Source organism: Drosophila rhopaloa, unplaced genomic scaffold, assembly GCF_018152115.1.
Source record: "Drosophila rhopaloa isolate 14029-0021.01 unplaced genomic scaffold, ASM1815211v1 contig_2, whole genome shotgun sequence".
In the NCBI taxonomy this organism is placed as follows: Eukaryota; Metazoa; Arthropoda; class Insecta; order Diptera; family Drosophilidae; genus Drosophila; species Drosophila rhopaloa.
Window position 1 is genome coordinate 8,892,063 of NW_025335083.1, and position 288,358 is coordinate 9,180,420.

At 38.2% G+C, this 288,358-nt stretch overlaps 13 protein-coding genes and 1 non-coding gene across 20 annotated transcripts; 4 read left to right on the forward strand and 10 right to left on the reverse strand.

Annotated features, from left to right (window-relative positions):
- Window positions 1-1,680: 1,680 nt before the first annotated feature.
- LOC108044884 lies at window positions 1,681-3,493 on the reverse strand. The gene is made up of 2 exons (XM_017124044.1): window positions 2,725-3,493; window positions 1,681-2,676 (listed from the first exon to the last, which is right to left on the reverse strand). The coding sequence occupies exons 1-2, from the start codon at window positions 3,366-3,368 to the stop codon at window positions 1,917-1,919; spliced, it is 1,404 nt and encodes a 467-aa protein (XP_016979533.1). The 5' UTR covers window positions 3,369-3,493; the 3' UTR covers window positions 1,681-1,916.
- A 1,519-nt stretch (window positions 3,494-5,012) lies between these two features.
- On the reverse strand, window positions 5,013-14,610 carry LOC108044899 (excitatory amino acid transporter 1). Its single transcript, XM_017124059.1, has 11 exons — window positions 14,375-14,610; window positions 9,124-9,459; window positions 8,861-8,956; window positions 8,627-8,794; window positions 8,523-8,565; window positions 7,679-7,721; window positions 7,432-7,615; window positions 7,244-7,374; window positions 6,497-6,926; window positions 6,337-6,433; window positions 5,013-6,229 (listed from the first exon to the last, which is right to left on the reverse strand). Exons 2-11 carry the CDS (start codon window positions 9,306-9,308, stop codon window positions 6,167-6,169), a joined length of 1,440 nt encoding a protein of 479 aa, XP_016979548.1. The 5' UTR covers window positions 9,309-9,459; window positions 14,375-14,610; the 3' UTR covers window positions 5,013-6,166.
- A 1,878-nt stretch (window positions 14,611-16,488) lies between these two features.
- On the reverse strand, window positions 16,489-17,675 carry LOC108044883 (cyclin-dependent kinases regulatory subunit). The gene is made up of 2 exons (XM_017124043.2): window positions 17,333-17,675; window positions 16,489-17,265 (listed from the first exon to the last, which is right to left on the reverse strand). Exons 1-2 carry the CDS (start codon window positions 17,386-17,388, stop codon window positions 17,097-17,099), a joined length of 225 nt encoding a protein of 74 aa, XP_016979532.1. The 5' UTR covers window positions 17,389-17,675; the 3' UTR covers window positions 16,489-17,096.
- Window positions 17,676-18,495: 820 nt separating this feature from the next.
- Window positions 18,496-33,972, reverse strand: LOC108044885. 2 transcript variants are annotated; one of them, XM_017124046.1, is made up of 7 exons: window positions 33,890-33,972; window positions 21,466-21,655; window positions 21,059-21,400; window positions 20,398-20,680; window positions 20,079-20,317; window positions 19,068-19,769; window positions 18,496-18,641 (listed from the first exon to the last, which is right to left on the reverse strand). In XM_017124046.1, the coding sequence occupies exons 2-7, from the start codon at window positions 21,621-21,623 to the stop codon at window positions 18,539-18,541; spliced, it is 1,827 nt and encodes a 608-aa protein (XP_016979535.1). In that variant the 5' UTR covers window positions 21,624-21,655; window positions 33,890-33,972; the 3' UTR covers window positions 18,496-18,538. The 2 variants fall into 2 exon arrangements, with proteins under 2 accessions (XP_016979535.1, XP_016979534.1); XM_017124045.1 differs by lacking the exon at window positions 33,890-33,972 and having other exon boundaries at window positions 21,466-21,667.
- A 31,724-nt stretch (window positions 33,973-65,696) lies between these two features.
- LOC108044895 lies at window positions 65,697-66,094 on the reverse strand. Its single transcript, XM_017124054.2, has one exon. It carries the CDS (start codon window positions 66,092-66,094, stop codon window positions 65,834-65,836), a length of 261 nt encoding a protein of 86 aa, XP_016979543.1. The 3' UTR covers window positions 65,697-65,833.
- A 216-nt stretch (window positions 66,095-66,310) lies between these two features.
- LOC108042747 (guanine nucleotide-binding protein subunit gamma-e) lies at window positions 66,311-112,768 on the reverse strand. 2 transcript variants are annotated; one of them, XM_044459418.1, is made up of 3 exons: window positions 112,664-112,768; window positions 93,041-93,182; window positions 66,311-66,416 (listed from the first exon to the last, which is right to left on the reverse strand). In XM_044459418.1, the coding sequence occupies exons 2-3, from the start codon at window positions 93,151-93,153 to the stop codon at window positions 66,311-66,313; spliced, it is 219 nt and encodes a 72-aa protein (XP_044315353.1). In that variant the 5' UTR covers window positions 93,154-93,182; window positions 112,664-112,768. The 2 variants fall into 2 exon arrangements, with proteins under 2 accessions (XP_044315353.1, XP_044315352.1); XM_044459417.1 differs by lacking the exon at window positions 112,664-112,768 and adding an exon at window positions 112,188-112,418.
- A 3,625-nt stretch (window positions 112,769-116,393) lies between these two features.
- LOC108042749 (borealin) lies at window positions 116,394-119,219 on the forward strand. The gene is made up of 3 exons (XM_017121184.2): window positions 116,394-116,895; window positions 118,368-118,782; window positions 118,847-119,219. The coding sequence occupies exons 1-3, from the start codon at window positions 116,544-116,546 to the stop codon at window positions 119,043-119,045; spliced, it is 966 nt and encodes a 321-aa protein (XP_016976673.1). The 5' UTR covers window positions 116,394-116,543; the 3' UTR covers window positions 119,046-119,219.
- Window positions 119,220-119,332: 113 nt separating this feature from the next.
- On the forward strand, window positions 119,333-120,921 carry LOC108042750 (borealin). Its single transcript, XM_017121185.2, has 2 exons — window positions 119,333-120,055; window positions 120,494-120,921. Exons 1-2 carry the CDS (start codon window positions 119,800-119,802, stop codon window positions 120,916-120,918), a joined length of 681 nt encoding a protein of 226 aa, XP_016976674.1. The 5' UTR covers window positions 119,333-119,799; the 3' UTR covers window positions 120,919-120,921.
- A 13-nt stretch (window positions 120,922-120,934) lies between these two features.
- LOC108042748 lies at window positions 120,935-203,967 on the reverse strand. The gene is given in 16 exon segments (XM_044459692.1): window positions 120,935-125,574; window positions 125,641-125,964; window positions 126,726-127,046; window positions 127,403-127,688; window positions 127,755-128,086; window positions 128,148-128,333; window positions 128,633-128,761; window positions 128,764-129,967; window positions 130,026-130,199; window positions 130,496-131,937; window positions 131,994-132,816; window positions 137,434-137,595; window positions 138,327-138,939; window positions 185,673-185,855; window positions 202,714-203,227; window positions 203,891-203,967. Coding segments are annotated over 14 exon segments (6,057 nt in total). The 5' UTR covers window positions 185,702-185,855; window positions 202,714-203,227; window positions 203,891-203,967; the 3' UTR covers window positions 120,935-125,542.
- On the forward strand, window positions 136,019-136,092 carry Trnat-agu. The gene has a single exon. It is a non-coding gene; the product is annotated as a tRNA-Thr (tRNA).
- Window positions 203,968-215,891: 11,924 nt separating the features above from the next.
- On the forward strand, window positions 215,892-218,324 carry LOC108040789 (coiled-coil domain-containing protein 43). Its single transcript, XM_017118399.1, has 3 exons — window positions 215,892-216,180; window positions 216,238-216,459; window positions 217,837-218,324. The coding sequence occupies exons 1-3, from the start codon at window positions 216,019-216,021 to the stop codon at window positions 218,077-218,079; spliced, it is 627 nt and encodes a 208-aa protein (XP_016973888.1). The 5' UTR covers window positions 215,892-216,018; the 3' UTR covers window positions 218,080-218,324.
- A 111-nt stretch (window positions 218,325-218,435) lies between these two features.
- On the reverse strand, window positions 218,436-219,625 carry LOC108040788. The gene is made up of 2 exons (XM_017118397.1): window positions 219,037-219,625; window positions 218,436-218,727 (listed from the first exon to the last, which is right to left on the reverse strand). Exons 1-2 carry the CDS (start codon window positions 219,544-219,546, stop codon window positions 218,515-218,517), a joined length of 723 nt encoding a protein of 240 aa, XP_016973886.1. The 5' UTR covers window positions 219,547-219,625; the 3' UTR covers window positions 218,436-218,514.
- Window positions 219,626-222,623: 2,998 nt separating this feature from the next.
- LOC108040763 lies at window positions 222,624-269,484 on the reverse strand. Of its 5 annotated transcripts, none has more exons than XM_017118350.1 (9): window positions 269,296-269,484; window positions 267,676-268,248; window positions 258,595-258,864; window positions 233,236-233,342; window positions 231,186-231,282; window positions 225,900-226,037; window positions 224,645-225,272; window positions 223,787-224,425; window positions 222,624-223,027 (listed from the first exon to the last, which is right to left on the reverse strand). In XM_017118350.1, exons 2-9 carry the CDS (start codon window positions 268,114-268,116, stop codon window positions 222,873-222,875), a joined length of 2,475 nt encoding a protein of 824 aa, XP_016973839.1. In that variant the 5' UTR covers window positions 268,117-268,248; window positions 269,296-269,484; the 3' UTR covers window positions 222,624-222,872. The 5 variants fall into 5 exon arrangements, with proteins under 5 accessions (XP_016973839.1, XP_016973841.1, XP_016973842.1 ...); XM_017118351.1 differs by having other exon boundaries at window positions 222,924-223,189; XM_017118352.1 differs by lacking the exon at window positions 258,595-258,864.
- Window positions 269,485-284,192: 14,708 nt separating this feature from the next.
- On the reverse strand, window positions 284,193-285,663 carry LOC108040760 (odorant receptor 30a). The gene is made up of 7 exons (XM_017118348.1): window positions 285,352-285,663; window positions 285,157-285,295; window positions 284,834-285,104; window positions 284,680-284,779; window positions 284,522-284,623; window positions 284,362-284,469; window positions 284,193-284,294 (listed from the first exon to the last, which is right to left on the reverse strand). The coding sequence occupies exons 1-7, from the start codon at window positions 285,661-285,663 to the stop codon at window positions 284,193-284,195; spliced, it is 1,134 nt and encodes a 377-aa protein (XP_016973837.1).
- Window positions 285,664-288,358: the final 2,695 nt, after the last annotated feature.

Below are 288,358 nucleotides of genomic sequence, written 5' to 3' on the forward strand. Positions count from 1 at the left end.
GACATAAATATGAAAAGAGGGAGAGTGAAAATACTTTTCAGGACTTTTTACGACTTCCATAGAAATTAAAATGCCATTTAATGCTGGCAGAATATAAATTAAATGGCCGCATTTCGTTTTGCGTTTTATGTTTATTTCCAACGGTGTCCCAGGCTCCAATTTTGGGGTTTCGACCAAAGCTGGGGCTCTGCAGTGGCCCGATTTGCCGGTAAATTGAATTGGCATAAAGACAAACTGAGAGTGCGGCCCAATCCACCGAGTGTCTCAATTTGTGTGCCCCAACCTGCCAATATAATCGAGTCCTGTCCCGTTTTTATAGCTGCTGACTTATACTCGATGCGAGTCTGCAAGTAGGACGGAGTCAAAAACCGTGCGATTTGTACTATAGTTCGGTTTGAAGAGCGGGTGGGGCTGTTTGGGGAGGTTACTTTGTTGCCAATTGTTTATGCCATTTAAATTTGTTATGCCCATTTTATGTCTCTTTGTGGTTTTATGGCCAAACTTTTATTTATGTCTTTCCCTCGCTTGAGTTTTCGGTCACGCCAATTGCATTGATTACATTTGGTTTGCTTAGTTGAGCGCCAAAGATGAGTGTCTCGGTTTGTGGTTTATGTCCCTTATTTATTTATGGCGAATTAATTTCGAAAATAAATCTTCCCAAAAAATAAAAAACATTTCAATGAGGTTATAATTAAGTGAAATATTCTTCTGTGTAGGCTTGACATTTACACTGAATCACGTTCCAGAAGAAGGACAAGAATTAGGGCAGAATTAGGGCAGAATTAGAGGGGGATGACCGTCAGCATTTACCTGTGTAAATTAGATATTGCAGTTGGCACTGAGATTGGGCTAGATAAAGGTGACCTGCTGTGTTGATTTGCGACATTTAAGAAGATTTATAGCCACTCTCCGCCAGCAAATGGCATCCCGGAGCTGGCTTAAACGGAAACTGCAACGGGAACGGGGTCTAGAAAGGAGATTTCAGCCTGGCAAATGGCCGAAAGTCATTAAGTTTGCGCCTCGCTGCAAAAGCAATGAGATTTCCTCACCTGCAACTGGGCTGAACAAATTGCTTTACATTTACATTAGAAAATCACTATACTTTCGGTACCCAAAAAGTACGAAACTTTTTTTTATATATTAAAATAATTTCTCAATTTAAAATAACTTTAACAAATTGGTTTTTAGAAGATTACATCGTTTTTTATTTTCTTCTTGCATTAAAAAGCATGCTATAAACTTTATTTTCGGAGTGCTTTGCCTAGCAAACACTCGTGTATTTAACACATTTGTTTTTTAATAGAAAGTGGAAGGACAGCATATTAAAGAGCTTAATTTTATTCATTCCTATTTGGGAGGTCTTCTTCAAGGAACAGCTTGGCTCTTAAATACGACTGAGGCTGTCATAAATATAATTACAGTTTCATTTCCGTTGTAACTTGAAAATGGGAATTGGGAACGACGACTTGGCTTAGATGAAAACACGTGGCGCACAAGGACACGTATTTTCTCGTTCTTTAGAAAGGGCCATCTGCTTACAAATGGAACTATAGATGTAGTTCTACGTCACAACATGTCCTAGTTATTGACTAGGGCAGTGAACTTAGAATATGGAAGAAATATTGAATCATTGAATGGATCGAAAGGAAATTAAATATCCCATACAACAAATACATAATATTTATCGAATAAACTCTACTTAGTCCGTTTATTGCACATTATTTATATTATGAACACACAGTGCGTATCTCAACGTAAGAAAACAAAGAAAGCTGATTACAAAAGTCTGTGATACACAACTTGAAATTCAACGCGCATCCTTTTCTCAACTGAGATAAGCATAATTTTCCTATGGACAATATGGACATATCAAATATAGTGACTAACTGGCCCCAGTTTAAGCCGCATTTGTGCAACTACCGCATCATTTTGAAGGCGACGTAAATGCCGAAGGCCATGCAGCAGCAGAAAAAGCTGCAGCGTAGCTTGTCCGCATCGAGTTTTCCATGACGATCGCAGCAGAGCAGGTGGAAGATGTGGCGGCAGAAACCAGCACAGGATCGGGATCTCGGTCCGCCCTCCACCGCCCCCTCCTCATCGCTGTCGTCGCGCAGTTCCACCCTGCCCATCAGCTCCAGCATCCCATCGTCCACCCGCGAATGAGCCTCGCTGAGGTAGTTGATGGTCTTCAGCTCGCGCTCCTGCATCAGATCCTGTTCGGTGGTGCGCTCCTCCTCGGGAATCCGCTCGTCCCCCGCCGACGCCCTCCGCAGCCACCACCAGCGGAAAAGGGGCTCCTTGTCCACAGATTTCTCTTTTCGCTCCATTGGCTCTGGGTTGGTGAACTCGTGGTAAACGCTGGCCAGGCTGATGAAACTCTTGTAGTCGCCCAGTTCGCTCTGAGGTTCCGCATCCGCCCCGTTGAACAGATTCTTCAGTTCCAGAAGGTCATGGGAAAAGGAACGGGGGTTGGTCTGTTTCTCATTCTCCTGCTGCTCCCCATCGTCCTCTGAATCATCGGAGAGTGTGTCGCGTTCCATATCCACGTCGTAAGGATGTTCAAGGTCCTTTGGGGACCCTTCCTTTTCACTTTCTGTTTCGGACTGCTCTTCGTACTCCCCTTGATAATCCTCTTGATATGCATTTCGATATTTCGCCTGATTTGCATCTTGGTACCTATCGTGATATTTATTATGACACTTGACTTGCAATCTTTGTTCGTACTTCTCTTGATGGTCGGCCATCTCGTTTTTATCCTGCTCTGGCTTGGCAGATTCCTGCTGGAATTCCTCACCTCCGCCCTGAAATCGCTTAATGGTGCTGCTTATCCTCGAGCTTAGATCCCTGGCAGCATCCAGGGAGAAGGGCATCTTGAAGCCGAGGATTTTGGTTCCAAAATCAGTTGCCGTTTGGTTGCGCAACTTGTTCTGCTGCCGCCAAGCGACGTACTGACGTGGCTCGAGAACCGGATCCGGTCGTTCCTTAGGATTTTGGAAGAATCTGGTGGGCGGCGGTGGGCCACGCATCTTGAAGGAACCGGGAGATGGCCAGTAATTCTGCGGGACTACAGTCGGTCGTGGGTGGACGGCGTTCATCATACCATAGTGCTGCTGGGGAGGAGGAACTGGCTGGAAACTGCTGGAGATCCGCAGGGTGCACTCCTCGGCGAACTGCTGGTGGGCCCGGTACTTGGCCCGTGCCTCGATCATCGCTACGTGGAGATGGCGCTCCGCGAAACGCCGATTGGCGGACGTTATCGGACCCAGGAAGATCTGGTGATTCTGGCACATGGTGGACAGCTGGGCGTCCGTGAGCCGCTGGACATCCTGATAGATGGGTCGCTCCTTAATGACAGCATTCTCAAGCATGGCTGACGATAGTCCACAGTGGCTTAGCTGCTGCCTTGGGGCATAGTTTGGACCATAAACTCACGGAGAATTTTGGGCGTATCTTGCAAAATTTAAATATTAAAGGCTTTCTCCCAAAATTTTGGTTTTTCAAATGTTTTCTGCTGTCAATAAAATGAAATTGTGAATTCTGTTTTATAAAGTGTAGAGTGCATAAAGTGGGAGGAGTGTAAAAACATAACATAAAGCATATTTCTTATGCAAAAGACAATAAATCTTTATGCGCTCCGCCAACGCAGGTAGCAAGTGCAGTTGAGAAAAGGAAATGTTAAAAAGTCATCAAAATATACTTGTGCTTTGTTTATATTTTATTTAATTTAGTTTTATTATATTTTTTTGTATGGAAAACCAGCCTGCATTTCCTGCTCAGCTGGGATTGTGTCCCCTTTCGATGGTCCCAATTTTATATTTCGGGTGCTTTGTTTTTTGTTATGGCCTTTTGTTTCTTTTTTTTTTAGGGGCAGTTACTTTTTGGAGAAGGGTTTCAGAATGGTAAAGAAACAAAAGTACTCGCAGATGGGACCATAAATAGATCAAAGGGGGGAAAACTTTAAAGAGAAAGTGAAGCTGACCGTTGTTCAACTTTAGTGTTTTCCAAAAAAAGGATACTTCCTATTTTAAATCTGAAACTTATTTTTACATTTCTAAACTAACAAAAACTATTACCTCTGAATAAAATCTTCGGAAGATAACACAATTTTTTGTGCAAAATCAGTCAAACCCAAAAACCAGATTGACCAAAAAGTCTCAATATGACGTTCGCTAGGGGTGAAGTGGCACCATTATGTAGAAAACCGAGTTATGTTCCAGGACACGGGAGTGCCGACGGTAACAGAAACGATTTGCAAATCCTCAAGTCGATACCGGGAACGTTTGCTCACACATGCAAACTGTCTGGCAAGACATCTTGCAACACCACTGGGTCGACGGCGTCTCCGCAGACGACACCCGGCAGACTTATGGATTCTCGGCCGTGACAGACACGGTCGCCTTCTGTAATAACACATCTTGATTAACTTTTGACCGGCTATGACCACACCTGATTTGCTCAAGAATGGAGCACCCATTACCCGCTTTTTTTTGGGATCTTTAGAAATAATTAGTCAATACACGAAAACAAGGTCCATCCTTGTGTGGCGTGTTCAATAAACTAAAAAAAAAAAAAAAAAAAAAAATATGACGTTTCTCTTATTTCAATAAATAGTTTGATTAAATCAAAAAAATCGACCAAACTAAATACATAAACAGATATAGATTATTTAAGTTATTATTATTTAAGTTTGTTTTAAAGTTTGTTTCTTTCTGGTAAGTCCCCACAAAACTCGGCAAATTAATACTTTTATTCTTGCCTTAATTTTATTTACGAAAAGCGCCACCTATGCTGAAGCCAGAGTAAGCTAGGAAAAGCTTTATTGAAAAGATTTTGATGCTTGACAGAGCTTGAACTTGTTTATTTAACCATCGTACAATGCCCTTTAAACCAGCGAAAACTGTTCAAATTTATATCAGCAAAAAATAATAAGATCTCTAATAGGTATCAAAATGTGTGTTCTCGAAATAGTTAAAATTTGGTTTAATATACCTTCAATAAGAACACCAAATAAGTTCGTTTAATATTCATAAAGTTTTATTAGTAAACATATATTTAGACTACGCACAACTACAAACATTTCGATGATTCGGAACCTAAATAATTCTCCTTTTTGGCTGAAAGCATGGCAAACATTTAAATATTTTATTTGTTTTACTGATTTTATTGTGTACTTATCGTTTTCTCGTGGATTTTTGCAATGGTGTGACCTAATTTATGTTTATTTTAATAATATGTAATAAATAATTTGTTACTTGTATAAATTGACTGTATGTCTGATTGTAGCACTCTATTATTGTCATTCAAGAATTCGGTTTCCACGCTTTAAATATATAAATATTTCCATAAAGTTTTATGTATGTATACTTAAGCTATTAAGTATTTACAAAGCTCAACTATGAACACGAACTTGTAACGGCATTTGAAATTCTGATTCGATTGAATTGTATTTTATTTTTTAGGGTGTTAATTAATCTTTTTTCTATTTTAAATTTGTCTTTTTATGTTGTTTTGTTTGGCTTTGCCATGTCAAAAAGTTGTAGAATAATGTATAACAAATACTAGATACGAATCTCAACAATTGGCGACCTAATCAAATGCAATTGCTTGGAGTTGGGATTGTTTGCTTGGAATTGAACTAATTTTAACTCTTCGATTCGATTTGCTGTTAATACTAATCATATGGGAGAATGTAATGCAAATTTGAACTCAATTTAATATAATTATATTTAAAAATTATTTACACCTTGAAAGTATCTCTAATTTAGACGATAAATGTTGTTTTGTTTTCATCTTAAATCTTATTTCTGTTCTCGCTTTCTTTGATCATTAATTTTGGGAAAAACAAACGAATGTGTCACTTAAATTCGTTGCTGGCTTAGTACTTGTACTCTGGCAGAACTCTAGCCTCTGCCGGAGGAGCTGCTTCAAATTGATCAATCTGGAAATTAGATGCGACTTGGTCACCCTAAATAATCCGCAAACAAACATGATGACTCCGCCCCAGCCTCGATCCGATCCTATCCTTCGACGCATCTTAAAACTCCTCGTCGTCGTCGTCGTAGTCATCGCTATCGCTATCGTTGCTGGGGAGGATGTGGAAACAGGCCCACAGCCGGGACATGTCCACTCATCGCTTGCGGTTATAGGCGCCAAGCGAAGACTGCCTTCATTCCTTCATCTCGTGGCCATTGGGTCCCAGCTCGAGGAGCTCATGGGGCTCGGCATTCAGCTGGGTGACAAAAAGAAAGGAAGTTATAGAACAATTTAAACAAAAAGTAAGGGAATCAACTCCCTATGGGATATAGAAAGAGTAAAGTCCAAGGGGCTCTTACTTACCCTATCCACGCTGGCCAGATCGTTCTTCGACAGATGATTAACCAAAATAGTGCCCAGGGCATCACACATCACATTGATGGTGGTGCGGAAGCGATCCCTGAAAACCCATCAATCGTGGAGTTATAAATAACATATTTTGTATTTATATATGCAGACTTACAGTAGCCAATCGACGGCAATGATGAGGGACACATCCTTCGGCTCCAAGCCCACAGTGTCCAGCACCATGACCATGGTGACGAGTCCGGCCTGCGGGATTCCTGCTGCTCCGATCGAGGCTGCCGTGGCCGTTATGCTGACGGCCACGATGGTGCCGAAGGAGTAGCTCATCTCACGGTACTGGGCAATGAACAGGGCAGCCACAGCCTCGTAGAGGGCCGTTCCGTCCATGTTTATGGTGGCGCCCACAGGGATGACGAAGCGGGTGACACGGGGATCGATGCCCATGTTGTCCAGGCACTTGATGGTCAGTGGCATGGTGGCCGAACTGGAACCTGTTCCGAAAGCCGTGGCCAAAACCTGGCTAAGTTTGGCAATGTAGCGGTACGGAAGACGTCGTGTGCCCAAGAAGAAGATCACAGCAATGGTGCCTAAAAAGAGAATAATAAGATATGATAAAAAGAGCATTTTGGGAGGTTATCTTCGGAATGCAGAAAATAGTATAAAACAATTTCAAACTGATGTATATAAAGAACATATTTGAACATATTGAAAAGCACTAAATACGAATCATCTTTGGTTACAACTTGTCACCCTGCTGCAAATGGAAAAATTCCTCAGCTACTTAAGTCTTTTGTTTAGGTATTACGATCACAGCTCCCAAATTGTATAGCTAATTAATATTCGTCAAAATCGTGAATCAAACCACTCGGCTAAATCGCTCTTACTTAATTTTCTGATTACTTACCGAAACCATGCAGGAAAAGTCCTATCATGACCGTTATGAAATACCATCCCAACGATTGAATTGTCGCCGCTATGGAGTCCATCTCAATGATCTTAGCGGCTATCAGGAAGGCCACGCCCAGAGGGGAAATCCTAATAAAATTGTTCTCAAGATATTGACCTTTTTTTTTAAAATAAACCTTCACTTACCAGATAACCCAAGAGGTGATGGTCATCATTGCCTCGCTCAGAGTGGTGAAGAAATCCTGCAGCAGCTGTCCCTTCTCACGCATCCTTCCAATGGTGGTTCCAAGGATCACACTGAACATCACAAGGCCCAAGACATTGGAGCCCTCGCGTTGAGCAGACTTGAACTCCCAGTTTTCCATGGGTTCTATGAAAGCAAATATAGGATTGAGTTTCGCAATAAGTTTTTGTTGGGGATACAACAACTTACGTGCTGGGCTAATGCTAGTGTTCTCATAGATCTCAGTGCGGTGCTAAAAGGAACAGGTGAAGAAAGATAATAATTAATTTTGGAGTACAAAATGCAACAAATGGGATTAATTTTATTATGAATTTATGACCATGCCAATCCTAGATAGTTTAATAAGTCTACAAAAATTCAAATTAAATTATTAAAATGACTTTTAGCCTGTGAAAGGAGATTTACATCATTTAATTGGATTATAAACTGTATAAATTTTTTGAAAATAACAATAGGTTTCAAAAACATTTAATAACTACCACAGCCATTTTGAATTCCATGTTTGATTCATGAAAAGGTTGCATCTGGATAAGGGAAAATTAGTTTGGTCTGTTATTTTCCCTCATTGAGTCGACAATAATCTAATTGGGCGCATGAATATTCATTTGGTTGCCTACCTACATCAACAGACACACGTATGTGCATATAATTATGGAGGTACAATGTCCACATATCTGCCATAGCGAAAGCCAAGTACTTTGATTCAATTTGCGTCTGGGGCCTCCTAAACCGTGTTGATACGACCGCTTCCCTCTCACTCTCTCCAGTCAGATTCGCAGTCTGTCTATCTCGCCGTACATGCGATAATTGAAATTTAAGCACTGGCACTCACTCACACCGCGAACACTTGTGTGAAATCCCCCTACTTGAATCTGGGTTGTAATTGAAATTGTGGTATCCCTATCATGTCAGTTTTGATTATGTGTCGCGCTTTGTTTCAATCAAAATCTCACTAAGCCGCAAAGAATTGAATAATTTCTACCGTGTACAACAGTGCGTATGACCGATGCGCGACTTACGATGGGAGACTTACCTGGAACATGGTGGACTGAATGATGTTGTCCGTGAACATATTGCTATTGGAAGAAATAAAATGAGTCATATTGGAGGTTGGGTTATCGGCGGATCATCACTCACCGCACCAGATCCATCAGCGTGTCTGGAGTGAGCACCTTAGAGGCCTTATCGATACTCTCCGTCTGGGTCTCCACGATCTTGGCTCCCTGGCCGGGACGCAGTGTGGTGACCAGACAGATTCCCAGAATGACGGCCGATATGGTGGTCACAAAGTAGTACGTAATGGCTCTAATGGGATCGAGTATAATAATGATATTTTATTTAGGCTCATTGACATCGATTTCACGAACTTACCGGGTAGCAATCTTGCTGGACATGCTTAAATCGAGGCCTCCAATAGCGCTGGTGATTGATGACACCAGAAGTGGGACAATCAAACATTTCAGCATTCTGAAAAATGTATTTATTATTTATTACCGATAGTGTGTATAATTCTATAGCATCTATAGACTGTAGAAACCATGACCAGAAGTTATATGTTGATAGTTTTCATTGATAAAATTATATGTTTCTTGAGATCATCCGAAAGTTTTCTTTAGATAGGTATTATTACTCACCGCAAGAAAATCTCGCCGGGAAAGGATATGTACATGATCTCCCTTTTGGACCACTCGCCCGTGCTATTCTTGATGATAAAGCCGATGAGTCCTCCCACGAACACACCGATAACGGTGGCCATGGTGAGGACGTTCTCCTGCATGAAAGACTTGAACTTGCCGCCATCCTGCTTGGGTCGCGTCATGGTGACGGTCTTTGGATTAGCTTAGGGTCTGGACAACCCTGGGTCCAACTGGAAACCCTCCTGACGCACTTTTGCGTGCGATTGCCAGTCGATGCGTCGCCCAAGCCGATCCTATGCCTCTAAAATATCAGGTTATGAAGTAAAAGATCTCCTGAAAATAAATAAATACTTTAATACATTTTTCATTTTTATACATTCATTTTTAAAGGAAATTAGATAGCTGAATTGTAAGCTCATTAGACAGTTTAAGTTCTTTTAATTGTTCTTTGGAGCTATGTATATTACATTTTTATCAATATTTGTTTTATTTCCTCTATAAATATATCATAAATGGAAACAAAAAATTCTGATCTTCACCAAATTAATTTAGTTATTAACAGAAGAGATGGAACCGTACCTGGACCCAGTAAAAGTTCTATGCTTATTATTTCAAGTATTCTATGCACTCGTAATATCCCAGTGAAAAACGAGTTCCTGCTGCTGAACAGATGATTCAAGGGGTCAGGCAGTAGCGTTTCCTCCTCACCGGGCGACCAGCGATCGAGTACTGAGCTTTCGCACAAAGCAGATATTTACAACCCCAAAACGAGTCAAGTCGGGCAGCTGGGCCTTTGTGATTTATGCTCACCCCGCAACCTTTCGAGGGGTGTTACTTTTGACACGAAGCCGGACGGATGTTGTTCAGAGATGGATTTATTTCGGAATATTTTACAGAACACTTTTCTAGAAAAAAGAGCGGAAGCGAGAGCTTGATGCCGGTAATCCTAACAAACGAAACTCAAACATTGCAGAGCAATTAAGAAGTTATCGCTTGCTATTAGCACTCATTTAGCACTGACACTTTTTCCCATTATGCACAAATTTGCTAAAAACAATAAACAACAAGAGATAAACAGCAACAAATTCCTAGAAGAATGCAGCTCAATTAATCGAAACCTTGTGGCTGCGAAACGTGTCAAACTAATAAATTTACATAAACGATCGAATAATGAAAACAAATTCGATGTCTTGAGTGGATGCAAGGGCAATATGCAAGCCGACGGTTATCGAAGATCTAGGCAGATCTGATAGTCTGACTTTAAAAACTGGCTCAAATTGACACCGTTTGCATCATGTTCATCACTATATCCTCTCAATTGGGACACGAGTCTGGGACTGTTATGGATTAATCAAGAAATCTTTGCACTTTGAAATTGTGTTGCCAATTGTATAACAATTGACGAGGAGACAATGAGATGAGATCCCAGCAAACACTTCGGGTAGTAAAGATAAAGTAATGAGGTGACAAACAAGTGGGAGAATGATCTATAAGTTAGATTTAATGGAATAAGGGTCTAGGGGTTAGGTCAAACAATAAGTACAATTTCATAAGATGGTTACGTAACATGTTTTTTAACAGCAATATTTCCGCATTTATATCTCTCATGTTGTGTTCAACTAAATTTGCTAAATATAAAAATTTTGATTTTTTTTTAACAATAAGGTTCTTTAATAGGTTTTTGTTGATTTAATTTTAGGCTATGATGTGAGTCAAAAATATTAAAGGGTTCCCTTACAAATAGATATAAATAAAAGTATTACTTCTTTTGTTAGCATTGATATATATAAAATAGGTGAACAAAATGTAAAAAACTGATTATAAAATGGTTATAATTGATTGACAATCCATACATCTGTTTTAAACTAAGTTTTATATGAAAATTCTAGAAGATGTATCACCGTCTGATTTAAGATAAGATTACCTTTGTGCCACACACATCTTAAGATATGTACTTAGCTCTGACCTCAAAAATACATTGGCACATTTATTTTAAAGACAGTTTACAACTATGAAGAGTATCTTTCGGTTCGGTTCGGCTACGCTTCAGGTCTTGCAGCATTTCACCCTCAGCAATGAGATCACCGATCACAATTGTCTGGGTGCTCCACACCCTTTGGGAGGCCGACGCGATGATAATGCCATTATGTGTCCGACGATCTCGGTTCGGTCCGTGGTCGGTATGTGCGGTTCGCCTAATTGATGTAACTACAGAACAGAAACTGAAACCGTTTCTGAGTGGATGATTAGCATGTGCCCAGGTCGTTTTGTTGGGTGATATCGGGAGAACAGGTGGCTGAGTTGGGTGGGTTTTCCATTGATATGGATACTACTTAGTGGGCTATTTAGAGAGTCCAGTGAGCCACGTAAAAGCATTCAAAACTAAGGGGTGTTTATCTCAATTGTTTAATTTGCGAAACGTTTAAGTTTGTCGCTTCTGTTTAAAGGTGGGATGTACTCTTCACAGATAAGAAATCAATTTAATAAATAAAACGGAACTAGAGTGCACTTGGAATGCAGCTGCACTCGTGATCAACTAAATTAATTTATTTACTAAGCCGCGTTCGAATTTAATTGAATTGTCTTGGTATACACTTATTTATGTATGCAGTTATTTGTTCATATTTTTCTATTTTGAACTTGGCCGTGAATGAATTTGTTTACAAACAGCCGTAGGCACAAATTGCATTCCCTGTAAATATGTGTAGTTTGTTAAAATTGTGTCGCAGATGCCATTGAATATCAATTGCAACATATGCAGGAAGTTTCATTGATCAGCGGACGGTAGAATAATTCAAGTTCATTGACAAAAGGATGGGTTACACACCAAACGGAAGTCAGCCCGTCGTTGGACAAATCATCACAATTAACTGGTAACCTAAAACCCAATTTAGCACTCACGCCAACGTGATCGAGGGTGAACTTGAACTTGTCTTGATTAGCGAGACCCAAAGCTCTAATTGATGGTTAACTAGACCTATATTTCCCAGAGGTTTGAATAAGAAATATTTTTCATTTAAAAAATATTTTCTAGGTATTTATCGGAGTCATCTCTTTGCCATATTTGATTGGCAGACAGTTTACATGATCACAAATGCTGAACAAGTTTATTATTGTTGATAGTCAAACACAAATATATATCCAGAGATGCATACTAATTAACGCGCTAGACTATGCCTTATATAACATAGGAATACTTTTACTACCCAGCTAATTAATGCAATGCAAACTGAACTCAGAGCCCATGTTCGAGGACCAGCAAATTCATTGTCAATGCAAATTGATTTGCATTTCGCGGGGGTTGGATCAGACAAAGGGGATGTACGAGGGGTAGAAGGTTGACCCACCCACTTGTCTTCGATGTGAGGAAATTTGTTAATAACGCGCCTGAGCAGAACCAGTTTAAGCTGATCTGAACCTAACTGAAAATTGTTAATGTGTTAGTGCTATTAAAGTTATTATCACCATTTATTAGATTGATGTTAAAACAACAATTACCTTTATGGATTTATTTGCATTTCCATTGAAAAATGTAATAACTAAACTTCATATTTAAAGCCATGGAAGTTTAAAAGTGCACGTAAAAAAACATTTTGATTTTAAAATACGATTTAAAAATAATTTTATTTATGGGATGATGATGGCGAGACATCAAAGATATACCAATAATTCAATGTTTAAAACTGAAACTGCCACTGAATTGCAGACAATCTGTCTGTTCACAGCTCCGACATTACAAAATTGTAATACATTTTTTTGTATTCTATTTTTCAACAACGTTAATATAGACACTGTTTAAAAAAAAAGGTATTTCTTTAAAATAAGGTGTTTATGAAATGAGGAAATAATTTTATATAAAGTAAAAAACTCTCAATAGCGAAATCAATATATTTATTTGAGGTCTAGCCTTTAATTTGTGTTAGATGATTAGGAATGGGTATGAAATCATGCATAAATATGCATGACGCTATAATCTCGAGTCATCCGACGGCCTTTGTCGCCTTAATCTATAGACTGTATGTCTGTCTATCTCAAAACGACAGCCCAGCTTTTCCATCAAGTTTCACCTTATCAGAAACTCGGATTTAAAGGGCGATGAGCACGTGGGTACAATTCCAGATATTCATAAATAAGATTTAAGATCAAACTGATTCATTCTCGATAAGAACGGCCATTTATTGGGGTTTTTTCGAACATTTTTCCACGCGCCCGTCATTTAAACATATTTTATTTAGGTGAGAAAATGTTGCCAATGCGCGAGGAAAGATTTTACAATTTGGCAAATATTTTTGTTTATTTACTTATCCCCTTAGGAATTATATGTTTACAAGTCACACTATTCCCTCATTTTCTCATTATAACAGCAAGAGAGAAGATAAAACTATTTCGGTGCATCGTGCTTTGTGCGCTATAAATAAAAATAATTAAAAAGAAAGCAAAACATGCATAAAGCGTAAACTGTCTGACAAGCCTCCGTCTATGCAAAAATGGGTGGGTGTTCTACCAAGGTTATTCAAACGGTTGTTCAGTATCTTATCAGCATTAGAAATCGGAAATTATTCACGCTTTTCCCTTGGCTCTCAAGAAGAGTAAATCGATGAGATTACAAGTAAATAAATGAGAGAATATGGGAAGCCGACTGCTTTGTATCCCTTTTGAAGAATATTGAAAACATAAGGTGTTTCATTTTGTAAGAAATCAATACTATAATTGCCCAACATCGTATTTTTCTGATGCTAATTTATAATTTAGGTAAATACATTAAGTTCGATTTCGTATTTCTGTCAACTCACTTCCAATGTATCAAATCGTGACACATAATATTAATTCACATCTTATTAATGGTTTGATAGAACAAAAATATTACAAAAAACAAATGTTATTTGAAAAAATTTGAAAAAAATTAATTATAGAATATCAAGATTCCTAGAAATCCTATTAAAAATGATTTTACAGGGCAGCATATCAGCTGCAAAATTTGGGCTGGTTGTTCCCTCTCTACAAGGGACACTCACTTGGAAACAAATAAATATTGAGAATAGTGCCACATATTTAAGCCTTTGCGTCCTTTGTAGAATACACAATATAATTTTTTAAACACAGGATGCAATATATTGCACAGGATGCAATAAGAATTACATTGTCTTTTAGAGTCAATTAAAATGTCTGTTGATATCTGTTTTCTTAACAACTGCGTATGCAAATTTTAATGGTTTTCATCTGCCGTAGCAATCGTCCGAGCACTTACAATCAAAAGCATTCACAAGTGCCGCAGGCTGAGTATAACTCCCGGCGTATTTAAGAACCCTTCAGGCACGAGCCCGAATCGACTGGGTGAGGATCGGAGGAGCGCGTTGTCCCGAGCACGCGGCGAAATGGCAACTGACTAGTGATCAGGCAGTGATCCCACACACCGATTCCGATTGCGGTTCCGATCTGGTCTGGTCGGCTCTGCTTGCAGCGGGCAGTAGAACCTGACTCGTCGGTTTGTAAAACAGTACTAGAAACTAAATCGAAATCAAATTCGAAATATAGCCAGCTACCGCGCAAATTGCTTGGCGGCAGCGACGTTGACGTTGGCATCTGTGTTGCGGGTGTGTGTGTGTTTGGGGGGTTGACTTTCATTCATCAAAAGCCGCTGCCGATGTCGCCGTCGCTGCCGACTGCGCTGCTCTCAGCTCATCGCATTTCACGTAACGCATACGCAGCGTTGGCCGCGTAATTTGTCGCGCCTTGTTTCGCTTTCCCTTGCTGCGAGGAGTGCAGTGAAAGGAACTAATTATGTTGGTTCAGCATCTTGCCATCTACTTTCGATTACTTCCTTCCCATTAGTGGCTCCATTGTACGCGAACCGCACTGATCATCCTTGCATTGTGGCTAATAGCAATCAGGGCATTCTCTGGCTGCTCAAGGCTGTCCTCTGTACTATATTATAAAAGAAAGCAAGATTCGGTTTAGATCTGGTTTATTATTATGTCACAACGAGTACGCCCTAAAAGTGGGTCAAGTTTGTGCAATACCCAATTCCAGAAATGATTACACCTCATATTGTTAAAGATCGCCACAAACCACCCCGAAAAAACCCGCGAACAATGGCCAGAACTATGGACTACTTGAACCTGATTGAGTGTGTCCGGAATACAAAGGCCAGGAATTTAAGGGAGCCGACAAGAAAGTGGAACAGAGTCCTAGGCTGACCGAAAATGTTGGTCGAGCGTTTCCGGTTTCATATTCGTACCATAATAAATATCAGCAGTAGAAATAAAGCAATAAAAATCAGCAGCATCATCACAGCTGCAGCTGCCTTTGATCTGCTTCAATTCGATTTGCCTTGGGGGCCAGTTCCAGTTCCATGCTGGTGGGAAATGAGCGTGGTATGCTCCAACTGCGGAAGAGCAGGCCGGAGGATGGGATGCTGCTAAGTGGCGGGCCACAGTTGACAGCGATTAGTAGTCCCGTAGTCCCTAAGCGCGGCACTCGGGGATGCGATCTCCCCAACACACCGGCTTTGCCCCTTCGGATGCATGGGTCACCGCTTTCTCATGTGGAGAGGTGAGGTGCTGCCCATGGGCACAACACACACATTCGGACCGGAACTGTCGATCTTCATTTTTGACACTGGAAATTTCAAAAATCACACACCAGTACAGAGTGTTGAGGTTGGAAATTGCACACACGGTGTGTTGCTATGTTGTGGTATATAAATAACTAAATAATTAGATACTCGTCGGTGTTGGTGGACCCAAGTTAATTCGGAAAGTGCCTCGTAATGAGGATGAGCCGTCCGAGGGGGCTCAAGAAACGATCGAGTTGGAACCAGCTCTAGCCATTTTGGATTGAAATATAATTTCATAGTTTCAAAATACAGTAAAACTTCCACGAGTAGAGCTGTTACTTGTAGTACAAATATTAATATATATGCAACACGTTCATGGAGCATCAGTAATCAATTTGGTTTGGAAAATCATATTCAATAAAAGTACATTCTTTATGTCGCCTAATAATATTTAGTTTAGCATGTTTCTTTGTACCTAAAACCATGGGTTTATAAAATATTGTCTTTACTTTTAGAATAATTTTTACAGTGGTTAACCACTTTTGGTAATCATTTTCAATAAATTGTTAAAATTAATTAGTTGATATTTACCTATACGTCAATATCAATTTTTATCTCGACGCCCAAATATCAAATTCCAATCAGATGGACAGGATTCATTGATTGTCTGAAAATCAAACGTATAAAAATTACTTAAAATTTTAATATAAATCCATATTTAACATACTTACTTTACTCTTTGACCTGGACGCATTCTTTGCTTTTTAGCTATAACCTTTCTCCAAAACTTATTAAGTAAAAAAGACTTTTTCGATTTGGGAAAACTTCAAGCAATCAACGCCTCAAGCTTCTCCATACATTAAACATATTTATTTTAAGTTCATTATATTATGTGTAAACATATGTATTATTGATTAAGAATTTCAAGATCACAAATCAGATTTCATTTAAGCTTATAAAAAGTGAGCAAAATCTTCTTTCGCTTCCGTTTCGAAATGGCAACATAAAATATGGTAAAATGCGCGTGAGAACGAGGAATGAATATGGAATACTCCCATTCCCCAGGACTAAGGTGTGTGAAAATGGCAAACTTAGCATTAGCTCTAGGTGCTACATTTATAGGTAGGAGGTAAGGACAGTTTATAGCGGGGAAAACATATTTAAAATGTGTATTACGAAGCACACAGCACAAAAAGTAGTTTCTAGGTGATTCGTGCATGAGTACCTATGATGATGATGATGTTGTTGTGGATGTTTGTGCAACAGTTGGTTATTCCGCAGCAACCACCACCACCGCCAATACAGAATATCGGCAGCAGCTGCCGGATATATAGGTATGTGCTACAGGCTACATTGGGAGTTTAGGGGTATGTGAATCGGCGAGGGCCCCTGCTGCAGTTGTTGTTGCTACCGGCTAATCCGTTTTGGGGCGCCGAAAGAGCAGGATGTGGGGCTCTGGTTTGTGGATCATGTAGTGGATCCATCCGCGCGACTGCTGCACACCAATGGACCGCCACTCGGCCTCCGTCATCAGATGCGTCTTGGGCACCATTTTCACCAGCTCCTTCGGCAAAACCACATGTCTGGGGAAAGGGAGGTTTTTACAGTTGCTTCACATCATCCACTTATCGGCTTGTGGGCACCACTCACCTGTACTCGAACTGCTCGTCGTAGTACTTGTCCGAGTAGTAGATGTCCTTGCTCATCCTGCCTGTGCCTGCTGGTATTTCGCGGAATTATCCACCAATGGAATGCGGAGTGCGCGCTGCGAAACTCGGCGTCTCTTTTTTTTTGAACCGGCGAAGGCGGCTTCTTGCGATCTCAAAATTCCAGGTGCTCTCGAATGCTGGTTAAGTGACTACCTCTGTAACTGCTTTTTTGGCCTGCGTTTCCTAGTTTTTATCACAATTTGGTTCGATTTGCATGCTCAAATTTACGTTTTCAATTATTTTAAATCGAAAAGTGACGCGGTTAGAGATGGAACAAAAATCGATGTTGGTGCGATAGTATCACAGAGTTGCCAGATCTCTGATATTTTAAAACCAGCAAGGCTGATAACATCACTGAACTATCGATAAGTGCAGTGGCTGTCCTCACTAAGTGTGGAGTGTGTATTGGCTAAGATAAGAGGGTGTCCCGGCTTATTAACCAACTGCGAGTTAGCCAACACTACCTGGAAGTTCGCTCTGTTAGAGATAGGTGTCGCTTTTTAGGTCGCTATTCACTGAATTATTATTAACCAAATTATTTATAATAGAAATTTCAATTTTTAATAATTTGTCTTAAATACAAATAATAAAATACACTTGTGACTAATAAATAACTTATAATATATTTTATTTCTTAATAAATCCAGAGTGTGATAAAAGTCGCGTTCAAACACATTTCTGTGAAGTTGGATGGTGTATCAGCCTATTAAAAACCACTGTTTGTGTATATTTAAGTTTTTATTTTTATTGGCCAGAGCAAATTTATTACTCAATTCTAAATACTACAAAATTTAGCAATAGTAGTACCCCAAATTAACCAACCTAGAAAATAAGGCTACTCAAGCGACAATTATAAGAATCTTAATTGGCGAGTATTTAACCACTTGCAAATATTCCCACACAAACTAAAAGCAAACGCTAAACATAAATACTCGCGTTTAACCGTCTGACCATTACAGACCGCCCCCTGCCACGCCCCCTGTCTGCGTGGAAAACCCTAAAAGCCTTCATGCAGACACATAAATCCGGCCAAACGTTCGTAACGGAAAGCAAAGGCGTTGGTCCTCAACTCGTGCGAAGTCTTACATAAATTAAGGCGTAACATTGGTGGTGCAATTGCAAAGCTTTTAGTTAACGGTGGGAACAGTTAATGGTTGCGCTCGTAGTACTGCGACGGGATGAACACCCAGTTCTTGGCCAAGTCGTTGATGGCCTCCTGCATCAGTCGGGACAATATATCTATGATGTGGCTGGAATAGAAGAAAAATGTATTACAATTTATAATGAGTTATAAAAATAAACGGAATTAGTATTGATCTTTTATTTTATAAAGTTTTAAAGGATATTGAATCTTAAGCCTCTTAATATTTTTTACTGACTTTAATTTTGTTTTATTAGTTATTTTTGTTACCTAATAATTTATTAAAAATGAGATGTAAAAATACGGAATATTTTTCAACTTTAGGTTGGATTAAATACCTCATTTTAAGATCAAACAAAAATTATTTTTAGTTCGTTAAAAAGTTACGTTAAAAAAAAACTGGAAATGCCAAAATGATCTTCCTGCTTAAGTTATAGTTTGAGTTCTTTATTTAAAATGTTAAAAAGTTTTATGTTTTAAAAAGGCCAACCATCTCTTCAATGTAGAGAACTAACTGAAAAGGTAAACCACTTACTTTCGATCTATATCCGTAGTTATCTCCGGGGGCGTCGGTTCATCCAGGCAAACCACTTGCTCGTAGGTCTTGACCACCTTCTGCCGCCTGCGTTCGGAATTGATGCGCATGAACCTGGACTTGCTGAGATACTTCCAGAAGAGCTTCTCGAAAATGGTGATCCTCTGGTCAATGGCCATGCTGAGCTCGATGACCTCGTTGGGATTGAGCTTGTTTTTGGCGACCAGACGGTTGATCAGCTCCTTGCGTTCGGCCTCCTTGCGCTGCTCCTCGGTCAGCGAAGGGGTTGGCGTAGGAGCATCTCCCGATCCCACTCCACTGGGAGGAGTTCCAGGACCAAACTGAGCACAGGGATCTGGACCTGCCGTGGGATCAATCTTATCGCCGGGCTCCAACTCCTCGGCGGTGTCCAACGCTGGCTTCACGTTCGTCCGGATGTTCAGGTGCAGATAGACGTGCTCCAAGTAGCTGTCCTCCTTCCACTTGGGATCATCGATGGACTCGACCTCCTCCAGTTCCTGCTTGGCGATCAGGGTGGCGCGGTCCAGGATGCGGTGCACCTCCAGCACGATGGGAATGCGCCGGAAGTGCACCAGGCGATCGAACACCGACACCCTGATCTCGCACAGCTTCGAGTGGTGCGCCTTGAGGCGGAAAATGGGTGGGTTGAAGACCACCGAGAAGAACTCGTTGATTATGTAGCTGAAAATACATTCATGGATAAAATACAGTCTTGTCTTATTTTACATCATTTAAAGTTTTGGCAGCCGTAGGAATGCTAGTCTAGAATGTAGAATTGGTTCTTTAGACAGAAACCATTTTAAATGGACTAAATACTTAAAAAGATCTTTCATTTCCAGTTACATTATAAAATTAAATTGTGCCCTGTGTGATATACAAATTTAGTTTCTGAGAATAATATGTTTCTAGCTTATAAAACAATTTTCAACTGGTTATGTATAACTACTCCTACCCGCAATAAATTCTAAAGAAAACTTGTTTGCAACTCACCTCTGCCAGCGGAACTCCATGCACTTCTGTCCGTAGTTGTGGACATTGACGAGCTGCGTCCGCTCTTCCCTTAGACAGACCTCGAAGCTCAGCCTGTTGGGATAGATGACGTGCAGGAAGTCGGCGCATTCGCGTTCCTTCAAAGGCATGTCCGTCTGCTCCTTTTCATCTATGAGCACCCCTCGCGCCTTGATCTTGTAGCGAGCTTTGGCATTTTCGTAGGACATAACAATCTCAGCCTGCAAGAGATATTGCAAATCATTATACACTCAAAAAACTCGTTTAATATTCTGTTTTAATTTCAGTTCCAAGTAGTTACCTCATTTTCGTAGTCCAGGGGTCGGTAGTCCACCAGGAGGGGCCACACACTCTGGCGCGGCACGGTCAGATTCATATTGAGCAGTTTAAGACCGCGATCCCTCGAAGCGAAGGAGAACGATAGGTGGGACATCGTGATGTTCTGCACCCATAACGGCTGGGTCACATGGTAATAGTTTTTTATGTTTACCGGCAGCAGCTCCTTGGTGAGCAGACACTTTTCGGGATCGAAGGCGGAGATCTCCAAATGGAAATGCCAAAGGAACTTACGTTTGTCTTCAGTGCTAAAAAATTGTAAAATTGTAATTAAATTGATTAAATTGGCACTTAAACACTCATAAAAATGCTTTTTTAACTACAGATATACAGTTCAAATAAAATCGAAAAATGCTGAACTTATGGTTGCCGTTTTTACAAGCATTTAGAACACAGATAATCAAAACATGTTTGTTACTCGAGGGCTTTAAGTGTCCAATATTTTTTGTGTAATGTTTTTGAAAAGTTATTTTCCGTATGAAAATGCGTTAAAGCAAACAATTTGTTTCCAAGTGTTTTACGAACTAAAATTTAAAGTACATCTTTCTCCATACAAAATAAAGTATAAGATGCAAGTGCCACAAAGCCAAGTTGAAAGTGATCTGCTACTTTCTGTGATGACTTACAGGACTTCGTAGGTGAGAAGGTGTTCGCCGTAGAGGAAGAAGAAGGCCGTGACGGTGAGGGCCACCACCTCGTCTGGTTTGATGGCCAGGATCTCCTGGTTGATGTGGATCAGTCTGCGGTGTGGACAGTGGAATAGTTGGCGAAACTGGTTGAATCCGACTTGGGTCTTCAGCGGCTGGCATTGGCAGTTCTGGATCCGCTTCAGAGTTAGAGTAGCTTTCCTCGGCGAGAGGTTGCGCAGCCAGTAGACGATCTTCAGTGGTTGGCTGTGGATCTGGCGGATGGGGATCGAGATCGTGTGCTCATGCTCTGCTTTGTTCGAGCGCAGCTTCCTGTTCAGGCTGGATGGGGCAAAAGGAAAGGTCAGAATATGTGCAACCTCGCATCGACGCAATTCACATCCCACCCCGGTATGTCGAAGCTCTCCCAATAGTAGATCTTCAGGATGGGCGGTCGGATGACGGTCAGGTTCTCCACCATCAGCTTCTGGTAAATGGGCGGCGGAGTGATCCCGCCACATGGTTTCTTCTGCACCTCAATGGGGGCCAACGGCTCCTCCTCCATTTTGAACTCCAAAATATATATATTGTTGCAGACTAAAAAATGAATCACACTAAATATTACTTTTGACTAACGGATGCTTAGATCTGTCACAAAAAGTAGTTCTACTAGAAATATTCTACTGTGCGCTGTATAAGTTTGTTTCTAGAAATTCTATAAATATTAAAATATACCTTAAACAGCGCTTAAACTTGAGTGGCTGAAAAACTATTGTGGAGTATTTTACACTTTTTACTTATAAAAAGAATTATTCACCTACATCTCAGTGCACACACTTCTGAAAAGGCCTCCTGCTGTTTGGCCAAGAAATAAAAAACAGCACCATGAAATGCAAAGTGAAAAAGTACACCTGTGCGTATGTGTGTTCTTCGATAATCCTGTGTGCAATTCGTTTTTGTTTGTGAATTGACAAAGTGCCACAGGCCAAGTGGGCAGGCAAAAAAGAGCAAGAAAAAGACATTAGTGCCACAGAGGAAAACAAACCGCCTGCCGAGAACCGAGGCTCAACACACGCACACACTTCTTCCGTCGGTTTTCTCGGATGTGTCGGAATGGCGGTGTCTTCAGGTGAGTGTGCATGTGCAAGTGCAGTTGAGCTTCATCGAGAAAACATCGTTTACAGTTAGTGCGCTGACAGTGGCAAAGGTGAAAGACCAACAGCAATTATAGTACAGTGGAGCTTCCAACATTTCGTCCTAACAAAAAGTAAAGGTGAGGAATATCAGCAGTAAAAAATATACAAAATGTACCCCCAAAGTACCACCGTATTGAACATATGTATACAATTTTTCCCAACATAATGGGCTCTGAGAAACTTTCTAAATGGTTTTTTAAACTTTAATGCTTAGATATCATGCTTGGATATCATATCACCTTAACAAATTAGACTTTATTTTTTAGCTTAATAAAATAGCCTTTAGTAAGTACTTTTCATAAATATTAATTGACTTTGAACATTGATCACAAAATTATAAACTTTACATAAGCCTGCGTAATAAATATGGTGGCTCTTTGTATAGTTTCTAATATCTCGATTATCAAACGAACGAATTAATTGTATTTGTTAAAGATTGAGCTCAAAAAACAATAAGAAATGGGAAAAAGGAATAAGAAACCAAACACAAGAGAGCCACAAATGCTTCTTCAGATTTTTTGTTTTAACATAACCTTGATGTTAAAGGTTATAATATTTTAAATGATATATTTTTGTATATTGGCCAATCTCCGACTCTCTTCTTTTCCAAATTTAAACTGTATGTACCAAATAATAAATAAATTTGCATTGCACTAGATTAATGGTAATCACTATTAACCTGTCGGCACTTAGTTTGTTGTCCTTCGGGACACGTCTCAATTGCAGTTGATAGTCATTCGCATTCAATGTCCACTGTCCTGACAGCAGCTACAACCTGTGTGCATCAATCACAACCTTTGACAGCGTCGCTGCCACGCTTATCAGTCATGTCCGTCCAACCCCCCCCCCGCCCACAACCCTTGTCGTCCTTGTCACCCCCCCTCTCTGTCGCCACTCCGCCACCCATCATCAGCAATCTGGCATAACAATAGTGGAAAATGGTCTATGACCAGAATACAGGAGTCCAAGAATACAAGGCAGCTGCAATTGCCGGCGACTGTTCCATCTTGTTGCTCTTCGACGAGTCCTTTTCCCGAGAGAAACGGAGTGTTCCACTCCTGCCACCATTGCATTCCACTCAAACCGTTACACTTTCACACGTTCCAGCTCGATTCCTTGCTGGGGACCAACTTAATGTTTTAAGCAAATATTTTGTATCCTTTTTTTCTGGGCTTATGTTGTGCGAACTGTTGACCAGCGACAACTTGTTGGCCAATTGTTGTGGTTAGACTTTGCGATGCCTGAGGTTCGGTGGGGAGGGGGGGAATTCCAGAGGGTGCGGGTAGTGAGCCCTTGATGGCTCAGTCAACTCCTTCAGAGTGTCGCTGGCTGTGCATAATTATGGCGTAATTCGCAACTTGAAGCACGGGCCCAACTAATTACTGCAACAAGCCAGCTCCCCCTTCGACTCGTTCTTTTTTTGGCCAAGAGCACATGGCAATTAAAAACTTTTTATGCAAGACATTTTTTGCATTCCCCTCGGCAGGTGAAACTTTGTCTCCAGTCCCTGCGATTCCCTCAGTTATTGTAGTTCCCCCCAGCGAACCTCCTTCCCCATCTGTCGCCTTCATAATTGAAAATCACTTAGAGCGTGAAGTGCGGAAAAACATTTTCGCAGCCAGAGGTAAGCAAAGGGTTAAGCGGGGTTAGGAGGGGAGCTGCTACAGAATAAGCGCGATAAACTGCTTAAGTCCGATTAAGTGACATTTAAAAGAACTTACTTAGCATATCTCTTAAAGATACTTAATTATTGAGAGGCGAAAGGAACTTAAAATCGCTGGTTGGCGTTTTCCTACTAATTATATTGCTTATAAATACTTTAAGCCATTATATATTTAGTAACTCTTTAAATTGAAAATATTTTAATGCTCTTAATTAAATATTAAAAGTGAAATTCCAATTAAATTTAATTTATGACCTTGTATATTAGTTACCTTAGCATTAACCTTGTGCCAAATTCAAAGAACTTTTGAACTTAATATTAAAAAAGAGGATACATTTCACATTCGTATTTAATATAACAACACTAAATTTACTCCTTTGTAGCATTATAAATTACTAAATAAAATATTGCTTCACATTCAGCTACTTAAATTTATTTGTTTTGCATTATATTTAATTGCTCATGAAACTTTCTGTGCATTCGTATGTGTTGGACTGAATCCAAGTGGTTTTCCGAGCAACAAAAGGTTAGATAGCCGGTCTGGGGAGGCGCCACTCAAATGGGGGCGTGGCAGTCACTGACACTCAACATCCGCTCCTGCCATTTCCATGCGAATGCCGGGAAAAGTGGGGGGAGAAATTGAGGAGATGAAAGCGCCAGAAGAGCAAGAATTGCCAACCCACAAAACAAAGCGATACAATGGGGGCGTGGAGGGGTATTTTGGAGGCGTGGGGAGGGGCTCCAGTTGCTGTGGCTGCTGCAAACAATTATTGTTATTCCAATTGAAATGCAGCGTTCAGCCAGCCCCTGCAATCTTCCAGCCATCCCCAATCTCCAGGCCCCATTCTCAATGGTGCCCCATTCCAACCGCAGTCCTGTGGCCTTTGTAGAATTGCTATCAAAATTATACACCTTGCAGCTATGAACGAATGGCGAGGGGGGTTAAGGGGGGTAAAGGGGTCTGTCGGGTTCATTGTAATGCAAATTACGTATACGCCATGGTGCAACTGCAAACTGGACGAACCTCCCGGCACCCCTCGCTCTCTCTTGATTATTCTTGTTTATGTCCATGTGTGAGTGCATATTTTCGACCCTCTTTCTTTGTCAGAGCTGAAAAAGTAATAATAATGAAAATATGAGATGTTCAAGCATCGTTAGGAAAATGCAATTAAGGCATTAACCAGTGTGGAAAATAATTGCATATCCATGTGCGCTTCTTTTCGGGGCTTTGTTTTGGTCTTTAACTAAACCTTTTTGCCAGCAAAGTCGTTTCCCTGCAGCTACGCTTATTGGCTTAGCACCCGAAATTGGCCCACTTAATCATCAAAATAAGTTTAGCCCGAAAACTTTGCCCAGTGTCCAGGGAAGCAGAGGAAATGCAACATTTAGAAACAGGAAATGCACCCGAGCAACTTTTCCCAGAGGGCCAAGAGTGGTCGGTGCGGAACTGGTGGGCCAGTGTCAATTCAAGGGCCAGGAAGTTGTCGCATTTAAATGGGAAAACTTCAACACACAAAATGGATACACAAATACCAGAAAATGTTCCCAAAGGCAGCGAAGCCGAATTGTACATGTTAACGACTGATAACAGCAAATGGACACAGCTTAGTGTGGGCAATGTGGGTACTTGGGGAGCAGTACGCTTTTCCAGCCTTGGACCGCAAACCGGAAACGGAAACCGCATCCGCCACGCCATCGCTGTCATCATCACCGCCATCATTGTCGTCATCGACTTTGGAGAGCCTCTTCCTCTGACAGCAGCTCGGAGTCCCTTTCCTATATGCTATATGCAGATCCCGGACACACGGCTGTACCTGTGCCTTTGACAGCTGGGCCTGCTGCTTTTCCGCTTTTCCGACTCTTTTCACATGCCCCGCAAGCAGCTTGCTCGGCTTTTTCCCAGTCGATTTCCCACAAAGCCTGCGAGCGGGATATTCATTTCATGTCCGTGTTTACAGTGTGCGGCAAAGCCTTTTGGATTGCAAAATCGTTTACAAATAACTAGTGGATACTGCACAAAATCATATCTTTAAACCTTAATGCAAAGTCTAATATGCATTAAATTAGGTTTTAAGCTGCTTTTCTTTAGATAAAGATATTTTGGTAGTTTTTCAAGACATTTTCATCTTTATTTTAATAATTTAAATTTCACCTGTTACTGCTCTTAATAACCATATATAATTTTATAGCTTTATAATTTGATTATGACAAGTACGTTGTTAACCCCTTTTTTATTAAAGAGACTTTATAGACCAATAAATAACTTTAAACTCGCTTTATGAAAAAACAACTTTCTGCTTGCAGAATAATTAAATGCATACCTTTCCGTAATTTATCCGAAATGTTGCTGTAACTGATGCATTGCATCTGGTAAGAGCATATTTTTCCCGACTTTACGTGTTGGAACAACATTTCCAGAAGAAACTTTTTACTTTGGGCATTTTGCATTTCAGGAATATAATTTCTTTAATACCTTTTGACAGTTACTCTTTAAAACGTGACGAGAAGAATTTACATATTTAAAACTATTTTATATTAAGAAAAATTTTTTTCTATCTGATAACTAGATGACATGGCAGTAGCAAGAGGCAATCAAATGAAGAAACGTAGTTTACAAATACGAGAGAGTATTTAATGCTTACTATCCCTGTTTTATTTATCTTCGGTTAGTTGGTTGCGTGGTTGGTACTCAACTGCAATGGCAACTGGCGAAAACCGACAAAAAAATATTCGCTCTGAATATTTAATTGTGCGCGTTCCGTGCATTTATCTCGCTAGCCACACACACTCGCACACACACTCGTGCACACACTCCCACATAGGTGTGTGTGTGTGTGGGGGGCGTGGCTTTTGAGCTGGTTTGTTGCGGTTGCATATTTGTGGCTCTTTGGGGTCTTTTCGATTTTCGAAATGCGCTTTTAGTTCGTGGGTTTGTTGTTTGCATTTCTTTGGGTTCCTGAGTTCCTAGAAATTGTTGTTTTTTCTTCTTTTTTCTGTGCCGTCTCCTGCCGTTGTTTGTCGTTTTACACCAAAACCTGGCAACTGTATAAATAAAAATTCCTCAGTTATTTCCATTTTTTTGGCTGAACTGTCGCTTGTGTCTCCCTTTTTTTGTTTGTATGAGTTTGTGGGTGGTGGCTCGTTACTAGCATACTTTTGGCGCTTTTTGGCTTAACTTATTTTTAGGTGCTTTGGGTTGGGCTTACCATATTGATATGTAAATTCTGCATGTTCAGATGTTGTCATTGTGGTTTCCGCATTCGCCGTTGAGTCTATCAATGTTCCATGAAGATAAAACGATTTTTCGATTTGATTCTAATAAAAATTTTACTTCGACTAAAAGCAATTTCCATTTATGCATAAAGCTAAGTAAATTGAACTATTTTTTGAAATGCATTATAAAAAAGCTTAGGTAAATTCCCTTTTTAAAAAGCATTCACAAAATAAATATAAATATATGCATTACATTTTTCAGCTTCGTAACAAATGTTCATTGTTATTGGGAAACGAAATTTGTCCAGTTTTGCTTTGACTTGTGTATCTTTTAATCCCCTGTTCAGAATCAATTTAATCCAACTAACTCATTTCCATATTCGGTCCAATTTCGCATGTTAATGAGTAAAAGCGCAACAACGTTATCAGGACATGACATGCCACAACCCACACAAATCCCCCACTTATCCTGCCACCCACAAAAACCGATGGCATATTTGAAATATTTCGCAAAATGGGAAACAAATCAACATAATTTGGTTGGTTTCCCGTGGTCAGGAGCTAATTTGTTTCCTTGTTACGGCAGTAATTTCCAACCGTCGTTTTGCATATTTGGGTGGGATGGGCGTAGAGCGGAAATATTAATTAAAATTGTACCGAAATTTCTGAAATAATTGTCGGGGATTAAATTTAAACCGAACGTTTCCCTAGTTGGTAAGGTGAGAATTGTCCTTAAGGCAATCGTTTCGGTATTAATTAAGCGAAGCTAATGCATTTTACACGCCTCTGGGTGAAGGGACGTGACTAAACTAGTTTCCTGTTTCGTAGCTGCATTAAAACGTGTATACATAAATCAATTAAATGGATTATGAGCTTAACGTTTATGTGCTGCACACAGCACAACATTGCCCTCCCTTTTGCCGCATTCCTGTCTTAACTTGGCCCATGATTTTTATGGCCAAAAGGAATTACTTGACTTTAGCTTAAGGTTTACCACAAACACGTGTGTGTGTGTGACCGCAGAGCCGAAGGCATTCCTTGCCCCTAAAGTGATTAATTACGACCATTTTGACCTTTTGGCCAAGCAATAATGCACTTTTCTATACCAACGTCATCATCGTCACTCTGAAAATTTCCATTCGGTTGACTTGTGCACTTCTCAGATTAATCTTCATTTTCGTGATACAAATGCAAATTGAGTTTACATGCCAGGAAGTGCAGAAGATTTGGGTGAATAGATTTTGTTGCACTTTCTCGAGGCCGACACCGTAAAATGTAAATTGGCCATACATTTCAATGAAAGGCATTCCTTAAGAACATTGAAGATATAATAAGAAAATTTTTTTTTTTTTTAATAAAGAATATTATTTGATTTTTAATCCAACAATGACTTTGTTTTGTTCTCTAATTGTAATGCATTTCTTGACAATGCTAAATTTAAAATATGTTTCGACATTTATTTTTAAGCATAAACACTTAACTTAAATGTTTACACAGAAATCATTAAATGTACATGTTTATTTGTTAAACGTGTTTACCTTAGCTGTTCTTAGTAAAGGTTGTCAAAATATTGAGTGGATTTTCCATATTGTAATTTAAAATGACCTATGTAATCTTTTCACCAAAAGTATTTCCAATGTTTTACTATCTTCCTAAATACTTTAATCTGCTGAAGTTTACTTCAGTTCTGTTTATTTCCACACTTCTTTTTCAGAGATTTACATGCAATTATATGTGTCGTTTTCCCAAGCCTTAATTAGTCTTGACAAATGTTTCCATTTGGTTGCCTCCTATTTCAAAACAATTTACGTGTCTGCCCAAAAAATTGGACTAATGAGCAAACTCCTACCTCCTCGACTTGCGCAACTCAATTTACAGTCGTTGTCATGCATACGAAAAATATTATTAAGTGTAGGGTTCTTGGGAGGCACCAGCCACCGAACCACTGAACCACTCAACCACAAGTGTCCCATCAGCTGGAAATGGGCGCTGGGAGAAGGAAACCTAACAATTTATCTGCGAGTAAATGTAGCGCAACAACTGTCAAGGCAACCTCACAGCCTGGAAGTTTTGTAATTGGGGCGGGAGCAAGGTGCGGACCAGGACATTGTTGTCCTGGCGGTGTAACCAAATGTCAACAGGCATTAAATTAAAATACCGTAAAAATATAAACCAGAAGATGGCGCAATCAGCCGCCCGAATGACTCCCCAGATTCGGTGTTTGGCTGCCAGCAACAGCTGTCTGCTGATGGGTTGAACCCCGCCCACATGCGAATCCATATCCATACGCCCCGTGCACCCAAATGCGCCCTTCTGCCACACCGCCACTCTGCCACACGCATTAGCCATTTGCCTTGGCCTTGTCTGCGTGAGTTGGTGGCTCGTTTATGCTCGTTAGACATGCGAGATGAGTGGATAACTTTTCCTCGAGAGCCGCTCGACAGCGGGGCGGGGTCTTGAAAAATTGGAATAATATTTATAATTATTATGTAGGAGGAAATTACATTTTGGGACCGGCGTTTTGAATATTCCCTCCCCTTGCTGATGGCTCCAAATTGTAGTTGCCTTGAGCCAAGTGGCAAACGAGATTAGGAGGTAATAATATGATATTATATTTTCAAAAACGAGAAGAAAATGCAATGCATTACATTTTCTACAGGTTTCTGATAACATAATAACATATTATTATTACCTCTATCTGATGTAGTATTTTTCATACCCTTTACAAAATCAAAATGTTTTGGTAATAATATATTTACAAAAAACTCATGTAGAAAAAGTTATAGTTATAATTAACTATTAAAATGAGCCTTAAATGTTAATAAGCAATTGGTAAGTGTTTAAAGTTTGCATGTCCTTGTAATAAGCATTATCGCATGCGAGCTAGCGACATTCAAGCGGTGGTTGTCTTCGCTAATGTTAACTTACAGAACCGTTGTGCTCTGTTAAATTCAACCCCTCAAAAACAATTATTGAACCTCAACAATTTTATAATAAATTTATCCAACTTTAAACATTTTAGATCTATTGAATGAATTTGAATTTGTTTTCCCCAATATTTGTTTATTATTTATTGCTGTAGAGTTACAGAAATTACCGGGTAACAGAGGAAATGTAAGAGAGTAACATACCTTTATGCAGAGCACTCTCTCCTATAAAAATGTTAAGTCCGTGGCACGTTTTTGGGCTGCTTTTCAGCCCGACTTTGCGGCGACTTTAAATGTTCTCTGCCTTGTGCTCCCCGCTTTCCCTGATTTTCCTTGGCAGCTTCTTTGTTGTCTAGCCCTCCATTCACTCGTTTTTGTTGGCTTAGAAGCTACTTAAAGTAATAAGCGAGTTCGTCCCCTTTTTTTTTTAGAGCCAGCCATAAAGTGTGCAATTCCGAATGAAACAGTAGAAGTAAGACAAATGCGGTAAAGGCAGTGCGAAAAATAAAAAAAGCTGGAAATTACAGGCATAAAAACGAGCTCACGGATGGGAAGATAACGAGTATCGCAGTAACCTGGGGGAAAGCTATCCGCCCGGAGCGACCTAACAAACTGTCAAATCTGCTTAGGCAGAATTTGAGTTCGACCCAATCAAAATGCAAACCGCTCGAGAGCACCGGTAGGTGCTTCATGCCCCGTAACGCCCCATGATTGTCAGTCAATTTGCGAATTACGTCTTTAGCTGCCCAAGGGCAACTGTTGACCAGCTCCGTCCTGTTTCTGTCCATTTCCTGCCTATTTTCCTCTCACCACAAACCGAGTAGGACGAGCTTTCTCCTGTTTGCGGAAAAGGTCAATGTGCCTGGGAGGAGACTCAGGACCCTGGGGGCAGGCTTAAGTCTGAGTCTAAAAATAAATGTACATCATTGAAATGGCCTCACCTTAGTTTGATCTCAAAATAAAAAGGGGATTTAACAAAGAAATGGGTGAAGACGTCCTCTGCATTGTTCAATTAAGTTAATGGTCACTTTTATTATTGTATTCTTTTTGTTATTAGACTAGCTCTTAAATATTTGTCATTATTAAAACTCATAAGTATTATTGTTTCCGGCCCTTACAAATGTGAATATTAATTTGTAAAGACGAAATTTAAGTATTGCTTTTGGTGTTCAGAGACTATTATAATTATGTTCAGCAGGAGTTAAGAAGAATTTAGAGCTTTATGAACTTTTACTTTATTGTGGTACTTTGTCCCACAAATATTCAATGTTTTAAGATCTCATGGTAAAATAGAGTCGAAGAGTATTATAGATAACCGATAAGCGTAACTCCCTATGCTGCAATGGCAGTAAATTTAATTAATAAAAATGCCAGGTTACCCTACAATGTTTGCGAATGGTACATTTATTTTGGTTTTCGAGGAACCAACTGCCACTTCCATTTGCTAATTACATTTGGGTTTTGGCCTGGCTGCCGCAGCTCGGGGCGAAAATGTGCAACAGAAATGCAAAGTAGCTTTAATGCTGGTGCATGTTGCCCTGTTCAACTTGACTGGCCACGCCCCCGCCCAAAACCGAGCAAACATTTGAGGCGCCAAAAAGTACGCAACACTACAGAACATGAGCCCTATGTTGACTGCCGTGGGTTGAGTTGACACACTTCTCCGGCACTATCTCGCCTTTCTCCTTTCTCCCTTCCCCCACTTGCCCCCTACCTCCCCATCCCCCCATCCCACAGAATCATGGGGCATGTGAAGTACTTGAGAGTGGCTGGCTCCTTGGGCAAACATTTTGCACTACACTGCCAGGGGAGCGATGCTACTGTTAATCTGGGGGTGTTCCCAGAGATGATTTCTTTGATAGAAACATTTGTAAGAATAATGGCTTTTGAGATTTTAATTATACCACAAAAAGTTCATATTGTTGTATATTTTTGAATATTTGTTGCCCAGTGCTTTTTATTTTTATCTGAGTGCTGCGTTCAATGTAAAGTACATTTTAAGTGCGCAGTGTTGGTCCAATCGACGTGAATTCCTTACTTTTTTACTTGCGCAAAATCCGAAAACAATAGTTGGAAGTCAGATTTTGAAAATACTCGGGAGCTTATTTTTGCTGAAAGTTTTTTAAATAAAGGATAAAAACGAACAAAACCATACATTTTATTTAATTTGAATTTATTCAATAATTTTGTTTATTAAAGTAAATACCAAACACTTAAAGCGAAGGCGCTTTAAAGCTAGGAGAATCGGCAGCTGGAACCGTCTCCTCTGAGGCTGCGAGGCTTGAATTCCCCTAACGGCCACTTGGAGACCCCACACTTTGAGGAAAAGAGGAAAAACACGAATGCCCGCACAGCACACACACGTGCACTGGCTGTTGAGACAATCGGGCAACAAGCGGCAAACTGGCAGCGCTCGAGCTCGTTTTTTATGGGCACTTAATTGGCGCCAACGAGACCAAGTCCCGCCCACTGGCTCGAATCAATGGCTATTGATTGATACCCGTTCCGCATTTCCTCCCAATTCCGTGGCCCCACGGTCCCGCCCCGTTGATTGAAGTGAGATTTGTCAGCAGGGTCAGTTTTAGTTGCTGACTCGCCGCATACGCTTTGGGTCAGGGTCTTCGTGCTGGCCAAGTTAATAAATATGAATGCGCCCCCGCCATTAGGTGCAGAATTTGGGCCAGGACTTTTCCGCAGACTTCATGGACAGTGCATCACTGTCAGTGCCAGATGCCGATGGCGTACTGCGGCCAAAAACATTATATCAGCCACCTAGCAGCGGAATTTTGCGCTTAAAATTTTTCAACACATTTTTCAACGAGTGGGTAGGTATTTTTGACGGGGGACTGATTGGCCAACAAATTGTGCTTCACAGACCTGATTGATGGAAGAATGAAAGAGAAATTGCCTGCATACGCTGGACTCGACTCAACAATGGTCATTCGATGGGCGATTTACAATGGATTCCAACAGGATTCTTTACAAAATCCGTGAAACTCTGCAACATACACTGTGAATAGATTGACACTATACAAATCAAAGAAGCTTAAGGCCAAACTAATAAATTACTCCTACAGCAGTGTATATAGTTAGATAACTAAAATATACAGAACTCTTCTGCACTTTCACGAATAAACATTCGGCTTATATGAATTATAATGCGTTTGGTAAGAAATTTCTATTATTTATATCATCGCCGAAACCAAAGTTAAAGATGCTGCTTATAACCACACCCAGTTCAGTTCAAGTTGTTCAGATATACATGGTTTTATTTAATTTTACCCTATTAATTAATTTTCTTTGGATAGCGATAAGTAATTATTACAAAAGAAGTATATTTATACAGATGATAAAGTAGAGCGAGGTAATATTCATAATGATATATATAATAAAAGATAATATAATAATAATAATATATATTGAATTTAATCGATATTAATTTTATCATAAAGAAATAGTTTTTCATTTGCTTTAGGTATTGTTAAAGAAATAGTTTTGTATTAGTTCTAGGAATTCAGTATGTTATTTAGTCTCAGGTTTTCTTTGAGAGACATTCTTAAAAAAAAATTTTAATTCAAATTTAAAACAATATAGACTTTAAGAGTCAACAATCGGCGACTGTAATTTAAGTTAGCTTCATTCAGAAATTTGCTTTCACATCCGATTTTATCTACATTTCGTGTTAATCAATTTATAAAGAATTTATTTAATTTTATACTTTTAAAGATCGGAGTGGCTATGTTTGTATGACTTTTGTTCACTTCACGAATCGGCGAGAAATTTGTATAAAAATATAAAGGCATAATGAAAGGGTTTATTAGGTGTGACTCACGGCATTTCCTCCGACGTTGAAGATCGATCTCCGGACGGGATGAGTTGGCTGTAATCTAAATAAAGGCGATATTTCTCGCTATGGGGGATTTTTAAACCAAAATTATACTTTTCACTCATTTCTCTGGGATACGCGAACGGTTCGAATAAATTTCCCTAACCAGTACCGATTTCAACGCATTTTCTCGATTAATTTAAAAAGAAAGTAACATATTTTCGCTTAAACATACAAAAACTTAGCGCTTCTTAAATTAATACCGCTTCTTGGCTTTTCTTTTTACTTTAGACTCGATTAACTTCTTATTTAAATTTACTTTATATAATTGACTCTCAACATGACGTAGCCTCCTGGCAGTCCGAAAACTTATTACGATTTAAATGTCTTGGATTTCATGGCATTTCTTTTCATATTAATTTTCTTTGTTTTTTTGGGTTTTATGACACGCGTTGGTTTTCTTCAAACAAAAGCTCTTTGATCTTTTAAATCATGCTTGGTTGAGATTAAATTAGCCCTATACTTGTACGTAGACAGATGAAACTGATTGATCACGAGGCTAGGTTTTACAGGCATTGAGGTTAAGCCCTACCGGTCGATATGCAAAGCTAGGTTAGGACCGTTTACACACGCGGCGCTTTGACAAAGAAATGGGTTTAAACTCCGGGATTTTCTAGATTTATTTGTCCCTCGGCAGCCTCACAGATGGATGCGCGCATTCCTCGAAACTTAGCTATTGTACGGATGCGCGGCGCGTTGGACATCGGGCCAGGTTATGTCGTTGAATTAAACTGCCCTGTGGTCTTCAGGTCGCTCTGCAAGGTCTACACTTCGAATATCACATATTTGCCTCGTAGATAAGGTTATTGCTGGTTACTGATCACTCCAAATCATCTCCCGCGGCACAACCTAGCGATTTCAATTCAATTAATTACAGATGTGGCAACCAAAAGGGTAATGCAAACCATTCCTAGCGATTGTGCCACGTAACTTGATATTTTTTTGGCTTTTGTGTGGCGGTAAATCCTCCAGTTAATTGGCCGAATCAATATGTTGCGCCTTCGGCGGCAACTTGCGGCAATACTGACTGCGGTTTCCACCAGAAATTTCTAATACCTGTAGTAAATTTAGGTTGTAGGTCAAACACGCAACAAATTTAAGCCAAATGCAAGTGCACTTACTGCGAACTTCACTTGCCGATATTTGTGGCTAGCACTGCACTGTGGTTCCGCTTGTATGGAAGCGCGGCCAAAAATGCTTTTAATGGCATAAGAGTGCTGAAAGTTTTACCAAGCTTCGTAAATAGTGTTTGTAGTTGAAAAAATCCGCCAACCAATGAACCCCAAATAATAAAATTTAACAAATAATTAAACAATAACAATTTATGAGCCATTTAAAAACTAAAAAAATTTACAATGGCTGTAACTTCAAAATTATACAAAAATTTTAGGATGTCTCATCAAGCAAGCTATTAACTGAAGGAAATAATTTTAAATTGTCCTTTTTTCAATATTTCTCTGCCCAGTAATATATGGGTCGGACCGTAAAAGCAAATAATTCAATATGTCTGTATTTATATGTATATTAAAAATATGTAGGCGTGCCAACACACACTGACTTATGTTGCCTATGAAATTAAAAGTTAAAAACAAAAATTTTTAAATATTACGAAGTTTTTATACACAATGTAAACCACAAGTAAAGGCGACGACAAACACACAAAACAAACACAGGGGCTCTGCTGGACAAGTTTGACCTTGAAGAAATAAAAATATGCGTTAGATTATTGATTGTTTCACACACATCTGCAAGTTTCTGCAGCTGACTTAAACACTTTTATTAAGTAAAAACTCTGATTAATACAATGAATATAATATCTATGGGGGAATCGGGGGGGAACACAACTAAAACTTTAGGTAAACATAAAAAAGACGTTCACAAAACACACAAAAAATATTAAATCGATTTTTTTAGTTTCACTAAAAAATTTGTTGGATTTATTTAATTCTTAATATATACATTTAAAGTAAATACCTTCAACTTCAAAATGCATTTTGAATGATGAAAATCGGATCACTCTATCAAACGTTTGACCACTTTGAAGCGCAATTTTGTTTTGTTAAAATTCTTGATAAGTACAGATGCGCTGCAAGAATGTACACATGATCACGCTTTACATTCTATTTTTATAAAGTCCCGTTAGATTTCCAGACAAAACCGGTTTGCCATCAAGAAGTTTGAACATTTTAGAGAAAATTTGCTTTCAATTTTTTTCAATTCGTTGTTATCACTTTTTTTGATTTTTGGCCTCTGGCGGAACCACAGTGCACTGGTTGCTGGATCGCACTTAGAATATTGGATGCCACTCACAATATGATATTTCGGCTTATAGCCTTTCAACACAGGGAAATTTGTAAGCTGCTGGCACGTCTGTCTCACTTGCAGGTTGAAATAAGAAGATCGTAACCGGAATCAGATATATACCAGCGAGGCTTTTGGGGGAAATATATATCATATGACGACCGATAGGTGTCTAGAACTTTCCATAACCATCCTGGGTCAGCTGTTCGAAATATCGATTAATCGGGTCAGGTGGCAACACTCGGTCAAGGTTTGTTTTAAGTAAGTAGGCATCCAGGCTGAATTTTTGGTTCGCCAGTCGCTACAGGCGCCGTTACAATTGCTCGTACCTCAATGATTAGATCAACATAATGCAAGTATATATATGTTAAGATTTATTATATTTAAATTGAATTGTTGTATTATAAAAAGGCTATAAATCAAAACTCAGACTAATTGTTTCCTGTGCAGTTTGTCATTGTGTGGAGTTGTCAACAACGCCGCGAGGGAAGTTTGCTGTTCAGTGGCTTCTAGTTGATCCATTTTGCTTCCGCTGGCTTTGTGTAGAAGTTATGGCCAGTTTGCTTGTGTTGTGTTTAACTAGCGATTTAGTGGCAGCTATTAAACAGACGAAGTCTTTGCTCAATCGTCAAGTTGTGTGCCGGAGGTCTTAAATAAGAAACTTTTGACAAGAGGAAGCCGATTACAAGTGCCACTGATCACTTAAATAATGAATTATTAATCAAGAAAACTGGGGTAACTCCAACCGGAAGTAGTGCCATCGCTGTCGCTCTCTCTGCGATTGCATAACTGCCCCAAAAAGTAGGCCAAGCAATTCTGTACGCAGTCACCAAAATTTCGCTCTAGTAATCAACAGAAATCTTGGCTCGTTTGCATATTTAATTCGCGGAGTGAAAAAGTATAATCAGTCTGGTGAACATTTGCCTGCCATTAAACGCAGCCAGCGCCGGGAAAACTATGCGGGGAAAATTAAATTGTTACCGAGAGGACAGAAAGGGCCAGATGAGCGACAAGGACAGCGGCATTCGGAATTTCCCAGCCGACTTTTCCATTCACAGAGCCCGCCAGAATGGTAGAAGCCGAATAGAAACGGAAAGAAAGCCACGGCAAGGCCAGGCCTCCAGCCATCTCTTTCTGGCACCTCTTCCCTCTCAGTCCCACTCTCACATTGTAGTCGCAAGGCGCCAAAGCAAGATAAATGGCGCAGAAGTAAACACATTTGGTGTGAAGAGTTGCGGAAAACGGGGAAATGGGGAAAAGCGGAGCCGCCAGGGAAGGCCAAGAAAAATCACGAGCAGCGTCGAAACAAGCGAAACAATGGTTGCATTGACACTGAAGGAAATCCCCTAGAAAAAGAAAACCTGGAAGAGAACGTCTGCAAGGTTTGAACACTGTTTAATACCCTGTGTTTACTCCGATATACAATTTGCAATTTTACTATCATTTAAAAGAATTTTTATAAAGTTTTTATTATTTTTTGTTAACATTTAATTGGATTTAATTTAACAATAACCAAAACTTTTAGACTTTATGGAAAAGAAATGTTTACATAAAAATAAAGATCAAATAAAAGAATAATTATAACATTGTTTTTAATGTAAAATAACGCTTATTGTGTTTATACTGTGAGTCAAGTTCACATGTTCTACCAATCTGACTAATTCCAATTTAAACGTAATGGTACTATTTATAGCTCATGCTCCTTTTAGACCAAATCCCTCTTAATCCCATTCTACTTTTATTTTGTATACCATTTGTATGTGCATATTAATTTAAACAAAGTGTATGTTTGTTAAAACTTTTTCAGTATTATATAGAGTTGCAATAGCTTTAAAAGAGCTCAAAATTCGTTTATACTGCCAAAATATCCAGTATACCTTATGGTAGCCATAAAAAATGGCAGCAGCGGATGAACAAAACATGGCGAGAGCGGAAGGAAGCGCGGACAAACGAGCAGCACCGACGACAATACCCTGCCAGATGCTCCAGATGATGATGATGATGGTGATTACGACGCTGACGGCGCTCCAAATGAGCCAGACTATACATATTTATATATACATGTATAGGGGCGGGATGGAGGAGCGGCGTAGGGCGGGCCACGCCCATTTGACAAGTGTTGTGCGGCAGATTAATTTATTTTATAGCAAGTTTGTGCCATTTTTTGTGTGCCAGCACCGCTCATCGCCCGAAACTCGCATCTTGCAGCGCCCTCAAAATTGCTCGCATCATAAATAACGAACACTGAGCGCATAAATTGTTAGTTCAGCTCCGTTTTCCTGGCCTCCTTTCGTCCTGGGCCTCTTTTGCGTCCTGGACAGGATTTGAATGGCGTGTGCAAAACATTAAATATGTGGAATGCTCTTTGAATTTCAATTTCCATTCCGCTCTCTGATTTTGTGGGCGAAGAGCTGAGCTGCAGAACTTCCAACGTGCGTTTCAATGATTTATGTCTGACATTTCTACGGAAGCGCTGTCCCAGATTAGGTCAGCTGACCCGGATTTTTTCCAGCTGTGGGACAATGCAAGAACTTCCCAACAATCTGAGATATTTGGTTCAGTTAAAATGATGGCGAATTAGCAAAAAAGGAGAAGTCTAAGCAGCTTAAATGGCACTCTGGGTTAGGGAGCATTTGGTACTGGGGAATTAGTAATTAGTGCTTGGCCATAAATTAAGTCAGATCTATTGAGTTTTTCCTTAAACGATATTAAAGGATTAAAATGAAAATCTTTATACTTTAGAATTCTAGTATTATTTTGAAATCCCATCCAAGCAAAGTTATTATCAATACTGGAAAAAAAGCTAGTTTTGAGGTAATAATTTCGCTTTGAAGGGATTTACATTTGTTCAGCTCTTTCATCCATCGAATTCCTCTTTTGGTCTTATCTTTCCCTTCTGGATGGGCTGAACCTTTGCTATAAATTAATTTAAATCTATTGGATTTTTCCTTAGCAGCTATTAAATGTTTAAAATGTAACTTTCCTCACATTGGAATTGGATTAATTCATTGAATTTTAATCTTTTCAAGGCAAAATTATTAACACTAGGACTCAAAACTAGTTCAAATGAATGCCATAAAAAAGCTGAGAGTTTAACTAGTTTTGAGTGCTGGAGTTAATAATTTCGCTTTGAAGGGATTTCAATTTTTCAGCTCTTTTATCCATCCGATTCCCCTTTCGGCCTTATCTTTCCCTTCTGGCTGGGCGGAACCTTTCAAGCGAACTGCTCGTGCTGAACTGTTTCAACTGCTGCCACTTTATTACTGCGGAAGCCATTCAGGGCACACCCACGCACATAAGATGCTTATCCTTGGCTCTATCGCATGCCCCTACAAAAACACACAGTCGATGTGGGGATTTCCCCTCGCTTTTTTCGGGTCCCCTTGCCACCCGCCTCTTGGCAATCAGCTTTTACCCCTTTCGAGGTGAAGAGACTGGCAAGAAAATCCAAAATGAAATCCCGCTTTTAATTATATTTATACCCAAGTGGCCAATACCAAGTAAACACACACACACCCTGTCATACAAACACAATCAAGCCGGCACACACACTCACTCGGAATTGAAATCAGAGCCGGACTCACACACACGAACGTACTTTACTCCGCCGCAGGGATTCTTCCCCTCCACCTCCCCCTTCCATCCCCATCCCCCTAAGCCGAATCAAAAGACAAACATAAAAGCAAAACAATAACGAAAATTGCAAATTTTCACAAGCAAAAACTTTCTAGTGTGCGTGATGAGGAGTCGTAAGATTGGGAAAATCTAAAATGAGTACCCAACCAAAAAGATAGTCAAACTCAAAGAATAAGTCCAAATTAAAATAAAAACGAATCACTAAGAATCGTGACATTTTTAATTAAATAGGTTAGTTTCTTCTATTTGTAATTGCTTTTAAAAACTTTCAATAGTTTTCAAAAATCAATACAAAGTATGTTGAAGTAGAAAACTCCATCAAAATCGATTGGGTTCTTGAACTACTACGATGTACTGGCATACTTCTTAACCCATTTTAATCCAATTTCGAACCGGACAATCCTTTTCGGGGCTCTTGGGTCATTGTCAAAAGTTAATCAAATCAATGTTTGCTGTCCTGCCAGGCGCTTAGCTTAGTTACGTGTCTATTTGTTATTTGTCCATCACTAAGCTACTTTATGTCTGTCAATACGGGGGGGCGGGCAGGATGCTGGCTGAAGGACCTCGAATCCCCCATCCCCTCCCCCAAAATCCAAAGACCAGGTGCCAGAATCATTTTGGCCCCTTTAAGCTCGGCCTGGGATATGCCCTCGAGTACTTTGTTCTTACACTTGACTGACTGCCATGTCCTTCCATTTCGTCCTGTGTGTGTTTGTGCCTACGGCGGCTTTCTGTCTCACTTGGCCATGTGTCTGTTGGCCCCCTTCGATCCCCTCTTGGCCACCGTGTATGCTCCATCTAGTTCACATAACACCGTTTCCAATTTGAACACCAAATCGAACTGGGACAAAAGGCTGGCAACTGAAATCAAGAGCAGGAGCAGCAACTGTGGCAACGTTGGCGAGCAACTTTGTGCAGGTTTTGTTTCAAATTTAGCAATCAATTCCATGTCTCGCAACAAAATCCATTGATATTAGAGAATAGAGAAATTATGGGAATAAGTTGGGAGGTAAGAAGGGAACAAACAATGTCTATAACGCAATGAAAAAAGAAATGTTGATGACTTTAATAAGAGTGAATAAGAAGCACATGCATACAGAAACTTATAGGTGTAATTCAATTTTGTCTAACTAAATGATGTATCGTTTTAATAATAGTCTACTTGTATTTTCCTTTGGGAAAGTTTTAAAACATAGTATTTCAATAAGATTTGTTTTTTGTGCTTACTGGCTACTTATATTTCATCGTTAGCTTTGAAAAGTCCTTACTTCTTCTATATTGTTCTCCATTTGAAACCACATTTAAAGAGCATTAAATATTTTTGGTTTGACCCAAGCAAACAATGTTGATGTCCGAATTTCGTTTCAGTACAATTTAATTGGATTTGCCCAAGGGTTCGCTTTCTCTCTCCCTGTGCTTTCTCCCAAAAACTCTCTCTTGCGGTTCTCCACTGGCTCACCTGTCCTCCGCCTCCCTCGCCCCTCTTCCCATAGTCAACCTACTTCAACAACATACACACACTGATGTTGGTGCACTTTGTTTGCCGTTTTCAAATCGTACGTGGCTTACAATAAATTTACAGTTACGATTCCTTGTTTTTGCCTCTGCTCTTTGTTTCTGTGTGCGTTATTTCTTTCAGCAGAGACACTCATAAATACAGAGAAAAAATATCAGAAATAATAGGTATAAGAGTATTAAGTCCCGTGTTATTTCTAATATTGTAACAATATGGGAAATATAAGTAAGTTTTAGGTAAAGAAATAATCCAGATTAACATAAATGAACAAATGTCTTAAATGATTAAACATGAAAACTTTACTCTATTATACTATCCACGGACTATTAGGAATATTTTGAAAAATCAAATGCTTACATAAATAACGTTTTATTTAAAAGATATAGTAGGCCTTTTTAAATTAGATTTAAAAGTGCCAAAACATACACAAAATTTAAAATAAATATTGATTTAATTTCAGATAACATTAATAAGATTGAAACTATTCCGATATTCTGACAATTTATAAACAAATTAAGATTGTAACATGAAAATAATACTCACACATTTTTTCCAGTGTACAAACAGTCTGAGGGGCGGGTAAAATAGTCGGAGAGGGGTCGGGTGCTTCCAAATTGGCTGCTTGGTAAGCAGTAAAACAGTTTGCGATGACAAATGCAAAAACAACACACGCACACACACTGAGGGTGCATACACGCACACTCAGACAGATAACAGATTTCACGGGAAATTCTTTAAATCTTCTTGCTCGGCAGGGAAATTTTTCCATGGTTAAAGGTCTAAGCCAAAGATGGCAGGATTTCTCGATGATTCCCTTGATTTTTTTATGTTTTTGCCTTTTTGCGTGTGTGGGATTTGCAAAATCCAGGAAAAGTTTCTAGCGTAGTTGGTTGATTTTAAATTGGCCAGACAGTATACAAAAGTTTTGAGATTTATTTACAAGAGCTGTAATAAATATTACCAACTAAAAGATACAAAAGTTTCTATGTTGGGACTTGAAAAATAATTTGTACGTGAAATGTTCATATATCTCTTAAAGTTTACGTTTGACTAAGAAAAATTGTTTCCCTTAAAAGTGCCGGCGTACATTCTTTGATCCAATCCATGTGAAACATGACACTAAATAAAGCGACCAAAATTGTTTTTTGATATATGGTAGAAGCCAAACACAGACCCCTGGACTCACAAATTGTTCATAATATTGATTCGATTGTTTTTTACAGGACTTCAAAGTTTTAAACACGTCTCAAAAAAAAACATTATGTGAAGACAGCAATCAATAATAAATTTGTTTGTCCTGGTTCGAAAAAATACAAAATTTAAGCGATAACATGCTTTCCGTGTCGAAAGAATTTAATACAGTTTTTCATACTCTTAAAATGTTGATGAATTAAAAAAAAATGTCAGCAAATGGTGTTATTAATCAAAAAGCCTCTTTTAGACTTTGTTTTTAGAGACTATAAAGAAATGTTTTCCAAATGTGAGGCAGTGACCGTATGATTTGTGTTTTCGTACCGATGCATAACTTTTCGATGCCGTAAAAAAGAGAATGAAACTGCAGCCTTCGGCAGAGCCAGGGAAAAACTTGGAAAACAGCACGCACTTGCAATTTGGGGCATTTTATTAGCCACTCAGTCGCTGGGAGGCTGCACATTGTCGAGCAATGCCAAAGCCACAAAATGTGAGGCTAGTGCTTTCCCAGCTGCTGCATGCAGTCATGACAAAAGCGCAGCCCAAAAAAAAAGAGGAATAGAGCAATGCGGAGGAAAAAGTGAAAAACTTTCGGGACAGAAGCGGAGCGAGCGGCAACAGCCTGCTGCCACATTCACAAACACACTCGCACTTGCACAACTGGCAATGAAGCTAATTTTTCACGCAGTTTTGAGTACACATGCCACAAAAGATGCCTTCGAGCGCAGCTCCTCCCCTCGGCCCCCCTGCCTTCTTGGCTCCATCCCCGAAAATACTGAGCACCGAGGGGGGGTTACGACCCAGGCGCAGCACCTCACAATCCCCAGCACCTAGAGTCGCGTCGAGGTCAAGCGCATGCAATTTGCCAGCACTCCTCCGAAAAACAGCGCCTCCACGCAGCTTTGTTTTAAGCGCACCCTTTGACGGAACTGTACTTTGCTCCCATTGTATTTTCTGGTCTGCACACGGATCAACACACTTACTTTGGCAGCTTATATAATCAGAGTAATATATATTTAGAAAATAAATGGTAGGTGTTGTTTTAAACTTTGCCTTTATGTAAGCTTTGGTGGGGAATTCGTTTATACTCAGAAAGCCTGGCAGAGAGAGAGAGAGTTATAAATTGTGTGTCAGATTTCAAATATGGCTATGTCATCAAGATATTCTTTTATTGGTCAAGTAAATTTCCCAAGTTCAAAAGTTAAAGGTTATACATACTTAAACTTATCTTGTAATAGATATTTTTTAAATTCTTAGTTACTTCATTATAAAGGTAGTGTCATCTGAAGAGTCTTATGTCCTTCCTTGAGCTTTCAAAGTTCTTGAAATCATTTTTTTTCGTTCTAATACAAATTGTGCAAAGTTGGAAAAGTATAAAAAGTTCCTGCATATATATGTCCAAATACAATACATCCTTAGAAAAAGGTTTAATGTTTTGAAATGACTGTACTTCTTATAAAAGTAAATATGATAGGTAGATATTGGTGTCCCTTTTCCAAAAGATAACGATTCCTTGCGCTCGATTTGGCGTGACTGTACCTCGTTTGAATTTAGCCAGCAGAACAATTAGCCCTCGCTCTTCATCCGCCGTGCACTCAAACCTGGGGCTTAGTTTCGCCTATTTTTCAACGTGCTCAACGGGCCAAATTGAATTGCTGCCACGCACAGCGGTATAAGCCACAATTTTCGCCCATAGCTCGACACCTGAACCTGGCTAATTAAGTGAGGCGACAGCGGTGTCGATGGCTAGTTCATTGGACTGGGCTGGGTCGGCTAATTAAAAGGCGGTCGCGACTACGTGGATGCAATGCCAAAAACGGAACCACAAACAGAAATTAGAAGCCTTTGCTCCACAATCCCTTTGGCATGCAAAACACGTGCGTCCTGCAAAACAATTAAATGGAACGCCAAGGCCCCCACATCCGGATCCTTGATGTTGACGTAGTTGTCCCTGTAGCTGTTGTTGTTCGTGTCCTGGTCAATCCTCAATGTCGTCGCCAATTGGCAGTTTCATTTGGGGCGGAGGGGCGGTGGGTCTGGCAAGGGGCGGAGCCTTTCAAACACGCCCCCACTGCGTAACCTTGATTGCCGGTGGTTGGGGAATCGGCAGCGGTAGTGGGACAATTAATGACTTCACTTTCGCCGTACAAATTGACAACCGTTTGTGAGACCTTAAGTGCACCGCCCAAAGTGGCTCATGATTTTAAACTTTTACTCAACTTCGCTTCCATGAAAGTTAACTATCGTATTCAGCGAATGGGTGAAGTATTTTATGACTACCAATTCCTCTTTTTGATTTAATGAATATTTATAAAAACGTTTTTAATATGGCACAGACCATAAAAGTTTGCCACCTATTAAAAATCAATCGGAATTCATTTTATTCTTCAATTGAGGTCATTGGTTTTAGTTTAGTTTAATATTTATAAAGTAATCGGTGAACCAAACTGGCAAATAATCAATTTAAAAGGAATTTATTTTATGCTTTTGGCAAAAAATACTTGAATTTTTTGCCAAAGTAATGCAACACTCTCACTAATTAAAGGCTTAACTTACTGCCACTTTTTCGAGCTTAACATATATGAACCGCATTAAAAAGTTATGGAAAGGCTTGTGTCATTCAACTGTGAAATGAGTTACCGTGCCTCAAAGGGGGCAAGTTGAATCTGCCAATAAAGTGCCAGCATCAAATCGGAATACACCGTTCCGTTGGCTCTATTAGATATCCAACTTCAGCCGGCTTTTTTGCCATGTAAGGAGATCCCCCATTCCAGTTTCATAGCCTTCCATTTCACTTAACATAACACACGGGCTCGCTCATGAAAATGCATCTGCGATATGGATAGGTTCTTCTTTCGCTTCGGCTGCTTTACAGGGCTTTGTCATCATAGTCACCATGAGGCTGAGCCTTAGTGAGAAGGCTGCATTTTAATAGAGGGTACCAAGGGGTATTATGGTGCAAATTGCATTACGTAAATTGCAAATTAAGAAAACAAGTTGAAAACAAGTTCAGGTAACTAAATACTCTAATTGAACAGTTTTTAAGGCATCAGCTAAGAAATTAATGCACCGTAATTCCGATATAATAAAAGAGCACAATCTTGACCAAAATATTAAAATATTAAAATATTAAATAATTAAATACTATACAATACTGGCTTTTAAAATAATCAAAAATAGAACATATATTAAAGTACAAATTAATATGACCAATTTAAATAACTTATGTTTAATGGCAAGAAGATTTTTACTTTACTTTTTTAATAAATAAAAGAAATCACAATAAAATTACATAAAATAAAATTTAATTCAAACATAATATGTTATGAAATTAAATTAGAAGACAAATTTGAAATGGATATTCTTTGAGTTCTGTGGTTCTTATCTTTATATTTACTGAACCATAAGGAAAAGCGGTACATCAAAAATTGGTTTCAATTTGGAGTATTTATACTTGGGAAGGTTGGTTTGACCTCGGCCAGCACATTATTCCCTGTTTTTGGTGACATCTTCTCGCACCTGTGGCTCTGTGAGAGCGCTGTAAATATGCAGCGTTTTTTGAGTGTCCCCGACACATTTGAATATGCCAAAAGCAGCTGCAAGGCGTCAAACTGACAGGCAGACGGTGGTTCCTGTGGTGGGATTGTGAGAAGGACCCGTCTAGCAACTGGGCGTGGTCCTCGGTGTGCGCTTCGAATCCTTTTTCCCATTGCTCTGGGTGCGAATGCTCGGCATCGTTATGCGTTCGACTCTCGTCCTCCCCGGCTGACACAGATTTCATTGCGATTTATGCTCCGTTTCAGTTCCGCTTCGCCCGCCATCCGTTTTCGTCCTTTCACCACTTCCTGATTTTGGCATATGTGTTCAATGGCTTGTCTGCGCGTGTGTGTGTGCATGTGTGTGTTTGCATGTGAAGTGCCGGATTGCCAGCTTTCTTTTGTGCTCTTCGATAAGAAATTGGTTGATGGGCACCGCTTTAAAGTTAATGCCAAGGTGAGAGAATCTTGCGAATAAAGCGCAAGTATATTGGGCATCAGAAGAGATTACGCAAAGGTTAGAGGCAGGCTAAGTTGGGGTGTTTGGGCATTGTCTGCTTCGGCTTGACAGCGATTGAAAAACTTAAGTATTCATTGAAGGATTTTATTAAAGATGTTTTATTCTGGAGAACAGTTTCATATGCTAACACGTCTACCCTGAATTATTTAGAAAAACTACTGATGCAGAGTAATCTTCATCTTAAGGAATCAAACGTATAAAACATAAAGCGAGTTGTATAACAATCCCTTTTTTCCTTACTGTAGTTTGTTTAGTTTCCTTTAAACATACTAATTTTTTTCTCATAAGCTTTCCACTTATTCAAAAACATAGTTAGTTCCTATCAAAGCTGAACAAGACAGTGAAAAGCAGGGCAATAAAGTTTGCATATTTCATAAATTGATTTTGAGTAAACTGCCAGCAATTGTTAGGATCTACTGACTTCCCTCTTCTTATTTTCCTTTCCCACACTATTGATTTAATAATCGCCTTTAATACAGGCTACCTTTTTTTTCTTGATATTTAACTTATACTTTTTCAGAAATTTTTAAGACTCAAATTGTTGGCAGATGACGGTAATGCGATTTTCGTCGAGATAAGATTGAGCCGCTGACAAATTTGTGAGTGCGTTAAAAGTTTGGCGAATCTTTGGACAACTATGCCTCAGTTGTTGAGGCGAACCTGCTGCCGCACAAATAAATATTTAAGGCGAACACGTGTCGCTTGCCGCACTCTTGCCCGTGGCAGAACCGAAATCCTTGAATATTCGAACTTGGAGCAGACAGGACAGCTCACAGGCGCTGCGTGTCCCACAAATAAAACGATGTTCGGGACAAGGCGTATACTTTATTCCTACGCACACATCATTCCGTATTCTCCTCAGCTTTCTCCGGCGTTTAGTTTGCCCTTTACTGTGTCCCTATCGCTCTCATCCAGCAAATGGCCGGCGACAGCCTCACACGTTGCGTATACGTAATCGCATTTGTGGTACAGTGTGGCCCACTTGTTACGGACACCAGCTCATGACCGGGATGCGGGGTGTCGTCCTTTATTTGGCCATAGCCGTTGACTCTTACATGACCGTAACAAAAATGTGTCAAGAATTCTTGGCCCAATTGCTGGTGGCTGGCTTGAAAAGAAGAGGGTCGAAGGCGACAGAACAAATAAACTAAACTAGCTTGTGGACTGTCTCCTGACTATGGGGCTTGCATTACAAGTATAAGTTGGGAAAATTGGATAGTTTCTTAGAACAATTTCTTCCTGAAATCAGTAAGGCTTGTGCTCCTGATTAGAAAAAACAACACATTGAAAGTAAAACCGCTTTAAGATTTCCAAAAGGATGATTTATCTTTAAAGCTATTTGCCTATGATGTCATTTTACCATTTTCTTATATTATTATTAATGTACGAAGAAAAAAAAATGGTTAGAGTAACTTATAAATTTACGATTCTTCACAATTTTTACTTATTGATCATGTTTTTTAGTTCTATAACTTAAATCAAAATCTAATCTATCTCTTAATTTCTTTCAATATATCATAAACTGGAGTAGTGTACTAAAAAATTTATATTTTATATTTAGGAAATATAATATAAAATTGTATATTGTTGACAAGTCCTCAAGGACTCAATTCTTAGAAAGTGTGAAGCAAATAAAATTTGGGTGTTTGCCTTCTGGTCACGATTCTCTAAATAACTTTCATAATTTCCGACTCTTGCTTGGCTAACAACATATGGCTTAAACGAAATTCAATTCCGTCTCGCTTCGATTGCAACAATGACACGACCGACATCAAAGCCAAACAACGGGGATCAATTGACCAGTTTGGCCCACTTGAATGCGCTTAGTTAGCGCTTTCAATTCGAGCCAAACTTTGGCGCATAATTGCGCCTGAAAGTGTGAACGGACTGATTGGAAAACATGGCTCCAATCTGGGGACTCTTTATGTCCGACAATATTCGATAGCCTAAAACCGAACTTTCGCCTGGTGAAGGACCCAATTGCACTTGGCCTGGCTCAGCCGAAAGTATGCAAACAATGCAGTTAGTTTATGGCCTCCATGTGTCTCGTTTCCTTTCACTGGGACCGGCATTTTCGCCAATCCGTTCTGCTGGGCTTGGTCCTCACTTTCTGCAATTGCAGCCATTTTGGAAAATCCGTTTTTAGGGCGCGGCACGCCCTGGAAAAGCTGGGGATCTGGACGCCAAACGCATTCACAACTAGTCGAGGCAAAACGAAATGCCAGCAAAAAGCGGCAGCTGCACTACGTGCAATCGCCAACTCCAGGGATTGGCCAGAAAATAGAGAACCGATTCAACCAAAGGAAAAGGTCCAAAAAAGTAATGCAAATTCAAGGAAAATTTGCGGAATTTACAATTGCCTGCATTTAAGTTTATCTTCTTGCAGCACGATAAATTAAGTTATAAATTTAATTGAATAATGGATTTGTATTACGTAGTTAAGCATTAAGTTGAGTCGATTTGAAAATCACAAGTCAATAAATAGCCATTAATCCCAAGTTATTAAAAACTTTGAACTTAATATATCAAGAATATAAATTCAGAATGGTTTCATGACATTGGTTTCATTTTTCGTAGATAAATAAAATATCTTTTAGTTAATATTAAATTTTGCGGAGTCAATAAGGTTCAGCACACATTTTACACAATTTGCAATATCTTTGTTGATCTCAGCATTATTACGTTTTTGATAAAAAGTTTTAAAAAAGTAATAAAATAACAAGCTATAAATAAAAGTAAGGACTACAAAGTTTGCCCCAGGGTGCAATAACTTGGAATCAGTGCGCGTGTTCATTAGATTGACATTCCCATTCATTCGCTGTTCATCGTTTGATGCAATCCGTAATCAGCAGAAATGCAGCAAATACGCACTAGCTCAATGTCAATCCATTCACCCTGGCGCTCCCTTTCCCTTTCCCATTCCCCTTCCCCATCCCACTGCACCTTCAGCCACGGCATTATAACATATGCAATCACAATTGTCAATTGTACAAATGACAGCGGGCACAAAGGAAGACAGCAGGATCCTGGAGGGAGACGTCCTAGTCGTAGTCAACAATTACGGTTAGTGCCACAGTTTGACTGCGACGGATCCTGCCCACAGTCATTGCAATCATGGTTAGTTGAGTTCTCCTCCGAGTCCATTCTACACGGCAAAAATACATTGGATCTAATATAGTACGACTATAATTCCAAAACAGAGTTATATATCAGTAAAAAAATTTTCCTTTCTGTTAAATCATTACATGTATAGTTGGTTAAGTTAAAGTATTAAACAGAATACCAGATTGCTTGCACTATATTGCTTTTATCTCCAACATGGAAATATTCTCAATAGTTTTCCCCCGTGTGGTTGAATCTTAATGTGATTGTCAGGCGTGAATGGAAAAAAAAAAAAGGAAAGCACCGAGGGAAAATAAAGGAAAAGTGCAGAGCTGTCAGCCTGCCGCTGCTCCTCCATTCGGAATGTGTGTATAATGGGCATGAATGAGCTGAGGCCGTTGGCGATGTCGATGGCTCAGAGACATGTGGCAGGTGGAAAATGGGGGGAGGGTGTGGCCTGAAAATGGAAAAGCATGGCCTGCCGACAGGCGCTTGACAGCGTAACATTTGCCAGAAAAGCGGCAACAATGCAGCGGCCAGGAAAGCTCATTGTCATTGCAATTGAACGAGTCACTGAATGAGTGAATGAATGAACGAATGACTTGCCGGCCGTATGCAAAAGAAAATCCCCTTCTGACCGGCCTCGGTTGGAAAAGCTTTTAGAATAATGCCCAACGAAATGAAAATTGAGTAAGGCGTATACGCCCGAAAGGCAAAGCCGGAAAAACATTTAACTAAATTGCAAATGGCAAACAGAAATGGGGACACAAGGCGAACCCTTGTTACGCTCAATATCTTTGTCCTGCGACGGGGATTTTCTCTCACTAAGGTTTCTCAGAAAAAATTGCAAATTTAATTTGAAGTGGATGGAAAAGTATGCCGCAATAAATTCTAATTAAAAGCAAGTGCCATCAATCAAGACTCAACAAGGCCAAGGCGCATTTTTTACTTCAATTAATCAGCCAACACACAGGCCGCCTCAGCGAAAACGGATGATGATGTCTCACTTCAGAACCGCTTTTTGTCTGAGGAAAGTCCCTACGTCAAAGTAACTTTCGGGCTCTTCTATCGCATTACGCATTTATCACCAGAGTGAGAGATATGCTAGGGACTTGAGTGTGTGCTGTCTATAATGATAATGATAAAAGGACAATGGGGCCTCCTCCATGTGCGATAATTATGTGGGCGTTTCTGAGTGTGCAACACCAGAGAATAAAAGACGCCAAGTGACCCACAAGCTAAGCTGGCCTGGGCGCAAAAAACAGAGAAGAAAGTGCCAACAAAATGCAACGCAAAGTGAAATGTAAGTAGACTTGAGCCTTAAAGCGTTTCAACTTATGCATATAGAACGAAAGGAGGAGGAGGAGTTGTCTTCCAAACTGACCCGGTTCTGAATTCTATGCTAATGAACTTCTCGGGTTCCTTGTTTCTGTGTCCTTTTTTTTTGGAACGTTTTGGACAGCCTAAAAAGGACACTCGAAAGAAGACAAGAGCCAAGAGTTTTTCGATCCAACAGGAGATATGCATAAGCATAATGCAAATTAAGGTAGATTTACAAGTCAAAAGCTGGTACTTTTAAGATTACTTTTACCAAAGTTTTTCAACAATGTAGAGTTAAAGACTTTAGAGTTTAAAATCTTGCAAGTATTAAATGATACTACATTTTGGCATCTTAAAATATCTATTTTTTGTTTTCTAACTAATTTAGTTTTGCTATTATCTAAGCCCATTTGTGTGATAGCCAAAAAATAAACCCATATACGATCCTCTTACAGTTTTAGCTGGTTTCATGACCGTTTATCTGGCGTGTCCATCGCGCTGAACTTTCAATAAAATTCCCGGCTGAAATGCCAAAATGAAATAGTCCGGAGGAAAGCTTTTCATTAAACGCCAAACTTTTCGCAAAATATAATAAAAACAAAAAATGCGCGACCAGTTAAAACTATCCGTGAAAAAAACAAAAATGTAAAGAAAAACGAAATGCACACAAAATGGACGCCATTTGCCGCAGTTGGAAAAAAAATACACAAGTTTCGGACCTTGCTGAAAAAGTGCAATAAGTGCACAAGCGAGTAAAAGTTATAAAATTAAAACTCTTACTCATTCTCGCGTTCTTTTTTTCGCCTTGCCTTTGTGGCACCCACCATGTCGAACTTTCCCACTTGCATACGTCATTTCAGCAAATTAACGCAACGAAAACGAAAATATAATAAGAAACCCGCATTATGGCTCATAAATCAAATGGATCTCGTTATGGAAGGGAGAATAAAGAGCTGGCAGCTATTAAGGCGACTTTTTTAAATACTGCAAGCCCTGATTAACTGGAAAGGTAAATGAAAGGATATTCCGTAGTCTATGGAGAATGTCCTCGCAGAAATCTAAAAAAATATTTAGGTGAACATTTAAGGATGATTCTGTTCTATTTAAACACCAAAAGCTAACAGATTATTATTTTAGCAAGTATTTTTATTTGAATTCTTTAAACATATTTTACAATTATGAAAATGTGTTAAAAATACCTTCAAAAATTCTTCAATCTGATTATCCCATCTTATTTTTTTAAGGGTATTCTTTAAGCTGCTTTTAAATTAACTTTGCATATAGTCTTTACTTATTAATTTATATATACATTTTTGTGGCCACCACTCCACCGCCCCTCTGCCAACAATTATTTTAAACGCAGCGCCTCTGGCCATGTACGTTGGCCATTCATTTTTATTTTTGTTTCAACTTTTTTCTCCCCGACCTTCATTTTGTGTCGGCGTCGACATAAAAGAATGTTTCATTATTTATGCGGCTTTTTGTGGACTTAGCTTTATTCAGCTGCTGCTGACGATGATGACGATGGCGATGTTGAGGTCGATTATGTTGATGATGCGCTTAATGGCAGATAATAAATTAATGCATTTAACACTAGAGTCGAGTGGTCGTCATAGCTTTTGCTACTTTTGGATTTAAGTAATCATTTCTGCGAATTAAAGCAGTTTTTATTAGACAGCATCATTAAAGCCACGACATACTTTGCTCATAACGAATCCATTGAATTGTCGCAACATTTTTCCCGGAAAAAATCATTTTGATTATCCTCGACTGCACAAATTGGTTCAATTAGGAAATCAATTTCAATAAAACAATCATGGAACGACCGTTTATATGGAAGCAAACTGGAGGATGGGCCATGACGACTTGGGCTCAAATCAAACGATAAATCGAAAGCCAAGAAAGCAAATTCAATGCCTGACCATTCCTAAACAACAAAACGATACAGTGAGGGTGAACAACAATGGGTGGAATGGTGAAAGAAGTGGGGTAAAAGGGAGGCTAATGCGTTCTTTGTGCTCTGTGACACGTGGAGGATGTCTGGGATTGACTCCTATGCCGTGGTTAATGGTTATTGATTCTGCTTTGGCGAAAGAGATCCGAGGATGCAATAAAACAATGTTTTACAAATGTGAGATGCAGTACATTTCCAATCCATAGGATAAATAGAAAACAATCTTAATATCTGTTATAATTCTTGCTTATACCGGGAAATGTTCTTTATCTCTAATGCAATTTATATTTTTAAGAATCTTACACTTGCAAATTTGCAAGTTCTCATAGTAAACACTTCATTATATTTAAATCAAAGCAAAGTCAGTCAATTGCTTAATAGTATTCGAATAACATTAAAATATAATGTTATATAAATAGTCCCTATAGGGATATATATACACCATATCTGCAAAAAAAACCAATGAAAGGTCTCTAGGGTATGCTTCAAACTTATTCACCCAATTTAAGCATCGAATTTTCGGCAGAACATTAATATTTTTGTCGCAACCACTCAAGACTTTTCCGATTAACGAATTCTATATCGCTTGACTTACCTTCGTGTCACGCTACCACCTACAATTTATTGTGTATTGTGCTTTATTGTATTTATTTTTCCAGCTCACATCCGCACACAAATAAACGAGGAAAATATTTATCAATGGAGCGCGAGACACAAGGCAAATATAATGCCAGTACCAGTTCTTTTGTCAACTGAATGTGATGGTGGGGAAATTGCGGGGAGGAAGGACGAGGTCTTCCAGCTTTTTGCCCTGTTTGTTTAGGGCAACTGTGACTTAAGAGTCTTTTGCGTCGGCGAAGCTTTCAATTCCAATTTAAATATTTAGAGAGCATCAGCATTTGGCACCTCTTTGAACTCCGTTTCCATCAATCAGCGACGGCAACAGGAGTCGAAATTGACGGACCGCCTCAAAGAACGCGGAAGAAATTTTTACTTGAAATTAGCATTCAAAATTTCCACCAGTCACCGCAGAATTTTTGCGGCTTTCCCCTTCCCTTCTGTAAAACAGAATTTCATGCCGTGGGCTGCCAAGCTATAATTACAATTGAAAGGGGGCGGGTCAGAGGCGTTGGGGGCGGAAGTGGGCGTGTTTTGCTGGACGAGCGCCAAATTGAACGAGCCTAATCAGAACCGGGGGTGGCAATTTGGGAAGCATTTCTTGTGAAACTATTTTCCATTTCCATTCCCCGCATTTTCACCAGAACCTCCTATCGTGTCCTGTCAAATCAAATCAACCGGAATTGAAGAGTAGCAATGAGACAACATTCCACGAAATATTTCTATTTATATACAAATAAGCGCATTAAATTCCATTCTACGAAAAAAATGAAATCTATTTGACTAATATCCATTGCGAATGGCGATCTATTTCTGGCCTCAGAGACCCACACCTTCTTGTCTCGTTCATGCTTCATTTGGTCCTGGCTCTCGCACTAATAACAAATTTATTATGGCCGCTTATCAATCAAAAGCTATTGTTATTCGAGTGGAATGCGTAAGTGACAGCGAGCGGAGACTCGTACTCCAAGTGGCAGTGCCAGTAAGAGGTCGTTAAAAGCCAAAACACCGAAGGGGGAGATTAGGACACGAGGGAGCAGAAGTGTTGTTGGCCATTCTCAGGGCGACGGACTGTGAAAAGCACTGGGTTACAGGATTTGGGGCTGACATTGACCAGGGAAGTGGAAAAACCTATTTGAAAAAGAGACCAGCAATTAAATGGAGTAGGATATTAAAAGTCAGCAATCCCATTTTGGCTTACAAAATTGCAAAATGCTTTAAAAATGGTTTACTTTGAAGTTGGTTGCTTACTTTAAGTAAATAGGTAATAATAAATAATTATTGCATGGCAATACCAAGGCTTAAAACAATTTTAAATTTTCTTGCATCACATTTGAGCTCTTTAAAAAATTGTAAATTTATCTTACCTTATTTAACCTTATTTAAGCACAAGAAAACATTTCAGATTAATTTAGTTATGAAGCTTATTGATTATTCTATCATTTCCCCTCCGGCTTCATTCCTGCAGGTCAGTGTCAACTTTATTTTATCCAGCTCATTAGCAAATCGTAACCATGGGTGACTTAACTAACACACTTTAGTCCAGAAACTAATACGGCCTTGGGCAATATTAACGACGGCAAACAAAGCCCCTGGCACAAAAACATCAAACACCCACATTCTGATGTCCGGTTAGTGTAACCTTTTGGAACTGGCAAACAGGACAGATATGGAGAGTGATCGCATTAATTCCGGGCCAACACTTGAGCCGCTTATTAGCAGCCAGGCAAATGATGGTCATGACTGGCACCGTACTCGCCCCTAATGGGCGTGTCCCAAACCATGATGCCGAACCATAACTTTTAGGCTTTTCCATGTCAACAAACATAAACAGAGCACAGACACACGAGAGCAAACATTGAGGCAAGCAGGCCAAGGCCAAACAATGGGCGGATATGTATGTATGTATGTATTGTGAGGGAGGGGAGGGGGAGGGGCTACAGTTCGAGTAGAGCTGAAAACATTATTTGTGCACTTTTGTTGCCCTTTGGTAGGCGTATTAACATATTCTCCTCCGCTCTCCAGAAGCAAGAGGTCAGCCCTCGAGCGCAATGATGTATGCAAAATCCCGACGCCGATAAAGTTATCAGCCCTATTTTCCCATCCTGTCACAACCCATCCCATCCTTCCGTCCTTCCTTTTTGTCCCTGATTAGAGAGCTGCTCTGGCCGAAAGTTTCCCTGGCAGGAATGAAAATTGAAGAGCTGCACAAATACGCGTGGAAAGTTGTGCGTTGCCATTTTCCGTTTTTCACTTTAAGCTCTGGCTATTATCCGAGCAAATAAATAAACAAATTACTTTCACTATTGCCGCTCGAGCGGAGAAACGAAAGTAGGCTAAGGATAAAGTGTTTGGCAAATAAGCCAAAACGGCAACAACTTTCGATGGCTGCAAGTCGGTTTAATATTATTAAAATATTTGCCGCTCTCAAAAAGCTTTCTATTTGCTTTTATTACGACCGTCTGGCTAGTGGTATTTTTTTTTCCTTCTCTGTTTGGATTGCGTGTGCAAAGTGCAAATTAACGAGCCGTGTTCACTGGAAAAGCTACATATCGTACCAATCTGCAGAATCTGCATGTCCGGAAGGCTTTTCCTCCTCCATAAGAGGGAGTACAACAAGTACAGTCAGTCGGTGGAAAAAATGAAAACCATTTGGCGTTATTAATTAAAGGCCTGCGACTGAAACGCTTGCCTGATTGCCATTTTAAGCCGTTGATGGGGATAAATTAACTTAACCATGTAGATGGATATGCATGAAGGGGCGGATGGATGTACTACCTGATTAAAAGTATGCGATCTTTTTGGATTTTCAGATATTTAAGGAATTTGACAATATTATACGAACAAGTAGGAAGTATGCATTTAACATGAGCATGAAACAATCATATGAAAAAAATGCAACATACATTTAAATATATTTTTAAATTTTATAAAAATCATTTAAGACATATCCACAATAAATTATATTCCATCAATGTTCTTGGCAATGATTAGAAACGTTTTTGGAAGTATTTTAAAAGATAAAATACCCCGGATGCATAATTACCCGAGGAAGACTTGTAATCTTGTGAAAAGTTGCTCCTCAAACATTTTCCCTATGGCTTCCCCATTAATCTCCCACCGAGAGTATTAGCCACTTCGCTCAAGTCCAACTGGCTTTCCGCCCTGCTTCATTGCACACTTCGCCGGGAAATATTTTAATAAATCTGTATACACGCATACACACTCGGAGAGGGAAACAAAAGTTGGTCGTAAAAGAAAAACATATTTTTATAGGCTTTCTCTTTGGCTCTTGGAAATGCAAACACGGTTGGCCGACAGGGGATGAAGTGGTGGCAGCTTCGGCTGATTAAGGAAAAAATACTTTCCCGGTATAACCGGTATTGTAGGTACATTTATGAAATTGGAACAGTTCTCGCTTTAATTAAGGGAGACGGAAAAATGCTGGCGTGACTAGCAAATATTTCATTTAACTTTTGCAAAGCACTTTTGACTTTGCCACCCCTCTAGCCTTCCACGCCCCTCGTCCTCATCTGTTGCCTCATTTTCGCATTCTTTTCGCACTTGTTCGCTTGCACTATGCGTTGCAGTTAGCAAACGAAATTTCATTTAAATGCCCAACAGCCCGCAAAGTATGCAACGATTTTTGTTCTCACTTTCTCTTTTCCTACACATGTGTGTGTGTGTATGTGTCTCTATTACCAGTTCTGTGGATGTGTGCTAAATGCACTTGTTCTAGATAATTAAAAATGTCATGCAGCTTTTTTGCCACCCCTTCTGCCCAAGTTTTTGCATTTAATTTCGTTCCACGTTTTCTATTTTGTTTCTATATTTGGCTAACATTTTAGTTTCATACTCTGTGGCGCTCTAGTTACGTATTCATCGTCTGTGCTCGCTCTTGATTTCTGCCTTTGTTATTTGCGGGAATTCTGGGCTTATGCGTGAATAGTTTTTGCTTACACGTCACTTTGAGTCTATTCTTTTTTGTTGATTTTATGTGGGCGAATTTTTCCTTCATTCATGCGTTTATTTTTACGGTGTGTAAATCGGATTTTGTGTTGGGGATCTTTACACTCGACTGGTCCATGAGTGTGTGAGCGGAATATAGGATTAAAATATAAACCAATATTATTGTAGGCCCTGATGAAAAATGAAAAAATATTGTAACCATTTAGATGCTTTGTAATCTCTGATTTACCGCTTAGCTAACTCTCAAAACTGCTGAACGGCAACAATTTTATTTGGAATCGGAAAAAATGTATTTCGACTAGTGAGATCTTGCTCCCTTAACGCATTTGCATAATTATTTCCACCAATGCCGCAAGCCGCAAAGAGAACTTGCCTGAATAGGGCCAAACTATTGGCGAAACACTCAACAAATTGCAGGGAAAGTTAAACCGCAGAGTGTAAATATACCCAGCCACATATTAAGGCTGCTCCCCAACTATTTGCCGCCTTCCCTCCTTTTTTGGCAGCTGGCAAATTAATTGAATCGAGGCGGGATGAGCTGGCCCCACTTGGCACTCGAAATTAATTTGACTCCCGCCAATGGAAGCGTTTGAACCGTTTGAAATTGTTGCTAAACAAATCTTCCTTTCTCCCCAGTTTAGTTTAGCGTTGAAAACTTTTTGGCGCTCTTTCCAACAACACCTTACCAACAATTGAGTGCTAAGTGTTTTGGCTCTCAATGCGATTCGGAGAACGGAAGAAGAAACAGGTGGATTCCCCTTTTGGGTAGCAGATGATAATTTTTTCCCCCTTAATTGAGTGCAGAACCTTTCAACGCCTCGGCACACAAAAGGGGTTAATCGGCTTCGGTCCTGGGCGGGATCCGCCCGCAAGTCATTTGCATAATTGTGCCAGAAACACGGGCCAACTGACGGGTCACAGGATATAAGGATGTGCCGGTCTCCCACCTGACTGCCCTCGACCCAAGTCGCTCGCAATTAAATTTAATGAGAATTAATGCTTATAAGATTTGACTGGATGCCATATTTTTTCCACTCGGTCGAGTCTCAAAAGCCCAATGCGGAAAATTATGGAAAAATATCAAAAGCCATTGAAATGGGGTGAAAACATAAAGGGAAATGCCACCGACTTTACTTACCTCTACATACACTTGCTTTCCGATCAGCTTTATGAAAACAAAGAAAAATAATTGACTTTGATTAAAGTGTATTTAATTCTAAAAAACAAGCTGCAGGTAAATTTTAATTAAGAAAAAAGTACCTTAAAGAAATTCACTAACTATTTAAACATTAACAGGAAAACTTTCAGTAAGGTCTTGCGATTTTACATTGCTGATTAATTCCGTGGGGCTGTGACCTTTCAGTGGTCGGTTCTTCAGCCAATTTGCGGCTCCTTTCATTAGTCATGTTTAAATTCAGCTTCCTGGCCGCCAGTCTTTTTGCTGTTTTTATCACCAGGCGAGTGCCCAAACAAACTTCATCAGTTTATGCAAAAGGCGCAAAGCGACCGCAAGATAAACGTTAAACAAACTTTATGCAAGCCAAGCCAACAGAAAAACATTCAGAGCCAAACGGAAAAAAAGGGAAGCCGAAAGTAAAGTCTGATAATTTTTCAGTTGCTTTGTAAATAAAATATAAATCAAGCCGTGTGTCTGAAGCAGGAAGGAGGTGTTCTGAGTGCCCTTTAGGTTACAGCTTGTCACCAGTCCGCTCGTCAGTTGGACAGAAAGAGAGAGACAGTCGGGCAGTAACTAAGCTAGACTGTCAAACAGTTGGCTTTCCCCATGGTGAGATTTCCCAGCATTTTCACTGGTACTTTTTTCACTGGTACTGCACTGGTAAATCCCTGTGCTGACAGTTCGTTGACTGCCTTAGCGACTCCTGTTCGCCCACCTGAGATCCCTCTGGGCTGAAAACCAGAGATTTTGCTGGTACACGCTGCGTATGCTTGATAAGCAATCCCCAGCTGACATGTTAATTAGGATGGGAGGACAGACCTTGACGGAATTCCGACCATATTGTGGGTACTCATTAAAAACCAGCTTAGCCGTTCTCATAATCAAACAGAAACGAAAGTCAGTGAAACCCAAGGCCAGTGCAGAACCAGCCATGTCAATTGCATTAGAAATTGCATTTAATGAGCACTGCCAAGGGGTGCAAAAGTAGAGGACAGGACCAGCAAATGGTGTGGATAATGGCGACACTGAGGCGCCAAAATGGCAAACAGCGACGAACAAATTGCTAGAGAGTGAATAGCTGAATAGACGAATAAATAGTGTTACTGGCTGGCTTTAAGTTTTTATTTATCGCGCTTGTGCGTTTTTTAATTAAAGCGTCAGTCAATTTCACACGTTCGGTTATTAATCACATTTAACTCATTGTCAGATAGCGCAAAATATCGAACTGAACTGATTTGCATGCACAAAAGCCAATTTATAATCGCTGCCAGGGGATAGCCATTTTCGTGTCCATTTATTGCTCGGCCATTGTGCTTCAGCAATTGTCACAGCACTCTGGACAATTGAAATGCAAATTTGATTGTGCGTCGAAATATGTGAAATAAATTTGACAAATTTCTCGTACGGTGGTGTGCCTCTGGGAATACCTTTAAATGTGTTAAGCCGACCTTAAATTCGCCTTAACCCTTTAAGCCGACAAAATGAGTCCAAGTATAACAATCTCAATGTGAATCGGGATCATTTGTACCCCCACTTTAGTCGTATCCAGCTGGGAAAGGTTTTGCAATCTGATTTGAAAAGACCACATACCGAGTCGCTCAAAAGAGTGAGAAATGAATACTTGATAAACCAACGATGGGCAATAAATAGCCACATACCGATGGGAAGAGAACCATGTTCCTCCCTTTCTGCCCTCCTGACCTTTTTTATAGCTTCATGGTAATTTAAACACTTCCGGGCTGAGCATTTGCTCCTGACTCACTTTCCGTGGTTTTGTTTTCCTTTTTGCCCCTGGGTGGCATTAATTTCGCACTCCAGCAATTGGCATATAAATTCGGCAAGGATGCCATTTTTTCGTGATTGCGGTCTGCTCCGTAGCCAGTTCAATTTGCATATGAAATGTGTCTAAATATGGAGATATTTGCCAGCCACTTGAGCACAATATCGGGCAGCCACTTAAGGAGCTCATATACCGAATTTTAAATGATATATGTGTTCTTCCTGGAAAGCATACTAAATTTAAATCTGTGAAGGACTGAAAGAAAAAATCTTGTTTATTAAAAATCTTTATTTATATTCGCAGCATCTGAAAATGTACATATTTTGAAAGCCCATTAAATCTGAAACAATTCCCAATCATTGCAAAGCGATAATCGGGCGCATGACTCATTGTTTTCCGGCAGACAATGACGGGCAGTAAATGCCAATCCATTTTCAAATCAAATTCAACTGCCTGGCATTGCCAGTCATTGGAACAGTTCAATGCCTCTCAATTGATTTGTTAGGCGCAAACGTTATTGATTCGTCCTTTCACTTTCCTTTTATCACATTATCATTAGAAAGCTTAAATTAAATTGCCACTGGATTTTTATGACAGCCAAAGAGCTCTCGGCTAAATGGATAATTCATCTGGCATACGCACCGTTTGCTAATTACTCGAAACATGTTCTGCAACAATTGAACAACTTGATGAAATTCAAAGGGAAACTTGGCCCGGCTAAAAGTTTGCTGCTTATCCGGCAAGCTGGCAAACTGGCAAACTGGCAAGCTGGCAAACTTGCAAGCTGGCAAACTAGCAAAAAGCAAAAGTTGGCAACAGCAGATACTGTTTAAGCAACTGTCGCCGGCTGCTCTTTATTCCCTGATATCCTTCCATACTTACGCCAAGTGCCATTGTCAAGGCAAGGCTGCTGAAATAAGATTTAAACCAAAGTTGTTGACGGTCGCCAGAGCGGAGACGTAACTCGAGGTACTCGAGGTTAATCTGAAGAAATACATTTAAATTTGCTCAAAAAGGAAGCTCAAGCGCAATTATGTACAGGCCAAAAAGCATATATACGAAATAATACCAACTGAATACGATAAGTATGGAACTTAGGCAAAGCATGGCAAAGGAATAGGGAAAGCACAAGGCAGCATCATCATCAAAGCACAATAATCATCATCAACATCAATAAATCGGGGGAGGATCGTAGCACGGTCGGGAAAGCTTCATCGGTTGACGGGAAATTGGGGGAAATAAAACACAATCGACATTTTTGTTAGTTTTTGTTTTTTTTTTTATAGAGAGGGTAGTTTTTCTCCGCTAAGGATTTTCAAAGTTTACTTTTATTTAGAGAAGTTCCTTTAATGATAATCATACTTATGCTTTGTTTTTCATTTTGGTTTTTTCGTCAATTAGCTCTTTTGCCTTTTTCTTACTGTTGTTTTCTTTAGTAGATGTTGTTTAACAGCTAAATACATGTTCGTTATATCATACTATTTGAGTTTCGTGTTTTTGCTTTCTTCTGGTGTACTTCTTTCCCTCACCTTTTCGTGTGGTTTTGTTTTTGCTTTGCTGCGTTAAAATTCACTTACTAACTAATTTTTTAGCTTTGGTTTTGTTATTTTTTTTCTAAATTATAATTGTTTTGTTTGGTTTTATTTGGTTTCTGGTTTCGCCTTGGGTGTAATTCGGCACCGTGATTTTGTTTGTCTGAGTTCGCAATTCGACAAGTTTAAGAATCAATCATTTTATATAAGTTTCAGAATCGTAATCTATATGTCCATATATCTTAGTAATTACGTGACTTAATACCCTAAATTGTAACAATAAGTATTTTTATTACTGGTAAATAGTACACACATTTAATGAATACACATAGTAATATTTGCCATAAAGCGTATCTTTAATATTGAGTTATTCGTTTTAATCGGTAATATACTGGTTAGCCCATATATAATTTAAACACTTTTAATGAACATTAACATCAACTTACCGCCTAGACAATTGTCTTCTTTGTATTTACCTAGTTCGACTTTGGCCTGACATCGCTTTTGCTCTGCTCAAGGCAGCTTGCGGTTATCGCAGCTTTTGGCACATACTGTACTTCTGCTTCTGTGCAATTGTCAACATTCTTCGCTTATCTGCTAATTCTGTAATTGAGTTCGCGTCGATTCATGTAACTTGCTTTAACTTTTGGTGTAATATTCCTCTGGTATATATATATGTAGATATTAATAGTTATTTTTAATTTTAACATTTATATAGTTGCATATGATAATGCTTAAACTTGCTGAAAAAATGACTAGATTTATCCTTTGCTTAACTTTTCCATCATTCCGTCTATCCTTTCACAAATGACCCTCAACATTAATTTTTCTATGGTTTGCCTTTATGTGACTAATTGTAATACGATTAATTAACGATTTTCGATTAAATACTGATAAGGTGTGAGTACACCCATCGAACGAGCTTTGTCGGTGCCCCATGCGCAGTCAAGACATTCGGAAAATCGTATGTTATCAAATCGAAGGAAACTTCTCAAGAACTTATCCTTTTCTGGACGGCGACACTTGTTCAATTTTGGTGGCACCCTCACACCCGTTTTGCCGGGACTCCATGCCCGACTACTCAGCGTGCTTAGTGCGCTCTTGAACGCGTGTATATCCGTGCGGGAACTAACTGGAACTAGCTAAATTACGTCAGTCTGGACTGAGCTTGAGGCACACAACTTAATTGCCCTTGCGTACAAGACTATACATACATATATATATATATATTATTTTAGCTTGAACTTTATGCTTTGATTTCAACTTCCAAGCAGACGTACACACTTGAGGGATGTGATGCATGCAAGTGGCGTCTGGCCACACTGATTGATCCACATCCCAAGGCGTTTCAACTGTCTGTGAAGCCTGGCAATGCCCTGATGGCATGGCCAGCCTTCAGGCCTTTTGATTATTCTTCACTGAATCGTTTTATTCGTTTCCCTATATGCCAATTCGTCGTATGAGTATATAATATTTCGATTTATATTATGTTTGTAACCACCAATACCTTAGTTTAGTTTTGTGTGTTTGTTCTGCTTAATTTTGAGATGCAGCTTCATTCATCTCGGGCTGGAGGCACTCGGCTTAGCCCTCGGGTTGTCTGGTGTTCGATCTTGTCGTAGCGGCTTGCTACTTTGTGCTTCTCGTTTTCCCAAACGTGTTCCACTTTGTCGTCAGTTAGGTGCCCAAAAGTTCGTTGCTGTTATGGTTGCTACCGTAGCTTCGGGCTCCTTGACTTGATTTCCCCAGATCCAATGGATTCTCCTCAAGTTTTACTTCTACTTCGTTTTCTATTGTTTTCTGATTCATCTTAGTCTCTGGGGACTTTCTCTGCTTTCTTCCCTTCGTTTTCTCGGAATTTGCGTCTTCCTTTGTCTATGGTATGCTTCGCTTGCTGCTTATTTGTAAGTTTACTTTTCTGTTTGTTGTAATTCGAGTTGCTGTAGAGTTTTGCGCGACTTACTTATAATTAATTTTACGCTCACTGCTCAATTTGCTACTTTGTTCCTCAACTTAATATTATCATTAAATGTGTCCATTTTAGTCGCTACATAATTGAAATATTTTTTCATTAAGGGTTTCATTATATTTTTTTGTAACCTCAGTTTGTCGTTTCACTAATTTCAAGTATGTGTCGTGTGGAATGTATTGTGTTTGTGTATTCAATGTTGTCTTTTTCTTTTCATCTCCTTGTTCATCCTAATGCTGAAAACATATGTTTAACTTTTTAATGGAAATCATTGCGGTAAGCTGAACTTAGCGTTTTATTAACGTAAACCGATAAAATCGTCTTTGATAGTTATTTTTATGACCTTCTTTCAAACAGCTGAACAGCGCCTTGTTTTTTGCGAGCGGCCACTGGGGCACGCTCGTTCAATATCGTATATAATAGTTAATAATATAATATAGTTTACTCTTGTTCGTTTTTTGGTTTGTCAAGTCCATTCTGCAGTTACGCATTTAACATATAAAGTTTCAGCTGACTTCTGGGAATCTCTCTAAAATATTTCACTAAGCTGGTTCAACTATGATCCATACAAATATTGTGGGGTCTTGTTCAATAGTTAGTTGTTCTCGTATGGTTTTTCAGTGTTTGTGTATGTTGTCTGCGTATATAATAATATTCCGCTAGTTAATCGTAAACATATTTGTTATAACTAAATATAATATTATCATCCTCGAGTAACTACAGCGTCTGCCTTTAAATAGCTCATTTGCCTAGCATATAACTCTATAAGTATGTATGTTGTATATAAAATTATAGTATCCATATATTCGTATATTCTATATGTTGAATTAAGTAAACACAGTTGAATTTTCTGCTCGGTTAGCGTTTGCCTGGCTACCAAATAAAAAAGCGCTACTCAAAATACGAATCTACTTAAAGAGTTAGCCCTTGATCTTAATCGCATTCCTGTGAATCATGAAAAAGTTTCATCTAAACAAAGGTTTTATTTTCTTTTTATCGGTTTTCCATTTTGAGGGTTAGTTTCTTAGACAAGCTTTGCGGGAGAAACCTTTTATAAAAGTTTGTAGATCTATTGGTTTCGCTTGGGATTTTTGGGCGCTTCTAAGGCTTTTTGTTGACTCTACTGATGATGGGTGGGTTACATTTATCAAGGCATTGACATTGAGTTGCGCTTGCCCATTTTTTTTTTCATGACTGATATGATTGAGTTAGCGTTGTCGACTACTGTGTTTCGGTTTTGGTTTTGGTTTCGGTTTGGGTGGGATTGGATGATGGAATGTGATGTCGATGATGATGGGTGCAAAGAAATACATAGCGATAAGAAACGAAATTTCTAAAAATGTATGGCATGCAATAACGACTAGGAACGATAGCTAGAAAGAACGTAGAGGGATGAACGAGCGAGTAGTAGAGAAGTAAAAGAGACGAGCTTAAAACGACGAGAGAGGATCGACGAAAGATCGACAACGATGAGGAGCGCACGATGATGAATCGAGTTCGTGATAAAGTAACGAGTAGCGAGTAACGAGTAACGAACAGCTAATGACCGCACTCGCTTTTCTTGGTATTCAGGATGTTTTAGCTGTTCTCTGCTTTCGTTTCGGGAGGCTAAGTTCACACAGAAGCTTTGGCTGTGGTTTCGCTGCTTCCACTACGCAGCGCATTTTGATTAATTTTATTGAGATGAGATTGTAAGAGTGTGGGCATAATTTTCACAACTTAAGCCTAGATCGAACTCATACCAAGCAACACCCGATGTCCTTCGCCCCTCAATGCCACCTCCTGCGGCGGTAGGTGACCTGTTCGTTGACCAGCTGCCAGAATTTGGCATTTAGCCAGAGGACGAACAGGACCAGCTGCATGAGCAGCGGCCATTGCTGCAGCTCGTACCTCGTCCTTCGCACCAGTTGCTGCAGGCGACGTCCGCCCCTCTTCCCCCCGCCGCCCATCGACCGATCCTCCGGCGGTTCATAGCTCAAGTTGTAGTTGTAGTAGTAATAGTAGTTGTTATTGTAGTGCTGCACATCCATCGGCACCAGATCTACGGGTTCGTCCCGCCCCGAAACTTGGCTGCTACATCGGTTTTGGGTCACTAATTGCTGATTTCGAGGCTGTGCGCCAATGTTCAATTGATTTGTTGCTGTTGTTGTTGTTGTTGTTGTGGTATGAGTCGTGGAATGGGTTGCATTATTGTTGTTTGGCTGGTTATCATAGTTATGGCGGTATTTCTGTGGTTTACGATAATATTACATGATAACGCATTTGCCCTTCTCGGCCCACGGATTGTTCTTCTTATCCGGCGCATTGATCAACGGATCATTTTTCTCGTTCTCCTCGATGAACGAGCGCATTCTGAAAATAGATAAGAAAATATTATTTACAAATTACCATTGCAGAAAAAATTATGATCCCTGACTTATACATTAACAATTTAGGCTGTTTCATTTGCCACCTTATAAGGTTTAATGAATAGCTGCTGAAAATAAATTCAGCTAATTTAAACTCATTTTCCTTATCTGTTTTTCACTAGTTTTTTTCCCAGTATTTCTGAATATAAGGCTAAGTATTTAAACACATTTTAAATTTATTTTATTTAAACTTTCCCAAAATACTTACACTTTACTGCTCCTAATAAAGTAGTCTGACTATATAGTATTATTCAATTTCACCTAAATTCAGCTTATAAACTTCATCCTTTTTCCTTCACCTTTTACTGAAAAACTTAACTGAGCTCCAACAATTTAATTTGGTAATCTTGATGCTTAAAGCTCATAAAATGTGTAAGCTCCCAGTTTGCCTGTCCTTAGTTAGAAATCAAGACATTTTAAAGGTATATAAACAAAAAAGGGGCATCTATCCGCACTTAAAGCTAAGCGAACATAAACTTGTAAATACCTTGTTTTTAGAAGGGGAAGAGGTTTTTTTGGGAAAATTCGGGTCTGAATGGCAGACGACAGCAGATTTTATGTTAATCCACACCCGGATGGACATTAAAAATGTTTGAACAGTTTGCACGCGCCAAGGAAACTAACATTTCAAAATCCCCCTCGGATCCTTTTTCCCCTCCGAAACATTCGCATATAAATTTTGAGTATTGTTGCCGCGCTGCCATTGTTGTTTTTTGTTGTAATACGCTTATCCTTCGGGGCCATAAAAATGGAGGTCCTGCCGTTTGCATTTGTCCCTTACTTTATTCCCTCTGTCTGACTGCCTGCCTCTTCCCGTTCATCTGTTTATCTATTTTTATTTCCTTTTCACTACTTCTCCTCAAGACAACACATTTCGTACTTTTCCCTTTTGTGCTTTCTATTTTGCAAAATTTGCAAGAATTTATTTATTTAAAGGGAGTTTTTGGCAAGGAGAAGAAAGGAGCTCGAGGCACATCTACTGACAGCTGCGAAATAGACAGTTGGAGAGACAGTCGTCTGGCAATGGTCTTTGCATTTCAATTTGTTAGGTTGGCAATTTCCTGTCTCTCACTTTAAACTCTATTCTTGAGTCTCTCAAACACAAAACCTTCTTCATTGCTTTTTGGTAATAAGACTTCAAAAAAGTTTTTAAATTAAAAGACCCAGAAGTGCTATTTACTTTCTCTGTACGTTTTTTTGGGAAATGTTTTGTAAATCATTTAAAAGACAGTGAGGAAAAGATTTGTATAATTAATAGTACCCATCTTTAGAAAACGTTGTCACTGTGGACGGCAGTCTACGTAAAAAAATTCTCCCTGAGAAGTAATTAATTAATTTACTAGTTTAAAAATGAGATTTGAATATGTGTTTGTTCTTTGATTAACTAGTCAGGTTTTACTTTATATATCTTCGACATCTAAAATTTCTAATATCATTTTTGTGGAGAACCATTATTACATTGTTACTTAATATCTAGGAAAGATAATACCTAATGTCCAATTTAAAAAAAAAAAGTATTTTTTTCACAGAAAAAAAGTCAGGTTATTATTTGCATATACTTGTATACATCAATTTAAATTCGATTGAATGATAAGTTTGCATAAAATAAGTGATTTGACTGCTTGCAGAGGAAAAGGAAAAGCTTGAGGCACTTTCCCAAGCCAAAACCCAATAAATAAATATTTTGATTGCCCATTCGTCTTGGTTGCTTTCTGCACTTTCCGGCCAACCAATTGCAAATTCCCAAAGCGGCTGCATATTGTGGCTTTATTTATTGGACAAATGTTTTCTTTTGCCTTCTCCACCAAATGATGCAGCTGGTCTTTGCCTTTAAGTTTCCCCTTCCACTTGGCAGGATTATAATTCATTTTATCTAAGTGTTGTGTGTGCGCTTTCATTTGACCGCAAATTGCTTTAAGCATCGTGTGGTTGCTTTGAAGTTTTCGGTGTTCGATTAAATTTAATGATTTGCATTGCATGTGGCGCCGGCCAAATTATTCGCATGTGTTTAGGTGTTTCCCACGAATGGTTTTGTTTGTTCCGAGCAAACCCTTTCCCCACCGATTGCTTCTGCCTGGGTCTCAATTATCAAATGCCAAGGTGTGCGGGCGGGCTCCGCCCTTCGTGTAATAATGGGCGTGGCTTGCATGCATAATTTAACTTAACAAGACCATGTCGTCGGCAGCGATGTCCTTGTTACCTCGGTGCCGATATCCTCATTCCTGTGCCCGTGCGTGTGTGTTGGATTTTCTCTATTTCCTTGCTCATTTTCCGCATCAACAGAGCAAAAGGCAATGTCATGCAGGCGGTTGGGGATATATCCCACGAAGGACTGCCTAAAACAATGCCCCCTGCTAACCCTCCGCTTTTTCGTCTCTATTCGCCCTGGCTAATGGGCTTATGACTTTGCGGTTACAGCCCGTGCAACCGGGAAAACTCACACACACACACCAATGTAAAAATGAAAATCCACAGAGCTTAGGAAATATTCTTTTTGGTTTTCTGCCGTTTTCTCTGCTCTCTTTTTTAAGGGTAAACAAAGGCCAAGGGTTTCCAGGGGTTCGAGATTCGACTCGGCAGTCAAGGCCAGGTCGAAGCGCAGTAAACAAAGTTGTTATGATGACGTTGGATCTGTTGGCAACCGAAAAGTAAATTTGGAAAATAGGGAGGGAAGGAGCAGCTTCCTCTGACCTTAAGATTGTGGAGTCCGGCCTGGCTCTTATCATAAAACCCTTTAAGTAAGCGTGTTGCCTAACATGCATTTTTAATGAGAGCATCAGAACAGATTGAAAAGGGGGAAAAGCAATGACTTAAGACCTCGAGATATCCGGTTTCAAAAGTAAAACCAAAAAGGGCTAAACAAGTATTAATTGCTTTGTTATTTACAATTTTCCTTAATTACAAATTTATTGATCATGTGGACCTCACTAACTTACGTTGACTATCTAAGTTAGGAAATACTTGAGAAGTTTCCCCTTTTGCCTTTGGGCTGTTTCGGCCCACAAGTGCATGACATCATTAGCATCTGTGATGAGTTTCTCTTGTTTTGTTTTCTCATAACACAAGTGGGTAATGCGAATGTAAGTAAAAGTAGACGAAATGCCACAGGGACATAAAAAACTTTTATTCGTCATCTGCATTTAATTTGAGTGGCTCTGCCGAACATCAAGGCTCTATGGAAAAGCGTAGGCAAACAGGTTGAGTGCCTCTCAAACTGCCATTCAGCGTGGAACACATTGAAAACTAATTCAGCAGCCGTTAATTTAATATGTGGACCACAAGACCGCAGTCGTCTCCCTTGAAGACTGGATCCCCATACCAACCACAAGCCCACATGGCCATGTCGACCACGCTGGGCTTTTATGTGCTAATTGAAAGGACTCGCATTCCCCATTAAAGCGGTTTCACATGCACACACACTTCCCGGATGGAGTGGAACTCTGAACTGAATAATTGTAAGAGCCTGAAATGAAAAGTCATTTGAAGGCACTTCCCGACATCATCAACCGAGGAACAGAAGCCCTCACAACATTTTGCTTTTAGGGTTAGACGAATTAATGTTCTGCACTGATGGAATCAGAAACAAAGGAAGGCAGGAAGTTGGACCGCAAACGTCGAAAGATGATGATGGAAATTAAACGATAATGGTATTCAACGGATGTATGCATTAGCAAGGATAAATAATTCATAGAAGAAAATATGACATAATGGGGGTGAAGTGAAGCATAATGCACTGATAGACATTAATTGAGTTTCGAAAACGAAGGAGCTTAAATTCTTTGATTTATTAAATTTGCTTACTTTTTATTAAAATTAATTTTACGAAATAGTTATAGCCTAAAGATATTTACGTTAATTAAAATTGTTCCATGTTTTACGCTAATTGTTTTCTAATGTCTATCATTATTTTGTATTGCATTAAAAATTAAAATTTATTTTTATGGACAGAAATTGGAAATAAACCTCAATTAAAATTAAAATAGCATCCAATTTCCTATTCCCTTTTCAGTCATTGTGATTGACATTAAACCGAAGTTAAATCAACGTTAAATTTATGCTGATAATTTCGATTAATGAAGTAATTTGTTTTATTCTACAGAATGAAATGCCATTTAAGAATCTAGCTCACCCACATCAATCTAGGTTCAATGGAATGAGAGGCACGCACACAATCTATAATTAAAAGGCGAACCAACATTTGGAATTCCTCCCTTTTTCCGTCTGAAACCATTCAAGCAATCGTTTACCTTTGAAAGTTTGCTACCTTTTCCGGTCTGTCAGCTGCACAAAAAAACATAAACACGATGTAAATGTTGATTTATGACAACCACAAACACACACAAATGCCAGTGTGCGTATGCGTAATCACACGCAATCTTAAGCGCCTGAAAGCATGCTACAAAAAGCATTATTTATCGATGGCAAACCACAGCAGCAGAAAGCGGTCTCATTTGAAAGCAGATAGCTTAGATCCAGCAGCTCCGAAATTAGAATTGCCTGCTTTTCAGTAAGCCCAGAGCTCAAGCCCCCCTCCCCTCAACCCAAAAAAAACCCCAACCGCTGTCACAGCTCCCACAAACATTTCATATTCAGCTTGGGTAAACAAATGCGTCTGCCACATGTCAATTTGCATCTGCGTGTGTTTTCCTGTGTGTGCTAGCCTTTATCTCAGCCCCAGCCCCTCGTTTCCACCCCTCCCACAAATATTGTCTATCTTTGCCACGCATGTGACAGAAATGAAAAGCTTAAAATTTCATTTCGTGCCTATTATTATTGTTTACACACAGTGAACGGTGTGGGAAATCCGTAAACATTCCTAATTGTGTTTCCTTCTATTAATCAGCTATCCTTTATTCAACTCTCATTGAAATATATAGGATATATATATAGATCAAAAATTATTTAATGAAATAATTCATTTCTTTGATCCCCTGATTCTAAATTTGTTATTTTATCTAAGTTTTATTTTGTGTCCCTTTAAATTGTAGGTAATTTAAATACAAAATCAAGAATAGTTTTTGAGATACTCTTTTACTCTATGAGTATAAATTTGCAAGCTTTTCAGTAGTTTTGGTACTCCCATAAATAGAGAATATTTCTTTGCACGACCTTCGCCATAAACTAATTTCTAGCTCATTTCACCCTCACACACACACATGCACCGACTTTCATCCGAATAAGTGTGTGTGTGTGTGTGTGGCGCGGCCTTCTGCTAAATTTAGTACACTTTTAAGCGCCACAGCAAGAAAAACAGAAAACCTGTGCCGAAGAAACGCAAATGGCACTTAAAACTCGGCAGACAAAACTTTGAGGGTCTTCCTCCCATAATTTACATATGTGGTCGTGCGTACGTGAGTGTCTGCATGGGTATTTGTGTGCCGTGGTCTTGTGTTCTTCCAGCTAATTGCATTTTAATGCGCATTATTCAGCTGCCCATTGCATATTTCTCAGGTGCTTGCAACACAGAAATATGCATAAAATACCGCTGTCGTTGTTTGTTTTTCTATTTAGCATAAATAAATTGCATGTGGGATATGCAAATTCGCTGTTGTTACACGCTAAATGGATGTGGATGCATTTTATTAGGTAAGCTGTGAGCGAGATTTGCATACCTAAGGAGGAGCTGCAATGAGGTTGTGGTAAAGGATCCTTTCAAGTGCACGCAAAGCGCGGAATTTGTGCTCAACTATAATAATAAACCTTTTATGTATTATGTATTGCGGATTATGGTTTCACTGGTCTGATCCGATCACAAACCGTGGAAATTAAATATACAATACTTCAAGACTCTTGTTAACTTATAACCCCTATTCAAGTCCTTTTTATATAAATATTTTCAGATAACGAAGCTATCTGAAGCTTTTCGAAGAAAAACATATCTGCAAAATGCATTGGGCACGTTGAACAAACTGTTAGTCCCAACTGATTTTCAAAGTAAGAAAATTGTGCAATGAATTGCTAAACGCCAAGTCAAGAATGAACAACTGTTGACCAATGTTCGACCGACTGATTTGGTCATTGTTTGCTTTCGCAATTGGTAAGAAAGGTGGTTAGTGCGGGATAACCCGATTTGTCCACCTGATATGACCCAAAATGCACAAAACGCTAATCGCTGCCACGGAAATGGCCCAAAAGACTGCCCTCTACATGATCCACTCAATGAAGAGTGTCCTTTTTCTTCGTTCCCTTGCTTCTACTCCACTAACAAACAGCTTTATTATGCACTATCCGACATCCTGCCCCTCTCACCTTCGTTTTGGGTTCACCACAAAAGTGTGCTCGGCATTTTCTTAACCATTTCCTTGGCTCGCTGGCATTCTTTTGGCCCCAAGCCCGCCTCTGCCGCTACTGCCTTTTCATGAATAACAAATCAGGCTAAAAGACAAAATCTTTAGCACAACCAGGCCCAGACCCACATTCTGCAATCCCCACCGCCGCCGGATCTCTAGGATTCCGGAGGTCGGGGTCTATAGCCTGGACGGGCAAAAGCCGCAAGTTCTATGCATACAAAACTACGCCGAGCACGATGACGAGGATGAAAGCCTTAAAAACAAAAAGCAGCACAAAAAAGATGTTTAGCATGGGTAAAAGTGGGGGAGTTGATGGGGTGGACAGGGTACGGCTGGCAGGAAAGGCCTCCTCTGGTCGGTCCACTTTTGTTGAATTGAAAAGAAATTGTGCAAAAAACACTTGAGCCGAGCTCTTCTCAGTTCTCGATTCAGAGTTCTCAACGTCGTCGTCAAGTGTTTGTCAAAGTTTGCCCCAGGTTAGGCCATGGAATTGTTGCCGGTTTTTGTTCATTTCAAAAGTAGCAAATCAAATGACGTGTGACAAGTGCGGTCCGCAAGGATATTTATGCGAAAAGCAACTCTGAAAAGGCTCTAACAAATAACTGGCTCAGCTGGCAAGGCCACCTTAACAAATATAAATAAATAAAACTATAATAAGTCAACAGCATCAGAAGAAAGAGCAAATGTGAAAATAACTTGGTAAGAAAAGGTCACCACAGAGGATTGCGATTTGCGTTTTTCATATTATTTATAACTTCATTATATTTTATAACTTCCTTTATATCCCCGTCTCACAGAAAACCTTAGTCTTACATAAGCTTACCTAAGCTATCTTATTTTGATGTACTTATTTATTTTAAATTATTTACGAATATTTTTCAGAATGTAGTAGAAATACACCTTGCTAAAATGTGAAATTGAAATTTTCCTTCTTTAGACAGCAATATAAATATGCTTTAAGACATAATAAAAACAATTGAAAAAAAATTATAAAAAATAATAGTAATTCGAGTTTCATTAAGTCAAATCGTTTTCTCAAGCTTCCCAAGTCTATCAGGATTGCCAGGCAATTTCATTTAAATTTGTCCCATTTTTCGATGTTGTTTGCCAGGTGAAATTCGATTGCAAACAGAGCGAAAACCGAAATCAATGCAAAATGGAAACAGGTTTAGCTCAACTCGCACGTATTTTATGTGCTGACTGGAAAAGACAGAACTCAGTGAATAAGGAGCAAGGCAATATTTTCCACCTTCCGCTTAAAGAAGGCCAACCCACTTCCACACGACCACAAAACCACTTAACTGATACTGTGCAGAAATCGAAAATACAGAAACAGAATGGCAGGCATATTCGTATATGTATATGGCTTAGAGCTGTTTGCTTATTTCCAATTCCCAGCACGCACTTTCCCGAGGGAAAGGGGGAGGGGGTCGATTTTAAGGGAGCATAAGCACATAATACATGAGCTCACTTCGATAATTACAGATCGGACGGCATTTAGATACGCACACATGGCCCGGAGAAGCCGGTTAATGCAAATGCATAATGCTGCCTTACCTTTCCGATTTAGCACAACCACCCCCCTCCCCCATCCGCACCTCATCTGCCGATGAAGTGAATGTTGAGGCGGAAATTTAATGCCAGAAATTGCAAATTTCCTGCTATCAAAAACTTGTCGAGCGGTGTGGAAGGAAGCTTACTGCCTTCATCTACCTTTCCCCCGCTTCCAAAGCCCTCCATATATGATGCAAAAACGGTTACAGAAGTGTTCTGGCTGTCCCCGTTCTGGTTGTTATGTGTATTTGCATATTTGATTTGCAGAGCAGCAAGTTATGCAGCTGCAACCGGATTTTGTCTCCCTTCCCGACAAATAGAATTCTAATTTGGGGTATATCTGTTTGTGGTCCAAAAAGTATCTCAAGCTGCGCTATTCCAAAATCACAAAACTCCACAAAAGCATAAGTTTAACCTGAATCAGCTGATTAGCCAAACTTTCAGCTTTATGGAACGATAAGAATAAAAAGAAATTGTTAAACTTTCTTAACTGTCAGGTGATAAAGAAAATCTATTCTAATTTCTATTAGTAGCAAGAAATTCAAGCAGTTTATACTTCTATAAAACTATGGTGAACAAGAAACAAGTTCAGCTGAAAAGCTTTATGAATTTACGTGTTATTTTGCATGTCTACAATCATTTAATCATAACTTTAACAAAGAGATAAATCATGTGAAAAATAAAACATTTAATTTCCTTAAGTTTTACTTCGGTGAATTAAAACGGATATTATAATTTTAGTATCTTGGCACACACGTTTAATGTTCTACACTTTTAAGAGTTGCCTGCGGCTTGTTTCATTCCGTAATTGGGTTACGTACTTATTTATACGTACTTATCCATGTAATATAGAATAGCTACATAATTAAGTTTAAGTTCCAATTAGACTAACCAATTAATGAGAAATGCTTAAGTCAGTGGTAGATTATGAAGCAATCTCAACTGGATTTCGGGGCTTTTGTAGTTTGAGGCCAAAGACTGTCGTTGACTGATTAATTGATGCGAGAAAAACCATGGCCAAGTCAGCCAAAAAGCCATGATTGATAGTTTAAGTTGAGTTTAATGAGGCCTGCAGGCCACACAAAAACAAGTTTATTTTTCCAGCGTTAAAGAGCTAAAGAATATCCTGGATGGCCAATCTCATTACTCACATTCCCCCACTGATTCCCCGTCGGAAGTCACGCACTTTGTTTATTAATATTTATACATATTTAATCGGCCCGCAAAACTTAATTAAACTTTGCCACATTGCTTTTCCACGCCTCCTCAAACATCCTCCCAAAAAAAAAAAAGGCTGAGCATTGCATGACTACCCTGACAAATTGCCTGCGAGGATGGCAATGGATGAGTGGTGGAAGGATGAAGGATAGTGGGTGGAGGAGATGTCCAGAGCCGAAAAGCAATTTGCAAGCTAAATGATGATGGTGCTCCGCACTTTGTTATGCAATTTTTAGCAGGCCAGCCAGCTCTGCTAGTGTTTGAAATGCAAATTCTCCCAGCGACAATTAATTCTGTCCCTGTTTTGGGGATGGGGATTCGCATCCTCCCGCCAACCCAATATCCGCCGAAAACTAGGCTACAATTTGTTTGGCCAAAACCGAAAGTTGTTACAATTTGATGGGACATCATCAATTAACTGAGCACACAACTGTACTTGGCAAGCAGTAAAGTGGTTGAAAAGGGCCAACAATTCTGGCAGCCTGCGGTTTTCACCCACTGGTCAATTGCAAACGAGGATACAAAGTTGTTGCTCCGCACGCTTGAAAAGTTGACCGTATCCTTTTAGCGTTAACTGTACTTTTTTGTTAGTTAGTTGTCGCTGCTCTCAACTCGCTTTCACCCCAGTTGCAGTTGTTGTTGTTGCGCTCTAATTCGCCGTTAAGTGGCTTTTGGACATTTGTTGCGAAACTTTTCCCCCTTTCCCTCCATTTCCCCCCTCATCGTCTTCTGCGGCTTCTGTTATTCCGATGTCGATACTTTTAGCTGCGGTTTTTCCCCGCTCTCAGTGTTGGTAAACGCCAGCAGGTTTAGTCCTGCTGCGGTGGCTTAATGAGTGAAAGGAGGCAGACAAAAAAGTTGGGGAGACACACGGCAGCCAAGTGTTTCAAGTGCCGTCATGCTGAGGACAAATACAAAAAACGGACAAAGCACTTGCAAATTGCCTTTTCAATTGTCAAACTCTAGCCAAAGTGCATAGAAATGGCAATTAGTTTTTGGTCTTTGGCTAAGAAACTTCGGGGCAATATATACTAAACAAAGGAACGTTAACTTTTAAAATACTTCAAAGATAGTATTGCATTCGTATAAAATACAACCATGTTAAGTCAAAAGCAATACATCTATATAACAAACCAATCAAATATTATACATAATGAAATGTATTCATTGCTGGAAATTGATTACCGTAGCAAACAACTGAAATATTTAAATACATAAACAATGTTATTTATTTATGTTCTTTAACATACAAGAGTGAATTCTCTATTTCTATCCGTTTGTTTGTTTGTAGAGAAATAGCCGCAAAAACAGAACGAAAATCTGATGACTAAAACCAATGGCTTGTATCTCTTTAATGTGCCCCAATTGTAGAGTTCGCGACCCACAGGATGCGTCGGCATTTTTATGCCTCCTCCACAGAAAGCCATTCTCTCGCCTTATCTGCAATCACAATCTCGATTTGATGACCATTTCGCTGCATAAATAAACCAATAATTTAATTTTAAGCCCACATTGGCGCTGCAGCACCTGAGAGCGGCGCAAACAAAGCGATTTCATCCATGGGCCATAATGCCGAAATGGCCATCATGGAACCCACACATGTGCACGTACCTTTTGGATACACTTACAAAAAAATATATCCTTTAAATAAGAAACTAAATGGTTAAATACTCAGACAGTTTAGGTATTTAATAATTTCTATATTCAAACGATTAAGTAAATTATTTTTGTGCTCTCAAAAAAGGTAATTTGGGAATATGGAACATTTAAACATATTTATTTTATATAGATTTGATATGGTTAAAAGTTCTAACTAGATTTTAACTAATCTAGGTGGAAGCATGCTATGTTTTCTCTCTGTGTGGTCGTAAACCTAGCGTGGTCGGTATTCGGTGTTTGGGGAACAATGCTGTCTCATTGTTATGGACAATGATGCAGGAAGACAACCAGAGATTTTATGGCGCACATTTCACGAGCGAAAAAGAGCCAAAGAAGACGCCGTCGCCGGGGAAAAGTTGTTTTAATTACAGGCACATGGTACACAGTACATGCTACATGGCACTCGGACGGAGGAAGAACGTCTTGCCATTTCAGCTGCTCCTAATAACCGACTGACACTCTTACTCTCCCATGCATGAATGCACGACTGTATGTGTGTGTGTGGGTCCGGTACAGTCACCGACAAAAGGCTCTGCATGTGACCGTCCACCATTACGTATGCAAAATTTAATTTCGCAAATGAAAACGGGGACGGAAGGGTAAGAAAAGGCGTGGAAAAGTGGCACGTTGAGGCTGCCCGGCAGTCGCAGTCACAATCGCAGTCACAGTGACTGGCAAAAGTCATGCCTTGCACTTAAAATTAAAATCACCACCCACCAACCCCTTCCTCCTCTTTGCCATTGTCTGCCTGCAACTTTTCCTCTCCGCCCTTTTTTTCCCAGCCAGACACAATTTAACAAATTAAAAAAATGAAAGACCTAAAGGATTGAGGACTGGCGTGGAGGAAGGATGTGGGCAAACAGGAAGGGACATCGCAGTGGAACGACCCTGACCAAGAGATTTGCCAGCCGAGGCGGGAAATATGCAAAAGGCTATGGGGAATTGCCCATAAAAAGCTCATCTAAGTTTTGCCACGAGTGAGAGCTGGGAAATAGTAAGGAGAGCTGATGCTATCGTAGGATAGTAAATTAAAGTTTAAGGTTTGACTAAGAGTAAACTTTCGGAAGTTGAAGTTAAATTCAATGGAGGCACTAATAGTTATAAATGGACGCTCAGTAATTATTATCTTTTTGAAACTTCGATTCTTCTTTAAAAGTTTTAAACTTTTTTATGATTACATCACTTACTCAGCGCAAATGGAAGGCAATTTTATCCACAAAGGCAAAAACACTTACCTGGAAAACAAGAAAATATATTATTAGAATACTTTATACAATTTAATAATCACATAGGAATAAGTTTTGTTACAGATTTAATAGTTATTGGTCAATATTTATCTATTGATTCTTAAATAAGCCTATTTTTTTCTTAGTTTCTATAGTTATAAAGCAAATGTTCATATATTATAAATAACCGGCATAAAATATTAATTTAACTAACTAATTATACATTTTACTTTAATCATCAAAGAGTTTCGGCCCAGTGTGCCATGTAGATTCTGAGCAAATAACAAAAAAAATATAAAAGTATTTTACTCAACCCTTTCCAAAACTAATCCTTAAACTTCATATTCCATAGCATTCAGACTGGCAATAACATTCCGACCGCTCATTTCGTATTCTGGCATTTTTCCGCCAAAAACTGTAGGAACCGGGCCAAGAGTTTTCCCCAGACAGTCGGAGGAGCGAAAACATTTCGACCTTTTCGCTTTATATAGAATGTAAGCATAGATGGCAGAGGGATTTGCAGGGACGTGCATGATTTATCGGATCGGGGACACGGGGCCGAGGCTTTAATACGGTATTAAGTCATTTCATTTATTATTTAAGCCGCGAACTGTGGGCTGTCAAAAATGCAATCGCCATAGAGCAGGAAAAGGGCAGGTGGGAGCAAAGTGGGAGCCCTGCTCGGCAGCTTGCAGCGAAATTCAATTACGGCCCTGATGGCAGCCAACAGTCGGGGGTAACGAGACGTAACCGTTGTTTGCCCATAAATTGTTTGTAGTTATGTCAATAATGTGTGCTGCCATCGCTGATGCGGATGCGGATGCGAATGCGGATGCTGATGCTGAAACACACGGCAGTCGTCGACATTTTTTTTTCCCTCTGCCTGCCATGTGTCAATGGGAAAAAATACGCGCAATAAAAAAATTGAAACGCCAAAGCATCGCCATTTTCCAGGACAATTCAGGACCGCTCCCTTGTTCTATATCTCCCCTCCAAACGTGTGTCCATAATTTCAGCTTTTATTAACAGCAGCAAAAAGCTGACAGGCGCAGCAAGAACAACGCCAACAGAAGCAGAACCAGAAACAGAAACAGCAAAGAAAGCAATAATGTTGTACAAATAATGCCATAAATATTTGAAAAACTGGCAAAGGACAACGAGGGTAGCTAAAGCATTTTTAGTTTTTATACCCTTGCAGAGGGTATTATAATTTTGGTCAAAAGTGTGCAACGCAGTGAAGGAGACATCTCCGACCCTATAAAGTATATATATTCTTGATCAGGATCACCTCCTGAGTTGATATAGCCATGTCCGTCTGTCCGTCTGTCCGTCTGTCTGTCCGTCTGTCTGTTTCTACGCGAACTAGTCTCTCAGTTTTAAAGATATCGAATTGAAACTTTGCACACACCCTTCTTTCCTTTGCACGCAGTATATAAGTCGGAACGGCCGGGATCGGCCGACTATATCCTATAGCTGCCATATAACTGATTGATCGGAAATGCCATAACTCTGCTGTTTGTTAGGTTAGGAAGTTGGGACTTTCTATGGGTTTTATATTTGGCCAATCAATCCGACGTACCAAATTTCATAAGGATCGGCCGACTATATCTTATAGCTGCCATATAACTGATTGATCGAAAATGCCATAACTTTGGTGTTTGTAAAGTTAGGAAGTTGGGATTTTCTATGGGTTTTATATTTGGCCAATCAATCCGACGTACCGAATTTCATAAGGATCGGCCGACTATATCTTATAGCTGCCATATAACTGATTGATCGGAAATGCCATAACTTTGGTGTTTGTAAAGTTCGGAAGTTGGGATTTTCTATGGGTTTTACATTTGGCCAATCAATCAGACGTACCAAATTTCATAAGGATCGGCCGACTATATCTTATAGCTGCCATATAACTGATTGATCGGAAATGCCATAACTTTGGTGTTTGTTAAGTTAGGAAGTTGGGATTTTCTATGGGTTTTATTTTTGCCTAATCAATCCGACATATTAAATTTCATAAGGATCGGCCGACTATATTCTATAACTGCCATATAACTGAACGATTGGAAATGCCATAACTTTGGTGTTTTTAAAGTTAGGAAGTTGGGATTTTTTATGAGTATTAAGAATGCATTATGAATGATTTTGGAGAATATAATTTGCAGAATATTCTGCAAGGGTATTTCAACTTCGGCTCCGCCCGAAGTTAGCTTTCCTTTCTTGTTAAAATTACAACAGAGAAAGTATTAAAGTAAATTAAATACATTTAATAATTATAAGAACTTGTTTCCAAGTACATTTTAATACATTTAATAATTCCAAGAACTTGTGTTTAACTATACTTTCTACAATTGCTAAATACTGTTTAATCCCAAAATTAGGTATATTTTATAACTTTTACTACATTTTCTGAACTGCCCTGGCCATTAACTAATTGGATGTCATGTTCATGACACATTTGCAGTTAAGCACCCTGTAATTGACCTACTAATGGGATTACTTAAATATTCCTATATATTTAAGAATCAATTTTAATGAGTCGATAAAGACTTATACTGTCCAACATATTTATGTTTATCGTTAAAGTGCAGAGTGCATTATTCAGGTAAGGTTACTCCACCGTCGTCATCTTCATGGCCATCGTTATAATTATAGAAGTCGTCAACGATGTCCCTCGGGCCAATTGTTCAATCATTGGGCTAATCAACGGTAGCTAATGGCGGTGGAATGCGAAAGGACTGAGGCGGAGGTGGAAATGGAGGGATCTGCGGTAATTGCAGCTTGTAGTTGGAGGGCGTGGTTTTCGTTCCCAGGGTTTTCTCGCTAGACAACTGCTTAATTGGCTTTTGCTGCTCCTGCTTGAATGCAGGGGGCGAGTGGAAAACTAGAAGTTCTGGAATTCCTTGTGGGCGATAATTAGCTGCTTCAGGCTGATTGTTGTGGCTTTTTTGATGCAGTTGTGGCTACAACGAAATTCCGTTTGAAATTGGCTTTTTTTCGGTGAGTCAAACACGTTCTGCAGCTAATACAGTCGCCATTGCACTCGGATTTCCTTTGAAGTTGAGACAACATAAGCCAGGAATTGTGCAGCTGAGAAACGAATTTTAAAGAAACCACCTTGACATATTTGAAAACAAATTTCTTTAAATATCTAAAGGTAGTAAAACATTTGTGGAGAGCTTTGGATTACCTCAAACTATCAGTATTTTAAAACTAGTGTCTGGTTGTGATAAGACTTTAAGTTCTCCTATTCGGTTGTTGTCGCCATCGCCAAATTGAGGGATTTAATAGAACTCATTATCCCAAATAGTAATAATAAAATATGGGTATGTATATCCTATAGCATTGAATTGGAAATGATTTCACAATAATATTAGTCCTTGCTTATGTGTTCATCAAAAGATTTCATCGATTAAGGACATACAACTCATTTGATTCTTAGGGAATATCTGATAAGACCATAAAATAAGGACAACATATATCAGTACCACGCTGTGTCCTTCTCATAAGACATACATTTACTGAAAGCCCAATCATACATTTATACCCAATAATCATAACTCATGGTAGATTAATGAGTTTTCCGGCGCAACTACAACTCACAGTGGACTCCTCCGATTCGGAACTGTTGTCCCCTCCCGATTTCATGGAATTGCCACATTACAATTCATTTATATGTGGCATGCTTTATGGCACTTTCTCGCAGCGTTCGCAGCCATTAATCAGCATTAAAAGTGTCAACAACAACAGAAATAGCAACAGGAGTGGTAACTGTGGCAGAAACTCCTTGGCCGTATGCAAAGCGAAAGGAGCGAAAGGCTCTCATAAATAGCTGCCAAGACGGAGAAAGTGGGAGAAAGGTGAGTGGAAGACAGCGTGGCCATAAAGCAATCAGCAGGTGTTTGTCATATTCCACAGCACAGCCCGCTAGCCTGTGTAATTTATTCTCCATGGCAAGTTGATAAGACTTTTCCTCACCCCGCTGTTGCTATTGTTGTCTATATGAGTCGGTGTATTTCACCTGGGGAAATGGCAATTGTTTTTCGGCGGGGTGGAAAGTAGGTTAGAGGGTCTGAATTGAAAGTTTGAAAAATGCGTTACAGCTCCCCCTTTCGCGAGACTTTTCATGCAGACACTTGAGCCGGAACCTTATAAAATAAAAGTAAATAGTTGTCTGCCGTAAACAGCGTTGATTGATATATTGGAAAACCCCTTAAACATTAATCCCTTTACATAATTTCCTTTCTTTTTCAATGAACTTTACTTGAAATGGTGTATTAATAACATTTTCTATATATAATTGTACTTTCAGACAAGTTTTATAAAATAAACTACAGGGTTTATCATATTTTCAATAAATTCCGATTTCTTGAAAATATTTATTTTGAATCCCATTAAAATGAAGATTGTATTCAAGCAAATATTACCATTCCAAAAATAAATTGGGGCAGAAAAGTGATTTAAATATTTTTTTTATTTCATGGCAAAGACCTTTAAGAAAAAATCAACACAAATTTTATAAACTTTCTCGTTCAAAGTTTGTTTTGCTGACCGAAAACCTTTTGTTCGGAATGTTTTGCATTTAAATGAAATTGAACAGGCCGCTAATCCAATTCAGTGGTCCACTGGGGGAGGTGGTGGCGGAGTGGGCGTGGCCTTGTTGGCGGCACAAGCAAACAAAGGTTAAGCCAAAAGCCAGAGGTGGCCAAAACCACAGCCAAAAGCAGCAGTTGCCACTGCCACTTCCTGCTGTTTTCATTATGTCTGCGGCATGTACTGGCAATTAATTTGCATGCGCAGCCATTTTAGAGTTTACACGTAGACAAAGCAATTCTGGCATTTCCCTGGCCAATTGAAGAGCTCACAGCATTCCATTGCCGCTTTCCACTCGAGGAAAATCGTTTAGAAAAAAAACATCTAATGCGTGCAAGTGCGCTTAGTGCGGCGCAATGGGGCATCGGGGAAAAACGCCAAAGAGGATTTTCCATTTATCCCTGCATCGCTTCTTTCAGCTGAATTTCATTTCATTTCGGTAAGTTAATCAAACTTTGTGTTGGCTTTTGTCGCAGCTTCCTTTCTTGTCCGACATTTGGCCAGGAAGTCAGTTTGTGGGGCAGCCAAGCAAAAGCTTAAAAGTTGTGTGCCATCAATGGAGGAGAATTAACGAGGACTGGAAGAAAACAGATCACTGCCAGCTGGAAAAGCCAATGATTTGGCAAAGTTTTCAAGCGATGAAAACAAGCGTTGAGACAGCGTTTTTTGAGGCATCAATGGTAAGTTTAAAGAGATTGGTTTTATTGGAAAGGAATCCAAGATTGAACTTAAAAATTAGGAGTTAAACATATTTTAAGCATTAACCAGAACTATATTTATTCCGAAAAGAACATTAATGTACTTAAAAACGTATTCAAAAATCGTTTCTCTTTAAAGTGTTTAATTTTCGTACCGAGAAAGGACCCAACAAATTATTACAAAAATTATTTCTAGAAAAACCAGATATCTATAAACCAAGTATGTTAAAATAATTTGTGGCCCTATATTGGGATATCGACGTACTCAATTTCTGACAGCAAACAATTTATGATACTTGGTATCGAAAAGAACAAACCGAAAGCCCCCAAAAACAATGAACAAAAAAAATATGAATATTTCGGTTGATTTATGGGCAATTCCAAAATTGATTGGCCATGCATGTACAGCAAGTAAATAAATGGAAATAAATCTGCTGATTTAATTGAGAATAAAGAATGACGGGTATGGAACAATCGGGTTTTATGTTTACGAAGTAAAAGCGATATCAAAAGCCGAATGCAACAAAGATTAGAGAAAGCAGAATGCATCCGCAGTCTCGGGGAAAATTTACAGCGCATAATAAACCGCAAGTAAAAGGGGGCGTGGCGGGTGGCCATAAACTGGAAGTGGGCGGTAGTAAAATATGAAATGCCATAAAGATATGTGCAGAACAAGGAACGCCAAAGCCCAAACAGCCACAAAAGTAACATAATTTTCCGCTTGAAATGCGCTGCAAAGCGTTTCCCATATTTTGTAGAGCAGTGTCTCATTCTGCATTATTTATACACCACACAACACATCCCATGAACAAAAAAAAAGCCCGGCTACAAATAAATTGAGAAGCACCAAGATTTATATGCAGCTGCGAAAGAAGTTTCCTTTTTTTATATTATTATTTATTTATTATTTGATTAGCGCACTGCTACTCAATTGGCAACTTAATCTAATCAGTCTTTAATATAATCGGTTTCATTGGGTCTTCTTTGTTGCTTAAGACTAATAATTTAACCTAGACATTTTAGGGAGAAATATTGCTGTTGTTGTTATTGATGATGTTTAGGTCAAAACCCGGTCAGGTAGGTCTTGAGGGTGGTGTCGCTTTAGTCTTCTTTTGACTCTTGTTCGAGGGTCAGCGTTATTAATGGCAGCAGTTCCAAGTTTCCTGGCTAGGCTGTTGGGGTGCTCATTTAACCTTTCCATGTACTTCCGAGCAAGTTCCTGCAGCTTGTCTCCAAGTTTGGGCACATTGAGATCACGTTCGATGTCACTGGTTCGCATAAACCACGGAGCTCCTGAGATCCTTCGAAGTGTTTTCGCTTGCAGAACCCGGATTTTGTTGAGGTTGGTTTTTGCAGCGATGCCATAAACCTGGAGTCCATAGAAAAGAGTTGGCGCTAATATGGATTTATAAATTTGGACCTTACAGCCAAGTGCGAGCTTGTTGCGTGGTGCGAGAAGCCAAGCCATCCGAGAAACTTTGGTCCTGTAAGAGTGTTGGATACAAGTAATGTGCCTGCCAAATGTTAGTTTTTTGTCCAAAGTGACACCAAGGTACTTGTATGCAGGAAGGGCTCTGATTGGACTTCCGTTGAGGCTGACCCCAGGGCAGCTACTTCGACAATTGGTGAACGTTACATTGGCACATTTGTCTGCGTTTACTCGAATGTTCCAGTTCATGGCCCATTGGTGAAATGCGTCCAGATATTGTTGCAATGCAAATGTGGCAGCCAATATACTTTTGCTTTTTGTCAGGACAGCAGTGTCATCGGCGTAGGTCGCAATTAGCACGTTTTGTTCAGCAACTTCAGTGATTGGAGATTGTGTAGGCATATCTGAAGCATAAATACTGTAGAGAGTAGGGCCGAGGACGCTACCTTGGGGAACTCCGGCAGAGATCGGTTTGGTTGACGACTTGTACCCATCAGCAGATACGTGGAAAGTGCGTTCTTCCAGGAAGCTTTTCACGAGCTGGAACAACTGTGGCGTAAAAAGACTTTTGGCTTTGTACAGGAGCCCAGGGTGCCACACTCTGTCAAAGGCCTGCTGGATGTCAAGGAAGGCAGCAACTGCATATTCCTGCTTCTCTAGGGCTTCTAAAGCAAAATTGACAACTCTGTGCAATTGCTCAGGAGTTCCATGTTGAAGACGAAAGCCGAACTGAAATTCCGGGATCGCACTGGTGACATTCTCGTAAGTGAGCAGCCTATTCAGGATCAGCCTTTCCATGATTTTTCCCAGGCCTGGTAGAAGACTAATGGGCCTGTATGAGTCCACGTCAGTCGGCGATTTACCTGGTTTTGGGATCATGATTATACTCGCCGATTTCCAAACTTTCGGGAAGTATCCAAGAGTTAGTATGCTGTTGAATAATGACACCAGGAATTGCAAGGCTTGATCCGGTAAAAGTCGAATCGTTCTGTTGTCGAGCAGGTCTTCACCGGGAGTTTTCTTCGGTGAAAGTTTAGCTACAAGGTCTTTAACCTCTGTCAGTGTGACAGGGCTAGCAGGCAGGCTCATTTGAAATGGAGATTCTAGAAACTCATCAACTTGTCGACGTATGCTTTCAGGTGAATAGTCGTAAGGCTTGAAACGTTGCTCGAGGTTGTTAGCGAACGCTTCAGCTTTCTCCAGGCTCGTACGGCACCAGCCACCTGAGGGATTCTTAATTGCTGACTTTGGGGTGGGCTGAGCCTTGTACCGTTTTGTGATACGCCACAACGAGTAGTTGGAACTAGCGTCTGTGCCCAGATTCTCCAAAAAGCTGTCAATAGATTCTTGTTTTCTTCGGGCGAGCGCCTTGCTTAGACAGTTAGCAAGCCGTTTATGTATCTGATGCATTCGAGCGTCTCCCGTTCTTGCATATTCTCTTCTTACTCTTCGCTTTAGGTTGAGAAGTGCCGCAATTCTGTGTGGTAGCTGGAGATGTCTAGAGGTCTCTGTGTTTTGGCGATTCCCAGGTGCAGCTATCTCAGCAGCCTGGTTTATCATGCGCATGAAAAGGCTGATGGCATTGTCAATGTCAGAAGGTTCCTGGGCTTCTATGTTAACCTCGCTCAGCTGCTCTAGGTAGGCTTTGAATGCATTTGTATTAGCACCTCTGGGAAGGAGTTGCGTGCGCTGTGGTTTTTTCACTGGTGTGGCATGCAATCTGGCCAGGATTGGAGTGTGGTCCGAGGAGAGTTCATGGAGTGTTTTTACTTCTAGCCTGTTTATAGCGTATCCGTTAATTATGAAAAAATCAAGCGCTGTCGGTGTTATCAGGGGGTTGTATGAGTAAAAAGTGGGTTCACCTGTGGCAAGTACTTGGTAATGCCCATTTGCAATGACATCTTGCAACTGTTTACCCCTTCTACAGGCTCTTGAGTTTCCCCACCATGCATGTTTGGCATTATAATCACCGCCAGCAATAAATTTGCTTCCAAGTCCGGCCAGCAAGGACTCAAATTCTGATTGGATCCATCTTTCTGCTGGAGGTAGATATATAGCTGCTAATGTTACATTTCCGTCTGCAGTCTGTAATTGAATGCTCGCTATCTGCCTGTCATTGCTAGAGGCGGCGGGCAAGGGATTATGGCTTAGGGAATCCTTTATAATGACTGCAGAGCCACCTTTGCTGTTGCCACTAGGGTGATAAGCATGGTATATAAGATAGCCTGGCAAGTAGATGCGCTGACCATCGCGCATGTGAGTTTCTGTGGCAAGCATTACGTCTATGTTATGATCGCTGAGGAATATTCGAAGCTCTTCAGATACTCTGACTAATCCACGAGCGTTCCACAATCCGATATTTAATTCAGATTGAATCATTTCGGCAATCGCGCAATGAGAACGTGAACCAGCTCTCTGAAAGCCTTGTTGGACTCTGCATTTTCCTGCATTAGCTTAAACAGAGTGTCGAGTTTGCTATTAATGTCGCGGATGGCATTATCTAACGCTGTGAATTTAAGGGTGAGCCTAGGGTCTGAAGGAGAGCTTGCGTCACTCTGCGAGGTTGAGCCAGTCCTTGCTTGCATATCCTTGGGTCGAGCTATATCAGCATACGATATATTCGTTCTTAATGCCTGAGCTGGTATGAATCCACGCGATACGCGTCCTGGATCATTTGTTACCGGGAGTCTAGGCCTCGGCTTTTGTTTTTTATTTTTTTCTAATCTGACCGGGCAATCTTTATCTGTCGAGACGTGGTTACCGCCACAGTTTACGCACAAGCATGTATCGCTTACACAGAGTGTGGAACCAGTAACATGAGAACCACTACATTTACCACAAACAGGGTCCTGAACACAGTAGTTTTTAGAATGTCCAAAAATTTGGCATCTTTGACATTGAAGTAATTCTTTTCTACGGGGTGCACGCTCGACAGTGACTCTGTATCTCCCGAGTTGCGTAATTTTTAGGGACTCTGCGACGTTTGCACCCTGCTTAAGGTTGATATAAAACATATTCTGCCTAGTTTTATAATTTACTGTAGCTTCATTATCATCTTCGTTCACCTGGATGTTCTTCCAATCAGTCTTTTTGGGGCAGTATATGTTAAGTACCTCAAAGCCGAATTCAGTAAATCCCTGTGTTATTTGAGATTTCGGAACGTTTGTATGGAGTCCTTTCAGAACTACTCTGTAGGCCTTGTCTTCTTTTAACTGATGGTGCCAAAATTTACACTTAAGAGTTGTCAGTGTTTTTACAGCTAGCCGAAAAGCGTCTGAGTTGGCTGTATATATTCTGGATACACCAAATTTGGAAGTGCGGATGTTGTAGTTTTTGGAGCCAATGCTAAGGTCAAGAGATTGTTCCAATAAGACCGGATCGCTTACGTTCGGTACACAAATAGCAGGGATCTTGTTAGATTTTGTAGGCTGTCTATCTCCATTGGGGGCATCAGACTCATCATTGTCATCCAACATGTCTTGCTCCATACTTTCCGCTTCAGCAGCCAGAATCGCAAAGCGATTGTTTCCGAATGTCGGTGCAGCGGATGTAGAGGCCGCCTCATTGGGAGTCGCAGTGGCCTGCCGTTTAGTTTTGCGAATCGGAGGAGGAGACAGGACAGGTAAAGGGGAGTTAGTCACTCCTTTGCGTTTCCTATTAATACTCCGATTGTCTGCTTGAAAGATGCATTTTGTTAAATTATTGTCAGACATAGTTGGGTAAATGCTAGGTGCCACGATTGCAGACCCAGTGTATGTTGGAGTACAGACCAAGCTTGCCTGGACGTTGGAGATGGTGCAGGTTACACTTGTAGTGGCGTTGCTGCTGATTGCCACCAACGAGGAGGTCGTTGCTTGTGTTGGCATACCTGCGAGTAAAGCAGTTACATCTGTACGCTTAGCGCGGAGCTGGCAGCGTATTTCTTCAGGGTCTGCATCAGCTACTTTCCTCATCTCCTCAAACTTATCACATCCATTACTGGGGCGCAATTGAGCAGGTAAATTCTCCATTATATCGGACGATGTAAGTCTGAGAGACAGGTCGATGACAACCTCTCGCTCGCGCAGACGCGCAGGGCGAGGGGCAAAGCACAAAACAGCTTAAAACTTGCTTATTGTTATAAGAATCGCGATAAAATACCGTCACCGCTCAGCAGTGACTGCAGATAAACTTCGTGTGCAAGAAAAGCCCACGAGCCAAGAAGATGTTTAAAAAACACAAAATATAATTTAGGAGCTACACGTGGATTTCTACCAAGCTGATTGCCATTCACAACGAAACTAAAGAAGTTTCCGAGTGGAGCGTACCAAAATTCATTTTATGCGATGTAAAGTAAAAGTTTCTCCTCCGGACACCTGAGCGCTCTCTGGATGGCAAAGTTTTGAATGAATGAAACCTGGTGCCCGCCCCAGGATAGCAGCGTCCTGACCAAAAATTAAGGTGAAATGTATGCGCCTTTGGGTATGCAACATTTTGTCTACGACACCCGAACGGCCGACAGGACGAAACAGAACGGAACGGAGCGAAGGGAAATTGCGGGCAGGAGCTTGTCACGCACGGTGGTTTCTGTGGTTCCAGCCCACAAACCCATGGACGTTCATCAATCATGGACTGCAGAACGTAGAACGGAGGAGTGTAGTGGTACTGGTTTCGGGTTCCATTTCCTCGTTACGTTGCCTGCAACAAATCGGCGTAATGTGCGGTGTTTGCTGCACTTAACGAGTACATTCTTCGCCCAACCAACCAGTCATCATGCCAATACCCACCCACTTCCACCATCCTTTGGCTCACAATTTGTGGTCAGTCCTGTGCAATTGCGCCCATCAATCAGAAATCAGGATCGCTGCGATACCGCTCTCAAAATTTAATTGACTTTGACTTTGCAGAGTTTGACATATGTCAATGAGTGATGACCGTCTAATTTGCCCCGTTTTGTGTACTGATTAAGTGACAAATATTTGATGTTTCAATGGAAAAAATAATGAAAGACAATCTGCAACCAAATCAAAATTTGAACAATTAAACTTCCTTTGATGCAGACTTGTTCCTATAGATTTTCATTTGTGTTCGCCAGCGACACTTTATATTCAAAAATGTAAACGAAATATAAATAAAAAAATACATTTTGCGGTTGGGCATTTTATAATTGGAAACATTTTTTAATTGCCAGTTTGCCTTTGTGATTATTTCATCAACTTGTGGTAGGAAAATCAAATTAAAATGGTTTCAAAATAGGCAAGAATTATTTCACAATTTACTTGCTGCTATATCCTATACTCTATAGTAATTTCTCATAAAAAGTGATTTGCAATTCATTTTACTAAGCTGAACTTTTTTTTTTTGCTTGGGCTTAAAAACCATTACGGTTTGAAAAGGATTTGACAATTAATAAAGCGATTTAAACTTTGAATTAACCAGATAAATACAACCACTTTATAAGTATCTCTCACATATGTGAACGCATTAAGTAGCATTATGGTTATTTACTCTTCACATCCATCCCTGACAGCTTTTGGATTCATTACCAAATACGTTTTTGTAATTAACACCTCTAATTTAAGAGCCAACGTGACTCAGTAACAACTGAATTATGAAGAGAAATAAGCTGAGAGGAATGCAAAAGGTGAGCTGATTTTCCCTAATTGAAAAGAGCCTCATCTCGACGTGTTGCAAATTAGTAAACAGAATTTCAACTGCACATTGGCAAATTTTGAGGGGGTTGGCACTGGGCGAAAGTGGGCGTGGCAGATGGGTGGAGTCCAAACAACGTCTAAAGGGGAGTTGAAGGGGGGGGTGCAGAGCGGTAACCGACTCTAAAGTTGGGTGTTAAATTATTTATGAAAGCCGCTGGCAACGGCCAACAACGCACACACTGAAAGCCAGTTTGGGCCACATTAAGTCACAGATGAGCCACCAAGCCGGATGAGTAAGAGAGATGGGTAGAGTGTGAGAGAGTGAGAGAGAGAGAGCGAAAGCAACGCAGATTCACTGTGTGCCAATTAATTATTCATAATTAGCTGCTGACTAAATGTTTAACTAAATCAGAGGACGTCTGCTCCGGCCTCAGTTGGGTGTTTATTTAAAAGATGACATTAGAAACGCAATCCGTGGGGCTAAATGTGGGTTATTCTGCAGGGTGGGTATTTGCCTTCGGGCTCAGAGCTAAATTAAAAGCTGGCCATTAAAAAGCAGCAGCGTTAATTGTGATTTATGATGAAGGTTTTGTTCCTGCTTACAAAAGTTTGAAATAAAACAAGTAAAAGCCTGACCAGATACCCGGAAAATGTACATGAACTATTGTTGACCACATATACAACTCCAGGGTACTATCAATAAGCAAACTAAAATGTACAAATAGAAAAACATTCTATTCATGGCTGATACATTTTCCTGACATCGATAGGTATGTTTTGAAAAAAACGCAAAATATTTTGCTTGATTGGAATGAAAGCACGGTTTGTTAATTAAAATTTGTTATTCGAAAAAGTTATTTGTTATTTATTTAAAAAAAACTATTCCATTCATAAAATTAAGAAGTATATGTTGAAAGCGACAAATACTTTTTAGCAACTAGCAAATGTTTCCCTGGTAAAAAAATCATTGCGGCAAAGAAAGAATTAATTTACTTTTTTAGGCAGAATTGGCTTTTGAGTTTCGAGATAAGAATCGTAAAAGAACTAATCTTCAATACCTTTTTTTTTTTGTTTATAATGTTTCCAGTTTTCGAAACATTGAATCATCGATTCATATGAATCACTGAAACATATGAAACAATGTTACTTCTGTGCTTGCAAATTTGGAGATAACATACTGCCGAAATATATCAACTGCAGAAAGGCAACGATGAGTTTTGTTCATAATGTTTCAAATGATTGAATTATTTTACCATATGAATCACAGAAACATATGTGGAAGAACACTATTCATTCATGCAGAGTCCTAATCTATACAGCTTTTATTGTGGTGAGTGATATTGAACAAAGAGGTAAAAACTAAGTTTATTTCCATGGCAGTAAAATGTATTTTGCTGATTTAAGCTATTAAACTAACAAGGTGAGTTCAGGAAAAATAAATTAGCAAGAGTCCTTTCCTTAGAAATCAAACAGAAACACCTTGAATTCTTGTATTTCCAAGACATTCTGCCAGCTCTCCATTGTGAGCCGTGTCCGATTCATTGAATTGCTAATGAAAATGAAAGCAATGGCAGGAAAGCCTTCAGCAGTAATTGCCGGGACTGGAATTTGTCATTCAGTAAAACCAATTTACCGACGGCGGCCATCCGTCTCCTTTGCACCTTCGCATCTTGGCAAACCCGTTCACAAACCGTTTCCTGAGTAATTTCTTGTATCGAAGTGGGAATTTCACTTGACGTCTTTCCCCTTTCCTGGCTAGCAAGAGGGGGCAGATGGGAGGGAAGGGGGGCTGGCTCCGCTCGTGTCTAGCCGCTGTCTACACAAGGGCATACACATAAACACACACATGGACAGACCGCACACACACACACACACACACAGGGAAAGGGAGTCCTGAGACGACGCAGTTGTTGTCATTCGAAAGAAGCGTTAGGTTTTGTGTAAATATTTAGCCAACAAGCGGCAGAAATTCTTGGCCAACTCGGGCGCTGGATTTTAGCACACGTGTGCGAATATTTTGCGGGCAGTCACTTAGCAAATGTGAAAAAATCTCGGATTTATTCTCTGTCCCAGTCTAGACGAGATGCAAATGGTTAATGGGGTCGTAGGTCACACCAGCCACACAAACACACACACACACTCAATCGCGGACACAGAAAATAGCACAGTTCCTAAGCGTAATCCATTCATCTTTTGTTAAGTTCCATTTACCATCACTTTTCACTGGGTAACTAATTTTTAAATAATATTCTTGTCATTATTTTTACTCACTCTGCTATGGATTTAGATAACGGCCAGCGCTCCATGGAGGCCTGATATTTCATATTCTCGATTTGCTTCTTTAATGCGTCCCGATCCATGTTTTGTAGAGCACTGGGATCCATGGCGGCTAAAATTTATCCACATACCACCCCTGCAAAGAGAAAGGCGTACGTGAGAGAGCGTGAGAGAGCGTTTACGTGCTGGTATTGGTGAGAGAAAGCGCTTGCCATAAAAGCTGCAAAGGCTGTCGCTCTGTTGTGTGCTAATTTGATGCTTTGAGCTGTGACAGGGTGACTTTTGGGCGGACATAACCGGAATTTCGCACCCTATATCGCCCAAAAAAACATTTCCCGGTCCCAGTTTGCAGCCCCATTTGAGCGGCGATTGCGCAGAGCATGAATAACAAATCGATAGAGAGAAATTCGGGGAGGCGAGCGTGCGAGTTAACAGTGCCGCCTAAAAGGCTGCCATAAACTCTGTTGACTTTACCGCCGCCTCTCCGCAGGGTGGAAAGCATTTGTTTACAACCGAATGGCAGTGGGAGAATAGGGAAAAATCCAGCAGGGCATAAAAAGGGCGCGTCCCTTGACCAGAACTCCGAAATGCAAATGAAAACCGAACAGCTGAGGCTGCAGCGCCCCTTCGATTCCCCTTTCATCCTCTCATTTTCGGCCATTTTGAGCCGGCTTATGTGTTGTAATTTATGAAACTTTCTTTCCGCCGTGTTTACCCAGTTAAAGTTGCTTGGCTCCTTTGGCTTCCATAAATATCCCACACAAAAGGGCGTGCGATGAAAATCTATAGAATGAGGGAAAAGCGGGGGCGGAAAACTGAAGAAGCATTTTGCGTGCCCTTAGACAATTAGTTTTTGCTGTTTACACTTGGGCCGGCATTAAAGAGAGCCCTCAGAGGGGTGGATTCGGACAGTGATGGAGATAATGGGTGAGATAAACGGCAAAAGTTTAGATACTTCGGAATGATAAATTAAAGGGATGCGGAGTAGGTTAACCAGGGAAACCATTCCAGGAATTAGGTACTAAAGTCGTTGGTTTAATCAAGAAAAAGTTGGGTAAATATATATAAGTCAAAAAAGGTTGTACATAGAGATACAAAAATTTATCCACTTTCTTATCATTTAATTTTAAACAAATGAGGGTCTTCTCATTAGTTGTAGTTTCTCATTTCTAACTTTAAATAATTTCAAAAACGTTGAAGTAACATTTATGTTCAGTTACAAACCATTCCATCATCCACCTGTGGGAGGTGCTTTTCCACCTGGGCGCGCAGGTGCGGCATGGCAAAGAATTTAAGCCTGAAAAGGTCCATTATATAAAAAACGCAAGTATTGTCACTTAAAAAGTTTAAACAACGGCGCCAAAACTGTATGACCACCTTGGAGAAACAGCAAAATGTCCCGTAACGCCATGCGAAAGTGGCCAGAAAGTGCCTATATTTGCGTTAAACCCAAAGGTGGTCACACTGCCTGGACCTGAAATCTGTGTGTCGCGAAATTCTCCGTTCCGCCGCATTTTCCGCGAGAAAAAAGTGACGTCGACGGGAGCCGGGGGTGGGGGGCAGGTCGCCGCGATCAGTTTTCCGTGGAAAGTGATCGAATACACCAGTTTTCCCATCGCGTGTGTTACCCATGTGCAAAATACAGTGCTGCCAGACCGTCAAACTGAACTTTACCGGTTTTTCCCCAATTTCTCAGTTTTCCGAACTCGGCCCCCAACGTGAGACCCCCAAAAGTTGCGCCCCGCTCCCCACATCCGCCACGACCCTGGGAGCCCCTCAGAAAAGCGCAGGAAACGCTCAACTCATTGAATTTAACTCAATGTTCCATCTCGATTTACAGTTTGCAGTCTGTAAAGGTATGTTGTATGATAACATTCCAGTAACATATTTAGCCAGGACCCAACCCTTGTTAACTTTAACAGTCCTCAAATATCGCATGCTAGAATTGACTTCTTAACATAATGTTAGACCTGTAACGACCTGAATTCCAGTATAAATTACTTTTTCCCCATTAGGACCCCCTGATATAAAGGAAAAACAGCAAGCCCCAAACTCATCGGTAGACAATCAAAAACTAATACCAAACTCAAATAAAAAGCCGCAGAAAGCGACAAAAACTGGATGAGTTTCTGGATATGGGGCACCACAAATAACAAGGAAAAAAACAAAAAATAAGGAGGAGCCGGAGTTGTCCTGAACCCAGTGATGCGACTTAGGACGCAACATGACAGTCCAAGGATGAGGATGACACCGAAGCACAGCTGACGCTTTTTTAGGTGTTACTTTAAATACAAAAAAGGACGAACTGGCCAGCAACACGCCCCCCTCGCAGCTGCCTTTTTCCTGTCCAGTTTGATACATCATTTTTTGTCGCTTCGCTGGCTAACTTTGACACAGGTCCTGTGTCCTCGGTCCATTGTCTCTGGACCTCTGTCCACGGCTCGTTTGCATCTCCTTCGCCCACCAGCCGATATCCCCTCTTTTCACAGCTGTCAGGCTGCTAAAGGACTTTAGGCTTTAACCCAATCTGCTTCTGCCGCTCCAACGGAAAGTTGCTCCTCTCAACCTCGCAACCTGCGGGTTGTTTGCAATTTTTGTTTTCCCAGTAAAGCTTAAAGCTCAGAACCCACTCTGGTGACACTTTCGGCCAAATGTGTAAATGGCAAATTTGTTGTAAAACAGCTCAGATTTAATATAGCCCAAGTGCAGGTCATAGGGATTATGGACGAAGTTGGAGCGGGGAAGTTTATATGAAACATGGATATGTCCCTTGCTATCCTGTCCGGCGTGTCCTGGCACATGTTGACAGCACTGACCAGCAGAAACCCTAAAAGCTTTAAAGTTGGTTTAATTAAAACTTTTCAAAGTTGTCCCACCAAAGGGATTCGTTGAAAAGGGGACAGAATAGGAAGTGCAAATGTTCCTAACTGGTTGAAAAGTGTTGGTATAAGAGGGGTGAAAGGTTTCGGGTTAATTGATGAGTTCCACTTTTTAAAATCAAAGATTTCATTAGGGAAATAAACTGAATAAGTACTTAAAAATAACCCCTCCTCCCATTTAACATAACTTTCTGTCAATTAAGTTGGTTGCGAAAACGTTAGCCCAGACGTTTACACTTTTACGTTCCATTAAATATTAATAAGCGTTAATGAGTTTAAAAATGGATGGTACTGTAAGCAGTGTATGATGATGTGATTAACATGTCTATAGCTATTTCTAAGTTATATTAATTAAGTACCAACATCCACATTTATGTACCAATCCCGCTGTTCCGATTTGATATAGAATTAAGTAAAACTAATATTGAAAAAGGCTAAGGATAACGTGAATATCAGAGAACGGTCACTTTACGATAAAAGAGAGAAACAGAGAGACATTGTAAAAAGCACGCTAACATAAAATTAAAATAAAGTGAAATAAAAAAAATTAAAACTACGATAACAGTACTTATTTTAGTCAGTTGTAAAATCTCTGTAAATTTTTAATCTTCGTAAATAAGTTATTTTAAGAGCGTATTTTTAAGACTTTATAAGTTTAAGAGCCAAATCAGAACTAAATCAAAATGCTATAAAAACCATAAGCATATTAAATCTCATAGGATGAATACAAACTTGTTAGTATACCATTTTAATTGTTGTGCAGACATTTTCTTAATTTGGTTAATGAATGAAATTAATTGCAATCTTCCCTTTGGTGGCTCAGCTTACAAATGCACTTTGCTTCGTTGGAATTTCCCCCAACAAATTCCAATGTAGCCCTTTAACCCCTGGCTGCTTAAGTCACCAACTAATCCCTGACATCATTGTTTCCACTTAAAGTTCAACACCAGACGGGGAAAGAAGTGAAAGCGGAGAGTTCGAGGAAGAAGCTGCCACCGAAGAGCCCCATTTAACCGCGATGGCAAATCTTCAACGTAAAACTAAACTAATTGCTTCGAGCTATTGCCGCCATCGACTATCCCTCCATAAGCCCCCGTTTTGCGGCTGTCCTGAAACCCAATATGATGGCAATGCGCCATTAAGCACCGATGCACCAGAAGCAGCCCAACTCGACTGAAAAAGTAGCAGAAATTTGTCTGCGGGCGAAAGATGCAGGGGCGGCGATGTGGAGAGGGGGGCGGCAAGGAGCAAGTCAGCATGCAACGGACATAAATCGTTAGCAAAATGTTTTTGGCGGCTACAAGCGGCAGCCGCAAACCAAAGTATTTTGCCCCACTCCCTTGCCGCTCAAGTGTTTCGCGTGTGTGTCAACAGGCGTTCAAGTTTTTTCGAAACCCCCTCACCCTCACCCTCCCACTCCCCCTCATAAAGCAGGGTCTCTGGAAGCGACAAGGACAACTGCGACAAGTCAAGTGATTCCTTTTTCCCTGGATTCCCCCATAAAGGAAAACAAATTGTGAGGCCTGTCCCAGAAGTTACTCAATCTGGTGCAGCACGAACAAAAACACTAGCACCCATTTGCTCGTTAATAGATACCACCCTAATGGTCGCTCGCCATTTTTCCAGCAATTTGGGCATTTCCTTGGGCCCACTTTGAGCCTGTGTCCCTGCGATATTGTTACAATAATTGGCATTAGCCGGAGTGTCCTTTCGACTGACGGAGGCTGCCTTTGTGGTGCGGGTGCGATTTCAGCTTGTTAGCTTAATTTTAAATGCGGAAACTTTGCGCTCGACACAAAATACTTTGGGGCATATCTTCATTGTTGGGAAATTCCAAAGAATTTCGTCGAATAAAAATGTGTAAAGAGGAATTAACATATATAAAGAGGAGAAGCAGGCTGCCCTAATTGGATGGTAAGGAATTTACGTGGGCTTGCTAAGGAATTGGTGATGATACCCTGTAAGCGATGGGGAAAGTATACATAATATATAAAGCGATTTCTATAAAGCTTTATTCATCTTAATTTGCATCATCATCCTTTTCGTCATAGCAATATCACAGATTTAGTTGACTAACTCTTTTAAAAAGTAAACAATGGTGTTTGTAAGTTGAGACATCTGACTAAGGGGTTTTGGTTTAAAAAGTCAAGATAATCTCAAAAAAATATGCACTACAAAAAAAAAAATAAAAAAATAAAAGTCACAATCAAGTTTAAATTTCTAAACTTTTTTTTAACATTTCAAGCACACATTTCTTCTTCAAACTTCTTCTTTTCACTCAGTTTAACCACAGTAATCAAATCACAATCATCTAAACCCATTTTCATTTAATTATAACTTGAAAGTTGCTAAAACTTTTTGTTATGTTGGCCAAATCGCGGCTGTCACGTTTTGAAGAAGACATCCAAACATAGCAGGACAAATATTTATCCAGTCATTAGCGACTTTTCATTCGGTTACCTTTTTGCGGCAGCAGACACTTCAACAAACTAACACCATAACTAAAACAAAAACCAAAGCTGCACTAAGAAAAATGGTACTTAATTTAAAGATGGAAAATGTCAAACAATTTCAAGTATATACATAAGACCAAATAGCTCGAAAATAAACTACTTTAATAACTGCTTTTTTTTCTCACTGTGTAGCAGCAACGGCGATAGCGATGGGGACAACAATTTGTCCCAAAGAAGTTTCAACTGGCAAACTTTTTGTCGGCGCTTAAAGAGGGTTTGGCAGAGTGTCGACAGCAACTAACAAGAACCGCAAACAAGCAGCTCGACTATGAGTTGTTGGAGCCGCGATAAAGTGCGAGGACGATGACGAGGACGAGAACGAGGACCCACCATCACCAAAAAGCTGGGCAAACCAACCCGCACATTTTGCTAAATCAATTTGCAGAGCTAAATAATTAAAATACAGGATGATGACGTTCGGTTTTGGGGTCTTGCAATCTGTTGCCGTTTGTGTGAGAGGTTCAGGCGATGTGTGGGTTAACCTGGCTTATTAGCAAGCTTTGGATGCATTAAATTATGGTCAACAATTTCAAATTTACACATGATTCTGTTTACAGTCGGCAGCCGTGGGAAAGTTTGGAGTTGTGCGAATTCCCAGCAGTGTTGTTTGCTCCATACTTCAAAATTAGCACAAGCTAGCCATTAAAAAGGATTAGTATTAAAAAACCGTTGCTATATTGTTTAAACAATACACCTAGCTATACTCTACTTAAAAAATTGTGTTAATATAGAAGAAGGTTATCGTTCAAATTGTTTAACCTTAAATATGACCTTAAATAACTGCCTAATATTTTTTATACACCTGAAATTCGGTTGGAAGATGTCAAAAGTTAAAAAAATTATAATTCAACATTAAATGAACAACTTGCGCTTTAAATCTGTTATTTGGTTTTGTTGTAATATGAAAAAAAACGATAATTAATTAAAGTATCATAAAAGATTAATATTAACTATATTTTAATTGGCATACAGAGTTTTGCAGAGTTTCAATAACTTAAATAGTAAAATGCCAAGAACTTTCAGTGCTTAGTTAAACTAGTGGCTTTGTGGTTTCTAATTCGTCTAAAACAGCTATTAATATTTGGCTAAAAATTAGACAAGTTGGCACCACTAAGCCACACATGCTCTGACACGCACAACGCGGCGTATGCGTGATTTACGCAATGCCTCCCCCAAGTTCTCCCTGACCAGTGACCACACGTACGTCCTAATGAGGATTTCATAGCATCAGGTAAATGGGAATTCCAGCTTAAAGCGACTAAGGCATCTCAGAAACTTTGACCCAGTATTTCTTTCTTAAATCCACATAAATCAAACGATTCGAATGTCAGGCCCAGAGGCTATTAAATTTACGACCCCGACCTAGGCAAACATCGTTGGGGGACTGGTATCATTTTTTAGCCGTATCATTGGCGCTCTGTTTGTTTATCTCTCGTTTGCCTGCTTGTTTGTTTATTGTTGTTTGCCTGCCGTTGATGCCAAGTGCAGAAAGAAAAAACAAGAAATAAGAGGAGGCTACAAAAATGCAATTAAAATCGTTTCATGTGACAATTCAGTTACTATCTCTGCCCCTGGATTCCCTCACAGTGTTTGTTTGGCTTTGGCCTGGCCTGGTAATGGTTGGATGGCTTTCTCTTTTTTGCCAGGATCTCTGCAGGTGAACCCAATATCCCAATATCGCACTGCCAGGCACAATGATGAATAGTTAGGCGGAAGATGGAGATGCACGGCAGTCAACCGATAACTGTTAACTGCTTCACCGAGTTCAAAGTAACACAAAACAAAATGTCAAATTGAAGGGGAAAGAGAAGTGCAAGGCTAATGATACTTTTTCATCAGGCAAAGGGCAAACTGTCTGAAATGGTTGAAAAAAAGACTGTAAACCGTGTACGATTCAAAAGGCACTTTAGTGGTTTTTACTATTTTATAAGTTCAATAATATAAAAACAATAAATAAAATATAAAGATAAATGGTGATGGAATCCATTTTGACACAGTACTATAATAATAGCGAAATTGCATTGCCTTACTGGGAAATTAAATGTCAAGTTCTTAGTTTCAAAATAATATAAATAAATAAAGTGAATGCTAGGAAAGGAGCAAGCGAAATAGTAACTATAAATTTAAAACCATGTATAAGATAACATAGGTACAAATTTAAAACTTTTAACAATTTTGTTTTTCATTTTTGCTTGTTTATGTTTAGGACTTTTTGACTGGCACTTGGGTATGTTTAAAAACTTGACCAGTCCCCACAGATTACCATAAAGTTTTTAGATAAGTACGATTCCCAGAGTGAATATAAACATACCCGCCCGAACTCCTGAAGCAATTATCTTGCAAATTTCCTGCTCAAGATGCAAGCAAACTACCGACACGCAAAAACTACATGCATATCCTTCAACACTCCGGCCGGAATGTGAGCCGGAAGGAGCCCCAGGGGAACCATTCGCCAACGCCATCGCATGGCAAAGCCATGGAGCGGCAACAAAGCAACTAAAAGTATAACTTGAGACAAAATTAAATGGGATGCCGGACAGAAAACAAAAACCTCCATTAAATTTGCATTAAAATATTCAATTTAGAGCGTAGAAAAGGGGAGGGGAGCACCGGTGAGGGAAGCAGGAGCAGAACCAGGACAAGCTCATTTGCACATTCAACAAGGAGTTGCTTCTGTGGCTGCGGTCCCCATTCCTCCATTCCTCCATCCCCACTCCCACCCCCCCTTTTGCTCCTTGAGAGCTTCAAAGGACGGCGCCCAACGGATGACACGAAGGCAACTTTCATGAGATGACACATGCTGCTCAGCTGGCTGCTGGCTCCCCTTCTCGTCCTTCCCCCGCTCCTAGCTGGCTCCTGTCTGCAGCGCCTTCTTTTATGCTTTAATTATTTGCAGCATGCAAAGTTAAGCCCTCGCACACACACACACACACACACACACACACTTAAAGTAGACCAGCACACCCGCACACACTGGCAAACATTGGGCAAGGTATTAAGTTGTAAATATGTAAAAGTGTTCGCAGCTGCCGAGAGTTCCTCATTCATTCTGCGCTTTTCCCTTTGATACCCAGTGCTCTAGAAGAATTTGGGTATATTGTCAAGGGCAAACCGTTTTCAACAGTACAATTTTTTTTTAATATTTTTAAGTTTTTAACTAAACAAAATTACATTTTGAAATCGGTGAACAACATTTCTCGAAAATTTACTGAATCGACTTAAACAGATTTGGCAGTCATATTCAATACATAAAATTTTAATCTTTAATCGATCCTTTCGTGCTAGCCTGTTAACACAAATTGATTTAATTTTTGTATTCTCAATATCCCAAAACAATTAAATACTCTAAAAAATGTACTGGAGTTGTTTTTTAAATTATCAATTTTTCCCCACTTATTTTAAATGCAGTTTAATCTTAATTTAGGCAAATAAAAAGACTTTGAACGTACAACTTCTTTTTTTATGTATTCCACATTTGGTTATGCCCATCCTTCTATTTTTAATTTCGAGCGTCCTCAATTAAAATATTTTACTGCAATCCTTTAGTACAATCCTTTTAACTATTAAAAAGAAGGATATTGGCAAATCGAATAATGAAACGCCAGAGTACAGGTTATACCGTAGTCACAGATTCTATATTAAAAGTAAAACGCTTAACCATTCTGCCTTCTGTGCGTTGCGTATGTCAAAAATGAATTACATTGCAGGCTGCAGCTTGGTTTTCTGCATCTGTGTGCGTGTCAGACTGTGTGAGCCTGTGTGTGTGTCTGCATATTTAAGTGCGCCACAAAGTATGCAGCAAAGTACAACAAAGCAGCTGTGCTGTCGCTGGTTGCTCTTCGGATTTGGATGTGTTTTCCTAGCCAGCACACACAACGCCAAAAACACACATTCAAATACCTACACAGCAACAAATTTAATTAGTTTGGATGGGATTTTATAACACTGACTGACATTGTTTTCTTGAAAAAAAAACAAACCATCATGCATTTTTAGGAAACAGCCACGTTACAAAATGGTTTGCAAAATATTAATCCCATTTTTTATATTGTTTAAACAAAATGCAATATTTTTCTGTACATGTACCCAAATACTAAAACACAGACTCTCACGCAGGCACAGAGCCATTTAGTTAGTGGTCTGTCGGCTTCTGTCGAGTGCTTAGGTTTAAATCCGATACAATTTACTTAAAGCTTCAGCCATAAATTTAGTAAATCCCCCGCACACAGACGCATTCAAGAACGAAGAGTGAAACAAATATAGGTGGAGAAAGAAAAATATAGAATGATAGAATGAACAGTCTTTTGATTCCAGCTTAGAACTAAAGGATGCCTCAAAAAACATTTTGTGGAGTTTTTAATTGAGTGCACCTAAGTTTTACGAAAATAAAGAGGGCATAAGTCTATGTATATAAAGAGTTTGTCTACTGGTTTGTGTGCATCCATTTACTTACAAATTTAATTACAAGTGCTTTGTTGGAATCAGCAAGGAAATGCACAAGGTATAAAAACAATAATAAAAGCCTAAGAGGGAACTCAAACAATTTCTAATTCAGTTATTGTTTATCAATTTTAAGCTAACGTATTTTAATTACTACCCAAAGATTAGCCTTTACCTTTACTGCATGTGCATATATTTCAATAACAGGTATTTTCGGAAGTCTAAAAGCAAACCAATTTATAAGCAAACTTAATTAGCTGTATAGTATGCTTTGTCTTTTCTGAGAGTGCCTCCAGTAGAGAAATGATAAAGTGGTTGTGATAACACCCTGCTTGCATATTAATTAGTAATTTTGTCATCCAAATTGAAATATCATTTGATTGATCTAAATATGTCTTTGTGGGTTTGGAAACATGTTTATTTTCATGCCTATTTTGGGATTAGAATTGTCAGATGCCATTTTATAGGCAGATAACAAACTACCTTTCATTACTTCAGAAAAATTCTTTAAGATTTGCATTATTAAACATTTTTAGTGCGAATAAAGAGGAAATAAAGTTTAGAGTTATTCACTTCAGAGACTTGTAAAAGTATTAAAATAAATATCTTACCAGAATTGCATTACAAATAATTAAAAAATAAATAACTTGTACGGTAATCAATACTTCCTTTGAAAAATTGTGTATTTGATTTTTGGTAAATTTTGTAATTTTATCTAATGAATGAACGTGGGTTTTATTTGCAAATGTCAAATGGTAAAATTCCTTTCCCATCTGTCTTATTCGCACAATGCAATTGAAAGAAAGTCACAAAAACGGAGCCACGCCCCCAATCATTCACCGCCCATTGGAGAAGGGGGTGTTTAAAATAGAACTCACTTGTTGCCCGGCAACATTTAATCAAATCAATTTTTGCCTTTTACACATGTTACAAATGTTGCTAGCCAATCTCCTAAATTCCTTCTCAACCATTCGACTATGCAAATCCATTGTGACAGGCAGAGAGGGCGAGTGAGATGGGAAGAGTGGGTGGGAGAGAGAGGGAGAAAGTGAAAAAAATCTAATTGAATTTAGTTTACGGCAGTTTTTCGGCCCTTGGCCAAGGATGCCCCAAACGGCTTTTCCCGCTCCCCCGAAATGCTGAGCTGAAAATTGGAACAACCGAAAAGAGCAACGCACAGGGGGCGTGGCTAGGGGCCGTAGATTGGGGTGGGAGTGGGTGGCTGATGTGGGTTTGATATAGTGCCAAGCAATGCCACGATGTCGAGGCATCCATAGAAATGCCAAGTTGCATTATCCGGATGGTTTGGTGGGGCCGGGATTGGCGCCTTTGTCTGGCATTTTTGTTAACAGAAGAGCGGGCTGAAGGCCGTCCATGCCAACCACCCCTCCATCCCCCCCTCCCCTTGCATGACTACGGCTGAATGACGACGCAAATAATTGAATGGGCGATCAATAGGTGAACAAGTCCGGAGCAAGCCAAGCTGAGTTCAAAACGCGCCTCAAAAGAGGTGGAAAAAATCCACCGCGTTTAATTGAATTAGCCAAGCTGCACTGGCCTGAAAATAGTAGCTCAAAGTGGACTCCCAGCAGAGATTCACTAATGAATGGAGTTCGCGGCTCTGCTTTTGTCGAAGTCCTTTTTATTCGAAAAAGGATGGTTAACTGAGAGTTACTGAAGTGCGAAACACTTTAAGCGCACTCGTCTAAGTATTTCAAGAGCTTCATTAAACGGCATCAAAAATAGCTGCGTGTCATTGACAATCGTTTAATTCATTTCACCTTGTCACCTGCCAACACCTTGTCACAAAATGTTCACATCACTTACACAAGGACAATTTGCATGCACATTTCCCCTGCAATTTATTACACAATTCTGGGGCAGCATCAAACCCCTCAAAAGATTAAGATTGGAAGGGCTACAGGTGAATTAATAACCTGCGAACAACTTGAGTTACAGGACTGCTTGGGAATGTGTAAATAAATCCATAGTGCAATTACCGCCAAGTCGAGGAAATCCGGGGAACTTCAATGTCAGCCAGGAACTATTAAACCCTGATTGCAGCACCCAACCCCAACCCCCCGGCAAAAGCAATTCAATATACTTCGATAGCATTTCAAATCCAATCAAATCGAAACCGGCATCAATTTTTCATGGGAGGAAAGGGAACGCCGGCAGCAACTCCGACAGCAATGAAAAATTATGAGCCATGCGGCAGTAACAGTAGCAGATACAACAACAGCAACTGCAGCCTTAAGCGGGGGAAAACTCGTGGAAAACCCGGAGATATCCGGGGAAATCCCGGGGCAGCTACAAAATGGCTGCGAACCCTTCTGGCTTTTCCCCTCGAAATCAACAAAAGGAGCTGAATCCATTCAAAGTCGATTCCACAGCTGAAGCCAATAGCCAAGTGGCCATTGATGCGTTAAATAAAAAGTTCAACTAAATATTTTCCAAGGCAAAAACAAAGCAGCTACGTGCCGGAGAGGGAAAGTCGGTTTTCGGGAATAGGTGGGTGCCATCGGGCGTTGCTTGGTTTCAGTGAACAACAGCAACGAGAAAGTAATGCAAAGTTTACACACGAGCCACGGAGAAACCAAAGGAGCTGGGACAGAGCAAAGAACTTGAGCAAATAAGCAATAAGACAACAACTTACAAGTTAAGACTCTAAACGAAGCCAGTGGCTTCACCCTGGGAATACCCTGGGAATGCAATAAAACCAGTAAACCTGTTTGCTAACATTGCACATTTAATAGTGCTTCCAGTGCTCTTATATCTGTAAAAAACAAATCTTCTTTGATAAACACTTAAAAATTACTTTTAGCGATTACAAAAAGAGATTCCTTATATGATTTAAATCAAAATAATTTTAAACAAACTTCAAAACACTCTTACTTTATACTCATAAAGAGTAAACAGCATAGGAAACGCTATGATCAGTAATAGATATGAAAACCAAAATATATTGTTTAGATTTCATTCCATAAGAAATGCAATTATTTAAAATATTTTGGTTTAAAATTATTATAATAATAATTGAGGCCAAATTATTGAAAGTAGTAATATGTTTTGAGTAATAAGTGAAAATAATTAAATGTTTCGTCGTTGGCAAAACGTTTAATTTAAAAATCTGCCTGATTAATTTTTAAATATTTTGAAAACCACTAGTTTTGTTAACCAAAATCGAAGTTAAGTTTTATTTTTTGGCACTTAATAAAAGCGATTAATAAAGTAACAATGAAATTCTGCCAAATTAATTTGGAACATTTTGAAACCGAGAGTGTTCTAATTCGTAATCGAATCCCTCTATTTATTAAGGTTTCTCCCACAGACATTATTTTACAGGGTAAGCGATGGCAAAACAACAACTAGCAAGTGACGGTGTCCCCGTTTCCCGCCTCCCACCTAAACCACCCACATCCCCCCTCCCCCATGGTGTAGGTTGCTCTATAGCGGCAGCCTCCGATCCGGTCCGGAAAACTCCCCATCCCCGGGACACCGCTTGTCAGCTTCTATCCTTCGGCCAGGACACGTACACAAACATTTCATGGTTCAATAAATTTGCTGCCGAGCGTACCGGAAACTTTGCGAAAAATACATTGGGAAAATGCTCGTCGTTGCAATGGGGAAGGCAAAGAAATTATCTGTAGACCAGGACCTGCCTCCCACACACACGCACGCTCACACAGATACTCGCACTCGCACTCGCACACACACACACGAAGCTGGCACCTGCCCACACACACATGCAAAGGAATAAAAGTGCAGCAGTGTGCGAACGCCGCCTCGTATAATTTTGCAGCCGATTTTTTTCACTTCCTTCCTATTCCCAGTTACAATCATTTCTTCTTCGCCATTTTTGCAATTTTTATTTGGTGCAATTTCTGGGTTTTTCCGCTTGCCATGTTCAGCCACGCCCCCTGATTATGTATTTTGGCCTACTTTGAAAGGCGTTGATGCTAAATTATGCCGTTAGTTCTTTTTTTCCCCATTGCCAGTTTGCACCTCCCGTCGGTGTGGCACTCACATTGCTGGTGCAAGTTGGTTGGGAGTTGGTGGATCCTTTTAATATGTTGCACAAATAGCAATTAAAAATCCAGTTAAGGGAAAAACAGGCAAATTAAACTTTTTTAGCGAGACGTAATTAATGGTTTTAATTGGAGAAAAAACAAAATCGGCAGCGAATGTCCTTTTATTTTATTTTTCAAGGGTTTATTTGTGGATTCGAAAGAGCATAATTTATTGGCTAAGCTAGAAATCGAGTTATTTTAATAAAATTCATTAAAGAAATAAATAAAATTATTTTCCAGAATAAAAATTACAATTTCTCAATATTATAATTCATTTAGAAACTTTTATTAAGTCCTATTTCGTCACTAAACTGCCATTTAAATTAATATGTTCTTGGCCTGTTTCCTATTACCAATATAATTCTCTTATAAAATTATTGTTTAATGCCAGCCAATCGACGACTAACTGATCACACACGCTGAATTCAAAGAAAGTTTGTTGATATTTCTCCCCGAAAAACGAAAAAAAACAAAACCTTTCCATTGGTCATTAAACATTTATCGAGAACTGCTCACTACAGTTTGCTTTGCCCCAAAGAGGTGGTCATTAAATATTTTATTATTACATTTTCTAATAGTTGGTTGGGAAAGAATGGGAAATACGCCACGAAATGTCGCAATTCGAGTCGGAGGGTTGTACAATTTAATTTATCAAACTTCTGCTACGGTGCACCCGCACCAGAAAGAGACAGAAGATGGCTGGGAGAGCGAGATGGGTAGAATGAGAAGAAAGAGACAACGCACGGAAACCGGAAGGCGGATGGCGGGAGCAAATTCTGTGCCTGCACTTCCGCTTTGCGACTATAGTCGCATTTGCGGGTTGTGCGGTGGGTCAATGAATGGGTGGTGCTGGCGGTTGGTAGCGGATTCCAGCTCCGTGTCGTGTGTGTTATTTATAATGCGACGGGGCCAACAGAACAACACGAGTTTATTAGCCCGCTCGATTTACGATCTGCCACAGTTTTAAGGCCTATCTGCGTTAAGTTTTATATGCACCGCACTTTGATAGAGTTGCTGGGGAAAATGTATGCAATAAGTCAGACGAAAAAGACACTTTTTGGGATTGCATTTGGAAAACAGAGGTAATGCAAATGTAGGCAAATGAAAATTCTGAACTCCGCTGAAAATATGTCAGGCTAATTCTAATGTATTCCTTGTTTTATGTTGTAAATTTGGTTTTGTTGTTTTTTACTTACATCTTTATAAGTCAAAAAATAAGTATTATTTAGGTCTTGGTATTAACTTTATACGTATACAATCTCAAATTCATTTGGCAATAGGCACTCATGAAGCAATGCATATTTTGTTCCATAAGTTTATTTATGGCATAAAATAGCATAGAAGATATGTTTAATATATTTTATTTCAGCTGCTGAAAAAACGTATATCAGCATTTTAAGGTTTAAAGTCTTATTTCACTTGCGAGAATAAGAAAACAAACTCTTTTGTTTAAATCGCATCTGAACAATTTAATCTTTAAGATTTTCAACTAATTACAGTCAAGCCTAAAGGTATGCAATTCAAACCGAAATATCATAACCTTATGCCTCGTTTCCTACAATCCCCTCGCAGCCGCCCTTTCATCATCTCCCCGCAGAACCTCTTTCACAAGTCTGAAACTAATGCACGCCAATTTTCAATACAGAAAATCGAACTTTGAAGTGGACGCCTCTCTGCCACGCCTCCCATTGCGTTACTTTCGCCAAAGGGGCGTTATTCAAGGGGCGTGGGAGGCGTAGTGGGCGTAAATGGGTTCAAGGATGGGGATCTGCAGACGGCACTTGGCGTGCATTTCTATTTTGCTTGGCCGAAAAACTCTTGAAACTATTATCGATGAGGCGCCCGTTCCGTTGGGAGGTTATTCCTGAGTGGACGAGGGCGTCACTGACACCGACAAATATGACTGACGAAGACGGAATGCACCTAAAAACAAACTAATGGCAATTTGTGTACTGCATTTGCTTGTAATTACAAAAGCACGGAATTAATCGAATATCACAAAACTTATAATCAATAAATAGTTTTAGTTACCTAGACCAAATTAGAGTGTGTAAACATTTCTATTGATCTTATATACATCCACTCCTATTTCATTTTGAAAATGCATTTTGTGAAATAAGAGCATTCAAAGATAAGAGTGAGTTTTTAGGTTATTTTATAAAAAATATAAAAAACATCTGTATTTAAGTACATATTTCTCTGAGTGTAAAGCCCATTGAGGGCTCGAACGTTGGCGATGCCAACGAACGCGTTTTGTGCGTGTTAAAGCACACAGGGAATATAAAAAGGGAAAATATGAAAATATCCCTGCAAACTTAATGGCAGAGAAGGCGAAGGGCTGCCTGCCCAGCACTTTACCACTTTTTATGCCTGGCGATAAATTAAAATTTTTATTAACATACTTTCTCCGGCGAGAAAACAGTGGGAGGAAGGAATAGTGGAAGGCAAGAACAGGAGTCGCGGACCCAAAACGTCAACTTGTCCGGCACTTGGCGGCGATTCGCTGTGAGGGGCGTGGCAAAGTAGAGGACTCTTTATGACTTTTGCCAACGCACGCTGAAACTGACCAGACCGTCCTCCATTTCAGACCCTATTCAAACTACCAACCGAGCTGGAGGAGCCTTTGCAATTATATTTTGTTGATGCAGGAGGAACCGGAACGCCAGGAAATGCAGTTTTTCATCTTGTTCACTCTGGGCAATGACAGCGGGGTGAGGCGGGGGAGTGTGGGTGGAAAATCGGGAAGGTTAGCCGGAGTCGGATTCTGCAGCCGGCCGCATTATCTATGCATTATTGTGGCTCGGCCATTGGCCATCTGCCGGCTGCCGTCTCAGCAGAAAATAATATTCTATTAAATTATGTATACGTTTTTGTCGGAGGATTTTGTAAAGTGAATATTCCACTTGTCGGGTTTAAGAGCTGCAACAGCTTCATAAAAGATAATACAGTTGAAATGGAGATAGGATTTTAATATTTAATTTTTTCAGAATCAAATACATTAATATTATTATTAATTAACAAACTGCAAATGAGAATAAGCTAACTATCGTTTCATGAGTACTGCCTCAAAGTTTGACATTTCATTAAGTTTTTTAGCAAATTTAATTTTAAAAAATTCCCTACGGACATGTAAGCTCCCCACACTTGCATCTAAAATGCCATTAAATATTATTTATGTATGGCGCAGAACCGACAAAAAATCAAATTTAAAATAAATCTCCTGTGTCGTAATTAATTTTTTCCCCCTTTTAATTAATTATTAAATGGAGCATACATAATTCCGATCTCGTGCTTAAACGTGGACAATGGACACAAATGCGAAATGCGAAATGCAAAGCCCACGTTAAGGCCCCTACCTAAAGGACCTCGTCTGGATATCCTTCGAATGGCACGTAGGCAAACATCCCTCCACACTTTTCCCCGCTCCCCGCTGATGCCCAATGCGTTGGAATGCAAATATTTTCCACTATAATTGAAGCGCGACAAATGCGAATTGTGAGCGAATGTGATTGCGTTGGTTCAGGCGATTTTCAATGGTTTGTTGAGGGGGTTATTTTAAAAGAGGTAAAACAACACGTATTTAATGCACATGTATTTCAATCATCCAATTTAGCATGCAAACAAAAATGATTTGCAATGCGGAAGGGGAAGTAAGGACATTACATTTCACGAAATGGTTTTTAAATTGATAAAAAAAAAGGAATGCTATCCTTGCTCATAATTGCAGTTGTGTTGAAAAAATTTATTCATGCAAGTAAAACAATTACAGGCCAGTAAATTGCAATGGCGGACAGGAGATGGGAAATCGAACAATTGTCGCACATTAACCACAGATGCGTTGGGATGGTCAAGGATGGTCAAGGATGGGCAGGAATAATAAGAGGGGCGGTGTGGGTGGTGCCGGGATTATGCCCGGGTTCATGTTCATCGATCCCCGGATGAATGACGATTTCGGTTCACTTGTTTCACATCGTGCCCCCGCGATATTAAGCGAGACAAAGGCAGTCTACGGGTTAATACTTCCTTCGTTGTTCGCTCTTGTTTTAAAGGTTAAAAGGGTATATTGTTTATGTGCAACAGGGAGAAGACAGCTCTAACGACCCTGTAAAGTATATACTTTGCTCATGAACAAGAAAGTTGTATAGTCTGTTTGTACCTATTAACAACGACATCTTTAAAGCCAGGTTATTAAGGCTGACCATTTAGTTTCTTATTATATGGTAATAGACAAAAGCCTGTGAGGGAAGTCATCATCTACCTATATATAAATATTCACTCGACAATAGACCTCTAATTAATCACTTATTAGGTGTCTGTAAAATTCGGAAATAATATCAAAAATTTATTTAAATGCTTTTTTACATGACCATCAGAGAATTTATTCTGACGCCAAATTATAAAACGGTTGACGTTATGGACTTTTGATTGTCAAAGCATGTCTAAGGAATTCACGACAGCAAGAAATGTAATGGAAGGGAATTTAATGCGCGATACTCAAATCCGCTCAAGTGGAAAACAGCCACAAAAAAAGTCTTGTTATAGTCGATATTGAAATGTTTATGGCATAGTTCAATGAGGAGCAGAATCCCTGGAAATAACGTGGGAATAAAAATTTTATTTATGCGATTTCTTTCAGTCTTTGGACTATGGTAGAGTGGCAGGAACTTTTTATCCAAGAGCAAACTATTTATCCCGGACCCTAACTTGAAAACAAAAGAGAATGCAATTTTAAGTTATCCTCAGAATAGACTATATGATATTAAAAAAAAAAAGGTAGGGTTAAGACTTAATACATAAATCCCTGGACTTTTAAAAATTGTTTTAAAAAAGAAACAATAGTAAATATTGAAAAATTGGAGCTATAAGAGTTATAAACTTCATTAATGGACTCACTGTCTGACTTCAAATTACATGTTCAAAATTTTGATTTTAAGCATCTTTTAACTTGTGATTAATCAGTAATTCCAACTTCATTAGCAACCCCTTATTAATAAAATATTTAAAACAAATTACTGTACACCAAAGTATTTTCACCCTCCCAAAGGAGTTTATGTTTTGATATTTTAAGACCTTAAGTGATCAGAAGCTTGAACTTTATGATCTTGTTTGTCAGCTTCGCACCAAATATTACCAAACACTTGAGTGCCCCAGGCACTTTTCTCAGAAATTTCTCGCTGGCTTCGAGCTCTGCCTTTTATTGCCAACAATTCTATTGTCTTTTATGTCAACGTCAACTCACCAGACACAAGAGTTGATGAATTTTGTCGCTTCGCAGGATGGGTGACTTCAGGCAGCACACACACACAGCCTGAATGTGTTGGTGTAGTGCGGGTTGGTGTAAGTATTGGTGTGTTTATTTCGAAGCGCGCCAAAAAGTATGCAATGCGAACTGTGAGTCTTGTGTTGCGGGTCTGCGATTCGGTTTCCGACTGACGATGGCTGATGGTCGAATGTCGAATGGCTTCTAGCTGGCGGCTGATGGCTGATGGCTGGTAATGTGATTAGTTGGCCCGTCTATCGATGCTAGTGTGCTACTGTGTGCGAGTAAATTTTAATTTAATTATGTCGCTCTCGTTTCAATTACGAAAACCGCTCGCAGCGAAGACACGCACTAATAAACAAAGGCCAACAATAACAGAACGGAAAAATAAGCGACGCCTGGTGTCGCTGCCGAAGGAAAACTGAAGGAAAATGTGTCGAATGAGTGGGACCAACCAGCAAATATGCTCTGCCTCTCCCTCTCCGCTCGATGTCGCTCGGCTCTCGGGCTTTTCCGCTGCTCTCTGGCTTTTCCGCTGATGAAAATGCTGGCAATCGAATGCAACTGCCTCCCACAAGCGACTGAAATGCGTTGCATATGCCAAGGCGCACGTTGAGTCCCCGTGGAACGAGTGGAATTGGAACGCACCCAGACTGGAGTGAAATTCAATTGAGTGCAGTGTGCACTTCTGAGTGCCCGGGAATGAGTGGAATTCCGCAACACCTGTGCAATCGGGAGGAGGGGGTGGACGTTCTTTCCCTATTCATTCTTTATCGCCACCAAAACGGGCAGTCAAAATTTTAATTGGGTCTGTCCAACTTGCAGCACACAATTCAATTGAGCCGCTCGCCCGCTTGGAGCTCATTAAGCTGGAGGGTTGGAAATTATATCGAAAGGCCATAAACTCCTAATGATTGCCCTCTGGGTTCACTTCTGGGGAAGTAGTTATAGTGGGCTATTGAGCCTGTCTGGCCTCATGTCCTTTTGGATGTTAGTTCTGTTAACTGCTTTCCCTACGTTCACATCCTCTTGGATTTTCGTTATTTACTTGTAAATTCTGAGTTCACATACACCAAAAGTATTTTATTTTATCAAGTTTACAGCTAAATATATCAACAAAATTAAACCTTAAAAATAAGGTAGCAAGATTAAAGGTGCGAAACGGATTATGATTGTTTTCTTAATTGTGAAATAAAACTATATATTATCCCAAAAAAATTGTGATTGATCAATATGGAAAATAATTCAAAGGCCAAATCAGTATATAAAATATGAGAGTTCTTTATGCATTTTAAGCCGTACAATATAATGAAGAAAATACAAGTTATAACAGATCAAAGCAACTTAATAACTTAAAAAAAATAATTTCTGGTTTTATGCTATTATAAATAGGATTTTTATTTTAACAATGTCATTTCAATTCGATCCATTATTGTTCCTGACCTATTTTTAGGTCGAAAGTAAGTCCTTCCTAATCATTTTATGACCTACTTATGCGAGCCATAGTTATAGTTTCATTCCCTCGTGGCAAGTCAATTAAGCTAGTATATGCAGGGCACCATCAACAGATGACACAGAAACACTTTTACTCGCAGCACTTTGTGAAGTGGATCTCTTGGCAGGCATTACCTGAAAACGCTCCCAAAGATGCCAATCTCCGTCCGTCTGCTGCCATCCGACGAGTGCGATGGTGACGCAGCTTAAGGGCGGCTCCACGGGCCCGTTTATCCAGGAATCCTCCTCGCAATCCCGGCCAGATTCCCCTGACAGTGTCTGGCACTCTTCCACGGACTCCGGCGCTGACTTCTACGCCGTGAGCAGGTGTTTCCATTAACATCGGGACAATAAAGGCAACGCCATGCTCTGCAATATGCAACAGTTGCAGACACGCAGGAAAAGCGATGGAAATGGGAAAATGCAGGCGTGGAACGCACATTTATAAGTAGTTGTGTAATCTATCCATGAACGTTGCTTCCGTTTTGCATTTTATATGCTTAACGCATCGTTTGGCCGGCGCAAATTGAGTTTCAGTGTCGCTGTCGCGGAAATATCTGCTCTCCAATGGATAGATGGATGGATGGATGGATAGATGGATAGCCGTATAGATGGATGCCTGGATGAATGGGTGGGATATATCCTTTTCGCGCGTGATATTGGCGCCGCCATCGATTGGGAGTGCCGTTTGACAGCAGTCTTTCATCCTTTATCGTTTATCCACTTTGTGGCTTCCAGCGAACACGAGCAACGAGCCAATTAAAACTTTTACCCAATCAACTTAATCAACAAAATTCTCAAATTATGCGATTGTCATTAGGCCGCAGACAGCGATAAGTATGCAGAGACCAAAAATCTTTCTGAATTAATCACATTAAGAGATTACGATTTACATTCTTAATTTGTGGTAAGTAATTATAATCTTGCCACTACGGACTCTTCCTGCAAATCATAGGTCAAATAGAAAATTGGAAATTCAAAAATTTTTCTTATTTCTTAGAACCCATAATTGATTGCTTTCGATACAAAAATATCAGTTTTAAAAATTAAAATAATTAGTATAAACTTATTTTCGTCAGGAACATAGCTAATTGATGTCTGACAAAAAATATTTAAAAAAATGAAAACTTTTTAAATTAAAAATGATTTAAAACGAAAATAAATACAATTTACAGTGCTTTATAGTACATTTCTTGGATTAGTAAAAGTTATATCGAGTTTATAATTTCTGAACTTTAGAACAAACTACAAACGCACTAAAGTTAAAATGAGCAAAAAATAGATTATCGCGACGAACGGGAATCATTTTTAAGTAAAATTGGTGCAAACAGGATATTGAAATTTGGTTTCGGCTCAAACTTTTTTCGGGTGTGTTGAGGAAACGGGAGGCAAACTATCAAGTGCAGAGCCAACGGTGCGTATTATTTTCAAATGCCTCACACAGGATGTGTCCACGTTCCGTGCAGAAGCGAAGGCGGCAAAAGCCACGCCCCCTGAATCACCCCCGCCTCCGAGGAAGCCACCCAAATGCTGACAAAAATGCTTTTGATTTGTGAGCCACTCTCACACGCATAGCCACCCACGCTTATTAGAATCTTGCCATTGTGTGCGAGCCAAAGTGCAACTAGCAGAGACAGATAGCAAACAATGTGGAGCTGAACGCAATTTACGGCCAGGAATGGGGATTTTCGCAGCGGGCTAATAGGATTGCGGCTGATTTGGGGACCCTCATTTCGACCATCTTTACTAGAGTACAAGAAAAATTAATTTTGAAAATTTGGGTCCGAACTCCATACGATGTTATATATTTAGAGGTTTCATAACATATATTTCATAGCATATATTCTTTCCTTACATTAAAGGGCTTCTTCTAAAGAATGTAACACTCCTAAGAAGGAATACAATTTAAACATTTACAGCATTAAAAACTCAGAACAAAACAATTTTTAACAGATGAAGACAATGAAAATCCAAAATATTGGAGCCAATCAAATTTCATGGTATATGGAATTTGCCTCAGTTAACATAAAACATTAAACGATAAAATCTAAGCTTTTTGAAAATAGACCAAAGACATTTGCTGTACATTAAATGAAAAATGGTTAGCTTAGATTTGATCGTTTAATGTTGTATGGTTGTTTTATAAAAACGTAAATAAATAGTTTTTAAAAGTACTGCAAATTATGGGTTTTAAAAAACCTGCTGTAACACGCTTAGTTTCTACATAGGTTACCGTTTCGAGAGATCACTGTATTAAGCAATAAATTATTAATTAATAAGCCGTATTAATTCATATATTTAAGTACCAATTCAAAAAAAGTTTGTCTATACTTTACTATATTATATTTTTTAGAGACCACACAATTCAGAATATATTTTTGCAATTCATAAGGTAAAAAATATTTTACACTTTTTTTAATGCACATATATGTTCATATATAAATTTAAAATTTCATTAAAAAATAAAATTTTGCAATGAAATCTCTCTAATTTGGCCTACTTATTTAAATAGTACGATAAAAAAAGGCAAAATAAAGCGGGATAACTGCTTTTAAGACTAAATAGTCGTTATATTTTCCCCCGTAATATTCCCAAGCATTGCCAGACAGTTTTCACACGGTCATCGACCAGAGTTGCCGCAGCATCGCATGCAACCGATAGTCATCGGTAAGTGCGATATTCTCTTGGCTGCCTGCTCTGGTCACACCACACCAATGACGCTTGAATTTAAGCGGACAAACTCGAAAAGAAACACTAAAAACGCAGACGCTTGCTAAAAAACTAGTAAACGCACAAAAGATAAGGCATTTTCAACGTTAAAAAGTAGAGTCCGCCGCCAAGATGCCGCGCACCAAGATACCAAAGAACTCGAAGCGCAATCGCGAGGTGGCGAACCGGGAGGAGAAGGTGCGCTTGTACGAGCTAAAAATGGATTCCCGCCTGATCAGCATCGATTCGCTGGAGACCAAGTTCCTGTCCGCTATCGACCTCCAGGTGAAGACGCTCCAGGGCCAGGTGCAGAAGGAGCTGGCCAACCTGAAGATGCCCGAGCTCCTGCGGCTATTCACCGAACTGGACCGCTTCAGCGACTACAAGGCCAGCGATCAGACGCAGCTGCTCGCCTCGATGTCCATGAGCAGCGGTGCTATCGATGGACTCGCGCCCTCGGCCACCGGCAGTCGCAATGACGAAGGTTTGTGCGCGCCTCGGAGGCGCATATGTATACTGGACTCCCTTCCAGATTGATTATCACACTATTTTCCAAAAAGTGTCCGATTTGTAGCTAATATAGGACAATCCCTTGCAGGGAATCTTAGAATGTAGGCAGCGTACCAAAGTTACTCTGGTTTATCATGTGGGTGAAACCCACGGACCGATTTCCACTTTATTTAGAGACCAATTTTCACCAAAATGTATTCAAAAAACGTAAGTTTAGGCACTCTCTTGGAGAATAACTCGAAAGCTTGGCAACATTTGTAGGAATTCCGGTTCATCCACCCAATTTCAAGCAACAATTTATAGTTTGAGGGGGAACCCTTTTATGTCTAGTACTAGCACTACCTCGCATAGAGTTCATTTAAGGAATTGATTAGAGAAATATATATTTCAACAATCCGCTGTAAAAGATCTCGAAATCAGGACACCTTATTATTACCGTATTTCAACAGTACAATTTTGTTTAACCTAATGTGAAGAACTAGAAGTAAGTGATAATAGTACTTAGCATAAGGGCTTTAACACCACCATTTAAACCGAAGAATTTCAAATTTAGCATTCTCTTGCATCCGTGATAGTTACTTCACTAACTGGTTTATCAGCCAATTTCATCCAAAAAGAATTCTTTTTGCACTTCCTTGCAGAGGACCTTGAATGACCCTAATAAAACAGAAAGATTGAAATTTTCTTCTCTATTTAGAGAGCCATGTATAATCCTGGCTTAGGGTTTATTACCAAACTGAATCCGAAAAACGTTTATTTAAGCTCTTCCTAGTAGAGGATTTGAGATCATTAAGAAAGCTGCTAAACTTTCATTTTTTTTTAAAGTTTTATGTCTAGTACTGGCACTTTATTGCATAGAGTTTAAATATATATATTTATCAGCTGGCAGTGTTCCTAGGGATCTAAGGCTAGTCAGCAAAATTTTTACGAAAAATTCACATTTTACCCTTTATTTGCTGCAGTTAGATTATTATGCAAAGGTTATGGATTGGTGAAAGAATCCTAAAGAAAATCCTGTTCATCACCAAACTTTAACCAACAAATTGCAAGAAAAAATCAGGATAGATAATAATAATATTTTATATGTGTAGCATATAGAAAATAGTTTGATACAGTTTTGACATTAAGAAATAGTTTTTTTGCTGATCGGTCGTATAAACCGCAATCGGAAACTAAATCAATAACACAATACTTACAGTACTTTTAACTCCACTAAAATTTCTCCAGAATTGATACTTATAAAAGAGTATATGTACATTAATGCTTCGGTTTCCGAAGCAATTCACAATTCTTGTTCTCATTTTGCCCTTTTAATTTTTCTCTAACTGGTGTCCGGCTTTGTGACTAACTCAACTTTGCTTTCTAACTTCGCACCGCACATTTCACTGCACTGCAAATGCACCACCGATATCCACATCCACATCCTGTGCCGGTCACTGTATCTAGGTTACCTTACAGAGGACAGCAGCATTGGAGCCAGCGGCGGCAGCCTCCTGGCCGCCCACACGGGCTCCCTGCTGCGGTCCACGAAGGCGATGCGGACTCCCGGACCGCTGCACTCGGCCAGGGCCCGCCGTGCCCGACGCAGTCGATCCGCCTGCGGGGAGCTGAATATCCTGCACTCGGCCAAACCGCCGTCCAATTCGAACAGCAGTGGTGCAACAGCAAGTCGAAACTCCCGCAGCAAGATGCGCACACCGATGGCTTCTCGCACCAAGGCGTTCAGTGCTGATCGCACACCTTTATCACAAAAGCAGATACGCTCCGGATCACCATGCTCTCCGCCAATGGCCTTCCTGCGCTATCCCAAGCCCGGCGAGGTGGCCCTCTCCAAGTTCGGCAGCCCCATGGTGGCTCAAGTGTAAGTTTTCCATACAAACACCTAAGAATTTCATATTTTAATAATGTATTTACCTTGTCAACAGAATGCCAGACAAGTTCGCCAATGTGAACATTCCCATTCGGAACGGAGTTCTTAGCTTGCGGCCCAAGAAACTGGATGCTGGGGAGGTCGAGTCGAATCTCCTGGATAATCTGGACGAAGATACTCTAAACCAGATCAAAACACTGCACGAAAACTTGCAGATGATCGTGAATAAGGCCAGCCAGGCGGGATTCAAGTAGTTGCCAATTCAAATGTTTATCTAGATATAATTCTATATCATATATTTTAGTATGCTTTGTTTAAGTTCAGTTTTCATCTTACTCAAATAGTTCAAGTATTTTGTCTTCATTTATTAAAATCTGTATCGTATTTACATAAGCTTCAATACAAGTTCATATTCTATGTTTATCCAAGTGTCCGGGGACTCAATTGTATTTTTTTAAAAAAGAAAAAATGCGTCGCTCTATGATTATGACAAGACTTCAGGCGAAACGCCGAAAGACCGAAAGAGATGAGAGGGTGCGCATTCAATTCAATTCTGCTATGGATAAACTCAATGAAATAGAACAAATATGTAAACAAAACGTGGACTTCGATTTAAATTGGATTCGAGCCAGGACTGATGAGCAGATTCTGCAGATGAAATGGTCTGATTTAATGAAATGTAAGTCTTACTTCTTTATCTGCATTATTTAATCAATCAATAATTATTTATTGATTAGATATCAACAAAAACTAGATGCAAAACCAAACGCTTTAAGATAACTGGATTCAAGAACCTATACATTTAATTGGTTATTTAAAATTTGTATTATTGTTTTATAAACATTTTATTTTAGTTCATCAACCTATTTCATCTTCAAGTATTTAAAATGTATTTTACTAACCCCTCATACTTAAATTCTTGTTTAAACTCTGTTTTAACCAAAGAGCCCTTTGAGTTTGTTATAATTGGTTCGGTATTGGTAGAAAGGTTACTGAATACTTAGAAATATGCCTCGCACCAAGATAGTATTACGTAAGCAAGCTCAGCGCAAGAAGGCTGATCGCGAGGAGAAAGTGCGTCTGGCCCAAATGAAGATGGACTCCGCTCTGGAGAAGATCGACGAGATGGGCAAGCGATACAAGCAAGAGGTGGACAACCAAATCAAGCTGATCCGTGGGAGAACTGACAAGCAGCTGCTGCAGATGAAGTTGTCAGATTTCACGGCCCTAAACATTAAGAATTTTGCCGAGCATCAGTGGGCAGGTGAGATTATCTAAAAAATGAAAGAAATTAAAATTTTACTTGGTATTATAAACAAAGTTAAGCTGGAGATTCGGTATGCAAAGGAAATTGTTATTAAATCGCCAATGCAAAGTTCTATTAGTTACATGGTTAATTCTAATCTTTGAATTTTATAATGCTCAGGCATAAAATATATAAAATTATGAGTGCCCACAAACATAAGCTTGAAAGTAAAGTTGGCTAATTATTTTAATTAATCATAAATAATATAAGAATTTAATTATGAGAAATGTTTTTTAAGTCTTTTTCGTAATACTAAATTAAGAAATGCATAGAGTATTAATAATCAAATAATATATGCTTACGCAGCCTTTTCTTAAATTGCAATGCCAAATATAATTGTAGGTAAATTCGAATTCGGTATTCTTATTAATAAAACTTTGTTCTGCTGCCCTTTAGTTCCCAAGCCACCCACATCTCGCAGTCTTTCCATCAGCCAACCTCGCGGTCGAACTCGGACTCCCCAGAGTTCCCAGTTCCCGCGGCTCCAGGCGCAGTCGGCGGACAGGGCCCTCAGGGGCGACTCCATGAGCTTCGTGCGATGGCCACGGGCCGGGGAGCAGGTGCTCTCGAAGGCTGGAAGTCCGCTGGCCGTGCAGATGCAGTCGGACCGCTGTGCCGACGTGCACATTCCCACCAAGAAAGGCGTGATCACCGTGAAGCCGCAGAGGATCAACGAAGTGAAGCGGGAGGTACTGATGCAGCTGGACGAGAACACCCTCAACCAGGTGAAAACGCTGAAATCTAATCTTGGATTGATCGTGGACATGGCCACCAAACTGGGTAGACTGAAAACCTGTGAACGAACGACCCAAGGAAACTGAAAGACCTTCATGATTATTACGCTTATTTCGTTATTATTTTATTTAGTCTTTTTCATTTTCTCATTTTCAATGTTTTTGTTCAGTTGTTAAACATTAAGTGAACGTGTCTGTTGTTCTTGTTGCTGTTTGCTGCAGTTTGCTTGCTTTTTGTTGTATAATTAATTAATAAATTTAATTACCTTTATGTATATATATATATACATATATATCGATTTGTAAGTACAAACATAGCGTACAGAATTTCGTCTCCACTAATTTCAAATTTAATTGTTTAAACATTTTTCTATTGTGTTGCATGTGTGTGTTTTGTGTGTCTGTGGGTGAACATTCTCAATTATGCTTGTAAGTACTTAGTTAAATTAAAATATTTTGTTTTTCTTTCAAATGTAAATTCAATTGAAACTTCATTTGGTTTCCCTTACATTTCTTTTTCACTTTCAATGCTGTGAATCCTTAGACAAAAGTTACATTTACACATATACAGATTTAAATTTAAAAATTATCATTAATTTTAAGTGTATATAGTGTTAAATTTATCATTTGCTTTCTTGGTTTCCCATGTAAGTGTGAAATGCAGGTGTGGATGTGAGTGGGTAGTGGGTGTAAGGGGCGTGTCATATATATTTAATATAGTTACAGTTACATAAAAATACAATACATAGCAAAAAGGTACATATATAGAGACTTAGAATACGCTTGTTTTTACTGAATTATTTAATACGATTTTTAGAGACAAAGACAACATATGAGGACAATCAATTGATACATGTAAACAGTGACAGTGAACGAACAGTGACAGATGACAACAACATAACACTCAGATTTGTAACATTCATTATGTTTGGGTAAGTTTTCTGTTTGTGGATAGGGATTGATAGTTTTTGTAAAACGATTTTAAAGAATTAATAAATTGGGTAGTGAGTTGAACAGTCGCATTAACCCAAAACCAGCGATAAACGAGTATAATCTAATCAAAATGCTCATGATAAATATAAAACAGTTTGCCGTTTACTGCACTACAGTCTTCCCTCCAAATCACGATTAATATAGCATAGCCAAAGTATGAATAATATCTAAACTAATCGTTGATGACTTAAAATAAAATGCATATGTGACAATTTGAACTGAAGTTGCTTGCTCTTGAAGATCTGATCCCTTTCATAAATTCAGCATAAATCCAAACTCCTACGTGGCAAAACCAATCTAATTAAATATCAGTTTCGGTTTCGGTTTCTACAAGCGTTCCCTGAACGCATCTACATAACTACACTAACCTCGACCAATCATTTCAAACCCGACTGCTACTGGAAAATTGTTTTCACCCACAAATTTCGTGCACTTAGTAGGTCTAATTCGTCGTACGTTTCCCGGTCCTTCAACTTGGTTTTCTTTTTGTAACACAGCCAATCAACGATGCCTCCTTCCATCCAACCGACCTTCGACCTTATCGCTCCTCTGTTTTTCTGCATAGACTGAAGATAAAGTAATTCAAATATTGAGTACTTGTTTTCCATATTTTGCTTGAATTTGTTGTATGTTATATTGCTCTCGGTTCTGTTAATTTTTTGTGGATCTATTTTGCGTTCGTACAAATTTCTACTCCCTTTTTATACAAAATTGTGCTATTTTTGCTATTTTGTTTAAAACTATTTTTGAGGCTGTTGTTTTAGAATTCGTTATAACTTTTAAATGCTAGTTTATATTTTACTTTTTTGTATTCCGTTATTCTTATGTTTGGGCACTACTCATTGCGGTTCAGGGCATCTTTTTGTATTTAGTAAATAGTATTTTATTTGTAATATCAAGTTTAACAAATCTTTGTAGGCATTATGCACGGGTACAGGGCGTTGCATTATTTGTTTTGTTATTCTCATTCCATCCTCGGCTAATATCTTAAATCGTCTGTGTGTGATTTGGTACAAATTTTATGGTACTAGGTTGCATACAAATTAAATAAATTCATTTGTGTAAGTATGACTGTACAGTAAAACCAAATAGTTTCGCTTAAGGACTCCCGCTAGTTGGATTCGGAATAATGAAATTAACTATATGATATTCATCAGATGTGTCTATCGAAACCAATTTATTCTCCGATCATCGAAATTTATATCTTTATTTTGAATAAGCTTTAATCGAGAGCTGGTTGAAAATGGTTTTAATTTATTGGTAAGTTCTAAGATGCTTTATTATGTACAAAAATGTATGCGCAACTGGTTCGATTAAACGTGCATAGTAACAGAATAACTTACCAAATCAAATATGCACTTTAGTAGGTATTCTTATCAAAATTAAGTCCGCTTTGCTTTACGTAAATATTATTTGCCATAGGGTTAGTTAGCTTTAAGTGTAATTAGGTTATTTCCTTATATCCTCCATGAAATTTATACCATTTGTAAATATTTATTTATTTTAAATATATTCGAAATAATCCCCTATATTTCGTTATGCTTATAAATTAATTAATTTCATTAAATGCTTAAATTCATTAATGCACTTTATATGTACTTTTTGTGTTGCTGTGTGTGAAATTTGCTATATCCTTACCCCGTATAAATATATATTTATGAATTGGTATATATGAATAACTGTCGTTAAAACTATTTATATAGGTGTATATATAATGCTAAATGCAGTATACTTGTGTATATTCATTTGTTATACTTATACTTTCCTGGTTTGAGGTTTTGTCAGTATAAAAAACTATTGGGAGAGCTGGGGCCGAAAACTGGCCATCATTTTAATTTTTTGCCTTTTATTTATTTTTATTTTAATTGCATTAAATGTAGCCTCTTAAAGAAAAACTCAATCCTAAGCTACCTATTTATGTGTGACAATAGTAATTTAGCTAGCAGTGTTCAAAAAATTAATTTGTTTTTTAATATTTTTAATTAATTTGATGTGAACCATTTGCAAACTATTTACAATTCATATTAGTCATCTTAATATATTTCAATGGTTATTCGGTTATGTTCAATACTTTTATAAATTTGTATTTTATCATACGCTTTTGAACTTAACGAGAGGTATTTCTATTTTCCCAAGTGTTAATATCGCCTTTATCTTCAATTATGTATTCCTTTTATTCGTGTTGTTTGTCGTTGTTTTGGGGCCTTGTTTCAGTATCATAATTTGTTAAAGAAATAAGAAGGTGGTAAATAAAGAAACATCTAAATTTTAATATATTGTATATAAATTTTTATTTAGGGCTTTGCAGTTTAAACAGTATTTTTAATAAAATTATAAACTATATTTATATCAATAATATTTGTATAGCATTTGTATCGTTTCTTCTTTAAAATAATATTTATAACGATTGAACCCAACTTAATAGACTTAAAAGATTTAAACAAAATCAAAAATCAATAAAAAATTACATAATAGAAAACGTGAAACGTTCTTTGCTTTGCTTTAGCTTGCAAAATGTTTCGTGAAAGTGTTTTGAATTAAACATATATGTATACATGCCAATGTTTTAAATTTAATGTTTAATAGTTAATATAAAATTGGTTAAAATTACAAATTAGTTTAAACAAAACCTGTAAAATAGCCTTCACATGAAATTGCAACGCCAACTTTGCTTTGCGCGCTTTGCTTTCTCGCTTTGATATAAAAGTATTTAAGAGTAGTTACAATAAATTTAAACGAGCATTAACTAAATTACAAATTAAAATTTTAGACGGCGCAACATAGAGAAATTAATTAATGAAAATATGTACAGTTATAGGGATAGTTTTAATAATAATTGAGTCGAAGAGAAATGATTTGGGTCCGGTTGGTAAATTGGTTATGCAAAAAAGTAATGTTCGAAGATGCTTCAAAATGTTTAGAAGGTAAACATAAAGCAAAGCCTTTGGGGGTCGCTATCCTCGTGCTTTTGGAGCAACAAATTAGCAACATTTAGTATATAAAATTTAACAAATTATCACACTGAAAAAAATTCAACACTACTTTTAAATATACATTAGCCATACGTACACAAATACGTAAGCATGTTTGTGTTTTTGTGTGTTACATGTTACATGTTTTCCCTTCAAATTGTATACATTATATTATCGCTTGTCGTTATGTCTAGAGCTTAGCCAACTGCTGCCGTTGCCAGCGCCTCTCCAAATGTTATACAATAGTAATGTTAATTTTGTTTTAAATATACATATATCAATTTAACAACACCTCGAAACGGTCAGCACTTCTTAACGCATAATTATTTATGTTTCTGCTTTGTTTCTGTTTTTCCTTCTTTTGTATATATAGCTCTTAGAACTAGGCTTTATCTTTAAACGTAATAAATATGCATTTCTTTTATAATTTTTTCATCTTTTTATGAAGTTATTTGCGGTTTTGAAAATATTTAACTATAGCTTGTATCTGGTAATTATTTTTTCGCAATTTCTTTTAGACGAGGTTCCCATTTTGCTTTACAATTAATATTTGCTAGTATTATAAAATAAATATATTTAGGTATATATTTTTTAAATAGTGCTGCTAATATTTTAAGTTAGATTTACATGCTTCCGCCTATCATCCATTGATTTTCTATTATTTTTCGTTATTTAGAGCCATAAATGCGTGCGCAAGAGAAGTTTGGTTGAATGTGATCCTTGGGTCGGGTGTAGGCACCTTAGGGTCACCTCGTAGCGCTGCTGGTGAAGAAGTCCGCTAAGAATATATAGTTTTGAGTTTAGACCAACGTAAGTTTATACGTGATATATCTATTTTACTTACGCGTCTCAAAACTAAAGCCCAGCGTTGGATCTGGCGGCGTGTTGAGCATGGAGTTGCCGACATTGCCGCTGCCCGTGGGCGTGACGTTGCCCATAGTGTTTGTACTGTTGGCCCCGCCCACAATTCCTCCGCCGCCCCCGATCACTGGACCTTGCTGCAGCGGACTCTGTGGCGTCTGTCCCCGCTGGGCCACGCCTCCTCCGCCGCCGGCTCCGCCCGTGGCCGCCGCAGCCGCCTGCTGGGCTCTCACACTGACCACCGCCCGCAGCTCCTGCTTAACGAAATCGGAGTTGGCATTACCACCTGTTACTCCTCCACCGCCAGCTGAAAGAGTCAAATGAGATGACATTAATGATCATGGATCTAAGACCCAAAAACAGTGGTTTTTATAAGGTTTAGTCACATTGGTTTGGCTCAAATCTAGACATAAAACATAAAATAAATACAAAACATACACAATTAAAATACAACATGGAACACAAAGGTTGAGGCACACTAAAAATTGGGATCGAAAAAAAAATGTATCCAAATAGGTGTAAAATAACATAAAATCCTAGAGCAGTGACCAATATTCATATTGCAAATCGAAAGTTTCTAGCTCTCCATATTCTAGTTTTTTTTTAATATTAATTTTTTTTTTGTAATCGGGAGTTTTGGGATTTGTTCTTATGTCTATACATTTTACAGGGATATTAGGAACACCGAATGTTTTTTGTGGGGGTGCAGCGACTGCAACTATGTATGCTAGATATTATATACAGCTCAACCGACTTGTCTTATTGGGAATTGGTTAATTACAATGATCGTACAGTTATACAAAGATATATACGCATATGTGTGGGTTAGGGGTGTAGATATGTGTGGCTTTCAGCTTAAATGTAGATCTTGTTTTCATATGTATATACAGAATGTTCCCAAAATTTTGATTTGCTTTACGATGCGTGGCAATGGATTATACAGCCATATATATATATATATTTATATATATGTACACAGAGTTTAAGGCGGGGTGATTTATACAGCGATCGCGTGAGAAATTTAAATGAGAGTTTGAGTTTGAGAGAGAGAAGAGCACACAGGCTTACCGGTCTGCGCCCGACCATAGAAATCATTTGCCTGCTGCGATTGCCCGTAGCCGCCAAGGGTGGCACCATAGTTGCCGCCCCCGCCGCCAAGGCCAATGATGCCGTTGCCACCGCCACTGCCCATCCCGCCCACGCCCATCATCGCCGGATGCGGATGGGGATGTGGCGACATGCTCAGCCCGTTCATCAGCTGTTGCTGTTGCTGATGTTGCTGCTGCTGTTGCTGCTGCTGCTGTTGTTGCTGCTGCTGCTGGTTGCTGGCGGCAGCTGAGCTATCAGTGTTGTTGCTGCTGCCCGGTGAGGAGCCAAAGCGTGGCGAGCCTGTTTTGGTTAAGCGGTTTTGGTTGGTTTTCGTTTGGCTTTGATTAAAACTAGTTCAGATTATCAAGTGTTTGTATGTGATATGTGTGTGTGTGTGTGTGTAAAGCTGTCTAAGTATGTATTTTAATGTTTAGTATGTGGATTAAGGGGTGCTTAAATCACAAGAGATATGTCAACTACATTTGAATACCATACTTTGTATCAAAGGCATCAGGAACTGTAATCTCTCTATATGCTAGTTAAAATCCCCCTTACTTGATCCTAAAGTTGTTTTTGCTTTTTTCGTAATAACCAAACTAAAGGCCTAGTTCTCAGTTTATCCAGCTTGCTCTCAAACTCCCCGTAGCGTTCCTTACCTGGCAGATGCTGGGTGGCCTGTGGAACACTGCCCTGCCGCTGCAGTCGCTGCAACTGTTGCTGCTGGAAAACGTTGACATTGTTGCCGTACGGCGACTGCGGACCACCGAATCCCACACCGGAGCCATCGGGCGTCGTGGGCCCGCCACCGCCCTGTCCCTGGAACGAGTTCTGCCGCTGCAGGGCCGCTGCGGCCGGATTGCCGCCGGGTGCAACGGCTCCCGGGGAATTCAGGCCGCGTCTCTGGTTCTGTTGGTATTGACGCGCATTGTACGGACTCACGCCCTGCAGCGCGGCCATGGAAAGGTGTTAGTTGGTTGGCTTTGGCGGGCTCAATTCTCAGACACTCACCTGCAACTGTGCAATGAGCATCGGGTTGTGCTGCTGCAGTGTTCTTCCGGCGTTACCGGCTGGCAGTGGACCACCGGGTCCTCCGCCCCCTCCTCCGCCTGCTCCCCATTGCTGTGGGCTGTTCTGCATGCCCGGCGATTGCATTCCCGAGTTTGAGCCGAAAGGAGTGTTGGAACGTCCGCCATCACCAACCTGTTGCTGCTGCTGCTGCTGTTGTTGCTGCTGGTAGGCCAACTGTTGCTGCTGGGCATTGTTCTGTTGCTGCTGGTTGAGCTGCTGCTGCTGCTGCGGGGAGAGACGTTGGCCAGGCTGCGGGAACTGTGGGGCATAGCCTGTGGACAAAAGTATTCACGATCAGTAATTAAATTCACAATATTCTGAAATCAATCTCACCTTGATTGGGCTGCGGACTGTAGGGCGTGCTGCGACCGGGACTCAGCTGCTGCTGCATCAGGGTCTGAGCAAAGTTTGGACTGAGCTGGGCGTCCGAGGGCAGGTTAGTGCGGGATAGGGTCACGTTTGGAGCCACCGTCGTGTTGAGCAGCGAGCTAATGTTGTTCAAGCCCGCATTCATGCCAGCTAAAGTAGAACGAGTTGAAATGTATTATAAGTATAAGAAAAACAAAAAACATTACTTAAAAGGGAATTTAAATTTAAGTTACATTTTAATATCAATAAGCGACTTTTCAGGCACAGTGTGGTCTCAAAGTTTCCATTAGTATTGCTCATACGACGCATAAGCCAGTTAGAATTGTGTTTGAATAGGGTGTACATTATACGAGCACAATAACAAATAATTGATTTTGTTTCACTACAAGATTTGGCCCACAATCCTAAGACGTTTAATAATAATAAGGGCAACATTCCCTTTTACTCACTGGCATTCTCTGGCACGAGCAACTGTTGCTTCTGCTGTTGTTGCAGCAAGCGCTCCTTCTGCTGGGCGGCCGCCAACTGTTGCTGTCGCAAGTTCCGCATTTGCTGCTGGGCGGGCAAGACCACGCCCCGGGAGTGGCCACCGCGTTCATGGGTCCACGTCCGCGGGCGGGATACATGGGTGGTGGTCGCTGGAAACCCTGATTGCGCATGGCCTCCAGACCCTGCATGATGTGTTGCTGTCTTTGCTGTTGCTGCTGTTGGTGTTGCTGCTGCTGCTGCAGGTTGAGCATGCCCGGATAGGCGGGCGGCTGCTGCAGATGCTGCTGTCGCTGTTGCTGCTGCTGCTGCTGGGCAACCTGCATCGCCAGAATTTGATGCTGCTGCTGTTGTTGCTGGTGCTGTTGCTGCTGGCTCATCATTAGGTGTTGGCTCAGATCGTTGCCAAAAGCAGCCGACTCCACGTCTAGCATCAGCGACTTTTGAATATCGCTAATGGCCGAGGCCTCCGAGGGGGCATTGGTCACGATCGGAGTATCATCCGAATAATAATCCATAACGCTGTCCAACAGCTTGGAGAGCTCAGAGTCGCCATCGCCCAGTATGGCCGCCGCTGCTGCTGCCGCCGCTGCAGCCGCCGCAGCCGAAGTGGAGGCCGCTGTGGTAATTGAGGTAGTTGCTGTGGTCGCCAGTTGCTGTTGCTGGTGCTGGAAGGCCAGCTGCGGCGGCTGGAGTTGCTGTTGCTGCGGCTGCTGGCTGAGGTAGACATCGTTTGGCTGCTGTTGCTGCTGCTGGGAAGGAATGCCGGCTGCTTGTTGCTGCTGTTGTTGTTGCTGTTGCTGTTGCTGCTGCAGTTGCTGTTGCTTTCGGTTGCGATTGGCGGCCGCCTTGGGTCCGGTGCTGCCAGCGCTAATGAGGTTGCCCGGAGCGGCCAGCGTACTGCTGGAGCTGGTTATATCCGGCAGCGTCTTCACTTGCAGCGGCTGCTCGGGATTGGGTGCTTTGGGTATCTTTGGCGGATTCTGCAGTAGCTTGGCCAACATCTTGTTCTGCGTGCACAGTTTGCTGGGCTTGTCCTCCGACCGTTTGGCCGAGGGGTCGTCGTCGGGCTCGTTGAGCGACCGCTTGCGACTCAGCGGATCGCTCTGGATCTTGAGCATGGCCTTCAGATCCTCGGTGCTCATGTTGCCACCGGCATTGCCACGGTGCATACCATGGCCGCCTCCGTCCGGATTTTTCAACTGGCGCATCAGCTCACTCTGGCGGGAGTTGTTCATGGAACCCGGTCCACCACCCGATCCGTTGCCATCATCCTCCTCGGACTTTTCGTTGAGCAGCTATGAATGAAAGTATTTAGACATGGGGTTCCTCTTCGCAGTAGCAATCACTACTTACCTTGAGCAGCATGGGGTTCTGCGAATTTCCAGCCTTGTTTAGCATGCTGGAATTGCCGACACCTCGTGGCATCGATCCCATGGGTCCGAACATGCCCATGGGTCCTGGCTGGCCGCCCATCTTAAAGCCACCAACGGCGAGCTTTTCCTCATCGCTAACATCCGGCTTGAAGTACTGTCAAATTCACAAAAATGGTATTAGATAGGTGCATATTTAGTTTTTGAATCTTTAAAAAAAACACTTTTTTAGATAAAAAAGGAAGGGAATTCTACATGGAATCCGAAATACTAGTAGTTCAAACCGCTTTACAGGAATGTAAATGTTGTCAGAATTAGGTATTTGTTTTTTTATGCCAATATAAAATGGAGTACATGTTAATATAAACCCTTTTTATCGTATTTTTTTGATGATATAAGAGACAAATATAATTCTCTCAATTGATTTAAGTGAAATATTCGGGTAATACTGACCTTCTCATCCTCGCCCATTCCTCCCAGCCCGCCGGCCATGCTCGACTTGGTCAGCAGGTGGCGCAATCGCTCCGAGGATTCCTGTTGTTGCTGCTGCTGCTGCTGTTGCGGCGGTGTCTGCTGCTGATGTTGCTGCTGCTGTGAGAGCAACAGTCCACTCACTCCGTTTGGCAAACCGCCCATCAAAGCGTTGTTGCTGCTGCTATTGTTGTTTCCCTGCTGCAGCTGCTGTTGCTGCTGGACATCCTTCTCGGGCTTTACATCGCCCGCCTCGAAGGAGTGGAAGTTGAAACCGTAGTTGCCTCCGCCGGCGCTGGCATTCGACTGCGGCGATGGCAGGCTGGCGGCGGAGTGCGAGGAGAGCTGATAGGGCGTGGCCGGGGAGGCGCAAACGGCCGGACTGAATCCGTGACCCGACGGAGGACGTGGCGTGCTGACGGGCGTGGCCACCGAGGCCCGCGAGTTGGGACGCGAATCCGTCCAGGCTCCCACGCCACCGCTGGGATCCATATCGAGGGAATGTGCTGCAATGTCGAATTCGAAGGTGTCGCTCCCGTAGAAGCTGTGCTCTGCAGCTGCCGGCGATGCGGTGAAGGCATTGACCAGCGCATTGGCCGACGAACTGGCCGAGGAGCTGGCTCCGGATCGCTGCTGCTGCTGCTGTTGCTGCTGCAGTCCGCTGCCATTGATGATTGCGCTGCTCATCAGCGGTCCGCCCACGCTCGTGGTCTGTGTGCTGTTGCCGCCGCCTCCCTGCTGACCGCCGCCCACGAGTCCGCCCAGCAGATGGGTGGTTAGCATGCCAGAGGCCGCCGGCGAGGAGGAGGATCCAGAGCCCGAACCATTTCCGCCGTGCAGACCATCCATGGACAGCGTGCTGAGCAGGGAGCTGGCGAGCGAGGGACTCGGCGCCATGGCGCACAGTTGGCCAAGGCCCAATCCCCCACCACCCGCTCCCGTGTTACTGCTGTTCATGTCGTTCTCCGAGTTGAGCAGCGTCTGCACGGACATGATGAAGTCGCCCTCGCCGGGCGTTTGATTGAGAAACAGTCTCGAGTTGGCCTTCACGTGCACGTAAACATCCGGCGCTCCCAATCTGAGGCGAAACGGACGCGATACCACACTAGAGGCCGCTCCTGCACCCGGCGAATTGGCGCTGGCCGAGTCCTGGATGTCGCGCAGGTGCGACTTGAGCGTGGAGAGGTCGTGCGGATGACAGAGGTCCTGCCACAGGCGCCCAACCCACGTCTGCAGGTGCTGCTTGAAGGGCTCCCGGAGAGCCGTGGGATCGAGGGTGAGTATTTTGCCGTGGATGTCCAGCTTGAAGGTCATCTGCTCGATCGGCTGCTGTTGCACATGCTGCTGAATGTTGATCTCCAATGGAGACTCGTCCTCCGGTCGGGTAATGAGGCACAGCACCGAGCTGCTGGCGTCCGCATCATCTGAAAATTTCATGGTTTAGGGAGTGGATTTGATTTGACTTTATTTTCATACTCACCCTTAACTGGAGCCGCTATGAGGACCACCTCCTCGTACTTGTCCTGGTGGCCGGACTGCCGCAGGGGCTTCTCCTCGCAGTTCGACAACGTCTGGGTGGCAGTGCGTGTGTCCTTGACTAGCATGCGCACCTTGGTGGAGATGCTGCTGCGCTTCGATTTGCCCACCGCAGCGCCTCCTGGTCCGCCTCCTCCTGCGCCCGCTCCTCCAGAGCTGGAATTGGAACCCGCCGACTGCTGAGAGGCGTTGCCATTGTTCAGCTCCTCGAGATCGCCCCAAACGCCCGCGGGTCCGGCACTGCCACTGGCGGAGTTGCTACCTCCGCCATTTGGATTGGCGTTCATGTTGTTGATGATCGGCTCTAGCTTGGCGTGATCCCCCTTATAGAGGTACATGTAGAGCGGCTGGTGGTACAGCTCCTGTTTCTCATAGCCGATCAGCTCGCGGATGTTCTGCGTGCAGGACTCAATGATGCCGTTGGCGTTCACCTGCAGCAGGACCCAGCCGACGCCGCTGATGTAGTGTTCGAGTGCCTCGAAGTACGCCGATATCTCCGGCACCTGGCCGAGGAGGAGGGATGTCTCCGAGAGGGGGGGTTCCGTGGAGGAGACCTCACCCTGTTGCACCGGATGGATCGAGCAGTTGTCCGTTGCGCAGCGGCTGCAGCGTGTTGAGGTTGCTTGCGGTTTGCTGGTGTTGTTATTGTTGTTGTTGTTATTATTGTTGCTATTCGTGTTGTTGTTGGTCGTTGTCGTGGAGTTGTTGTTGTTCGTCGACGTTGAGGATATATCACGGTTTTGGCCCTTGTCACAAATCTCACGGTACTGAAAGGAAAGATACAAAAAAAAAACATGTTGATTACAAAATTAAATTCAGTAAAATAAAATATTTGATACAAATTTAAACTTTCGTAATTTGGAACAGGAACAATGGTATGGTTTTTTAAGTTAAATATGAAAGACTTGAATAGTTGCAAAATTTAGAAAGTACACATTTCACATTGAAGTTTAAGTTAAAATAAATAATAAAAATCCTAAGGGAAACAACCCAGAAAATATCAATTTCAACATTAACACAATTCAAAATTACATAATTTGTTAAGCCTTTCAACAGAGAATAATAATTCATATAAATCGTCCGTAGATTAATATATATTTTATTGGCAGTAATTTTTAAATTGTATATTATCATTAATATTATATTTAAACATATAGAGCAAAACAATAAATATTGTAAGTGTTTTAAGGTGATTTTCCAAACAACATGGGTTTAAATCTAAAGAGATTTCATTTGTAAAAATTCCTTATAATGCAATTTAAAATATATCGCTCGATTTGTGCGGCCCTGTAAATATTAATCTTAAAGACCACTTTGTGACAGGCCTTATAAAGACTCATCATCGTCTCAGATCGCATCTGTGAGATACATATTCCGAATATAAAAACTTCATTCATATCGCGCCCACTTTATCGGCGACATTTAAGCAGCGGCATTATTTATTTGGTGATGATGCGGAAGCATCCCGTGCAAAAACTCATGCATATTATGACACACAGCCAGTCAGTAATATAATTATTATTATAGCACGCAGATCGGCACACTTTGTGTGGTGGAGTAGTAAATAAAGCATGAAGAGGGGGGAGGAACTGTGGACATGGGGAATTCGCTCATTGTATTGACACAATGGAAGTGCAATAAACCGCATTTTATCATTCTATGTTTGTGTTATTTTTACGCGCGCGTTTGAAAAAAAGTCATTGACATTTGCGAAAAGCACGCGAAAAGCCCCCGTCATATTCAAATATTATTGTTATTGTTAGGATTTCGTTTTCCTTAGAATTTTCACTGCACACCTTCCACGGCCACCCACTCTTCCAGTGGCGCCCACTCTCTCTTGGAACAGTTCCTCTCTCACACATGGGAATTCAAGGTCAGTCAACTTCAACTTCGCGTGGACAAATGTCAATGGCATTTCACTTTTGTTTTGGTTTCGCCGTGGCTCCTTCTTCTTATTGGTTTTTTTTTCTGTTAACTTATCAGCCAAAACCTAGGACTGAATGTGTGACTCAATTCGGGCCAAGAAGCAGCAATTACTCACGAAAATCACGGAAAATACAGAAAAACAGAACACAGAACGTTCGCACAGTCACAAAGTTTCCGAAATACTAAACACACATTTTTGAATGCAATTGTGTTAAAAAACGCACAACAAAAAATAAGCTTTGCGCTCTCTCTCTGGAACTCTCACCGTTTCCAGTTTTGTTTACCGGCTTGTTTGGGTTTTGGGCGAGTGTGTGTGTTTGTCTTATCACATTGTGCACCTGTTTGTTTGTGTGTGTGGGCGGGGGAGAGAGTAATTTCTTGTGGAGCAAAACCAAGCAACAACAATTAAGAACAATATAGAATGAAACGCAATCGCAACTATGTGAAATTGCAAAAAGAGATGCGACGTCATCGTCCAAAAAGCATTTCAAAGCAGTTCGTTGATCTCCGAAAAAAGAGAGAGAAAGAGCTTTTACTTGAAAGGAAGCTCCCTCCCCATTGCATTGGTATGTGTGACCAGGAAAAGTTGCTCCCGAGCACGAATTTTTTGGGGTGAAGGTACTCCGAAAAATATCAGTCAAATGATTAAGTAAACAGAACAACAACAAGGGCAACAACGGTAGCAGTTGCAAAAAAAACAACAAAGCTCAGCGCGTGCAGTCGCGAAAATGTCCAAAACGTGTCTGTCTCTTGTCTACCCTCCTCTCCCTATCCCCCTTCCCCAACATCCCTATCTTAAATTTTTGGCGCGCTGTGACCCATAGACTCTTCCAAAATGATCGCATCAGGTAAAATCAGAGAGAGATAAAAACCAGCAGCTGTGCAACGGAAAAAGGGGTTTGTCAACACCCGTATCCGTATCTCTATAAGGCACTGGATCGAGGGATAAAAAGCTCAAACTCAATTTAATTGAGGCAGAAGGAAGTTTTCGAGTTACTTTTGGGCTTCTAAGGATGTGTGGGTTTCAGCATGTGCAGGACAAATAAACTATATTCAGGTATCTAAATAAATCTGCCTTAAAGCTCTTTGTTCTTCAGATAAAGATTATGAATGTAATAAAAAATGAAAATGCCATTTTCAGATAAACACTTTCCAGATGTACAACCTTGCCTAACCTTAGTCAAAACTTCCATAACTCGAGCGAGATTTTAAAAAACCTTAAGAAACTTTTATTCTGAGTGTCAGGAAAGAATACCACATGTAAATTTGTGTTATTATTAGCTTCCATTATTTATTTTTGATGTTTTAAAACAAATTTGGAGTCATTTTTGTTAAAGATACTATAAAACACACGTACATAACTACCCAGAGAAAACTAGCAATAGTTTTTGATTCAAAGTCATTGTCAAAATGTTTTTACCCTGTTTTTGCTATGTGCAACATACTTGAATTTTAGAGCTCATTTTTTCCGTGTACAATAAATACAGCATAAAGGCTAAGGAAGTACAATCAATAGTCAATGGATTTGAAGTCCCATATTCAGGTGATAATGAATGTTGTTTTACAAAGTATGCTACAAAAAATGTAGTTTTGAAAGCCTCGCAAAAACTAATCCTGGATCCAAAATTGCTTACCATTTATCTATATATTGATTTCTTAATACGAAATTTAATTAACTATAAAATATTATATATAAGCAGAACTCGATCAGGTATTAAAAAAAAATCAATGTTCCTCATGTCCATTTCGCTATCATTCAGTATTTTATCGAACTTCTTTAATCGACTTTTTAACTCTCAAGTTATCGATTTTAAAATTTACTAATTTTGAAACATTCTCCCACATTTTACTGCCACATTTCTCAACAGTTTATTGGGCTATTTGCTCTGGCTATTTCGAACCGGTGGGGTGGGATGGGTCTATAAATAACACCGCACACACCTCGTAGAACCCAATCAGCCAATCAGCGATAACAGACAAGGTGGTGTGGAACCAGTGGAGGAAATAGAACAAATGGAACTCATAGTACCAGCGATGACAACTGGCGCCGTGGCTTAGTTGGTTAAAGCGCCTGTCTAGTAAACAGGAGATCGTGAGTTCGAATCTCGCCGGGGCCTTCCAAGTGGAATTTATATATTTTTAATATTTTTTTTATTATTGGTTATATTAACCAGCTAATTGAGTTGTGTTTTGCCAAGTGAATAATAATATTTCATGGGGTCCGTCAATTGGATTACCGCTCGAAATGAGCTGCGTTCGATCCCTCCGATGGCTTTTCTCATTAGGGAAAAGCTAACACGATACGGACGCATTTAATTCAATTTATTTATCATGTACGGAACTCATATGTGAGCTTGTTTGTTGTACCCTTTAATTGCATTTCATTGCCCGATGACTTGTTTTGTTTTCGCCCCGGATTACAAAATAAAATTATGTATTTTGTGTTTTGGCTTTGGCTGTGGCTGTGCGCCGCATTTCATTTAAAAAGCCATTTGTTGGTTTCTGTCTTTTTCAGTTTTTTTTTTCTGTCGGTTTTTTGGATGTTCGGCAAAGCGTGGCGCTTGGCTCGAAAATAATTTGCATAATAAAGTGCTTAGGCTACCTGAAACCAATAAAAGAAATACCGAAACAACCAACAATAATAATGCCGCCTAAAACAACATAAAGCCGCTGGTTGGGTCGCGTCGGGTCGGTCTATTGAAACATAAATAAATTTATGTAAATTAAATAAAAATATTAATTAAATTGTGTTGCGGCGGGGGTCAAATTACGTCAGCCAACTCTTCTTCGCCGTTTCTACACCTCTCTCATTCCCTTTCGCGAATTCTTTTCAACTCTTTTCGGTTGAGCTTTTAATTGCTTTTTAATTGGAACGCGTTTTTGGTTACACAGAGCAAAAAATTCCTCAATTCGCATTTATTTAAAAATAATTGCTTATATGAAAGTGGGCCTATCTTAAGTTTATAACATTTTTATCAACCAAAATCAATGTTCCATTTTATTTAATTTTTAGGATCAATTCTTTTATGTCAATTTTAGAATTACTAGAAATATGAATATCAAAATACAATTAGCGAAAATGAAGCTAATATGAATATAAAAAAATATGCAAAATTGTTAATTTTTTCTCTGTGTGTATGAAAAAGAAGCAGACAAAGATAAAGTTGCGGGGAAACTGCATGGGAATTACATTGGGGAATTTCGCTCAGTTGTGTTTTTGTGTTGTAATTGATCATTTGGTATTCCGAACAGGCCAATGGAATCGACTGGCCAAGTCCACCACAGTAAGCCATTCCCAGGGTGTTAAAACAACTTGTATTGCTTTTTTGTATTTGGTCGCGTTTCGGGCTTATTAGTTTCGTTTGATGAGTTTATGCATTGGGGTCTTGACGACGGTAATTAACTTGTATGCGTGGGGGAGTGGGTGGCTATTCGACGAATATGTATAGATTCCTTACCGTTCGAACCACTTGGTTTAGTATAGCCGCCTTGTCCGGTTTCGTTGAGGTCATATCTCCACGCTTGTTCAGCGTCAATATCTCCGACAACTGCTCGATATAGCCGTTCTCCGCCTCGCGACGTCGCTTCTCATTGTTGCATTTGTTGATTTGTGATTGTGGCTGCAAGAGGCACAACATTAATATTTAATATTTTGCTTATTTATTAATTTTATCTAACAATCTAATATATGCAATACATATGAGATCTCAATTTAACTCGGTTTAAGGTTAATGTTGCATATTTTATCCAACTATCTTTATAAAAGCTAAACTGATTTATCAATATTTGAAATGCATTCGATTGGTGTCTATGCTAAAATTCAGAGTTGATAAAAAATACAAATTTTTACAATTTTGGGATTATAACTTTTGTGTAAGAAACCGAAATTTGCCTAAGATAAATTTACCCACCTTTATATATATATTTATTCGATTTCAAAAAAATTAATTGAGTTTAATCAAAATTTGATTACTGAGTAATGAGAAGAAAAATTGCTCAAAATCAGCCTAATGAAATAAACATTTAAAGCCTATTTAATTCTAAATTTTTTTTTTGTTTTATTTAAAACGTAAAACAAAATCCTCATAATAATATAAGCACCAAATTTATGTATGGCTACATTAACTTTTAATTTTTAGAAAAGTGTATACTAAGTTGTAATAAGAAAGGGACTTTTTTGTTTAAAAACGAACATCTAAGGCAACTGTTTTCTATTATCTGATATATGAACGATGACTTATACACTTTTGCTACAGCGAACTTATTAAAATTTTTGCCGGATGAAGTTAGGCAATTTTAGAGAGATTTAATCGTGTGAGTTAAGGTCGGGACTTCCCCGGTAGAAACTCACCAGATTGACCTTTGAATCCGTCTTGCGTCGTATCTTTCGGCCCTGCGGCCCTGAGTTGGCAGAGTTGGCTGAGATCGGCGATACCACTGCATTCATAATGGCAGTCGATCGCTGCAGCGCAGCTGCAATATTAGCCGTTTGTGCGGCAGCAGCGGCCGCCGCCTTATTTTGGATAGATCGCTGCGAATTGATTTGTTGCTGCAGATGCTGGTGTTGCTGGTAGACCAATTGTTGTTGCTGCTGCTGATGCTGCTGTTGGAGTGTAAGTGCCGCTGCTGTTGAGGCGCCTGCCACGCCCCCAGCACCAGCCCCGCCTCCGCTGGCTGCCGTCGCGCGCTGCAATAGATGCGTTCCGGGCGCCAGTCCGTGATGCAGTCCGCTCAACAAGTTGCTGCCGATGCCGCCGGCGGCCGGCGATAGTGTAACGGCTGCTGTGGCAGCGGCCGGCGAAGAGCGCGGCAGGTTGCAGACCGATATGTTGCCGCTGGTGTACTTGTTGCTGCTGCTGCTGTTGTTGCTGCCGCTGGCGCTGATGCTGCTGCTGCTGCTGGTTGAGGTCGCTGGATTTGATGTACCTGAGGCCCAATGATCTGGTAAGTCACTTGGGCTAAGCCTGAAAGCAGAAATGAAAATTGGAAATTAACAAAATTGTTTTTAGTTCAGCTGGAACTTAATTTATTTAAGTCCTGACCGAAGAATACATATAATGTAGAATATTCCTTTAAAAAAATCAAAGCTATGCAAGTTTATCTTTTGCAACATACATTAAATATATAAATAAATATGTACATATGTATGTGAAAAAATTTTTTTCTATAAAATTTAAGAAATATATTTACAATTTTAACCTACCTCCCTAACAATTATGGCAAATACTTCGAGCGCACAAAATTATTAACAAAACAAGAAAGGAAAGCTAACTTCGGGCGGAGCCGAAGTTTATATACCCTTGCAGAATACTCTGTAAATTATATTCTCCAAAATTATTGATATGATGCATTCTTAATACTCATAAAAAATCCCAACTTCCTAACTTTAAAAACACCAAAGTTATGGCATTTCCAATCGTTCAGTTATATGACAGCTATAGGATATAGTCGGCCGATCCTTATGAAATATGGTAGATCGGATTGATTGGCCAAATATAAAACCCATAGGAAATCCCAGCTTCCTAACTTTACAAACACCAAAGTTATGGCATTTCCGATCGTTCAGTTATATGGCAGCTATAGGATATAGTCGGCCGATCCTTATGAAATTTGGTAGGTCGGATTGATTGGCCAAATATAAAACCCATAGTAAATCCCAGCTTCCTAACTTTACAAACACCAAAGTTATGGCATTTCCGATCAATCAGTTATATGGCAGCTATAGGATATAGTCGGCCGATCCTTATGAAATTTGGTAGGTCGGATTGTATGGCCAAATATATAACCCATAGAAAATTTCAACTTCCTAACTTTACAAACACCAAAGTTATGGCATTTCCGATCAATCAGTTATATGGCAGCTATAGGATATAGTCGGCCGATCCCGGCCGTTCCGACATATATACTGCGTGCAAAGGAAAGAAGGGTGTGTGCAAAGTTTCAACTCGATAGCTTTAAAACTGAGAGACTAGTTTGCGTAGAAACAGACAGACGGACAGACGGACAGACGGACAGACGGACATGGCTATATCAACTCAGGAGGTGATCCTGATCAAGAATATATATACTTTATAGGGTCGGAGATGTCTCCTTCACTGCGTTGCACACTTTTGACCAAAATTATAATACCCTCTGCAAGGGTATAATGAATGAAATGTTATTAGTAATCCTTTAATCTCTGCTAAATTTTGGGCGGTGAGGCGTGGTCAATGTTTAAAAGATAGAATTTCTACTTCTAAAGCTTTAATAAATCCAGGTATTTGAATTATAGACGAACTTGCACTAAATATGTACTTTATATAGTCAAAAAGGTTGTCTAACATTTTTGAATATCAAAAATACCGCGAAAATAAATGAGATAGTACATTGGTGAACGAACCATTGTGCGATGGCCTTGGCTTTGTGTTTAGTCTTTGGTTTTGCGGCTTGGCCTCGTATTCTTATCACATTGTAAAATTTCCTTTGCCTTCTATTTGGTTTTCTATATATTTGACTCAAATTATTTTGGTTAATGTGCTGCCTCAATTACGCTTTATTGCCTAATTAATTTGCATTTGAGGAGCGCAAGAGGCACCGACAACAATTAGCAATTTCTGTGGTTAGCTTTGAATTTTTGGGCTCGGTTTTCGTGGTTGGTGACTTGAATAGTCGCTTTATTTATTGCGACAAAATTGCGCATTAGGAGAGGTTATTATCACCATATATCAATTGAAAGAAGCCTATTTAATAAAATATTGAAATATTGACACAATAGAAAAAGTGGTTTAAACATTGTATTTTAAGGTTTCATTTAATTCACAATAAATTGGCCTTTTCAGTCTCGAGATTTCACTTGCCAATTTCAACTATTTTTAAGAGCAGCATTCCATTCCCTTTCCCCGAAAAACATACATTTTTCCTGTGGAATGTGACATCTTCATTTTATACTGTGGCAGCCCACTTCAAAGGATGTTGAGATATGCTCCTTGTTTTCCGCATAAACTTAATCATTTGTTAGCCGGGATTTTGGCAAGTATTTCGGGGAGTTGGTGACCCCGACTTTTGCCTTTGGGTTGCCACCGCAACGAGAGTCAAATTAATGTTGTCAGCTTTGGACTGGGTTGGATCCCAAAGCCGGTTTAGAACACGGACTCGAAGTGGTCATCATGGCCATTACTCTTGTTGTTGCTTTGGTTTTTTCTCCCCTCCCTTCCTATTATTTTTATTTGGGTTCTTTCATGTCATTTTTCATTTGTTTATGTGATTAATTGTTTACTTCACTTGCTTAAAGTGTGGAATAAATTAAATTTTTTTTTAATTCTGAGCGACAGTTGACAGACTATTTTTCCGGGAAACGAAAAATGAATTCGCGAAAATATGTTAAATTAAAGAACAAGCAAGTTCATCAATTCGATATTACAACACTATATTTTGCTTCCTCTTTTTTGGACTGCATTCACCTCTGAAACCCAGTCAACCGTGAGTCCAAATTGAGGACCACCCGGTGCAGTAACTGCTTCTTATTCTTCCACTTTTTAATTGCATTATATGCATAATGAAGAGAACCCCAGAGATTGGGGAGCGGGTAAGACCCAAGAACTGCCACAAAATAATTACAGACAACTGGACATGCTGGGGAGATGTAATCAGCGCAGAGAAGAAAAAAATAAGAAAAAAAACACAGAATTGTGAGGTAGTTTCGGTAGCCAATCCTCAAAATACACTAGTAAAATCATTTTTTTATTTTATATAAAGAAACCAAAACACACAGAAAATCTAAAGTATATGAAATATAATTTGAATTGGAAAAACATTTTTGCTACATAGAACTTTAAGGTTATATGGAATTGTACACTAATTTACTCATAAAATATACAATTTTTTTTTTAATTTTTTGAATGCATATTTGATATAGGATAGGGGTTTAAACACATGTAAATACATTTTTCATGATTTTGAAAAAAATGCTTATAAAAAAGTGGGTTAACCTGTGACGAGCGGACCGTTGGGCGCCAAAATGAGTGACGTACCGAACGAACTTGCTCCTCTTCCCAATTTTTTTCCCCTCTTGACAAGCGCAATAATTGTGCGAATTCTTTTCGCTGCTGCTTCTGTTTGTTGTTGGCTATTTTGACAGGGCGACACTTCAATGTGGCAGCCCGCTATGATCATAATCATCCACTTCGGCCATATTCTCACTCTATGCTCTATCACTCTCCGCCTGCCTGCCACACAGGCCGTATGATTGACGCGCTTAATTAAGGCAGCCAGAAAAGAGCGAAACAGAGGCGAATAGCGTAAATTAATTAAATTACAATTAATGCAGTAGTCAGTTGACTTTTTTGCGCTATTGCCGTTCGTTTCATTATTCTTGTGCTTTTTGTTGGGCTTATCAATTTGCACTTTGCCGCCTGGTCTTCCACTCTGTTTTTTTCTATTTTGCGCCATTTTATCGTCATAAGCTAAAGGGAGACACATCGTATTTATAGACAAACAACCAAATATATGCAGAGAGTAGAGAGAGAGAAAAGAGACGGAAAACGAAATAACTTTCGCCCCAAAACAAAACAAACATTTTGTCTTGAAATGACAATGGAAAGCATTTGTTTGATCATCGGGAAATTAGCTGTTGGCTGAGCGGCTGGGATAACAGAGATCTTAATGAAAAGTGAATGAGCGCCAATTTATCAAGGCTAAGAAATTCATTTAGTTTTCTAGAAATGGTGAATTTTATTAAAGACTGCTTGTTGAAAGACTTGCTGACCACAGATATTTTTAATTTTTAGACTTGAGAACTATGATTTAAAAGGAAGTTCAACGGAAGGAAAGGATACGTACAATTTAAATTTCAAAATTCTAAAAATCATTCAATGAGAAGAATACTTTTTATTTTTTTCAATACAAGTTATACAAAACATTAATTAATTCAATAAATTACATAATGGTGAAATAACCGTCGGCGCACTGTTTGATCACTGCTGTCGATAAAATTCCCCTTAATTTCTATAACAACCTGTCAGCAGCAATGATTCCCCGAATGTTCTGGCAATGATTTCTCCCTTCCTCTCCTTTAAAACTCTTTGGTGATGAATTTGCATTCCAATGGAGACATAAATCCACCGGCAAGGTCGTTCCATTTCACATGAATCACAGCTCTTGATGGTTAGCCGACAACGAAACGCAAACAGAATCAAAATATATAGAGAAAACAAATTACTCATTATATTTAATGTTGTTTATAATGTCAAGCAGAGTTTTGCATTTTGGCTTTAGCTTTTTTGAGCTTTTATTTTCACCTATGTATGAGAGCTTAGACAAATTGAGTCACGACTCACGTGATGATAATGATGATTTTTATGGAGTGTATGCTGTGCAATTCAAAATCGCATCACTCATACGCAACGTGGACCAAGAAGGTGGGGAGGGCAAAGAAAGTGGAAACGAACCCCGGGGGCAAAGCTCAAAAAATTATTTTATTTTGGTGGGTTTTGGAAGGTCTACGTGATGTTTAGCTTGTCGCCCCAAACTTGGAATTTGGAATTCAAAGTGGATTATGCTAAATTTGTAAAAAATGAAAAAGCAATGTAAGCAATTGAATTTTTGTCTGAGGAAGGAGAATTGTTAAATAAATCATTATGCTTTAGGTAAAACAAACACGATAAAATCAAACACATTTTACCTTTTTTAAATTGCAATAAGCTTTATTCGGCACAGATAAGAAATCGAATGGTCTGAAACTCTGAATTAATTTCGTGCAATGTTGAAATTGACGAAAGTATAATATCAGCCAGAATGTGAACTTAGGACAAATTAAAATTCTACATTTTTAGTTAGTTTATTCTTCAAAAATGACAAATACTAAAACCAATTTTTTTTTATTATTTAAGTTTAAGTTTTATTTTTATTTAAGTTTTAAGTTATTTTATCTTACAAGTTTTTTTTGACTGACTCACATTTTGATTCACTTCCTCAAATTTAACAGTATCCTTGACATTAATCGCGAATTGATATCACCCAAAACAACAAATTCATTTTGTAAATATTTACCGCCATTTTATGTATGCCTGCAGAGTGAAGTTTCTATGGAATTTAAGGGGCAACTTCCAAATGCTGATTCATTCTGACTAAACCGAATATGCGGGTAAGGTTTTCAAGTAAGGTCACTTTACTTTGGGGAATTCCCAGTTGTGTTTGCTAGGCACGATAAACTGATCTTTGAAGTTTGCATTGCATTTTAAACATTAAATAAATCTGGTACTGCCAGTTATAGTGCGACATTGCAGAATTGTTTTTTTTATAACTTTTGCTGATATATAAATATCTGTAAATGTTAAATAACTTTTTTAAATCCAATATTTATGAAATCATTTTACCACATATATTATTAATAACGAGGAATACGTTTTCAATAATACCTTTTACCTTTCAAAGTATTTCTTTAGATTATATAAATATAGCATTTAAATAAATAAATTTTGCATTTGAATAGTTCTTAGTTTTGAAATGGGGCAATTCATGCAAACTTCTCCCATGTTTAACCCACTGAATCAACTTCAATTAAACTCGTCTTAATTTTTTGTGAGAGCTTTTGTTGACTTGTCTCAGCTGTCTGGGCTGCCATTCGCCATAACCAGAGACCTGTGCACTTGTTTAAGCCGGGTTAACTAAGTCTAGTCTTGTCTAGCTGACGTCCCCGCCCCTCGTCTGCCACTCGGAAACCTCATTTGCTCAGCTTGTTTTGTATTTTGTGACTTTGTGTGGGTAAGCCTGCATTTTTAGCAAACTAATTGTGTGAATAAAACATATGTTCGGTTCGGGTCTCTCCTCGTCGAAAAGCAGAATTGCTCTCACTCCCTCTGTTTTTCTGTTTTGTGGGTCGCTCTCGGCTACAGTCATTGCTACAAATAATAAAGTGGGTCATGGATGAAAGAAAAAGCGTTTTATAAAGTGGGTCATGAATTTTGTTTCACTCACGTTCAAGTGTATTTCGATTGCCGCTCGCCGTTGTTGTTGTTATTGCGGCTTGTTGCTGATTTTTTATATATTTCTCTATATATACTTTGTTGCAAAAAAAAAAAAAACGCAGTCAAGTTGATATTTGATTAATTGTATGATTCAGGTTTTTGTCTGGCCCGTCGACGCAGTCTATTTTGTTTGGGGGAAGCTTATAATTATTTTTATAACATTTTTGATCTTGAAAATAAAGCTGCGGGACATAAATTAAGCGCCCAATTAGGACATCAAAATGTATGAAGAATATTAAAATATTTCTTCATAATTTTCTTGAATATTTCGAAACTCTCTTGTATAGTTTGCAGTTCATTTACTTTTATTTATACTTCATGAATCAATTTCGATCGGGCGAGACAATTAATTGGCATTGATTTATGTGACACATACTTAAATTATTTTTATTTATTTTTTATTATGTCTTTCGTCTTTTGTGCGTTTAGCCACTTTAATTGCCCCATAAAAGAGCACCACGAAAAGAGGGGGGAAAGACTCGTGCCATCTGCTACACTTTCACTGACTAATTGCCAACTCAGGCATTGACAGTTTTCACTTTCCATTCAGCGCCATCAAAATAACACTGCTAAATAACTTTGTGAAAGGCAAACCAATTTGTTTAATAAAAATAGTTGTCAAATTAAACGTTTCGATTAATTATGGTTGTAGAAGAATTTTGAGATAATAGTTTAATCGTTGGTCAATACTCGTTTAACATAACTATGGGTGTGCAAATTAGTTTTGCTTAACACAAGATAATTTATAAGATATTTCTGTATTTATATCACATTTCACAAAGTTTCTAATTTATGAAGTGATTTTTTCGATTCATTTAATTGATTTTTAACAAGTAGAAAATAAATTTTAAAATGCCTTTAACATCTGAAATATTTAGATTAGAAAGCCTATACTCTTTAATCACGAGTTAATTGATTTAACATTTTTCTTCCCAATGCAATTTTTTTGATCAACTTGGAGCTTAAATTTATTTATTAAATATTAATTAAATATTTTTGTATCCTAAGTCTTAAATTGTTAAAATTGCGTAAATTTTGTAGCCAATTTTGCTTAACAAACAATTATAGCTCGTGATTACAGAATGAGGCAATTCCCGGGCAATTTGTTTGATCAGCTTTGAGCAGATATAGATATATAGATATATATAAATTTATTAAATAATATTGTATCCTAAGTTTTAAATTAATTTATTAGAAGAAAACCAATAATCATACATTTGCTCGAATTGTTACAATTGCATCGATTTCGAAACCCATTTCACTTAGTCTATAATCACGACATGATTGCTTCACCATTTCACTTCCCAGGTAATTTGTTTGATCTGTTTGGAACGAAGCGCAGGCCTATTATATCAGAACTGTAACTGAATGATTCAATAGACAGTAACTACGGCAATCTATGGATGATAACATCTAATGAGTGAGCGGACGAGCAACGGCCTTCCCCCACCCCCTCCCATTTCCACCACCCCCCGAAACGACCTTACAGACCAGAAGTCTCTCTTTCCGGCACATTTTGCACGCTTTTCGAGTGTTTCACCTGCCGACTGACTGAATGCACTCTGCTCACTTGTTTTTGCTGTGTGTGCCGTCTATGTCGGCGAAATAGTGTCAGTGGGTCAGAGTCGATTTAGCATTTTGTTGTTGTTATTGTTGTTGTTATTATTGTTGTGGTTCTCCCCACGCTGCACTTGTTTACGTTTGTGTGTAAGGTTAGCTCATAAGCAGCTGAAACAGCTGTTTAAGCCACAACTGCCATACGGTCCTATTTACTATATGTAACTGAAGCTATATCTTCTCGCTCCCTGAACTGCGATATCTGGGCTAAGGCTGAGACAAGTCCCAAAGAATTGTACAACAAATGGGTATCGGTAGTTTACTGCGTTCTGCGTTCTTTTGTGGCAATGGCCAAGTGCATTGCTGCACGTGCTGACATTTCGGACATATGTATGCATATATACGATGCCATTGAAATAATCAGCGCATTTGTATGCAATCGTATGAATCGGGTGAAGTAAACAATTTTTGGGAATACCCGAAAGATTTATGGTTGTTGTGGAAACTTTACAGAGAATAGGTTGGGGGAAATATTAAAAATATGTAAATAATCAGTTTAAGTTAACGTCTATATTTTCTCATTCTGATACTTTTATACAATGCTGTACTTTGATTGGCTTTCTATTCAATTTAAAATTAATAGAATTTACAGAGATTTATTTAATTATGAAGCCAACAAAATATTATTAATAAAACTTGTGGGTAAATATTAAAAAATAAAAAGGTTACCCTTTATTTATTAATAAAGTAATATCCGCTTATTTTATATACAAATTTTGTAAACCGCATTCCCAACATCTGTAATATTTTTATAAATTTCGAAATTAAAAAAAAGTCAACGGAAATCTAAACTATAATTATGAAATTCATAAGCGCAATACAATGCGTCACATTTTTGAATTCCCCAGACGGATTGACTTACGATGTGTCAAATAATTTAATTAAAACCTTCGGCTGTCCTACAACCGCGAACGCACTTTAAAATCAAATGTGTGCAATTGTGTTTAATCTTTGAGCAATCTCTCAACTTGATTTCCTCTACCTTGTTCGGCCTGTCTTGGCTGCGTTTCAATGAAATCTCTGCCAGACTGCAAAAATTTAATTTATGAGTAAATAAAATTTATAAAGCTAACCTTCACAATGTTTTTGTTTGGGGTTGTTTTTTCGACTTTTTTTGCTGGCTTTGCGCACTTTGCATTTTGTTTACATGTCGCAGGCAAGAGTTTTAACGAGAGTTTAGACTAAGGTGAACCGTAACGTGATGTTTTCTGGATACTTCCCAGAGTTTTCACTACACAGTATTTCTTTAATTGCGTGTGCTTTTAATTCACGAGCATTACTCACCTGTAATCAGAAAGAAAGAAACACGATAAGCACATGTGGAAAAGGGTTTTTAAGCTTCGAGATAAGCTAGATTTAGGACTATAATTTTATTAATATTTATAGGGTGCAGGGGCTGAGACATAATTCAATTCGCAAGATTGCATTTGTAATTTTAATATTTTTATGCATAAACATCACAAATTCAAACCATTAATTGTGTAATTGTTTTATTTGATGAATAATTAAATCTAAGAAAAAACGTATGGTAAAACAATATGATTTTAATTCAGTTGAATTGATAACAAAATTGAGTAAATAATTATACAATATTATTTTAACACACAAACTTTAAAATTTCAAAAAAAAAAAACCTTCTTGTTTATACTGTGATTGAGCAACTAATTTAAAAGGAATATTTCCAGAAGATTTATTTTACAATTAAGTTTGCAATATCGTATTACTCTTTTGTCTGAGCTCACCCCCACCATTGGGGCTACTTTGGTTGTCTGGGATTCCATTGGATTCTCGCTGGTAGGTAGGCCTAGTCCTAGTCCTAGTTCAGGACCTAAATCTGAACCTGGGTATGGGCTTTGCCACCGTGTGTTTTTGTCCTTTGGCTGATGGGGTGCTTGTGATTTTTCTACCGGATTACAATTGTTTACACACACGACTGAACATTGTCACAGTTTCCACGACGGCGACGGCTGCAATTGTTCCACGAGGCAACGCCCCCCCCTCCTTGTTTTTCCCTAACCTGTCCCCACCATCCCCCACCCCCATTGTAACCATGGCATATCCTTTTAAGCCCCCTCGTGTAATTGTGCGTCTTCATGTGACAAACTCTGGAAACTCTGACGTTGCCTTCGTTTGTTGTTTGCACAAAAGTATAAGTTTACAGCGGCAAAAACTGATTTGCATACGAGTCGGTATCTGTGTGTGTGTGCTGCCACTTTGTCTAACATTTCACTCTATATGCCACACCCCCTATATCCTCCGCCCACCGCAATTGCCCGGCGTTTTGTATGCTTTTCACTTTACATTGCCAGTCAGCAAGCATTTTATTCCATTTTTCCTCTTTTTTTCACTTTGCTTTTTTTCGCCTGTCCCGTGCTCAGTATTTTTCCAGAGTTTTTCCAATTTTCCGCTCATGCGGCTTCCTGCTGTGTCTGTTTGTCTTGCTGACCGATAATAGTAGGCGAGAACTTTGAGATGGGATGGAATGGCATGGGAGCACTCCCATTATCAGTTGAGCTCCGGTTTTATCCACAAAAACATACTGGCACATACAAAATCTCGTATTGGCTTCACAGTTTCTGACAGTTGTTTGACTTGATGACTGTGGCAGGTGCAATAAGTCCAGTTATTGAAGAGCCTTCATATTGTGGCAGGTCTTCTATTTGCTTGCTCGGAGTTTTGATGGGGCTAGATTGTGGTATTCGAAATTGAATTCGATCGGACAACACAAGTTGGGGCTTGCAAAAAATTATATGAAAGGGGTTTAGAGCCAAGAATTACAAATAAGGATGTTAGCAATTGAAAACTATTGATGTCAAGAGATGCAGGATAAGAACTAAACTTATAAACCTAAACTGATTTATTTAGGTTATAACCTGCAACTCTTGACATCAAAGGTTTTAATTGTAACACACTACTCCTTAATTATACAATCATTTAGTTCAAAATTGATATCATTAAGGAATCAAATTTACTATTAAATCCAATATGTTATGACTCGATTATAAAGCAAGTCTTAACAAGGTCAAATTTTGCTAGGGGAAAGATTGCCGATTTAAAAAATGTCTATATATCGTAAATTATTTTCTTATTATATGTTTAAAACCATTTTTTTGGCGTTGATAAGAAATGGAAACAAAATAAATTATCTGCAAGGGAATTTTGTATTTGTTTATATATTCCAGAATATTTAAATTAACCAACGAATTCTGCTGTTGATTAAGTTAAATTCGCACTATTGCCTTACGTATAAACCAACTGAAGACAACAATTTTGGCTTTTGATTTTTAAAATTTTTGTGCCAAATTATTTCGGTCATGTTTACTTTGTAGTATAATTAATTCCGATTCCCTCAACTCGACAGACACCTCCAATGGAAATCACTTAATTTTTGACTGCAACTTGCTGGCCACCATTACCATATTCTCTTTCTGGCCGCGAATCCTTAACCCTTTTCCGCCGCTCGGTCGGCTGTCACAGTTTGACAGGAACTGGCATTGACGCCGTCGCTCAGATTGCATTCGCAGGTTTGCCGGTCCGTTGTTTGTGTTTGTATTTGTTTCTGTGTTTGTGTTGCGTTGTTGTGCCCATGCAAATTTAATTAAATGGATTTCTTCTGCCCCTCAGACCGCCTCTTCGCCAGCTCACTCTTTAATTCATTTCATTTCTGTTTTGTTTGTAAGCCGAGCAGCCAGCAAAGTAATTAAGTTGGACAGAGCTCGAATCCTAGGGCCGCCCCCCCGCAAACGCCCCTTGAGTCATCCGTTCACCATCCACGTACATTACAAAACTATCTCTCTGACAAAATTTTAAATCTTTTTGGCACTTTTTTTTGCTGCTTAAATTTAATTATGATCTGTTTACCATTTTCGGGAAGCGGCCCACGCTCATCAGCCCACCTGGTGGAGTAAAATGCACAGAGAACAAAAATATGTAATACAAATTTAAGTAGAAATAAGTATAACATAGACCTTAAGAAGTTATTTTAAATTTCTTATCATATTAAGCCTCTTTTCAACTCAAATTCAAGTTTTATCTAAAAAATGACTTTAAGCCAATTATAAAAAGCACTAGTCAAAAACAGGAAGCGATTCTAATTGTACAATTGCGTTACAAAATTGTTAAATTGCTCTTATAATCAAGAACTCGATTACTAACTTAATCACCAATTTTATAAAATTGCTTATTTACCTACATATCTACATAAATGCCAGTCGGATATGTAATAATTAAATATTTAAAACATAGTTATTACTACCTAGTTACACAATTTTTTCCTCTGTACACTGAGAGAAATTCACAGAGAAGCACACCCTGTATGGGTTGGCATGTCTGTCGACGTTGTCCGTCAATGGTAATTCGATATTGCGCCGGTTTTAAAAATTCTCTTTCTGTGCGATGTGTGCGTGTGTGTTTGGATGTGTGTGTGTAGCTGCCAAATTAATTACAGAGCGCTGCACCAACGCACAGAGCAGCACTGAGAGAAAAAAGGGGGGAGGAGCTGGCCCAAAAGGGGAATAAGGTGGGCGGGCGGAGGACAAACAAACAGAGCCGGCTGAGATTTTTTTATTTTACCCTTTTCTGAATTTCGTTGTATGCAGAGAGCGCCCCACCCCTCTCCCCCCGCCACCGTTAACCCTTTTAGCCCCTCTTAACCCTTCACCGCCCGTCTGAGGGGCAGCTTTAAACTGGCTGCGTTGGCTGCGGCTTTTTGTTTCCAAACTGGATTTACCTGAGGTAAGGTGAGGCGAGTTGTCTGCCTCGTTTGCTTTACTCTTTGGCTTTAGCCGTAGCTGTAGGTTTGTAGGTCTATTACGGTGCTCTCTCTCCGGTTTTTTATTTTGTATTTTTTTTTGTTTTTAGCAGCTACCTCCGCTTTTTAGCCCGACGTCCTTTGTTTGCAGTGAGCCCTTTTGTCTACCGGTTCCAAAGGCCAACGTCGCTGTCGATCAGAAGCTCAGCGATTACAATGCCGGTGGAATGGCGGGGAGGGGGGGATCGCAATCCCAAACATTGTTCCTTAACCATCGATAAGCTTAAGTTCCATACAAATCATTAATCGTATAAAATTTATGTATTTATGATTAATGAACATAAACAACTAAAACAGGAGATTCTTTTTTGGCGAATAATTTATGCGAAACGGCTTAAATTATCTACGACTTAAGCTTAAAATGTATACAAAAAGTATTCAGAGTTCTTTAACTTCCGTAAAACGTAAATGGTTTTGAAAATTCTTCTTTATTTTAGCCTTACAAGCCGAACAATAAAACGTTTTTTTTAGTTATATTAAAAATCTTGCTTAAAAGTTATAAAATAGGCTAAAAATGTATTAACGAATGTGCAGATATCTAACGAGAAATAATTTTAAAGAGTTATCATACGACATATGTAGATTAGTATTTACAAATAATATAATAAGAAGGATAAAGCTTCAATGAAGCAATGTTATCAAATATAGCACTCATACGTACTGTTGTACATATAACAATTAGGATATTTTCTAAAAAGCTAAGCAAAAGACTTTCAGAAATGTAAAAATTCCAATACTGAAAACCACACACAATACTAATTTATCGTATTTTGTATCGACAATTCTCTTTGCCATATTTCGCCAACCAAGCTCAATCGAGTACTGTTCCAACTCCTTACCAAATGCGTAATTGGTTGTAATGCTTTTGGTTATTTTTCTAATGGAAAAGCACCACCCACACCCCTCTTATCATCATCATTATTTCCAATTACAAATGTCTGAACAACGACGGCATCATAATTTCAAGCTCAAGCTTCAACCATATCGAATCAAAAGCTTAGCTTCAGATTCCGATTCCAATTCCGATTCCGAATCGGCCATTTTTACCTTGATTCTCGTATTTTCTGTTCTTTTCTGCTCTGTGTTCTGGTTTCGAATCGTTTTATTCTTTTGCAGAGCGCAACACGAAATTAAATGCGCAGTAAATTACGCAATTTTATGCTTCGTTAGGTTTGCTTTTTCGATTCACATCGTCGTGGTGAAGGAGGAGAATCGGTGGAAAGTACGAAGAAAGTAGTCAGAAGGCAACGAGCGACAGCAACAAGTTTTGACAGATTCTGAGCAGTGTTACTTTCCTCCTTATTTTCTTTCCTTTCTTTTCATTCTGTTTTGCAAATTCATTACTCGCACTTGAGGGTTGAAAAGTTCTTTGGCTCGTATAGTATATACCATACCGTACCACACCATATACCATACCGTCCTACCCCAATGCAATGCAACATGATGCATTCATTTAGCCTGCGGCAGCTGCAGCAGCAAAGACTTGCATAACAAATTCTCAATTGTGCAACAGACCCTCTCTTTCATTTCGTCTTTAATGAAAACTTGTCCGGTTTGTGCTTTGTGCTCGGCCTGCGGTGATATTGCGGAAATATGTCACCGCTCTTACACTCATCAAAATGAATCTTAGGTATTATTTTAACTTGCAGCATCATCTATGTATTTTTAGATGAAATTAGCGTTGAAATTAATTTTAGCTAAAGAATTTATTTTTTGAGAGACTAACGAGTATTTCTGATATTTAATATAATATTTGTAGAAGTCAATGTCACTTTAAACTATGAATAACAATATAATAATATTTATTATATTATATGATAAGCTTTAAACGATCTAGTTTAAAAAACTTTATTTTCTGAACCCTCGGAAAATTTTAACAATCAATAGTTTTATACTTTTAACATTTGAACAAACTTCTTTTCGATTTGAACGACAAGTATTAAGCTGTTTTCTGTCAGTGTAATGTTTTTGTTTTTGCTTGCACTGCTGCTGCTGTTTTGAAGTTGAAGTTTGCATCTTCATCGCTGCATTTGCGTTAGCCGAGGTTATGTTCACACACAGAACCACACTCATATTCAGACACACACTTTTCCAACCACATAAAAGCTTGTCACGCATAGTGTAATTCCATGTGACGTAAATGCAAAAATATGTTAAAACTTCGCCAAGATGAATGCGAGGAGAGTGGGTCTGTGGTTCTGCACTGGAATGAGATGCCGGGCAGATTGATGGGCAGTATATGTTTGCGAGGACCCTTGATGTGCTATTGAGCCAGAAGCTCGAGCTCAAATGGGGTTGCAGGCGCAACTTCATCAGGCAAATGTCAAGGAACTGTCAAGCGCCTCACAACTCAGGAGAATTCGAATTTGAATTATTTGATATCGTTAGGGAGTCCTATAAATGAGCTGAAGGCTCACAAAAGCAAATTACTGAGTAAATTACACTTGTAAAATATACAAAACGGTTGCAATTTTTGAATAATTTTAACTGGTGTAAATACTAAGACAATTTTAGTTAATGTAACATTAAAATTAGGTTAATTCATTTAATTTAGTGTTTCTAATATTTAACATGATTTTTAATATGTTTACTTTACTTCCACAACTTATAGCTTTAAAATTTCTTTGATAACAAAACTACTTTAAGCAAGAACCCATAAAATACTTTGCCGCAAAACTATCTATAGCAATATTTAAAAAAAAGCCAGACTTATCGAAACAGTAGCATAAAATTAAAAATACATCAAAATAATCGCTTATCTGGAAGTAGAGCAGCTACTGAATGTTTACCACAGAAACCGCAAAAAGCGTAAAAATGTAAGTGTTAAAATTCCTGCCCATAAAAATAGATGAAAAACCCCAAAGACCGAATTTGTGTGATTCAACATCAGATCACAAAGTCCGCAGTTCCAAAGCACCTCCCAAAATCCCTCCCACCTTCTAACCATTATACAAATTGGCCACGAAACGACTTCAACTACATGTAAAAAGTTATCGCTGCCATCGGGCCAACATTTAGCCAAATAATAAACTGCGGAAGGGGGAGGGGGAAAATGAGCGTGAGAGGCATTAAAAGCGATGGGAACTGTGACCCAAACAGCAATGCAACTGTAAATCCCATTTAGCCATAAGGTCGGCAGAAGAGATTTCCACGAACAATGCGAAATCGCAGAACGCAACTCGCATGCAAATCTGTCAACCTCTGTAATTTCCCCCTCCACCTTTGCTAACAGTTATCATTATGATGGAAAAACCAGAAATGAAAATTTAACGGCAGTTTTCTGAATTATATTGCAAATTGCGGGGCGCAAGCAGTAAAACCCAAGTGGAAAATTAAGCTACAAATGAAAATTTGATTGCCATGGAAATTGTATGCGTTTGTGATAAAGAAAACAAATGACATAAACAGAAAACAAAGATAAAACAGGTAATATACAAACATATTAAAAATGCATAACATAATAACATATTATACAGTAACACAAAATTATTCACAGTATCGATTTTAATTATTTTATTTAAGATTAGGCACGTTGTTTTAACCATTTTTCGTTAGATATTCAACCAATTATCAGAATATGTATGTATATTGGAATTGTACTTTTAAAAATGCAACTTCGACGTAGAATTTCTTGTAATAAAACCTTATCTCATTATAGTTATTCCATAGTTTTAATAACCTCATTAGTACAAAATAATATATTTTTACCCTAAGGTTTAGACAGGCACTAAATTATCAAATATCAAATTAAGAATATTTTGCAATCTCGAGCGTATCGTTCAGCGAAATGCATTCTTTCGCAGCCAGCCATTTGCGACCCCTGCTCCTCCATAAACCTGCACAAACATTTCACTAATTACAAACACGCTCCTCAAATTATTTTCCTTTTCGCTCTCCACGACGTCAAAAACTCGACCACTCTCGATTATATTCGCGAAATCGGCTAGCTATATAGAGGGTATAGAGGACCCAGGGGGGTCTTGGGGGGGCCGGGGGTTATCGCACAGGCCAACACAAGTCGAAGTCAAGCAAAGGTCTTCGCTATTTATAAACAAAATGTTCCTCGTTAACGCAGAATAAAAAAAAACACAAAAGGCGCGCGCAAAAGCAAATTTCGAGTGCCAATTTCCAATTGATGTTTCCATTTTATGTGGAGCAAACTAATATTTAAGTAACGGACTTTACAACTTTTAAATATCATAAATATATATAAATATCTATGGCAATGGGGCAACGAACTTTGGGGTGGTGTGTGGATTCTATGACTAATAAACGCAAAGCAAAGTCAAATGCCTCATCGGCAAATATTTGCATTTGAGTCGCACGCCCCGAAAAAAGAAAAACATTAATACAAGAAAATAAAAGCGCAAAAATAACCAGAATGAACCAAAAAATCTTTCAGTAAATATGCAATAAGGAAATGCGCCATTTTTTGGGATGGCAAGTCACGCAGCAAACAAATCTTGGCCGAATGTTTATGTGATCCCTTAAGACTTTCAGCTGAATAAAAAGAGTATATACGGCCATATTGGCCCGATTTAAACGTCAGTCCGGTGGCTGATAAACTTCGTATCTAGAACCGACTTGGTCAACCCATTGGGGTAATTAAAATTGTTGTGTGCGGGTCGTAAAATGAATGTCTGTTGTGGGTTACTAGGAACGGTCGTAAGACCGCAAGTATTATATCTTTTTTAGCCAGAAGCCGTTTTCCCAGCGACAAAGTGCATTTGCTGGAAATTGTCCATAAAAAAGAAATGGGGAAAGAGTGTTAGTGAAAATAGGCTAATAAAAGTGTCTTGAAATAAAACCGAAGACATCGAAAGTGGGTATAGAATTGAAATTCCTGAAATAAAAGTAGCCACAAGTGTTTGGTTAGGGGTAAATGGGCAATAAATAAAGTATGGTAAGGTGAATAAATAACTTAAGGACCTATTTTAGATATAAAACGTTCAAGAAGATATTTGAGAATACTGAATAAATAATGTAATTAGACGAATCGAATAAAGTTCAAATCTACATTTATTTTAATATCAACTGTCTTTGCACACTAATTAATATTCTGCCCTTCAGGCAATCCATCTCTGACATCTCGCCCACAAATGTTTTTTCCTGGCTAGACCCTTTCAAGCAAAGTGCTGCCCACACATTATCTATCAGTATTTACATCGCCCATTACACGCGGAATAAAAGCAAAATAATTAATCTGTTGTGTAAATATGCCTTACATATTTTACCCACACAAAAACCGAGACAAGCAATCAAGAAAAGATTACTTTGGGGACAAACAATTTTCTTAATGCCCGAAAAAGCAGAAAAATCAAAGCCAAAAAAAATACGAAAAGAAGCTGCTATATAATGCTTTTGCTATGACCGCAATTAATTTTCATTACAAGGCAATAAGCTAAATTAAACACGAATCAAGCAGCACGAAAAACTCATGAACGAATTCACCAGAAAGTAGAGACAACCTCTTCACTCCATCGTGTTGACATAAACCATTTATAAGAGTTTTGATTTATTCGGAGCATGGAATAATTTGAATAGGGTCGACAGGAACATCTTTAGAACTTGATCAAGTGATGAGGACAATTTAAAAGGATTAAGGAAAATGTGTATAATCAAAAAAGGGTGAACATTTTCATGTAAATTATTACATTAAATCCTAAATTTGTTACAAAAACTTACGCAACAAGCTAGGACCATTTAGTGTGCTTACCTGTAAAGAAAAGAAAAAATGAAATTCAGTTAGTTTAATCATAAGCAGAGTTTCGAAAAATTAGTCAACTTATTTTAAATAGTAAAATTATCTAATTTTAATCGCCAATGACTCACACACTTGACTCAACAAACACGAAATTTTGCCACTGAAGTAGACGGCAGATATGCTCAGGTTTATTTGAAATGATTAATCACTTGGCCATCAACGAATTTGTTTAATTTTTTTCTTGGGACAAACTTTGTTCGTACACATGCGAGGGCCTCAGCAATTGAATAGAAATAAGACAAACTCAACTTTCAAGCCGAAAAATAAATAAATACTTTTTGGTATGATGAAGCTGTGTTGTTGCAATGCCTTTTGTTGTGCGTGTCGACTTGTTAAAAATAGATATAAGCGTTCTCACTTTGTACCGCTTGATTTTTCAGGGTTAAGTAAGCCAATCGAGCGTGAATTCGGAGCAGAAAACTTGAAAATTATAAAATTGGAAATAATAATATTATATTAGCAAGCTTAAGGAAATTAATATTTGTTCAAAATATCTTATAACTATCAAAGAACAAAAATAATGAAACAAAGAGTTATTTGTATATTTTAGTGTGCTTTATAGGCTTGAACATTATTTGAAAATTTAAGTTTTTTTATATATTAAAAGAATATGCGGCTAAATTTAAAAAAAAAAATTTATTGTGTCGTTTAAAAATACAAATCTGTATTGGTTTTTTTTTATATTTTCAATTTTGGGATAATAGGCTTTACAATTATGTTTGCAAAGTAGAGCACAAATCCATCCATATTTGTCGGTCTAATTCGATTTCTGTTTTAGGAAGTGCATAAATCTGATCATGTGTTCCAAGTTCGAAGATATTTTCTCTTTGATAGCCAATTTCCACAATTAATCCCCAATCAATTGCCCGTGCAATGGAATATTCTTTAACGGTTTCGAACTGGTTTGGTTCGTTTGATAATCTGAAAAGTGGTCGCGTCATGCAATCAAATTGAAAGAGCCGCGCATTCGAATGACAGTTTGTTCTGTCAAAGTGATAGAATATAAAGATATATCCATAGAAAATGAGATATAGGGAGGGTGGAACCCGCGTTGTAGAAAATCGGAAGAAAGGTGTCAATGCCAATGAACCGCGGCAAATGGATGAAGATATCGCATAGTTCAATCGAATCGCTTTGGGAGCAGGGCACGTGTTGAATCGGAGTTATCAATTGATTAGATAGGACCCATACACAAAAAATAACACCTTCCATGGGGCGTTGGATACCCATTTAGAGGGCTAATCAATTAGAATAAAAGTCGTAAAAGGATTTCGGCTAATGTCCTGCTAACGAACTTCGAGTTCACTGAACTGCGCCTAATGAAGTGTGTGGTGTGCCAAACAAAAGCACAAAAGTACAACAAATTTCTGTTTCGGCCAGAAGCCACGAGTAAATGTCCCAAACATGCCCACATTTTATTCGATATGCGTGGCTCCTACGTTGCTGGTTATAAAAATAGTTCAATTTATGCGCTGACGTCATTCTGGGAGCCTAGGAAATGCCAGCACAAAAAATAAGCAATGAAAATGAAGCGAAAACGGGGAAACGAAGGTACTCGAACTTGTTCTTGGACTGGTTTTAGTCAGGCCGACTGCTTCTTGTGCTCCTGTTCGATTCGATTTAATTATTATAGCCCGCGTGTCGTTTTCCTCGATGTTATTCCAAGGAGTACGCAGAAAAATCGATTTTCAATTGGGTTTCGCTTTTTTTTCGGGAGAAGTTTGCAAACGAAAATCCGAGGGACTTAGAACGTTTAAATTTCGATTTGAGCAGTTGCCAGGGGAATTAGAAAATCAATAAGCTATTAATACAAAAAAAATATAAATGCAGAAAAAAAGTAATTAAAAGTATATTAGCCTATACATTTTTTCATAAAATTAGGCCCTGAATAGTAAATAAATTAAAAATTGTTATAAGTGAGGGCAATATGCAATTATAGAAAGCACAAGAAAGTAGCACTTTCAATATTGTAAGTTTATTTATTCTCATTATTTTTGATTTAAATATGAAATCATTTTCATATTATTGATTTATTTCATTCAAAATGGATAATTTTTTTTTATTTTCTCATGCACGTACACCTCAAATAATCTATCAACTTCAGACCTACTTCTTCCCAGAGGTTCCTGTTTATTCCTCTGCCTTCCGTCTCTGATCCTGTATATTTCCAGGCACTTGTCCCAAACAATAAATCAGTGGTAGGCACACATATTCTCACTTTTCCGCCGGGATCCAACTTAACATGGCACCATCTGTCTCCATCACCATTTCCACTGGTGTCGCCATCTATCCATCTAATTCATTCTGCTCTGGCCCCATTTGCTTTGATTTCTATTTGGCTACGTGGTGATTTAATAAATTGTTCATTTATCACTGACATGTGAGCAACGTTTCATCATCCCCACTGCTTTTCTATTGCTTCTGCTGTCCTTTGTCAATTTTTATATTTTGTTTGCTTTTCATCCGGTTTATGTCGCATTTGTTGTGTAATTGTGTAATTATGATTGCGCGTGTCCTCGTCCACGGCAGGACATCGCTTGTTTGCCGCTTTTTTATCCTGCGGCCACACAGAAAATTAAGTTAGGGGCAGAAAACGATTAGATTGGACAACACGTGGGGATTTCCAGGACAGCAGGCGATATTTTCAAACAACTAGCTAGTCCTATCATAGTCGGGTTCACTCCCCAGGGAGTGTAAGTGTGATGAAAGTTAAGTGGAATAAATCGTTGCGTTATAGAAGAAATTAAAATATAACCAACGTATGACCTCGAGTAATTCAATAACACTACCACAACTGGTTATATTTAAATTAAAAAATAAACAATTTTTTTAAACTGAGATAGAAGAAAAAATCCAATTATAATATTATGGAATTTAAAAGAACCTTTATTTGCATTGGATTTACTAAATATATAATACAACTCACAAAAAAAAACAATGCTAGAATTAATTTATTGTTATTTTTCCATATTTTCCCATAATGGTAAGCCTAGTTCGTTCATATCCTTCTCCAAAGCTATTTTCTTCAGCCTCCTTTCAATACGAACCACTAATCCCAAGAAAAGTTTATTGCCTGCTTTTAGGCGCTGCGGCTGTGCCTTAAGCCTTTGGTAGCATATTTCCCAGGGCAGTTAGGGAAAACCCTTAGAAATTTGCATAATTTCTTTTCAAATGCCGCACTGAGAGGAATCAAATGGCTTTTTATCTGTTATTGGATTAAGGCATATTTATGCCATTTATTCATGATGGACTGACCAAAACAGCGGTTTTCTTTCCATTGACTGCGGTCGATGATCTCCTGTCCTTCGATATCTTCCTTTTCGGAGTGTTTTGCTTTGGTTTGACAATTGTTCTTTGGAAATTTGTTTTTATTTTCTCTGTTCGGAGGGGTTGCTCTAAGGTTTGTTTTTGTTGTTTTAATATTAACCCACTTCAAAAGACTCGCACACGCATTTTATTTGCATACACTTACGCCCACACAAACACAACCACACACAGCTCACACGCGTTGCATCTCTTTCCACCGCCATCGCACTATCTCTTTCTCGCTCTCCCGCGAAGTGCGTTAAAAGCTTTTGTTCGGTTTCGGTTTTGTTTTGTATTTTGTATTTTGCTTTTTGTACCATTTGTTCTTATTTATTTTGTTGTATTACACTGAAGGAAATTATGAGACACACATATTTGTAATTGTTTTTTTTAATTTCGTGCTTAAAATTTATTGTTTTGTTGTATCAGCCACCCTTTTAAAAGTTTAATTTAATAATGTTTTCTTGAAAAATTTCCTTGCTTTCGTTCGCGTGTCAACAGGTAGGTTATTTATTAATTTACAAAATATTTATAGTCATTTCAAAAATATAAAATATAAGAAAATATACAAAATATAATAAATCATTCAAATAAATGACTGATTCTTCAATTTAGACTTTTATTTCTAGGCTAGGCAATATATTTTAAGTTTACACATTAACCATTTTTCTAAAGCGATACTGAATAAAGAATTTAGGTTTTTGAATTTGCTAAAATTCTAAAAAAAAAGTTTTTTCAAATCAAGATCTACGGCTTCTGTTTCGATTTTGAGACAATTTTCTTAATTTAAAATTCTATTTGTCCTCTGTGTACTTTTGTTTTAGTGTGTTCTTTATAGTACATATTTTTTTTTGCATTTTACTTCTTTTGCCTTTGCGCTGCGTCTTACGTCGCAGTTGCCGTTTTGTATCTTGATTTTGGTTTCAACGGTGAATGAACTCAGGACCTGCGGACGTTCAACTGCGTCCCAAAAGCGCTTCGATTTTGCTTCAGCTTTGTTTTTGTAATGCTGCGTAACACATTGTGTTATTGTTGTGTTTGATTGCTGTTGTTTTTGTTGCCATTCGCACTGTATTTGCCCGATGTTCACACCACATTTTTAACTGTTCTTTTAGGTCGCCGGGTTTGAAAATTGCAAATTTTGGGTAGATTTTGTAAGCAACTTGCGGCGCATGGCTGTCAAACAATAATTTGACATCTTGTGTTTTACCCAGGGTATTTTCATAAATTCCGTGGGTTGAGTTCAAATTAAATGAAAATTTGTGGTCGACTTAGAGGCGTCTTGGCCAAAAGGACTCTGCGGCCAAGTTAATTGACTGTGGACACTTTTACTGTGCCAAACAAAAGGGTTCTAACGACATTTAAATGATCAGAAGATGTTTTATACTATGGTTAAAAAGGGGTTCGTAATTACACTTTAAATTCTTAAAGATAATTAAAGGAAAGTTACTTTATGAATCTTATTGACCTAATTTGCACAAAAATGAAAAAAAATGGTTGTTATATTGGTGCGATACTATAAACCAATATAACTAAGTATTTTTGAATTTTCTGAATATTTGAATCTTTATATGATTTGTAACCCTTGCTTTTGTAACAAAACGATTAGATTAGTTTCAAAGTCAATAAATTCCAAATTTCTCTCAATTAAATGTTTGATTTCATTCTGATATGAACCCATGATTTGATCAACTTCCCAACCAATATTCCAAAGGCAAGAAAAACCCTTCGATACGCCCACATAATTGATTGTTTCATGAAAAACTTGAGCATTCCGGAGGCTTTAAGCAAACATTTGACCAGCAAAAAGGCTACAAACATTTGTTTGCCTTATTTTCTTATTTTGGGAACTGTCGAGCAGCTGCCACCGCCCACCAAGTGGGGGAGGGGAGGGGCTTCAAGAACCTTTTGCCAGCAATAAAAATTCAAGTTCAACGAATTCTACGTTTTGGGTAAACAACCTCGAATCGGGCACGTTGAGCTGTGTGTCGGTGATGTTGCTTTTTGGGCGACAACACCCAGAAAAAGCAGAGCAGAGCAAAAGCAAAACAGCGCAGCAGCCAAAGTAAAAGCCTGGCCCAAAAAGCACATGACATCCTCGCTGAAATTCACGCCCAAAAACTCGGAAAAGCAGAACGTGCGAGAGAAAATGGTCAAAAAGAGAGCGGCCTCGAATAACCTTGAACTTGAGACGCGTTGCGAAAGTCTGCCGAAAAGCATAACAAGAGGAAAACGTCAAGAGAAAATGGCAGAAAAGAAAATTTACACAGCGCGCTCGCAACAAAGTGATTTTTCTTCTTTTTTTTTTGCATCGCCCACCAACGCCTTATCCTTTTTATGCTAATTTTTCGGCCATGTCTGGGAACTAGGAAGGTTCAAAAGGGATTCTATTTCTATTTTTTTTAGAAAATTACACACGTACTTGAATCGTTTAGTTTATTTGATAATGGAATATTACATGGCTGTAACTTGAGCATTAAGGAGTGGAAGAGCAGAGGGAAAAGCAACAGCTGAGCAGAAAATTGGTTGCCAAAGCACAACTGTACTTGAGACATTTCTAATGATTTATTCAGCAAATGGAAAATGTCTGAGTCTAGTAATTTGATGCGATGACGTAGAAAAAAGATTTGCAATTATATAAATAAATTTAAAATAAAATATTTTATTAAATCGAAAAGGAACCTTGCGGTTAAAACATATATTTTAAGGTATATTAAGTTATTTTGTATCTTTTAATCAGCTTTTTCCTTTAGTATTCCCCCTTCTTAAAAGTCCTTGGCAAAGCTAATTACTTTTGGGTTAATCCTTAGAGTAACTCATTTCAAGTAGAGAGGAACGGAATGTAAGAGTGAGTTCCCCGCTGGTCTCAGAGGATGTTAATAAGTTAGGCGAACACCGTGAACATGGCACACATTCCGCATAACATTAATTAGTTTTGTCTAATTACAGCCAACAGAATTAGCAGCCGCACAAGATACAGCTAGAATCCAGCAGACACAAAGATACATCGGCCTTTGTGCTTTGCAGTTATGTTTTATGCTATTTTGTCGCCAAAGAACAAGTTAATGACTGCAGTGGAATGACATGGGATGTTGCATGATTGCGGCTTACTGTTAGAAATCTATGCACATGTGTATCTGCTGAATAGATATACAAATGTATCTGTTAGATGGCTGTGCGCAAAAAACTCGTTCACTAATGGCCTGCCAACCGGCGTGGAAAAGTTGTCACAGCTCGGTTTGATTTGCCTTGGGAGGCAATCCCCAATCAAGTCGGAAAAATCTAAATGAGTTGGATTAAGTTGGATTTTAAAGGTTAAATTGTAGTTTTATTAAGGTTAATTTAATTAAAAAATAAACTCTTATGAAAGGAAAGAAGTACAAATGTAACAGCAAAACTTAAATTAATAAAAACAAATTGAATGTAACAGCAAAACTTAAATTCCTAAAAACAAATTGAAATATAGTTATTTTAGGTGTAGCGGCAATAGTTTTAGGATATGTTTCAAATACCGTTCACCAAGTTATCCTAAAAATGTAATATTATTTTCTAAGTTTTAATAACGTACTGTCTTCTCCTTAAATATATGTGTTCTTCAATCTGATTTTTAAAAATAAATATAAATATATACAAAAATATTCCACATTTCTAAACGAGTTCTATTAATTATTTATCAAATTAAAATTACCTTTTTAATTAGATAATGGAACCTTTCATTACATAACAAGAAAACAAGCCCATGTCCAACTTTTTTAGCTTCTAAAAATGACTGCCACCAAGAAGTTCTCCCCCATTTTCGAAAAATGTCAAACTGTCACTGCCATTCATCAGCCAAAAGTAGTAACAACAAACATTTCCATAGCCATGCAAAGTTCCAACAACGATAAAAAGGATACAGCGAAAAAAAAGTACATTTGTCTAAAAATACACAAAAGGCAATGTTGTTAATTTAATTTTATGACATGACAGCAACAGCAAATGCACAACTACCAATGTACAGTCTGTCAAATGCAAGAAAACCTGGTCGATAAGGCGGCCCTAACCAGCGAATAAAAGGCAAAAACTAAAGAGCCATCTTTGCAAAGTCAAACGAGAAACTTTAGCGGCTTCTAACGGTAAATATAAATATGAGAAGAGTGAGAAAGAGGCGGAAAACGAATACCTAACAACAAACAGAAATACAAACAAACACGCACACAAGTTTCATAGAGGCAAGTGCAGTCACAAAGTAGGCGCGTCTCGTTGTTTTTAGCCTTGTTCAACAAGGCGGCCAACAACAACCAGTTACAACTGGCAACAACACGGGCAACAGCAACAGCAACAACAACAAACCGTTTGCATTCCTGACCTACTCTGCAACTTTACATTGACTTCAAACGGCCAAAACCACCATTCCGCCCCCTTTTCCACCTTTTCCGCCCACCTGAGAGCCAGACACTTCGCATAGAAAATAGGCGGGAAATACAAAAGGAAAAGCGGGGAATGCAGTGGGTGCGTCATTGGCTGAAAAGGATATGAAACAAGCAGCAGCAGCAGCACCAACAACAACAACAGCTTTAACAACAACTTGAACAACAACAACAACCGGGATGGCCATAAAAAGTTTTTGCCTCCAAAAGTAGTTAAACTTCAAAAGCCGTCGGACAAGAAGAAGACGCAAAAGCAGTCGAAAAGCGATGGAAATACACAAAAAAAAAAACAACAACAAAACGCGGTGCATAAAAACGAGTTTTCACTACTTTTGCCTATTTTACAACGGCAACAACAAGGTCCGAATCGAGATGGAGTGATGTAGACGATGCAACACCCAAAATGCCGAATGCTGAATGCCGAACGCAACAACAAGGCATTGCAAACCGATGACGTGCGCACAGTGGTTAAAGTCATAGGAAATTATATAACCACCTGCATATATTAATTCATATTTGCATTTTCCTCCCTAGTTGAATACAAAAATTAACATTGTGTTATAAAACAATGTTAAAAATCGTTTTCAATGGCTAACAAAAATGGTTAAAGGTACAACCAAATAACTAAAACAATTTATAACCTTAAGGAATAAACCCAACTTATTGGTAAATAGAAAATAAAATTATCGTTTGGTACCAGGTGCTGTCTGCATATGATACTCGGAGTGGAAATTATTTTATGTACTTCAAAATAACTTTATTTAAAATTAAATTCAATTATAAATATGTGGTATGTTAGATTTAATTTGTAAACCAAAAAAATAATAAGTAAAAATATAGGTTTTTGATAATAAACTTATTTATTAGGCCATATTATTTTTTATTTGTTTATAAAATATATCGTATTAAAAATATATCTATCCTCTTCCTTTCCACTGTTTTAATGGTTTTGAGTCTATTTTGGTTGCATACTTTTTGTAATGTTTTTTTTAGTATTTTCTCTATTTTGGTGTGGTTGTCGGGCGAGGGGGCAGAGGTATAATCCAGTTTCTGTGTTACCAAATCCGTCTGTCCCGCTCTGGCGCTGAATGCGCCTCATTGGCATGCAACGCGAACAAGTTTACAGCTACAAACAAAAAAACGGGCTAACGAAAAAAACGCGACTCCAACAACATGTTACAAGTGCAAAGGCAATGCGCGATGGTCACGTTGCAATGTTAGACATCGCCACCCCCTCCTCCCCTCCTCCCCACTATCCCCCCTCTCCACCCACTTCCCCAACACACATTGTTGTTGTATCTGCAACTAGCGGCAGCCAAGCAACTTCACGCCCATAGGCCATAATTTGCTTCACACAGTTATTTTCTCTAAGCTACACGATAAACAAAAACGGTAAAACTGCAATTTTTAACTTTTATGACCATATTTTTAACGGTTATGTTTGGTAAAGCATAATAGATGTTTGGTGTTCTGCAATAACCATTTTGTGTGTTCTGTTATTACGTCGGTTCTTATAACTCCTCTTAATTATATCTTTTCTTGACAATGAATTAACTAATTTTATTTGTATCTATGCACGTTATTAGCTTGTAGTAAACAAATTAACTAATAATAAATTATAAATCCTGGTTTTCGGAATTATTATTGTATATTAGGGCGAAGAAAGTATCTAAAGCTCTTGAAATACATTTTTATTTTAAATTCTATCTATGAATATGTTATTTATATTCAATTGCTTAAGAACCTATAAATTTGGCCTTTTATATTTAATCTAAAACTTCCATAATGTTAAAAATGCAATTGAATTATATATCATATGTTAGAAATTTTGAATACTTTAAGTCATAATAATTTTAGTGGCAGTAGAAAGCGAAATTAAAGGTGAGTGGAATTTTATAGCTGGAAAGTCTGCAAGGTCGAACTCACTTTAATGGCTGATAATAATTCGAGTTATGGAAAGTTAGACTGCTTTTGAAAATATAAATTTTATCGCCGTGTACCTACTTCTCTCTCTTTCTGCCCATTGCTTGCCATCTCTTTCGGCGCTTGTTTTTTAGGTAGGTGCCGATTTGCCCCTGGCAACAATGCAGACGGCCTATTACCACACAACCAGCCCCAAGTCAAGTTGAAGTTGCCCATGTTGTCGATGTTGTTGTTGTTGTTGTCGCTTTTTTGCCGTTGTTGTTGCCATGTTGGCCCACTGCAATTGCCGTTAGTCGTGCTTTTGTGTGTGTGTGTGCCAATGTCGTTTATAATGAAGTTTCCTGTCGATAAAGTTAAACTTCAAAGCTTTGGCCAAGTTTGGGGGCCTCGCAACTGCTTCTTCTTCTCCAATTTTATAGGATTCGTAGTTGGTTTTAATTTTTTTGATTGCATGAGAAAAGTTAAAGGTGGCATTAATACCCTTGCTGGATATTTAATTTGATGGTTAATTAAAACAAAGGAGTTTAAAGCCTTTTATGATGTGGTATATTAGCTTTTATTAAGTGTTATACGTATAATTATAAGTCATACCAGTTGTTTTATATGTTAACTTGTTAATCGAAATCTATCTGACGATATGGTTAAAATAATTGATATATAATAATAATTGAAAAATAGTGAAATTTTCTATTAACGGAAAGAGAAATCGTATTTTCACCCACATACCAAAATTTCATATTGGTTGATCAAAGACACATAAGTAATTTCCTTTATAATAAAATCATGTTGTGCACAATTAAACTTTTAAAATTCCTACATTAACTAAAACAAGATTCCCGAAGTCCCGAAATAAAAACTGCATATGTAAAAAAGTATCTCGAAAATACGAAACAAACAATCACAACACACAAACAGATAAACACACACACAGAAACAATGCCCACGTGACGTAATAGGCATCAAAACAAGACGGCAAAAAAATAAGAAAAGAGAGTAAGAGAGAGCGGCAAAAGTCGCAGGCAAACAAATTTTTTTCAAATTGTAGCGAGATCAATTCAATGCAATGATAAGAAAGAAAGAGAGCGAGTGAGAGTGCAGCTGACATCGAAACTATGCAAAAAATGTAAGGACAAAGGAAAAACCCGAAGAGTAGCATAAAATCCTGGCGCATTACAGTTACAGTTGTGTAAGGACCAACATAAAAAAAGCAGAGGAGTCCAACATAAAAACAAACAGTGGAGACAATCTCCTGGCTCCCCTTCTCTCTCGCACTAACGCAAGTACCACAGCAACGACCTACCTAACAACAACAACAATGCAAAAAAAAAAAGAGAAGTTCCACTCAGAAACTACGTCAACAAAGCGGGTACGAAATGGAACCGGAACATTGGAACATTCCCATTGCCATTTTGTTTGTGTTTGTTTTGCTCCAATTAGCAACTCGCTCGCCCTCGCTCTATCTCTCGCTTTTGTTCCTCCTCTCTCTTTCCTACTCTTGTGGTCTTGTCGCTTGCGTCATTTTGTCTTTACAAAGACAGCGTTTTCTTTGCACGGTGAAAGCTTTTCTTTGGGAATCCAAACAGCTGCTGTCGCTTTGTCGCGTTGTCGCCTTGCAGCTTTCACAGTGTTTCATTGTCATCTCGCCTCATTCATGATGACGCCAAAAGAAAACAACAACAATAGCAAGCAAAAGCAGAAAAAGCGAAAAAAAACGCCGGTTGGGATAGGGTCTTAAAATCCCATGTGAAACGCCCTGTCTCTTTTTATCTCTCTATATCCATCTCTATCATCCACTAAATTACTTCTAATTAGTTCTCATTTTCTACAAATTTCATACGGTTTTAATACATAATATTTCGCATTAAACTTTTTCATATTAAAATGGGTAATTGGGTGTGCTTAGTTAAGAACTTTTAATCCCTTGTGAGATTTTGAATCTTTGTCTTTCCTTTTCTCTTTGTCTCTCTATCTCAATCACTCAAATAAATTCTTTTGATTACTTTCTTTCTCCATAATTTTATACCCCTTTGGTGGAAATATTTTCATATTTAATTAATTTATTTTGTATTTGTATTTGGGTGTGGTTGAGTCCTTAATTAGAAGTTACGATTTCAAGGAAGCGTCCTACAAAATTTTATACACGAAATGGAAATTTCCTCAAGCGTTAATTTTCCCACAACCAAAATAACACGGAAACGGGAAACAAAAAAAGGGGCTGTGGATTAGAAAGGATTGTGGATAGTGCAAATTATAGTCGTTTTCAGTATGCTAATAGAGAAATTGGGGAAAGTTATTAAGCGTCAGCTGAAGGTCATTTGGGTGGTCTTAAATGCCCTACTTGTACTTTTTATTCAAGGAACTAGGTACTACTAATTTTCTGATAGGAACATGTAACTATAACCATTAAGACCTAATCAGCTCGATTTGTGGCCTCCCCTTGGATGGGCTTATCAATACGGAATACGAAAAAAAAAAAAATAAACTTAATCACCATGGGAATTTAAGTACACTCAAAATAAGGTTACCGCATCATTATGAACTGAATGGAGCGGGAACTAATTAAATGTTGTACAAACACAATTTCGTACCCATTCATAAATCTCTCAATGGTCCAATCAAATCAAGTAAAAGACTTTTTAATGAAAGGCCCCAAGATTTATGAACAGCCGAGATCCCATTTTTAATTAACACACAAAAGTGCTGAGTGTGGTAAAGAATGAGAGCTTTCAGCAATTGAGCGAAAATAGTTTGCTGAATTTTTTCAAATGCGAAAACCAATTCGGGAAGGGAGGCAGACAAATGGGTATTATTTATTCACACATCCACATTAGGGGCTGTTGTTTATTTTGTTTACCATAAAGACGTACCACGAAAGCCAATCAATTAATATGAATATGGTTGTGGGCGAAGCTAAATTAATAAGACACGGCTGTTCTTAAAAAAATACAAAAATCAGAACATACTCATTTTCATAACTTCGTAGTAAGTTATAAAGCAGTTTGTTTACAGAGGAATCAAATTGAATTTATCTTATAATCTGCTTTTAACTAATGCATACAAAACAACACGATAATATACAATTTGATTTTAAATTAATTTTCAAAGTGAAATTAGATTTATTTATTTACATACAAATGTTAAAAATCTTATATGAAAATATTCTCTCATTTTTTCAGAAAATAAGTCTAATTGGTAATTGAATTATAAATTAAACTATTATCATCTTGCCGCATTACATTTTGCTGGATAAAAATGTTTTTAATAAATAATTTGAAAAATCACCTTCAACCAAGTGATAATTTCATAGAATTAAAGATGTTTTAAAGTATGCCGAAAATGTATATAGCTACATACATATGTGCATTCAAATATAATCAATACTGTAAAATATAAAACAATTTTTAATTTCAATTACTTTTAGAATATTTTTATTACATTGACCTCACTTGTATAAAGGTAATTTTGCGGGAGGGGATGAACTGTGAGATTCGTTTTGTGGCTGGAAAGAAAACCATCTGGAATTCCCAGAGATCTTTGGATCTGCACGGGAATACCTTTTAATTCGCATAAAAGATCGGATCGGGGGAGTATGAAATATTCGCGGATTAGTTTTAACGGCTTCCCCACTCCAAAACGCACACCACGAAATGCTCCATAAAAATGTTGAGATTCCTCAAAAGTGAGAACAGAAACCCGCGCATTATCACAACTTTAATGAGTTGTTCTACGGCAGAAAATAATAAAAGTGAGGAAAATAAAAAAACTAAAAACTGGCAGAAGGCAACGTGTTCTGGCCATTTCCATGCGTTCCTTTCTCTCCCACCGGTTCGCACTCTCTCGAGCTCTCTCGGAGAAACGAACGAAAAACGCTAACGAAACGAAAATGCAAAATGTCAATGTCCTCACTGTTCACAGTTCAGTGTTCCTACAGTTCAGTACGGCAGAATTGCGTCGCAGTTTTTGTGTTTTGCCCACAGAACGCAGAAATGTTCTCGCGGCCAGCGGAACGGCGGAATGGAGCACGATGCAAGCCAATAGAAATGAAATAAAAAACGTAAGCGTGGACTTCTGGAATGGAGCTAGTGTGAGTGTGTGTGTGTACGAGAGTGTGGAATGGAGTAATGGGGAAGTGGGGATTACGGGGCCATGCATGTGTGTGTAGTCCTCTCTGGGGCTTCTCTTTTCCGAGGCGTTTAACAATATCTCCTCAATATCTCAATAAAACACATTTCCAAATCAATGTGTCATGATAGCGGATTTGAAAAAGGTTCTTGCGTATAATTTCCATATCGAATCTTTTATCAAATGGTGTTTGAACCACTGGACTGAGTTTCATAATATTTTAAGCTTTAGAAACTCTATGACTTCCTAACCAAACATTTCCTATGGATTTTTAGTATCCCAAGCTTTATTAACACAAAACTTCCTTTTTTGAAATTGGATTTATTATAATATCAGATAAGAAATAATAGTTTAATACAATTTTAACATATTAAAAAATAGGAAAAAAAGAATATGTCATAAAATAAATATGTCGATGATTTTTTAAGTCAAAAAATTAAATTTCTTTTAAACTGAAAAAAGTAATAAATATGTAATTTGTATGTATTTTCTTTTTTCATTTTGAATATTTCTATTTGTTTCTTTTATTTTTAAGTCTTTTTTAAAGCCTTTTTTATAATAAATAATTTTTTTGTGTTGCTTTCCGCTCTTTTCTAAACTTTGTTTCACAGAGTTTCGCGGGCGTCATAAATCGAAAGCAAATACAAATAATGTCGACCCTTCTTATCCGTCTTTGCGGTCCTCTCAAATTGCATTGTTAGGAGCAACTTTTTTAATAAGCGCCAATAACTGGCCAAGAGAGAGCGGGGGGCGGTTTGAATAATATGAGTTCTTGTAGCCAATACTTAATGAAAAACGGAAATGCCATATTAGATTTATAGTTCTGATAAACAGCAACGGGTAAACGGCAACGGGCAATTGGCCAGTTGAAAGCTGGTAACAACTTTTGCCGGCTTTGCCAACAGATGTTGGCGGAACTTGTTCTTCGCCAGCGGCCGAAAAGTTATCAAAAGGAAATGTTGCACAAACTTTGAAAAAAGATTTAAGGTTTCCTTTCCACAGCTGACGAAACTGTTTGTTTGGCGAAAATTGGGATAAATCACTTTTAATACAAACACCAGAAAATTGGTATGCCTATCTATCTAAACTAACATATTTTTAATTTAATTCCTTGAAAATATAAAGAATATTACATTTTTGTAATATAAAAAAGGTATCTATAGATTTTTAAAAATTCCAAAGACCTTAATTTTATATGAAATTTCGCAGTAATTCTTATAAATATCTTTACGAACTTACACTAATCAAGAAGGTATTTTCATTTCTTCCATTTGGTACATACCTGCAAAGAGAAGAAAAACAAATTAAATTAGTAATGTGCTGGGTACAAATAATTTCAAAGAAATGGAAACCTTGCGGAGACCTCCGAACAATGGGAAACCCACGAATAGCGACAGACCAAATTCAGACTTAGGTGTTGTCCCCACTGGCTGATTTTATTATTGTTGTTCACACTTGCACGTGTAATCAAATACAATAAGCCATAAAAAATTATCATAAACAAGACGATACGGCAGAGGGGGGCAATGCCAATGCGGCCAAATGAAAAATAAAGTTGACAATGAGACTGGAAGCGGTCGAAATGGGGCTTCATTGTTATTGGGTCGAAGAAGGTGAGCCCTCGAAAATCCTTTGGCACACACAGACAAGGACACGATGGCCGACAACTGTCAATGGCATAAATTAAGGCTCAACATGCTCGGCGGCAACAACAAGGCTCCACAAGTGTTGACAATAGTGGCAACAAGAAAAGCTCTGAGGCTGTGTCACTTCGATGGTCTCCTCTTCTCGTTGGGCTTGGTCCCTATTTTTCCCTATTTTCCCCTATTTTCCCTCGCTCCTCGCAAATTGCTTAGAATATTTTACAGTTCGTGCCGTTTCGAGTGGAACATGATGTTTGGCTAATTCAAAAGATTTACACTGAATTTCGCAATTCAATTTTGCCATGATTGAACAGTTGCCAGCCGGAGAAATTTTCCTTACTCACACCCTGACTTACTTATTTTCCTTTTTTTTATTGAAGCACAAAACAAATAAACGAGTGAAATTCTTCGGAAATTATATTTATTTTGGGATTTCTATTAATAAAATATCTAAATAAAAAGATACATTTGACCTTTGGCAGTTTCGTTTGTTATTTCGTTCCTTTTATACTTACGTATTAAAAGTAATGAATATATGCTAAGTAAAATATAATAACATTAAATTTTGCGATTCAATTTTTCTATGATTTAACAATTACTTAACAATTTAAAACGCCAATGTGTTATTAATTTAAACTTTGACAGTTATAGTTGTTAATTTATATATTTTTTAAGATATTACATCATTATTCTATATTATTTCAGGTAAATTTTTGATACAAAGTCAAATGAAGAGCTAAGAGAAAATTCACCTTTGATTTGCCCCCCAAGAGGACATTAAACTGGGAGCTTCATCAACGTAATAGCAACCTACTCTTGCTGAAACAAAAAAAAAGCAGTCAGAGAATGAATGTGGCGCCGATGACGTCACCGCGGGGAAAACAAAATAATATGTGAAATACGAACAAATACAAAAAAAAACGCATCAACCCCTGACGAAAAAGTTCATTGTCTTAGCTTTACAGTTTATTGCACTTAATTTAAAACAACTAATGCGGGATGAGAGGGGAGCAGGGATCGTTTTCTGGATGGCAACACCTACCAGCTGCAGATAGATACATTTACAAAGCGCCAGCGATAATGAATTATTAGCGAAAAGAAGCAAAACAGCAGAGGCAGGAGTATCTCTATCCCGAATCTCGGGCGGTATCTGTATCTGCCGGATATTAGAGCACTGCCAACAAAGCGACAACATGTGTCGTCCCCTCAGCAACATGCAACGTGCAATGTGCAACAGAAGGCAAAGGCGAAGGCGTTGCGAGTTCCTACGAACTGGAATCACTGTCTTTCTTCTGGCACTCAGCCCCTCTGGTTCTCCACCCCCTCCCCGCACTTGAAGTTCTTTTAATGTTGCATGGCAAATTTAATTTCTAAATTGCAGCTGTCGTCGCTCTGCCGAACATTTGTCTTGGCCTCTCCGTGTTCATAATCTTGCCAATAGCATCGTCATAAATCATGCCAGCCGAACAACGCAGACATTTCATCAAAATCCGCAAGAAGTTCTCCTTCCTCCGCACATTGCGTATACGCCGCGTGTGCAGTCGGGGAAATGAAGCGTGGTGTCCCAGACCCAGACGCTTGAAGGAGCTGTCAGGCAATCGCTACATTTGCGGACATTAAGTCAATATATTTCGCAGACAACATTTTGTGTTACAAATGGCGGTTTTATAAAATATAATATTACGAATCCTAAGAGGGTAGAATAATATTTTCCGACTTTTTCAACTGTCATTTATTAATGTAATCAATTTAAATCTATAAAAACAACAGACTTTATGAATGTTAAATGAGAACTTATGATATTTAAAATGTAAAATTTGTACATACCCAAATTATTATAGAACACCAAACATTTCCATTCAAGTTCAGCCATTCATTAGCCAAACCAGAGTTAAAACCCTCCCTTTTCACCATAGATTTGATGCTTATTTCACTCCACAATGAAAGTAAAAACTCTGACTCACTCAATTCGAATTCCTCGCATTCATTCAGTTTCGGTACATGTGCATCACAATGGACAGACTGCACCTATGTATGTATGCTTTCTGGTCTGGCCCCAAATTGCATGTTTAATTGCAATAAAGAAACAACGCCCGCACATACCTAAAAAAAAATACAAAAACACAAACAAACAGTGCCACGGTGGAGAGAAAATACAGAAGCAATTTTCATGAAATTTCGCGCACAGCTGAAAGACAGAAAACAGCTGCAGCAAAGTGCAGCAGGAAAATGGAAAATGGGGAAAATTTCAATGCACAGCCAAGGGGGGGATGGAAAAACAAAAAGAAAATGCACCGCCTGCTGTTTAATCAGAGGGAATAAAAGAAATGGAGTAACCGCAACCGCACCCAAAAATCGTCTGAGTAAGACTAAAGACTCCTTTCAAAAGCCACGAAAGACAACAGTATCCTTACATGCTAAAATCCAATTAATAATTTAATTCGCTTTAAATGGCATTTTCATTAAAGTTTTTGTTTGCCTTTTTATTTCTCCATTGAAATTAAACAAGGAAAACTTTGAACAAAGGCCAACAATGCCAATGAGTCGAACTTGAAAGTTCGTTGAAACGGAAATTGCAGTAATTAACATGAATGTTCAAATAAATGTTGCAAAAAAAAGCCAAGAAAACTATAAATAAATTAACTATGAAATAACCAAAACCGACCATAAAACACTCATAATTAGCAATAGTAATTTTCATTAGTAAAGGTTATTTTTTCATAGTTCTAAATAGCCTAATTAATACTGCTACTATTGAGAGCTTCGTCTGGTTTGATCCAGCCTTCAATTTGAAGCCAGAAAAATGATTTACTTCTAATAGATTTAAGCCTTTAGATTGCTAAGCTTGATTGTTTCCACAATTAATAGCTAAATGAATCATTTGTGATTAGTAATTCTATTTAGTTGTTGTATTTGTACACTAATTATAAAAAAAGCCGCAAAGGCCAATGATTTATGCTACCGAAATAAATATAATAATTGATAACTTACTGAATGTCCTCCTATTAATAATTATAGTAGTAATTAAAATATTTCTGTGAATGGGTTTGTTTTTTGCTGAATTATGAATTTGTACGCAAATGCAATTATTTTAAAGTTTATTTTTAGCACTCTGATATTTCCTAATATTTCTTGTTGTGATTTTGAACGATGTCAAATACTTATTTAATAATAATTTATGCAGCAATAAAAACTCATTGTTGCTGCCATTAAATTAATTGATGGCCGGCCAACATAGAAAGCAGAAATGCCGAGAAACCATTCGCTTAATTAAGGCAAACATTTTAATAGAGATAGAGTGTAACCTGGCAAAGAGATGGCTAATTGTTCAATATCGAATATTGAAATAAAATATGTAAACATTTGAATGTTCCTATCACAATAAAAACTGAATGCCTGGCTCATTGTCGTAAAAGTTTTTGTCGGTTTATGGCGGGGGCAAAGGAATGGAATGGATTTTTATTATAAACGAAAACGAAATGTGCAGCAATGGAAGGGTATTGGCATTTTCGGGGAGATGAAGGGCGGACGACGGGCTTTCAATGGCCCCAAGATGCTGATGCATACCGAAAACTCTTCGGAGCGTTGATGAGACATGAAACGAAGCGACAGACGGACTCGCAGATTCGGATTCAGATACATATACAGATGCGGATACAGATACAGATACGGATTCAGATCCAGATACTCAGAATGCAGAATGTCTGTGTGGAGAGATTCAGAGATGCCTTTTAGCTTTTATTACATATGGTTGGTGTGGATGCAGCAGGCTGCTGCGATGGAGAAGATGGAGACCGAGGCGAGACATGACCTACCCCAAGGCAAAAATTATTATTATTTTTCTTCTTCGTTTCCATATTTTTTATTTTTTTTTTGTTCCCCCGTTTTCATTTATATGATTTTCTTTATTATTGCTCTCGCTCTGGGCTTCTCCGGTCTTTTCTGGGTTGGGTTTTTGCCGAAATGAAGCCGTAAAATTATATATGTACGCATGCCAGGGCATTCCTTTCCTCCCCCCACCAGTTTGGCTCCCCGATTCCCCGACTTCATTGTTTCAAACTGCAGCGAGCAATAAATGAGTAATACGGTAATAAAAACAAAGTTTCGCACAGTGAGGGGAACTCTGTCCCTCGGAATGGATTGCCCAAGAGTGTGCTGGCCATGTAATGTGTTTATCTTGGTTAGTTCCAAAGATAATATCGCTTGACCATATGAACCATAATGCGATGGGGTAAATAATAAGAAAAGTAAATGGAAGAACCTCCAGTCCCAGCGTATTTTGAAATTGCCAATTATCAGAACTTAAAATAAATGTTAGCTTGTAAAGTTTTAAGAGCAAGAATATAATGAGTCATATTTTGTATCTTAGAAACAACAATATAGTTATAAAGCTCAAAAAAAAATTTGGTTAAAATCCGGATAGCTGTCTAGATTTATTGGGGAAGTAGCCTTTTTGAAACGGGTTGCCCTTAATACTGCCACTTACTACTTAATACAACTTCTTCATAGATTACTACACGGCTTCAAAGATTAATGTAGTACTTCAACCACTTGCTATCAATCTACTTTTAACTAGAAGACAAAATTGTATTTTTATTGGAATTTATTATTAAGCAGATATTTCAATCTTTAATTTGTTCAGTACGACATTTTTAAAATTTTTTGGCTGGCATATTAAGCTGATCTAATCTAATAAACCGATTCAGTTAGTCATATTGTAAGCAAAGGTGATAAGACCTTATCAAATCTTTTTGACCAAGAGAAAGAGAAATTGTAATTTAACAACTTAAATATTTTAGTTATGACATTGAACTTAATACCGATTACCTCCCGACAACACTTGTTTAAACGCAATCATTTTGTTAAATTATGTTTCACATAATTGAGATTTTTTGATGTTCTGCCGTGTAAGCAATTAAACAGAAACAAAGGAAACAATCGAATCCATCCTTGTTATTCCCTCATCGAAACGCAATAGTGAACATAATTTGGCATTATTTTAATGCCATCGCTTAGATATCTATGTATTTATCAAATAATCAGACCGTGTCTAATGCCGGCAATGATACCGAAAACGAACCATCGGTATATCTACGGACCCACGTCGACATAGAGCACATATCAAAACCAACCAACATGGCAGCAAGATCGCACTCACGGATACGAAAGGCAGCCCATAAAGACAAAGGCATTAAATTACAACTGGCAAACGAAGCAGCACAGAAGTGTAGCTAATGTTTTGCTACCTGCTGCCACCCCGCCGAAAAACCCCGGCCGAAACCATAATTTAATAGCAGCTACTATACAGATACAACATACACCATACAGCAACGGTCGCTCGTTGTGTTTGTCTAAACTTGATTTCAAAGTTAAACCAACCTTAACCAACATTTATAGACATCAAAACTTTTGCGGCTCAAAGAAACGACACAAAAAATATAAGCAAAAAAAAAGAGTTGTCAGTTTTGGGCTTAAACTTGATTTGCAGAAAATAAAATATAAGCAAACATTTTAGCTTTGAAGGTGAAGTGTCTTTATTGAGGTAGGTACCCATACTGATGGAGTACGAAAAGAAGTAAATCCGACGGCTTCGATGGGTAATTAAACAGACTCTTGGGCCACAAAACCTTGGGCTTGAAGTTGAGGAGAGCCTTCTGTGTTGCAGAAGGAAAAATAAATAAAAATCCATATGATATGCAAACTGCGAGAGGAGACATTTATGGCTGCAAGGAAATTAAAGGAAGTTAAGACTATAATAACTGAGATCACTGCCATTTGCATTCCATTTATAGTTTATAGCTATGAGTAAGAATACCAAGAAAAGATATCTCAAAGCTTCACACTAACATTATCGACCATGTATTTTGCTTTCAAAACGATGACATAACAATTTAATTTACTATTCCCTCTCACAATTCCCTTCTGCACATTTTTGATCCATTTAACTGAAAATTTAGCCCTAAACCGCTCTATTTGACCGCTTTGCTATGCAAAACAGAATTAATATTTAATTTGTTGAATTGGCAAAGTAAGCAATCGATGAAAACAACACCGAAACGCAGTAGCAACTAAGTGAAATTCGTTAATAATGCAGAAATGGCCGGTCAAAGTTTAAGATGTTAAAGGTGAAAATTAGGACATTGGCTAATATTTAATAGCTTTGGCCGATGTGATTGAGCTTCATAAATGTGTGAACCCTTGCAAATGACTATTGGCCAACTTAATGCATTTAAAATATTTTGGCCTGGGTAATTAACCCGTCCCACCTGAAGGATCCGGAGTCGACGACCTACTGTCTGCTAAGAAATAAGCTCACATTACTGATTTTCTGCCTGTCAGTAGCAACAAATTTTCAGCAGCTGTTTGGGTAAGCGGCTTGTAATTAATATTTTGACATGTATCACCTACCGAGTGGGCGGCAATATTAGATTCGATTTCATTCGAAGATGCTGTAAAGGTTTTCTCACCAAATAAAACCAAATATAATAATAATAATACGCTAATGACATAGACGGATGGTATATCAAATTCTGTTTGTGATAAATAGCCTCCAGTTATTTGTTTGCTCCGGCTTCTATGCTATTTCTGATATTACCTCTCAATCAATTGGATGCTTGACATCGTGATGTGTCGAAAGAAAGTTCATTGAATGGCAATTGCAGGTTGGAAATACAATTAATCTGTTGAGTCGTTCAGGCAGACCAGTTCTCTGAAAAGTACTCTTTAAAACCAAATCATTCCTCAGTCGATTTCCTTTTTTACAAATAAAAAAGTTAAGGATTGCTTGCATTTTCTTGAGTGGCAATAAATCAAGCTTACGACGTCAGAGTCAACAAAACGAATAGAATCAAATGACTTTTTACTGCAGCTACAAAATAATTTATTTTTCTTTATGCAGTAAATAAAACTAGGCATTAACGAGGACGGAAGCTAACTTCGGCAAGCCGAAGTTTTAATACCCTTGCAGACTTTGCCGAAATTGCTAAAACTGAAAAAGTAGCCAAAGGAATAAGGTATACATAAATAAACTAGATTTTCATCGTTTAATGTCAATTGCTTTTATACTGCAAAAATGTCATATAAAAATAGAAAAAAAGGGATACTTTCGCAGCCTTTAACTATTTTTCCTACGGAAGCTATAAGAAATAGACGTCCGATCGGCAAGCGCTTTTACCCCAATCAAGATATGCGTAAATAAATAAGACTTGGAAAAATTTATGTCAGTAGCTTACACACTACGCGAAAAATTCAGAAAATCATCAGATTTGGACCGATTTCACCCTGTTGTTCCTATGGGAGCTGTAGGATATAGACGTCCGATCGTCACGTGCTTTTATCATAATCAAGGTATGCATAAAAAAATACGATTTGGAAAGATTCATGTCAATTGCTTATATACTGTGCGAAATATCCTAAAAATCATTAAATTTTAACCGATTTCACCCTATTGTTCCTATGGGAGCTATAGGATATAGACGTCCGATCGCCAAGCGCTTTTACCCTGATCAAGGTATGCATAAAAAAATAAGATTTGGAAAGATTTATGTTAATAGCTTTTACACTGCACAAAATATCTTCCATTCTTGAAAGTTATATCCGATTGTTCCTATGGGAGCTATAGGATATAGACGTCCGATCAGCACGCGCTTTCACCTTGATGAAGGAATGTATAAAAAAATACGATTTGAAAAAATTTATAGCAATAGCTTTTACACAGCGCGAAATATTCTGAAAAACATAAAATTTGGACCGATTTTACCCTATTTTTCCTATGGGAGCTATAGGATATAGACGTCCGATTGCCACGCGCTTTTACCCTGATCAAGGTATGCATAAAAAAATACGATTTGGAAAAATTCATGTCAATAGCTTTTACACTGCGCGAAATATCATCAATTTTTGCTAGATATATCCGATTGTTCCTATGGGAGCTATAGGATATAGACGTCCGATCGGGGCGATTTTCAAACTTGATCTGCGTACACATGTTTTAGGACGCGTGTGAAAGTTTCAGATCGCTAGCTTTTAAACTGAGCTCACAAACGGTATTGAAACAGACGGACAGACGGACAGACGGACAGACGGACAGACGGACATGGCTATATCGACTCCCCTATTGATCCTGATCAAGAATATATATACTTTATGGGGTCGGAAACGTCTCCTTCACTGCGTTACAAACTTCTGACCAAAATTATAATACCCTCTGCAAGGGTATAAAAAGGAAACATATAAAATAAATGAACCCCATGTATGGATTTTATAGAATTGTATAATTAAAGTATTACCATAACTCATTGTCTTGTTTTAAATGATTTTTGTTTAATTTTTCCTAGTGTAGATTTACACATTCACATAAATATCTATTTAGTTTTCTTTGACCATATGCAGTCGAAAAAAAACTATAAAAAATTGAAAGCAATTTGCCAAGAAGAAAAGGCATGGAAAAACGAACAAAACTACTATGTATGTATGTAATAACAGAAGCGAAAATTATTTTTCTAACTCGCAGAGGGAAATATCCGCAGAAGGAAAGAACGCAAACTGCAATATCGCGCTGTCTGCATATAAATTTCGGTTAGGCGACACAAAGGGAGTGAGCCAGAGGGAAAATGCGTCTGATAAGGATGAAAATAAAATGCGATAATTTTTTCTCTTCATGCGCAAATGCTTTTCATGAAACGGACAGTTCGTGGGTGAATGTGTGTGGGGGGCCAGAGAATTTCACTGAGGGAATGACAAAGTATCGGGCCAACAACAACAAAGCTTAAGTCATAAAAAAAAGTTTCCTATGGGGCGTCAACGAGACGAGCTCTCTCCCATTTTCTTGGTATTTTTGTTTTTTGTTCGGAATTTTCCTCAAGCCAGTTGCCTGATTGCATCCAGCAGAGGAAAATTTAACAACACGACCAAGACTCTTTATTTACCCCCTCCCGTGGCAACGGAAATCTGTTTACAAATTTGATTTGCCTGCCACGCCCATCGCAATTAGGGCGAGCAAAAAACCATCGCAACATTCTCACACTCAACTGGAGGCCTACGAAACATGGGCGTAGTCAAATTATCTTCTCTTATATGGGGGAATTCACAAATTTATCTTATCAATCTAGCTGTTTTGGGATTTCCCAAAGATTACACTTTTTCCTAAAGAAGAATCAAAGTGCTAAGATCAATCTGCTACAGTAACAGCCGAACACTTTTAAGATTAATTTTTTTTGAGTTTTTCAGACCAGGTTCTTAAAAAGCAAATCATCTGCGAATCTTGATTGATTACAAACGGAATATCTTATTATGACTAGATCACAGTCCAAAACTACTATAATAACGGACGATTTCTTAATGTCATGTTATAGTTAACATAACAAATTTAAATTCTTTCGGGCAGCCAAACTAGAAAAAAAAGGCATAGTTTTCTTAGTGTCTAAGTCACTTTTAAATAAAACATTGCCTTTAGTTAAGTATTTTCAGTCAAATAAGCTTTAATATAATATTGAGAACAGCAATTTAACTCAATGTTAAGACCTAACATTACATTGAGAAATCGGTCTACAAAACATTTCTTCTTTTTTCAATAACTTCTTTATAGATTTGTTTATATTTTCGGGAGAGGTTAAGGGGTGTTCCTCTTTGAGTACGCCACTGTGCATGGTAAAACGGGCCTGCAGTCTTAGTGGCATTGATTGTTATGTAAGCGGCTTATAATTTCTTCTCGCCAAGAGGGCGCCTAAGTGAGATGGGGAAACGAATTTAATTTTTGTTGTCGGGCGTAGCCAAGTGTCGATTGCTGTTTCCCCGGCTGTGTGTGTGGGCGGCTATCGGTATCGTTATCGGCGATGAGGTTGTTGCTGCTGTGAAAATTGCTGTTGCCAAATGGAAAATGTATGTTTTCAGGCGCTTAAAAAGTAAATTATAGATGGTTTGTCAAGTCCACACGGCCCCTTTTTCCTTTGGTCCAAGCCCTCTTCCATTTATTTTCCTGTCGTACATAGTTAGTCCTATTTTGTGGGAACTGGATAAAGTAACAAATTCACTTGCGGGCTCACTGGAGTGTGAAAAAAGTTGGGACATTTTTGGGGAAATAGGAGGTGGATTAGGTCGGGCCAAAGAATAGGCCTAATGGCTGGTTTCGGATGGGGAAAACAGGGGTCAATTAGCCAATTAATGGTGGTCAAAAGACAGCTATTTTAGTTAGAGAGAAACTTACTACAGTGGACAAAACGAAGATCTGCCGTTTTCTTATCACACATTTTTCTTTATATACTTTTACTGTAATCTTATCATCGCCAGTCAATCGAATGCAAACCAATTAAAACCAGTTTCAGCTGAACAATCATTTCATTCTTTTCTAATGAATAATGAATAATGACCAATGTTTATTGGTACTATAAAATACTGTTTATTAAAAACAACAGTGGTGATTGTTTTGAATTTCATTATTTTAAATGTTTTATTGGATTCTGTTCTAGCAGTTACAAACGATTGAATGCATTGTATAATATCATTTAACAATTATTAAAAAAACCAAATAGTTCCTAAGTCATTTAGAATCTGTAAGTGTAAATTCCATATGTTATCTTTATATATATTTTACATACATCCCACTATGACTGATTCCCACACCCGATCAATTTCATAACCAGCCAGCTCTCAAAACCCAAAACTCGCTTTCCCGCTGCGTCGCAGAAAGAAACGATTTTCACTGAATTATTTTCACTTTTCTTCATAGGCCGACTGACTCGCTGAAAACGAAAGTGAAGCAAAGTCAAATCCCCGGCGACCATCGAAGCCACCGTTACAAGAGTGGAGTGGCGTGGAGTGTGGAGTGGAGTGGAGTGATGTGGACTGGAGCAGAGTGATTGCATTGTTTTCAGCGGCCATCCATTCCATTCCATGTACATGGAGATATTAGATAGGCCTACAGACACAGAGACCCGATGAGCTCAAGTCGGAGTCAAAGTCGGGGAATCGAGCATGCTGATGAGTTTGGCCTACTTTCACTTTCATTTTCTAGTTTCGGCTTGCAAGCGTAATCATTTTTGTTTTTCTCTTTTATTTTCAGCGTTTTCGAGCCGGTTTTCCAGAGAGCCATGAAGCTGAGAGACGCACTGACAATGAAATAAAGTTGTTTCACATTTCATGGCTGCTGCACTGGCAGTTAAAAAAACTAAAAAAAACTATTTCATAGGCCTACGAAATAACGTAAAGGAAAACGAACAGTAGACAAAAAGCTAATTTCAGCATAGGTTGGCATGGAAAAATGTTTGGGAATTACTCATCACAACGCAGGCATTGATGGATTTCCCATTTTTCTAGCCAAGCCAAACTTATTAAACGTTTTTGCTCTCTCAAGTGGTGCGTCTACACTAGACAACACAACTATACAACACCGACACTCTTATTGCTCACTTTCACTTTTTTTTTCAATGACAATTAGTGGCAACAAAATATCAAACACCAAGCTCAATAACGATTCACGTTTCTCGTTTTAATTGCGAACAAAACCTTTGAAAAATATCGTTTTAATTGTTTTTTACTAGCTGTTAAATGCTATAATTGCTTGTTACCCAAAACTAACTGTAACTGTACTTAGATTTGGAAAACTTTTAATTATTGTTGGGCCTGAATATGATTTGCATGAGTGCCTGTTTATTAATGTTTAATTGAGGGAAAAGTTTGGTAACAGCGGGTAAAAAGTGAGAGAAATGCCTTTAAATTCAGTGGGCAGCAACGAATGTATTTGGGCACTTAGGAATTTTAACCAAACCTGCCTTAATCAATGATCGATCAAGCAACGGGCATTAGATAAGCCACCTATTAACCCGTGGTTGCCAGGCGTCTTTTTTATAGCCCCAATGCTTTCGAAATCCCTAATGGCACTTGCCATAGACCCCGCTTCGGATATATAAAACCAAACAAGTTCGCTCGACAGTAAAACTCAAGCAGAGGGCGAAAATAAAATCATAAAATTCGCCACATAATTCCCATTCACACACAATTCAAGTTAAACTAATAAAAAAAGAGTAATAAAATCAATTTCAATCAAAATGCCAAAGTAAAATAAATACCACCGAAAAGCCCAGAGAAATTATGAGCAGAATCGCCCAAAAAAAAAGTGAATGCGGAGACGCCACAAAAAGTCCAAAGACAAAATTGAGAGGCCATAAATCAAATGCCGAAATATGCGCCAAATATTAAAGGAAATACGGGGAATACGGGGGAAATGGGGCTCAGTTAGAGATAGAATGCAGTCTCCGGAGAGAGCAAAACTTTTACGTGGTTCGCCTCCAGATATTTCAGTATGTGTATCTGTATCTGTGAGATTCTCGGACTGGAGAGCGCGTGCAATTAATGATTTCGTCGGCTGGCAGCCGAAAAAAAAATAAAATACATACAACAGGCGTGATGTCGCAATATTCAATGAGCTTCTAATGACTGGCACATGAGTGTTAGGACCACAGTTATAACATTTCAGATTAAATGTCTAGCCCAGACACTCCGGGTGGAGGGGAAAGAAGCTATCGACTCTGTGATAAATGAAGGTTTTTTCATTTCAAGTACATATATAGTTAGCCTGCCTGTTCTGCAAATCATTAAGCATTTGAGTAGATTTTATAAAGTATTTCCTTTCTACCTAGTCACTTATGTCAAAAGATTTAAATCCATGGAATTACCTTAACTAATTGAATTTGAACTTTAATTGCTGAAATATTTCTTAAGCAAGTTTAGAACATTTAATTGTTGAATTATTTATTTAATTTCAAAGTCAGTGAGCAGGCATTTTTATTTCATTTCGAAAGAACAATATAAAAGTTATAGATAAAATTTAATTAAAATACAATCTGTTTTGTTTTGTTTTTATGAAAAAATGTCTATTCTTTTGGGTGTTGAAATAAAATAAAACAAGGAAAGCCATAATTATTTTACGATTTAGGCTAAAGTCACGTTTGTTCTTTGAACTTTTGCTATTTGCCCACCCCACTAGATACAGTCCCCATTCAGCTGCCATTGTTTTATCCAATTTACATCATTAGCCATAAGGTTCCCAACTGAACCCTCTGGAATCCCGCAAACCCCCATCACCCCCCTCTATCACAACTTACCCTGCATTTTCGGCTGCAGCAATTGACATCTGTTGTTGGGGCTCATCTGTTAGCCGAAGCGTTAGATGTGCCCTTCGTTGTTGTTGTTGGTGGTGCTGCTGATGATGATGATGCTGCTAATTTCTGGTTGTCGTTGATTTGATGTCTACACATAAAAATCGCGTACGAAACGTAAATGAAACACTGCAAAACAGAGAGAAATGAAAGACAATTTTATTAACATTTTTTTTATTGTACATTTCTTTTGTTCATATATTTTACAGTATTACTTTTAACAAAACGTTGGGCTTGACATAAGTTGCCGCACTTGAAAACAACACACAGAGAAAAGAGATGCCGAGAAAACAAGAAAAACTGGCAAAAGCAAATGCCAGCTGGCCACTTGAAGACTCAAGTTACAAGAAACACTTAGAGCCGAGCCCCCTTTCTCCATCATCACCATTCGCCTGATGATAAAAACCCAAAAAAAAGGGAAAAAATTAAAAAGAAAACCCTAGCAAACCCCAAGACCAAATGAGTAAAAGGCGCCAAGTGTGTGTCTGTGCAAGGTGAAGGAAAGATGGGGCTTTTAGCCCTCTTTTTTGGGGGAGGTACGGAACAGAGGCCTCTTTTGTGTTGCCGAGGGCAAAGTGTAAGTTCTCCTATCCTTCCCCCATCTCCAAGTTTTTTTTTCGGCAAGCAAGGGTTAGGTTTTAAGACTAAATGTATCTCAAAAAATGATTCAAAAGAATGCTCCACAAGGGGCTGCCTTGAAGGGTTCCAGCATGAAAAATGAATTGTCTCAAAATGTTTCTTTGAGTATTAGGCTTTTAATAGAGAGCAAAAAAGGTAATCAAATGATTTTAAAATAAGCATTTAGCTATTTATTAAGCCTTGACATTTTTTAATCGTTATTATTTCTCTTTATTTCATTTTTTCTAAAGGTCCTACCAAATCTCTTTCCAAAAAATACGAAAAGAAAAATAAAGTCATCCATATTTTACATGCAGGCTAAGCCTTATATTTTTGGAAAATCTACTTTAATTTAACATATTTTCTTTTGGTAAAATTAAAATTGCCCAAATTTTAAATTGGAGTTCTACAGCAATCTCTGTCATCCAAGAGAATTTATTTATAAGCGATTTTGGTTTTCAACCTTTTTGGTTTCCTTTAAATAAATCTGCCTTTGCCCTGACGAACTCTTTTCGTAAGCTTCTTGTAAACAGCATTTACTGGCATAAGCTTATGAGCTGTATAATCTACAGATTCTGCGCAAATTAAAGTTTCATCTTTCAGTTGTTCCTTCTCCTCTCGTTTATTTGTTATTGTGTTCACTTTCTTCACTTGGCCAACGTGTCGTATACTCAACTCGTCAGCCACCACCCAAAAGAGTTTTCCACACGCATGGAGCATTCTTGGCAGGGAAATACTTATGCATGTATGCAAGTGTTCGTGGCATGAGGAGAATGCTTTATTGTGTTTGCTTTTTAAACATCAACAACATTTTCTGTTGCCATACGAAGTGCACACAGATACACACACGCAGACACTCGCATGAATAAAACTGCAGCAACTGCGACTGCATTGCGTTTTTCTCATTGTTTTTCACTCCCCTCACCCCCCTCCCTTCACCCAGAAACTTGTTTATATAATTTCCTGTACGCGTGGCACAAAAGCCAGCACCAGAAGCATAATCTCCCCGTCTTATTCTCTCCCTATAATATCTCCATCAAATCCCTCTCGCTCTTTGCCCATTCTTTTGTCATGTATTTTTGCTGATAATAATAATGCATTTCATCGTTGTTGTTGTTGTTACTGCTGTTGTTGTTACTGCTGCTGTTGCTGTTGCTGCTCTTGTCATTGTTTATAATTGTTGCTTTGTGCGAGCTTAGCAGATTCATAGATACACATGTACGAGTATCTAGCAGATACATCAAGTGACGACGAATGGCAGCGCAAAAACAACTTACAAAATTTCTGATATCACTTCTTCCAGTCTGTTTGTCATTTGATTGATTAAAACAAGGAAGCCTATCTCTGAATATTGTATAGACTTGGTAAATGTATATTGAAAATTTAAAAGTCCTCAGGTAATGTAAGAGAAAATAACATTGATAAATTTATCCTTAAAATTCAAACAATTCCTCCTCATAAACCTGTTTGAGATTTCAGTATTATTCAGTATAAAAGATGAAAGCCATATAAAAACACTCTTTTTTATACCCTTGCAGAGGGTATTATAATTTTGGTCAGAAGTTTGTAACGCAGTGAAGGAGACGTTTCCGACCCTATAAAGTATATATATTCTTGATCAGGATCACCTCCTGAGTTGATATAGCCATGTCCGTCTGTCCGTCTGTCCGTCTGTCCGTCTGTTTCAATACCGTTTGCGAGCTCAGTTTAAAAGCTAGCGATCTGAAACTTTCACACTCGTCCTAAAACATGTGTACGCAGATCAAGTTTGAAAATCGCCCCGATCGGACGTCTATATCCTATGGCTCCCATAGGAACAATCGGATATATCTTTCAAGAATTGATGATATTTCGCGCAGTGTAAAAGCTATTAACATAAATCTTTCCAAATCTTATTTTTTTATGCATACCTTGATCAGGGTAAAAGCGCTTGGCGATCGGACGTCTATATCCTATAGCTCCCATAGGAACAATACGGTGAAATCGGTTAAAATTTAATGATTTTTAGGATATTTCGCACAGTATATAAGCAATTGACATGAATCTTTCCAAATCGTATTTTTTTATGCATACCTTGATTAGGGTAAAAGCACGTGACGATCGGACGTCTATATCCTACAGCTCCCATAGGAACAACAGGGTGAAATCGGTCCAAATTTGTTGTTTTTCTGAATTTTTCGCGTAGTGTGTAAGCTACTGACATACATTTTTCCAAGTCTTATTTATTTACGCATATCTTGATTAGGGTAAAAGCGCTTGCCGATGGACGTCTATTTCTTATAGCTTCCGTAGGAAAAATAGTTAAAGGCTGCGAAAGTATCCCTTTTTTTCAATTTTTAAATGACATTTTTGCAGTATAAAAGCAATTGACATCAAACGACGCAAATCTAGTTTATTTATGTGTATCTTATTCCTTTCGCTACTTTTTCAGTTTTAGCAACTTCGGCAAAGTCTGCAAGGGTATTAAAACTTCGGCTTGCCGAAGTTAGCTTCCGTCCTCGTTATTTAGTGAAATAAGAAAAATACTTAAGTGACTTCACTCAATTGTATCTTATATCTCAATAAAATTTGATTCAATATAAATTTATATTTGTATATATTCATTAAAAAGTACTTGTGAAAGAGATTACATTTTTTAAAAAAGTTTTAATTAATTAGTAAACTTGCCTGTATCAAATTAATACTTTCTACATTAAGATAGGTATTTCTTCTTATCTGCCACCAAACTCTCATAAAACATTTTTAATCGAAAGGGGGGAACATGCCACTTCATTAAAGAAGCGATTGAATACGATTTCACAAAAGCATGTTAATTGAACGCCAGAGCTGGCTGCACGGGATAAGATATTATGGACGAGCTGATGTTTAAGTTTCTTTTTGCGCTTGAAATAGTTTCAACAAGTCGCAGACGAGACAGCGGAAGGAAAATATGACGAAGGAAAAAACAATTTTATTTTGTTTACATTATGGTCGTCGCGACGCGTTTAAATTATTTTCTGTTTGTGGACTGGACCTTATTTTTATCAGCGCAGACAAGGACAAAATTGTGGAGAGCGGCGAGCGAGCGAAATGTAAACAAGAAGTAATGCATTTCTGATAATGGTAATGTTCCTTTTCTGTCACTTATCTTCTTTTCCCTCCTTTTACAGAGTTTTCCTTTTATTCCTTTCCACCATTTATTTATAGCCTGTAAATTATGTAAGTAAACAAAATATTTATTTGTATTTCCGCAACTGTCAAAGGAAATAAGTGATTGAGTGCAATGGGCAGGCTATGAGCAAGAAAATTAGCCGCTTCACAAAAACCAGCTTAGAACCGTGCTAACCGTGCCAACAATGCGACAACAGAAGCTCAACGGCGAGAAGAGATAACTTGGCCAAGACGATGGCGATGACAACGAGGCAACTTAATACGCGGGTTATGCAACACACGAAAGAATCAGCGAATCAGTTGCACAAAGCAAACGACGACAAAGGCCCAAAGCCCCAAAGCCCCCTCTCTACCTGAAACCGGTTTTTGGGCCCCATCTCGAGGAAAAGAAACTTCATTTCGCATGGCCAGGAGATTCTGCACATTTTACCGTTAACATAATGGCTAAATCACCGTTTAGAAAACCGCGAAGATGACGTTGTAGCCGCGAGGGGGAGGTGGTGGATGTGGGCGGGGAGGAAGAACGACTCCAACTCGTGGCAACTTCGAAAAAAATAAAAAAAATACAAAGATTTCAAAAGAATTCTCCTCGCTTCTTCGTTCTTGCCAATTTTTCTGCGTCTCTTTGAGCATTTTTTTTTTGCCAACTTCGTATTTTGCAAAAACGTAATTACAGTTGTGGGTTGTATTTTTCTGCCAGACGTGCTTAGAATTAAATTAAATTAAAATTACAGTGAGTGCCGAAAGTTGTTTGCAACAGTCGAGATAATGCCGCAAATGCGCAATATCCTAAGGGCAAATTAAGACAACACATTTTATTCAATTTAAATATCATCATAATTATACAATTATTTATATAAATTATGATCTTCATTTCCTATTACCCATATATCATAAAAACCCAATGATCTACAACAATTATGCCATAAATCGAATGCTTAACTTATTATAATGCTGACAATTACTACCCCATCCATCTAAGCCCCCAAGAAAATAAAAAACCTTACTCATCTCGAACTCACTTCACAAATATTACGTGACAATTTTTTCAACCGTTTCCGATACAAGAACAAATAAATAACCGAAAATCAAGAATTATTTATATAAGTACGAACGGAAAAGACTTGTACCGTAAATTGTGTGTAAGTTATGAACTCTGCGGCGAAGAGATAAACAAATTTTTCAAGCACTTGATTAATTGAGTCTTTAGTTTAAGTAACGATACAGTGACGAAGGAATAACTACTGCATTAAACAATGAGAAATGCATAAAAAAACATATTTGATTGCTTTTTTTAGAGCCGATCGGAAACAAAGTTAATGACTGAAAAGGCCCCAAATCGGTTGTCGAGATAAGCAAAATTCTGTGTTTATCAGCCCAGTTTTGTGAGCTTGCCTCCATGAATAATTGTTGACATTACTGTACTCCACGTTTCGTCGTGGTTTAGGACAGCCAAAACTTCTTTAAAATTGCCATTTGTTAACAACTTGTTCCTTCCACGCTCTGTGTGCAAATACAATTTTTCTTCATAATGAGGTCAGTTTAAAATACATAAACTCATTATTCGCTTAATATTTTTTTTTTTGCCCGCCTGTTTGCGCTCGTGGCTGTGCACACAAACAGTAAAAAAAAAACATTCGGCGTTAAAATTGTTTTATTGTCGCGTACGCAAGAAAACGTACAAAAATGTGTGGCCCAAATAAGGAATACAAGTACAGCAAAAAATTCAAAAACAAAAATAACAATGACACATTAATAATGTTAAGTAAATAGAGAAATTTACAGAAATAAAATCAACAAACGATAACCATACGGTAAAGGCAAAGCAAATTCTTATAGCATTTTATACTTTTAAATTGTGATCTAATTTAGACCAAGTTTTAATGTTGAAATGGAACGAATTTAGTTAATTTAACTATTATTAGCTATAATTAATATAAAAGTATATAAAGTAAAAGATGTGTCACATATGATATTTGTGAGAATCATTTTTTATATATAGATCTTAATGATCTTTATGATATCCTGTAACATTAACAAAGAGTCTAAATGTACCTAGTTTTGATTTTAAATACACTTAAATAATTTAAATCTTTATAATCTCTGAGAAACAGGAAATGCAGTATACTTTAAGATTAACAAAACTCAGCTAAACTCAAGAATTTTATGAACCTCTTTTATTATCCCATTGTCAGCTGTTCGAACGTCGAACATTGGGCGCATGACAATAGCCCCAAAGCAAACTTCAAACAGAGTTTTGGGCGGTCAGAAGTTTATCAACTTCGGAAAGTGTTTCCGCATGGAGGGAAAATGCAGGAGGAGCTATGTACAGTACAGTACATTATAGTATGTAATGTGACGCTATCAAATGCTATGGGCCATGAAGTACCGCGAGGTTCCATAGGGGCTAGCCCATAAAAACGAACCGAAACCATCCGATTCCGAGGCACATGCTTTGCATATCGGAGGGAGAGAGCTGGGAGTAGTACTACATGTAAGACCCTCCCGTGGAGTCTTTTCATGGATAGGATAGATATATAGCTACAAGTGGGCAAAATCCGAATGCTCGGGTTTACGTGCCTGGAATGTACAAACCGCGATATAAGCCATTTGAATTTCGTTTTTAACTGTTTTCCATAGTTGCCAGCTGTTTAAATGCCACTGATAAGCCAAAACCAAACGAAAACATATACCTGGGTTTTATTTCGACGATCGACAACTGCAGAGCATTCACAACCGAATGGCTTGAGATTATCCTCAGCACTTGGCCAAATGTTCGTTCAAGTTGAGCAAACACAAATGTGGAAATTACCCACAAAACTGATCAATTTGGGTTAACCTATCCACAAATTTTGAGTGTGAGCAGCAACAATGTGAGCATAAATCAATACGGTTCGAGCCTCGAAATTCCCATCAACACGGTCTGGGACATTAGGTCGTATATTAGGCAAAACCGAAGCATTAATTTTCATACATTTTGTTCGGGCCTAACTGCTTATTAACATGCAAACCGAATAGCTCCAAGAATCATTAACCATCCAACGGAAAGACCAGAAAATAAGACACAAAAGGTATCAAAGAACAAACCCGAATTCTAAAATTCTCTTTAAACAAAGCAGATGTCATAAAAGAGAAATTTAACTCTCAAGAATCAAAAAATTAAAAATATAATTGCTATTTTTTAAATTTAAAATGGAAAAAAATTAATAACTACTAGTAAAAACGCCATTAAAATTTCGCTTAACTTAATATGTTTTAGTGACGCTGTAATTACTCATTATCAGCATTAAAAACTGATGATTAACTCTTGAAAGCAGGAAAAATCAAACATTTAAATATCAAAAATGCGTTCTACTTAATTAAAAATCTATTGGTGACTATCGAAAAAATGACAAACTTTGCTTGAAATGATAACCCATTGAAGTTTAAGTAATTTTATGTAATAACTCATCGTTTATATGACTTATGATCAATTAACCAAATGAAAGGCAGTTCCTCTGTTTGCCTAACCATTAGTGCTCCCAAGGGAAAATTGGGAAAGCAAAACCGAAAACTCATATAAAAACTCTCCAAGAATAAATGCCCGGAAGCGTTCCAGATTCTTGGTGGTCAGTGTTCGGCCTAAAACCGGAGATAAAAAAAACGAAGCAAAACGGACTGAGATTACACTGCTTTGCGTTTTGTTTTCAATCAATTCATTAATCACTCCAACCAGAGAATCTGGACAAGAGTCTTTTTTTTTTTGTTCTATCCGTGGCTGCTGTTTATATCGCTGCCTTCTGCTTCATTTGTGCCCCAAAACGTGTTAATGTCAAATTTGGGTAATTAATCAAATTAAACGAGAGTGAGTGAGAGGGGGCGAGCTGTGTAGAGGGAGAGGGACTGATACACCTAGGGAGCTGTCTGCTAATTTTCCATTATTCATTTTCCTTTGGGCACTTTGCTTCCTGTTTCGCTGGCTTGCCAATTGAAATGTTTTTTTTTTTCATTTGTGGGGTGAGTGTTTTGTGGAATTGGCTAGTTGCTTTCACTGACAAAATGTCAACGACTGTGTTGACATTTGCTGCTGGTGTGAAAATTAGTCTCGGTCGTTAAAATTGAAAATGGAACAAAAACTAAAAGTTGATATTTATACATATGCACGTAGTTTTTATTTTTCCTTTCCATAGGCCCAGTTCCCCTCGTCTTCTTATCTCTATATCTCAAGAAATTTCCTTGTCCCAAATACGGTTGAAATTTTCATTTGTCTGCGACATTTTTATGCGTTTTCCTCGAGTAACTTAACATAGCGAAGAATTTTTATTAGTTGGCCATTAAAGTATGTTTCTCTGCGTAAGTGTGTGTAAATTGTCATAAACAACAATGCCGTAAAGGATCAGGAAATGTTGTTAAAGCCAGCTAACTTGTAGTCATAAAACTTAATTAGTTTGGGAAACATTCAAAAGGTAATTCAAGCGAGCATTTTACAGGAAATGCCCCAGAAGTCTAAGAGTTGGTAGGAAATATATGCGGATAATTATAAGGTATAAGGTATATATAAGCAGAAAAAGATGATAAGACTATGTTGTAATATTGTCGAAATATTGTTTAAAGAAATCAAAAAGTATATTTGCATTTTTCTCTATCATAAATTATGAAGCTCTGACATCATTTAACCATTTCCATTCTTTGAAAATAATAATAATAATATAAATAACTCACGTTACAAATAAGTAACATAAAAACAGCAAGGCCTGGATAAAAGAGCCATCTCCAACTGCTGAATGTCAAGATTTGGGCACCAAACAAAAAATAAATTTATGAAGTAGGCAAGAAACGGAAAAGAAAAGCAAAGAAAATAAAACCTCAGCAATCGAATTAAATTTACATAAACGCTAAATAAATAACACACAGGCCTACCACAAAGAGCCGGATAAGTGGGCATTTGTTTATAGACTGCAGATGTCTCTATCAAAGATACATCCAATTTTAATACTTAACATTAGAGATGGCTCAAATCTGCGGGAAAATAAAAAATGCTTTGTAAAAAGGAATTGCTAATATTGGAGGCACTTGAATTTATATATGTATATATATCATTGTTCATATTCGTAGATATATATTTCTCTACTTTGTTTACACTTGGATGCAAATTAGTTTTGTGCCTGAAATGGCGCAGAAAATTCCATTCCCAAACTGATTTCGATTCCAGCCAGTTTCTTTCTGCATAATGCGGATGCTTTATATGTACATATATACTACACATACCCTAGATATATATGTGCACAACCGAATCTATTCGCAATAGCTGCATAAGTGTGGACTTATTTTATGGAGCACTCGACTTAAACTGACCGAATTGAAACACGTCGCCTGTGCTTAAAAACGTTGGGTGGTCCATCAAAATAAAAAGTAACAAATTCTTTTCCTATTTCAGCTGAATGATGACGCAGAGAAATATTTATTTGTAGATACTTTTTTGCTGGCTCTGCTCTATATATTTGGAGAGGTATAGTTGTATGCAAATTCGAATATGTAAAATAAGGGAAAAAAAGAAAATGTAACAGAATCTCTATTGAACAATTTGAATTTGTCAATTAATATTATCATTTTTTATTGTCGGGGTATTATACATTCGCGTGGTAATTTTATTAGTACTTATTGCGCGGTATACCTTTTTAGACCGAATACACTGTCAGAACAAGTGGCTAGAGAAGAAAATAAAATAATTGATTTTTAGGTGATTTTAGCTCCAACTCAATTAAACAGGTGTTGTTTTATTGCATTTATTGATCTATTTTCGGACCTTGCAAAATTTAATTACACATCTCAGTCTCCCAGTTTTTCAAGATGCTTAATAACTCGGACAACGCCTTGTATTTCGATTAAATCGAAATGAAATGAAATGAAATAGAATAAAGTACGCTCCATTAATTGCATACTTTGAGGCGCCATAACATGGACACTCATAAAAATCAATAAACCGCCGGCTTTCCCCATTGAAATGGAACTCAAGTCATGTGTAAAACTGATTTGTCTGCAGAATATAAGCTTTGTGTACAATTTATATTTAATTTTGTGTGTGTCTCTGAAACTGTTGTGAAATATGGGGAAATACAAGTCCCTTGGGATCCTTTGAATTTCACAATCTTACTTACGCAAAAACGGACTGGCATTGTTAGCCAAAAGGTTTTTTTTTGGTAAATTTGTTTTCATGATTCACTTAGTTTTCATGAGAATTTCAGTCTCACCCAAAAATATAAAATATATAAGATTATTTAGATTATTTCATAATTGGCAGCATAATAAAAGTCTGCATCATAATAATTTGCATTGAAGTATTACTTATACACAAAAATGATTAAAAATGTTTTCAAGTTGCTTTTAATTTAGAAACTATGACCTAAAAGTGGACTACCCCACATATTTGAGTAAAAATAATCCATAGGTAGGTTCGATAATTTTGTAGGTCATATTGTTATTTGGTTGTAGGGGGAAATGATCCAAAATACTTTTGATATCTCGTCTTACAGGATAATTTGTGTTTGCCAAAAAAGCGGTCAAGATCTTCAAGTTATTTTACACACAACAAAAAATAATTCGATGCCAAAGAGAGGAAAACAAACCGGCTCACTTTCAACAGCTGCAAACCCATCACACAATCAAAATATCATTCCAAAACAGTGTGTTTTTGTTTTCGCATGTGCCAAAATAAAGCAAAAACATGACAGAGGGGCAGCAAAAACGAGTCGTCTAATAATTTGTAAAGAGTCTTGGAATCGTCTTGGGATTCAAATTATATTTGGTGTGTGTGGGGCTTCCTCGGCATTATTTTCGTTTTATTTATATTTTATTTTTTTTTTAACTGTCAGATTTGAATTCTCAACGGTTGAGGGCAGACATAAATCTCGTTTTGATTTATTTATTTGAATAGTTGGGAGGAAAAGGGACCCAGTTATTGGTGCATAGTTTAAAATTAGATGCTTTTTAGACAAAGGATCGTTGATTCTGCTGGAAGAATCTCCCGCGTTTTTCGACGGAGCTGCTTTTTTGGGTACGTTTCGTCGTTTTTTCGTTGATGACCTTGAAATGCTTTATCTAAAAATCGAGTGCAATCAACTTTATAAACACTCGCACACAATCAGAGCGGCCACGCACACAGGTACACTTACGTTTGTTTCCCCCACATTTCACACACAAGCACACACACACACATATGATACCATACGGGGCTTTGAGAATCAAATAAAGTCAGAGCGTTAGACAAAGTCTCTCTCTCTCTCTCTCTCTCTCTCTGGAGTCCAATGAGTATTGGTTAACCTCACATAATAATTATTCTACATCCCCAAGTTCTCACAAAAGTATCTGCGAGTTCTCAAAGTATCTGGCAAAAGGTGGTCGCTCTGACGTTCGCTGGTCAAATGCCGCCCTTGTTTTCACGTTTTATGGCATCGTTTTGGTTTCGGTTTCGGTTTCTTTCTTTCTGTGTTGGTAATAATAGAGTTTTGGTTCAAAGCCTTTTCGCCAAAAAAACCTAAAATTTTCAGGCCTCTGTGTGGGTTTTCTAATTCATTTGGAAGTTGGGCAACAGGTAGAAGATAGTGTACGTAAAGCGTACTTTTTTTGGAGGAGCTTCATATCTACAATATATAAATGGACTTAAAATCGAAAATTTACCTTTTTTAAAATAGAACACTCCGAGGGCCTATTGCGTATTGTTGAGCGTAAGGATAAGATTAAACACTGCATTATTCATGTAGGTTTACATTTATACTAAGCACAAAAAAGGGGAACTATAAAAACCAGGATCTTATGCCGGCAAAAGCCCACCATAATATAACTAGCTGTTCACCCAAATATACAAAAAAAAACTCAAATTAGTTTTATATTTTTGTTTTAATTGAAAAAAAGCCACAGCTTTACCAATTTTTCAGTTCTTATAATGTATTTTATTTATTTGCTGGTCAATATTAATATTTAACATACATCGGTTTAAAAAATATTAATTCTCGCGATAAAATAGTAAAAATTTGATGGGAAATATTAATATTTAGTTTACTTTGATGTTAAATAATTCAAATTTTTAATATTTCCAGAATTTAAAATAAATAAAAACTTGCATTTTATTGGGACTACAGATAATACAATCCAATTGCAACATTTTAACATATTTATTATTTAATTTAAAAACGATAAACTTACAAAACTTTCTTACTCTGCCACTTTAATACTTTGTAGTGACTTTCTATATTAAACTAACTCTTCAAGCTATTACGCAGTTATCTTCGGTTACATCGAACAGGGCTTTTCGGTGTCTGATTTTCTGATCCGTGACTCATACACCCTAATCAGTCAAGACTATAGTTTATAGTCACTGCTGTGGGATATTCCCCCCTCCTTCCTTTTGCCGGCCCATTCAATCACTCCGAATTCAACTAATACTCATAAAACAAACCAGAAAAATACTTTGACAAAGCAAATATTTGGCATATATAATGGGCATTCCTGAGTCGTTTTCAAATGTTGTTTTTGGTTTTTTTTTTGCCTTTCGGATGCTTGCATTAGCCGCACACACAAACACACACAGGGAAACACAACAACACACAGCTTCGGACTGAATGCCTACCAACGATCTTTTTACGCCCAGCCAACGAACCTATGACATCAACATTATTTCGGCCAAAAAAGCCAGCTGAAAATTATTTATTTCGTATATTTAAATTTCAACAGAGCAATGTGCAAGTAATGAGTGTTACGAGGGGGGAGGGGAGGGGGAGGGGGCTACCGAGGGCCCCACAGATCTCCACTAAAAGCCGAGATTGTCTCGAGCTTTTCCCTACCATTTAGACGACGTTGATTGCTCAATTCGCCAGAAAACCAGATGAGCTAATCGCCCTGCTACTCCGACTTTAGACTGGGCCAACTTTGACTTTAGATTTTTAATTAAGATAATTATAGTTGGTGGCCAAGTACCGCGAGAGGCTGGGAAAAGAGTGTGCAGACATCAATGAATGGTCTCCCAAATGAGTTGAAACATTTGTTTCGCTTCCTGCGCCGCTTTTTGTCCCAAATGTCAGTCCGTCAAATATTTGTGGGTCGAGCGAACGTTTTTCTTTTTTTTTGCCTATAGATAAACACAGACGTCAATTAGTTAATATGCTTTTAAAAAGGAACCGCACGGCGATCTCTGCTCCGCAGTATTTCAGTATTTCAGTATTTTGACTACGAGACACATGACTAAATACAAAAAAAATCACAGATAGAGGCTGGGCGAAAGAGATACGGAATACGACCATAATAATCACACGCTTCTTTCGGTCAAGTACAGTAGGGCTCGAAAAATTCCGCAAACGCTTGCAATTTTGTGGTTTTTTGTATTTATTTTTTTTTGTGGGCTTACCTATTATACAACAAATACATGGGACCAGCAGCGGTGCACAGAAAAATGAGTATCAAATCAAATTCGTTTGAAGAAGCACTCGCACACAGATATGCCACCAACACTCAGAAGTGGGGAACAATATATGGCATACATAATATTAAAGAAATCGCACCCAAAAAACCAAATTGGCATAAACTACGCCGAAAATAAATTGAAATCTAAAAATGAAATTCAAATGCGGCAAACGCCCCAAGAGGAGCTGAAAATCGCGAAACAACACAACAAACAAATCAAAATCAAAATAAAGCCCACAAAAAGCGCAAGCAAGACAAAAAAACACAACAATGTGGATAAGTGGATGGATGTGTAGAGGAAATAGAGAATCAAATATCCAGCAATGTCAGTCGCACTTCCATGTGAAGATACTGCAAAAGACTTTGGGGAATTCCATAACTTATTTATTCCTAGTCCTTCAATTTTTGTATCAACAATTTGCTTAAATTTTCAATTGAAATTGTGGTATCTTTTGTTCTATGCTGTCGACAAATACAAATAATAATACATTAACAAAAAAGAGGTTTAAAAGACACTTCAAGTTTAAATCGTATTTATTTGAAATGTAGGACGTTCAAAGTTTTCTTGAGATCTCATCCATTCAATCATAAAAACAAAAATATGTTTGGATTTCCAACAGGCATAACCAACTGTAATGAGTTTGATTCCGAAGAATTTCAAGATGGCAACAATTTTTTAACTACTATTTAAATAGCAGTTAAGAGACCTTCAACACATTTGCGCAGAACTTCAAAAAGAAATTAAAATTATAGCAAAACTCGTGCAGCGGTACGTACAGACACAGAAAAATACAGAAAAAAAGACAAAATGAGGCATACAGAAACCAGTTTTACCTGGAAAGCAACAAAAATTGGTCTGATATTGTACGTAAGCAGTAATTGAAGTTAACGTAATTATAAACGTAGTCCCGGCCAACAAGAATCATGTGCAACACATACAAAAAAGAGGAACAGCGGCTTCAAGTCGAATAAAAAAAATACAAAATGTCTTACATACACGACGACGATTTCGAGTAAAGAGAACGGATCCAACTCGCGCGATGGTCAAGCTTAATTTCCCAATTAACATGGAAAACTTCAAAGGGACAAATTCATTTACGCTTCACAGCAAGTTTGGCGCGAGGGAAGCAATCGTAAGTCCAAAAACGTGCGACTCGACTCGGAGTTTTTCCCCAGAGAAAGGGAGAATCGGAGAACTAGAGAATCGGAGAAGTGGAGACAACGCTCCCAAGGTTCCGAGGACATTGACGCTAAGGTCAAGCGAAACCCGCTACCAGCGATATATCACCAGCAAAAAGTCCTCCTTTTTTATGGCATAAGCAATCCTCGTATCTGTATTTTATTTGTAGTATAAAAACGATACATGTAATACTAAAAACTGATAGCAAACACTCACCCTGAAGTTTCATGTTTTGTCATTATTATCATTTTGTTATCCAGGAATTTAGGTTTAAATTGTACGTTACTAAATCAAGCTTAAAATCATTATTACTTTTCATTTGTATTCTTTGTTTCAGGGATTGCAAATGAAAGTTATAAGATAAAAGGAAAAATTACTCTAATTTTCATTTATTTTAATTTTAAATAATTATTAGTATTAGTAAACCAAAATTAAATTCTTACATTTTTTGATAAAAAAACATTTTTTAAATATTCAAAACATTCAATATATAAATGTGTACTACTTTCGTAAAATCGTAATTTAAGTAAGCTGTCAGATTTTATTTTTATTTTAAACCATTTTCCGGAAAATTAACAGCTATTTCTAAAGTCAATTACTTTGGGTATAAACTGATTTTACTATAAGTTCCTGTGTTAGTCAATGTTTTGTAAACAATTAGCGAACATCAAAATAAATAAAATTAATATGTAGATTCACTAATCTGTAGAGAATAATTAATTGTAAGGTTTATTTTATCATCACAATTCATTTCAAAGCCATTATTGTTGCATTTGACATGCCATGTTAGGTCGAAATAAATCCATTAAATGCTGTTGTATTTCGTTATATTTTCCCTCTACAATTCCCCATTTCTCTCTCGGTTTCTCCGATATTCTCCTCAGTGTTTGCCTGTCTCGGTGGGCTGTCTTATCAGCCGTTTTCAGTTTTCAAAACAAAGTCCATTTCCATTGTCGGTTGGTCACTGCTGCTCGTGTGCGTTTCGCGACTCTACTGTACAGTAGAGACATCGTTTAAAATGCCATTATCTAATCGCCGCCTTACTGCCAGCGTGTGTGCTTCTCAGCGGGTTTCGTGAGCGGTGGGGGCATTGACGATAAGCCTAAGCGCAGCATTTTGTTAGTTTCTTCCTCATACTTTTATTAAATTATGAGCGCCGAAGATTAGGTTGAGGGACACCCAAAAAAATACAAAAAATAAAGAACCAACGAAGCAAAAACTATGAAATAATGTGGCATGTTTGAGGTGTTCGCTGTTGTTTTGTAATTTTTGTGTAGAACCGCCAAACAGGGAAACTGGTTTAACCTGTCCAAAAAAACAAAAAAAAAGAAAAAACCAAATTGCCGACAGCCAGTTAATAGCCCAACACAAAAAAACACCAAGTCTAGCAACAATAAACTAATTAAATCATACCAAAATACGTCGCAAAATGTTCTAAAATCTCGCTCTTCTCGCTTGTAAGAGAGTGATTAGTAAAAATAGCTGAGACATTTCATTGACGGTATAAATAAAATGTTCTCAAAATAAATATTTCAATATCATATGCAAAACTCGGTGCTTTTAGCGCTGATAAAAAACCACCGCACACACGCGCTTTAGTTTGACAAATGTATCTGTGAGATACGTAGCGCTCGAAGAGCGAGCAAAAAGCTAGAACCACGAACGAAATAAACCTTTTCCGATTCGTGTGAGCCGATTTTCATTCGGTTTTCTCAGCTCCTCGGTGATATTTCTTTTGGGTTTCTGTTTCGTTTTGGGTTTGGGTTTGGGGTTTGTTTGCCGACGAGAGATCGCACCGCCCGAGAATGACAAACACCGAGGCAGTTTACAATGTTTGCTCGTGTATTAGCAAAAGAATTCTAACTGAACCGAGCAGCGCGACCCGACTTACGTTTGCTTATGTAATAGGCCTGCACTTCTGTATTCCTATACATCTATATTTCAAGATTGCTACTTCCACCATCAACTGATCGACCCGGAGTTCTGATAAGTCTCTTGCAAAGGAATCTCATGACGAAATGTTGGGAAACATCAATGGATAATGAATGGCCAAAACAAAAGAAATAATCGCAGTAGCCTGAGTCATCATGGAAATATTAGCATAAAAACCAATTTTAAGATTGGTTTTTTGATTTTTAAAAAGCCTATCATAAAAAAATTATTGTCGCATTCTTAATTTCAATAAGAAATCTAAATATTTTAAGTTTGCTTAACAATCCTGGATTTGTTTGGTGGTTTTATATAATTATTATTGAAATGTTAAGCAATAATTAATTTTTCTTATTTTATCGACAAAGAAAGTTCAGAAAATATAATAATGCTTAATCTATTGAGTTATCGAAAAAATTTTGGGAATGCCCTATATTCATTTTTACAATCAAAAGACAATATAATAAAACTAAAAATAAAATATATTTATTTATACATTTTAAACTTCTAAAATTGTCTTCGGTATGCACGTAAATTCAATATTAAAACTTGTAGTATTTATTTATATTTTCAGAATGTTATTTTTTTTTTTTTGTATATTCTAACGGACATAGCAAATTAGAGCTGTTTAATTTCGTATACTAAATCTTAACCTTAAAAATAAACTTGTCATACCTTTCAGTTAATGATTTACTTTCAATAAAGTTGATCAAACCGTTTTCGCTGGCTTCAAGTATAATCCCATAGATAATAATCTACAATAAATGCGTTAATCCATGTTTGTTTAGTTTGTTAGGCGGCATTATATGTGATAATTATTGAATATATAATTTGATTTTGCACATTGATTTGCACTTTGTATTTGTGTATTATTTTATTTTGAGAGGTTTTTTTTAAGACCAAACAATTTGATCAATTTGCGTGGATAACTGTGAATCGCTTTTGTTTTATTTGTATATTTCTTTTTTACTTTGTGTACAACTTGCAAAGTGAAACCGTTGTGTGTATAAATATATCTTTATATCGATTTGGTTTTTATCTCTTCTTTTTTATGTATTTTTTAAAAATATTTTCAATGATTTTGCCAAGGCTAGCTTGATTTTATTTATGGTTTTTATTTGTATTTATTTTGCACAAAATATATACATCAAGATTTTGAGTAAAATCATATAGTATTTTGTCAGAGAAACTGTTTGGGCGAGAAGAATGTAAAACTATTAATATTGTTTTGAGGTTTCGTGGGCGGATCAGGAGGTGGAGATTCCGAATTTCTTATTTTGAATTTTCCAAAAAGTGGGCAATTAAAATTCACACTGAGCGAAACGCAGTGGAAACGAAACAAAATATAAATAAAGATACGCAAAGCGAAAAGCGACAAAATTATGAAACCCGAAAGCGGCAAAGCGACACGAGAGAGCCAAAAAAAAGAGACAGCGCGAAAGAGAGCGGGAACGTGTGGACAACGGAACGCTACACAAAAATTCCGCAACGAGGAAAATTTCTTTAAAAACCTAATTGTTCAAAAAAAAACTATGGATGGTAATTATTAGATTTATGTTGCTACGGTCTTAAGTTATTGTCGTGTATCGGGGAGATACTTTTTTGCAAAGGGAGCGACGAAAAAGACACGCACTCACACACACGCACGCACACGTAAACACACACGCGCACTTTGCTTTGCTTTTTTTCTTTCTTTTTGGGCTGCGCCAACTTTTCCTCTTCGTTTTGCTGCGTTTTCTACGTTTTCTACGCACTTTGGTATCCGCAAGATACACGGCTGTAACTTTCAGTTGATCTTTATTCTTTGTGAAACGCCAGATAAAAGGTAAATAAAGTCGGGACAGACACGCACGGCGAAAAGAGACGGAGAGACACGTCGACAGTGGCCTGCATGAACTGTAGCGAACAGTCAACCTCACCAAACGAAATACAAACTCGAACTGAAATGCATCTCACGACTACGCATATCCACCAGCTGTGTGACGTGCTTCGTGCTCTCTTAGCGCGCTCTTCGCCCTCTCTTCGGCCTGAGTCAAGTGTCAAGATGGGAGACGGTCGCCAATCACTATTGCTGCTCTCTTTCCTCTGCCGCTGTAAGGCGGCCCCACTAGAGCGGGATGTCTGCTGGGGCTAACCGCTCTCTTTACCTCTCTTTGGCGCTCTTGGCCGCTCTCCCAAGTGCCGGCATTTTCGCTTGAGCTCCACCACACGCAAAACACAAACAAAGACAAAAACAACATTGTTTTTTAATGGCGGCTTGGCGAAAATAAAAGCAAAAACGAACCCAGTTTGGGAATATTTAAAAACAAAGTTTCTCCCATGATTTTGAAATTAGATAAGGCAGAAAAATACTATGTATTTACATTTTTAGCACCATTAACACCATTCCTTTAAAAATAGTTTACAGTTTACCGAGATTTAATTATTTATGGGTCACAAAGTAACGTTTTAAAGAAAAATTCATTTTAATTTCGATTATTTTTAAAGATTTTACACAAAAATATTGTAGGACCAACAAAATTTGGTTTTTGATCGAATTTTATAAAGCACTCCCTTTTGCGGTTTTAATATTATACAATATGGGCTGGTATAAAATAAAAATAATTTTTAAGGTTTGGTTCGTTTATTATCTGTAATCTATCACTAAAAATAAACAAAACGAGAACGGAGCCCAAAAATGGTAAGACGAAGTTTTGTTACCCTTGCATTTCTGTATTCCGATTTAATGTTGGGTTTGTCTACATCAATCATAATATTTTTTAACGTTATTAATCTTATCTTCCTCAAATTTACTCGATTGTAGTTTTGGGACAAAGTTAACAACGACAAATATGCAAATTTTTTCGAAAACAAAAAAATTTAACTAAATTGACCCACTTGTTCCTACTGGCGAACTTAAAGTAAAGCTGATCAAGAATTAATACACGTTAAAAAATTGGAAATGTGGTCTTAATTGCGTTACAAACTTATAACTAAAAAAATTTGTTTAAGCTTTGCAAAAGTATATAAGAGGAATAACATATAAAATGCTACTTTTAGAAAATGTTTTTTCAAATTTTAATGAAAGTTCTTTCGGTTATATTAAACGCAAATATTACGCGAAAGCGAGTTTTTGACTTGGTCAATAATTGTAATTTTTTGGCGGCAAAATAACAAAAATTTTTGGTAAACGCATTTCTTGTTTTTGAGACCGATTAAAAACTACGTTTACCCATATGACAGACAAAGGAAAATGTAGATTTTCCAATTTTTAGCTTGAATATTTGATAAAATTGTTATAAAAAATATTTTTTTCTAATTTTCAATAAATAAAAACACCACAACATTTTGATGACGAAACACATGTTGTGTTTGGGGCTCCACAAAGAAGAGACAAAAAGTTGATAAGAGAGCGAGCGAAAGAGGCGATTATTGCTTCTCAGTTGTAGCTTTGTAGCCGGGGCAAAACGCAAAACAAAATTAAGCACAAAAATAAGCAGAAAAAGAAGGTGGAAAAGCTCTCTGCGGAACGTCGTCTACGACGGTTGTCGCCTTCAATTTCAATAGCAGCCAGTGCTAGCGAGCTGTTCCTACACAAATACCTATATAGATAGTATATCTGCACGAACGAGCGTATATATATTGCAGCTACTTAGCTACTTTTTATGGCAATTTGCTTTGGATTTTTTGCGGTTCAGTTTTGTTTTATAAAATTGCATTTAATTGCCAAAATTTGTCTAAAAGAGATGTTGATTTGGGCAAGTTTGAAATCCTCTTCTGTTTAATCAAATATATATACATTTGTTAAAAAATGATTATGTGTGTTACTTCAATTAGTACAGTTGGCGCCATTTTTTAATATATTACTTTTATTTAAAAAAAACGATACCCTTTCCAAACTTTAACTACTGTTGTTAGTATTAATAAATTTGTTATAAGACCTTTCTTGTATATTTATTTTCTCTTACTGAATATAAAAACTCTTGATCTTTATTAATATTTTGATTGTAGCAGCATTAGTTAACCTTTGGAAATTTTTAAAAGAATTTTTTTTAAATTATTATCTGTTTTTAATAGGGTTCAAATTTTTCATTTATCTACAAATAAGAATCGACTTATCCTTAATAATTACAAAACTAGTTTTAGATTTGGAAAACAAAATATGAAGATGTTTATACAGTCCAATTTTAATCACATAACTAACTGTTGAAATAAGTAAAATAAGTATAAACACAACTTGCGAAAACAGAAACTTGTAATACAACTTAAAATTACACTGTAAGTACAAAAAAATAAGTTTTATTTCAAAGGTAATAGTGGAAAATGAGATCACGTAACGAGCATGAAAATAATGCTTCTTTTTGCGATACAAATGGCTTCATTTAGTTTAGTTTACGAACTCATGTAAGAAATTAGTTTTCTAATGTTGCCAAAACTAAACCTAAAAAGAAGCTAACTGCCCTTGCCAATGACATCATTATGAAATCTTTTTGTCCATTCCCTAGCTCCAACGTTCTAGAAATTGAGCTTGATTCCCGCCAAGAACTTGCCAGGCCAATTTGAGATTTCCCCCTGAATCTGGCCCTTCTGAAAACCCTTCTACTTCTCAACACTTAAGATTTTCTTTGGATTTTTCCGAGCCGTAATTATGCATGACAATTGTACATTTTGTGTTTGGTTGGCCCTCCTAATGTTGTTGATAATTTTATGCACATAATGGCCAACAACACCAACCATTGCCAAACTGCCAGCGGCATCAAGAGGTACTTTAATTGCTGACTGTTTAAAAACTTTAAACTTGCCATTTTCCTTATGTCTACGTTTGCTTCTTTTTTTGTTAATGTTGCTAACAATTAGATACAAAATGACTCAAAAAATATGATGAAACGAATAAAAGAATGGTGGAAACTCATTTGACACTTGATGACCACCCAGCAACCTAAACTGATCCTCTGATGAATTTTCCTTAAAACTTTTGTAAATCGTAGACTAAACTTGGGTCTCACTTTTACCTGAAATATTAATAGCTAGAAAAAGAGCAGAAAAAGAGCAGTCCAAAAAGTGAATTTAAAAAAAAAGCAATTATAAAGCCCGCGATGAAGCCGCAAATTGTTAGAGCGCGGCGTAAGGCAAACTCTAAAAATAAAAATCAAAACCAGTAGTTGCCAACGTGACGCCATAAATCTCAGTGTGCAGACGATCCCCCTCAGCCGCCAACTGTTTTTTCTTTGACCCCCCAAATCCCCTCTTCATTTTGCCACGCTAGTCCAACAAAAAATTAAAATCAAAGCCGGGAACCCAAAACGAAGGCGTTTGGCCAAACTCCATGCGAATATGATTGTATTTCTATTTTTTGATTGTTTGTTTGCCAGGGCCTTTGCCTTGGATTTGTTTGCGGAAAACATTGAACGGACTTTTTCATTGGCTTTATACTCCATTTGGTTTGAGGAAAAGAAAGTATAGTATACTATGAACATTTAAAGATTGTATTAATATTTTGGACTATTTATGTTATTCAATTTATAAGCTTTATAAAATCGAGAAGACTTTCGACTTTATCAAAAGCAGCGTAATACAACATTATTTAATAATACAAAAATATACTATTTTCATTCGTTTTATTCCGTCTTTAAAAATTAAAGTTTTCTATATAGTTAAATATTTTAGAAATTTCTAAAAACGATAATTAATAACATTTTGGTTTTTTACGTCAAATATAACATATTCTTTTTTTGTTTTTACTTCTTTTAAAAATATAACACTTACTATAATGCATTTTGAAAATTTTATTAATGTATATCAATCAATTTCAAGAATGCATTTAATAAGTTTTTAAAACTCTATATTGAAATAAAAGAAGTAATTAATGAAATCAAAAAATAAATGAGTACAAATTAATTTGTGTACCAACTTTAAAATTCTTTTTCAAAGCTATAATATTTATTTATTTTATATTCGATTGTTTATTTTTACAATTGTTTTCGACACACTTTGTTTAAATTCGTGATGGCAGAACTTTTCACTTGGTATTTGATAAATATTTAATCTCTTTCTATTTGCTTAAATTAGTATTTGTCTAAGTTTCAGCTTTTCTCACCTATTTTTGAGAGTTATATTTTGTTAATATTTTGTTCGTGCTGTTTGCTCTATATTGTGATGTGTGCATTTATTCTACATCGTATTTGCCGTGCTCGCTTTTTTTCTGCGTTTTCTGTGTGACTGCTCTCGTCGCAAGCTTTATATTTAACATATTTATATATATTCCCCCGGCTCTGTTTTATTTGGATTCTATTTTATGCTGATGTCCACAATTCGACAGGTGTTGCAACCGTGAAAGATAGAAAAAAAGACACGGTTTTTATTGTGCATTTTTTCTCGTATTTATTCACCTTTTTATTTTCCTGGAGTTGTTGTATCGTATCAAATTAAAAGTTTCTGTATTGCAGTTACTCATTTTGTTGGTGTTGCAGGTTCAAGGAGGACCTGTGAAGAGCTCTTTAATTAGAGTTGAGGAAGAAATTTCCATTGCCAGCAGCAACAGCAACAGCAACAGCAGCAACAGCGGCAACAGCAACATCAGCAGCAGCAACAGCAACAGCAGCAGCAACAACAACAACTGAGCACGAGCAGCGACACGTGCTCTACATGTAAAATTGACAAGGTGACGAGGTTGGTGGAAAGGTGGGTTGTGGGTGAAAAGGAGCGGGGTCGAGTGTGAAAATCGCACCTGGAGAGGTGAGCAAAAGGGAGGCAGCTAGCTACTCTACGTGCTGATGTTGTTGCTGTGTCTGCATTTATGGCATTTTTTATGAATGATGCAGCAGCAACAGCAACAACAACAGCAGCAACAGCAACATTTGGCGTTGATGAAGTGCTGAAAGGCAACTGCAGCATGGAGTCCTTCCTCTTCTTCTCCCAGTTGTGTACGCTCTCTGCGCATTTGTTTATGAATTAATAAAATTTTAATTATGTTGCACAAATAATTGCTCACTTGTGCAGAAAAGCATGGAAAGCTGGCAAATAGGCGGCAACAACAAAATGCAAAATGTAAGCCGAAAACCAAAAACAACACGATAAGTGTAAATAGGAAATGCCCATAAAACCGAGTCCAAAGTGCATTTTAATGAATAATTGATCGAATGTGGAATGGAACCCCTATGGAAATTGGTAACTTTTTTTGTATTTATGAAATTTAATTACAAATTCCAAATGGGTTAAAAAGGCAACATCAAAGCATATTATCGAAACTGGCTTTTTATACCCAGTCACTATTTATTATTAATAATTATATTCTAATGTACCAGTTCCTCACTTTGAATAAACTTAATTTCGTCACTCTTTTAAGGTATCTCTAAAGTTCCCAAATATATAAAAAACAAACCATAATACGATCAATATTAGTAACAATAAAATTCTCCGAAGCGAGGGCATCAAGTGACTGACTCTTCCATACAATCAAAAATAACATACATTAACGTTCGTATAAACATTCAAACCAATCTTCTAAAATTTTCTCACACATAGCCAATGGAAAAAGACGACAGAAATTATGTACAATGTCTTCAAATTACACGAGTCTTATCATTTATTAAAATTCAGAGAATTTATTAAGAGAACCCCCGGTCGAGGAGCGCCAACAGCAGCAGAAAAGACCCCATAAAATAATATACATATTTAAATATATCGAATTTCGTTAAGTAAATACCAACGAACGCAAACTAAGCAAAAGGGAGAGGAAGACCCCCAAATATCAAACTATTTTGTACCTAATGTCCGAGAGGTTAAAGACATAACAAACGCAAACAACATGGGCACATAACAAAAAAAAATAACCAAAAAAAAAAAGAAAAGATTCCTGGTAAAGCTCAAATCCTGTTTACTTCCTTTTGAGCTACCTAAGCAACGAAAGCCAGAAGACGAAGCCACTAAATCTTCTATGGGTAGGTTTAGGAGATTCCTTTCAGCATCACAATGCCGTCCATATATCCCTACATCCATGTGTGCGAATCCCTGCTTATGTACACTTCTTTCATTTTCATATATCGTCTCGCCGCTGATTTATTATTTACTTTATAAGAAATGTTCCCCTGCGAAATCAAGTTTTGCTCTCGGCAGCTTTATTTTGATAGGGGAGCTATGAGGATCTGGAGGGGGTGTATAAAGTTTTGCTTAATTTGTGTGTCGAGGGAAGGGGATGGGCAGCTTCTATCCATTAGACGGCTGAAAGATGGGAACAAGCTGCTGCCGCTTCACGGAAATCTCGTTCAATTTCGCTTGATTGAATTTGCTCGCATTTTATTTTGACTTTCACCCATCAACTTTTGTACGTATATAGGTTTATGTTCGTTTTTCATCTTGTCAAATTTGACCACACACAGCCATCGCTTTAAAATATCAAGTTTAGATGAATATTTGTCGTGTAACCAGTAAATTGCATTGCAAGCGAATATATCAACATTATACAAACATATTGCTCACTACCTCTCTACTTCTACTCCAATTTCTCTGTATACTTGCCTCTTTAACCACAGAATTTATGGCTAGGAAATGAAACATAAACAGGAAAGGAAGTTGGCTAAAACAATGCGAATTTGTAATTCACTTATCAGGAATATAACAATTTTGGTAGTTAAAATTAAAACAAATAGTTGCTTACAAAATGGGATTATAACTACAAATCGACTTCAACATTTTAAACAATTTTTGAAGTGTTGAATATATTTGAAATTAAATATTAATAATTAAATAATATGAAATATTTTGTATTAATTTATATTGAGCAAACGGCAAATATTGATAAAGAAATAGTAAAATATAAAACCACAATTGGTTTTTTATATTAATAATTTTTTTGACAGCATTAAGACAAAGGCATTTAATTGCTTTTAAAAATATAACTCTGATTCGTTTAATTATTTTTAATCAATGATAAGTACTTATACTTTCACATATATGTACACAAGTAAGTAAGCTATTCATTGTCTTTATTCATTATGTTTTTATTTAATTGCGATCACCCCTGTTTTTAAATTAGCAAGCTATGTTTAACCAGTGCCTTTGGCCAAGCGCTTCACAACATATAATTAAATTATGTGAATTCACACCGTAACCCAGTAATTTATTGTATGATTCATGGGTTACCAACTCCACCGGATATAACCGAATAGCCCGCTTGTGTGAAGAGCATTAGCCATCAGCTAGAAGCAAAAGCGTGTTAGCCAAGCTGGAGGAAAAGCTTGTGAAGATTGCAATGAAGTCGCTACCTGGGTGGAGTTTTATTGCAGCCAGCTACCTACCACCACCCACTACTAACCATGGAAAACACCTTCCAACCCCCCACCACCACCACTGGTAATGGCATGAAAAACCGCAGAAAATTGCTGTACATCGGGAGAAAATCCAAGTTAAGCTAAGCTCGTGTAGATGAAACTGGCTTTTTGCACAATGAGATTTATTTATCGTGATTGTGCGCTTAATTGAAAATTGTTTGCGAGCAGCTAGACTCGGAAGGAGGGAATCCGAGATGTGGGGACCACCGCCTGAGATTGTTGGGCGCAACAGGAGGCGCTCTTTGGGACCGTATATCACCATGACCCAACTGGGGACTCACTCTGCCTAACGGTATTTTTAACACACATTTATTGACACACATTTTAGGGCTGCCATTGCATAGCCATCCCCTCCCCCACTTTCAGTTACCAGGATCCCAGATCCAGATACCCATCCTCCTTTGGCCAGACAATTTGTCAACGACATGGCAATGATACAGCACAAGAAAAGCGACAGCGGGAAAACTGTAGCCAACTGTAGCAAAATGAAAATGTCAGCGGCAGCACCAACAACAACAACAACCCCACCCAATCCATCGAAATAGTTAAGTAGATACGAGCCCAGTGAATGGAATCCATCAACCGCCCATGGTGCCGCACGGTATCCAACTGGCAGCCAACCGAAGAAGCCTTTTCAATCACATTACTGAGTGCCGGGCGGAGTCCTCCAGGGCAAATGGGTTGGGTTCTGGATCCCTGGGAGCTACTTAGCATCCCGACTGGAATCGCAAAACCTTTTCCAAAAGGAACCCACCATAAAGTTGAATATTTTAGGAGGACTCCAGAAGTTAACAGATGGCCTTGTTCACAACTTAACTATATCGAAGCGTTGTCTATTATTTTTTGTTAGTCAATTGAAATACAATTTATAGCACTTATTAATTAAATTAATTTGAACCTACAATAATAATTTTTATGGCCACAATATATATATTTTACAGAAAAAAAAATTTTCGAAATTTTACTTGTTGTTTGCTTATAAATGATTTTAAAATCCTAAGGATAATAAGTGTCAAAGAAATTGCAGAAGCCTTCAATTAACAACAGTTAGAAAATGAACAAAGTTGAAGATCATAGCTAAAAGCAAGATCAGCTGTAAATTAAGTTTTAGTAAGAACAAACTCTTAAAACCATAAGGATTAAGATTAGGATAAGTTGTTTTTTCTTTATTAACTTAACATTATTATTATTTTCATTTAATTTTTTTAAATCAAAGGTTTTTCGTTTTACATTTTTTAATAATCTTTAATAATTTTAAAAGCTCATGATGTTTAATTTCTAAGTTCCTACTACCTTTACTTAATTTAAAGCTTTTGTAGCTAATTATTTATTTGGGAAAACAAGATGAGAGCATATGCTTCCAGTCCACACAACGTGGAACCACGACCACCCAAATAAGCAATGGTATTATAGAGATCTCAGCCACACACACCCCACAAAGCGGCCATCACCACCCCATCTAGAATTAGCTCTCGCTTTCTCTGTTGGGGGTACAGGAAAATTCCACGAGCAACAAGAATGGAAAGTACTTTACAGGATAAGCGCCCCGTGGCATCCTCGAAAAGCCCACCCACCCGTTGTTTTCGAATTGATTTTGTTATGTGAAGTGCAGCCCCTCTTATAAATACCACTCCCTGCCAAATTGTTTCATCTCTGCTTTTGACTTGTTGCGTTTTCCATTTGATTGCCTGGCCGCAAGCTTGAGTTTATGATATGGAAATCAATTTGCCTCTTTCCCACAATTAGAGTTAAGATTTTGGCCTGTTGCAGCGCTAAGCCATCAAGTGAATCCGGCATAAAAAAATGTTCAGGAAAACAGGCGAATAAGAAGTTCTTTATGGGCGAGGGCGTGCCCACTGCCAAATGGCAGTTAAAGCTCAAGATGATGAATAAGCACAGTGGGACGAGGTTTCTCAGAGGGTAGTAATGATATCTTGCAACTAAAAATTGGAATTGGAATCCTATTGTCTGTATAAAAATAAAATTTTTATTTATTATGCTTTTAATGTAATAAAAAAGTTAATATTTTCTTTTGTCAAAATCAAATGTTATATTACATATGATATGCAAAATTGTGTTGTTAGAAAGATAAAATTGACAAGCATATTTTCCCTTGTTCTTTGTTCTAATCCAATCTATACATATGTGTAGATTAAAAAAAAGGGAATTAAAAAATAAACAAATCATTTTAAAAATAAGAATCTGGTATCAAATACGCTTGAAGGAAAGACTTTAACCACTGTGCTTGCAATGAAACGTGTGAATTTTATGAGCTCGCTGAATTTTAAATGGGTCTCCAATTTAATGACGAATTCTGCAGTGAGTGAACGAGAGGGAATCGTAAAAAGGTGGACCGAGAGAAAGGGAGGGAAGAAAGTTTTATAAAAATTTCAGTCTTCGTTTGCCGTGTTTTCATTTTCCGGTTTGTACCTTTCCCCCTTTTCCTTTTCCGCTGAATCAGTTAACACCGCCTTCCTCGTTTTGGCCGCTTAACGGGTGTCGTCTGCTCGCTGCTTGCGTCAATTACTTAATTTTAATGGCCTTTATTATGCATACACAAACACACACGTTGTCGCCGAGGAGCTCGCATGAATATGCACACAGATTGGAAAGTGTAAAACACTCACATTTACAAGCTCATAAACAATCCCGGCAACGTTGGAGCCCATTAAAAAAACAGTCAACACAACTCGAGTTGAGGCCACAAGTCGATAAGCGAAGGAGTAAACTGGGGTGGTAAGATGCTGTCAATATCCCTGGAAAAACTCAAGGATGGCAGGGGATATGAGCCAAAGATTAAAGGCTAATGTTATACAAAAAAAATGTGGCTTAATTCTAAAGAGATACACAAATATATTTTTCTATTTTTCGATTATTGAGAAAACAAACATCCTAAAACAAATTTCTTCCAATAAAGGTAAATTCTCCATTTATTTGTCATACTATTTATTTGATCATATCGTTTCTAACTTCATACATATATACATATAACGACAGACGACCATTATTGAATTCGTATACCATTAAATAAATGTACATATGTGCCATTTATTACAAAGCAACAAAATAATGCAAATTTTACCAAATGGACACAAAAATTAATAAAATATAAATTAGTTATTGATTTGAATTAAATTACATAGTAGCTTAAAACTAATTTATAAAGAGCTATGAAAAGAATTTATAAAATGTTCAAAAAACCTTTTTATTATTTGAAGATTTTTTTAGATATTTTTATTTTAATACTTTTAAAAGTACTAAAATTATTTCTTCATTGAAAATATTTTATATATGAATGGATTGGATTTATGAAAAATTACATCTAAAATGTTTCAAAGCAGTAGAGTGCTATCTTTTATTAGTTAGTAATAATTTTAACATAAATATACCTCTGTTTTCAAAATATTTATAATGATATGTTTAAATACATATTACATAAATATTAATACAGAAAATCTTCATAAATAAACAATTATTTTCTCCTTTTATTGCTGACAGTGAATATTTTTTAAGGTATTTATTAGCTTATTAAAAAGAGCACTACACATCCAGATTGACACTTAGCCAAGCCTTTAAGTTTTCCAATTCTAGACCTGCCTCCACATAAAAATACTTTTAAAATCTAAAGAAAACTCACCTCAAAAGTCCAAATTGATTCCAAAGTGCAATTAGATTTCTTCCCCAAGAGTTTCTAATATTTTAACGGATTTCATCGACGTCTTGTGATTACACATAAATATAACGATGCATGAAATTTGTTTGTATATATTCCACTTGTTGCCAACGGCACACGCGTGTGTGTGTATGTATGTGCTTTCCTTTTTTTGTTTATAACGCGTCTGCCGACGAGACGCCCAGCAACAAATAAACAAAAGCCGAAGGCGACGACAGCAACAACATCAACTTTGGCGACAAAAACAACAACGACGCAGGTGTCGCAGACGTGTGACGTTGTTGCTGTAATTTGTTATTGTTTTTGTATGCTGCGAGTTATCAGAAAACGAAGACACCAACACAAGCACAAAGTAACATCACACGCACAAAACCGTAAAAATATTTCAGTCACAATAAAACAAACAATTTGTTTATAATTGTATGTGCTCCATTATGCGGTGTGAATTTATTCACGAAACGTTATTGTTATAAAAACTAAATAGCTGGCTGGCCACGGAACATATTTTGTAAGACTGACAAAGTTTTAACAACACAACAGTTAACAATTTCTTTTGTTATAAAAAGCGTAAAGATTTTTAAGGTCGGCAAACAACTAAAAGGTGTACGGGTATTTACCAGCACTAGGCAATCAGCTGTTTGCGGATAACTAACAGATGGTTAACAGTTGTGTTACATTATGGTGCTGCCAGCAGTAAGTTTTATGAATGTAATTCTTAAGAAACTGAAAATAAGGAGATATAAGATAATTAATCTTGAAAACTTTTTTTTTGGATATTAGTTGAATATATTCTAAAATTTTTACAGAAGCATTTACCTTGTTCCTCACCAATTGGCAGCTCTGTTATAACAGCTGCTTTTCCATGGCCACTTACCAACACTGCGCCACATGCTTAAGAATAAAACTTTTTGTTGCCTTTTGCGGCTGATTTGTCACTGCCCGATTATCTCGCCAGTTAAACCCTCCATATATGATATTTAAACTAAATCTTAAGAAGCCATGAGTGCCAGCGAGGAGTTCCAGAGCTGGCTAAATGAGCAGCTGCGAAAACTGAATACGGACGAGAACATTTTCGGGTCGTATATTGTTGGCATTTTGGAAGGCGATGAAACGACTGAGGAAAAAACCGAGGCTCTCGAAGGCATTCTCAGCGAAACTGGGGTAAGTCAAGCATTATGGAAAAACCCACTTAAAAACAAACACATTTCCGCTTTGTAGGCTGCCAATATCGACGAACTCGTGGGCACCATTCTCCAGAAATGGCTACAAAGTCATCCCAGCGCCGATGATCCGCCCAAGAAAGGTCTGGACATCGATGTGAATGCCCAATTGGCCAAGTTGCTGGAGCAACAGAAGCTGCAACCCGCCGTAAACAAGGAGCGCGAATACACGGAGGAGGAGCGCCGCATCAAGCAGCAGATTCTCGCCCAGTACTCCCAGGTTACTATCGCCAAAATCCCAACTTATCCGGTTTTCACAGCATTTTAAATGCCAAATTTTCAGTCCTCGCTTTTGTGTTATTCAATAGCCACTTTAGCATAATGTATTCAAAGATGATATTGCTTTTATTATACCCTTGCAGAGGGTATTATAATTTTGGTCAAAAGTGTGCAACGCAGTGAAGGAGGCATCTCCGACCCTATAAAGTATATATATTCTTGATCAGGATCACCTCCTGAGTTGATATAGCCATGTCCGTCTGTCCGTCTGTCCGTCTGTCCGTCTGTCCGTCCGTCCGTCTGTCCGTCTGTCTGTCCGTCTGTCTGTTTCTACGCGAACTAGTCTCTCAGTTTTAAAGCTATCGAATTGAAACTTTGCACACACCCTTCTTTTTTTTGCACGCAGTATATAAGTCGGAACGGCCGGGATCGGACGACTATATCCTATAGCTGTCATATAACTGAACGATCGGAAATGCCATAACTTTGGTGTTTGTAAAGTTAGGAAGTTGAGATTTTCTATAGGTTTTATTTTTGGCCAATCAATCTGACCTACCGAATTTCATGAGAATCGGCCGACTATATCTTATAGCTGCCATATAACTGAACGATCGGAAATGCCATAACTTTGGTGTTTGTTAAGTTAGGAAGTTGGAATTTTCTATGGGTTTTATTTTTAGCCAATCAATCCGACCTATCAAATTTCATAAGGATCGGCCGACTATATCCTATAGCTGCCATATAACTGAACGATCGGAAATGCCATAACTTTGGTGTTTTTAAAGTTAGGAAGTTGGGATTTTTGATGAGTAGTAAGAATGCATCATATGAATAATTTTGGAGAATATAATTTACAGAGTATTCTGCAAGGGTATATCAACTTCGGCTCCGCCCGAAGTTAGCTTTCCTTTCTTGTTTTTTTTATTAATCGTTGATTTTTCTCAACACAGCACTTTATCCTACTTAGTTCACTGACGAACATCATTTAAAAGTGCGCAGACTTCATTCCAAAACATACCTTTATATTTTATTACTATAATTCGGTTTTTGTGCTTTATTATTAGCCTGAGTACTCAAATTACTGTCCAAAAAAATCCAATATCATTTGGTTTTCTCAGCTTTTTCTTGAACTCAATTTATTTTAGTGATTTTTATAGCATACTAGATTCAAAGATTCTTCTGTTTGTATTCGTGTTTTTATTATTTTATTTGTATGCTTCTTTAGCAAGGGCTTAAATTGCCTAAAAGATGATAATTATTCTAGTAACTATAAATTATAACTTTATTTTTGGGTGAACAAGTTTATTTACAGCAATAAGTTTTTAACTAGTTTGTTATTTTTGACAAAAACAAAAGCTTACCTCTTACCACTCCACAGACTGCTGTTGTGAACCAGGATGATGACGCTTCCGAGTCGGAAAGTGATGATGAAAGTGGAGTCCTCGCCAAGAATACCAACAAATCCGATGTCCAGGCGCTCGCCAAGGAAAAACGGGAGCAGGCTCGAATGGACAGCGCCGCCAAAAAGCAAAAGGACAAGGACGATCGCGAAAAGCAGAAGCAACTGCGCGAGGAAAAGAAGGAGAAGCGCAAAACCGTCAAAGGCGAGCGGCGTCGGTAACCGTCCTCAAGTGCAAATTTTAAGTCTCTTCCTATACAAACCGATTTATACAACTTTGTAAAGTACTTATCGCTTATATGCAAAGGCAGACAGAAAGTGTTTGCATATATACGATATTTGCAGCAGAGCTAAATAAAATACAGTAACTGTCAACATGCGTTGCATATAGGCGAAATTAGCATATAATGCATATAAGCGATGTATAATGAATGTATTACAATTGAAACACCAAATTTTTAAATTGATATTTTTCAAGTGAGTGACTTTTCTTTTGTTTTTTTCATGTTGTTTCTGGCTCCTTTAATTTACTAAATTAAATTTAAAGTTGTCTTCACATGGCTGCTGTTATAAGGAAATTTGTTGTTTAACGCTAACTTGGCCAACTAGTTTTAATTACTAAAGAAAATGTTAGTGTTGCGTATATTTAATAGTTGTTTAAGATTCGGCCTCATCTGGCTTTTCTTCTTCCGCCTCCGAAGCTTCTTCTTTGTCCGATGCTGAGGACTTATCCCTCTCTGATTGTAGTTCCTCGGAGATTTTCTTAACCGCCTCGAGATCGTGTAGTTTAATGCGTCTATTGTTGGGATCCAAGCAGTTGACTTTGACCTCTATGAAGTCGCTCGTCTGCTGATCATCCCAACTGGAATACTAGAAGATCGAAATAATAATAAATAAATAATTTCCTGTAAGGTCTGAGAAGTAATCGGTTGTCACTATCTTAAAACACTCAATTTGTTTATAAAAAAATACTTCAAATTTTGAGTCATACTCATTTTTAAAACCTTTTTACTAGACAACAACATGTTTTTAACGAATTAATTATTACATTTTTGAACTGGATTCAAAAAACATGGTGCCATTAAGGCTAGATTGTTTTTTCACAAACAATATTAGTTATTGTTGGTTTTTACATATTTTTTTGATGTGACAACCGTTGTTTAAGAATATCCGACTTACCACCGAACTGGAGGTGAAGAGCAGTTCCTCCTCCTCAGAGGCCGACTTTACACGCAGATACTTCTGGAGTAGATTCGTCTGTTCGTCCTTTCGCCACAGACACAATCGATTGTTCTTCAGCCAGTCGTTTTCCAACAGATCAGACTTCTTCACCAGCAAATCCAATTGATTCAGCTTTACGAACTGTTTCTTGGGTGGCAGACTTTGGGGTCTTTTTGAAGTGCTGGTCGAGGGAAAGTCGAAGTCGTCGTCGCTGGGATCCGTTTCTATTTCTAGGTCATCCTCGTCCTCCGACTCCTCGTCGCTCACCTTGGCCATGCGGCGCTTTGCCTTCGAGGCTGTGGCAGCCGTTGATTTCCGCTTTCTGCCGCCATCGGAACCAGATGGCTTGGTCGGACGTTTCTTAGTGGGCCGCCAGTCCTCCTCCGAATCGGAATCATCGTCCGGACTGAAGTCGTCCTCGTCGCTCTCCTCGAAAGTGGTGGTCACCAGTTCCGTGCGACTCCGCATCCTGCTGGGAAAATTCTCTACTCCTGCTGCTCCTGGTTGGCCGACCGCTAAATCCTGCAGCGGCTACTGCTGCTGCTGTGGCTGCTGCGTCTCAAAGCTGACTGAAAATTTTATTGTTGACTCCGAAAAGCCCATTCCATTACCCGCACAAGGGGGTCTCCCTGATTTATCCTTCGAGGGTTGCAGCTCGTCCTCTCTCGCAATTTAAGCTTTTTTATTGCAGAGCTTTTCAGTGTTGCATCTTTTATAAGGCAATTCGTGAAAGTTTGGTACAAGAAGCTTATAAAATTGCTCTCGAAAGGAGTCCTGCAATACATCCTTAAAGCTTTTAACCGAATCGCATGAGCTTGATCTTTTCGGACTTCGTCAAAACTGTGTCAGAGCTTAAATCTCTTATGCATTTTTCCGAAATTAAAATATATATATATTTGTTTCTAATCAACAGTTGGCACTTCCCGCTCAGCTAATTATGTTATCTTATTATTTAGCAGATACAATATATTGCGTTCAAGACACAAATTATTCTAATATGTAGGCTTTTACCCAAAAAAAATATACAATAGTTGTCAATTAGATTTCATTTTAAAACAAATGTAGGCCAACTGTTGGGATATTAGGATATAATATTTTCCAAGACGCTTAAAGATTAACAAAATATTTTCTACTGAATTCCGTGTTTGGTAAAGTAATGGACTTCGGAAGTCCAGTTATGGGCCGCCTTTTAACAACACATCGGAAACTTGAAAATAAATAGTATGAAAATGGGTCAAAAATTGGACCAACGCTAAAATAAAAAATTTTGATGCAGATTTTTTGGGAATCAAATTACGAGTCTTCAGAGGTGTGCCACTTTGAAATCGGATAAAATTTGGTAAAGTTATGGACTTCGGAAGTCCAGTTGTGGGCCACCTTTTAACAACACATCGGAAACTTTGAAATAAATGACATGAAAATGGGTCAAAAATTGGACCAACGCTAAAATGAAAAATTTTGATGCAGATTTTCTGAGAATCAAATTACGAGTCTGCAGAGGTATGCCACTTTGAAATCGGATAAAATTTGGTAAAGTTATGGACTTCGGAAGTCCAGTTGTGGGCCACCTTTTAACAACACATCGGAAACTTTGAAATAAATGACATGAAAATGGGTCAAAAATTTGACCAACGCTAAAATGAAAAATTTTGATGCAGATTTTTTGAGAATCAAATTACGAGTCTTCAGAGGTATGCCACTTTGAAATTGGATAAAATTTGGTAAAGTTATGGACTTCGGAAGTCCAGTTATGGTCCACCTTTTAACAACACATCGGAAACTTTGAAATAAATGACATGAAAATGGGTCAAAAATTGGACAAACGCTAAAATAAAAAATTTTGATGCAGATTTTTTGGGAATCAAATTACGAGTCTTCAGAGGTATGCCACTTTGAAATCGGATCAAATTTGGTAAAGTTATGGACTTCGGAAATCCAGTTATGGGCCACCTTTTAACAACACATCGGAAACTTGGAAATAAATGACATGAAAATGGGTCAAAAATTGGACCAACGCTTAAATAAAAAATTTTGATGAAGATTTTTTGGGAATAAAATTACGAGTCGTTAGAGGTATGCCACTTTGAAATCGGATAAAATTTGGTATAGTTATGGACTTTGGAAGTCCAGTTATGGGCCACCTTTTAACAACACATCGGAAACTTGGAAATAAATGACATGAAAATGGGTCAAAAATTTGATCAACGCTAAAATGGAAAATTTAAATGCAGATTTTTTGGGAATCAAATTACGAGTCTTTAGAGGTATGCCACTTTGAAATCGGATAAAATTTGGTAAAGTTATGGACTTCGGAAGTCCAGTTATGGGCCACCTTTTAACAACACATCGGAAACTTGGAAGTAAATGACATGAAAATGGGTCAAAAATTGAACCAACACTAAAATGAAAAATGTTGATGCAGATTTTTTGGGAATCAAATTACGAGTCTTTAGAGGTATGCCACTTTGAAATCGGATAAAATTTGGTAAAGTTATGGACTTCGGAAGTCCAGTTATGGGCCACCTTTTAACAACACATCGGAAACTTGCAAATAAATGACATGAAAATGGGTCAAAAATTTGATCAACGCTGAAATGGAAAATTTAAATGAAGATTTTTTGGGAATCAAATTACGAGTCTTCAGAGGTATGCCACATTGAAATCGGATAAAATTTGGTAAAGTTATGGACTTCGGAAGTTCAGTTATGGGCCACCTTTTAACAACACATCGGAAACTTTGAAATAAATGACATGAAAATGGGTCAAAAATTGGACCAACGCTAAAATGAAAAATTTTGATGCAGATTTTTTGAGAATCAAATTACGAGTCTTTAGAGGTATGCCACTTTGAAATCGGATAAAATTTGGTAAAGTTCTGAACTTCGGAAGTCCAGTTATGGGCCACCTTTTAACAACACATCGGAAACTTGCAAATAAATGACATGAAAATGGGTCAAAAATTTGATCAACGCTGAAATGGAAAATTTAAATGAAGATTTTTTGGGAATCAAATTACGAGTCTTCAGAGGTATGCCACATTGAAATCGGATAAAATTTGGTAAAGTTATAGACTTCGGAAGTTCAGTTATGGGCCACCTTTTAACAACACATCGGAAACTTTGAAATAAATGACATGAAAATGGGTCAAAAATTGGACCAACGCTAAAATGAAAAATTTTGATGCAGATTTTTTGAGAATCAAATTACGAGTCTTTAGAGGTATGCCACTTTGAAATCGGATAAAATTTAGTAAAGTTATGGAATTCGGAAGTCCAGTTATGGGCCAGCCATGTCCGTCTGTCCGTCCGTCTGTTTCTACGCAAACTAGTCCTTCAGTTTTAAAGCTATCTGCGGAGCGGACTTAAATTTGGTAGGAAAATATTTTTATCTCACTCAGTTTGTACTGAAAATTCTATCGGCGTATTCAAAATCGGATCGAATTTGGTCAGCATACTTACCATTTAAATGCAAAAGATATCCCAAATATACATATTTATTTCGCTTTCCTCTCGGACCTTTTATTTCCCAATTAAAGTCGACATCGCTTAGATTTTTCTCTAATGCATATTTTATTTAAACATTTACATAAAGCTGGACATTGGAGCACACACACTGAGAGTACTACTACATAATTATTATTTAGTTATTATTTTCTATCTTCGTTGAAGTATTTTCTATGCAAATAATTTCCAAACTTTCCATCAAGTTGACTAATTTACCGCTTATATGCTTTTTAAACTAGTGGGGAGTGATCAATCCTCCATCGATTTGGATTATTCTTAGACCTTTAGGCGCTATACACGCGTGGGCGTGCCATATATAGCCGCTGATCCGACTCCGGATCCGAGTCCACCATTATTCCGGCGCTGGGCGAGGGGCGAGGCTGGTTGGGGTGTCGGTCCATTGTTGTTGTTGAGGCGACGCTGCTGGCTGTCCGAATAGGCGCGTTCTACAAGTTGGGGAAAGGGTCTCTTTATCTATACCTTCTGGTGGATATATTTCCCGATCCCGATTCCGATCGTCATGCACTATTGGAGCAGCTCTGCCCCAGAATTTGTGAAACATGCACATTATGGTTTTTGGGGAGTTTACCACATATTTTCTGATTCTTCTTTAAATTGATAACATGCAAAAGTAAAATGGTAAAAAATATATATTATAGAAGGAGGGTTACAAAGGATGATTTCAATAAAACATGAATGATAAGTGGGGGTGTGTTTTATTTTAAAACTTAAAACATTTCAAATAATACAGTTTTATAATAACAAAAAAGTCAAATGCAACCCTTGATTAACATAAAAAATGAAAATATTTTCAGTTTCTAAACTAAATGTTTTTAAAATGCATTAAATATAGACTACATTATTATACAATCAAATATAAAATAATTATATTTATAGGTACATATGTCTTTTGTCATAATAAATAAAAAAAATATTGAAAGAAAAGTCCAAGTATTGTTTGATATTTGACTTAAATTTAAAACAAAAATAAATTTGATTTGAGTGATTGATTTAAAATAATTGAAGAATAAATTTAACAATTAAAATATAATTTTAAAAACACTAAAACTAGATATATTAAAAACAAATCTTATCTTAAGCATTCCAATAGTAAAACCAAACCAAATGATCTCAAAGCCATCCCATAACCATGCCAGATGAATGATGAGTAATGCAAGCAAAACCGTATAAATCCTCGAACCTACCTCGGAACTTGAGACCCTGGGCTTCGTTGATGATGGCGGCCAGAGCAGGATGTTGGTACCGCTCCCGGAAAATGGCCGAACCGTTCATCCGATCCGATCCGGTGCCATTGGTGTTGCCATTTAGTGTTCCCATGTTGCCGTTCCCATTGCCATGGTGCATCATCATCAGCTTGTGCTGCGGCGTATGTTGGGGCGTCAGTGAAGTGGGGGGCGTGGCATTGCCGTTCTTATAGTAGCGATTCTGGTTGGGATCGTAGTTGGCCTGCTCTTGATTCTGATTGAGCCGATTGGCCATCTTGATCGAGGCACAGCGATCCTCCTCGTTGTTGCGCATCTTTAGGATACGCTGATCCTGCACTGAGTATCGCGATCCATGCAAGGAATTCAGCTGATTGAGATTGCTGACCTGGCTGCTCAGTTTCTTGGCCCGAAAACTTCCACCCGGCGAGGAGTTGTTCAGCAGCGTTCCCCTCGAGGAGCTGCCATTCGTCTCGGTGCTATCCCTGCTCGCCTCCCGATAACTCGAGGGGCGGTGTGTCGAAGGGGGCGTGTCCAGGCCACTATCATGGGCCGAACAGTCCAGTTCGGTTTTGGCCAGGCCAACATTACTGCCTCCGCCAACGGGTAACATGGGTTGAACTAAAGAAAAGGGCATAACATGTATAAATATTGATGTTCAAAGTATAAAAGGTGAAGATGGTAGTAAACGGTGCATCTGCTAAAAGTTTTTAGTTTTCTATCTCTCTTTTACAAAGAACAATAACTTATTAAACTAAAATTTTATATTTCACATGTACACATGTTTTGCGAAGTTACCGATGCATCGTCTACCACCAGCTTTAATGTATAGAAACCCACCTGAGTGCCTCATATCAGTGGGCGCCCTTGGCTTTCGGTACAGCCAATCCCTGTCCAATTCGTTGCCATTATCGGGAGTGGCACTCACTCCGCGGAAAAGTCTGGGTCTCCTCAGCTGAACCTCCGTCTCCTCGGTTTCCTCATCCACCACCTGATTGGAACCGAAACTGCTGTTGATGAAGATCCTCCTGGGTGATCCATAGAGGGCTCCAGCCTGGGTGAAACTGTTCTGGGCCGAGACATAGCCATTGGAATAGCGGCTGAGATTCGCATTGCTGTGGTGCGGGATCTTCTGGGGCGTCGAGTGGTTGGTGCTGATGCCGCTCAGGTGGTGATTGTGGTTCTCATTATTCAGAGCACTCAGATCCGGCACCGAATCGGAGAAGAGGAAGGGATTGGCTCCAGCATAACCGTTCAGACTACCAGCTCCTATTTTGTGGCGGGCCAGACCCCCAGTTCCATTGGTCATCAGCCAGTCATCCAGAGCACTCGAGTAAGTGCCTCCCAGTCCGAAGTGATGGAACTGCAGCGAGGCGTGGGAAACTGGAGCTGCCAAGGAGGCTCGGGATCTGGGACCTTGGGCGATCTTCAGGGCTCGTCTTCGCTCCTTGGAGGTCATTGTGCATTCCTAAAAGGAAAGGGAAAGCAAATGTTTAGTTTCAATTGTAATTGTATTAATTTAAGCAACTCAGAACAAAAAAAAATTGTTTTAATTCTTTTTGTTTTACAAGTTAAAGAGTGTTTCTACAAAAGAAATTAAGTTAATAAAAGATTAATTATTACATAAATTTATTTCGTTATGTAACCAAAAAATAATAAGATATAATAACTATAGAAAAATTATACAAATTTTAAAAATCTATGATGTAAATGCTTGTATTTTTTGGTTCTACAAATTATAATTTATAATCTAATTCTTAATAAAAATTTATTTTCATTAAATCTTCTTTTTATATTTACTTTCTTGGGTTAGCATAACGAGGAACTTAAAAATGTAATTATAATTATTAGGTAATTATTATAATTATTTGTCCACGATTAAAGCTTTTAAGAGTACGAATTTCCATAATTTTCATATTTTTGAATGTAACATAAATTCTATCTAATTGCCATTAGATTGTTGGCTGTGCTAACAATTATCTTCCACTGTGAATTCAGCTATAAGTTCACTTAGCAAATTTGATTTTTCTCATTTGGTGTTCTTGGCCAATTTTGAGCTAAGTTAGTTCTATTTTTCCATTTCATGGCCACTCACCTCCAGCAGCTCGAACCAGTCCTCGAGGCCATCATCGCAGCGTAGGAGAACGCGACCCTCGCGGCCCAGTAGAAGTCCGATGGCGCTGTAGGAGCGCCGATTCAGCCACTCCACCTTCTCCACATCCACCAGCTTGACCTGGAGCGAAACGCAGAAGACAATGCAAATGGTTAGACAATCAAGTTAAAGGTTATGTAAACGTTTTTCCGCTGAATGTAAAACAACAAGATTTGCCCGGGTCATACTCAGTGGGGCGCTGAGAGAATGGTTTACAATTGAATTTTGGGTGGGAAAGGGGTCTAGAGTTTTTATATTCAAATGGATGGCTAATGACTATGGTAAGCTGACGTTATGTAATTGTTGTATTTTTGTTAAAAAAATTAGGAAAGATCATAATTAATTAGTGGGTATAAAACAGCTTATTTATTTTATTCTATGGATCTTTGATTGTTTTCAACAGTATATATATAATAAATTAGTGGCGAATGCAGGATTTTATTAAGAAGGAAATCTTCATAGCAAATGTTTTGCTGCATACTTTTTTAAATGAAAATTTATCACTTTTCAAACGAGAGGGGTTTGAAGACCTAATCATATGTATACATAAATGAAATGACTGAAATAATTTTGCTTTATATTACTTGTTTTATTTTATAATAAAAATATAATTTTCAGAGTAATATTCTTTTTTAAATCTTTTTTGGTAAACTAAATGGCTGATGAAAAATGTTGACTACCAACTTAGGTCGTAACAACTTTTGCTGAATAATGCACCAATTAAGTGTCAGCCCTCCTTCCGTTTGCATTTTTGCAACTCGGTTAAAAGTCATTAGGCCAGAAGGTTTCATCTCCGCTCCCCCATCTCTATTTCTTTTTCCCTTTAGGAACCGCAAACTTTTTAGCATGCTGAACTTTTTATTGAACCTATTTTTTTTTCTTCTTTGCTTGTAGCCCTTGTTTATGAGTAAAACTTTAAGTTTGCCACCGATTCATCGTGCTGTCGCTCGCTTATGGCCAAGAACTATGTGAGGCCATTAGGAAAATATGTCAGCAGTCCCTGAAGCAGAGGAAAAATCAAGAAGCTGCGGCGTGTGGCAATTAGCCAAGTTATGCGGCCCCTGTAAGTTTGCCTCTTTCCTTCTTTATTTATTTCTTTCATAGGTTCCATCTCTCTTCTTCTAATGGCCAACATAATTAAGTTCTTAAAGTACTGGGGGCAGTATTTTTCCGATCGCTTTTTATGATTAATCGTGGCGGTAGCAGATGGAACATCGAATATTGCATAAAGCTTTTTCGTTTGTTAGATAATTTAAGGGATTTTCTTATTCCACGATCAAAGATCGAAATCGAAATTGTCTTGGGAGTCGTCTTCATAAGTTTTATGTGGGCGTTACTGCAAATTAAAATATTTATGATATTCTAGGTTGATCCCCAGGAAAGATGTCAGGTCTTCTGCTCAGATCGTTTAGGAAAGTCTTTAAATAAAAGTTTTTATAAATAAATCTGTGCGTTGAAAATGAGTGTTGTGTTGCCTAATATAACACTTCACGAAAAATAATATTAGTGTTAATGGCCATGTTTCAGTTTGGGTTTATCTGAAATACATTTTTATGTTATTAAGTTTCATGCTCTTTTTTAATAACGCTCGTTTCTCCTTTCTTTTAAACTATTTTAAAATTGTCCATATATTTTTGACCTTTATTCCCTTCCCAAAACTCTGACCTCACTTGTTATAGGCATCATACAGATATGTGCCAACCCACAATCGATTGGCTAAATATTTTCCAAATTTCCGTTTTACGTTTGGTTCACAAATAATTTGTTCAAGGTCGATATTGATCGGCTTGTTGGCTGTTATTATTTATTATTGTTATTTATGAGGTTTATGAACGAATTCCATTGTCGTTTTATATTTTGACATGTTTAATAGCATGAGCTGTCAAAACTAACACAAAAGCTCAATTGGTCATTGGTTCAGATTTTGGCATTGCAATTTGGGAAAGTAAAATTGAATTTATGCGCGTGCGGCTTTAATTTATGGTAAAAAAAAAAATTATTAAAATACTTAACAGGGATTAATTTTTATATTGCATTTTCCATAATTTTGTTTGCTATAAGCCTTTGATTTATGTTCCTTTCACTTATTAATTTCTTTTCTTCACATTTTTCCATCAGATTTTAATTATGCGTGCACACATTTTGAACATAATTAAATGCTTCAGCATCGATATCCGAGTCTCTTCAGTGCAACCCAATTAATAATGCTCATTAACGTTGAACAGACAGAAATGGCATATCCCCGCAGGCACATTTTCCGCCCCCTTTTTCACATTATCCACTTGCCGCCCACCCAAGGACAAAAATCAATATTGCTTTCAATCACTGTCAAAGTGCAAAACTGCAAAATTCTGAGGCGGAAAACTTTACCCACCTCCAGGCTGGTAAACCGAAGCATCAACATCAAAACCATCCCAATGATTTCCCATGCACTTTCATCACCTGTAATTATGCCCGATTGATTTCCCCCAGGTAGATGGCAGACAATCAGACCAATTCTGTTTCATCATCTCCTTCTGAATACGTTTATACGTCCTCTATTTTCAAAATTATATAGAATTTAATTATAAGAAATGCAGAACTCCAAATATTACTGTTTGGGTACAATTCTAATCTTTTCAAAAACATTTTTTTTTAATTTTCAGTTTTTAAACCAAGTTTTGGTTTTCATAAAATTACTATCAGCTTAAGAATTTTCAAAACTGTGTCAAAACAAGTGTCATGTTTGAAAAGAATTGGTTTTAAAAGAAAATAAGTTTAAAATTCATTAAAAATTTGTTTTTAAAAAAGTTGTAAAAAAGCGTTGTCACATTTAAACTTTAATATTCTGTTTATTATTTAAGAATAAATAATTTGTTTGACTTTTATATTTAAAGAAACCAAAATAAGACTTTCATATAAACGTAGTAAGTACCCGGGTAGGAACAAAGTTCTCGAAAATATTTTAAAATCAAATTAAATAATTAGACCAAGACCGTCTTTTACCTAGTCGCACCTTTTCGCCTAATTGATTAAGTTGATTACATTGATGAGGTAATAATATTGAATCATTGTAGTGTCAATAAAACATCAATGAACAAGCGAAATCACAAAGAAGCGATGAAATGAGATGCCGCCTTCCGTGCTCATTAATGAGTCAAACATTTTCAGGCATTTTCCATCTCTTTCACACCCGGGCAGTGCCTCTCTTTTACACCTTTCTGTTCAATGACTCGTTCATGGCTGACTTCCCTGGGTTTGCGCCTTGGATAATTGAGTGTGGGTGGGTGGCTGTCTTTGATGTTTTGTTGACCATTTTTGGTCGAATTTATTTGGTCTTAGTCTTGAAGGTTAGTTGGGTGTTTATTTGCTTAGCAATTTTGGGAAAGAAGCCAAATACCTCATTTCATTCTTGATGGGGTTTTCAAATGAAAAACCGAATTTTGTGAAACGAATTACCTAATATATTTCTAGCTCAACGAATTCTTCTCGTAATTTCTTTATAAATGTTTTCCCTCACATTAAATAAGTTAATCTCCCGCACGGTGCGGGATTTTTCACCATTTAGTTCCACCTATGTCATTATTTTCCCCCGTGTCCGCTTTTCCACCATTTCCCTCGCCACTCTTGCTTATTTACTTTGGAAAATTGCCCGCACAACAACGGAGCATTTTTCACTTTGTTTTATTTGCGAGAAAAAAATGTATTTTAATTTTAAATTAAACTGTAAGCAACAACAACCTGCTGCTGGCTGTGTATTGACACTGCTTTTAGAGAGAGCAAAAAAGTGCCAGCAAAAAAGAAAATGAGACAAAATTTAAAACAAAATAAAATTAAATTCAAAGGGGACAAAAAAACTTAAAAGTAATTTTCCCATGATCTCTTTGCAGTGTTGTCGCATTTTTTGTTTTCGCTGTTTGCCACTGCAGTTTTATGTGCATTTTCCTTATTTGTTTAAGCAGCAACAAAAACAATGTCATCAGCAACAACAACCCAAAAGCAGCAACTGAGGTAATGAACAATTTCACGGCAATCGTGGGTATTATACTCTAACTTGAAACACTTGAAACCTTTTTTCGGAATGCAGAATTAAAGGACTTAAAAAAAATAATATTAAGAAAAAACTTTGAAATAAATATAATTTATATTTTTATATTTTATATTTATATTTTTTTAAGAATACATTTATGGCTTGTGCAAATTTTTTAAAAAGTGCGCTTAAATAGGTTGTAAGACCCAAGTTCCAAGCCCACCGCACTCCAAATAATATGAAACTTTTTTGATGTAAAAAATATATAAATGCCGAATTTAAGTGAAAAATCTTGTATAGAATTTTTTCACGATATTACTATATTTTACAAAATACTAGAAAGAAACCACAAATATTCCAAATTTTCCGAATAAAGTTTTTCAAAGGGTGTTTGTATTTCGACTTTGTTGCATTTCCATTTACCCCTTTTTGTTTTTCACAGTTGTTGTTGCTATTGCAGTTGTTCCTGTTTGTGTTTTTTGTTGTTGCCTGTGTGCAATATTTGCCGTTTGCCTTTAGTATTTCTCGTATTTGTTTTGTTTTCATCGCAAAGTTGTGCGGGGCGAGTTAAGGAGAGGCACTCTTAATGGGGGAATCCCAAGATGCGGGGAGTGGGGTGAATAGTTAGGCAAATTAACATGCAGTAGATGCAAGTTTTAGCCAATTAGTTGAGCTTAGTTGAAGTTTTTCTTTCCGTTTTTATAGCCTCTTCGATCAGGATTTGTTTGGCTAGAAAAAGCTCCCAGACAATTGGCATCGTTCGTACGGATTTCCACCGAAGATTGCCTATCAATTGAGCCCCCCTACATGGACGGATATCTTTCATTTATCTGGCTGAAAAGTCAATTGCAAAACGTGACTGGATGTGTCTGGCATTGTCAACCGAAAAAGACTTCATTTATAAACAATTTTTTTTTTTGCACTAAAGGTGTGTCCCAGGCGCCTTTATTACCCCCTTTTACGACAAACAGGTTATAGTCATGGGTTGCTCATAATGCTGAACATAAATCTCTGGCTGGCTGCAATAGAATTTAACACAATGCGCAGTAAATAAAAAAGTTTGCCCGACACTTCAGTGGAGGTAGAACATTTATAAAGGCGAAATGTGCATAGAATGAATATGGACTCAAAACTTTAGAAGAAACTTAGGTTTACAACTCTCCCTTTGTGCAGTAGTTAGTATTTCATTTAGATTTCCCCAAAAGTTGGCATCCACTTACCTTGAAGATAAACTGTCCCATATCCGAGGCACGTTCATTGGCCGATCCCGAGGCTCTCTTGAAGCAGTGCAAGTAGTCACGAGTGAGCACAAAGTATCTGCAAGTAGAGATTGGCTTCAGTCAGTACAAATCCGCTAACGACTGGAGTGACCTTTAAATGTGTATCTGCCAGCAATCTTCAGTTAAAGGTCAGACACTGACACTCCAAAATCAAAATCCGGCATCTCCATGTATTGCCAAAAATTATTGAGGCCCTTTCCCCTTAAAGGCATTTGAATATGTTATTAATAAATCATAAATCATGCGCAAAAAAAAGGGAAAAAATCCGATTTGAGCTGAAAAGTGCTTTAAGTTTTATGACTTCCTCAAAACAATAAGAATATTATTATTTGTTCATTTTATTGTTTTGCAGCAATGAAAATCGGATTTATTAATGTGCCAGTCGGTTTTCTGGTGCACATAAATTCCATATTTATTTATTATGTATGATGCGTATGAAGCACAGAAAGATAAACCCAAAAAAGTTCTCAAGCTAAACAGAAATTTAAAATCGTTTTGGTTGAATTTCGGATCGACTAATAGCTCACTTCCCTGCTGGAAGTTCTCATTTGGTTTCGCTTATTAACGTGGTCAAGCAAATTGAGCTAAGAAAATTGTTGAGGAAGAGGTAAACGGCTAGCGGGTTTTCTCGGTTTGCTTCGGTGGGTGGTTTAGAGAAGAGAGAGGGAGTTCCCTTGAAAGACTGTTGTGGATAATGATCGGCTTAGTTATTAGCCGAGCTTGGTAAGTGGTGGAGGCATGCAACCAAATAATGGGCGCGGTGATCTAAGCCAAAAATGAGAAAGCTCAATCCGGGGAAATTTCTTGTATTCTGAGAAACGATCAGCTAAATAAAATTATATCTAAGTAAAAAAAAATATTTTTGAGTTATCTTTTTTTTTTGGTTGTATTAGACCTCAAGTTTACTATTTTATAGCAGGTTAATTTAAATGCATGATTTATATTTTCACAAGTTTAAAATGTAGTTAGGTTTATGCATTTATTCAAGCTCACAATCTAAATCAATTATTTTGTATGCCAAATTGGACATGTTTGCGGAAATCTCGTAAATTTATACTCATCAGCATGGCTTAGATGTATTTTATAAATTGTATTTAGCTTATTGCAAAAATGGAAATCAAATATTGACCATTGAAGTACCCGGCTTAGTTGGTCATTAAGTGTCAATTAAAATTGCGCCGATAAATGATAAGCGATAAACGTAATTATCGGTTCAAAGGGCAACAGCCGAAAGTCAAACAAAAACACCAAATTGCATTGCAACATAATTAAATTTCAATTAAATGCAGCATGGGGAAACGAAAACAAAAGAGCTGTCAGTCGGTTGAACCCCCTCCCCCGACCCCCCTATTAGCATTATCTGCAAAAAGGACGAGCCAGCATGCAGCCACTGTCAATTATGCCCTTTTTCGCAATTAACAACCCTCGGAGGTTGTGAAATATTTTTGCATATTTTAAGGGGCTGTGGGGGTGTGCATGTCTGGTCTTTCAGCCAATGCAGATTGCGGTGGAGGTAAATTTAAAAGCGCTTAACATTTATGCATCCCCACTTGACCACACAGAAGAAATAGGTTATCAAATTTGTAAAGATTTTTCAAAATAAAACAAGGGGCTTTAATAATATTAATGAAATGTTTCTATTTCAATCTATATTTTCTTGGCAATGTAAAATTTACAAAAAACACTTTATTTCTTATATCAATTTATGTTTAAAATTGTCTTTGTTTGATAGATTTCAAAGGTAAAAGCAGAACATATATGTAGAGTTTTAAAGTTATCAGCTTCTTTAAAATAACTATTGTCACCCAAAATAAAATCCAAAAAAATATAGCAACATTATTTATTAAATTAAAATTTGTTTATATAATCATAGCTTTAGAGCTTTCTGTTTTTGAATATTTATTTTCCAAGTGGTTAGCTTTTAAACTTTCTTTCATTTTCAGTGTTAATATATTGCTAAAAATGTAAAATTATTTTTCAGTGTACTCACCGTTCCTTCCAGCGAGAGAAGAGGCGATCCCTTTGCTGCCAGAGCAGTCCTCGTTTAATGGGTCCTGTCATGGAGGCCACCGGAATGCGTCCTGCCAGCAAGGATTGCTGGAAAAGCGAGAGAAGCGGGAAATTGTTGCTGATTGTGCATTCTTCAAATTTAATTATGGGAATATTTGTGTGCATGTAGTTAACGCACTTCTATGCCTCAGCTGTTTTGCTCGTAAATTCTTTTATAAATTATTAAAAACCCGGCATGAAAAAGCCAATTTCCCACACACACTAGACAGGAGCGGAGAAAGCGGCGGGGAGAAAGCGAGGCACTCTCGTGAGCTCATGATTAATGTTGCTTTAAAAACGCTGCCACTTGCGCCACTTTTCAACCCCAAACGCCCTCTGGCCCCCTGGCCCCCTGGCCCCCTAGCCCCCTAGCCCCTCCCACCTCCCACCGCCCTCCTATATATTCCCGTTCTCGACTTGTACCATTACTCTGCCATAAATTCTGTTTGTTGTGCTGTGCGGTTTGTTGTTTTGGCTTTATGAGCATTAAGGCAATTTATTATCAACCATAGTGTTACAATATTTTACATTAACAAATGTTGCACGGCGTGTCCTGGTTTATTCGTTGTAATTATCTTGTATCTGTGTATCTGTATCTGCGGTTGCAGATTAAATTAGCTATTAAAAAAGATCATCCGTGATCGATGGATAAGGGATTTGCGTTCAGCAACGTATTAATATTGAGGCAAGAGATTAATTGCTATCGATCTGAAACTATTAAACAAAAACTGGGGACGATTAATACAATGAAGAAATTAAATAAAGACAAATCAGCAACCTTCAAATATATTTTTAAATATATGTGTCCATCACAAATTAAATATGCAAGCTTTCAATGAAGTTGCCCAAATCAATTTAATAACTCAATTCAAACTATATACAATGACCCATTTGACAAATTATCGAATTATAGAATTATCGCTTAATTAGAAAAAGGGGATATGAAAGGAATCAAATAAAGATAAATCGGTCATCTTTAAATTTAAAACATTATATTGAACTTTTAATTAGTCCAACGGTCCAGCTTTAGCAGAAATGCAAACGTTCAATCGAATTGTCCAAATCAATTTAATAACTCAATTCAAACTTTATGCGGTTACCCCGTTGGCAAATTATCAGCTTTGTTCCCCACCAAAAATGTCAAATATTTTGGAGTCATAAAATCAGGCAAGCCAATCTGAAACGAATTGATTCGAAAACTCAGAGACTTAATGAGATGCTCGAAATGCCAAAAGGCAAAAGCCACTGCCGAAACAAAACAATAAATGAGAAAATCTATCAAAATGCTAACGGGTCGTTTTATTTGCGAATTGACAAAAGCGTGAAACGAAAATCGAATTATAATTGAGACGGAGAGACACTAAATTGGGAAGCTACAAAGTAGCAGAAACAATTTCTACCGAAATCTGGCAAATACCCGAAACGAGGCAATAAATCTTCAGGGCGCTGAAATTGAAGATACTTTTCCTGTTTTATCTGCGCTGGGCCATCTGTCCTATAAATGGAATGAAGTTCTTAGCCAGTTCTGGTCAAATTAATGTTAGTCACGAGTTCCGCCAGACAAAAGCCAACTTCAAGCTCAATATGGTCAAGAGGGAAGCGGGCTGAAATGGCGAGGTAAAACGAAAGAGTTTGAGCGGATAATTCCCGGCAAAAGGGAGGGAAGGTCTAAAAAACTCCGATGAAACTTAATTTGGCGCATTAAAAACTATTGTGCACTCGGAATGCCAAAGAAAGAGAGCGAATAAAGCTGCGAATAAGAGAAAGGACGAAACGTGCTGCAGCCATTGCAGTTAATGAGCAAAATGAGTTTGCTTTTCGCAATTGGGGTCCCAAATTGGTAGGTTTCTTTTGTACTGCTGTGGGCGAAAACTGAAAGATATATATATTCTTGTTTTGTTTATCTTTTTTTTCACGAAAATAAACAGAATTGTGTGTCAAGTCAATGGCTTAAGGGTGCCAAAGAAATATGTGGTTTCCAATGTTAAAATACATAAAACGTCGCATAAAGCATTGTATATTTCAAATGCTTAATTTAATAATATGATCAAATAGATAAAATTAGTTAAAATTTATAACTCTAAACTGGACCAATCAACCTTTGGCTAGGCACAAAAGATATCTTTATTATCGCTGAGACCTACCTCTATCTACATTTCATTCTGGCGTTATCTTCCTGTTTAGCTACCTATTTGCTACGCGTACTATTAAAGATAAATTATCATATCTTATCGTTCCTTAAACAATTATTTGAATAAGAATATGTATTTTTAATTAGCAAACAAATATATTTATAAAACCTTTAAAAATACAGACTGGGAGATAAACTGAGAACAATTGTTCAAAAGTCAAAAGAATGTATTGTTAGAGTGTTTCTGGAGACAAGCTTATTTTTTGCAGTCTTTTCAGACTTCCTATAGTGGGTAAATATGAAAAAAAGTTGTCGGATTTTCTGCCTTCAAGTGATTACGTAACCCTCATGACTTCAATGTCTTAATGCCCTCATTTTCATTGCATTTCATGTCATTTTTTCGTGTGTGAAAACTTTAGCAATTGCAATAATTCCTTTTCCCCCAACACAGTTGATTATTTATGCTGCGGGTCTGACTGTTTGTTGCCGCCGAACTGCCAGACAGTGGTAAAAACATATATATTTCTGGTATTTCGTTTTGATTGCACTCAACTGGGCTTATATAATTACCTGGCCACGTTTGGCCTGCCTGGCGCCCCTTTTATGGTGGCCTTTAATTGAGGTTGCACTGGCCGAGGATGAGGACTGAAAATCTCTGCCACGCAACGACATCTTGATGGATTCACACCCAGTTTATATTTTTTTTCTTTGTAACGCCAACACAGAAACTGCAGCCTCTTCAAACACTTATGAATTGTTAAATGTTCACTTTGTGTTTTGGTTTCCGCTCACCCAACCCAAATGTGTCATCGCCAACAAAATATTGGGCATCTTTTTTTAAGATTTTAAACTTAAGTGATTCATAACAATTTTCCATCTTGTAATCAGCTAATTTTCCACCCAAATTTTTGTACAAAAGGGGTAATTGTCAAAGAATACTCAAGAACGTCCGAATGGAAAGTTCTTTGATTTATACGAGCATATATTTATAATTATATGCCTTATTTCCGTTGACCCCAAACCTGTCCATGGGGCCAAAAAATGTTGAATAAACACAGCTACTTTTCGGTGATAAAATTTACATGGTCAAAACGTGACGAAAATAAAAATTCAATTATATTTTTGTATGTTAAATTATGTTTAAATTCGGTAGGGCTTACTAATAGATGTTGTCATTAATATTTTGGGGAGAGGCCAGAGAAGAGTTTAAAGCATGAAAGGTTACTGTTTATGGAAATATATGTACATATATACCGATTTTGTCAAAGAAAAAACTAAATTTTAAAGCAATTTACTTAAAGTTTTATAATCTTTGAACTCTTTTTGCTTGCTTATATGTTTAATAACTAGAAAGGACAGCTAATTTCGGGCGGAGCCGAAGTTGATATACCCTTGCAGAATATTCTGTAAAACCCTTTTTATTAATGATTAAATTCTCTACGGAGACCAACAAGTTTTTTGAGGAAATTAATAAGCCAAACCAGGGCTAAGGAATAGAAATACAAAATACAATAGTGGTTAACAAAAGTTTTACATGTGACTGCCAAAAATTCTGTAGCTGTCAAAAGTTTGACGAAGGCATTTAATTCAGTTGCATAAGTTCAGAGAGCAGGGCAACCTGAAAAAAATTCGTCTATTTAAACATGAGTTTCCAGCAGGAAAATCGTACCGAAATAAACAGTTACCATCAAGCCTTTGTGGAGTTCATAAGAAACGAACGGGAGAGAAATGGTTGTGAAGACCTGCCGGAGGCGCCACCTCTAAGTTCTCCAGACAATGACCCCCAGGTGAGTCCAATAATAGTGGATAAGTAGGTATTAGTAACCTCTTTTTCAAAATATTTATAAATATCCAGAATGGGGGCACTGCTGCGCAACAGGCCTCTGTGGCTCCTTCGCCACCCAGAGCTGCCCAGAATCAAGAACAGATGAACTTTGAGGCTCCTTTCATAACCAGACCTGATCTGAACCGGGCAGAGCTAGTCTTCGGGGCTCCTTCCGCAACTAGAGCTGTTCCGAACAGGGCACAGGCGGACTTTGGGGATCCTTTCCCACCGAGAGCTGCTCTGAATCGGACACCGCTGGAGTTTGAGGAGACTTTGAGAACCAGACCTGCTCTGAATCGGATATACCTGGAATTTGAGGCTTCTTTCACATATATAGCTGTTCTAAGCCGGCAACAGCGGGACTTTCAGGGTCCTTCCACATCTAGAGCTAATCTGAATCGAACACCGCTGGAATTTCAGGCTCGTTCCACATACAGAGCTCATTTGGTAGGTTCCAACTTCCCAACTTCCTATCAAAGCCGCCACTTTAAAACAATCACTGCTTTAAAAGGCAGTCTCTGAGTCAATGACTTTTATAACAAAAAACTTTTTTAATTTAATTATGCACACGCATCCACAAACTACTTTCAGCGTTGGCGGGTAAAAAGAACACACAAAGTGAAAATTTGAGCAACAGCTGGAAATGTGATCCCCCACAGTTGGGCCCGACCCGAGAAAGAAAAGAGGAAAAGCCAGTGCCATATGAAAAGGTGGGCCAGGAGTTGGTTTTTATTTAATAAATATTTTTCTCTTTTGCCAGTTGAGAGCACAGCAAGTATTTATGACTCTGGTTGGATGAGTTAACATCAAAAGGCAACAAAATAAAACTGAAGAAAAACAACGCTCCCGTTTTTGTGAATGTTGAGCAAAAGTCAAATATAATCCGCAAAAAAAAATGAAATTCAATTTGCCAACAAGTCATGTTGAAACAATTGGAAAAGGCAACGAAAAAAAAAAATGGAAAACGTTCGACGTTCAAATGTTTGCACTGTTTTAATTGAAAGTCAACTAAAGTTGAAAGTTGCCATTCAATTTGTTTGCTTACCCAATGCAAATCCGTAGAGAAAATCATCTTACTTTCGGATGAATGAATATTTTAATAGATTCGTTGGCTCGTTGGAGAAACAATTTCACAATAAAATATTCTCAAGAGTCTATTACTCGTTTTTAAATAATTTTTCATTCGAGTTTCGCTGGAGTTTCACTGACACACTGAGATCAGCCCGAACCGCACCAACATCCATTGACGACTATTCAAAATTCTGTTGAGCAAAGATTTTCATGGCAGAGTCCGCCTAAACATTTATTTCATTTGATTTTTTCCCCATCACATATGGCGAAAACAAGCCCAGTTCAAGGGGTATGGCGGTGTATGTGTTCTACACATGCTCGTGAGCACATGCAAAAAGTATCTGAGTATCCGAATATCCAAGTATCTGGCTATCTTTGTATCTGTTGCGGCGCATTGTCGTCTGCCGTGACGTGACACACATGTGGGCAATTCTAAGCAGGCAAGCCATGAAGATTTTCGTCGCTGTTGCTGTTTCTGTTGCTGTTCTTGTTTTGGCCAAACATGTGCCTACGGTTTTTGGCTTTTATGGTTTATGTGTTAATAAGGCGACCTTCATGACCACAGAGCTGAGATTTTTCTATGCTTCTCGTTGGCTTTTCGGGTGGGCAAAAATAAACGCAACGCTCTGCCGATGTGGCAATGGGCGTGGTAAATGAATATAAAATGAGAAATGAGTTTTTATCTGCTTTGCCACATCTAAGATATTGGTCAAGTTTCTCAAGAAGTTAAGTTGGTCGTATAAAACATCTTTGGAAGCCAAATAAGTCAGTTTAAGCCAATTAAAAGTCCATCCTTTAAACATGTCCCTTTTTATCAAGAAATGCGGAGCTTTTATGAATGAAACTATCTTGTTATCTTATCTTAAAAGTTTAAGATCAAGTTCCTGTTATAAAAGGCATTCCTTTGATAGTCACAGTTTTTGTGTGCCGAATCTATTATTTGTGGCTTGTGTTTGACTACCCCTTGTGGACTTTTCACTAAGCTCTCAGCAGCCATAACTCACAATCTCCTCAAGCAATTCACCCCATCGACCTTCAACCGACTCCCTCCAGTCTAGCCAAATACATTCTATCATTTTTCGGTGCCTGTCTGCCAGTCACTCAGAATGGCAAGCTGCGTTTCGGTTCCAATTGCTTTGGTGCCTAGGTCTTTTCAAATGCATTTGACTTGGCAACGGGAAATGGGAATGGCTCAGTAGGGAGGCTGCCCGAATACCATTTGATGCCCAAGAAGAGCCTCAAAACCAGCCATGCTCACACGGCCAAAAATCCAAAAAGAAAAAAAACGAAAACGAGATCCTGCCGCGTCGCACCAAGAAATGAATAAGAGAGCAGAAACCAGAACGAACATTTCAGTTGTTCTAGTGGCTTCTCAGAAATTCATCATCACCATCATCTTCAGCCTCATGTTAGACATGGCCCTGTCCCAGGCGTCGTTGGGTCTGCCAAAAGGAAAAAATTAAATGAAATAAATGCTAACCAAAAAAGTGTTGAGAATTCGGAGGGCCATGTGTGCGAGCAGGAAAACGAGCACAGGAAGTCGAAGGAGGAGCAAGAGCAGCCCTTGAACTTGGCCCAGGAAGTGTTGGCCCATTGGATGCGAGCCTAAATGGTATTTTTTCTTTGATCCCCGGGGGAAGGGATGTGCGGAGGGTGCCTCAACTATGCAACACATGTGGTTTTGTTTCTCATAAAATATGGCGCATCAGTGAGAAACTTTGGAGTTGAAGTTTGCTCATGCTGATCAAGAATCCATAAAGATAGTTGCAAATAATTTCAATAAATGTAGAAAGCTAATTAAAATACGAAAATTTTTATATTAGGATGTTTGCATTTTAGTAATAACTCGGGGTTTTCCATTCAAAATTAAAAAAATAAAGTTATATCTTTTATTTTTGACATAAAAGAAGAAATCAGAAATAAAGAATGTAATGGATTCGAAATAATAAAAATAGCATTAGTAACAAGTGGATATAAGCAATTCCATTTAAAAATAAAGAATTTGTTTTGGAATTAGTATTTGAGTTTTTTTTTAAATAAATTCTGCAAATTAAGGTGTTTAATGTTGATATGAATTATATAACTTTTTGTTCACTTCAGTACTTTAACACTTCTGTTCCGACTAACTTATTTGTAGGTTTGCAAACCTAGAAGAGAAAAATAGAAGGGTATCTTATATTCGACATATTCCGCAGAGCACTCGCATTCGCTCCTGGTAGTATTTTTAAAAATTCTATGCATATTTTTGCCACCTCTCCATCTCACTTGCGTATCCCCACATCATCCTCTTGGGATGATGGCGTCATGCGGGCTCGATAAAAATCATGAGGTTTTTTATTTAGACAGCTTCAGGAGCGCTCTGAGGTGATGTGCGAGATGCTGGGAGATGCTGGGAGACTGCAATTGATGGCAAACTCTCGGCTAAGGCACTGGCTTCACATGTTTCTGTATCTTATGTGTATCCATTAGCCGCAACTATGTAAGGTCACGCCTAGCATAAGACCGCCCCCTAAAAAATCCATTTCACATGCTGTTCCAAGTCAACTTTGTATCTAGATAAACTTGGCTTGCAAGTTGTAGTTGTTTGCCGTGCCTGATTATGACATTTAACATGAACACGTAGCGAGTGCAACACATGCGAGCGACAGCTCTGGTATTTTCCGCAGTCTTTTGGTATTTCTTTCGTCGGTCACAGCATGACACGCCTGACAGAGACCAAGAAAACTGCAATCCAGCGAATTTTCTTTTCTTTTCCCCCTAACATTGTAGTGTTCCATCGGCCCTGGCTACAAACCGCCATCATTTGCGAAGTTTGAGGTACCTATTCATGGCTAAAAGTGGTAGTTTAAACGGAATCTGGATAGGAGTTGGCAGGCAATTGGCAGAAAATGTGATGATATAGCTTACGTCTTGCTCGAAATCTAGCCATGTTTTTTGTTTGTTGTAACTCACCTAAAAAGAGAAAGAGGATACGATATACACATTAGTTAAATGTAAAAATGTTTAGATTTAATATAATGGTATTCAATAGCAAGAAATCTTTTTTTTATGTCTCTTTAGCGGAATAATCCCTTTTAAAGACCTCACAAGAATAGCTTGAGAACATGTGTATATCAGATCTTTAATTCCTTATGATTCCTGACTTTTAATCTGGGGATTATACCGCGGAATTGTATTCTAAGCTGCTTAATTTTTACATGAAGGAAAACTTTTGTGTATCTGACCAGGGGATTTTCTAAATGCATTCTGTTGAAAACTTCGGATCAGTCCACCTGCAAGGCCAGCAAATGCATTTGATGATTATGCTATAAATCTATACAAAAAATTCCAAAAGTGCTGGAAAAAATATGTATTCACAACTTGGCTCGGCGAATAAACAACAAAAACGAGTTCTATTAAACAAATTCGAGTTGGGCCACCAGCCAGTCAAGTGTGCCAGCGACTTATTTGTCACTATATCGGTTTTGTTTTACTTTGTTTTGTTTTTCCCGCGATCGAGTGTGGGCGATTCAACACTCGTTCTGACAGTCTGACACCCGGTCTGTCTAAGGTCAGGCGTTCACCAGTGCGTATGAGTAATAATTTCTTAATTGTCGCATTTAACAATTAACGACGCGCTCTATAAATACCCTATTATCCAGCATAGTTTCAATTTGTACGGTTTTCAAGTGCAATAATCTGCTTTGTTTGCATTACAATTTTCACTCGCTGTTTCGGGGTTCATTTTTGCTCGCTTCGCTGCCTTTAATTGTTTATGTAAATTAGAATTTTTGTATTTTTTCCTGCCGGTTACTGATGAGCAATTTAAATACACACGACGAGGAAGTGAATGTGCGCATCGGCAGACGAAAACAGACGAAATCTGAGTGTATCTTTTGGCTACTTTTGGCACGGCTCGCAACTGATTCACAGGGCAAACAAAGGTGTGAAGTACATTAGCCAGTCAGTATTAACAAGATGTTCGTTGAGGGGCTTGGCTTAACCGCAAACTAAATTCCAATATCGATGACTGACTCGAACAACTCTAGGCGCATTCGGGCCAAATTGGCTGCCAGTTATCTTGTCAGTTGGTTAGTTGAATCGGCAGGTGGGCTTATCCATTCGCCGGTTCATCCATCTTCATATGTGTCCAGGCACCAGCTACCAGGCTTTCCACTTCCGTTTCCTGCCCCGTTCAGTCAAATTAGCTTTGCCTGTTAGTTAGCCAACTTTCAGTACTCGCTTTTGTCACACTCGTCTAGACTTTCGTTTGATTGAGCGATGACAAGAGACATCTCTGTCACGGCTGTTGCCAGGTCAGCCAACTAACAACCATCACCAACACACCTGCCTCCTGCCACCGCCACTTGGCCATCATGTTTTGGCCAGCTCTCGACTCTCAGGTTCAATGCTTCAATTAAATTTGCTGTCAATCATTTTGTGTGCTTCACACTTTTGTTTAAAAAAAATCGTGAACAATTTTATGACTTGTTTTGATTAGGCGAAAATAACTGAAAGGTGACTGCTGCCTGGCAGCTAAATGGGTTATTTTGATTTTCACTTAACTAAAGATGGGGTGAAATGTATTTTTAAAACTACGAAAAAACACATTAATAGAAACATTTTCAAAGTATAAATAAACTCGATATGAATACTTGTAAATTTGTCAATTTCAGAGAAAGTTAAGTCACACTTATTCTTGAATAATGGAGTTTGGTTATAAAATTTTTTCCATAATATGTTATATAATAAAATACATAAATCTTGTAAGTGAGATCACCTTATGAATTTAAGTATTTTAAATGAGGTAATATCATATCATATTTTAATAAGAAATTTTCAAGATATGTTTTACTTTCTTGACATAATGCCACTTTATATAAATCAAAAAGTTTTTGAGAACATTTAAATGTTTCATTCATGTTTTCCTTTTAAGTCTTTCGTTCTCTTAATAAAGTAAAGTTATTGAATAGTAATAAATTCTATTCATTCAATGTTATGGAAAGTATGCTCATTCCAATTTTGTCTCTTTCTCATCTGGGCATTCTGAATCGAACACCAACTTCCGTTTCTTTGAAATAGATCGCCTTAAGATTATTGATCTTGAATATTTTGCTTTCCATTTATCATCGATTTACACCTTTGTCGCTGGCTTTGTCGCCCCATTCTGCGTCTTTCGCTCACTTCCCGATCTCAATCTTTCCGGCAGACAAAAGAGGAACCCAAGGCGGCGCACTTTGTCGGCCTGCCCACAAGCCCAGCGATTTGCCCCGGGCCGTGAGAACTGTGCCAGGTGAATATGCCCCTGCCCCTGCCTCTCGACCATTGTCAACAGCCAGTGGCAGGGAAAAGTTTGCACTATTTTACCTATTTTCTTGTGCAATTATTTATAATAGCGCCCGGTTTCAGACATTAATGCCCGGAAAAAGGTAGAACTCCTCCTCAGAAACTGTCTCGGGGTCCTGAGTTCATTAAGGGTAATGCATGCCAAAAAAAGGAGGCAGGCGAAACAAAAAGATTGAAAAGGGAGACACACTGTCTGAAAAAACACATACACACACCCGTCCAGACTATCGCACACCCACATGCATCTGAGTATCTGCGTATCTATGGGATGCCGGGTTACGTTCTTAATGAACTTCTGTCGCCTAGCACCTGCTGCAGTTCTTAAGAAAAATGTACCCTCATTTGTCGGAGCCCATATCCTGCAGGTAGGGAAGTGACTGCCACACAGCCCCTGCTCTTAACTGTTTATAAATAATTAAATTGCAACCAGTTCTGGCCAGCAGTTTTGTATTGATTTTTTAAAGGAGTTGCTGTGAGAGTTTCTAGGATAGGAAAACACTTATATGTATATTACAATCGCATTAACATTAGGGGAAATACATACGTTTTTAATTAAAATACTTTGTTTAAACTATTTGCCAACATCTCATTTATATTATTTAAGGTGCAAATTTATTTTAATCTATCAAAGCTAATAATTGCATAATAATCTCACTTTAGATTTAAAGATTTGATGTTTATGTTTTAATGGTGTGGCAATCATTACAAAAATGACTGGTGTTTTTAAGTGCTATGATAACGTAAGTCAATCCATATGTGAATTAGTTTCTTAATGGGTATTCAAAGTTACCTTTCAACTATAAAGAGAACTAGTACCTGCAAAAGTCATATGGTAATGCGTGTTTATTGCCCATTGAATATTTTTTTGCATTTTTGCCGTCTAGCGGTCAAACTCAATAATTCAATGAGGGTGGTCTCACCCACAGAAGACCAACGTAAGAACCTCGTTTGGGTTTCCCTTAAGACGGCCAACTTCCGCCAATCAAAGCCATACTACTTACGCTTTAGGAAGATATATGCTTCCCCCTCCCCCGCGTACAACAAACAGAAGTCTTACATGTGTTCGGACGCTTTTGTTTTTACCGCCTGTCACATATGTCATACGCAAAGTAAAGAAGTCTCGTATTTCCCAACATTTGCTTATTAGCGTAGGTACTTGAAGGACCCTTGCCATCTGAGGGGCAAGGTTGTGTGGGAAATAGCTATGGCTCTCTGCCTGTTCTGCCCCGCCCCTTTTTATGACGTGCTAATGGGCGGTAAATATTTCGTAAGCTTCATTGATTTCCATGCATTCGTCGTGGCGTGGGGAAATATTTCAAGTGGGTCATGTAAAACGAAGAAGCCATATGACAAGCAAGGCGAATGATAAATGGTTTGATATATGCAATGCAAAATTTACCAGAAAACGTAGAAATAATTAATACAATTGTTATAGACTTTTGTGGCTATCAAACATACTCATTATCACTTAATTTATTGCATCCTTATTTGAAACACTCACTTCCTGTATCATAAATGTGCAATCAACGCCCGCCAAAAAAACTTAAACCTGCTCTTAATATCCTCACATGGCCACAAATTAATAATTAATTCAAAAATATTTTTGCTACTTTTTGCAGGCGAGAAAACTCGTTGCTTTTCCGCCAAATGAAAATGAAAAACTGGTCAAGCGTTTGTGAGTGACATTTTCAAATGTGGCGAAAACAGCTCTCGACCACTTTTCTGCTCAATAGTCGCCTGGAGAGTGAAATCTTGGCTAGGAAAACAAGTGGCTCAAAAGATTTATCAGATGGTCTCCTGCCGGGCGGCATCATCATCATTAACCACGGCAGTCCTTTGTCATTTTTATCACACAAAAGTGGGAGATCCATCCACGATGTGGGCCAAGAAGTTTATGATAAATGAAATTTTTGCACCAAGCGGTTGGCCAAACTTTTGTTGTCCGTTAAAAGGAAAAAGGAGTGAGGGAATGTGGATGAATGGATGGCCTCTATCATTATTGTAATTTTCGAACAAAACACGCACGACTTCGGTTTCAGTTGGACTGTGGCCAGAAATGGTCTTTGGCCAGCTGACCAACAGACACCATGTGTGATTGATTGTAATTGAGGTTGGGAAAAGTTGTTGGTGTCAATGTCAAGAGTGAAACGGAATTGGTCCACACAAAAGGCCGTTTGACACTTTTGTGATAAACGCAAAGACCCCGAAAATAAAGCATTCTTCAAAGTTTTCCAAAATAATAGGACTATTGCCATTAGTCAGCAAATCTATAGAATACATTGGCAATTTGTTGCTATGTCAATCGGAAAATGGTAACAAACATATGTAAGGGATTCCAGTGTGGCTTAAGTTAGTTAAGAAATTTAATGGGGATTTTGGGCCATCTGCAAGCTAACCCAGTTATATTTTCAACTGCTCACCTAGAATTTTGTAAAGTTTTGTAATTACACCAGCTTAGTTTCCCCTTTGACCCTCTTCACAGCAGTTAAGCGAAATGTGGACTCATCTAATTAACACAGAAACCCAAGTAATCCCCGGCAAAACTAAATAAACAAAAAAATAATTTATACCGGCCATTAAAGCCCGAAAAAAATGTATATAAACTAAACACAGAGTGTTCAACTCGGTTTTCTTTTCGTTGACTCTGCCAACAATTTCACTTGCGAAAGCGGGCAGTGAAAAGCTAGAGAGCTGAATTTGTGTCTCGGAATTGAAGTTGAATTCGAAGTTGTACACCATTTCGTAATGGTCGGCGGGCGAGAAGCTCAAATGCACATTAACACGTTTCAAAATGGGTTCAAAGACATTGCCAAATTATGGAATATAAACAAAACAACGGCTTGGGAAAGTTTCTCGAGGGCTATCTGGAAATGTGTCAGAGTCAGAAAATTATGAATGAAGTCACGAAAGCACAATGGCAATGGAACAGAAACAAAACCAAATTAGAGTTGGTCTTTATCACAATGTGTATCTTCAACTACTTGAGCAACGATTACCCAAGAAAAAGTTTGAAGAGGGTGTAAAGGGTGCGGTATATATTCCCGCCCAAGTTGGAGTCTTATGCAATTGTCATTAGTCTTATAATTACGACACAGAAAGAAAAATGGCTTGAGTTTTTAATTGTCAATTGTCCTAAAGTTACAGCATAGAAATTTAACAAATTCGTTGAATGGTGAAAGCATTTAAAATACGAAGTACATTAAAATAATATTTTTTCCAATCGTTTCTTATGTACCATGTAATAACCATTATTTGTATTTTCTTTATTTATTAACATTAGTTTTCTGTGTAGACCTGTCGATTGTCGCCAGGAGCGACTTTTTGGTCTCTTAAAGATGCGTTGAAGTTGAAAATTTCTCTGGTTGGCATGAATTGAAGCCACAACTCACAGTTGTTTCCATCAGTAATTAAAATGTGCCATAAGCGTGAATTTTAATTTATTTAATTGTTGAACAAAAAAATGAAACGGGTACTGAAAAATGCAAGTTGAATTCCGCGAAGGCCGAACTCTGCACCAGTTAAAGACATTCCCCCCATTCCCGTGTCTAAAAAGTTGCGAAATGTATCTGAAACAATTACCGGACAGTTGGGGCTGCACTACCCACTGGCTAATTGAGGCCTTCTCGACAATTAGATATATGTAGACCCACCACAAAATAGCGTTCTCCACTTAAGCGAAAGTATCTCGTTATTCTCGCTGGCGTTTTTGTGTTTTTATTTGCCATAAATTACCATAAAGCGCTGAGCGGGCTTACTCATTCACAGTTGTCTGTCGGGCAGATCGAGCGACAAGTGAATCACCAGATGATCTTTCCCAAATACGAAAAATCTACGTATGAATCTACGTATCTGCAGTTTGCTGCCAGCAAAACAAGTGACGCAAGTTCATTCAAGAAATTTTTGCTTATTACGAATTATAAATATATTTTCGTTTCTGCTTTTGCCAAACTGTTTCAGAAACGTGATTTGTATGCAAATTGCAACTTTTAAATGTATTTTTTTTCATATTTTTTTTTTTCTTTTGCGTTTTTTTAATAAGCGGCCACCAAAAATAAACTGTATCTGATGGATGCAAATTACTGTAGCTCTGATGCTGGGTGACGGTTGCGAAGCGTTTTTCATGTTAAAACATAAAAATTAAAATGCCTGCGGTCTGTATTTATGGTTTTCCCCTCACCCTCCCTTTCTTTTCACCATTCGCTGTGGTCTTCCGGAGTGAATAAATTTCATTAATGTGGCCAATCGTAAAGTGGACAAATAGTCGAGTTGTTGCGGCTGATAGGTAAGTTTATCGTAAAATTCATGATTTGATGCCGTTGCCATTGTTTATTGTGTTGTTTTGCTTTTATATACATTTTCTGTCGTTATTAACGGCTCTTCTTAACACATGATTTGTGGCCAAACAATCAAATCATTTGAGTTAAGCAATTTTGATTAAAATATCTTGCGAGTGCGTCTACGAATAAAAACTGGTTGTGGCTCACAGCTTAATTAATTACGTTAGGTTTAAACGAAACAGATATTTTTTACTTTTTATCGATATTGATGACAGAAAAATCTTTGGAAATTCAATTCATAAACCATGTCAGGAAAGTCTTTTTCAATAAAGTTTAATAGCCAAGTCAGGAAAATCTGGTTAAATATTAATTTCATTTCCAAAACTTAAAGATTTAAGACCCTAAAGATTTAAAACAAATTTGTTTTTCAATTAGAATGATACTTGGGTAATTTCGAAAGACAATTTTAAACGCTGATTTATCTTGATTAAACAATAATTGTCGTACGCTACCATAAATAATAAATACGAAATGTTTATCCCTTTAAATAAGATTATTGTTAAGAGCGGATATGGATCTCAAATAAGTTTTTAATTTATTTTTAGATAGCAAAATCTGGTGTCTATTAATGATTTCAAAGGGGAATTGCCTGAAATTTAAACTAATTACCAAACACACACTTTCCAACCCCTTGCAGACTAAATCTTCCCGAGGAAACTGTCAAAAAGTATCTTTCCCCACTTGACTTTCACATTTCAACGCCATCAAGCGACTGTCAACACTTGTCTCACTTCCCCATATCCAAATCCCCCATAGTTGTTTTTTTGTTACTCCGGGAACGGGCACTAAAAGTGTCATTCTTCATTTAAAGAGCTAATTTCTATGGTTTTTGCAAAATCATCAGGCGGGAGTGGATTTATTAAGTAAAAAAGTTTCGGTTCTCGTGAAATATAACAAACTGACATTTGACATTAAAGTTAAGTGGTGTGCCACTGAAAACTGTTGCAATCGCTCAAAAGTGAACCATTTAAAAGTTTTGTCATTGATGTCGGTGGGGGGAAATAAAAGTGCCTACGAGATGATGGAAATCCGAAAGTCAAGCTGCTCAGATTTTTCCAGTTAATTTAAAGAGAAAGAGACCCGTTGCCTTGAGGGTAATTTAGAGCCATTGTTCTTTTGGCTCGTCCTCGCCTTTCCCCACTTGGCCACCACTTTTCCACTGCCCTCTCTCATCTTCAACAAGCCGCACTAATGAGCGTCATGGCATGCATAATGCAAAAGCCCAACGACCACCAGCCCACCACCCACCACCCACCGCAAGTAACATAATCGCTGCTGTCAAGTGCAGCGCTTCGCATGGTGGCAGGAAAAAGATACAAAGATACTTCCTTGTCCAAGTGCCGAGTTCCACAGTCGAGTGCGCACACACCAAACTAATGACAATATCAAATTACAAGCGGAGCAGCTGGAAAATTTGCATGACACACTTAGGCCCAGTCGAGATACTCAGATACTTGGATACCGAGTTACTCAGGGAGTGGCTGGTTGGCTTAAATCCTCAGTTGTCCGCTACTTCGGCTTTGGCTGGCAGTTTGTCAATGACTTGTTAGCCATGGCATTTTCTCCCCAGCCAGTTGGCAGTTTCTAAAAGCCGAGCCAGCAACTTTTGTGCAGAAAATGAAAGTAATTTGCAAAAGCCACGAATCGTCTTCTTTAATCAACACAAACAGATCGTGTGCGTGGACAGTCAATGGAAGATGTGCTGCACGTCGCACCGAAAAAAACTCAGATGTTTATTGTTTACCGATTGGATAACTCCAATTAAATAAATAATTCAAAAAAATGAATTTACTTTTAAGTCTACATTGTATCTTATACTTATATACTTCGATTTATCCAAAAGGGAAAGTCAGAAATTGTAATCCACGAAAGTTAAATAAAATATTTTTAAGTTATCAAATTTAACGATCAGTCTAGTAAAATTGCTTTGCTGTAAAATAAGCTTCCTAAATTATCGTTAGATCATTTGCTTAAAAGTTAGTTGTAAAATTGCTTGTTAAACTTGTAATATTTTGCTACCGACTGTTTAAATGACCATTAAATTGGGTTAACTGGTAATATTAGTTTCACTGAGCACCAACAACAGTTCCCAAGATATAATTGTTAGATCATTCGGTTAAGAGTTAATTATCATATTGGTATTAATACCGATAATATTTGGCTAACCGGCAGCTAAAGTGACCATTAAAATGTGTTTACTAGTAATATAATTTTCAAGAAGTACCAACAAAAAATAAGCTAAACAGGACGAGCCAATATTAAAATGCACTTAAAAATGATTACTATTTTTCGCTGTGCAAGATACTCGTATGTGAAAGTCGTCGAGGGTCGCATCGGATCGAATTGGAACGGATCGAAGTTGTGGAGTCCGAAGTCTCAACGAAAGTGTGTCTAAAGACCAGACTAGATGGCTAATGAAATTAACTTCGACTTGGCTCAGCTGGTTTCCTTGCCTGGCCGGTAAATTGGGACAACTGTTGGCGCTTAATTGAAATGCTGAGGAGTGCGCAGTGACAGGGAGATAAGAACTTGACAAATAAGGAAGCCAGTTATGGAGCCAGTTTTCCGATTTCCCGATTAAGTCTGGCAAATGGTCAAATTAATCCGAGATAAGGTCTTGAACTAGTTGGAATAGAAACTCTTGAGTTGATAATTTTTTATGTGTGTTGAAGTAATTTTTTTGGTTTAATATAACAATCTGTTTAATATCAAGGTAAAGAAATAAGGTTTTACCTTTGATTTTTAAGTATTTATTCAAATTGTAATTTGCTTTGATTAAAAACATTTTTTTTAGTTATTAGGAAATCTTAAATGTTTTCTGTAACAACAAAATAAGAAATGAGATAAAACTGTTAAAAATAACTGCGCTATAATTTTGGGTTCATGGGAAAAACGGAAAGTATATGAAACCGGAAAAGGTTAAATTGCTTCCTTTGTTAACCTTCAACAAGAAAGAAAAGCTAACTTCGGGCGGAGCCGAAGTTGATATACCCTTGCAGAATATTCTGTAAATTATATTCTCCAAAATTATTCATATGATGCAATCTTAATACTCATAAAAAATCCCAACTTCCTAACTTTAAAAACACCAAAGTTATGGCATTTTCAATCGTTCAGTTATATGGCAGCTATAGGATATAGTCGGCCGATCCTTATGAAATTTGATAGGTTGGATTGATTGGTTAAAAATAGAACCCATAGAAAATCCCAACTTCCTAACTTAACAAAAACCAAAGTTGTGGCATTTCCGATCAATCAGTTATATGGTGGCTATAGGATATAGTCGGCCGATAGTAGTTCGGATTGATAGGCCAAATATAACACCCATAGAAAATCCCAACTTCCTAACTTCACAAACACCAAAGTTATGGCATTTCCGATCAATCAGTTATATGGCAGCTATAGGATATAGTCGGCCGATCTTTATGAAATTTGGTAGGTCGGATTGATTGGCCAAATATAAAACCCATATAAAATTCCAACTTCCTAACTTAACAAACAGCAGAGTTATGGCATTTCCGATCAATCAGTTATATGGCAGCTATAGGATATAGTCGGCCGATCCCGGCCGTTCCGACTTATATACTGCGTGCAAAGGAAAGAAGGGTGTGTGCAAAGTTTCAATTCGATATCTTTAAAACTGAGAGACTAGTTCGCGTAGAAACAGACAGACGGACAGACAGACGGACAGACAGACGGACAGACGGACAGACGGACATGGCTATATCAACTCAGGAGGTGAACCTGATCAAGAATATATATACTTTATAGGGTCGGAGATGTCTCCTTCACTGCGTTGCACACTTTTGACCAAAATTATAATACCCTCTGCAAGGGTATAAAAAGAGAATTTCCAATTAAGTCTAGTTCTCTTCTAAGTAATTGTCCATCAGGGCTCATGATCAATGTCCAATTTCCTCATTTCTCACGACTGCTGGAGCTTCTGCACTCGAATGCATTTGTACCCATGTGGAGCAACATCGACGGGGTATTTTTTACTTGCATGTTTGTGGAGCCGACAAATTAACTTCCTGCATACTTATCTCGGCCCACCCAATTAATCAAAAATCAAAACTGGAAAAACATCAACAACTAGAGGGTGGAGTGAAACATTCACGCGATCCATCCCAAACTCAGAGGAGTAATGGATTCCCATTGATAGCAGCCGAAGTGCTTCCTCACTGATCACTTGGAATTTTAAAGGTGCATTACTCACTTCGATAAGGTAATCGGAGAACCACAAACGCTACTTAAGGTGAATGGGGGATTCTATTAAAAGCTTTCCACTTACTGACGTCACCGGAAGATCAATGTCAAGTGAGCCATTCGAAAACTTACCTAGAAATAGAAGAAACCGGGAAAAAGAATGTCAATAATTTCATTGAAAAATGAGTCAAGTGCGAGAAAAGCGATCTAGTGAAAAACAACAGCCAGAACACCAAGCGGAACCAGAATATATACTTTATTTGTGTGCATATGCATTCGAGTGTGAGGGACATTTAATTGAGTGCGAAATTATTTATATTTTTTATTGAGGGTTAGCGAACTCTTTCAGCGCGACAGACGACTTAATTCCCGGCAAAAATGATTGCTAGAGATGGAACCTTATAGAGATCGCTGCACTTGTCTCTCATAAAAAGTAATTAGCATCTAAATAAAATGATTCGGTGAACCGAAGATGCTTCCTTTTTGTGCGTGCATGGGGGAAAAGACTTTGGCTTCTCATATCTCGCAGTTGTCAGCATCGATTTGAGATGTCTGCCAAGAGGATGGATATGGATGGCGTAAACACAGACCATATAACATGCAACACATTGACCCTGAGTGGTAACAAAGCGTTGCATTGTTCGCGCCCGATGAGAGAGTGGCGTTTGTAATTGGACGGGGGGCTTCGATCCGATGGCGGCTTTCTTAATTAATAGAGGAATTTTGAAAGGCGGAAGTGGCAGACTCCCAACTGTTGGAAGACGAAGAAGTATATACTTCGTTCTACCTGAACTTATTCTTCTCTGAAGTCATCTTTTTCCAGCTCACAAGGTCCAATCATCGCCATAAATAACTCTAAATAATTCCAACTGACAGTCGAACATTTTTAATGTCGCCTCTAAAATCGGCCCACGACCAAATAAAATTCAATAAACAAATAAAAAAAAAAGCCAAACTTGAAATATTTGTCGAGTAATTTTTCCATATTTGGCTGCTCTCCCCAAAAAGGTTAAACTATTTTTTTGGTGGCTGTTCAGTGCTCTAGCGCGTGGCCAAATAAAAACTCTGAGATCTACTTTAACGAAAATTTGTATAAGCTTTTGGTTTTATTTTTTGTCACTTGCCGCTGACTTTGGCATGGCATGCGAACGAAAACTTATCGTTAGAGTTTTATCTTATCGGGGCTGGTGCAACTTTTTGTGATTTAAACTCTCCCGATGCAATTTCCAAAGATACAAAATTCTGTGTTAATTGCGTCATCGAGAAGGGAACTCGTGCCTATATATATATATATATAAAGTGCGGCAAAGTTGGGAGCTTGTGGCTCAATGTAAACTCTTAAGTGATTAAGGTCAGGCCGCTAATTAGCGAGAAGACCAATAAATGAAAGTGGGTGAGTTGGGGTGGCTTGAAAGGTGCCGCTTTGAAGTGCATTTGCAGTAGAGCCGCAAATTAAATTTGACCAAATAGTTGGGGTCCGGAGTTAACTAGAATTTCGTCATCATCCCGTATTCAGCAGTTGTTGTTCCCCCAGGCAAACTACTTTGTTCTCCGGCGCCCCATATCGATTTCAATTAAATATTTACAAGCGAGAAACATGTGGCTGGGGCCAGTCCCCACTTTCAATGCATTTTTCCCGCCAACTGAAGTCATCAAGGTAAACAGAATTAATATCAGTTGAGCTGTGGCCGAATCAACTCCTCTTCTCCTGTCCGAATGTCACATGTCGCAGGGAAAAAGTAAAACATTCCGATGTCATGGCCGAAATGCAACAAAAGCAGGTCTGTGGCCTGAGTTCGATTCCCGGGGACAATTGCACTCGGGTCAACAGAGGTGCAGCAGCAAATGGAACGAGGACGGAAGCTAACTTCGGCAAGCCGAAGTTTTAATACCCTTGCAGACTTTGCCGAAATTGCTAAAACTGAAAAAGTAGCCAAAGGAATAAGGTATACATAAATAAACTAGATTTTCATCGTTTAATGTCAATTGCTTTTATACTGCAAAAATGTCATATAAAAATAGAAAAAAAGGGATACTTTCGCAGCCTTTAACTATTTTTCCTACGGAAGCTATAAGAAATAGACGTCCGATCGGCAAGCGCTTTTACCCTAATCAAGATATGCGTAAATAAATAAGACTTGGAAAAATTTATGTCAGTAGCTTACACACTACGCGAAAAATTCAGAAAATCATCAAATTTGGACCGATTTCACCCTGTTGTTCCTATGGGAGCTGTAGGATATAGACGTCCGATCGTCACGTGCTTTTATCATAATCAAGGCATGCATAAAAAAATACGATTTGGAAAGATTCATGTCAATTGCTTATATACTGTGCGAAATATCCTAAAAATCATTAAATTTTAACCGATTTCACCCTATTGTTCCTATGGGAGCTGTAGGATATAGACGTCCGATCGCCAAGCGCTTTTACCCTGATCAAGGTATGCATAAAAAAATAAGATTTGGAAAGATTTATGTTAATAGCTTTTACACTGCACAAAATATCTTCCATTCTTGAAAGTTATATCCGATTGTTCCTATGGGAGCTATAGGATATAGACGTCCGATCAGCACGCGCTTTCACCTTGATGAAGGAATGTATAAAAAAATACGATTTGAAAAAATTTATAGCAATAGCTTTTACACAGCGCGAAATATTCTGAAAAACATAAAATTTGGACCGATTTTACCCTATTTTTCCTATGGGAGCTATAGGATATAGACGTCCGATTGCCACGCGCTTTTACCCTGATCAAGGTATGCATAAAAAAATACGATTTGGAAAAATTCATGTCAATAGCTTTTACACTGCGCGAAATATCATCAATTTTTGCTAGATATATCCGATTGTTCCTATGGGAGCTATAGGATATAGACGTCCGATCGGGGCGATTTTCAAACTTGATCTGCGTACACATGTTTTAGGACGCGTGTGAAAGTTTCAGATCGCTAGCTTTTAAACTGAGCTCACAAACGGTATTGAAACAGACGGACAGACGGACAGACGGACAGACGGACAGACGGACAGACGGACAGACGGACATGGCTATATCGACTCCCCTATTGATCCTGATCAAGAATATATATACTTTATGGGGTCGGAAACGTCTCCTTCACTGCGTTACAAACTTCTGACCAAAATTATAATACCCTCTGCAAGGGTATAAAAAGGGAAAAAAATGGCAGAAGGAATCAAGTGGAAATAGCCAGTGTCCAGTGCCCAGTGCCAATATCAATAGCCATGTCCAATCCATTGTTCTCTATCCAAAGGCAGCTGTCAGATTGCCGAGCTGGATTTCGGCTTTCCATTCCTATTCCCTTATTTTCCTCGGCCAATGTGTTTTTAAAAATTCCACTTCCACTCGACGGAGCTGGATTTTAGTGCTGATTTATATGTGGCATATCTGTAAAGTGAACCGCCAGCGGCCATACATACATATATGGGTATATCAAATATGATTTTCGAGCTGCCACAGAGAAAATGGCTTTGAATTGAATTTGATTTTATGTCGCATCGCCGAGTCCCTCGCTTTTTACTGCACTCCTTTGCCACTCCAATATAAATTGCCTCGATATAGATTGTGCTGATGCCGCGACTGCATTATGGGGATATTATCCTCCGTCTCGTCTCCTTTTCCCTTCCCTTTCCTTTGGCTGCCATTTATCTTCCTGCGGTCGAGTGTGCCTGGGGTAAACCTGTTTGCCTTGGAGGCTTTTTGTTTCCCCGTTCCCTGCCTCCTTAAGGCTTTTCCTCTGCTCTATAAATCGAATCATGTAATAACATAAAAAGAGGGCAATTTGATTGATATCGCTTAGCCATTTTATGTAAGTCAAATGCCCGAACCGCAAAATTTCATTAACTTTCAGCAGCTGCCCGCATATCAAACAGCAGATGCCATAATTAATAGCCATGTGGAGTTGGGTTTTTTTCTCCTTTTTTAGTGGCGAATATAAATAATAGTCTGCCGGCCGTTGGCAAAATTATAATTACAACAGTTGCGTGTCTGGATTCTAAATCGAAGATAGGATCTGTTATGGTGGAACATTTTTAACTTTTATTGCTAGTAAAACATTGGGTTCAAGAAGGATTTCTTTATTATTTCATCACTACGGAAGCGTAGAGTTCTTCTGACATCACACCCATTTAAATGACCCACTTGGACCGCCTAGTTGAGCTATCGATTGCCATTCGCCGGGCCTACATTCACTTATCAATCATAATTTCCCCCTATTCACTCCACTTAGATAAACAGCAGCTCTCTAACCAACCACTCGACAACTCAAGCGTTTTCCACCACTTGTGATGCCGAATGTGTGTGTTTTTCCGCAGTTCTCGGCGTTTGACTCTCCATTAAGTTGGCTTAAAGCTGGACAGCAAGATGTTATTCTCGATTTCGCTGGCGGCCAAAAAGGCAGAAACGTCAAGCGAAGATCTCGAAATGAAATTGAAAATTACAGTGCGGATCGCGCAGGCAGAATTGGAGATGAGAGCTTCAAGTTGGGGATGGTGGATCGTTGATCGTTGGGTTGTAACTGGCCATCCATCGGAAACCGGTTCGACGGTGCGCATGCGCCGGAAAACCTGTCCAACGATTCGCTCTGCCCCAAGCCATGAAGACAATATAATGGCTCGAAGACTCGCAGCCGCAGAGCCGTCCAATGGCGCATCAATTATGTTAATGAAGCTTCGAATGTGTCTTGATATTGAACAAAAACAAAAAGCGACTGTCACGACTATCATGTACCCGTTACTCTGTTTACCAATTTTAAAACAAATATGCCCATACCATTGAAATGTATGCTAGCTTTAACTTCATTGAACAAGTTAAACTAAATGTCTTTATAACTTCTGAAATATTTGTTCGATGCTATAAATTATATAAATATAAACCACCTTAAAAAATTTCTTTAGAATGTCTCTAAAAATTTTTTCTATTTAACTTGCTTTTCTAGAATCTACCAGATTAATACCTAAATCTAGCTCTTTCGTACTTTCCAACGAACATACTTTTACTCTTCGCGTAGCTGGTATAAAAAACAGAGTTGTACAGGTTTTTTTTTTATTTCGAAAAAAAGCGGCCGGTATGGTTTTAACTTTAGCCGGTTTTCCTTTGTTTGCCGCCCCCTGCTCTTTCCACCTAAATGTCAGCTGCTGAACAATGAACCACAAATGACAAGAACCACTGAGAGATCCTAAAATGCAATTTGCATATGCCGACCTTTGCCTACACCTTCACGCTTTTCAGCTGCCCCCTCCCCAGATTCTTGGCATCATTTCTCGTTGAGAGCGTTGTTTATGTTTCCACCGACCAAAGATACTTCTGACCCTGAGCTGATTTATCTTAAAGCTTATGACAGCGGCACGTAGCTGACATTAAATAGCTGTCCGCTGTAAAGGCTTGTAAATATTTTCTGTAAGCCATTTCCTAAAGTTTCACAAAATGCCATGCAAAATGTCAAACTAAATTTGTTGTGGTGCTGCTGGCACAGCATGAAAATACTTTTATATTGCATAGTAAAATAAGTATAGTAAAACAAGTGCAGTGCGTATAAAAAGTGGGGGTTGAACTGAGGGGTTGGAAATGTTTGGAGCTTTTTATATGTAGATGGAGTAGGAGATTGTAGTCATGTGGTGCACAGTAAAAACTATGTAGCAGTTTTATTAACAGATAGCTTATCAAAGACCTTCTAAAACTTATGCTGAAGATTGTATAATATTTGTTTGTCTAAGACTTAAATTTTAATCTTTTTTAAACAGCTTATAAAAAAGATTGCCAGAGACTTTGTTGAAAAAATATTATGTGCACTATAAAATTGCATGTCGTATAATATCATTTACTATATTTGATCTCCACTGTAGTACCCTTGCATAATGCCGCATATTCATGGCCAACCCCCATAATGCTTAACTTTGCATGCACCATAAAGTTATGCTTACTGATTTTGTGGTGCACTTGTCCCTTTTCTGCTGACATTTTGCTATGTCGTTGGTTTATGAAGATTATTATTATTATTATGATTATGATTATTGCATTCATATATTTGTTCTGCTCAACGCTGCGCTTAATGCAACGCTGAACGTTGAAGTGTTTTGGATGCATTAAAAATTCCCCATAGGATTTGAAATCAGGTTTAAATATTTTTTTTTACTAGAGAAACGAAACGCTTAAGCTATTGTGTAACGAAACCAAAGTCAAAGATCCATAAAACCATTAGCGAAAAATGAAATTAACGTAAATTAGGGCTTAAATAGATACAGGAGATTGGTGGAAAGTGCCAAGGGCAAACAAACTTAAAGCGAATTTTCAGCAATGTCTACTGTTTTGTGGTAGCCAAGAACCAAAACCAAGAGTCAATCCAAAACCATGCCAATAAACTCTACAAAATTAGCTAAAGTTCGTACCATATCGGGCCTGAAGTACACCTGTTGCGTATACATAGAGCTTTTCAGCGAGGACGTCTTATCCGGGAATAGAATGCATTTCCCGGGTGTGGAGGAGTTCGCTGTTGTTGTTGTTGTGGCCGTTGTTGTTGCACTGGGTGTCATGTTCGGATGATGGCCCACGCCCACATCGGTTTTCTGGGCGGTCAGACTGCTCGTGGAATTGACTTTGGAGGCGTGCGAGAGGCGTTTCATATGCGTCCACATCTGATGCCAGGGCGCCGTTTCTTTCTAAATTGTTTTGCGTTTTCCCGATCGTTGTTCAACGGGGTGCGGGGGGGTTTTTCATTTATCGAGGGGAGTAGTTGTTGTGTTGTTTTTGTAGTGGGAAAAGGTAGAAACAAGGGGCGGGGTTGAGTAAATATTTTTCGGTATATTTTTGTTTGCGGTTATGTAAGAGAGAGGTTTCGAGTTTTGTGTGGGAACGAAAAAAACAGAAATAAATGGGAATTTTATTGTCAATTAAATTGCTGCCAATTTTCCAATAGAGAAAAACTAAAATATATAGTTTTTGATATAGTTTATGTAAGCAATAAAAGTTGTATTTGGTAAAACGAGACTTAAATTGGTTTGGAATTTCTAAAATTAAATAAATTATGTTTTTTCCAATTGAGAAATTTGTATATTTCAGGAATATTATTTGTGTGCATTTTTTAAGATTTTATACTTATGGCTAAAATTAACCACATCATTAATTTTCATAATATAAAATTGTATTTTAGATTTATTTCTTGCTTGAAATATTATTTTTCCAGATTAAAATTTCAAGGTAGAAATTCCCTTTACATATATGTATATAAAAAATTATTTCATAATTAACCCATGACATAGGTATATGTTTTTAGCATAGAGAGTAAGTTATGGAAGAGCCACACGCACTTTACACCCACTTAGCACTCAGCACCCCCCTTTCCACTCCACAATGATTGCCTCCCTTACACACTCCCCCAACTATGATGTCATACGAAGCCAAACGCGCTACCAATATTAATTCTATTTGCCTTGGTTGTGTTTCATTTTCATTTTGCAGCGGGTGTAAGTACACACTACATACACATACCCGGGGTATGATGTCAACTTCTGGCCATTGGTTGGCGGCTCATTGCCGGCGCTGTGTTTTAAAGAATTTAGAATTCACCGATAAGAGTCGAGGAACGTTAAACTAAACGCCATCGATTGATAAGCTTACGACAAAAATAAATCTATTCTCCCAGATAGGGTTGACTAATTTGCTCCAAGAGAGCCGAACAAGAAATAAAATTCCTAAGAAAATTTATGAGCACATTTGTTGAGGTAGGTGAACTATTAATAGGGTTGAAGTAATCGATCCATTTAAATGAGTCACTCTCAAATGGATGGGGAGTAGTAAAACTTTAAATTATGCATTTGGGGAAAACATAAATTCATTGCAGAGGTTTTACAATTGGTTTTTGTATGTGAAATAATACTTTAGCAATATTACAGCAAAAAAAGATTTATTTATCAGGAAACCTTTCGCTTTAAAGCTGAAATATAGGTAACTAGAGTGTAACTACCATGATGAATGACTGTTATCCACAAACAGCCATAAAATACCGCCCCACACGACTCGCCTTAATGATGTGTGAGTGCAGCACTCCTTGGTCCTATTATACCATTAAAAGCTCGTAAAAAACAAAGTCTAGGCTGGACAACACACCTTCATCCACATACACATCATCATCGTCATCATCGTGGTCATTATCTTGATCAACGCAATTTACGCTGGAAGCCCCAAAGCGGTCGGCAAATGCATTAAGAGTTCGTGCCCTTGTAGCAGAATGCGGTTATGGTTAGGGGGTCGTACCACTGGTATCCAACATCCCCTTCTTTCAAAAAAAAAAAAAACCCCCTCATGTGGCACACACACAACACACACCTTCCACGCAACCCGCACTAATCAAATGAAAACAATTTCCGTTTGTCATGCAAACAGTTGCAGCAACCTACCCCCAAAAAATTGAGTAAAGTGCAACAGCAACCATAACAAGTGGAGAACGGAAGCAATGGAAATGGTCAGCCCACGATTGCCCCTCAGTTTGTATTTGTGAATATACCGAAAAAAAATTGTAATAAGCTTTTTATGACAACATTTATTCTGAGTTTACTACAAAAGATATTTCAAATTATTTCAAAAATAATCTGCTTTTTAAAAAAATTTACATTTTTGTATTTAAATAATATCTGAATAGAGGATTTATGTCTTTAAGAACATTTTTCATTATTTATCCATAATTAACATTTATTTTATTTTAACTGTATGGATTAATTATAATATATTGCTATAGTTAATATTATATCTTTATAAGTACAGAAATTGAAGTATTTTTATATCAAAAATGTGGCAATCATAATAATTATTTTTTTAAGTAATACATTTATCCCAAGACCGGCTAAAATATTTCTCAATACACATGTATATTTTTTATCTATACTATTTTTTTCAGTGTATCTGCGTGTGTCCGTATCTGCGATAGGGTTTGGGTCTCCGTTTTAGGTTGCCCCATTCGGGGGCACATGAACGTTTGCATTGTACTGTTGCCATGACCCCTGTCTTTATTGCAGTTCTCGTTGTATATTTCTCTTTATAGTATAAACAATTCATTAAAACGGGAAATGGCAATTATAAAGAAATTATACACAAAGAGCAATGAATAATTTTTTTGTTCCGAAGGGGCGAAGGGGGCGTGGCGCCCAGAGGCCTAAGCATATATTGCTTATTTCTGCGCTCGTTTGTGAATATTTAAAGCGAAGACAGGCTTTAAGTGAGGCAAGTGCATGTAGCCCCCCACAAAGTTACAGAAACTTGGGAAACAAATGCTCGCCCGACTCACGCATTCGACTTGCCACAGAAAAATGCAGCGAAAACAAAAGCAAAAACTGATTGCAATGCGGCTGTGTCTTCCACATCATCGTCATCATCATCATCTTTGGGTGCATCTCGTTGCCACGCCTCGTTTAACTTGAGGGGGAGGGGCGTGGCAAAGGAGGCGAGTGCAGGGCGCTTAACTCAATTGCATATGCAACATTTCGTTGCAACAAACTGCAATCTTGACTGTGCCGGCATGCAACATGTTGATGTAATATGCAAATCGTATGCAGTTGCCATTGTCTCGACAGATTTCCTAAGAAACATTTCTCCTGCTCCCAAATTGCTGTCGTCGCAAAAAATGAGGAAGCTGGGAAAGCGTGATCCCAGAAGCTTTCGACCATGGAAGTAACTGTCAGAGCGAGGTGGATGATCTGGGAAATTCCGCTCAAAATGCAGTTCTAACTCATCGTAATGGATGAAAAACAAGGAAATTAATGTGCTCTACAAGTTGTTAAAGCTAATAACTGCGCTATAAAAGTCTGCAGAAGTGTGCCAAATCTTTTTCAAGATCTAAGATACCTTCATGTACATATATGTCTAATTAGTTCCAAAATAATTTATAACAATCTGGCTTTCTAAAAGCTTAAACTAAAATGAAAACAAATAGGAAATTATGAATTTTACTTGTTTTGATGTGAGATTGAAGCAGTATTCTTCTTTCTCTTTAAGAAACTAAATATTTCCCAAATATATTTGGAACAAGGGTATTGTTCTTTAAAACCCCTCTCTTTTTATTTAATTTATTTCTCAATAGCTGTGTAAACAGTTTTCTTAAATTTGTTTACTTAAAATTTATGAAAAAAGCAACTGCTGGTAATATAGACAGAATGAAAGTTTGCCATATGTTTCTCAATGCCTTTTCCGAATGTGATATAAAATGTAAAAAGTGGTAGACTCGAACAAATTGAATCATTTGTTGTTTAACAAATTTTCGTGATCTTCGGTCGAGGTCAGCCCTTTCACACTTACATTTCTTTTCCCACCCACAACACCCCGTTCAGTCCCCAAATGCAATCAATTTAAAAGTTGCTCTACATTATGCCATCTCCACGCACTTAATGCAATCTATCAAAATGCATTAAGAAAATGGAGAAAAAGTGTTGCAGCTGTTGTGCACTGGAAAATAAAATTCCTACCGCAAAATGTATGTGCATATTTTGGCCTTTACGTTTTTAAAAAGTTCTGTTGTTCCTCTTAAAAAACCATATTAAATTTTTTCCCAGTGTGCTGTTTGTTGCTGCTGTTGAATTTAGTGGGTCACTGTGTAGCTGCTTAATTGTGATATATCACTTTACACGCCGGAGAGGGAAACCAAATTGAGATATGTAAAAAAAACAAAAAAACAAGAACGGAACTTCAAAACGTTCCGACAGACCCAATAAACGCAGAAGCCACAAAATATTAAATGCAATTGTTCAGACCGAGAAATGTAACCCAAAAATAAAGCTTTAAGACAGCGTCTTTTCCCCCCGTCCGCCAATTCGCAGCAGGAAAAACATTTTTCCATTGGCATTTCCTTTTTGCATTTGTGATTTGCTCCCCTTTTACCCCAATTCGCCGACGAAAATTGCACTTCTGTGTGCCATTTGGTTTTTCTGCCTTGACTGGAAAATTCCCTCGCGTAGCTGACAGCAGCTGCCCCACCACCCCCACCACCCAGAACCACCCCCTTCCACCCATTTCGAAGAGCCTATCAAAGCTACACAGCCTCCCAACCAGCCCATCCCCCTTTTATTTGCATTAAGCCCGGCCATTTATTTGTATATTTTATTGTGGAGCATATTTTCCGCTAAAGTTTTCCTCTCTTTTTCGCCTTTATGAATGAAAACAACGAGGGGTTGTCAGTGGGTTGGGATGGCTTGTGGGTGGGGTTGAATGAAATGATTTTCTCTGTATTATTTTTTTCGGCTCATTTTTATTTTTACGCATTTCTTGCGTGTCGTCTTTGCAACGCTTTTGTCTTTCCTCAGCTCTTTATTTCTGTCTTTTTGGTATCCCCCAAAAATGCTGTTGTTTAGTTTACTTTTAGTTTATCCGAGGGGTTTTTTTCGGTGGGGTTTGCTCTATTTTCCCCACCGATAAGAGTAATATATGTGTGTGCGTCGCTCACTTGTCTCTCGATTTATTCAACGATTTATTCAACGGGCATTGCGTGCACGAAGGCAATTCCAACAAGCAAATGGCCAAACGACTCAAATTACCCGGCTGCAGTTTGGCCCAACCCCACGGAAATTCTGTTTTCTATTTATTTACCTTTCGGCGGTTACTAGGTTTACTGCTATTGTTGTTGTTCTTCAACAATCTCCCCTTTCTCGAACCGAGTTTGTGTTTTGCTTCTATTTTTGGACAAATTTATGGCTGACTAATTGAAGAAAGGGGTTGTGTCTAGTTATATGTGTGGATTGAACCAGATTACGCATATTAAGTTTTTTTATTTTTTAAATAAATTTTAAAGAAGTTGGTAACAAGAAATATTTTTGGTTATTTCCTTACTATTGTAGGATCTATAGGGCAATTTAGGCAAATTTTAATCGGTCTTCTAATTGGGTGCCAAACAAATCTCTTTGGTTGAAATTTGGTTGCAAAATACATCTGATCTATGTACATAAAATGTTCAACCTAATTCCTATATGTAAGCCTCGATTAATTTTAAAGTATGTAATGATGAGCACTTTTTAAGAATTAAGCCTTTAAATCATTAATCATTCAGAATTGAATTCATACCACATTGATTTGGTAGAGTTTAACTAATACTCAATATTTTCATGCATGATTCAATGATAATTCAGTGGATTATATCATTTCTGACTTAATTGCAAGACATGAGTCATATTTCTGTTAAAAACACGACCCCCCTGATCGTAACTTTCTCATTTCGCCAGCAGATCTTCCTCTACACACATTCTCTCCCCGAAAAGCGAATGATCCCAAAAACTGACTCATACATCACCCAAGGCCCATCTAAAACTCAACCCCGACACTCGACCATTTGGCAGCGAAGCACTCGCATTTACTGACCATTTCTAAGGCCTCTCTGCGCATTCGGGCATGTAAAATACAAAAACATGTATTTTTCATTTATCATTCTATTTTTTGTTAGATTTTTTTGTTTGTAAAATGTTGCAAAAACGCTGTGCCCAACAGAACATTTTCACATATTCGTGTGGAATGTGTGGCCCGTTAAATTGAATTGCGCGCCAAAAGAGCAGAAAATAAATTGACATTGAATGTACAATTTATTGAAATTGTTTACGTGGCAGTGGGTCCTAGCATTGTCGAGGGTCGGTTATGAAAAAAATTGCCATACAATGTGATGGTGAAAAATGAAAGAGATTTCTACTTTCTCGAGGTCTCCCCACTGGAACCACCTTTCTGCTCCAGATGCGCCCTCAACTGGGCCCTTTTGCAACTGCAGTCGAGTGCAACGAGCCGCTGCAAGATGGACATGGTCTCCTCCACAGTGTGGGTCAAACATATATCTCATAGTCCGGCAGCTTTTGCTGCTCGGCACTTTCTGGCTTTCCACTGGTCTCAGTCTCAGTTTCTAGTTACCGAGTTTTGTCTTCGCTCTGCGGTGTCTGCCTCACTTTTGCTCATATTTCGCATGGCCAACTAACGGGCCGCGTTGTCTTTGGGCCAATGCCTTTTTAAGTGTGACTAATTATGACTTGGCACTTGAGGTGTTATTTTCTTGCCGCGAGTTCAACGATCTGAGGACTTGGTCTCTCTACCTTGCTGCAAAAAGGGCTGACCCAAAATCGTATTTCCAGGCCTCTTGCGCAATTTGTATCGATTTCGTGCAAGAAAATCCTGCAAGATTTAGGAGACCAAAGGGCGCCGTCTATTGACGGAGCAGAAAAAGGAATAGTTCACCCAAGTAAGCTGCGCCAATATTTTGGCTGCAGTTTTCCAGGGGCCGGGGGATGGGAGTCCCACCTGAAATTATGCAGGCAATTTGGCCCGAAAACTCTTACGTACAATTTGTTACGAGTTGACAAGAGGGCGGCGGCAGGAAAAAGCTCTGCCTGTATCAGGTAATCAGTCTTGACTTGGCTTTTGAGGGCTGCTGGCTAAGGGCCAAACAGAATTGATGATGTGACATGAGAACTAAGAGCACAACTTTGGTGGAACTAAGAGCAAGTTACTCCAAATAATCAAAGCACTAAATGTGGTACAAGCAAAAAATATATTATCTTTTCAATCATATCCATTCGTTCTTAGGTAAAGACTTACCCTAAATATCAGAGATACGAGTTCACCAAAATCCTATCTACATTTCATGTTAGCTCTGTGCTATCTACGAGCGTAACATTGTTATTGTCTACCTAATAGATATATACATTTCGCAATTCATTATCTCAGTTTATGTTTTCAACCATGGACTGAGGCCAGCTACCTGAGAACTTGGCTCTAAGCTACCTGACCAGGCAACCCAACCCCGGCCATTTCCATATATGCAAAGATACTCAGGAGGTACTAAGTTCTGTTCCTTAGTAAGCTTTAAAGAAATAAAAAAAGAGCAGAGCCTAAAGAGGCTTTTGCCAGATGATGAGACCTCCAGTCAAGATAAAAACCGCCAGCGATAAGAGCGTTAACAAAATAATAACAAAATAAAAAGCATTTACATACAGCCAGAAGGTCGTGCTCGGACAGCGAGAAGTAGCCGGAGTATCTGTTTCTTTAGACGGACAAGTCAGTAACCTATAGCCCAAAGGGGGTGCAGCTGCCCGAGGGGAGGGGACTTGGGCCATTAGTGAAATGGCCCTGTCAAGAACTGCGGTCTGGCCAGCAAAAAATGTGTGTATGGCTTATTTGGTTTAGGCCTTACTCACTCCATCCACCTAGCGTCTGTTCTATTTGCCTTTTCCTCTTTCAACGTGCCTCATTTGGTTTTAGTAGAAGGTAGCCACTAATTTGCAGCATCATGGAGGCATTTCTTTTGGTTATGGACCAAATCTAATAAGAGCATTATGAGGATGGAAGAGATCGGATGTCTAACTGAACATTAAGGGCGTATTTAAATACATTAAAATATATACCACAAGCATTTGTCTAGGCTGGACATATATTATCAATATTTTTAAAGACCCTTGGATTTGAAGAAGTTTTAATTGGAAAATAACTCTTTTGGTCGTTCATTAAAATAAACTATTAAATACACTAATAGCAGTAATTTTTTAATAGCACTTAATTTTCTTGAAACACCCAATTTAAAGTGTTTCTTTTTTCCAATAAATGTAAAAACAAGTCATTTGGAACTGGGGTAATCTATGAGATCACATTTTAGGGACTTTATTTTGGATGATGCAAGCTTTTGGAATGTAGCATGTCAAGAATTTCTGTGGATTCTCTCCAGCCATTTTAAAGAATTCGATTTTGTATGATGAAAGCTCTGAGAAGGCGGTGCTCGGAACATTTAACAAATTTCTATAGCCCGACATTTATCAAGCTCTCAAGGTATCCAAGAATTATTTGACGAAAAATTTCAATAAATTAAAAGATAAAAATATATGCTTCGACCAGATTGTCGAGATGCTCTCGCAGATGAGTCGCCGCGATAATGAACTCGGTTACTTGGGCCGTCATTATCACGTAGGCTTTCCTCGATCCCCCCTTCGCGTCCCTCCTAATTGTAATTTATATCCTACGAGTGTGTAGACTCGGCACACTGAGGGAAAAGCACGTTACAAATTAAAGAACAAAATGCTTTACCTAAGACTTACTTGGTCTTAATTGAAAGAAATTGAATCTCAGGTTCTTAAAATAAGAATGTTGCTTTCAAAAAGACTCTTTAAAGAAAGACTTTTTGTCTTCTTTAATTGTTAATGTAAGAAAATTAACAATTTTTCGAAAAAATGTTCTAAGACTTATTTTGATTAGAATCTGGGTTTTATTGCAAAGTTTGTTGGTCTTAAAAGACCTGTCGTTTTGGCCTTAGATGTGTAAGATCCGAAGTTCGATTCCCAAAATAAAAATAAATTGAAAAAATTTAAAAAAAATTTAAAATATTTTTTATTGATATCAATTTAAAAAAAATTGGATATCCTAATTTAAAAGTGATAAAGTTTTGAACCTTTTTTGTTATGATTTTTTAGTAAAGTATATTTATTTATGTGTTGTTTCTTTGCGTGCAGAGTTTTATCGAAGCTCACCTTGGGATCCAAAATGCTGCGCTCCAGGCTATCCTCACGATTCATGGTTGTGGCGGTGCTGCCAGTGCCAGTGCTGCTGCCGCCCCCGCCGCCTCCTCCGCCCATGCTGCCGCCCCCCTCCCGCTGGCTGCTCCGCTCCCGTTCCCGCTCGCGCTCCTGCTGCTCCAACCGCAGTCGGGCCCGCTCCACACGCGCCAGGGTGGGACTGTCCAGGATGGAGGGCGCCCGCGAGGGGGGCCGCGAATTGTTGGCCACATTCGTGTGCAATTGCTGCAACTGTTGTTGCAGCTGCTGCTGCTGCTGCTGTTGTTGCTGGTGGAGCGTCTCGAGCGTGGCACTGTTGTTGGAGGAGGTCGAGCCCGGAGTGGGCGTGGCCGAGGACGATGAGTTGGTCATGGTGGCCGTCGACGTTGTGGAAATGGACGTGGTGTGCATCAGCATTCTGCGTTCCTTTTTACTAAGCCTAGGTTGAAGGTTTTTCCTTTCTTGATAGTTGGATCGTTGATTTAAGCGGTAACTTAACTGCAACGCTTGCTTATTATTTATGGGGGAATGTTGCACTTTTCGAGTTGACTGTGGGTGGAGAATCGAAGGGAGGTTTCCATTAGGTACTTCTCATAAATAAATCAAAAGTTTATTGCGTTTCATTTAACTTCATTGTGTGTTTAAAAATGAATACGGTTTGTGGTTTTCTATTTGTCTTTATCAAACATTGTGTTGGCTTAGTTCGTCAGCTTCTTAGATATATTTCATTGTTTGCAATGATCAATCAAGTGTATTGACTTGTGGATCGCGACTCTGATCCAAAAGAGTAATAATTAATATATCAATAATAATTTGATAAAATATATTGTCTTTTCATTATTTTAAATTTTCAAAAATCTTTACTGGACTAATTTAAATATAATAATGATCGTTAACTTCACAACAACTAAACTACAAAACCTTTTATGCCAAGCCCTTGTTTACACCTCAGTTTTTTAAGCTAGAACCCCTTGACACTTTGGGTAATTTATGTCTCCCTCAATTGCATTTCTTATCACTGCTATCCATTCCGCTCACTTAATTTATGACTCCTCTATCTGTCCAGTGGTAGCCGCCAATTTCTGCTTGTTATTATTGCCATTTTCCTTTCAGCAATCCACAAAGGAGTGCAGCCAAGAAATAGCAAAAAAAAAGAAGCATAACAAGAAACAAAAACTAAACTAAAACCAACACAAGAGCGCAGTCAATAATTTTCACAAAACTGGTTTTCTTTTTCGGGTTTTTCGGTCTGGGCAGGTCTTGAAGTCTGTTGCAGGTAGTTTTTACTTTCGCACAATAAACACTGCGTGGATGGGTTTGGGGAATGGAAGGGAAGGGGAACTGAACTGCAAAGTGCAATCCGAAAGATACAAATGTATCTTTTGGCATTCGCACCGATTCTCAGGCACTTTTCGAGCTGTTTATTGGCCGGATCAGTTTGTTTGCTGACGTCGGTTGGGCATATTATTTATATTTTCTTGGCGCGTTGCTTTCGCATATGGGATGCCAAACACGTTTGTTTTGATATTTCCGCTGACATATTAATTCATGAATTTGGTTTCGATGGTAATTGGTTTCTTGGTTGATTGCACATACTTCTTTAAGTTAGATTGAATTAGTTGGCAGCGCGTCGCGTCGCATTTCTTTGCGGTATTTCGATGTGGTTTTGATTTGGCAATTAAAAAAACAAATTTTGTTATTGGCCAAAATTTTATTTTCAAATTGAGTTGGTCGCGCAAAGCAAACGAGCGACCGAAGCGAAGGCGAACTGTCCACGCGAGCTGCCCGTCGATGACTGGCGCAACCGAAAACTGGTTTGCCGTCGAATCTTGTGCATCGGCATGCGGGTGTTGCTTCGAACATGTTCGAGAGGCGCACAGTGGGCTGCACAGTGGGTCGGTCAGAGCAAGAAAACAATGTTTTCAATTTTCAATTATTTTGTAATGCCCTCAACTGAGAATTCTCTTAAAACAAATACTAAAACTATTTGTTAAGGTACTGCCAATAGCAGTGCTGCCTATTTTTTTGTACATTTTTTTTTATAAACAGTTTTAGAAGCTAATGTTACGCGATTCTTTATTTTATCAATTCAAGTTGAAAATCTAACAAAGCTGTACTCATAAAAACACCAACATGGGTTTTTAATACATTTAATTTTAATACAGAATTTTGTCAATATAAGTTATTTCTTTATGTTTCTAACTTCATTTTATTTCTAAAAACTGTAATCTTCAGTAGAAAATATTATACATTTTATTATTTTAAATTTAGTAACGCAAAGACCTAAGAGAACTATTTAATTGCTTGAGATGTGGGACTTAATTTAATACATTTTTACCAACTTACATTTTTCTCCTTTTTTATGTGGGACTTATCCCAGTGTGCGACGTTCGAGTTGCGATGATAATTTCCCAGTATTTTGATTTGCTCATTTAGTCAGCATTAGGGCATTACCCAAAAAGAACAAAAAATTATCTTTTATTTCCTGGAATTTCCAAGCGTTATATCTAATAGAGAAAGAATTTCGGAAATATTTCTATACAGTTAAAACACAACATAAATTGAATCAAATGGTTTTCTAAGATATTAAACGTTTGGTTTCGGTTAGTTTAATTCAATCCAATTATTTAAATATGCCTGGAAGTTTTTGTGTTGTTTTATTGTTGTCAATTTATTTTAATCGGAATTTTTAAAGTAAATATTCTATAAAATTGTAAAAAACGAGTTGTTATCGTTATTGTTGTTAAAAAACTTATAAGAGCTTCCTGGTTGGGAATTTAAATTTCCCAAAACAAACTGACTTGCAACCTCACGGATGTTCAACTCAAACGCACAGTTGAGAAATTCCTTCACATAGCAGGAATAAAATATTATTAATGTGATGAATGCGAATATGGGAGATAAAATAAGACTTAGGCACTTGGATACGATCAGATTGGTAGATATTTATTTTTTTAATATGTTCCTCCATCTTTCATATATAGTATTTTTAGTTCAACTTATTTAATTAAAGTGGTTTTTCTTTTGTTTCTTTGTGAACAGATTTATATCCCTCCTCCCTTCAGATTCCCTTGCGTTGGTGGCTTGAAAACAGGTTGTTCCCTTTGCCTCGTACTAGGGATTTAATAGGTTTACGGTCTCTCCAAACGTACCACAAATTGTTGCATGCTGGTCCAGTTCAATGTTCCAAAATCGGTTTGGGAATCGTTTGATTGCGTTAATTCTTTTTTTCCGAATGAAATAATAGAACACTCGACAAGCGAACAGCACTTGACTCATTGTATCATTGAAGACTAAATTACCATGGATGGACTCATCGGTCTAAGAGTTGTCTGGGCTTCCATCTAGCCCATCATAAAGATGATTCACAGTGAATTTCACATACTGGCACACATGCAAATTTTGCGGTATGCGAATCACGCAATTATGCAAATCACCGCCAATCGCTATCTTTCTTTACTTTGCGCCAAACTCAAAGACGGAACGTGCCATCTCTGGACGATCTATAAGTTTTTGGCTACTCCCCGGTTTTAGTTTCCAATTACCAAATTGACACGCCATTCATGAGTCTATAAATTGTATTATTTTGGATGGGTTCTTTCGTCTGGCGCCAGGCATAATTTTTTAATTTCGGATATAAATGCGATGAAAATTTGTCGTGTCTCGCGCATCGCTTCTCATGTTTTTATGTTTGGTGTTTTTTGGGGATTCTCGGAAATCGACGTGTTGTTCGGCCGCATTTGAAATGGATTTTATTTTTTGATTTTGTGTCTGGCGACCGTCACAAGTGGTTTGATAACTTTATTGGCTGTGCTCTCAATGTTCCCATGTCTGGGCTGTGTCGTGTAATTTGTTGTGATTATCGGATCATGATTGGGGGTTTTAAAAACGTGATCGAGGAATGGGAGACAAAAGTTCTTCTAATACATACATTTGGAAATCCATTCGGGGCTAACATATCAAAATTATGATTGAGGGACTATTGTGTCAGCCCCTATCTTATCATTGTAAGATTATAGGAACATGGGAATAAGAAGGGGGTAATTAAGGGGGAGTAAAACAGAAATATCTAGGAGGTAAAATCAGGCTCTACAAAAAACATGCAATTAGAAGTATGTTTACTTAAACAAGGTATTATGAACAAATTCCTATGCATTGAAGCAGATTATTATATTTGCAAGAACTATTACATAATCATTGGTAGTTAATCCTTTTACGCTCTACTTTGTTTACAATCCCTTATCACGTGGATTAATCACTAATTTAATCGCAAGGGAAGTCTTATAAATACAATTAAATTATTTGCAATCTTATGCTTATCTAATCGGAATACATATAACAATTTAATAGACCCCTAAGTGTGCCATTTGTGGTGTATTTTCATAATCATTCAAATGTTTCTATTGCTTTCTATAGCTTCCACACAACCATAGAAGGCGGCGTTTATTCTTGGGTTTTTACTTTGCTGCTTCTGTGCCGCATTTCCGTTCCGTATTGGAAAAAGCTTCGTTTAATAATTTTTTTTTGTTCTAACATTTTCAATGGTTTATCAAAATGCCGGCGACGCCGTTTCGTCTGGTCGCCTTTTAAGACTAAAGTTTCTTCTGTTCTTTCTTGGCTTTGTTTGCCTCTCTTTTTCTCCGTACTTCCTTCCCCCTTTCTCCCATTTAGTTGGCTTTATTCTTTTCTATGCATATCGGCTTGGCCATATCTTTAGTATGCATTCGACGCATTCGAGAAGTTTTTTCCCCTTTTTTATCGCAAACTTTGGCAAGGCAGGAAAAGGCGCGTTCGGACTTTGTGTGGCGCTCTTTTCCCCCGCTTTTTTTTCTCCCCATTTTATTCAATTGTATGGGTATACGAAGATTTGTCATATATTTTGTATGCACTGCATAAAACAATGCCAAAGTGACATTTCCTCAGCTCGCCTTTCACTCTTATCAGCCGCCGAAGAAGAGCAGCTGTGCGCAGCTCAACATGCTGGTTGTCGGATGCCGATTGCTGATTCCACACCCACTCCGCCTCCTACTTTCAGTCTTTAGTACTACTCCTACAATCGACAGACTGGACTCCCGATAAGCCCCACTACCGAAGTGATAATACGGCAAAAGAACACTGGAGTCAAAAGAGCAAACTTCGCTCTGATTGCCAACTGACGATTGCCGATTGACGATGTGCTGCAATTGATGATGATGGGAGCTTCCTTTAGTGCCAAAAATACTCTAGTTAGGAGTATGTATTGTAATTTTTATAAGTAAAATTGTTTTGGTTAAAGTACTTAAATTGTTCCCTTCAGAATTCCATACAATCTCTTATACTGAATAATAAATATTAAATATAAAAGAAATGGCTGATCACTGAGAGTAATAAAAATTAAATTGTTTGTTTTCAATAGTTGTTTTCTTTTATGTGAATACTTTAATTTGGTGTTGTATATTTTTAAGTATCATTGAATATACTTAAAAGCTTATGTATAAGAAATAATTTGAATTAAAAGTCTCTACTCTTTAATATGATTAACCCTTTGTTTTAGTACCATAAATAAATGTATTGATCATTGCAAGAGTACTTCTTCGTCACTTCAATTTCCTTGTATTGATTGACATTTTATGAGAAGTTTGCGTATTTTTCCCGATTGCAAATTGCATCTGGCTGGGATGATGGCTTGTTTTCAAAACAGCCATCCATAAATCACTGATAAAATGACGAAGTACGCATAACGTACCATTCCATTTATATTAATTTGTATGGCTTTTGTTGCAGCGACTGATTGTGCATTTTTCTCTGTACACACTTGTAAATCAGTTTCCGCGGATCGTTCGTGGCCAGGCACTGACCATGGGCAATTAGTCAAAGTGCGGCGCTCGTAATAGAAACTAATAGCCAGGGTCGCATTCCCAATCCCATTCCAATTTTCATTCCCCATTAAGGCATTCCGAAAACACGCATTCTCTTCTAGTGACTTGAAAGAGACCGTCCCATCGGGGGACCGGGGCACTTTTAATTAGCTGTGTAAATTGGTCAACGAAAATTAAATTAATTAATCTAAGCGATGTTAATAACTTTATCGGCGTTGACAACTTTATTGGTCATCAACTGGGGGTTCGACTTTGATTGTGAGTTGCGACGAGAACAGATTTTACTGTGGAGCACTTAAGATGGGGGAATATTTATAAATAAAAAGAAAAATAATACGAGGGCATTCAACTCTGATGTTAAACCAAAATATATTGAATACAAATTTAACATTTGGTAACCCACATCGTCTTTGAATGAAATATTACCATATTTCTAATATTAAACATTTATATTTGATACTCATAAATGATCACTAAAATACCATTATGATAGAGCGAAATAAAAATATTTAATACGGATAAATTATATGGATAATTTAAATAATAATTTATTGTTTCAAGTCTGCTTTATGTCTTACATATTAAGGTATATATTTTTACCAGAAATTATTTAGGGTTATTTGGGGGGTAAAGCGAAGAATATTTTGTATTCTTGCTGGCCTATATTATTTAATTTATGTTTCCCAGAATATGTAAAACGTAGGTATATCATTAACCATTTAAATATTTGAAAATGTATACATTTAATTACATTGCGATCAGATTATACTCAATATCAACTCTATATTTTTCTCATAGTTAGCTAAATTTTAAAAGTGGTAACTGAATACACATATAGCGCCGGCCTTGACTCTTTTTCACCCTTCCTTAACAACTAGCTCTCATACCGATTCACATTCCTTGGCCGACTACCTGGCCTCTTTCGTTCACAGGTAGCCGAAATCCACTCAATGAAAACGCTCATAATCTTATTAGAATTCGATTGCGGTACGAGAATCGTTTGAATTCGGACGGAAAAAAAGGTTTCCCATTCCCCTGCCATCTCATTTCATTAAAATGGTTTCGATGTTCGCCGGTATTTCTTTTGTCCCTCTGATATTGACGCCCGCCTGTCTATCGCATCTTTTCAATAATAATTTGGGTTTTATTTACCCGCCAACGAAATACGAAAAAATCGCCTGGCCAATGACTTTTTTTTTGTGAGTGGAGGTGTGAGGGGCTGAGTCACGACGACGTCGGTTCCGCGGAACAGAAAACGATGAAGATGGGATCTTTGATGATACACAGCAAGCAGGACAAATTGATGGGGCTTTATAAATGAGATATTATTCGCTCTCATAAAAGTCACCAATTTTTTCTGTATTTTTTAAGCAACAAATTCGTATTTCATTGCCGTTTCAATTGCCACTTTTGAGCAGAGCAACTATAAATTCCGAATTTTCATTGCATACTTTTAAGTGGCCATAAATATTCGATGACAAACAGTCGCATAGATGCACTTTTAGGCATCCCCACAAATATTCCACTGAGAGATATCAGCTAAGATGAAAACTTTAGAACGTGATAGTTGCACAACATTTTTTGGGGGCGTGGCAGGGGCTAAGGCGCGTGCCTAAGTGCCGCTTGTCTGGACTGCTCAGCTAGCAAATGTCAAATGAAATAAATTTCTATTCGCCCGCAACGAGCAAGGTAAATATTAGTGAGTAATTGAAAAGGTTTTCAGGAGTGCTCGGAGGAAGAGCGAATGGAGCACTGCTAAACGTCAGTCATTGTTGTTTGTTGTGGAGTATTTTTGGTGGGAAAAGCGAAAAACTTAAAGTACGAGAAAGAAGCCTTTGAAAAAGTCTACGATTCTACCCTTGACTGCATTGGGATTTAACGAAGCAAATCAAAAGAAGTAAACAGATGGATTGCGGTAATAAATATAATTGAATATGGAATACTCTTTCTTTAACAAGATAAAATGAGAGATAATATTTCATATACAAGTTTTTATTTCCGACTAACAAAAAAAATAAAATAATGATGATATGTTACAATTTATAATTATTCTATCATTTTTTATTGAATTTAATGGCTTCAAATAAAAATGTTTTAACTGAAAAAGTAAGGAATACTTAAAAACAATAATATTCTGTCTAGTGTTTTTTAAACTTTATAATTACGTATACATTATTTTATTCCTAGTATACCATTGGAAAGTTTATTTCTTTACATTAAGAAGAGTATTTTAGGGGACACCCTCTTCTAAGGTCTTGAATAAATCCTTTTGTCGTTTTTTTTTGCCGTCATCCCCTTTTCATAAGCAAGCCCCGAGCCATCATTCAAGGGCCTCAGTCCCATTTGGCGTTAATTAGTTTGGCAAGGCTGCGGGCGTGTGACTTTCACCAATCATTTACAACAGCAGCACCCCGTTTTCCTCCCACCCCTCCACTCATCAGAAAATCCAACGATTCTTGCGTATTTTTTCCTCGCAGCCAAAACAATTTTCATTAACAGTCAGTCGCCGTCATCGACAGTTGCTGACGTGCCTTCCCCCAATCCACTTTTGACCTTACAAGCTGATCCCCTTTTCGTGTCGCTTCTCTGATTACACATTTTAACGCCATTTTTGGCGCAACTTTTTCCCTTCTGACTTGCCCGTTAAACCCTTTAGGCCACAGAAGAAAAAAAAAGTTTTTTCCTTGGTTGGGTGAACGGAGAATGAAAAGAATCTCAATGAAGGGTTAACAAGGAAAATTTGATTTATTTGATGAGTTTCTCTGTTTGCCAGAGAAGACGCATTTAATGAGCATGAAAATGAACTTCGCAAAGGTTGTTGGAGCTTGTGAGAATGGCCAAAATAGAAACTAGAAAAAGTTGGCTGGTATAACTTTGAAACTGTAATTAATCAGGAAAGTAAAAATTAAATGGGCAGTGAAATGTAATTGGAAATTGTGAACCATTCGATTAAAGGTGTGAAAGGGGGAAACTAATGTAGTCGGAAACCATTATTATAAAGTAAAGCTGTTAAAGATAATCTAAGCATACAATTTTATTATTTTTTCAGCAGTATAAAACTTCTAGTCAGACATTTCAGAGGACTTTGCCTCCCAATATTCATTGCTTTCAATTTATTTGTTTTATTTTATTTGGCGATTGACAACTGAAAACTTTCTTTTTATTTCCGCCTCTCTCGCATTTCTTATGTATGTCACATTATTGCCTTATCCTGCCCATTTCAGTCTAGATAAAGGACATCCCAGTGGCAGCAATGGAATTTCAATGCACTCCCTATTATCCGCCCATCCTTCAGGGGCAGTCTCTAATAAAGAAAGCGAAACATTTCTTCTCGCACTTTGTTCTAAATTCAATAAAAGCCAAGAAAAGCAAGGGGAAACTTTTCAGTGTCGCAACAAAGCCGCTGATTATCCAAGTAGCTTCTTGGATATCCTCTAGGCACATCCCATACAGAATGGGGGCGTGTCAAGTAAGCAAGTGACATGAATAATTCCCAAGTCGGTTGGGCAAACATATCCATAGCCGAACCCTTATTGTAATCACATTTGGGCAAACTCAAATGGAAGTTGTAAATTCAATTAGATTTAATTTACGCAACTTTGCAGCGAGCCAAAACGAAAGGGAGTGAGTTAATGCTAAGGGAACGAAAGGCAAAAAACTTCAGAACCAAAGTTTTACTCACTCAGGTTGGCGGGCATAATTAACTAAGAATGCGCAGTCTTAAAGTTTACGCAAACTTTAACAAGTCCGTTTCAGCGTCAAATGTCAAGTGAGTGTCTGACATTTAATGTGCAAAAATTGCAAAACTTTTCTCATATAAAAAGCGTATTAAATCATTTTTATGGCAACATTTCTTGGTTTTTAGTTTAGAAGGCGACCCACCGAATGTTTCCACCTTCTTACATTGTTCTCTCGGCAGTTCCCCATCTGAGTTTTTTATGCTCAGCTCATTCTCGTTTTATGCGCCATTTGGCGAGCCTCGTTTAGTGTTTTTTGCCTCGGCTAGGCTTTACTTTACCCACGGTGCGTATGAGTGATATTTTTATGATAGATGAATCTAGAGTTATAGTTCATTTAGAGCATTATGAGTGAGATGTTTATGGGTACTTCTGCAGCATATTTGCAGTTGAATTATAGTCATCTAAAAAGTATAAGTTAATGCAGGTCTAGTGTAGATTATCACGACTTTATTTCCTATTTGAATAATTTAACATGTTATGTTTTAAAAAGTGCTGTATAAAAATTGATTTTAATTTTTAATTTAAGACTTCAGTCGGAAAAACTTGAACTACTCTTCAATGGTAGTATTTTTGTAAGAAAAATACAAAACTTAAAGGTCTGCAAAAAAGTTGTCGACCTCAGATCAGTTGTCCCCATACAGAATCAACAAAAACGAAATGGAGGAATTTTGCAGTATTTCTCTTTTGGCCATTGTAAATCAAGTCATCTTTGTATATATATTTATATATATAGACACCGTATACAAGGCAACTGAATTATCATAAGCAGTCACGTCAAGTGTTTGGCAACTGCTGCAGTGAAATTTCCACAGAGAGTGCAAAGTAATCGGAATGCAAAATAGTTCGCCAGCAGCAGCTGCGTCCAAAAAAAGTGAACTTGACATTTGACATGTGACAGCGACTGTGGCAGCCAGACAAATAAAATGTAAGCAAAAACAAAGCCGAAGAGCTGAAATCGAAACAAAAGCCACAGCCACCAGCAGTTGACAGCATCATAATTTGGCGAAAAGTTTCGCCCAACTATTCCAATCAGGCATGCAAATAAGAGTGGGAAATTTTAATTATGAGGCACTGTACCTGGGCTTGGCAAAGTCAAGGTTAAATTAGCTAATTGGCTGAATGTGGCGTGACTAAATGAGCTGGCAAATGTCAGCATGCAAAAGTTGTTAAAAATATTTATGACATGTCAGATAAAAACGGGTATTAACTGGGTGCTTTTAACATTCCTTAACTTAAAGCCTTAAAGTGTTTTTTAAATACAACTTTTGGTCCTCTGTTTCCTGCCAATATAATATTTAAATTAGAATTGAAATGTTAAAAAGGCAAAGAGGCGGCAAACGGCACCAGTCTCATTGGCCATGAACGTGATAATCTACCCTGGAGACTAAACAGGCCCTAATGGAGTAGACTCAAAAAAGAGGAAAAGAAAAGAGACCGAGCCAAAATGCAAACCGACAGGTCGCAACAAAGTGACAAAGCCGCCAGACAAGCGGCACCAAAAAAATAAAAGAACATTTTGTTAAACAACTGAAAGTAAAAAGAATTGCATAATGAATAAATGGCGTGTTTTAAAACGTAACAAAAGTAAGGTAAGCAGTGCAGAAAGTGACCGCAGGATAATCCAATTCGAATAACTCAAAGCAATCGAAAGGAAATACAATAAAATCGACAAACACAAGAGAAAAACAGCGAGAAAAGTTAAAGGAAGTAAAAACAGATTCTTCGACAAAGAATAACTCCGAAGGGCATTATTGGAAATAGAATTTGGTTAATCCAGAGAATTGGCTTGCATTGATTGATTTAGTTACAATACCGCAAAGTAGCTAGGGATATGAATGAAATAAAGTGACAATTGTTTCAAAGAAATGAATTAAGTGTTAAACATATAATAGATAAATAAATATTTAAAAAAAGCGACAAGCTTTTATTTTTTTTAAGCCCACACAACATTTGAGCATATAATAAAATTAATACACAAAAAATATACAATACTTTTATTCGACTTTTTAAGAACGAATCAAAACGGAATATAAATACGTTAAGATTTTAAGTTTTTATACCCTTGCAGAGGGTATTATAATTTCAGTCAAAAGTTTGCAACGCAGTGAAGGAGACATTTCCGACCCTATAAAGTATATATATTCTTGATCAGGATCACCTCCTGAGTTGATATAGCCATGTCCGTCTGTCCGTCTGTCCGTCCGTCCGTTTCTACGCAAACTAGTCCCTCAGTTTTAAAGATATCTGCTTGAAACTTTCCCAAAAGTTGTCTTTCTATTGCAGGTAGTATATAAGTCGGAACGAGCCGGATCGGCCGACTATATCCTATAGCTGCCATATAACTGAACGATCGGAAAGGCCATAACTTTGGTATTTTTAAAGTTAGGAAGTTAGGATTTTTTATGGGTTTTATATTTGGCCAACCAATCCGACGTACCAAATTTCATAAGGATCGGTCGACTATATCCTATAGCTGCCATATAACTGATTGATCGGAAATGCCATAACTTTGGTGTTTGTAAAGTTAGGAAGTTGGAAATTTCTATGGGTTTTATTTTTGGCCAATCAATCCGACCTTTAAGGTTTCATAAGGATCGGCCGACTATATCCTATAGCTGCCATATAACTGAACGATTGGAAATGCCATTACTTTGTGTTTTTAACGTTAGGAAGTTGGGATTTTTTATGAGTATTAAGAATGGATCATATGAATAATTTTGAAGAACATAATTTACAGAATGTTCTGCAAGGGTATTTCAACTTCGGCTCCGCCCGAAGTTAGCTTTCCTTTCTTGTTAACTATAAAACTTGCAGCAATTCTGTTAATATAAAATCTTGAGCAACTAATAGGAATTCACTAAAAGTCCAATTAAAGTCCGTTAGCACAGTAGAATTTCACTCAACAAGAACATTCAAGTTATAACCTCTTTAGTTGGAATAGAATGTCATATTCACAGCTAGAAACACACTTTAATCCGATTACATTGTGTAATAGCACCAAAAATGTGTCCAGCTCCAGTTTCATTGCTACCAGTTTCTCTTCTTTTAGTTTTAAGTGACACAATCCTGAAACTCGGTGTCTACCGCTTTGTGTTTCCCAGAATGTGAAAGGCTTTCAGACTGCAATTGGCCTGCAGCCAAAACGACACTAGTCAAACACGAGAACATTAAGAGGGTGGCAGCTGCCCCCATAATCCTGGCCAAAAAGGAAGGCATTCCTGCAATGGCCCTGGTCACGCACTCTCGTTTGGCATTCATAAATCGCTTACCAATCTGAAATCTTAATCAGATTTGTGCAGCAATTTTGATGGCATTTGGCAGATCCTGCCGACCTGTCCGAACCGTAAATAGCAATTTGTCGGACGAGCAACGAGCAAGCAGCAATCTACGCTCTTGGCCTGAATTAAACGCGTTTTATCGGTGAATTTGCAACTTTGATTCTGATTGGCAGTGTTTGAGACCGGGTCTTCGAACCCAATCGCATAAATGCCTACCATTTATATGGCCAAACTAATTTAATTAGCCTGGCAAATACGCATAAGGCAAACGCAACCACATACTCGCCGGCCAGCTGTTTAGTCAGTTAATTAAATTTGATTTGGCCACACACAAAAGCCACTCCGCCTTCAATTATGCAAGAGACACTACATGCAGGTAGCGCTTTTAGTTTCAATTACCCTTGCAATGCAACTGAAATTGCGCTTAATTATTCAGAGCATGTTCTAATGGAAAACTTCAGTACCAGATAATTCTCTGGCATAGATATCATTTGGACACCGGTCAAGTCAACAAATGGAAGCGAAAGCAAGTGTTGTGGCCAACGGATTGAAATTGATAGTGGTTGAAATTATATCAAGCTGAAGTCATTTAGTACACTCAAAATTTATGCAAGTTATTTTGGCATTAATACATGATTAAATGAATATTAAGAGTAAGTAATTTGAACACATGATTTTAATTGATTAATTAATGTATTATAGGGATATACAAACTTCGTTTCCAATTCTAGCTGCCGGGTGCTTGATTTCTTAATTTAATCATAATAAATTAAACAATAATCTTTAATTAAAGAAAATTTAAGTTGTCAGTAATAAGTATTACCAAATCTTAAAATTGATTTACCAAAAAGCACTTTAGAACGTAGATACCTTTTTATTTTTTCATACATTTTTGTTCTCTGTGAATTATCAAAGTAGCCCAGAAGCTGCCAGAGCCAAGGCTCTAGAATGTTAATGTCAAAATTGAAATTATTATGAAACCTAGTTAAAATATCTTTAAATGACATTTTAAGCTTGGGGATGTGTGACACAGTTAAAGCTCGAAATTTCTCTGCAGTATCAAAACTTATTACTTAAACGAAGTCTTAACTAAACAGCCTACTCCGCCCTTAAGTTCGTGACGTGATACCCCCTTTCCATTAAACTTTTTGTCACTGCAGGCAAACATCATAAAACCCTTGAAAGGTTTTTTACCACCCTCCCCGAAAAAACATAAAACACTTGACCGCTTGACCTAAATTTCCCAACCAGAGCAGGATCAACGACTCTCGTTGACTGTCCTTTTTGGCCCGGTCAAAAGTCAAGTGTCAACAAAATAAGCGGAGGAGAACACGAAAAATGTTTTAAAAATTCCAACACGTAGGCAATTTCTGAATGATGCGCATAAAACAAGCTTTGAATTCTAGCAGCGAGAACTATGAAAGTAAATTCACGATGGAGAAGGGTTAAATCTGAGTCGCCTCATTAGACACTGGCAGCAGTCATGATTTCCACTCAAGCAATCTTCTCACATAACTTGGCCCGAGGCTAGAATTGACGTAAATTGATTTGAGCCCTGATAAATTTCGAATGCCTGAAGGGCTGTTTCAACTGCCACCTGCCTGGAAAAATTAAAGATTTGCCAGGAGCTGACTTGTAGTGTTGCCAAGTTGGCTATTTTCTACAACAAGCTTGATAGAGTACAAAAATTATAAATCAGAAAAATCAAAAATTATTAAAAATCAGGGATTTGTATTTCTGCTTTTAAAAAAAATGTGTAATAAGTTGTAATTTGAATTTTTTATTGTTGGCACTTTTTTTTATAACCAAAATAAAATCTCTGTTTCCCAAAAACCTCAATTTTGACGAAATGATTTAAAATCAATTAAAGAGTATTCTGTACGAAAATAATTCCTAAAATTCACGTTAAAACACTACAAATTGTGTGAGACCTACAGATTCTTATGTTTGATTTCAAATCAACCATTCCCTATGTACCAGATTATCCCAGAAAACACTTATTATACCGTAAATTATTCTTAGCTATTCTGGGGCATACTTTTTATAATGCTTAGCTGTCATCACTGTTGCCTGCTGCTTTTTGCTGTTAGTGTTGATAAGCTCCATGCTCGCACGTACAACATTTTAGCACACTATTTGGGATGCGGGATGCCGGGAATATCCGCCCTAGAAATGTGTCAATTTGGCGTCAAAGACATTGACGGAGCAACAACATGTTTACATTAGCAATAAAACAGGCGCAGTACCATCTGAAATTCAAGATGGGGCCAGATGCCAACGGGATAAGGGAAGTAAGGAGAGGTCCTGAGGTGTTTTCCAGCGCCTCACGTACTCCTGGATGTAAGAATTAGGGGGAGTCCTGGCGGATCATCTCTTACCCAGACCAGACCAGACCAGCCAGACAATAACTATAATTGTCGCATCAGCATTTTTTCCGGACTCTGTCTCAGTCTCACAGCCAAAAAGTATGCAGTAAAACGCGCCAGTCATGATTCGGATTCCGGGAAGGAGGTAAATTCCATTAAACCGACTCAGACAGAGGCGCAGACAATGCCTGAAGGCTCGTCAAGCGATTCCATTTGTAGGTCTGCCACTGACTCGTGCTTCCTGGATCGTTGAGCTGTGAGGGGCATATAAAAATTCTTAAATTAAAGTCAGCACCAAGACGAGTCTGCCTCGGAATCAGATGTTGATGATGGGAGGTTTTTGGAAAGGGGATACAAGTCTTCGGGCTGAAGTGAAAGTTAATGCTGATTAGGAAAATTGAAGTGATAATGTGAGCACTGTGTGGGGTATTTACTTGAAGGCATGTAATTGAAATTAAAATGAAAAACACATGGTAAAAATGTAGAATTAATTGAAAGATAAATTAAAATATTAATATATTTGCATTAAAAATATTGTTATATTTTAATATGAAAAGCTTTTCAAGCAAACTTGCTTTGCCCGTGTTAACTACCACACACCAATACCAAATTGAATCGATAACTTTGGGTTGCCTTACTTCGATTTTCCATTTACAAAAATTAAGCAATAAAAGCATTTCCCCCCTTCAATGACCTCTTTGGGGATAAACAACCAAGTTTCCAATTTCCAGCATTAATTAACAATTTGGTTCATTTGGCACTCGGAGCGGGAATTTGTAAGCAATTTCGGGCACAATAGAGGTGGCATTCCCTGGTCCTGGAATCCTTGTATCAGCTGGCTGCAGACTGGACAACGTTTATTTTACGAGAACATTTTAATCTAATTTAGCACACTTTAGATTTATATTTGCTTAAATAGAAGTTATCTGAATGGCACGTGCCGGGCATAACAAAGAGGCAACAACAAAAGGAAGCGTTCGTGGTCAACTGGCAGTCGAAGATGTGGCCGAAAGGGCAACAAAGGATCCGGAGAAGCAATTTTATTATAGTTTATTTCGTTGGTGGCTCCTTTGGAATATTTCGGAGACGTGTTGCAGTTACCTCGAATGCATTTGCAACAATCCAATTGCACCGCAATTGCAATATTCTTAGAGTAGAACGTTGACCGCTGCTTAAATGCAATCAATTGTGGCAATTGTTCGTCCTTTCAAGGCTGCCAAAGGATGGGATAACCTTGTAAGCGAATATTCCCTAGCCGTAAACGCGACGCAGAAGGGTGAAGAACGAGTAGATGGCGTTCAACAGCGACTGCAGCATTTTCAGGTTCATGGGATAGGTGCCACCCACCAAAATCTAAAGAGGAAATAATAATAATGGTTATCAGCCAGACATAACTCAGTAAGTGTATGAAAAACTTCACCGCCAGGGGCTTTTGTGAACGCATTATGAGAAACTTCAAAGTCTTTTGTGTGTCCACATCAAAGTCCATCCAATTGCTCTCATAGGCGGCAATGGCAATGTCGAAACTCTAAAGGGAAGTTGGGATATTGACGTTATCAAAGAGAAAGTAAAACTCTTACTTGAAAGTACAGTTCATTAGCCACGTAATAGAGTACCACACTATTGGCAAATATCATTACCATGTATGCAATCACTATGACGGTCTGGGCAATTGTTTGAGCCTGTTGGAGGGGAAATAATTAAAAATTCAAATAAATAATTAACCCCCACCACTTACAATCAGCAATGAAAAAAGAAGAACACATAGCATGGCCCCGAAGCACAGGAACTCCACCAAGTGAAGATGGGTATTCAGTGCATTCATGGAGTCCACTAATCTGTAAAAGTGTTAGATATAAACACTCATAATAAATCAAACTTAAGAGTCTTACCCAGTCAATTTCAATTGATATTTTATACACCAAATGATTTCCCCTCGAACTTGTTCTTCTTTCAGCTTTTCTATGCTTTTCAACTTATGTTGCAAGACTCGACACATGAGTATGGCGAAAAGGGTAAAAGTCACTACCATATTTGTATAAGGAATGTACATGCAACAGCCCATTGGGGCCATAATGGCTTGGATCACGAAGAAAATCTCATAAAAGGGAGACGCGTATTTGTACTCATCAACAGTGGGCAAATACATGCCATATGGCAGAACTGAATATATACGAAATTAGCTTGAATAATTATAGAAAACCACGACACTCACCTCTTTCAGAACCAAAAATGGGATAGGTAACAAAACCAATGCAGGTGCAACACCCCATCATCAAATTAATCCTTCCTATAAAAACCGATAGGCGAGTTGTCTCTTCAACCAAAGAAGTGATAGTAGAATCATCTGATTCCTATAAAAATAGATTCATATAATAATCATAGCCTTAATATATTTCTGTTTACTTACCAACAATTCTATATAGAAGCTCTTCAACATCTCTATGAATCGCTCATAACTTGATCGTTGCACGCACAACAAAACACCTCTTACTATGGTGTTGGTAAACAAAACAGCCAGATATACATTTCTGATGATGAAGTCCAGGGATTCGGTGCTCAGATATATATCCACATACTGAGTGCAGTTGATAATCATGTATGGAGCCATTGCAACATACCGACGCCAATTGTGAACGAAGAGATACGACCAGAACTTCATTAGCTTCAGAGTATTCCCGAAAAGGGGCATATCCACTGTATCCATCGATTTCAATTCCATACTACCGTTGACAATATCCACAGAGGTGTGAATTACACAGCCAATGCCGGCTTCGTTTTATAGGTATCCCAGTGATTAGGGGTGGGATTTGTCTGTCTTGTCGTGATGTCATCATTATTAGCATTTAATTAATGGGTTTGCGTCGTGATTATGGGAGGGCAAATGTGTTAATTAGCCCGCTAAAGGCTGTTATTAGAGGTGTAAAGGATACAATTGGATTTCGAGGGTGAAATCATTAAATGAGAACTTAAATTCCCAGTCTTTCAATTGTATATACTTAAAGTCAGCTAGAACTGAAATGGCTTTAAGAGGCTTGCTTCCTAAAAGGGTCCTTCAACTACTTAACTTCATTTAACCAATACCCAGAAAAGCAACCTCAACATCTTCATTTTTCATGGCAGCCCCTCAGTAGTCCGATAAAAAATCTTAATCGGTGGCAATTTGTCTGATGCCCAGCTGAAGGAACCCACAGAAATCCCAAAACCTCAAGCAAACAAAAGGCGTTCAAAAAGCAACCTTTTTCATTAGAACCCAAGGCGGCTGAACAAAACCCACTACACATGTTCCAGACTCCCAATCTGTGTGCCAATTACAAGCCGTAGACCCTCGACTTCTTTGAACTTTGAACTCACAGTGGAGTTGGCCCCCAATATTTATGGCCAAAGAAGCTGAATCATTTGTCATTTAGTTGCGACGGCAGCTAAGGAATTTCTTTTATTACCCAGATAGAGAATCTTAATTGAGTTGCAATTGGAAATATGTTTCGAGTGGACAAAGCAGAGAAAATGTGTTATCAATCACACAAGTTATTAAAGGAAAGAAAGTAGTGCCTTAATTACATTTTAACTTGGCTGAGGGAGATAGATTGCGTATACGCCCTGTGCATCCCCGAGTTTTCCTGTCACTTAAGCTTTATATCAAGGTGTTACTTACGCTTGATTTGCTTTATGATGCATGTGACCACCTCGCCCCTCGTTTTTCAGTCTGGCAGCTGTCTTAATATGAAACTTAGTTAGTCGGGTTGAAAACTGCACTGCGAAAAGTTTACAGGGCTTAAAGAGAGATTTTCTCTCGATGGCACAACGTATTTGGCAGTTAGTTTTTACGTCGGCCAATTATAATTTTAATTGGCAGAACGTGGCCATTAACAGAGGCAACTATAAAAGGCATAAAGACAATGGTTGAGAATTTCTGCCACTTGCTGGGAAAATATCTTAATATTATCCGATATGCTTTAAGTGTTTCCCGAAAACGGAAAAAAATAGAAGAGTTCGAGGAAAACAAGCTGCAGGGCGCACCTTTTTGCGAAAGCGGAAACTAACAAGCAAAAAGGACGAAACAGTTGAACTTGTAGCTGGCAGCTCTTGTATCTTGTATCTCGTATCTGCGACGGGGAAGCACTTAACACGCGTTATGAGGAGCTGCCATCGGGGATTGGGGAAAATGCAACGAGCTTGCAACTTTTCCTAACTGCTAAGTAGGAAAATCGCTCCCAGACAAGACGAAAAAAAAGGGAAAGGATGAGAGGCGGGTAACTACGTGTCATATGACAAGTGAAATGTGCGCAAAATTACTTGTTTAGTTGCGGTTAAGACGCCTCAGACTCGGCCCCACCTTTCTTGGGTTTTGTGTGTTTGCCAGACCAACTACAGATATTTGCATTTCTTGAGGTTTGCTTTATGAATTGCGCCAGTAGTCGTGGATGTGCAAGATAAACATTTGCCACGGCTGTCGGAAAAACCAGCTGAAGTTTGTGGCAAAACTAAATTAGAGGCGACGATGAACGGGAGAATTTAATAAATGGAAATGGGTTTTATTAAATTCTGTTCAGCAATTTTTATGCCCTTCACGTGGTGGATAGCCAACCCTCGAGGCAGGGCAAGAGGAAAGTTTGTGCCACTTTTCTTTTTCTTTCCATTGTTGTTTCCCCCCATATATATATACCTCGGGGGATGTCATTTGGAGGCGGCAAGTGTAAAAATTAAGCAGCCAAGAGGCGAGGCAATGAGTGAGATAAAATTACATGGGAGGTTGGATGTTGGATGGAATGCGAGGCGGGGTAGCTAAAAGTAATTGTAAAGTATGCTAAGAGGCGTGCCTTGGCAGCCTCAAGAGATGCGTTTCCTTTTTCCGTTTTGTCATCACAAGATACAAAGGAAGCGGCAGTGAGCGGAAAATGTGGAACAAGGTTGATTCACTTCTCCATGTGGGTAATTAGTCTGAGTTTTCCCTTTAACTGTGGCTTAAACAGCATCCAAGTCCAATCCGAAATCATAGTCATTTGGCTTTTCGAAAAGAATCAGATTTGCTTTTCAGAAATCCTGCTGCGTAATGTTGTGAAACTTTTTCAATCAAAAATTATCAAAGCAAACATCAAAGTTGATACAGCAGCAAGAAGCGTCAACAAATTAGTGAAATGGGGAAAAACAGAAAAGGAAAAGAGGGAAACACTGTCAACATGAAAGGGACACCAGAAAAACTTTTACAAGCAAAAGCACAACAAACATTTTCACACCTCATGAGTGGAATTTAAATTTCTGCTTCGCAGAACTTTCTTGACGTGCGACAGTTGTGTTTGTTTGTTTGTTACTCATACGTCCCGTGTGTTTCGCTGGGGTCTGTAAAATTTCATATCAATTTCGTTAGGATTAAGTTATATTTTAGTGCTTGGCAAGGTGTTTATAGCAAGTTGAGT

What these genes read in the sequence shown, in the direction of transcription:
- LOC108044899 (XM_017124059.1), bottom strand. Translation starts at nt 9,308, where the DNA reads ATGACGCGACCCAAGCAGGATGGCGGCAAGTTCAAGTCTTTCATGCAG. An exon ending in TCCAGCAAGATTGCTACCCG is followed by an intron (nt 8,795 to 8,860) that starts GTAAGTTCGTGA and finishes CGATCCCATTAG; the next exon opens with AGCCATTACGTACTACTTTG. An exon ending in ATCACCTCTTGGGTTATCTG is followed by an intron (nt 7,375 to 7,431) that starts GTAAGTGAAGGT and finishes CAATTTTATTAG; the next exon opens with GATTTCCCCTCTGGGCGTGG.
- LOC108044885 (XM_017124046.1), bottom strand. Translation starts at nt 21,623, where the DNA reads ATGGAGGAGGAGCCGTTGGCCCCCATTGAGGTGCAGAAGAAACCATGT. An exon ending in CCCTGGACTACGAAAATGAG is followed by an intron (nt 20,318 to 20,397) that starts GTAACTACTTGG and finishes TATCTCTTGCAG; the next exon opens with GCTGAGATTGTTATGTCCTA. An exon ending in ATGGAGTTCCGCTGGCAGAG is followed by an intron (nt 19,770 to 20,078) that starts GTGAGTTGCAAA and finishes ATGTATTTTCAG; the next exon opens with CTACATAATCAACGAGTTCT.
- LOC108042750 (XM_017121185.2), top strand. Translation starts at nt 119,800, where the DNA reads ATGCCTCGCACCAAGATAGTATTACGTAAGCAAGCTCAGCGCAAGAAG. An exon ending in TGCCGAGCATCAGTGGGCAG is followed by an intron (nt 120,056 to 120,493) that starts GTGAGATTATCT and finishes GCTGCCCTTTAG; the next exon opens with TTCCCAAGCCACCCACATCT.
- LOC108040763 (XM_017118350.1), bottom strand. Translation starts at nt 268,116, where the DNA reads ATGCTGATGCACACCACGTCCATTTCCACAACGTCGACGGCCACCATG. An exon ending in TGGGACAGTTTATCTTCAAG is followed by an intron (nt 226,038 to 231,185) that starts GTAAGTGGATGC and finishes GTTTCGCTCCAG; the next exon opens with GTCAAGCTGGTGGATGTGGA. An exon ending in CACTGATATGAGGCACTCAG is followed by an intron (nt 224,426 to 224,644) that starts GTGGGTTTCTAT and finishes CCTTTTCTTTAG; the next exon opens with TTCAACCCATGTTACCCGTT.
- LOC108044895 (XM_017124054.2), bottom strand. Translation starts at nt 66,094, where the DNA reads ATGGATGTGCAGCACTACAATAACAACTACTATTACTACTACAACTAC.
- LOC108042749 (XM_017121184.2), top strand. Translation starts at nt 116,544, where the DNA reads ATGCCGCGCACCAAGATACCAAAGAACTCGAAGCGCAATCGCGAGGTG. An exon ending in CGGCAGTCGCAATGACGAAG is followed by an intron (nt 116,896 to 118,367) that starts GTTTGTGCGCGC and finishes CACTGTATCTAG; the next exon opens with GTTACCTTACAGAGGACAGC. An exon ending in AGCCCCATGGTGGCTCAAGT is followed by an intron (nt 118,783 to 118,846) that starts GTAAGTTTTCCA and finishes CCTTGTCAACAG; the next exon opens with AATGCCAGACAAGTTCGCCA.
- LOC108040760 (XM_017118348.1), bottom strand. Translation starts at nt 285,663, where the DNA reads ATGGAATTGAAATCGATGGATACAGTGGATATGCCCCTTTTCGGGAAT. An exon ending in TATCAATTGAAATTGACTGG is followed by an intron (nt 284,780 to 284,833) that starts GTAAGACTCTTA and finishes ACACTTTTACAG; the next exon opens with ATTAGTGGACTCCATGAATG. An exon ending in GTTCACAAAAGCCCCTGGCG is followed by an intron (nt 284,295 to 284,361) that starts GTGAAGTTTTTC and finishes TTTCCTCTTTAG; the next exon opens with ATTTTGGTGGGTGGCACCTA.
- LOC108044884 (XM_017124044.1), bottom strand. Translation starts at nt 3,368, where the DNA reads ATGCTTGAGAATGCTGTCATTAAGGAGCGACCCATCTATCAGGATGTC. An exon ending in ATGGCCGACCATCAAGAGAA is followed by an intron (nt 2,677 to 2,724) that starts GTACGAACAAAG and finishes ATATCACGATAG; the next exon opens with GTACCAAGATGCAAATCAGG.
- LOC108044883 (XM_017124043.2), bottom strand. Translation starts at nt 17,388, where the DNA reads ATGAGCAAGGACATCTACTACTCGGACAAGTACTACGACGAGCAGTTC. An exon ending in GACGAGCAGTTCGAGTACAG is followed by an intron (nt 17,266 to 17,332) that starts GTGAGTGGTGCC and finishes CCCTTTCCCCAG; the next exon opens with ACATGTGGTTTTGCCGAAGG.
- LOC108042747 (XM_044459418.1), bottom strand. Translation starts at nt 93,153, where the DNA reads ATGGATCCCAGTGCTCTACAAAACATGGATCGGGACGCATTAAAGAAG. An exon ending in TTATCTAAATCCATAGCAGA is followed by an intron (nt 66,417 to 93,040) that starts GTGAGTAAAAAT and finishes ATCTATTTTCAG; the next exon opens with AATGCGCTCGTTCATCGAGG.
- LOC108040788 (XM_017118397.1), bottom strand. Translation starts at nt 219,546, where the DNA reads ATGCGGAGTCGCACGGAACTGGTGACCACCACTTTCGAGGAGAGCGAC. An exon ending in TCTTCACCTCCAGTTCGGTG is followed by an intron (nt 218,728 to 219,036) that starts GTAAGTCGGATA and finishes TCGATCTTCTAG; the next exon opens with TATTCCAGTTGGGATGATCA.
- LOC108040789 (XM_017118399.1), top strand. Translation starts at nt 216,019, where the DNA reads ATGAGTGCCAGCGAGGAGTTCCAGAGCTGGCTAAATGAGCAGCTGCGA. An exon ending in GCATTCTCAGCGAAACTGGG is followed by an intron (nt 216,181 to 216,237) that starts GTAAGTCAAGCA and finishes TCCGCTTTGTAG; the next exon opens with GCTGCCAATATCGACGAACT. An exon ending in TTCTCGCCCAGTACTCCCAG is followed by an intron (nt 216,460 to 217,836) that starts GTTACTATCGCC and finishes ACCACTCCACAG; the next exon opens with ACTGCTGTTGTGAACCAGGA.